Source organism: Anabrus simplex, chromosome 2 (assembly GCF_040414725.1).
Source record: "Anabrus simplex isolate iqAnaSimp1 chromosome 2, ASM4041472v1, whole genome shotgun sequence".
In the NCBI taxonomy this organism is placed as follows: domain Eukaryota; kingdom Metazoa; phylum Arthropoda; class Insecta; order Orthoptera; family Tettigoniidae; genus Anabrus; species Anabrus simplex.
The window spans coordinates 1,026,570,319-1,026,858,676 of NC_090266.1; the positions used below are offsets into that span (position 1 = coordinate 1,026,570,319).

A 288,358-nucleotide genomic window follows, 5' to 3' on the forward strand; every position below is an offset into this window, starting at 1 on the left:
TGACCCATCGTCGCCATAAAACCTATCTGTGTCGTTGCGATACAAAGCAAATAGCAAAACAAAAAAAGTTTCATAAAAATAGTTCAACTACCACAGAATTCATTAACTTTATTGAACGGATATGACACACTAGATGGGAAGGGTGCATGTTAAGGTGTTTTCTTAGACTTATCAAAAGCTTTTGATATAATTGACCACAGCTTGTCTTTAGAATAGTTATACATGTATGGAGCTCGGGGAATGGCCTATAACTGGTTCAAATCATTTTTACGGGATAGAAAACAGATTGTTGAAATATCATATACCAGTACTGATTTGAGCAAAAATGAAATTAAGAATGTGTATTCCTGTGCCAGAAACACAGATCATGGTGTTGCACAGGGGTCAGTTTTAGCACCATTATTATTTTTAGTATGTATCAATGATATAGTCCAAATTGTCGATGATATGCAGGGAGTGCAATTAACTTTGTTTGCAGATGATATTACAGTTTTTGTAGCTGGTGAAAGTTCCGAAGTGTTAGAATTAAAGGCAGGCAATATAGTGAGTAATATCCTGAGCTGGCTTGAACATAATAAATTAATCTTAAGCGAACAGAAATCTTCTGGGATTAGATTTCACCAGAAGATTAATCTAAATTTTGTCCAATATCATTTGGAGAGACCATAGTTGAGTACACATCAACAACAAAAATGCTCGGCTTGTGGATGGATGAATCATTAACTAGGGAAAAACTTAGAATTTCTTTTCAAAAAATAGTTTTAATTTAGAAGCTTCTCGAATAATGTATTTTGCATATGTTCATCCCATACTAACCTATAGAATAATTTACTGGGGGAATTCACAATATAGAGAAGTCATCTTTAAGTTACAATAGAAAATAATTACAGGAATGGCCAGTGTCAACAGGACAAGCTGAAATAAATATTTTAAACTTTATTCTATTTTACCATTGCCTAGCCTTTATATCTTCCAAACACTTGTATATATGAAAGAGAATACAATCAGTTTCACCATAAACTCAGATGTACATAGGTATAATACTACCGAGCTCGATAGCTGTAGTCGCTTAAGTGCGGCCAGTATCCAGTATTCGGGAGATAGTAGGTTTGAACCCCACTGTCGGCAGCCCTGAAAATGGTTTTCCGTGGTTTCCCATTTTCACACCAGGCAAATGCTGGGGCTGTACCTTAATTAAGGCCATGACCGCTTCCTTCCCACTCCTAGCCCTTCTCTGTCCCATTGTCGCCATAAGACCTACCTGTGTCGGTGCGACGTAAAGCAACTAGCAAAGGTATAATACTGGAAATACACACAGAACCACATAAAACTAAGCTTTATGAATCAAGGTTGAGTTATGCAGTACATTTGTTTAATAAACTGCCAGACTTCATTAAGCATATAAAACCATGTTCAAAATTTAAGAAAGAATTATTCAAGTTTGTTTCTAACCATTGTTTTTATTCTATTGAAGAATACTTAGCTCTTGAAAATTAACTTATGTATCGTCTTCTTTAAATTTTTTTTTGTCTGTGCTTCTTTACTATATTGTTTATTTCTCTTTATTTCTCATGGTATGTATATTACTGTTTTATCCTTTATTACTGTAAATATGATTATTGACGTGTCCCATATCACTGTATGATCAGTTGGATGAAATAAAATACAATACAATAATTTTGGCTGATGATGTCCTCCAAGAAGGACAAAACATGTCCCGACATTTGTTAATTGCCAATTAAAAAAAAAAGATAGTGTTGTAAAGGTGGAACCTTTGGCTGTACCTTTCTAAAGTATACCAACGACAATACAGGCTTTGCAATGAAATTCATTTTATGCAATAATATTAAAGTGTCCGAGGTATGGCCCATGCTAGTAATACCATTTCCTTATGCAGCCAGTCCCTGTTATGAAAATATCGCTCAAAGGGCCGGTGGGCTTTACAGACTGATATGTAACTGCAATGTCTGGCTCAGTGAGGAAAGCAACGGGAAACTAACTCACTCCTCATTTCCTTAGTATGCTTCTTCAGCAATGCCTAGGCTATCTATGGCAACTGTTGGCAGAGCTGTGGAGGATCAAACCAGCCTTCGGGCTGAATATCCAACACAGATTTCCATTTCAAAGTTTATTATTTTAACTATACACTATACATTTACATCTTAACATATTACATTCAAAACCTGAACTGGAATAACTGATATTGTTTTTAATGTAACCTGTTTCTGTTGTGGGCATTATGAAATGAGTATTTGTATATAAATAAGAGCTAGAATGTTAAAAGAAGAGGCCATGGCCTTGAGAAACATACAATCACTGCATTTTGCTGGAACCTATTACAAGACTGACTCTTAAAGGATTCATGTAACTTGCCTCCTGAATCCATGGGTACTCACCCTGCTGGCTAATGCTGAACTTTCCTAGTAGGCAATAGCACACATTTTCAGCTCCCATAGAGGCACACGGTTCCAAAATCTGCTTTATCCATTCTTTATGAAAACTGAGTTCTTAGCTCATCTCTGTAACTCATGATTTAGCATCTTTCTCAACAAGAAAACTGTTCCTAAATCCACTTTGTCCCCATGAAAATGTAACACAAATTCATCCGACGTTTCCAAAACCCACCTTATCCTAAGATGATGTTTCCAAAATCCGCCTTATCCAAACATGGGGCACCATAACTGGAATGAATCTCAAATAACACTCTATGAAGCAAGCATTAGTACGATGTTTATATAGTTCCAGGTTCACGGTGTGTTCTTTAAAATTATTGGCAATACTATTTCTGATAATGTCGCACCAGTTTATCCCACGATGATTGATATTGAGATTAATCACTGACATTCATATCCTTCTACATTATATGATTAAAATATTTTTTATCAGCCAACGGCCGTAGCCGTGTTGAGACACCAGATCCCGTGAGATCTCCGAAGTTAAGAAACATTGGGCGTGGCCAAGATTTGGATGGGTTGCCACATGCTGTTGGTGGGGGGGGTAAGGGAATGGAGGAGTGGAAAGGAACTGGCCCCCCTACAGTATGTAACCTCCGGCTCAGGCACACCTCTGCGGAGGTTCGGACCTGCCTTCGGGCAGAATACACCCTTACCCGTATGATTTCAAAGAGCATACATAATAAAAGAATGTCGATTATAATATCAATTAATGACAAAAATTATCATTATACAGTTTTAACTACGTTTGTAAACCCCGCCCTTATCATGATGACAGTTCCAAAACCCTCCTTATCCAATCTTAATTTGTAAATATCTTCCTTATATGTCACGAATTGTACGTAGCTCTTCAATTATATCAATACACTAGCTCAGGGCCTCTCAAACGCCCAAAATCTCACGCGTGCAGAGCGAGGCGCAAGTGCTCCGTGCACTGTGCATCGGTGCCGCTCGGTATGGCTCGGATCAACGCTTCGTCTCTGGGCTACTCGGCTCTACTCGGCTAAACTCAGCCCGGATTTGGAGCGCTACGGCGCAAGTGCTGGAGAGGGAGACAGGGGGAGCGAGCGAGACAGGCGTGAGGAAAGAGAGTTAGCGCTATTGCTCCAAATCGAGGAGTGGGGGGTCTGCACTCTGGTCAACCAAGCCAAGTTGTCTTTTGCACCGTGCACAGTGCATGCACCCTGAGAGGCCCTGCACTAGCTGATGTACCCGTGCTTCGCTACGGGATTCTCAGAAAGACTGACTTTGTGGTTTTCCTAACTGAAATCAACATAAGTAAATACAAAAACGTAAGTATGAATGTAGCGATTAAAAGCAATGCTATCATATAAAATACTCGATCAAATGGAAAGCCGCACGTTATATCACTTTTAACGAACAGTGCTGCGGTTAGATTGTGGTGCCAGTCTAATAGTCCAAAGTTCCAGAGCTGGGATGACCAGGCCGCAGATTGCCATGAACACTCATCTGCCATTATTCCGCTAAATATGCATACTGTTCATTCCAATCAGTGCCTCAGAGTAGGGATTGAATAGCCCGAATGCTGATGATGATCCAGTGTGTTACGTACCAGTAGTATCAGAAAATTTATAAACCAGGGGAATGGCATGCCAAAGAAGAAATTTATTATTTTTTTTTTTTGCTAGGGGCTTTACGTCGCACCGACACAGATAGATCTTATGGCGACGATGGGATAGGAAAGGCCTAGGAGTTGGAAGGAAGCGGCCGTGGCCTTAATTAAGGTACAGCCCCAGCATTTGCCTGGTGTGAAAATGGGAAACCACGGAAAACCATCTTCAGGGCTGCCGATAGTGGGATTCGAACCTACTATCTCCCGGATGCAAGCTCACAGCCGCGCGCCTCTACGCGCACGGCCAACTCGTCCGGTCCAAAGAAGAAAGTTGTCTAACTCCCCAGCTACTTCCCATCAATATTCAGGCAGGCTGTTACACTCTGTACGACTGGGCGAGTTGACCGTGTGGTTAGCGGTGTGCAGCTGTGAGATTGCATCCGAGAGATAGTGGATTCGAACCCCATTGTCGGCAGCGCTGAAGATGGTATTCCGTGGTTTCCCACTTTCACACCAATCAAATGCTGGGCCTGTACCTTAATTAAGGCCTAAGGCACTCCTACCCCTTTCCTATCCCATCGTTGCCATAAAACCTATCTATGTCGGTGCGACGTAAATCAAATAAAAAATACTCTGTACGCAGCAGTAGTCCTATCTACCGGAGATGAGGGGCAACAGAAGACACAAAGCACATCACGACAAACAATGGTCAATGTAATGTTATTTTTGATCAATGTTAGGAGCTTTCTATATTGTAGGCCTTCACATTTAGTTTTCTTTCGACTCTGTGATTTGTAAAATATTTTATACCATAAACTGTAGTTTCTTATTCTCCGACTTATGTAGTGATTTTCATTAAATAATGTTTACCCATTTTCTCGTTACTCGGCGCTGATATGGACTTAGTAACAAAAATTTAAATTCATGAATATGTTTGTGATCATAGCCAGTACGGTAACAATGTATAAGACATGAATAATAGGAAATTTAATACTATGTAACCTTAGTTATGTAGCATTCATCGATTACACCTCTAATAAGAAATATATGAGAATCACATTTTAGACCTTCCCCTAAACTACCATTTCACTCAGCGTGAATAATTTACAGCCTAGACTATAGCGACTTATTTCCTACGTACCGATTTTCATCAAGATAGGACTACCAATAACAACAATATTTGAGAATTATAATTTAGGCCTTCCCCTAAACTACCATTTTCTCAGCGTGAATACAATTATTGATAGCCTAGATTGTAGCAACTTATTCTCCAACTTTGCATACCCATTTTCTTTAAAATACGACCACTAATAACATAAATAGTTGAGAATTCAATTTTAGGCCTTCCCCTAAACTACCATTCCACTCAGCGTGAGTAAAATTATTTATAGCCTAGATTGTAGAGGCTCATTCCCCGACTTCACATACCGATTTTCATTAGACCACTAATAACAAATAGTTGAGACTTCAATTTTAGGCCTTCTCCTAAACTACCATTTCACTCAGCGTGAGTAAAATTATTTATAGCCTAGATTGTAGAGGCTCATCCCCCGACTTCACATACCGATTTTCATTAAATTCTCTTCAGCCATTTTCTCGTGATGCGTGTACATACATACATACAGACAGACAGACAGACAGAAATTACGGAAAAGTAAAAAGTGTATTTTCTTGTTACTATGGACATGACTGATACAGAAATACCATTATTTTCAAATTCTGAGCAATGTACAGACAAAACTCTTATTTTATATATATATAGATATAAGTATGTTGATATAATAAACATGAATAAATATTTTTTTTCTACTGAAGATGAGCATGAAATGTTTCGTCTCTTGAAAAATTTGCTAAAATGGATAAGGCGGATTTTGGAACTGTGTGCCTCCATAATATTCTGTTGTTTGATACGAGATAATGTATTTCTCATACCAGATAAAACACAGTTCACAGCATCATAAATGGATAACAATATTCTTTATAAATAGTAAGCAACACAAATGTTCATTATAAATAACTTTATTTAATCAACTTTTCTCCTCGAGAATTAGGAGGTACAAAATGAATGACTATATATACAGTACAGTAAGTGTAAGAGGGATAAAGGAGAATTGATGTCCATATAAATAAAGAAATGCATGTACAATTTATTTTTACAATCTCAGTCAAATTTTTCTAGAGGAGGACTGTAAAACTGAAGACAAATTCAAATACAAACTTGCTTACTGGCATTGCTTGAGAATGTATACTGGTCCTATGCTCACTCAGAAGTTAAAAATCTAGCCATCGCTGGCATATAAACAATTTATCAATATATTATTGATACAATGAAATTATTATTTTCTGCACACATTTGATTTATAATTTATACATCAAAATTCGAGATTTACAACACAACTACCTAATCTGAATACAGTAATTAACTCAAATATCCATTACAAGGCAGCAAACTTAAAATAATTTACTTCAGAAACATGCACTTTGTGATGGCAGGACTGGGCAGCAGCTTTTAACCATAAGGTAGAATTAGTTTGGATTTTTCAGCGAACGGCTTTCAAAATGCTTCAGTATTTTACTTTATAAATAACATCATGATTTTAAGATTTGACAGAGTAACCGTGAGAGGAAATGAGCAATTCACCACTTCAACTGAATCCAGCAGTAGAAATGTGTTAGGAAAGACTACATTTTTGTGAATTCTACAAACAATTAAATTGTTTCAGGTTTGCAAAGCATTAATGGGCATAGCAGTGGATTTAAAAACGCTATCCCCAAAAATTTTCTCCTATCTTCTTTCCTGGCCTTTATCTCAGTTATCAGAGGCCAGCACAAATATAGATTAAACCCAGTTTTATGACCAGATGTCCTTTCTGAAACCAACTCTATGACGGGAGACATTTTTGAGTGATTCTAAAGCAGTTGGTAAAGTTTTATATGTAAATGTGTTTCCAGCCCCCGAGCTAGAGAAACCAAATGTGGCTAAAACTCCAAACCCGGACTGGAACTGAATCCAGGATCATATGAACCATAGGTAATTACGCCACCATTCACGCCAAGGAGCTGGACTGATTTCAATTTTTTTCCATAATTCAGAAATATTCAGTCAAAAAAGGAATAGCAGTATTTAAAATTGCAGACCAAGATTTCATTAGATCACATTACAGGGCTATAAGCAAAGATATGGAAAGTAATGCAACAGAAAGAATTAGGAAAACAAATGATAAAAATTGTGCAAGCAATGTACAAAAATTGTTTTAGTAGTGCCTGAACACCAATGGGGAGGACACAGTGATTTTGGAATGGACAATAAAATCCAGGCCAATAAAATTCATTTTCTTTCTTTTTTGCTATTTGCTTTACGTCGCACGAACGGACTTATGGCGACGATGGGACTGGAAAGGCCTAGGAATAGGAAGGAAGCAGTAAGGTACAGCCCCAGCATTTACGAGGTGTGAAAATGGGAAACCATGGAAAACCATCTTCAGGGCTGCTGACAGTGGGATTCAAACTCACTATCTCCCGGATGCAAGCTCACAGCTGCGCGCCCCTAACCGCACGGCCAACTCGCCTGGTAAAAATAAATTTTTAAAAAGTATGATAGGAAAGACATGAAAGGACAGAGGACGAAAAGAGGATGTCATGAAGGAAATAGGAGTGGAAAAGCTTTATAACAGAATAGATAGAAATAAACTTAGATGGTCTGGACATGTTAAGAGGATGGAAGGATACTGAAGCAAATTATGAAGACCCCGATAGAAGGAAGGAGGACAAGAGAGAGACCCCGATTACAGTTGTTGAATATGATCACGAATAGTGTAATTAAAAGAAAGCTGGATTGGAACACGGTTATATTACTGATTTTATGTCCCACTAACTACTTTTTTAGTTTTTGGAGTTAGAACACAGATAAAGGAAGATGGGAAGGTGCCATAAACATTCCGACCTGGCAGGAGCTGGACAAGGGAAATGGATGAGAGGACTTCAATAAAAGGCATATTTTTGATTCCCAAGAAAGTATTTAAAAACATCAAATTTTAAAAAAAATGTGGGAAGTCACCTAGTTGCTTCCCCACCCTCCACCTGTCAAACTTGACCGAAAAGGACAAGGTGTCATATTAAATTTTTTCTTTCTTCCATTCATGCTGGTGTTGACGGTTTGAGAGATACTCTTCTTTTCCTTTTAAGGAACAGCCTTTTCAAAATTACCTTTATGCTTATGATGAAATTTTAAAATAATTTAAGAAACAGTACTACTTACGAATCTCCCTTAATTATCCCCACTGCCTTTGCTCATTTCTCTCTCCTTTTTTTTCCTAAGAACATCACTGTTTATTAAAACTTTTAAGTTCTATTTTTGAGTGTCCCTTTCCTAGGACCACTACATTTATTTACCGGATCGCCACATTTTTGAATGTTAAAAAAAAATGCTAAACAAAACACTGAAGAACATGCTAACTCCCCAAAGAGCAGTTCTTATTTCACTGGTGACTATCGATGCAGATAGGAGTGTTCCCTCTTTCCAAAGTATGCCAAAAGTTAATTTTGAGGGACATTTAAGCAACTGTATTACCAGATATCTGACTTTAAATAAGAGCGACTATATGAAGCAACAACACAATGGATTTGCCCAGCCCAACAAGGCAATAATTTTAACTCAGGAACCACTTTATAAATTGTGAAATTATGAGCCTACACAAGAACAAAGAACACATCATTCCTAACAGAAGAGCATAGGCAGTAAACTAGGAATGAAAGGGAAAACAAGGGCCCATAAAGGCAAGTGGAACAAGGAATGATTAAAAAGCTACTCTTTTGTATTTACAAAGTAATAATGTACAATTAGTATGTCAAATTATTATCGGTGGTGAGAAACTCAATGATGAATGGAAAGAATTTAGTTTCATATTTCCCCACACATGAAGTATACATTCCTTGATGACAGCCAAAAGTATGTTATTCATTACTATAAATAATTATTATACAGGAAGATAAATTTATAAATAAAATTTAAAAAAAAAATCTGTATCACAACCATGACTAGAAAACAGAAAATTAAGAAGTGAAAATTAATTTCCATTTCTAGCACCATTCTGTCTCCTACATTATACTGACACGGGCTTTCTTTTCTCAGCTTTGCTACATTAATTCTGACTCAATTTCACAAAATTCTTTTGCAATTTATCTAAACACTACACTTCATTCCTAGCACATATATCTAAAATCATTCAAAGTTAGGAAAAAGGATGAATTCAGCATGAGATTTCCTGAAAAAAAAAAGTATAGCCCTTCAAACTTGAATTTTAAAACAGCTTAACCTTATCAAAGGATGGAAGTAATACACTAATAAAAGTCACCAGTAAACAACAGGTCGGTATGGAGTTGAAAATTGGTAATAATATCACCAATGTCATCACTCCAACAAATTTACAGAACTCTACAGCACTATTCGACAGTGAAAAAAGGAACTGGACTATCTATATTTATGAATGAAAACCTTACATATCGTGCTTCATTAATGAATCTTAAACATTAGTTAAAAATTGCACATTTATCTATGAAGTACATTTCTAATACTTTGGAACAGTGACACAGTACTTAAAAATATATCCCCTCTCTTGGTCTGATTAAGTAACAGCCCTAGGAATAAGGGTCCAAGGCACTCTTGGATAAATACACCAGTTCCCTAGGAATGAAGACAACTGAAATGATGTAGTTAAAATACATACTCCAGCAACAGTTCAACTAGGAAGACATTCTTCTAACAATTTATTATATAATAATGAAGTAATCAAGAAATAGGGCAAGTTGGGATTACTGGGCAATACAGAAAGGCACATTCATCTATTTATACCCAGAGTAATTTTGCAGCTCTTTACTATGGAATATTATACAATAGGTCTACTTTTAAAGTCATGTCTGGCAGGTGAATGGACTAGAATAGTTTATAATATCAATAAAAGAAGTGCTGGAATTGTGTCCAGGCAGTAATGTAAGATGACCCAAAATATGAGAGGGACAAAATAATATTTAGGATCAAGTTTGAAGCAAAAGCATTAGAGACCAAGCAGACCAAGATTTTTCTAAATGTCTGAGGCTACTGTCAAAAACATTTTTTTGAGTAAATTAATTTTATGAAAACATTAAACTAAAAGGCTAAGTAGTGCATACCTTCTAAAAATGCAGCTACACTACCCATTCCATACTGAAAGTTTTGCTTTGCCAAATATGTTGCTGTGATAAAAAAGAAAAGGAATTATTTCTCTTCTCTGATTGAAATAAAAAATATTGAAAGGGCTTGTTAACGCCTCAAACTGTCATTAATGTCAGGCAGCAGAAAAAACAGTGAAGTCAATGTTGATTTAAAGATGGCAATATACGAGTATGTACAAGTTTAAAAATTAAGTGAATGACGTTGATAGATTTGGATTTAAAACTGTGACAATTGTTTGTTACTCCATCTAAAAATATTTTTCTTACGACCATTGGACTGATGACTAGAAAACTCTTTTTCAATTACCAAATTGCTACTGACAGTAGAACCTCAATACAATGCTATGCTGAATTTTATTAGTCCCAGTGTATATTCTGTATTTTATATATGCTTTATCCCTCATTCATGATAACAGCCAAGTTTTGAAGGAGCACTGATGGAATGATAAAATATTGGTGATATATTTTAATGATTAACATCTATGTTTCACTTTCATTGTTGATCTCCATCTCTAAAAATTGGCTTGTCAACCCTGATTCATTTGCTGACTGACCCTGGCATTTTGAGAAAGTGAGACTTAGTAGCTTCTAAGGTCACACAACTCATTTAAGAATTCCTGGTACCTGCCACTCTCTGCTTTCCTTACACCAAAATACAATGCGATGAATAGGGTAGATATTACCACAGAAATGAATTAGTTTGGAAACTTAATTAACCATATTTTAAAATTTCATCACAGAACTGAGACAAAATGAAGTGGCTACAAAGAATGGATTTGTGCAGCCAATACTTGCAACATTCATTATGAGTCACATGCAAATAGCAGACAGCATCACAAAAGAGCAAATGAATCCTAAGCAGAAGCATGTAAAAACAGAAAGAGCAGAAGATGCTTAATTTACTACTTTAAATCAGTTAAATGAAAAAAAAAGGCAATTAAATTTCATATAATAGGACCTACACTATCAATCATGAATACATTTTAACTGAGGAATTTGTATTTAAGTGATGAAATGAAGAGAAAATGTTTCATAATCATTTCTGGTACATTTGCCTCCAAATCATTAATTTGGGTGAATATTCAAACCCCTCCCCCATACAACAACTCTAATATAATATTTCTATACCTCAGAACCTAGCTGTATCAAGGTTCAAAACATACATATGACTGGACAATAACATACAGTTTTATATTTCTACTGTGTTCTGTAACAAAATCTCAATGTTCTATTTCTTGTAAATAGTGGGGTAGTTAAACAATACTGCAGAATAATTGCAAGTCCGACTTGTCCCTGATTTTTTTAACCACCCAATGTTCACATAAAATCTGTAAGAGAGAGATGTGTCCTTCCCACGTTAAAAACATTCTTCCTATTTCCTAATTCATCAAAAGCATTACCTCGCACTAAAAGCTTTTTCTTCTCAGAATGGACAATGTTTGTCTATGTGTAATTGCCAATGTAGGTCGCTCTTCTTCATTAGTGCCTTCCTTTCTAAGCATGATTAGAATTTCTCAATAATGAAACAACACAAGTAAATTTAGTCAAAAATTCATTCACAATTATTTTACAATTTTGTACTGTAAATTTCAAGTCAAATGAGGTTTTCATTTCAACAATGCATTATTAATTAAATATCACAAAGTTAATGAATGAATAAATGTTTTAACATTTGGAAACTGTGATTAGGGAAAATTTAACTTGATATCTTATAAATTTTTTGTGATTTGTAATCATTTTCGTTGTCAATTTCAGTTTTGCTGAAAATGATTAAAACATTTGGAAAAAGAAACAACTGCAACATTTCATTTATTTTACCTATAACACACATATCTCAACTCTATTTGATATTTTAGAAACAATTCAAGTATATCGCAATAAGAAATTAAACCAAAAATTTCACACAGAATGCAAAAGTGTACAATGAATCCTGTTGCCCGGACAATGGTTTTGCTATGAGATTTGCACTGATATTTGTACAAACTGTTACAACCCCTACAATTTATGTAAATCTCCGAAAACAATAGAGCAGGCTAGAGGATACGAGATACCCATTTGCATTCTAACAAATTACTGCATAAAATTCCTAGCCCTACTGGTTACAATCCCAAAGTTTTTTAAAAAATACAATGAAGTTATCCAATTTAAAAATCTAGAAAGTATGTATAGCTTGGATCTGCTGGTCTATGCCTACATATCCTACTTGTACTCTACTACCTACCAATGAAATAACTGGTAAAACTACTTGAAATTATGAATTCCAACTTCTTATTTCAACATTATATTTATATATAGGTGGTCGCATATTCAAAACACTGAATTCAGTATTCCAATACTGTATAAATCAATTTCTACACAAAATATTTGAGAAATATAATCTTAAATACTTGAAAAATATAGATCAGTAGATAATACATGTGTAAAACAGCAGAAAATACACTGTTCAAAGGATTAAAAACATACCTATCAAAAGATGAACTGAAGTAAGCTGCTTGTATTATGCCTTTATTTTGATGATTTTAAAATTGACTGAGAATTTTCTGAGCCATAAAAGCAGAAAATTCACAACCAAATAGAATTTCCACAATTTTTTTTCCAAGTGTACAATTCAGACTGCTATATGGAGACAAAACACAATGAGAAAAAGTTGAAGGTAATTTCCTACTCCAAACATAAGTTACTGACTTGATGAGTGACATCCATTACACAGCCAAGAATGTTGTTCCTGTTCAATCTCATTCGTAACACCTAACTTCTAATGAAGTTTATCTAAAGAAGCCTCCAACTACAATTTCATATCTCTTAGTATCTTACAAATTGAAAAAGCTACTCACTGCACTTATTAAGAATATGACATCTCATCTTCAGTATATCATTCAAAAATAGTTAGACTATCTCCAACATGGATGAGATACACATCCTGCCTGGACTCAAGTCCTGCTTATGTATTTATGCAGCAGAGTGCATAAACCAATCTTAATCAAAATTTAACATTCAAAAGATACAAATATAGAACAATCATAGAGCAAATTATACTTTTGTACTTATGTAGCACTTGCAACAGCAGTGCCACTGTCCAATCAGCTATCTCCAAACCTCAAAAAATGTGATAAAGGGAGTCTACAATATTAACAACATACTACATTTAAATATCAAACATAGAGCCATAGACATAAAAATCTGTGAAACCAATGGCACATTCTATAAATTATAAGCGGTTGATGATGGTTATCGATATAACTGTCAAAGACATTAAGTTCAAATACCTAACAAACTGTTGTAAAAAAAATCAAGTCCTGGGAGTGAGACGGGTTTAAAAAAAAAGCTAGTATAACATTTAAAGGTGTCACTGAATAAAAATACCAAATTCTCTCCAGTAATTCTCACACTTTTGGTTATGAAAAATATATGTAAAATTTCAAGTGTACTTTCACTGCACAGTCCGAACACTGAGTATAAATACTCATGCCTTTCTTCTCTGCTTTCAATCAGCCTTGACAAAGCCTACTGGAATGATGGCAAAATGTCGGCCACTCAACAACAGAAGCTGTGGCACGACAGCCCTAAGCACCGCAAACTATGGCTGCCAAAATCTGAGAAGCAAAATACTTAGGATTTGTCAAAAATTTAACATAATGGTATTTACATGCCACAATTTTATTTCCCTGAATCTTTTCTGTTTTCTCTTATTCACACAACAGGTTAGACGACAAATTCATCAGCAGAAAATTACAGTTATTTTTCCAATAAAATAATTGAAAAATATAATCTAAAAGGTTTAGAATACTTGAAAGAAATAGATCAGTAGATAACAGACATGTAAAACAGCAGAAAATTCACTGTTCAAAGGATTAAAAACATATCAAAATATGAACTTAAATAAGCTGCCTGTATTTTGCCTTCATTTTTATGATTTTAAAATTGACTACGAATTTTCTGAGCCATAAAAGCAGAAAATTCACAACCAAATATATTTTCCACAATTTTTGTTTCTAAGTGTACAATTCAGGACTGCTGTATGGAGACAAAAGCAATGCAAAAAAGTTGAAGGTTTTTTCTTTCTCCAAACATAGCTGTATAGTTACAATACTTGAAAAATATAGATCAGTAGATAACAGATTTGTGAAACAGTAGAAAATTCACTGTTCAAAGGATTAAAAACATACTTATCAAAAGATAAGAAAAGAACTTAAACTGCTTGTATTGTGACTTCATTTAGATGATTTTAAAATTGACTAAGAATTTTCTGAGCCATAAAAGCAGAAAATTCACGGCCAAATAGATTTTCCACAAATTATTTTCTAAGTGTACAATTTAGGACTGCTATATAGAGACAAACACAATGCACAAGCTTTTAGGATTTTTCCTACTCCGAACATACCGTAGTTGAATAGTTGGATAGTTATATCTATTTTTTTTCTAAGTGTATAAATAAGGACTGCAATATGCAGACAAACACAATGCAAAAAAGCTGAAGGTTTTTCCCTTCTCCAAACATAGTTGTATAGTTACAATACTTGAAAAACATAGATCAGTAGATAACAGACGTATGAAACAGTAGAAAATTCACTGTTCAAAGGATTAAAACATACTTATCAAAAGATAAGAAAAGAACTTAAATAACCTGCTTGTATTTTGCCTACAGTTAGATGATTTTTAAAAACTGACTAAGAATTTTCTGAGTCATTAAAGCAGAAAATTCACGGCCAAATAGATTTTCCACAATTCAGGACTGCTATATGGATACAAACACAATGCACAAAATTTTAGGATTTTTCCTACTCCAAACATAGTTGAATAGTTCACAGTTACATCTATTTTTTTTAAGTGTATAAATAAAGACTGCAATATGAAGACAAACACAATGCAAAAAAGTTGAAGGTGTTTTCCTACTCCAAACATAGTTGTATAGTTACAATACTTGAAAAACATAGATCAGTAGATAATACATGTGTGGAGTATCAGTACATGCACATGTGTACATGTATACAGTACCATCACCACCAGATGATGTCCATCTTCACTATCTTTAAGGGGAAGGGAAGATGAGGGTCAACAAAGGAACTTAGCAGTGAAAGGACTTCCGAACCTTCCAAAATTCTATCTATTTGTACACCGTATCTCCTCAGCAGAGATAGATCTGGACAGAATTATGGACCCATCTTTTTACAAAATTAAATCAGTTAAATAAAAAGACTGGAGAAAAATAGCTCTTGGACAGCTGGTACTATTGTGCACCTACTATTGCTACTTGAAAGGGATCATGAACTTCATCACTGAATTATCACATTATTTAGATGAGCCATCAATGTTTCAATTTCAGATTCAACCTGAGACTTCCTGGAAATTTTATCCAGCTGATCTTGCTCTGGATTTTTTAGGATCCCAGAATTGATTCTTTCTTGAATACTTTCAATTTCCTTCAACCTCTTCCGCAGATTTTTAATTCTCTTTTCAGGGTTAGTAACTGGAGGTTCAACTTGTTCTGTCGTTGTGGAAATAGTTGAGGTGGAAGAAGAACAAGCCTGGGACGAATTTACCTTTTGTTCACTTGTATTTTCAACATTTTTAATTTGCTGTTTCTTCTTCTTCTTCTTATTTGTTTTACCTGTCAACAGAAACAAAAATCTCATCACAGAACAATAACCAAAAGGGGCAGGATCTGCTTACCATATTGCTACTCCCTTAAAAGAGAAATACTACAAAAGAAAGGTCTTATTGATGACCTTGTATTAAGGGCAGGTGATTTGTAAGACCTGAGCACCACCAGACAATGTCCATCTTCACTAACTTTAAGGGCAAGGAGAAGGGAAGATGAGGGTAAACAAAGGAACTTAGCAGTGAAAGTACTTCCAAACCTTCCAAAATCCTATCTGCACGGAACTCTCAGTTTTGAAAGAGGACATCGCCGATACCGAGAAACTGCTAGAAATTCAAAAGGCTCAGAGCGACAAAGCGGAACAGAACGGCAGGCATAATTGTCATCTTCTGTGTGGAGTGAGCGAGATGCCTAACAAGGACATTTACGGGTAGGTCATAGAAACTTTCTGTGAAAACTTGAAAGTTGAACTGGCCATGCCCACGTAGTGACTTCAGGTAACAGGCCTATCATAGTGAAATTCCTCCGCTACCATTGTGGGATCAAGTTTGGCACCCTAACCATTAGCTAAAGCCACCAAACTACTTATAACTGAATCCCTCACTAGGCTGGGAAAGGACACATTGAACAAAGCACGAGAGACATTTGGAGTGCACAATATGTACAGCCAGAACGGAAAGATAATAATACACATATCTGATGGCAAGAAGTTCCATGTGAACAAACTCATGGAACAGCATTCATTTATCGGGCAGTATGATGAAGGCAACATGGGAACTATGCACAATCAATGTAGTTATATGTTTTTTAATTTAGTATATATTTGTGTGTGCTTTTGTGTGAATCAACTGGACATTGTACGTACAAGGAAGTTAAGGTAAGCCGCATGTTTTACATTCCTTTAGCATGCCCCAGCTAAGAAGTACTATTGAAAGTCTCCCTCCTTGCTCCCTCCCTCACCCTTCATCTGCAAGGCAGACAATCCCCCCCTCCCCCCCACACTCATCCTTCGCAGCCCTCTCACTGGAACATACGTCTGGAAGGACACGGCTCGCCTCCACCCGTTTCTCAGCCCTTTCTCCCACCCATTCTATTCAGACTATTTTAGAGAAGGAACTCGAGCAATATACTCGTGCTCTGTTGTGTACGCATGTCAACAGCCAGTCCATCGCTTCTCATCTCGATTAACTGAAGGCGATACTTGAAGACAGTCCAATTCATATTGCCACTGTAAGCGAGAGTTGGCTCCGTAATTTGATTCCCTCAAGTATGGTTGATATCACGGGTTATGATATTCACAGACATGATAGGACAAACAGACGAGGTGGGGGGTTGTCTTATATTGTAAATCTATGCTGAAGAGTAGTTGTACACACGTCTACAGCTGCTGCAAAAACTGCTCCTGAATATGGTTTGTACAGGTGATTGTCAATACTGTAAAAATACTGGCAGATGTAATATACAGGACTCCTGACACAGTGTGGGACTTCTGTGACTTAGAAGACAGCTTACTGAGACTGCTACCCACATACGAGCACATTATTCTTTTTGGAGACTTTAACACAAATTTATTAACCCACAGCAATGATGCCTTACAACTACAAAATATTTTTAAATCCTATGACATCATTATACTGCCCCTCAAACCCACCCATCACATCCATACTTCCGCCACTTCTACTGATACATTCATAGAAATAGTAATAACAAATAACCCCCATAAAATCCTTCACCACAGTCAAGTATTTGTTACTGACATATCTAAACATGACCTCATATACTTAATGAGATAGATCCACATGTAAAGTGCCATAAAGAATCTGGAAATGAGGGCTCACTCAATTACTTAGACCTTACTATTATTTACAACAGCAAGAGAAATAAATTATAATTTAAAATATTTAGAAAACCAACGCAAATTGGTAACACCATTAAACAAAGCTCAACACATCCAGGAGCCCATGAGAAAGCGGCGTATAATAGCATGTTACACAGAGCTTTCAAGATCCCTCTCTCTCGCAAAAATTTCAAAGACAAAATTAGGACCATAAACACCATAGCTCACGGTAACGGTTATAAGAAACAGTTTACAGACAAATTATATTATAATATTAAAAAATAAACCAACACCAGTTTAATCAAGGATTCGGCCTCAGACAAGAATTATGCCATTTTCACTTTCAATAGTAATAATATTTATCAAATTACTAACACTTTCAAAAGACAAGGCATAAGAATAATTTATAGAATTTAAAAAAGTTCAAGTGTACTATTGAATTCTTATGTCGTTAATAATAATACCAACAAATACCTGAGGTCAGGGGTATATAAAATCAGTTTTCAATCCTGCAAGGAATTCTATGTTGGCCTAACTGGGAGAAACATTGAAATAAGATATCAAGAACACTTAAATGCTAATAGATATAACCGTTTCCCAGCCATAAGTATGCATACGAAGGAATCCAACCATGATATATATTTTTTTTGCTAGTTGCTTTATGTCGCACCGACACAGACATGTCTTACGGCGACAATGGGATAGGAAAGGCCTAGGAATGGGAAAGAAGCGGCCGTAACCCTAATTAAGGTACAGACCCAGCATTTGCCTGGTGTGAAAATGGGAAAACCATCTTCAGGGCTGTCAACAGTGGGGTTTGAACTCACTATCTCCCGGATACGAGCTCACAGCTGCGCGCTCCTAACCACATGGCCAACTCGCCCGGTCCAATCACGATTACACGTCAATCGAACAAGATTAAAAGGTTATTAGTTTGGCACAAAAAGGCCCCTTACTGTATATCTTGGAGAACATACAGTACATATCCACACTGATCACTCTATTAACCCTGAATACATTTTAAATTAAATTAATGAAAAATGGAATTCTTTATTTGAAACTTTTATTCCACTTCTTTGTAGATTTGCGCCCAATAATGAAAGGTCCCACCCTCAACCAATGATCATCTGCTCCGCCTACAGTTCCTTTACCAATAGTGTCAAGTTCAGTCTCCTCCCCTCCTGCCATTCCTCGTCAAGACCATAAGCTTACAGCATATGATAAACTGGGTTAGTGTGCACAAAACCACGCACATAAACACATCGTTCAACTGGGCAAAGAAGGTTTGTCACAACTTCATTACTCACTAACACTTTTTGTGTTTCTTTAGCATTCAATTTACTTTAACTTTCCAATTACAGGCAATCATACCACCGAGAAGATATGCAATTATAGTAATCCTTATTGGCAGCAAACTAAATCACAAAATATCTATTAATAATCAGATACTGCCTAGCCCAATTAGCAGACTTTTAACTAATGAAACATCAAGATGATATTACAAGTGGATAACAGTGCACAATTAAGATTCTAACAAGACCTTATAAGAGCATGAACCTTTTCTTAATAAGAACGTTTTAACATTCACAACATAATTCTTGCTTCAATTTTAAATGTTTTTAACTACAATATGTATGTATGTCAATTTTTAGTAATCTACTGAAGAGGATCCAATTAGGATCGAAACATGTACGAATATACATGTGACAAATGTGAAATGTAAGTTTTTAAAATTCACATTAACCATAATGCATTTTAAGGAGGATACTGTTCAATAATAAATCATTGTTAAAGTGATTTAAAGATTATTACCTCATATACTCAGCACTCTCTCTTTGCTTGTCCAAATACAGACTAAGATATGTAACATTTAGAGACTTTAAAAGCATGAATTTAACACAACTGAGACAAAGTGGACAAGACTGCCCCTAGTATGACATAATGATAAAGAGCAACATTGACGAGAAAGTGAAAATATTTAATTCCCATATACATGAATTGCACAGCAAACACGCCCCCTAGCATAGTGTGAGAGTGACACGTCTGCCCTGTCCTTAGCTGACTAATGATGTTAAGACTTAGAAAGAACGAGATACACTACACCGACGCTATAAGCGGACTCAACTAGATGATGCACATAAGCAATACCGTGTTCTTCAAAACTGAATTTAGTAATTCGTAATAAGAAATATAATTATTTGCGGCATTCAAACAAAAATATTACACCAGTTCCTCATGGCGACAACTTCGGTCACTGGGTACTGGCAAACCACTTTGTGAAGCACACTGATCCGGAGGTGTCCCGTACGAATTAAATGCATATTTCGCTACAAAAGTCTCACTTCTGAAACACTAACAGTATAAAACAACATTGACAATATATTAAAACAACAATCACCGGTCCATCCTTTATCTGAATTTGATACTCTTACAGAGCATAAAGTAAGAAGGGAAGTTGTCAATTAAATCTCATGGAACAGGAGCTGATGAAATTCCTATTTCATTTGTGACTTACATAATCGACATAATATTGTCCATTATTACACATTTAATTAATACATGTTTTATTTCAGGTAATATCCTAGTTAAATGGAAAGATCCACTCATTGTTCCAGACCCAAAAAGCTCTCTAGCAAGCAATACATGTGACTACCAGCCTGTCTGCATTCTCACAGCCCTTTCTAAGGTTCTGGAGAAGATATTGCATAAACAAATTGTTAAATACTTGGACACACATTTTTTAATTGATCCCTTACAGTCTGATTTTGAGAAAGGACACAGCACTGCAACACTAATCTAGATTACGGAAGACAAGACAGCCAATGGATGATCGAAAACTGACTATACTTACCCTTCTAGACTTTAGCAGTGCGTTTGATACTGTAAATACAGACGTACTGTTAGCTAAGTTACAAAAACTTTGCACGTCTCATTCAGCTATTCAGCACTTGGGCTCATACCCCAAAAGTATAGGACAGCAAGTTGTATCAAACGCGACGCCTACAGAATGGAGGACTAAGCTATCTGACGTTCCTGAAGGGTCTATTCTAGGACCTCTTTTTCTCTTAATCTACACTCATGTTCATAAAAACCTGAACACCTTGGAAGACTAGAGATAGGATGCTCATATTCACAGGACATGTGCATTAGAATGTTCTGAAGAAATGAATAGCATTTGAACCATGACGGCCCTCAAGTTCAAGGTCCACATCAATATCTCGGCGCACCACCACCGATTGATAAAATGTGCCCGTGACTCTCATTGTTGCTATAAACTGAAGGTAATGGATCTTGAGCAGACGTGCAGGATGTCTTAAATGCCAGCAACCCTCTTGTTTACATTCCTGATTTTGTCTATTCAAGTAGTTTGATTCATTCATAGTTCTAATGAATCTCATTTCTGTTGACTGAATTTTGCTGTAGTCATTGTTTAGTAGAGTACGTGCCTCTACACCACACATAAGAATTGATATGAAGTATGTGTGGTACAGGGTTGTTTTTGCTTTGTAAGGTATTTTGAAGTCCCAGAGTAGGTTTCTAACTTGATTGTAAAAGTTTGATACTTTCTGTGTCCTGCTGAGTATTTACTGTTTGACAGTGTTGTCTTTTGGAGATTGTGCTTTCAATGTACTTCAAGTGAGAGATTGATTATAATTTTGTTCCTTCCAAAAATTTGAGTTCGTTTCTTTCCTGCTCATGGTCATTTCTATGGTCTTTGTTTTACTTATCTTCATCTCAAAGTTATTGAATATATTATTCCACTCAGTCAGTTTTTTCTGTACTTCAGCTTCTGTTTCTTCCCTAACAGCACATCATCAGCAAATGCCAGGGCATAGGGTCTGCTGTCCATTTTCTTGATAGGCTTTATGATCTTATCCATTACTATTATGAGCAAGAGTAGTGATAGGCACTTCCTTGTTGGACATCTCTCTTTGTATCAAACCATTTTAATTGTCCATTACCTATCTGAACACAGCTGAAGCAATTTTGGTATAGCATCTTTACATCGTCAGTCAGGTACTTTGGCACTTGGATGTCTTCTAGGCATTCCGACATCTTGTTCCGATAGACAATGTCGTGGACCTTTTCAATGTTCAAAAATGTAATCACACCATTTTATCCATGTTCGCAGTACTTTTCTGCAAGCATTCTTAGGGCAAAAAGGAGATCCAGAGTACTTCAATTTTTCTTGAATCAGTGTTGTTCTTCCTCAAGCAAAGGTTCAATAATCTTCCTAAGTCTGATTTTGATGACATTTTCCAACAGCTTCAGGGTGTGTGACAACAACGTTATGCCTCTATAGCTTCCACATTTCCATCTTGTAATCTTATCTGGATGATCCTATCATTCACATAACTGACATCTGTCAGTACATCTATGTGAAGCAGGAGACTTAACTCCTTTTTTTTGGAATCACTCACGTTCCCACTCCAATGTACTGTATACCATTTCTCAGGGATTTCTTTCCACAGCCTTTCCACTTTGTCCCACTCAACCCCAATATCCGAAGCCTGCGCCTGTCCATAAGGTCTACGAGTTCTTCGCATTTGTTAGTGAGAGTGAGGATGTTGAGGGTTCCCATTCTGGGTTATTTCTTGGGTAATGTCTGTCTCTTCTTGCACCTTCCATGATCTTCGGGTTGTTGGCTGTCATAATTTCATGAGCTGCTTGAAGAGTTGTCACGCCTGGTAATTTTAACATATTAAAATCCGAGGCTTGTTTCAGTTTTGAAAGCAATATTAATTTACATAGGTGCAGTTGGCTCGCTAAGCCTAACACAGCAGAGGATTTTCTGTTAGGGTAATCTCCCTTAGCCTTTGCACTACCTGTTAAAAGGTATTAAAGGAATCTAGATATCCTGAAATGAACAATGTACACTACATATTAAATATCAAATTTAAATACAATAGGGCTGTTAGTGAGATCTAAAATCCTTCGATGCGTTGCACCATGTTAAAAACATGTTTCATTAATACTTCCTATTAAAACTTTGAGTAATTGTCATTAAATCGCTGAAAGGTTCTTTATTGGAAGTAGTAAAAAATGGCTGAGTCAAGGATGCCACACGAAAATATGTCTAAATAGCTGGCATGTTCTTAGGTTACAGCTAGTAAAGAAGTAACATTTGCAATTAAACAGTGTCCATGAAGTTAACCTCAATAAATGATAATTACAAGTTAATGAACTAAAGGGAGAGAGAGTGCTAATCAAGTAGCATAGGTTATACGAGGGTGAGTCAATAAATAAGTCGCAAACATGTGTGTGCCTTATACCATTTGAAATTACGCACGCAAGTTTTGCCAGCAGATGGCAGCATATGTATGCTTGTCGTACGACATCTCGCAGGCACTCGGTCAATCAGAGGCTGTTAGTGCACGATGGCACGTGTTGAATGACTGTACACGAGAAGAACAGCGTGCAGTTGTGCGTTTTTTGTGGGCCAAAGGACTGTCCACAGAAGAAGTGCATCGCAAAATGCATCCCGTCTATGGCAAAAACTGTTTTTCACGGAAAGCTGTGTTCAACTGGATCCAGAAGTTTAACCGTGGAAGGAAAAGCATCAGAGATGGGGAGCACTTGGAACATCCACTGTACAGTCCTGACTTAGCCCCCAGTGATTTAAATCTGTTTGGGCCCCTAAAAAATCATTTGGGTGGCTGTCATTTTGATACAGATGATGCCGTAATCTATGAGGTTACACGTTGGCTGCGACAGCAACCAAAGGACTTCTTTGCTGCTGGCTTTCAAGGACTTTTAAGGAGATGGGATAATCGCCTGAATGTACAGGGTGAATATGTGGAAAAGTGAAATAAATGTCAGAAAGTTACTTTGATTATTTTTGCCTCAATGCAGTTTTGCAACTTATTTATTGACTCACCCTCGTATGAGACTTACTTTTCATTGCAGCAACAGGTGCATGGCTTGTAGATAGAAAAGGAAAGCAGACTTTTGTACCTGCGTGGAAAAAGATATATTCTTTGTGGAAATCATCTGCAGATTTCTAAGAATTTTCTTCAACTCTATTCAAGTATATTCCTGTTACATCATGTGATGTTGAAAGAAGTTTTTCTTGCTACAAGACGATACTCAGCAACAACAGGAGAGGATTCTCATTCAACAACCTTAAGATGCATATATAAATTGCAACAATCCTGATAATGGAGACTAGATTAGGCATGAAAGCTTCATTCAAATAACACATATTTTGTGTATAACGTAAAACTGATTGAATATTGAACAGTGAAAGTAACTGTAGTGTTTATGTATTCCACAGAGTCCATCCTTGCTAAGGAGTGTGTAGTGTAACCTTAATGAATTTATAAACTATTCAGCATTATAACTGATTTTTGAGCTAAGAATTTCAAAGAATTTAAACTATTTTAATTCTACATTAATTGCAGCCTGTACCAATCGTAATAAAAGTGTTTCAGTATGTAATGTAGATGCTATTCCTTAAGTCATATTTTTAATTTTATAGGTCATGTTTTTATGTTTTATAGGTCATAAATGTATACGGCTGAAGAGAATTTAATGAAAATCGGTATGTAAAGTCTGGGTATGAACCACTACAATCTAGGCTATAAATAATTTTATTAACGCTGAGTGAAATGGTAGTTTAGGGGAAGGCCTAAAAATGTAATTCTCCCAGTCAAAAAATAATACATAACTAAAGTTATATAGAATTAAATTTCCGATCATTTACGTCATACATTTTTACCGTACCGGCTATGATAACACAGATATTCATGAATTAGTATTTTTGTTGCCAAGTCCATATCAACGCCGAGCCACAAGAAAATGGGTTGACAGAATTTAATAAAAATCGGTATAGGCCTATAGAGCTGGGGAATAAGACACTACAGTCTAGGCTATAAACAATTTTATTCACCCTGAATGAAATTGTAGCTTAGGGGAAGGCGCCTAAAATTTAATTTTTAAATACCAATGTTATTGGTCCTATCGAAAATTACTACATAACAAAAGTTACAGAGAATAACATTTCCGATCACTTGTGTTTTATTCAGTTTTGCAGCACCGACTATGATAAGAATGGTATTTCACAGTCGGAAGAAAAGTACATATGAAGTCCTACAATATCGAAAGCGCATAACATTGAGCAACAATAATATTCCATTGACCATTGTTTGTTGTGATGTTCTTTGTCTCTTACACTTCCACTCAATTCCGATAGATGGGAGTACTGACGTGTACCAAGTATAACAGCCTGACTGAATATTGGCAGGAAATGGCTGGGGAGTTAGAAAACTTTCTTCTTTAGCATGCCATTCCTGTGGTACATACATTTCCTGATACTGCTGGTACGTAACATACTGGTTCATCATAGTATTCCAGCTACTCGATCCCTACTCTGACGCACTGTTTTGAATGAGCAGTGTGCCCACTTAAGGCAGAGCCTTACTTACTGTAGTAGTAGTAGTAGTAGTAGTAGTAGTAGTAGTATATAATATAGTAGTATGACCTGGTTTAGAATTACAATTTAGGCCCATTCCAAATTATAACCCCACAATTCACTAAATAACTCAAACTTCAACACGGAAAAAAGCCATTTCTTAAGAAAAGCTTCTTCCTCTTCACTTTCATTCATTTTATTCCAAATTAGCAGTGCAGAGGGGTTTATGTTCTGGCTTGGAGGAAAAATTTGCCTCCAAGTCAGATAGATTTTTCCGCTGCCAGTGTATTGAATTGAGATTTTCCGACTCATCGGGTACTCCTAGGAAACAGATTAGTAAAAAGACATAGTTTTTGCTCTGGGACTCTCCACTATTCGACTTCCCCCGCCGAAAAAAGACGAAGAGTGTTCACGGATTATGGCTGCCTGCGGCTTGGTCATTCCAGGTCTGGAAATTTGGACTGTCAGATCGGCAGCGTTCGTTAAAAGTGAAAAAAATGTGTGGTTTTTCATTTGATTCACTATTTCATATGAAAGCATTGCTTTTAATCGCGCACTTACTACTGACCTATGTTCATTTCAGTTGGGAAAACCACTAAGACAGTCTTTCTGAGGATGTAAAAAAGGCAGGTGAAGTGTGTGTGTCCAACATTATAATGAAAACTCCCCAACCTGACTGTGATTGATGGTAGGCAAGCGGGCCTACCTTTACAATGAAAATGCCCTAATTCAGTTTTCATATGAGAATTCCCCGTTGCGTTTCCAGGGTAACGTTAAGAGCTATGTAATTTAATACAATTTTGCTCACAACGTGTACACTACCTACCCTAGAATTCTGTATAAAAGGCAGAATTCCGTAGCGAAGCACGGGTACATCAGCTAGTATTCCATATATTTTAGGTCATAGAAATCTGCCCCTAGTTACGACTGTCATGTCTATATTTCCTTGTGTGTAATGAATATGTCATGTACCATAAACTGGGGTGAACATGATCAAAAACTGAGATTTAAAAAAATAAATCTATTCACAGCAGTTAGATCAGAATGTAAATTTCAAATTTTTAATATTTAACTTTGCTCAGTGGTTCATGGTGTGGGTTACTGTAGTCACATCCTAGTTCATGAACCATGGGCAACGTCTGAGTGGCCGAGTAAGTGGTCCAGCGAGTCAGGATACCAATTGCTATAGAATAGGAGTGGGCATCTTGGACATATTCTAAGTCATGGTCCTCCCTGTGGTCAGGCGGCTTGGACAATATGTAAGTAGGGTAGTATCCTGCTTCACAGAATTTTCACCGAGCACGCTCAGAATGTTTTAAGCAATCCTCGGACCTATGGGACTAACGAAGTCCCACTCCTATCTGACAGGCGAGGGACTCCTTGGAAACAACTTGGTGAACAAAATGGGATTCGATGGGGAGCTATCAATATTAATGGGGCTTATGGAAGGAAGAAAGAAAGAAAGAAAGAAAGAAAGAAAGAAAGAAAGAAAGAAGAACTGGCTGAGTCAGCAAAGAGGATACATCTGGATGTGCTACAAGTTAATGATAATTGGGTAATGGGAAATTAATGAGGAAGAGGTAAGAGATTATAAACTGTACTTAATGAGATAAAAAGGGAAGGCTAGTAAGTGGGGTTGGGCTGTTCATCAGGAACACTATTGCACGTGACATAGTTTCTGTTAGGCATGTAAATGAGCGAATGATGTGGGTAGGATTGGCATTGAGTGACATCGCAGTCAGGATCAACAGCAAGGACAGGATAGTGCTAATGGGCGATTTCAATGCAAGAGTTGGAAATAGAACTGAAGGACATGAAAGGGTGATTGGTATATGTAGGGAAGATATGGAAGCTAATGGGAATGAGAAGAATTTGCTGGACTTTTGTGCGAGTATAGGTTTAGAAGTTACAAATACATTCTTCAAGCATAAGGCTATTCATCGCTACACATGGGAGGGTTGGGGCACCAGATCCATAATAGACTATTAACCGACTTCAAATTCAGAAAATCTGTTAGGAATATTCGTGTTTTCCGGTGATTTTTCAATGATACGGACCACTGTCTGATCTGTAGTGATCTGTAGGCCTAGGATAGAGAGAGTGAAATCTGTCAGCAGATGAATAAGGGTAGAATATCTCCAGGATGAGGAAGTAAGAGAGAAGTACATGGGCATGATTAGCAAAAAGTTCCAAACAATGGACAGTAAGCAGATTCAGGGTATAGAAAGTGAATAGGTGGCATACAGGGAAGCTGTAGTAGAAACAGCAAGGGAATGCCTTGGAACGACCGTGTGAAAAGATGGAAAAAAGTGAACATCTCTGTGGAATGATGAAGTGAGAGCAGCTTGTAAACGTAAAAAAAAAGGTCATCATCAGAAATGGCTCCAAACAAGGACTGATGCAGACAGGGATTTGTAAGTAGATAAATGAAACACAGCAAAACAAATAGTTGTTAAATCCAAAAAGAAGTCGTGGGAAAAGCAGCAGGAAAACTTTTCTGGACAGTAATAAAGAATATTAGGAAGGGAGGGGGAAAAGGAAATGAATACTGTTTTGGGTAATTCAGGTGAACTCATAATTGATCCCAGAGAATCACTGGATATTTTGAAAATATTCTCAACGCAAAAGGAAATCTACCTGGTGATGTAGTGAACAACCCAGCTCATGAGGAGGAGGACGATATTGGTGAAATTACGCTTTATGAAGAGGAACTCCATTGTCATAAAGTGACAGGAATAGAGGAAATTAGACCTGAAATGGTGAAATATAGTGGGAAGGTAGGGATAAAATGGCTTCAAAGAGTAATAAGATTAGCATGGTGTGTTAGTAAGGTACCTTCTGATTGGACAAAATCAGTAATTGCAGTTATGTATAAGCAAGAGAACAGGAAAGATTCCATCAATTATTGAGATATCTCATTGATCAATATACCAGGCAAGGTGTACTCTGGCATCTTGAAAGGGAAGGTGCAATCCATGTTTGAGAGTAAGTTGGATGAAAACAAGTGAGGTTTCTTTCATAGATCTAGAAATGAAATGTTGTATGGCTTTTAGTGCCGGGATATCCCAGGACGGGTTCGGCTCGCCAGGTGCAGGTCTTTCTATTTGACGCCCGTAGGCGACCTACGAGTCGTAATGAGGATGAAATGATGATGAAGACAACACATACACCCAGCCCCCATGCCACTGGAATTAACCAATTAAGGTTAAAATCCCCGACCCAGCCGGGAATCGAACCCGGGACCCTCTGAACCGAAGGCCAGTACGCTGACCGCTCAGCCAACGAGTCGGACATAGAAAACATATGACAGAGCACCAAGGGAAAATATGTTCGCTATATTGGAGGACTATGGGATTAGGGGTAGATTACTGAAATCAATCAAAGGCATTTATGTTGACAATTGGGCTGCAGTAAGAATTGATGGCAGAATGAGTTCTTGGTTCAAGGTACTCCCAGGCTGTAATCTTTCACCTTTGTTGTTCATAGTTTACATGGATCATCTGCTGACAGGTGTAAAGTGGCAGGGAGGGATTCAATTAGGTGGAAATTTTAGGGCCTGTACTATTACAGCCAGATAAAAGTGCTGTTTACATTTATGTTGCAGTTTGCACATTTATCTGAAAGTTCGGTTGGAAACGCGTACTACAACTTTCGTTTATGTGCAATCTGGGAGAATATTCTTGAGGTTAGCTATGCCGAAGTTGTAGAGGCAGTTAACACTCTTATCTGGGACTTCGCTCCTACCAGGGACGCTACTGTAAAGAATCAAGATGGCTACACATCAAGATGAATCTACATCTGCATGATGCTGTACAAAATTAAGTTGTTACAATATAATCCATGTATATATTTATAAAGTATATCATGCTTCCTGTCCAGCTATCACAAAATTCTTTCAAGATTTCCCAAGCTAGCACGTTGTTGATGCTACTGACTATGTGAGTTGCACACAAGCAGCAGCCAGCAAGCTATATGGGTAACTGTGGTCGTTAGGGCAACAACGTTTACTGCCATGCAGTTTTTCGTGGGTTCGAGTCCCATTAATCCAACATTTTTTTACTTTCTAAATGTTAGTCAGTAGGGTACTACAGGTGATAGTACATATTTCCTAATCATTAAATGCATGTCAAAAGCGTGGGTTCTATTCCAAATCTATCCGCGACGTACATATGGAGTAAAGGTATACTATGTTGTTCATGGCAATTCGTCCATCAAATGAGGATGATAAGGTGGTTATATTCCTTTGAATTCATAACAACTTGCTACTAAAGTATTTACGCTAATGTGAGATAAATGCTTGCCAGTTACTATTCTCACATTGTATTTCAAAAGAAAGGAACTAACTACTTATTCAATGAGCAAACAATAAATTGAATGAATAATAAAATTAATGATTCTACGTTGCATCAGTGGCATTAATTACGAGTATAAACTTTACTTTCGCCATAACGCGCATTCTCGTAAATAGTACTAGACAAAAAAGTTACATAACCTGAATCTTAACTTTAGCGTCCAGGTTTCATTTTCAGTCTTTTTATTTTCTATAACAGTTTCAGTTTCATTATACAGTTAATTAATTTTAACATTCCTTCGTATGTGTATATTTCAGTCCTAATTCTGTTTATGACCTGAACTTCCACATTATAGCTTAATAAGAGTCTGATATTGGATTCTAGTAATATAATTTCAAAATGAATAGAGCTAAACAAACGAAAACACCAGGGAACACGTATACCACCGTGCTAAATTTCACTATATTTTCAGTAACCTTATGACCAACTCAATAGAAATGTTACTACATCTTCCGCATTACAATACCGTCATTAAAATTCGTTGGTAGTATGCAAGAAAATATTTCACTTCTAGTTTGCAAAACTGCAGCCTACGTATCTAGCTGTTTACCTGACAGTCGTAGTACAGGCTCTTACTCTGACGACTTGGTCTTAATGGCAGATTGTGCCAAAAGCCTGCTGTCTAATACCTTGGAACTTGAAAATAGGTACAATGAGTATGGTATGAAAATTAGCCTTTCCAAGACTAAATTGATGTCAGTAGGTAAGAAATCCATGGGAACTGAATGTCAGATTTGGGATACAAAGATGGAACAGGTGGATAATGTCAAATATTTAGGATGTGTGTTCTTCCAGAATGGTAGTATTGTAAGACTGAATCAAGGTGCAGTAAAGCTAATGTAGTTAGCTTGCAGTTGTGATCAACAGTATTCTGTAAGAAGAAATTCAGCTCCCAGATAAAACTATCTTTACATCGGTCTGTTTTCAGACCAATTTTGCTATACGGGAGTGGAAGCCAGGTGGACTCAGGATATCTTATTCATAAGTTAGAAGTAGCAGATCTGAAAGCTTCCCAGGAGGGTACGTGGAATGAGGAAATAAAGGTTAAGTTAGGAATGCATCAACCAGCTTCGGTGGTAGGCTGATGTGAGGTGAATGGAGGAGGATAGGTTACCCAGGAGAATAATGCATTCCGTTCTGGAGGGTAATAGGAGTAGAGGGAGACCAAGATGATGATGGTTAGACTCAGTTTCTAACGATTTAAAGATAAAAAGTACAGAACTAAACGAGGCCACAGAACTAGATAATAAATAGAGGATTGTGGTGGCATACAGTAAATTCTTAGAGGCTTGCAGACAATGCTGAAAGCCATAAGAGTCTATAATGATTATGTATGTATGTATGTATGTAGGTATGTATGTATGATAACTTTGATGACTTTAGATCCACAAATTAATTGTTATTTTGTTCATGTTCACCTATCATTGAAATTTGTTGGCCGGTTTCATCTCATTCTGCACATACAAACAGAATCAATCTACCAGTGTGTGAATTTATCACTATTTCGATTTTTAAAAAATATATTAAGTATTTATAACAAATTTTATTATGGTCATAATTTGTAAAAATAGTACAAGACACTTAATACTGACAGTGGTGCTATATAAAAGATATGAATTATGAATGATAACTAAAGAAATCTAAATTACATTAGTTTCAAGTGGAAAAAATATGATTATCATTTATGGCATTAAATATATAAATTGAACACACTTTCTACCTCCACATTCCACAACAGTGATTTAGGGGAGCACAAGGTAAATAAAGTGAAGGAGCAGGTAGGAAGGATTAAAAAAAGATTGCAAAATAATAGTGACAAATTCACCACCATAAAATTTAATACAAAAAGAGAGTTAGATAATTTTGTTCCTTTTTTTTTTTTTTTTTTTTTTTGCTAGTGGCTTTACGTCGCACCAACACAGATAGGTCTTATGGCGACGATGGGATAGGAAACGGCTCGGAGTTGTAAGGAAGCGGCCGTGGCCTTAATTAAGGTACAGCCCCAGCATTTGCCTGGTGTGAAAATGGGAAAATATGGAAAACTATCTTCAGGGCTGCCGACAGTGGGATTTGAATCCACTATCTCCCGGATGCAAGCTCACAGCTGCGTGCCCCTAACTGCACGGCCAACTCGCCCGGTAGATAATTTTATTGACAGCGATTAAGACTATACATATGAAATAACATTTTGAAGTTGTTGACAGTAATGTTTGCATTGTCTTTCTGGAAAACGAATGAATTACACCGGCCTGCAAAGATTTTCTGACAAAAGTAATCGTATGTGATATATGTTACATTTAGTGTCCTTATGTAAAAAATAATACCAGTTGTTTCGTATCACATACAGATTTGTCACAAGTCCGTCTCATGTTTATGCTAATGGAGCTTCGTTGTTGTAAATGAGGTTTGGATTGATTGTATGGAATGCAGGTATAGACATGTCTGAGAGAAAATACTATATGTGCTCTGTTTTGGAGGGGAGCAGGTAATCATACAAGAACACCAGAAGAACAATTAGAACAGTTGCAGCTCGCGCATTTGCAATGTCAGACAAGGTCAAAACAACAAAATCGTGTTTCTTTGTCTACAAGTTACAATGTGCACTTGAAGTCGATTGAGTGAATAAGTGAGTTAGTGTTAAAGTGGCAAGTGGCAGCGATGTTTGGAGGTGAAAATGTGTGAACAATCCCAACTCTCTCCGTCAAATATATGCCCAGTATACAATTAAATGCGAGAAGCGAAACATTACGCCATTTATAAAAAAACCTATACTTGGCATATTTTAACATGAAGTTAGATGAACACGACAAGAATTGTGCACTCCCATATTGTATGTAAAACGTGTGTAGAAAACCTGTGGCAATGGTACAATGGGTTGTTGCCATCAATGCCATTCGGAATCCCTATGGCTTGGCGGGAACAAGGAAATCTTTTTGATGAATGTTATTTTTGTGTATGTAAAATGTCCGGGTTCAATAACGAAAAACAAAAAGCACATTGTGTATCCCTGCCTTCCATCTGCCATAACCCCTGTACCACACTAAAGAAAAGAGTGAACTTCTGGATCAAGATTAACAGAGAGAGAAATTTTTTACTTCCTGGGACAAATTCATATTGTTACAGAAATCGGGAGGAATAATTTCGGCATTTTTTTGTCCATGGAAGACCAACTTTTGTTTTGCTGTGATATCCCTGGCTTGATTCGTCTTGGAATCTGCATCAAAGTGCAGCAAACAATAGTGTTCTTGTAGTGAGATTGATACATTCTAGCAATGAACATGTTTTTTTTGTATATTTGTTGCAATTTGATCATTCCCATTAAAATTACATACAGTATATTCTCTATTATGATGTTTTCTATCAAAATTACAGCAATATGTCAAATTTGGTTTTCTATTTATTGATACCAGTAAAAGAAGTCTCAAAGGTGTTCTTCAGCACAATGGAAATACACGTGCTTCAGTGCCAGTCGCCCATTCAACATCTCTTCGTGAAAACTATCACAATTTATCTATGGTGTTGCAGAAACTGAACTACAATGAACACAGATGGTTACTGTGCTGTGATTTAAAAGTGTGCGGTATCACATTAGGGCAGTAAGGAGGATGTACAAAGTTCCTGTATTTTCTGTGTGTGTGTGGGACTCTCAGGACAGGGATCATCACTGGTTAGTGTTGGGTGGCCCAAGAGGAAGCAGTTTGTGTCTGGAGAAAAAAAACCATTGTAAAGCATCCATTAATTGATCCTCAAAGTGTGTTATTGGCCCTTTTACACATTAAATAGGGAATTATGGAGCAGTACGTGAAGAGTTTGGATAGAGGCAGTCTCTGCTTTCAGTACCTCTGTCAGAAATTTTCAGGACTGTCGGATGCCAAAATTAAGGAAGGTGTTTTTGACAGCCCCCAAATTCGGAAGCTTATGAAGGATCCGACATTCAGTACAACGATGAATGAAACACAGCTTCAGGCATGGGAATCATTCAAGGATGTTTGTAGCAAATTCTTGGGTAATGTTAAAGGTGTCAAATACCAAGAGATTGTGGAAATCATGATTTACAACTTAAAGAAATTGGGTTGCCGCATGAGCTTAAAATTGCATTTCCTGTACAGTCATCTGGATTATTTTACAGCAAATTTAGAAGCATTCAGCAAGGAATATGGCGAGCGGTTCCATCACGATCTAAAAGAAGGAACAAAGGTATCAGGGGTGATGGGACATCTCCATGATGTTAGATTACTGTTGGTGTCTGCTGCGAGATAACACTACTGAGGAACACAAACGCAAATCAACACACCATTCATTCACATGAAGGTGCAGCAAACAATAATGTTCTTGTAGTGAGATTCATTCATTCTGGCAATGAACATGTTACTTTTTTGTATATTTGTCGCAATTTGATCATGTCCCATTAAAATTACATATATTCTCTATTATGGTGTTTTCTATTGAAATTACAATATGTCAAGTTTGGATTTCAAATAGCAAAAAACTGTGCATGATAGGCAAAAATAGTTTACATAATTGAAATCAGCACACCTAAATTAGGGTAAATCACCTCTTCAACCTTTCGCCGGAGAGAATTTTGTTTTATTAGAAGGCCAGTGTTATTTGATAGGTGGTGCAAGAATACTGATTTTTGAGTACATCCTAGAACCTTGTTATAAACTCAAATGTTCGGATTTACCTTGCAAAATTGCAATATTATAATTAAGATATGAATAGTGTCAAAACTGTTAACTATGGACACATATGTGAAGAGTATTTTAGATGTTCATATGAGAGTAAAATCCTCATAACTTAACAATTCTGCAACTGAGGTACTTTCCGGCAACTGAAATTATGTCACTGATGGTTGCCTACTTGTACTTCACCCCCACCATCTGATGTCTTTACTTCACGAGTGCGGCACACATTAGAAACCTCTGCTGAAAATAGCAATTGTTAGTACTGTGGGCTAAAACTTACCATTATTAGAGACGAGTTTGTCTCTAAATCTAAACGGTGATCAGCTATGGGATTGTTGTTACTGTGACATATCTTGCTACAATAAGTATTTAATTATTTTTTATTTATTTACTGACTTATTTTATATGGCGTAGCTCAGGCTATGAAGCCTGCTGTTATGCCACACCATCTTATATGTGCTACATTGTACACACTACAGAGTATTACAAGTCCAAATTACATATAATTAATTATAAAATTAAACTTAAATAATAGTTATAAACAAAAGGTAAGTTTTTTTTGCTAGTTGATTTACGTCGCACCGACACAGATAGGTCTTATGGCGATGATGTGACAGGGAAGGGCTAGGAGTGGGAAGGAAGCGGAATTAAGGTACAGCCCCAGCATTTGCCTGGTGCAAAAATGGGAAACCACGGAAAAATCCACGGAAAACCACTTTCACGGCTGCCGACAGTGGGGTTTGAACCTACTATCTCCCAAATACTGGATACTGGTCGAACTTAAAAGGTAAATTTCTGAGAGTACATACATACATACATACATACATAATCATTATAGACCATTATGCCCTTTAGCATTCAGTCTGCAAGCCTCTGTGAATTTATCAAACGTCGCCACAATCCTCTATTTGCAACTAGTGCTGTGGCTTCATTTAGTTCTATGCCTCTTATCAATAAATCGTTAGAAACTGAGTCTAACCATCGTCGTCTCGGTCTCCCTCTAGTCCTCTTACCCTCCATGACAGAGTCCATTATTCTCCTAGGTAACCTATCCTCCTCCATTCGTCTCACATGACCCCACCACCGAAGCCGGTTTATGCCTACAGCTCCATCCATCGAGTTCATTCCTCACTTAGTCTTTATCTCCTCGTTCTGAGTACCCTCTTGCCATTGTTCCCACCTGTTTGTACCAGCAATCATTGTCGCTACTTTCATGTCTGTTACTTCTAACTTATGAATACGATAGATATTCTGAGTCAACACAGCTTTCGCTCACGTAAAGCAAAGTTGGTCAGAAAACAGCCCGATGTAAAGATAGTTTCGTCCGGGAGCTGACTTCCTTCTTACGGAACACTGTTGTTCGCAACTGCGAGCTCACTGCATTAGCTTTACTACACCTTGAGTCAATCTCACTTACTATATTACCATCCTGGGAGAACACACAACCTCAATACTTAAAATTTTCTACCTGTTCCAGCTTTGTATCACCAATCTGACATTCCATTCTGTTGAATTTCTTACCTACTGATATCAACTTAGTCTTCGAGAGGCTAATATTCATACGATACTCATTGCACCTATTTTCAAGTTCCAAGATATTACACTGCAGGCTTTCGGCACAATCTGCCATTAAGACCAAGTCGTCAGCATAGGCCAGACTGCTTACTACATTTCCACTTAACCGAATCCCTCCCTGCCACTTTATACCTTTCAGCAGATGATCCATGTAAACTATGAACACCAAAGGTGAAAGATTACAGCCTTGTCTAACCCCTGTATGTACCCTGAACCAAGAACTCATTCTACAATCAATTCTCACTGCAGCCCAACTGTCAACATAAATGCTTTCGATTGATGTCAGTAATCTACCCTTAATTCCATAGTCCCTCAGTATGGCGAACATCTTTTCCCTGGGTACCCTGTCATATGCTTTCTCTAGATCTACAAAACATAAACACAACTGTCTATTCCTCTTGTAACATTTTTCAATTACCTGGTGCATACTGAAAATCTGATTCTGACAGCCCCTCTGTGGTCTCAAACCACACTGGTTTTCATCCAACTTCCTCTCAATCACTGATCGCACCCTCCCTTCCAAGATGCCAGTGAATACTTTGCCTAGTATACTAATCAATGAGATACCTCGATAATTTTTGCAATCCTTCCTGTTCCCTTGCTCGTAGATAGGTGCAATTACTGCCTTTGTCCAATCTGAAGGTACCTTACCAACACTCCATGCTAATCTTACTACTCTATGAAGCCATTTCATCCCTGCCTTCCCACTATACTTCACCATTTCAGGTCTAATTTCAACTATTCCTGCTGCTTTATGACAATGGAGTTTATTTACCATGCTTTCCACTTCCTCAAGCATAATTTCACCAGCATTATTTTTTTCCTCCCCATGAACTTTGTTGTTCATGACACCATCAGGAAGATTTCCTTTTACGCTGAGAAGATTTTCAAAGTATTCCCTCCACCTGTCCAGTGCTTCCCTGGGATCTGTTATGAGTTCACCTGAATTACTCAAAACACTGTTCATTTCCTTTTTCCCTCCCTTCCTAAGATTCTTTATTACTGTCCTGAAAGGTTTCCCTGCTGCTTGACCTAGCCTTTCCAGGTTATTACCAGTATCTTCCAACGACTTCTTTTTGGATTCAACAACTATTTGTTTCGCTCTGTTTCTTTCATTTACGTACAATTCCCTGTCTGCATCGGCACTTGTTTGGAGCCATTTCTGATAAGCCTTCTTTTTACGTTTACAGGCTGCTCTCACTTCATCATTCCACCAAGATGTTCGCCTTTTCCCATCTTTACACACAGTTGCTCCTAGGCATTCCCTTGCTGTTCCTACTACAGCATCCCTGTATGCCACCCATTCACTTTCCATATCCTGAACCTGCTTACGGTCTACTGTTCGAAACTTCTCACTAATCAGATCCATGTACTTCTGTCTAATTTCCTCGTCCTGGAGATTTTCTACCCTTATTCGTTTGCAGACAAATTTCACTTTATCTATCCTAGGCCTAGAGATACTTAGTAAACTACAGCTCAGATAGTGGTCTGTATAATCAAAAAATCCCCGAAAAACTCGTACATTCCTAACAGACTTCCTGAATTTGAAGTCGGTTAAGATATAGTCTATTATGGATCTGGTAGCCCTAGCCTCCCATGTGTAGCGGTGAATAGCCTTATGCTTGAAGAATGTATTTGTAACTGTGAAACGCATACTAGCACAGAACTCCAGCAAATGCTTCCCATTCCCATTAATATCTTTTCCACATTTACCAATCACCCTTTCGTATCCTTCAGTTCTATTTCCAACTCTTGCATTGAAATCGCCCATTAGCACTATCCTATCCTTGCTGTTCACCCTGACTACGACGTCACTCAATGCTTCATAAAACTTGTCAACTTCATCCTCATCTGCACCCTCACATGGTGAATACACTGAGACAATTATCGTCCTAATTCCTCCAACTGCCAAATCTACCCACATTATTCGCTCATTTATGTGCCTAACAGAAACTATGTTGCGTGCAATGGTATTCCTGATAAACAGCCCTAACCTATACTCTGACCTTCCCTTTCTAACAACCATCAAGTACATTTTATAATCTTCTATCTCTTCCTCGTTATCTCCCCTTACCCGTATATCACTTACTCCTAGCACATCCAGATGTATCTTCTTTGCTGACTTAGCCAGTCCTACTTTCTTTCTTCCATAATCCCCATCAATATTGATAGCTCCCCATCGAATTCCATTTCGTTCGCCAAGTTGTTTCCAAGGAGTCCCTCGCCTGTCAAATGAGAGTGGGACTCCATTACTCCCATAGGTCCGAGGCTTGCTTAAAATGATCTGAGCTCGGTAAATTCATGAAGCAGGATGCTACCCTACTTGCACATGGTCCAAGTGAGGATCTCTCCTCTAACGGGTTAGGGACCACCGGTGGATTGTATAATCCTAGCCGCCTGAGCATTAGGAGGGCCACGACTCGGATTATGTCCGAGATGCCCACTCCCATTCCATAGCAACTGGTATCCCGACTCTCAGGATCACTTACTAGGCCACTCAGCCGTTGCCCATGGTTCACGAACTATGACGTGACTACAGTAACCCACACCATGATTTTAAAAAAACATTAAATACTAATTTCTTAAGTCTTTGTACCATTTATAACATCTTTCTTTAAATACATTTCTACTATGTTTGTGTCTAATTACAGCTGGAAGGGAATTCCAGGAGCATATGACTGCAGGTATGAATGAGTTTCTGTAACCGGTCCTGCGGTACATTGGGAAGCTCAGCAAGGAAGAGGTTTCTGACCTTGTAGGTATACTGTTTAGGGATGACAAGTATTTAAGATCCATTCTCAGATAACCTGGCAAGTCTGTACAGAGGACGCTGTTAACAAGCGAAACAGAGTGAAGGTTTCTTCTCTCCGCAAAATTTAACCACGACAGCTGTTCGAGACATGGTGATATATGACAATACCTGGGCATATTTAATACAAAACCGACGCATGTATTATAGACCCGCTGAAGTTTAGCGTTGGATGTGATGTTTAGGTTGTTGTATATTACGTCACCATAATTGAAGATGGGTAGAATTTAGCTTTGAACAAGTAACTTTCTCATATTTAGTGGAAGGAGATCCTGTAAACATCTAAGGGAGTGCAGAGAAAAGAATACTCTTTGGCAAATTTTTGTTGTGTGCTCGGTCCAGTTTAAGTACTCATCAAAAATGAGACCAAGGTTCTTTACAGTTTCATTCATTTGTATTGGTGTTGTGTGGAACAGGATTGGTGGAATTTTAACACTTTCCAGTTTGGCATGATTATTTTTGGATCCTATTATGACTGCTTGCGATTTGAATGGATTGACTTTAGGAGAATTATTTTTAGTCCAATCTTTTATACTTTCCAAGTCAACGTTTAGTTTGTTAATGTCTAGTTTGATGTCTTTCGGGTTTGTATGTATATATAGTTGAACGTCATCTGCGTAGAAATAGTATTTACACGTTTTTATATGTTCTGGTAGGTCATTTAAGTACAGTGAAAATAGCAGTGGTGCTAGGACACTGCCCTGAACTATGCCAACTTCAATTTGTTGCCAGTACGATACTTTCATACCTGCTGACACGCACTGCTGCCGCCAAATTAAATAAGAGTGAAGCCACGTCAGTGCGCTTGAAGAAAATTTTAGTGCCTGTAACTTAGCTAATAACATATCCCTGTCCACACAGTCAAATGCTTTATACTTAGGTCTAAAAGTACAAGGATAGTCATTTGTCCGTTGCCCATTTCTACTTGAAAGTCATTTATAACTTTTAGTAGTGATGTGGTTAGGTCTAAATCTTGACTGGTATTTGTCAATAAATTGTGTCTGCTAAGGTAATTTGTTATCTGGTTGTGAACGACCTTTTCTAATACTTTACTAAGACAAGTATGCAAATTGGTCGAAAGTCTTCAGGTTTTGTTGGAATATTGATTTTTCTTATCGGTCATAATATGGCACTTTTCCATACATTGGAAAAGATTCCTGTCATGAGTGAGGTATTTATTATATGCGTAATTGTTGGGAGAACAAATTCAGATAGTCTTTTAATTAATGTCAAATTTATTCTGTCACATCCAGTAGCCTCTGACTTTATTTCAAGAACTGCTCCTCTGGCATCATTAACCCTTTTAGTACCAGTCGCTTATAGGTGGTCTACACGAAGAATACCAAGCTTATTTTTAAGAAATTGCAATGTTTCAGTAAAAGCATTATAACTTGATTATTATTGAAGATATGCCTTCAAAATTTTTACTTATCATAGAAAAGGAGTTGCTTTACATGTTTTTATATTCACAAGCTATGTTATATTAACGCTATAAAATATAAAAAATGATTAGTTTAATAATTATCAAAGTGAAAATTGAAAAGTCTAAATTGAGATAAAGAAACACAAATCAAAATTAAAATTATGCACTGAAAAATATTATTGCCTGCAAATACATGCTCTTGGTTCACTATTTGCAAAATTTCAATATCCTAGGCACTGAAGTTTCTAATTTAAAAAATATTTTATTTCACTATACAAATGTACACATTTCATGCTGGTTCACCTGTAACACTTGTGATACCCTACACAGATGCCATGAAGACCCTTCATACACTTGGAACAGGCAGTTCGTGATCTTTTTACTGGCCATCCATCTTTTTTTCTGCACACAACGCATCTTTTCAATAACCTGCCATCCAATTTCACCGAAAGTTCACCTTCCCTAAGTGGATTTAGCTTGGGTAAGGCATTGTTTATTAGGTTTCTATTGATTCTATTATGGAGGAAGTGAACTTGAGCCGCGTCATAACTTTGCTAGAAGTATTCTGTTTATAAATCAAGTACGAATTCAGCACCATTCGCGCAAAGATACAAAATACCACCTTCTTCCAATATTTCAGTGTTCGGCGCTCGTCAAAATATGTGTACAGCATCATGTCAGATCCGTCAACTCCCCCCATTGATTTATTACATTCGAGGACTACAGCTGGATTTCTTACTTCAACCTGCTGTCCTCGACACCTCTTGACTGTTGTTTTAGTGTGTGCTGTGCAGGATGTAGACAAAAGAAGCACTGGATTTTTCTGTGATTTTTTTCCCGCGGTACCCAGCAACAAGAATCTCATTACTCCGAAAATACTTTTCTTGCCCTACACCAAATTTTCCTTTCAGTCCCTGCAGAATATCTTCATCAGACTCAATATAATTGTCATCGGCACAGACTGTTGATATATTCAGCTAAATCGGCATAGTTCTGGAACACATCGCGCGCGGCTGACTCCATTTTCCCACTCACAAACTTTTATGGTGTACAGAATATACGTCGCTTTGAAAAAATCATATCTCCGTAAATACAGCGATTGGCGTGATAGTTGTGGTAGACTTAGAAACTACAGGTTCCAAAGAGTCTAGATCACCTGTATTGTCCGAAAACCGAGAACTACAAGCAAATATAAAACTGCTTGCATAAGAGTACTATTGCATTCCCGGCAATTTTCGCTCGCTCGCCGAGGAATGCTTTTGCACTCTCTGGTATTCTAAGAGTTAAGAAATACATGTGAGAAATAAAATTCTTCTCCATCCTGTTTTCTTTTCGCATGTATTCTGTCGATTGTTTCCCTTTTAGTTCGTTTGTATGTCTGTATGTGATTTACTATTTGGCTTAAGTACAAGAACAAAGTACACACAAATCACACAAATGCTAAACCTAACCTAGGCAGACTAAGCCTAAAGAGACTTAGTTATAATACAATGGAAAATTAATCTAATAAGAAAAATGATCAACTATGGGTCGAACACACAATAACACAAATAATTGAGCAAAGTGTAGTGAAAGTCTACATATAGTACTGAAACCTCCCAAAAGGCGAAATCTGTGGAGTAATATATGATAGGGTTCTTAGGACAGAAATAGAAAATAGAGAAGATGAAAAGTATATTCAAGTTGAATATTTAAATATTGTTAAAAAATATAAGTTGATCATGGCTCAACAAGAATTGTGGGGTGGGTAACTATTTCGCCTTAAATACAATATATACAGTGGATACAATATACTGTGATGTAGCAATTGATAGGAGAGCTGCAGCCTATAGTGCATGGTACGCAGATGAAATAGAAGATAAATTTGAGACATACAGAGAGGTACGCAAACAGACAGCAAAGACCCTCCGGCAAGCCAAAAGGAATCAAATATCTGAAGAAATCCGAAGTATTGACACGGAATTTAAGAAGAACAATACTAGAAACTTTTATAGGACCTTTAAAGAGCACATACATGGATATCAACCATCTACCATGGGATTTCGACGGGAAGATAGAAAATAGGCTGTGAATAAGAATGAAAATTGTGAGATATTAGCTACATATTTTGAGAAATTGTTGAACTGTGAAAAACCTAAAAATAAATGTCCAAAAGAGGATCCAGAGCAACGGAATGAAAACTCAATACCCCCTGATGAAAAAGAACACCGTGAAATAATTACAGACTTAAAGAACAACAAAGCTGCAGGGGAAGACTCTGTCACAGCAGAGATGCTGAAAAGTGGTGGAGAAATCGCAATAGCAATTTTAAGGTGAGAAATGGAAAAGATATGAGAAATGGAGGTAATCCCTGAAGACTGGAAAAATGCTATCATTCATCCTCTACACAAAAAAGGTGATAGAGCAGATCCTAACAACTACTGCGGCATTTCCATCACACCTGTAACATATAAGACACTCTCTAAAGCACTACAGAGGAGACTTGTGGAACAAATGATGATGATGATGCTTGGTGTTTTAAGGGGCCTAACATCGAAGGTCATCGGCCCCTGTGGAACAAGTGGATCACCAACTAGGCGAGTATCAAGTGGGATTTAGGAAGGGAAGATCATGCGTTGATCAAATCTGGAGTCTGAAACGTGTACTAGAGAATCATCTCTAAAAGGATCTGGTAGTCGTTTTTGTAGACTTCAAAAAGGCATATGATTCAATCGACAGGGAAGTACTATTCAATATATTAGTGGAATTTGGAATTGACGCCAAAACAACAGCAATTATTAAGCAGACTTTAACTGGGACACATTCGAATGTTAAGTTCATGGGAGAGAACTCCAAGCAGTTCGAAATTAAAACAGGAGTCAGACAGGGTGATGGATTGTCACCAATTCTTTTCAACTGTGTGTTGGAGAAGTTTATCCGGGAATGGGAAAAAGAACTGGACAGAAAAGGATTACTTAACCAAGTATACATTGGAGGGTCAAAAAGTGGTGTCATGATTAATTGCCTTGCCTTTGCTGATGATGTTGCGCTGCTATCTAGGAATACTGACACAGCAATAGAACAGATGAATGTACTAAAACTACAAGCAGAAAAAGCAGGACTACAGATTTCTTTTGAAAAAACTAAAAACTAAACATCAAAATAGCCCCTCGGTACCTGAAGACAGAACATGGCAAGATAGAAAGAGTTGATAGCTTTAAGTACTTGGGTGAAATAGTGCAACTGAAAACTAATGAAAACCGGGCGAGTTGGACGTGCGCGTAGAGGCGCGTGGCTGTGAGCTTGCATCCGGGAGATAGTAGGTTCGAATCCCACTATCGGCAGCCCTGAAGATGGTTTTCCGTGGTTTCCCATTTTCACACCAGGCAAATGCTGGGGCTGAACTTAACCAAGGCCACGGCCGCTTCCTTCCAACTCCTAGGCCTTTCCCATCCCATCGTCGCCATAAGACCTATCTGTGTCGGTGCGACGTAAAGCCCCTAGCAAAAAAAAAAAAAAAAAAAACTAATGAAAGAGAAGCAAACAACACCAGACGGGAGAAAATGGCTGCGGCTTTTCGTAGGACATATCCTATATACAAGAAGAAGACCATCTCCAGACGAGCTAAACTAAGGCACTACAATACAGTGATTAAAATGGAATGTCTGTATGCTAGTGAATGCCTCCAAATGACAGGAAAAGCGGGACTGAGGGGAGCTGAGAAATTCAAAAGAAAGATCCTTCGTAAAATAATGGGTCCAAAGACTGTGGATGGACAGTATAGGCTGCGAGGAAGGGAAGAACTTTACCAAGACCATGAAAGACTGAGTCCATGAGAAAACTGAGACTTAAATTCTATGGGCATTTATTTAGAATGGATGAGAAGAGACTAACGAAAAGGATTTTCACAATACTAGACAGCAGACCTAAAGTGTCGGACAAATGGTTCAGGGAGGTGAGAAAGGATCTCAAACAGGTGGGACTAAATTCAGAAGACATCTCAAACCGAACAAAGTTTAGGTCAGTGATCGACAGATTTGAGGGATTGAAATAATAACATTAAGTTATTATTTCAATCAAATATCATCAATACGGACCAAAAATGATATTTATTACATGTAAGATTTGAGGGATTCCATAACGAACCAAAACTTCACCGTGGGTGGATGGAAGAAAGAGAAAAGATGCTCAAGTTCTGGGCTGTGAGGAAGGCTTCCAGAAACATGTAATTGTTACCTAACGTGGTCTCTAATGGCCGTAAACAAATATATATATATATACAGTGGAGTCCAATTAATCCCAACTAATTGTGACCAGTCTGATCAGATTAAAAACTTTTTGGATTAACAGGAGAATAGTTTCTACAATACTGCACATAATTTGAAAGGTCCATTCTTTAGCAGTTGCATACATAATTTGAAATGTCCATTCTTTAGCAGTTGCATTAATAAAATACTGTATAAAATTACAGTAGTTAAGAACCCGTAAAGGACAAAACAACTAAAACTAGGTTAAAACTTGTTTCTTAAAACTGCTGAAGTATGGTAAAGGTCCGCCGCTCTCCCGGCAGTAGTGCTGCAGAACATGAAAACGTGACTCTTAAGCAGCATGCCATAGTTGCGAGGGTCTCCGAGTGATTCTGCCCTCAGTTACTTGCTGCCTTTGTCTCGGCTTACTAGCAGCGCTATACTGTGATAAATTCGATTAAGTTAAGGCTTGAAAATGGCAAGTAAACTTTCTCAAATGACTGTTTTCATGTGAGTGTGCGTCTCAATTCATAAAGACTGTGCCTCAGTAAAATCTTAGTTTCTTTTCGAGAGACTGTGCTTAACTCGTTCCATAAAGACTGTGCCTCGGTGAAAACTTAATTTCTTTCCATAAGACTGTGCTCAAATAAGGCTGTGCCTTCGTGAAAGAACATGATTTCTTTTCATAAAATTGCGTGTGCTCTAACTTGCGTTCATAGAACAGTACATTCATTTTATTGTGTTCAAGCATTACTTAAGACTGTGTCCTAGTGACTTAATTTATTTCTTTTCATTGGACAGTGCCAAAGTAATGGTGTTCATTTCATTTCGTAAGACTGAACTTTAAAGTCATAGAAGGTTCCAGATTATTGTTACCCCATTAATTTCAAGTTCGCTGACGAGTGTATCAGACGATAATTACTTTCGTATCTTGAACTGTGCTAATTTTCCTCATCCTCACAAACTGTGATACTAAATTTATTTGAATTTCTTTGAAGTGTTCACGTCCAACCCTACTAACTGTGGAATTGTGAATTTTTCGAACAGTGTCGTGTAACAATCTCTAGTGCAGTGTGGTAGAGAAGTGTCGTATCATTCCAATGACATTCTGTGAAAATTACACACATTTGTCTACTCCCTTCATGGGATTTTAGTGGAATAAAAGATAATTAAATACTCCCCGCTGCACGCAGACATCAACAGACGTCAAACTCCCAGGTTCAAGTCACATCCGAACTTCGAAGGTCGTCAACCGCCATGGGATAACGTGGCGCCATGGTGCTGAGAGTTCTATGGTGAGGGGGAAGGAGTTCAACAACGTGGGACATCACCGATGCCGAGGGATGACGTCCCTCCCTACCTCTACCTGGACATTCAAAATCTCAACTGTTTGTCTGTAAAAGGTAATATAATTTGTCGATTTTTAAATAAACACAAGTTTCAACTTAATAAGAATTTATCAAACTGCCCATCTCTCTCCGACTCTCCGAGCATGGACTGTACACGCCCTGGCGTCAATCCATGCTCTCCACTGAACTGTACGGGCATTCCTGTTACAATATATATATATATATATAATTCTTGTTAGAAGTTAAAACAACACATTAAAATATGCAAACATGAACTAAAATCGAGTAAATGGGATAAAAGCGCAGTTTGCACAAATACACTAAGACAAAGGACATGATTACACAATAAATAAAACCCCACTATCCCTCTAAAAACGGATGACAAGGTCTGCCGAGTGCTCGTCATCTCGCAGGATGAGATGTTACTCCGGAGTTTTAGCCTACAGCACAGATCGACCATGTCCACGCACTCCGTAAGGATGTGTACCAGATCGCCGCAAGTACACACCGGATGGGGATCCTTTTTCAGTAAATAGGAGTGCATTAATATACAGTGGCTGATCCGAAGACGACATAATACCACTGCTTCCCTCTGAGAAGCCCTAAGGGAAGACCTCCATACCTTTGTTGTACCTTTTATCGCTCTCAGCTTATATGGAAGTGGAGTGGCCTGCCACTCATCTCCCAATGAGACATACCCAAATGTCTCAGCTGAGAGCGAATATCACTTGCTGGAACCTTGTACGGCAACGGGGGCAGTGTAACTGCCTCCTTGGCAGTCTTATCTGCTAACTCGTTTCCCTCTACAAATATGTGGCTCGGGAGCCACATAAACGTGATTCTGGTGCCGGCATCCGAATACCCAGCCAGCAGGTCCTGGATCCGCTGCACCAGAGGGTGCCGAAACAGGTATCAATAGACTGTAGCGAGCTCAAAGAGTCAGTACACAGAAGAAAGTATCAGCGCTCATCGGACAGTGCGTACCGCAGAGCTTCACAGATAGCATAGAGCTTTGCTGTGTACACTCTACGGGTTTCCGGGAGAGCAAAAAGAAACCTAACATTGTCGACAATGAACGCACAGCCCACCTTGCTTCTGTCCTCGGATCATCCATGTAAATTACGACTGAACCTGGATACCATCCAACAACGGACAGGAAGAGCCTCCAATAAATTGAAGGGTCAGTGTTTTCCTTCGGGCCATGGTACAGATCCAGGATTACTTTAGGTCATCGTATTATCCACGGAGGTACCCCACTTGGCTGTCTGACATCAATCAATCGGTGACTGCTATCCAACCATATTCCAGCCGGCCGTGTTGCTCGAGGATAAGCAGCAAACAGCCAAAGATTATCATTGTGGAATACGCACTGAATAAAATAAGTGCCCAATAAAATCGTAGGACCACAGTGCTGTCAGCTCCCCCGATTAGTGCTACTAAGAAACTTTAAGATATTTAACTTCTTAGCGCATTGCATATATGGCTCCCACGATAATTTGCTATCAAAAAGGAGCCCAAGAAATCGGTAGGCGTCAACTACGGGAAGAGCGACATTTCCTAAATGAAGCTCACGATGAGAGTGAGGAGCGCGCTGCCAGCAAAAGTGAACAACAGAGGCCTTTGCAGTTGAAAACTGAAAGCAACACTTAAGTCCAGTCTCCTTACAGCTTGGTGTAATTGTCCCTCTGCGACAGCCATATTATACGAGCTATAATGCAGAGCAAAACTGTCCACATATAGCGACGGTATTACTGCTGAACCAGCAGAAGCGACAATACCGTTTATGGCAATCGCGAACAGAGTGACACTAAGAACCAATCCCTGTGGGACTCCATTTTCTTGAACTTGGTATGGATGATAGGAAAAACTTAAAACGGTCCACCTTTTCAATACAAAAAAGGTTATATTTATTTATAACATGTATTTGCACTTGGAACTAGTTTCAACGCTGTGTTTGCGTCATCATCAGCCAAAATGTGGGAAATAGGCAAGATGTAGGCATTTATATTACACAAGGTGTTACATTAAACAATACACATCTTATAAGGAGATAAAAACAGGGACGAATATAGAAACAAATGAATCGTTGAGAAAACAAAAGTTATACATATTAAAAATAACCTTAACCACACATCTTGCAGTGCGAAAGTGTTCTCCTTGAATGATTCCTGAATATAAAAACACACGCCCACACATTTCTGAAGAGCCAGCAGGCAGGACAAAGTAAAGTGAAACCTTAAGAGTTCTTCTGAGAAGAGTTCCTCATTTTTTCTATGTTCCGACTAACTAATGAAGTCTCCCTTGATTTCCTGATAAACATACACAACAGGAAATTCTCCTTCACTCTCAACAATAGCTCTAAAGACCAACGGTAAAATTTTTATTTTAAATATTGTGCAGATACGTGAAAGCATGATTTTGAACATGATATAACTCCTTCATATAACCCAGTTTTTTATACAAGGTGTTGCATTAAATAACACACATCTTACGAGGAGATAAAAACAGGGATGAATGTAGAAACACATGCATCGTTGAGAAAGCAAGTTATACATATTAAAAATAAGCTTAACCACATAACTTGCAGTGCGAAAATATTTTCCTTGAATGATTCCTGAATACAAAACGCGCGTGCACACACTTCTAAAGAGCCAGCAGGCAGAAAAAAGTAAGGTGAAACCTTAAGAGTTCTTCTGAGAAGAGTTCATCATTTTTTCTGTGTTCCGACTAACTAATGAAGTCTCCCTTGAGTTCCTGATAAACATACACAACAGGAAATCCTCCTTCACTCTCAACAATAGCTATAAAGACCACAGTAAATTTCATTTTAAATATTGTGCAGAGACGTGAAAGCATGATCTTAACCCAATTTTTTACACAAGGTGTTACATTAAACAATACACATCTTACGAGGAGATAAAAGCAGGGACGAATGTAGAAACAAATGCATTGTTGAGAAAGCCAAAATTATACATATTAAAAATAAGTTTAACCACACAACTTGCAGTGCGAAAATATTTGCCTTGAATGATTCCTGAATACAAGACGCACGCGCACACATTTCTAAAGAGCCAGCAGGTAGGAAAAAGTAAGGTGAAACCTTAAGAGTTCTTCTGAGAAGAGTTCATCATTCTTTCTATGTTCCGAATAATTAATGAAGTCTCCCTTGAGTTCCTGATAAACATACACAACAGGAAATTCTCCTTAACTCTCAACAATAGCTATAAAAGACCAACGGTAAATTGTATTTTTAAATACTGTGCAGAGATGTGGAAGCATGATCTTGAACATGATATAACTTCTTCATTTAACCACCTTTGAAAGTTTCTCTCTATATTACATAGCTTCATTAACACACCATTCTGTAGATGCACAAAATAATAATAATCTTGTAATCTTCACAGGTCCGGTATTCAGCTCGACAAGAATATAAAATAGGTATTAAGGAATACTTTGTTGAGAGTGTGGAGGTTGACTGTGCCAGTATTTGTAGTGTATTGTTGCAGCGTTACGTGTAGGGTGAGGGCAGGTTTCTATGATGTTTATTGCGGGACATGAGGCGGTAAAGCTATGGCGCGAGATGTTCAAAATCATGCTTTCATGTCTCTGCACAATATTTAAAATAAAAATTTTACCGTTGGTCTTTAGAGCTATTGTTGAGAGTGAAGGAGAATTTCCTGTTGTGTATGTTTATCAGGAACTCAAGGGAGACTTCATTAGTTAGTCGGAACATAGAAAAAATGAGGAACTCTTCTCAGAAGAACTCTTAAGGTTTCACTTTACTTTGTCCTGCCTGCTGGCTCTTCAGAAATGTGTGTGCGTGTTTTTATATTCAGGAATCATTCAAGGAGAACACTTTCGCACTGCAAGATGTGTGGTTAAGGTTATTTTTAATATGTATAACTTTTGTTTTCTCAACGATTCATTTGTTTCTATATTCGTCCCTGTTTTTATCTCCTTATAAGATGTGTATTGTTTAATGTAACGCCTTGTGTAATATAAATGCCTACATCTTGCCTATTTCCCACATTTTGGCTGATGATGACGCAAACACAGCGTCGAAACTAGTTCCAAGTGCAAATACATGTTATAAATAAATATAACATTTTTGTATTGAAAAGGTGGACCGTTTTAAGTTTTTCCTATCATCCTTTCTCAGTTCAATACGGACAAAAATGAAATTCCTAGGTTTAAATGAACTTGGTATTGTGAATATGCCCTCACTACTCAGACATGGAATAGACGGAGGGACAAGAAATTCGCAATAAATACCGGCACGTTACCTCGGAATCTCCAATGATGCAGGACTGAAAGGATACCATATCGTCCTGCGGTGTCAGAGGCCTTTTCTAGGTCAAAGAAAACAGCCACTAAATACTGTTTGCGGAGAAATGCATCCTGGATAGAACTTTCCAGGCGTACCAAGTGGTCAGTGGTCGAGCAAGCGGCTTGAAAACCACATTGGTACTTGGACAAATGTCCTTGTTTTCCAGACACCACACAAGTCTGCAATTTATCATCCCCTCAAATAGCTTACACAGACAGTTAGTAAGACAAATAGCTCTGTAACTTCCTGCATACTTACGATTTTTGTCAGGCTTAAGGACAGGAATTACTATACCCGCACACCACTCTATCCAGATTCGGTTGAACAAAGGAAGGAGATATAATACACTATCCTCACTAAGGTGTTTCAACATCTGTTGATGGACACTGTCTAGCCCAAGAGACGTGTCCCTGCAAAGTGCCAAAGTGCTGCGGAGTTCCCACTCTGTAAAGGGCATGTATAGTCCTCTGAAGCTTGAGTGGCAAGACCAAGGTGATGACGTTCTGCCTCCCGCTTCAGAGCAAGGAAATCACAATGGTAATTCCCCGAGCCAGACACATCCGCAAAATGACTGGCTAGATGGGTAGCAATTGAGTGCGGTTCAGTGACAATTCTGCCTGCAATGGAAATTCCCAGTACAGAAGATGATCCTTGGACATGCGAAATACGTCGAAGTTTAGTCCACACTTGAGATGATGGCCTATGTGATAACATAAGACGACACACATCTCTCCCACGAAGCTTTCTTACTTTGGTGAATAAGAATTTGCACCCGAGCGCAGAGTTTTTGAAATGTTACCTAGTTGGCCACAGCAGGCTGCCTACAATAACATTTATGTGCACGACTGTGTTCTTTGATAGCTGCTGCAATTTCTTCGTTACACCAAGGAATGAGTTTTCAGCAAGGAGGCCCTGTAAAGGAGGGAATAGACTCCTCAGCAGCAGCAAGAATAACGTGTTTTATGTAAGTTATTTCGCCGTCTACGGTCCGCCTGGTCGAGGCGTTAAAGACAGCTAGTGATGTCAACTTTGGCCAATCAGCATGTTTAAGAATCCATCAAGGAGGAGACTCAAATTTTTGTTTCAACAAAGCAAGAATAATGGGAAAATGGTCACCGTCACAGAGATCATCGTGTGTATTCCATCGAAAAAGCAGAACTAACGTTCGGCTGCATAGACTTACCACCATGCGAGAGTACGTACTGTAACGTACACTGAAATGAGTTGGTTCACTTGAGTTCAAAATACATAAATCCAGCTCTGTTACTAATGTTTCCAATTCCCTTCCCCTGGGGCAAGGCGTTTCAGAGCCCCATATGGTGCGATGGGCCTTAAAATTGCCCAGTAAGTGGAAGGAAGGAGGAAGCTGATTTATAAGATCAGTGGCATCATTTAAGAGGCTGGCCGGGTGGAAAATAAACATTACACACTGTTGCTATGATGACAGGCAGCGGTACCCGCACCGCAACTGCTTCCAGTGGGGTTCTTAGAGGAACCTCTTTGCTGTAAGTATCAGAACGAACAAACATACCCACGCCACCGGACGCCCAGTGAGGATAACATCGTTCTGTTGAGTATAGTCTGAAATTTCTCAAGACCGTATGATGACCTGGTCTGTGGTTTGTCTCCTGAATACAGACTACACTCGCCGTGAACTCGCTAATGAACTGGCGTAGCTCAGCAAGATGCCTGTCGTAACAGTTACAGTTCCACTGTAACAGTGCCACAGTGTGGACTAAAAGAGAGTGTTAGGTTATGACCAAAAAGATGCTCTTAAACCTAAACAATGTCAATATCAACATCTACATCCGTAGATATAGATGAATGCTTGTTGTCCATCACGTCATCGAGAGATGGTGGGACTGACGCCCATAACATCTACGCTTTCCGGTGGCGGAATGTCCCCCTACGAGTGGAGCGTGCAGATTTTGGAGCAGGCGTACTTGCTGGTGCAGACTCATATCCTCCAGTTGAAGGGCATGATTTCGCCTTTGCAGGAGGAGTGCGGGAGCGCCTGGTAAGGGCGTTCCTCTTCTCCACCTTCTTTACATGTTCAGACGGTCTGGGAGATAGTTGCACAGCCCTGGTCAACGATGCCGCCTCCACCGACTTGGGCACGGCTTTCGCCGACGTCTGACAGGGAGGAGAATTTGACTCCCCCCCTACTGCGCAGGCTTAGGAGTTCCAGCCTTCATAGACTTCTTTTTGGTCGAAGGTGGGGTGGTCCCCCCTTCAAACTTTTACTCTTTGCGGCTGTGCTCGCAGAATAAACAGCCGCCTTAGGTGCAGCGACTGCAACAGGTTTACTGTACAGACAAGAAATGTGTTCCACCTATCAATATTTATTGTAAATGGATTAGTACCAGTAAATGGATTAGTACCAGTTTACTAATGTACTAATGTATATCCATTTACAATAAATAAGTATTGATAGGTGGAACACATTTCTTGCCTGTACAGTGAATCCAATCAATACGGAAAATGAAACTTATAAATAATAATAAAAATGCAACAGGTTTAGATGATATAAACATTGAATCTGGAAGACTCTCTGCTATCTTCGTATAGTCTAACATCTTGGCAGTTGCATTCATAGCATTGAATTTACGGTGCGCTTCCTGGTAGGAAAGACCATCCAGGGTCTTGATCTTCTGGATCTCCTTCTCATCAAGATATACCGGACAGTTCCGATCTCGGGGCGAGTGAAGACCAGGGCAGTTGGTGCACCTGTAAGGAGTTGAGCACTCCTCCGCATCGTGAGCTCCTCTGCCACATGTACCACAGACAGACTGATTCGAGCAATGAGATACCATGTGCCCGAACCTCAGGCATTGATAGCACCGCATGGGAGGCGGGATGTACGGCCTCACATCGCAACGATAGGTTGTTACCTTGACTTTCTCTGGCAACACTGACAATTTGAAGGAGACTATGAACGCAACCGTGACATCGTCTTCACCGTTGACTTTGCGTGTGATACGCCGGACGTGGGTCACACCACGGTGCTTCATGTCTTCCATCAACTCATCGTCAGTGTTCAAGATGAGATCACGGTGGAAGTTAACTCAACGAACCAGATTCAAGGTTTGGTGCTTTTCCACTTTGACGGGAATATCGCCAAAGTGATCGCACTTGTTTAACAAATCAGCCTGCACGGCAGTGTGCGTCTTTAACAACAAACTTTTTTTTTTTTTTTTTTTTTTTTTTTGCTAGTTGCTTTACGTCGCACCGACACAGATAGGTCTTATGGCGACGATGGGACAAGGAATGGCTAGGAGTGGGAAGGAAGTGGCCGTGGCCTTAATTAAGGTACAGCCCCAGCATTTGCCTGGTGTGAAAATGGGAAACCACAGAAAACCATTTTCAGGGCTGCCGACAGTGGTAACAACAAACTACTATTGCGCATTTTCTTCAGGTCTTCCAGTTCACCATAGACACCTTCTATGTGCCTGCTAAACAAAATAGACTTTACCAGCTTGAAGTCACTCCCATAAGTTCTGGTAGCAACCAGAAACCTAGGGAAGTTGGATCCCATTTCTTCACGCTGCGCTTTTTTTTCCCAGGGGGTTGACCCCTTCAAGGAATCACAAGTTAAAAACTTCGGTGGGGAACCACCTTGGGCAGGTCAAAGACGTTTCAAAGCCATGCCCGAAATCATCCTCCCCAAATGCCACCCACTCCGATCAGAGGTCTCTGCAGCCGCACCAAGCAGCCAAGGCAATACCCACCTACTCGTAGCTGGTATTGCGCAGGGTCCGATGCTGGACGATGCCTAATACGGGATGACTGAGGCAATGAGCACTAGGACTCCCTTCCTCCAGTGACCCGCAATAGCATGTACCCCATAGCATGTACAAAGCACTAAATACAGAAAAAATATTTAAAAAACAACTAATATTAATATGTCTTTCTGGCATTCGGCTGTGCGGGGACCTGTGATGTCAGGTGGGTGGTCACAAGCAGGCTTTCGGGCGTAATCGCACATGTAACAGGCCCATCTCCGAGCAGCAAGCACATCAAGAATTTTGAATCAATGTACAGCTAACTCTAAAAAAACAATAAAAAGCAAAGAGGGAACCATGGCCACATGACCCTTTTATTCACCTTCTACAACAGGCAGGGATTACCTGTGAATGTATTCAGCCCCTCCCATCCACAGGGGGTCCAACACATTATACCAAACCACAATCCATGTCCGCACCTAGTTTGCCCATTTCAGTCACCTCTTATGACAGGCAAAGGATAGTGGGGGTGTATTCTACATGTACGTCCCCAACCCGCAGGGGGCATCAGTGAATTTAATGACTTGGTCGCATCAGGAAATTATTCACCGCAAGAAGTGTATAACACCGATAACGCGGGTTTAAATTTCAAGGCCCTTCCCAATGAAAGCCTACGTCTGAGGAGGAATCTCGTGCACCTGGATTGAAGATGAGTAAGGAATGTGTTACTGTATTAGCGTGTAGTAATGCTGCAGGAACAAATAAATTGTCCCTAATGGTTACTGGCAAATCAGCAAAAGCAAGGGCATTCAAAATCTGTAAAATGAACACACTTCCAGTTTACTAAAGGAATAAAGGAATTAAAGAAAGGCATGGATGGATGCACAACTTTTAAAGTAATGGTTTGAAGAACAGTTTGTTCCCTCAGTAACAAGTTTTAGTGCAGGAAATGGTTTGCTTTCTCGGGCACTGCTCTTAATTGACAATGCTCCATTGCACCAAGCAATGAGTGAATTAACTTGCGGTGAAATAAGAACAATTTTCTGGCCTCCTAATGTTATGTCGATATTGCAGCCAATGGACCAGGACATTCTGCAAAATGTAAAACTTGTGTATAAACTTAAACTTCTCAGGTATGTGATTGAGAATGACAGTTCACTTACTATTCCTCAAAAATTGAAGAACGTGGATATTAAGGACGTGGTTTACTGGGCAGCAAAGGCATGGGAGGGTGTTAGCAAGCAGTTCATGAGGAAAACATGAAAGAAATTGTGGCAGACTCGCATTCATCAAGAGTCCAGTGGAAGCGTCTACATCTGTCAATCTCCCTGAATTCGTTCAACAAATTCCTGGGTGTAAGGAATCCAATGAAAATGATTTTTTTTTTGCAAGCGGCTTTACGTTGCACCGACACAGATAGGTCTTATGGCGACAATAGGGTAGGAAAGGGCTAGGAGTGGGAAGGAAGCGTCCGTGGCCTTAATTAAGGTATAGCCCCAACATTTGCCTGGTGTGAAAATGGGAAACCACGGAAAACCATCTTCAGGGCTGCTGACAGTGGGATTCAAACCCACCATATCCTGAATACTGGATACTGGCTGCACTTAAGCGACTACAGCTATCGAGCTCGGTCCAATGAAAATGATGTTAGTGAGTGGATGGAAGTTGACTGTCATCAATTCTGAACACATCAAGAAATTGTAGTTATGGTGGAGAAATAATCTGGAGTCGATGAAGAACAGAGTAACAACAAAGAAGACAACAATGAACAACCAGTGTCACATTCAGATGGCACGGCCGCATTAGAACTTGCCGTACGCTACGTCGAGCAACACTCTCCTGCTATGCCCAGTGTTGTGATGCTTATGACAGGCTAGTCTGACACTGCATCTTCGAGTAGGTTCCAATCACTGCAGCAAAAGAAACTAAGAGACTTTGTAAAGATAAATGATCACTGATTGATGGTTTATGATGTGTAATTATGTTTACATTAAGTTATTCTGGTAAAGTAAAACCAATAAAATGCAAGTAAATCTTCATTCAATAATATGTTCTTTCACATCAGGCAAAAATGGGCCTTTGGGAGTGGCGACCCCATCGTAATAATAGCCTATATACACCCCGACCTGGCAGGAGCTGGATAAGGGGATATGATGATGATGATGATGATGATGATAATAAAGGAAAAAATGTAATATTTCAGATTAACTGGATTTTTGTATTAATAGGACTTCATTGTATATTAATGTAACAAGAACTGTCACTCAGTGACATGAATTTTCAACAACACAACAACTTACTTTACATCTGACCAACGCAGATAGGTATTATGGCGACGATGGGACAGGAAGGGTCTAGGAGTGGAAAGGAATCGGTTGTGGCCTTAATTAAGGTACAGCCCCAGCATTTGCCTGGTGTGAAAATGGAAAACCATGGAAAACCATCTTCAGGGCTGCCAATAGTGGGACTCAAACCCACTATCTCCCAGATGCAAGCTTACAGCTGTGCACCCCTAACTGCACATCCAACTCACCCAGTGATATGAATTTTCAAACTTTAGTCTAGTTGCTTTTACATTAAACCATATTGAGAATATAACAGCGATAATTAGAATAATAAATAATGTTGAAATTTACACTTATACTACAATGAACTTAGTTCAAGGTCCAGTGCTTGGAAAAAGTGAAGTCAATTACAAACTAATCTGTGAATACATAACTTCAAACACCACAAACAATTCAATCGTAAGATATATAAACACAACAAGAGAGGTTAAGGTGGAGGAACACAAGCCTCCCAGCTCAATACTTCATACTTTGAAAGCAATACACATGGACCTCAAACATCAACACGAAGATTTCCCCTCAACTTTACACATATATGAAATCAGGAAAGGCAACGTGGGGTCATAAAAGATTGGAAAAAGGAGACAGAGAAGCAATAAAGGAAATGCGTAACACAGAGACGAGAACGAAAAGAATAAAGAGTTAATTTCCACTGGAAAGTTTATGAGCCATTCAGTCTTCAAAACAAGCTATAGTAACCTTGGAATAAGCACATAGATTTCATTCTACTTGGCATGGAACAGATATTGTGAGACAAAACCACACGACATGATAACTGGCCCAACCGAGTCCCCTGGGGCTAAGGTATACTGTAGAAGGTGGCTGTAATGGCCAAGAATACAAGTTCTATCAAGAAAATGTCTGTTACTCGCTCCCTCTCACCCCATATTGTAGAATGCTGAAGCACGGAGGAGAACCAATCACTCAATTTGCAGCAGAGTGCCCAAAACCAGCAGGAACTTACAGCACATGACGGGCAAGCAGCTTATATCAGCCAGCTGAGAGTTCAAGAATAATCAGGATAAAGATAAAACAGCTGACTGGCATTACGTCGAAGTGACGACAGAGAGAAAACAGAATGGTGATAGAGATAGGTTAGTAGAGTGCGGGCCGTGTAGATGAGAGTTCAGCATAGAAACTCGTGCACATGTTAAGTGTAATGGTGTGGTGTAGATGGTCAAATATCCATGGTAAGATAGGTTCACATATACAAATGTCATATTACGGTGCTAAACCAACATTTCCTATTGCTGAAAAATACGCAAACGATCAGACTCACACCACCTGATTGTAATCACCTCATTTTACGTGACTTAACAGACTACAAATTCAAACAAGTAAGAATTTCCCATATTTCTTACAGGGCATATTTGCATTCATGATGATGATGATGATGATGCTTGTTTAAAGGGGCCTAACATCTAAGGTCATAGGCCCCTAATGGTACGAGATGGACGTTTTAAAATACATTTTAAAATGTATCCACTGACTAGAAATTTAAAACAAATGAAGATGAACAATGAGTGTGAATTTAAAATAATCAGTGGATCTAATTTGCAATGCCTTATTTTCGGTAATATGACAGATGATAGATTATGGTAGAATAAGACATTGCCTTAAAATGCAATAATATATCATGCAAATTACACATTTAAATATACAAACACAAACTAAAGCAGAATCAAATTAATAAAACGTAGTGAACAATAATACAAAACACTACATTTATATGTGATGAAACAAACCACTATCCCTCATAAAATGGATGACTAGGTCTGCTGACAGCTCGTTAACTTGCAAAATGAGGGAGAAGGCAGTAGGGAGTTTTAGGTACGGCGCAGATCGACCAGGTCCACACACTCTGTACCCACCGGAGGGGGTTCTCCTTTCAGTAAATAGAAGTGCATTACTATACCGTGCCCGAAGACGACATAATACCGCTGGTTCCCTCCGAGAAGCCCTAAGGGAAGTCCTCCATACCTTTGTTGTACCTTTTATCGCTCTCAGCTTATATGGAAGTGGAGTGGCCTGCCACTCCATCTCCCAAAGGGATACAACCAAATGTCTCAGCTGAGAGCGAATATGACTTGCCGGAGCCTTGTAAGGCAACTGGGGCAATGTAACAGCTTCCTTGGCAGCGTATCAACTCGTTTCCCTCTAATCTCATGTGGCTAGGGAGCCACATAAACGTGATTCTGGTGCTGGCATCCGAACACCTGGCCAGCAGGTCCTGGATCTGCTTCACCAGAGGGTGTCAAGGAAAACATGTATCAATAGACTGTGGCAAGCTCAAGGAGTCGGTACACAGAAGAAAGCGTCGGTGCTCATCGGACACTGCATACCGCAGAGCTTCACAGATAGCACAGAGCTCTGCTGTGTACCCACTACAGGTTTTCGGGAGAGCAAAAAGAAACCTATCATTGTCGACAACGAACGCACAGCCCACTTTCGTTTTTGCCCTTGAACCATCCATGTTCAAGGGAAGTCCTCCATACCTTTGTTGTACCTTTTATCGCTCTCAGCTTATATGGAAGTGGAGTGGCCTGCCACTCCATCTCCCAAAGGGATATAACCAAATGTGTCAGCTGAGAGCGAATATGACTTGCCGGAGCCTTGTAAGGCAACGACTGAATCTGGATACCGGCCAACAACGGACAGGAAGAGCCTCCGATAAATATAGGGGTCCTTGTTTTCCTTCGGGCCAGTGTGCAAATCCAGGGTTATTTCAGGTCGTAGTATAATACACGGAGGTACCCCACTATCCAAGCGTATTCCAACCGTCCGTATTGTTCGAGGAGAAGCAGCATAGCAGCATACAGCAGATGGTTTCCACTGTGGAATACGCAAGGATAGCTTGGGTGAAGTGGCATCTGTCGCAAATTCGCAGCATAGGACAGAAGCATTTGCTGGCGCCGCAGGTGCAAAGGCAGCACACCAGATTCAGTGTGCAGGTTAGCAATGGGGCTTGTACGAAAAGCTCCCGTCGAAAACCTAACCCCGCTGTGGTGTATGCTACACAGTTTCGCAAGGACGCTTTGCCTTGCTGATCCATATGCTGCACTGCTGTAGTTCAACCTGTAAAATATGTGCCCTATAAAATCGTAGGAGCACCGCGTGGCCAGCCCCTCCCTCCAATGAGTACTACTAAGAAACTTCAAGATATTTAACTTCTTGGAGCATTGCACTTTTAACTGCTGCACATTTGGCTCCCACGATAATTTGCTATCGAAAAGGAGCCCAAGAAATCGGTAGATGTCTACTACGGGAAGAGCGACGTTTCCTAAACAAAGCTCATGATGTGAGTGAGGAGTGAGTTTTTGGCAAAAGTGTACAACAGAGGTCTTTGCGGTTGAAAACCGAAAGCCATGTTGTAAAGTCCACTGTTCCACTCTCCTAATAGCTTGCTGTAATTGTCGCTCTGCGACTGCCATGCTGTGCGAGCTATAATGCAGAGCAAAATCGTCCAGATATAGCGGCGGTATTAATGCTGAACCACCAGCAGCGACAATGCCGTTTACGGCAATTGCGAACAGAGTGACGCTAAGAACCGATCCCTGTTGGACTCCATTTTCCTGAATGTGGTATTGTGAACGTGAATTCCCTACTAGGACACGGAATAGATGGAGGGACAAAAAATTTGCAATAAATACTGGCAAATTACCTCAGAATCTCTAATGATGCACGACTGAAAGGATACCATATCACCAAGTGGTGTCATAGGCCTTTTCTAAGTCAAAGAAGACAGCCACCAAATGCTGTTTGCAGAGAAATGCATCATGGATAGAACTCTCCGGGCATACCAAGTGGTCAGTGGTCGAGCGAGCGGCTCAAAAACCACATTGGTACTCTGGCAAAAGTCCATTTTTCTCCAGACACCACACAAGTCAGATATTTACCATCCTCTCAAATAGCTTACACAAACAGTTAATAAGACAAATAGGTCTGTAACTTCCTGCATTCTTAGGATTTTTGTCAGGCTTAAGGGCAGGAATCACAATGCCCTCTCGCCACTATCCAGATTCAGTTGAACACACGCAGGAGATATAACAGACTATCCTCACTAAGGTATTTCAACATCTGGTTATGGACACTGTCTGGTCCGGAAGACGTGTCCTTGCAAAGTGCCAAGGCGCGGCGGAGTTTCCATTCCATAAAGGGCACGTTATAGTTCTCTGAAGCTTTGGTGGCAAAACTGAGGTGATGACATTCTGCCTCCCGCTTCAGAGTGACAGAATCACGATGATTAATTCCCGGAGCCAGACACTCCGTGAAATGATTGGGTAGATAATTAGCAATCGAGAGTGGTTCAGTAACGATACTGCCTGCAATGGAAATTACCGGTACTGAAGGGGATCCACGGATATCTGAAATACGTCGAAGTTTAGTCCACACTTGAGTTGACGGTGTATGTGATGTCATAGATGACACATCGCCCCCCCTGAAGCTTTCTTACTCTGCTGAATAAGAACTCGCGCTTTAACACAGAGTTTTTAACCAAGTTAGCCACAGTAGGTAGCCTAAAATAGTGTTTATAAGCGTGATGGCGTATTTTGATAAATGCTGCAATTTCTTCGTTCCACCAGGAACAAGTTTACGGCGAGGAGTCCCTGAAAACGATGGAATGGACTCCTCAGCAGGAGCAAGAATGATTTGTGTTATGTAAGTTATATAGCCGTCTACGGTCTGCCTGGTCATGTCGTTAAAGACAGCTAATTAAGTGAACTTTGGCCAAACAGCATGTTTATGAATCTATCGAGGCTCCTCCTCGATCGATTTCTATTTCAACAAAGTAAGAACAATGGGAAAATGGTCACTGTCACAGAGATCATCGTATGTATCCCACCGAAAAGGGGGAACCAATGTTCAGCTATAGACTAACGTCTATGCGAGAGTATGTGCCGTAACGTACAATGAAATGAGATGGTTCACTTGAATTCAAAATACATAAATCCAGGTCTCTTACTAATGTTTCCAACTCCTCCTCCTGGGGCAAGGCGTTTCAGAGCCCCATATAGGGTGATGGACGTTAAAATCACCCAAGAAGAAGAATGGAGGTGGAAGCTGATCTATAAGATCAGTGACATCATTTATATTAAGAGGCTGGATTTTTTTACATTCATTTTGTTATTTGTATGACAAAGAATGGTTTAACCCCTCAGCGCCGACCTCTATACGGGGTATAGACCCCCTTTTCCTCCGTAGCCGCCGACCTCTATACGTGGTATAGACCCATACATGGTTTCGCATTTACGGCTATAGCGCGAAGAGTTTTGGTGTTATGGATATGCAAATTGTTTTGTTTCCAAGAAGACATTTTCGGGTTTATCAGTGTTCTAAATAAGTATTGAAAATCGTTAAAGTGTAGCTGCTTTTGCAAGGATAAATATATGTCAATTATGTCTGAGCACCAATCCCTGCTTTTTTAATAGTCCGTTTGCTCCATTCTTTCCCACAGAATAAAATAAAGAAATGATGATCTGAGAAGTTTGTCTTTTCGTGTGATGTTCTTTGCTCTAATTTTGTATTAAGAGTGCGGTTTATTTATTATATTTGTCTTTATTTCTCAGCTTGTAGTCTTTTCGTAACTCTCTACGAGTACTCTGTATAGGCATCAGTTAGTGCTGCTTTGTCATACGACACTAGAAGCAGTTGTGTATGGTATATATCTCGTTTGAAAGACGATGTATCGACCTTTCAATCTGAAATATGTATCGAGTTGTTTTGATTCGTCATAAATATTATTCCCCTCATTCAGTTTCGTCCTGCCGCTTTCGGTCCCGCTGCAGCTTCATCAGCTTGTGTGACGCACCGCGCTCAATGGCTAGCTCCTGCTGAGTGTAGCGTGCTTGAAATATTGTATAATTCAAATGAAAGTTTAGTCGGAAGTAGTAGTGGCAGTATTAGCAGTAGTGTTAATGAAATAGATGATGTAGCAGTGGTAAATGATGAGAGTGACGATGAGGAGGAACCAGTACTTGGAAATTTCTTGTAGGAGGCTATAGATACGCATACAGGTCAAAAGGAAGCTTTCAACAGTGAATTATGATTCCTAGATTCTCCAATAATATTTAGACAAGTCACAGGGACAAACATTGAGCAGTTATCTTATCAGTTTCAGCTGATGGAAGGTTTGTTTACGTAGTACAAAATACGCTTCTCCGGCGGGAAACGAAATATTCAAGGCCGGCACGCATCAGATAATACAGTTCCAAGGTTGCAGGAAATACGTTTTATCAGGAAATTAGCACCAAGGAGTGAGAAATCCAAACCTCAGAGACGTTGTATCGCGTGTTCAAAACACGGTGAAAAGAAGACATCGGTGTACTGCTGCCAGGAGTGTGCCTTGGGTCTCTGTCTCAAAGAGTGCTTCGAACTCTATCACACGGAACTAAATTACTAAGGAAATGTGAAACAATTATGTAATTATCTTCATGTACATAGTTCTACCATAAGGAATTCCAAATTTCGTGAATATCGGGCCACTCTTATACTAGTAGTAACGCTTTAAGTGAATCAATGTATTTCAGTCGCGCGTAGTTGAAATCTCATCCAGCCGCGGGATAGGAAGCTCTTTAAACGGCTGCGACGCTGAGGGGTTAACATATGCATCCAATACTGAAAAGGATCTGTAATTTAATTATAGTACTAGTCAACAAAATGACTCTAAAAATTTTCCTTTATAGTCAACATTAGTGAACAGTTCACAGAACCAACTGTACATTAGGACCAATATACTGGATCCAGATGAGGTCCAATAATTCAAATTGCACTGTATACATTTTTTAAGCTGGGTGCAGCAAACAAGCCTTACAGAATGTCAATGTTAGATCTTATCATTTCATTGGTAACAAAATACACGAATTATAGAACATGGGAAGGAAAATATCTAAGGGAATAAGTCACAAATATTCAGAATATTTTCATACCTTCTGCAGAATTATTTATCACCAATCCTGGAATTGGCGAAGTCATTGAGGATTTCTTGTTTTTGACTTGTTTAACATCAGGTGTATAACCAGGGGGATAAAGAGGCTTGTTTTTTATGAACTGTTTTCCCTTGCTTTCATACCTGAAAAAATTCAAATATCAAACATTGAGATCGTGTAACACGTTCCAATCTAGGTGCAAGCATAGCCTGCAGTGGCTTGACAGTACATTAAAAATCCAGAACAAACTATTCACGCCATTAGTGTGTTAAGTTAAGGTCATATGGCACTAGATTGTGGAAATCTGTTCAAAACACTAACGTGATACTTCCCAAGCATTTCATCTTCAAAAATTATTTTAGGTATTGCTCACTGGGGAAGTCAACAAAATGACACTAAAAATTTTCCTTTATAGTCAACATTAGTAAACAGTTCACAGAACTAATGTGGCAGTATGACTGCTATTACAAGTAATTACATGTATTGAATAGGTTGAGTCCAATAAATTCTCTTATATTATTGTTGAGTATGACTGCTGTCGGATTCAAAAGTACAGATACTCATGTTTAAGCTTCTATTATAAAAATGAATGGGTGTGTCAATCTCAAACCTAAATGCTCAAACCTGTAGCTCCATTCTTTCTGCGTTTATCAGTGGTATACAACTATTTTTGTCCTGTATATTTCTGCAGTTGATGTAATAAGAATAGAAAAAAAAAAAAAAAAAAAAAAAAAAAAGACCATGTTTTTGGGCAATCTACACACAAACCTCAACTTGAGACAATGCAACTTCAAAATAAGTCATCCGAATCTAATAAGATGTTAATGTGTCATAGCCTTAAGTGTCCTAAACAAGACTTCAAACTTACAAGAGCTTATAACTAGAGCTTAAAAAGATGTTACCAATTTAATTTGCAATGGGTTTCTCAGTCCTGCAAAGTCAGAAAAACTGAGTTTAACCTTATTATGAGCGTTGAAATTGCTATTTTGGTTTATGTGCGTTGGATGGATAATCGATTTAAGTAAGCAAACAGATGGGCTTTTTTTTTTTTTAAACTAATCTCCAAACGTTGAAGGTAAATGAATGAACTGCCTAAATCTTTAATATCTGTAAAATAAAGTTCCTTATTTAAGTAAATGCCATCTTCTGAGCACATAATGGAAGCAAGTCCCAGTACTATCAATTGAAAATTTCTTTTAACTATCAGCAAGCAATATACCTACTTTAATTTTATGTCAAAATGAAAAAATAAATTATATTAGTTTTTTTTTGCTAGTTGCTTTACGTCGCACCGGCACAGATAGGTCTTCTGGCGATGGTGCGACAGTGGGGTTCGAACCCATTATCTCCCGGATGCGAGCTCACATATATTAGCTATAAGCTCACAGCAAACTATTTGGATAATAATAATAATAATAATAATAATAATAATAATAATAATAATAATAATAATAATAATAATAATTACAGCTCTCTCACATTTACCAACCATTATTCTTCTCTGTGGGTTGGGGCAGTAGAATAACATCCACGGTATCCCCAGCCTGTCGTAAGAGGCAACTAGAAGGGGCCCCATAGGCTCTTAAATTATTTAAGAAAAGACTAGGTAAACAACTGATAAGCAATTTGCCACCTGGGTGACTGCTCTAAATGCATACCAGTGGTGATTTATTGATGATTCACTGATTGAGCACGCGAGCGTTGGCGACCACTTGTGCCAGGCTTCTTGCTTTCATCTATCCCAAGTGACCTTCCTCAGTCAACTCTTGTTCTTTTCCGACCCAAATGGTATTAGGTTTCCAAAGCCAAGGGAGTCTTTCATTTTCATGCCCTTCGTGCCCCTTGTCTTTCTTCGGCCGATACCTTCATTTTTCAATGTGTTGGACACATTCCATTTTTCCCCTCTGTTTAGTATTACTAGTCTCTCTCATATTGCATTGGCACTGCCGGTGGCTGCAAGTAGCCTACGCAGTAGCTTCCACGGTATGCACTAGCCATGCGTCTTGGTGGGTGTGCTATGTACCAACTGATGAGCCCAACTTAGCACATGGGGGCAACATGCTGGCAACCAGGAATGAGTTAGCTGGAAAATTTATAATGTCCAATAACGGACCATTTATATTGGTATTACCTCATTCATTTTAATGGAATTTCAAATGAATAATAGATAGGAAAAAAATTAAATAACCGAAAAAAAAAAAATTGATGGAAAAAATAATTGAATAATCAAATAAGCTATTATTTGTGTGTTCAAATATTCCTAACGAGGAGGACAGTTACGTTCTAACTAACTGTAGAAAACTGTGTTGCTGTACTCTCTGTAGGCTGTGCGTTATTAGGAAAATAAGATCAACACTCTTTAAAAGAGGAATAATATTTAACGATACTAAACATCGACCACTTCCCATCACCTTAGACAATGGGCAATTCAAGACAAAGCAGTTTTCCCCCTTCGAAGTCACTCGTTCTTGCCTTGTGACAGGAAGTTTAGTGTTATAAAGCGGCCAATACAAAGAAAAGATCGTGTTTGCACAGTGAAGGACCAGGAGAGTTGGCCATGCGGTTAGGGGCACGCAGCTGTGAGCTTGCATCCGGGAGATAGTAGGTTTGAATCCCACCGTCGGCAGCCCTGAAGATGGTTTTCCATGGTTTCCCCCTTTTCACGCCAGGCAAATGCTGAGGCTGTACCCTTATTAAGGCCATGGCCGCTTCCTTCCAACTCCTAGCCCTTTCCTATCCCATCGTCGCCATAAGAGCTATCCGAATCAGTGCGACATAAAGCAAAAAAAAAAAAAAAACACCCCTACATCCCCTTACCACTTCCCCTCCACCACAACTCCTACCGCTAGCCTCTGCTTCAAATTGGCAAGCAGTGTGGTGTACTCCGCTGTTGATGAAAGATACCCCTGAAGGTGTGTGAGGGAGGTAAGTCTCGTATAATACACATCCTTTTATTTCCTCTTCATAAAAACAGACATCCATTCTGGATATACACATTTGATCCATATCGACATCCTTAAACACAAAGAACTATCCTGTCCTCTGGATTTTGTACCAAACAAGTAGAGATTTTTTTAGGATACAGTTAACTGGGAATGGATTGTACGGCACACTACTCCATAGAGTAAAATAGAGTAAAATAATATATTATTATTGGTCCACCTTTTCAATACAAAATGAAAATTACATAGGGACTAGTTTCGACCTAGTAATAGGTCATCATCAGCCTGAAGTAAGTCAAAGATCGAAGAAAACATAAACAATGTAAACACAAGTACAGTCTCTTTAAAGGTACATACCAAGTGGGAAGTTGAGTAGAGATATATTAAAAATAATAACTCATCCAAATTGACGAAGCACTGAGCGGAATTTATGTAAAGTTCGGTGCGCCGTATATTATAAAAGACCACTGTGCACTAAATGATGCAATAAAGAAGAATAGTAGGTTGAATGCTGGCTTCTTCTTAGCTGTTGTATAATCGAAGAAGATTACGTCGTGTTTTATAAGGTATTGATAGACGTCAAAATACATGGATGTTGGAAGGCTCTTCAGTTTTTTTGAACATGGCAATAGTTGCGTGTGGAGGCTTAGGAAACCAGAGAAGCGTTATATTATGTTAAAAAATAGAGATCCTTAAAAAAGTCCCGTGCGTTGTATAAATTGTGGAAATGGAAATCGAAAAAACTTGGTTCTTAAGCGATAATGTTGTTCATTCAGAGATCGATTGAAAATAAAGAATTGTAACATAGTCTTCTCAAGATGTTCATAAACCAGAATTAATAGACGATGCGAAGTATGATGCTAGGAGAAAGCTCTTCTGCTTCTGGAATCTTGAAGGACGATGGATGTTTCACGAGGTGGAGCAACATATATGGAGTTAAATAAAGGTGGAAATAAATTCGCAGTTCAATGCGGACCATAAATTTGATTCTGAATAAAAGACAGTAAGATTTTTTTTTTTTTTTTAAATATGTCAAAAGGAAAACTCAAGCGTGATGTGATGAGCTGAAGAGAGAAACGGAGGTAGGAAAGGATCAAAGGAAATTTTGAGGAGGTGAGGGAAGAAAAATGAAGGCAGGAGAAGAATATATATTTTTTTTTTTTTTTTTTTTAAGGTGGGGCTGAGGGATGTGGGAATATGGAAGAATGATTAAGAAAAGTGCTAAAAATAGAATGAACAATCGGACCTTTAATATTAGATTTTGATTGTCTGAAAAGTTGAATTAGCAGGTCAAAAAGAATGTTTGAAGGTAGGTAAGGATCAAAGGTTTATTTTTTTTTTTTAGGTGAAGGAAAAAAAAAAAAAACCTTTGATCCTTACCTACCTTCAAACATTCTTTTTGACCTGCTAATTCAACTTTTCAGACAATCAAAATCTAATATTAAAGGTCCGATTGTTCATTCTATTTTTAGCACTTTTCTTAATCATTCTTCCATATTCCCACATCCCTCAGCCCCACCTTAAAAAAAAAAAAAAAAAAAATATATATTCTTCTCCTGCCTTCATTTTTCTTCCCTCACCTCCTCAAAATTTCCTTTGATCCTTTCCTACCTCCGTTTCTCTCTTCAGCTCATCACATCACGCTTGAGTTTTCCTTTTGACATATTTAAAAAAAAAAAAAAAATCTTACTGTCTTTTATTCAGAATCAAATTTATGGTCCGCATTGAACTGCGAATTTATTTCCACCTTTATTTAACTCCATATATGTTGCTCCACCTCGTGAAACATCCATCGTCCTTCAAGATTCCAGAAGCAGAAGAGCTTTCTCCTAGCATCATACTTCGCATCGTCTATTAATTCTGGTTTATGAACATCTTGAGAAGACTATGTTACAATTCTTTATTTTCAATCGATCTCTGAATGAACAACATTATCGCTTAAGAACCAAGTTTTTTCGATTTCCATTTCCACAATTTATACAACGCACGGGACTTTTTTAAGGATCTCTATTTTTTAACATAATATAACGCTTCTCTGGTTTCCTAAGCCTCCACACGCAACTATTGCCATGTTCAAAAAAACTGAAGAGCCTTCCAACATCCATGTATTTTGACGTCTATCAATACCTTATAAAACACGACGTAATCTTCTTCGATTATACAACAGCTAAGAAGAAGCCAGCATTCAACCTACTATTCTTCTTTATTGCATCATTTAGTGCACAGTGGTCTTTTATAATATACGGCGCACCGAACTTTACATAAATTCCGCTCAGTGCTTCGTCAATTTGGATGAGTTATTATTTTTAATATATCTCTACTCAACTTCCCACTTGGTATGTACCTTTAAAGAGACTGTACTTGTGTTTACATTGTTTATGTTTTCTTCGATCTTTGACTTACTTCAGGCTGATGATGACCTATTACTAGGTCGAAACTAGTCCCTATGTAATTTTCATTTTGTATTGAAAAGGTGGACCAATAACAATATATTAGTTTACTCTATTGTAATCACAGTTCAATACGGATCTATCATTATGAAACTTATTTCTTTTAAACACTACTCCATAACCGTTGCATTGTTTTTCACAAGGAGAATTAAAAAAAAAAATATATAATGACTTGGGTACCTTTTAACAATCAGTCATAACTTCTTACTTCTGTGCCACAATAAATCACTGCTTTTTATTTTATTACCGAACAAAATATATTGTAACTTTCACAAACCAAAACACTGCACTGTATAACACTAAAGAACAAAATTAAAAAACAGAAAAACCTATTGATATTTATATGTCATCTGTAGTGTCTTTGGTAAGGTCAAATAAGAAGAGAACCAATGCCCTCCAATAATAATAACAATAATACACTACTATTAATAATAGTAATAACAAAGGAACACACACTGACAAGTCTTGAAATGACACTATAAACATCACTGTTAGTCATCGGAATCATAATATTCACCAGGCACTGTGGGCCATTGCAAAATTTCATCATAGAAGTCAGAGTACTCTTGTGGAATATAGCGGTACACCCTCCGAATGTCATCCAGCTTTGCTTTCTTAATCGGTATCTTACAAGATGGGTAGGTGACGTTTTGTGAAGTACAAACATGTTACAGAAGTTGTAGGTATTGATTGCTTCTGATGCATTCACAAAACCTTTCAATTCACTGCAGTACTCAAATTAATGGAACTTGGATATGTTGAAATGTTCTCTTCCTGAACGAGGAGCATTCTTGGTCTGCTCTGTCGATATCATCAAATTGCTCATAGCATTTTCTCTGGCACCTGTAACAAAAACCACAGTCACATAATTTCGTTAGTCAAATCCCATAATAAGTGATTAATAAGGTCTGTTCAGTGACATACAGTATATTGTTAATTACACATACCTGTAAGGCAAACGGCTCATTCTCGCTTTCTTCCAACACCACCATGGTCAATGTATTCTTCTCCTCTGACACGAGCTGTTTTAATAATATTCCTTTTATGTTGTTCTGGCTGTTTAGGTCTTTTTCTTGTCTTTTCTGATCGTTTATAGTACATTGGCCAAAAGTTTTTAAAATCAAGAATTATGCCACTCTCAACCATTGTTACAGTTTCTCGAGCCATCCTGGACGCATTACAGATGAGACAGATCTCCTTCACTGTGGTTTTTTTTTTTTTGTTGGTATTTTGCTTTACGTCGCACGGACACAGATAGGTCTTATGGCAACGATGGGATAGGAAAGGCCTAGGAATGGGAAGGAAGCAGCTGTGGCCTTAATTAAAGTACAGCTCCAGCATTTGCCTGGTGTGAAAATGGGAAACCACGGAAAACCATCTTCAGGGCTGCCGACAGTGGGATTTGAACCCACTATCTCCCGGATGCAAGCTCACAGCTATGCGCTCCTAACCGCAAGGCCAACTCTCCTGGTCCTTCACTGTGCAAACACGATCTTTTCTTCGTATTGGCCGCTTTATAACACAAAACTTCCTGTCACAAGGCAAGAACGAGTGACTTCGAAGGGGGAAAAACTGCTTTACTGTCTTGAATCGCTCAGTGTCTGTGAGGGATAAGCAGAAACACGACAAGGTGTAATTCTTATTTTGTCGGGGACAGTTGTCAGCAAAAATGTAAAGTTCATGAACATCAGATCGCACATTATTGATGTAGTCAAGCATAAAGGATGCTACCTCATTCGGCCCTTTCCGAGCTTGTCCTTGGTGATATACGTAATAATGGGCTAGACCAGTCTTCACATTATACACACAGAACACGTTTACAGAAAGTTGTCTTAGATAAAATATTTCCTGAACAGGAATTTTGGGTAGTGCAAGATTTTGCATGTAATCACAAACAAGACCCAGAATCTCATTATAATGTTTAGATTTTTGTTCACTGTCTTGTAAAGCATTAGTAAATTTTTTGGCTTTCCTCTGGGGTGAACCATTAACTATGCAGCAATTACTCCTTTTGCATTATCATTTAACAACTTGATTTTCAGCTCATATTCCTTCTCCTCACATTTACAGCAAGTGTCTACCTGTGGCCAGCAAAACTTGAGATTTAAATTTTCATTGAAATACCGTAAAAAAGAACTCAAACTTAATTCTTCAATAGGAGTACCTTTCTTTAAAAAGGCTGTACATTTTAGCTACAGAAAGTTCTGCTGAAAGGTTAGTGTAACTGCCTGAAGTATAATGAGCCTGTTTCACAGGGAAAGAGCTAATATGTGTCTGCACTTGGACAAGATCATTCCCTTCAATTTTTAAAGCAGAAGGATGATGACCTTGTTTATCTTTGGGGGATTTTCCCTCCAACACGAGTTTTCGCAAACGTCTTATTCTCTTATCAGAAACGTGGTAAAGCCTAAAAGAGGCCTCTCTACAAACCTCTACTTTTCTTTCACGTACTAGCATGTGATATTTGAAACTCTTTTCTTTGAGTATGGCTGCTTCTTTTCTTGGCCGGAGCTTACCCACTTCACATACTTCAATCCTTTGTAGATGTAAATCTTGTTCACTTTTAGAGGCAAACGTATACAGTGAATCAAAGAAAACTGTTCTGTCGATATCATCAAATTGCTCATAGCATTTTCTCTGGCACCTGTAATAAAAAACCACAGTGCCATGCTTTCGTTAGTCAAATCCCATAAGTGATTAATTAGGTCTTTTCAGAGACGTACAGTATATTGTTAATTACACATACCTGCAAGGCGAACGGGTCATTCTCGCTCTTGTTCGAACACCACCATTGTCAATGTATTCTTCTCCTCTGACACAAGCTGTTTTAATAATATTCCTTTTATATTGTTCTGGCTTTTTAGTTCTGTTCCTTATCTTTTCTGGAGATGAATCACATTCAATCCCACTCATTCTGAACACTGTATAAAAATCACCAGTTGCTGGCACAAATATTAATAAAAACGCTACTAATGTTGCAACATTCCACGAACGCAAGCATAAACATAACCTTAACCGACAGCCGATGAAACAGATGAAAACTGGTCCACGCAAAGCATGCTACCAACATTGTGTGTTAAAAGGGAATTGAGTCAATGACTGAGGTCCCTTCTTACAATCAAATCTAAAAACATATGGCGTGGTACACCATGATAGAAGCCTGATATTAGGACCGTTCTGACACTACCCTCAGCCAATTTGAATCTGTCACTAACTCAAAATGACCCATTTGGTGACTCAGGTCCTTTTTAACAATCACCCATTCAGTTATATTTGTCATTAATAATTATGTATTGAATAGGTGGACCCATTTTACCTCATTTATCAGCCTTCAATCACTGCTTCCGGACTGTGGTCATGGAGAGTTTCTGTGGGCATTGTACTCTGTTCCATGAACAGGGGAGGGGAAGTAGGGGAGCAAAGGGAGTATTGTAGATCCTGTCTTCTGTCCATTGGAGAGAGGAGAACGTTAATTTGCTTCTTCATGCTAACTTACATTTACTCCATAATACATCAAATATACTGTAACATGTTAAATGCAGAAAGAATGGAGCTAGAATTTGATGCAATTAGGTTTGAGATTGCGCACCCATTCATTTTTTATAGAAGCGTAAACGCAAGTGGCCTTAATTAAGGTACAGCACCAGCATTTGCCTGGTGTGAAAATGGGAAACCACGGATAACCATCTTTAGGTCTGCCCACAGCGGGGTTCGAGCCCACTATCTCCCAGATGCAAGCTCACAGCTGCGCGACCCTAACCGCATGGCCAACTCACCCGGTATATATCTGAAAATCCTGTAAGTATAAAACTCACCGAAAATTGAGTTTCATTTACTCCAGAAATGCTTTGTAAACCAGGTTTGTGGTATTGCCTTTTAGGGCTAAGATGACCAAGCAACATAGAACTGTACACATGAGGAACAGTCATCTTGCAAGTAAAAAAGACCAACATGTTCCTTTATTTTTAAAAGAGATTCCAAATACCTATTCCCAGGTCTGTAAAGTCTTCAGTTTTTGAGATATAAGTATTGCCATAAAAAGAATTAGACCCATTTATTAGTCCTTCGCCTACCCCCACCTAAGTGGATTTCTGATATTAAAAAATACATGTTTCTTTACTTTTAAGGGAGATTCCGAATACCAATTTTCACGTCTGTAACACCTTCAGTTATTGAGATATAAGTATCCTCATAAAAAAATTTCAACTCTTTTTTCACTTCCTTTTCCAAAAACAAAAAGAAATACGTGTTCCTGTATTTTTAAAGGACTTCCCAAATACCAAGTTTCAAGTCTAACATGTTAAGTTTCTGACATATACTGTAGATATACAGGTACTCATCTTAAAAATTCACCCGCTTTTTCAATTCTTTTCGCACCTTACGTGAATTTTCCGAAAACAAAAACAAAAATATGTGTTTGTTTACTTTTAAAGGAGTTTCCACATCTGTAATATCTTCAGTTTTTGAGATATAAGTATCCTCATAAAAAGAATTCAACTTCTTCTTCACTTCTTTCCACCTCTCTCCCCCCTTAAGTGGATTTCCCGAAACAAAACAATACGTGCTTCTTTATTTTTAAAGGAGATTCCAAATACCAATTTTCAGGTGTGAAACATCTTTACCTTTTGAGATATACATATCCTCATACAAAGAATTCCACTAATTTTTCAATTCATTCACTCATCTTTCATGGATTTTCCGAAAACAAAAGAATACGTGTTTCTTTACTATGAAAGAAGATTCCAAATTAAAATTTTTATGTCTGTAACATCTTCAGTTTTTGAGATATAAGTATCCACATAAAAATAATTCAACTCCTTCCAACTCCATAAATTTGACACCCCCCCCCCCCCCATAAAATGTGTGTTTCTTTATTTTTAAAGTATATTCCAAATACCAATTTTCACGTCTGTAACCTTCAGTTACTTTTGGATATCAGTATCTCCATAAAAATAATTCAATTTCTTTCACTTCCTTTCACCCTCACCCCTTAAGTGAATTTTCCAAAAACCAAAAATTCATGTTTCTTTATTCTGAAAGGAGATTCCAAATATTAATTTTCATGTCTGTAACCTTCAGTTTTTGACATATAAGTATCCTCCTAAAAGGAATTCTAAATATCTACATAAAAGGAATTCAACTCCTTTTTTACGCCTTCCCCCAAGGATCTCCTCCACATCCAAAATGCGTGTTTCTTTATTTTTAAGGAGATTCCATTATATATTTTCATGTATGTAACCTCCAGTTTTGGAGATATAAGTATCCATATAAAAATAATTTAATATTTTCACTTCCCTTCACCCTCCTCATTAAGTGCATTTCCCAAACAAAAAAAATTTCATGTTTTTCATTTCTAAAGGGGATTCCAAATATCAGCTTCCACGTCTGTAACCTTCAGTTTTTGAGATATAAGTATCCCTATAAAAAGAATTTTTTTCTCTTCCTTTCATCCCCCCCCCCCCCCAAGTGATTTTTCCAAAAAAAGTGCTTCTTTATTTATAAAGGAGCTTCCAAATACCAAGTATCATGACTGTAACATGTTCAGTTTTTGAGTTATATGTACCCTCATAAAAGGAATTTAACTCCTTTTTCACACCCACCCTACCCAAGTTGATTTTCCCCCCAAAATGTGTATTTTTAAAGGAGATTCCAAATGACTATTTTCACGTGTGACATCTGTAGTTTTTTAGATATAAGTATACTCATAGAAATAATTAAACCAATTTTTTAATTCTTTCACTCCCCTAAGTGGATTTTGAGAAAACAAAAGAATACATGTTCCTTTATTTTTAAAGGAGATTCCAAACGCCAATTTTCAAGTCTGCAACATCTTTAATTTGTGAGATATAACTATCTTCATACATAGAATTCAACTAAGTTTTCAATTCTTTCATCCCCAGTAGTGGATTTTCCGAAAACAAACAAATACGTATTTCTTTACTTTTAAAGGTGACTCCAAATACCAATGTTCACCTCTGTAACAGCTTCAGTTTTTGGGATATCACTATCCTAATAAAATGAATTCAACCCCTTTTTCAGTCCATTCTGCCTCCTTAAGAGTTTGTTCTGAAAACAAAAAAATACATGTTACTTAATTTTTAAAAGATTAAAAATACCAATTTTCACTTCTGTAACATGTTAAGTTTATGAGATGTTCTGTAGACATTCTTCTCTTAAAAATTCACCCCCTTTTTCTGCTCCCCCAAAGTGGATTTACGGAAAATAAATTATGCACGTTTCTTTACATTTACAGGTGATTTCAAATACCAATGTTCATGCCTATAACAATTTACATTTCTGAGATATACTGAAGAGTCATTTTAAAATCTCACCCCCTTTGTCACTCCTGGGCCCGGTTTCATAAAAAATCTTTCACTAATAGTATAAGTAAGAAACCAATAATATTAGTATTATGTTTCATAAAAGTATTAGTTAATAATATTAGTTGTTAGTTTATGAGTCAAAATTATTAGTAGATGTTCCTAATAATATTAGTAAATTGTTTCATACACAACATGACTAATAAAAGTTACTCATATTATTAGGATTATTTCCATGAGTGTATTTTGACTCATAATTCATATTATTACTGAAACCAAAGTGAGCGGTATTTTAATATTTTGGCATAAAATTATGAAGGTCACTGAAATGGTCGACTCTGATTCAAATAGTGATAAGGAATGAGTGTAGGTACTCACCGTTCAATAAATGTTACGCCAAAAACAGCCTGTACTGACATGAAACAAACATATGAATACCGGTACAATGGGAGATTTAGGTTAGATTACATAACTTTTGAGTATTTGCTTGACAGGATTGGTAGGAAATAGAACAGGGCCTCCGAGTAAGAGGCAGGCCCGCTATCCCTACACCACGGGGCAGGCACGGTTGGTAGTGATACACAGTATCATTGTGTTTCTCTAGTGCGGTTCTGCTCGGGCACGCCAAGTATCTTTTAAAATCTTGGCTTATATCACCAGTAAACCAAGATGATGCTGGTGATGATTATTGTTTTAAGAGGAAGTAGGCTACAACTAGGCAACCATCATCTATAACAACACTAATCAGATAGAAAAGTGGAAAGGATCCGACATTTTGAAAAATGAAGGTATCGGCTAAAGAAAGAGAAGGGCTATGAAGGGCGTGAAAATGAAAGACTCTCTCGGCCTCGCAACCGAATACTGTCAGGGTCAGAAAAGAACAAGAGTTGAACAAGGGAGGTCAGAAGGGTAGATGAAAATGAGCCTGGCAGAAGTAAGTTGAAGCAATGGCAGGACTCATTTCAGTGCCCCATGCTCGCCAACACACGCTCCCAAGTTGAGAGCCCTGGGATCCCTTTTAGTCACCTCTTACAACAGGCAGGGGATACTATGGCTGTTATTCTACCGCCCCCACCAACAGGGGTAGTAAACAAAGATTTTGCTAATCCATCTCAACAGATATGTTTAAGAGCACGTGAAATAAAAAAGTAAAAGGAACAAGGAGAGTTATAAAGTGTAAAAGGCTGCGAATAGTTGACGCTTTAACTCAATCACTTTTCGCAAAGAAATTTTCTTCTCACAGATTATTTTCACATCTTTTATGCATTTTCATATGTATTGAAGTCACAACAACAAAAATATCAAGTGAGACTTTTGAACATGTGGATTAATAGTCGGTTGTAGTAAAGCATTACCCTCCTGCTAGGAACAAACCCAAACCAAGAACATATGCAACAGACCGATTCTAACCTCCATTTGTGTCAGCTGACTAATAAACTAATATTATTAGTGAAAATATTTTATTAGTCATGTGTAAATCTTTATGAAACAGAATTTGGTTAACTAATAATTATTTTTATGAGTTCTAATATTATTAGCTAATATTATTAGTTAGTTTTATGAAACAGGGCCCAGGTCGCCCCCAATAATTCGATTTTCCAAAAAAAAAATTTAAAATACACGTTTCTTTATTTGTACAGCAGATATCAAAAACCAATTTTTCTGTCTGTAAAATCTTCAGTTTTTGGAATATAAGTATCCTCATAAAAGGTAATCAACCCATTTTGCACACTTTATCAGCCGCCTTAAGGGGATTTTCCAAAAAAAAAAGAGTATTTCTTTGTTTTTAAAGAAGATCCTAAGGACCAATTTTACATTGTAATCTATGAAGTTTTTGAGATATAGATATGCTTGTTTTAACAATTCACCCTCCTTTTCCCCCCTTAGCGACAGTATATCCAATAATCCTCCTTTAGTGAGTACCTACATTCTATTATAAATATATCCCCAAAATTTCATTTCCTTTTGTCCACGAGTTTTGGCTCAGTGATAATGAATTTGTCAAGATATTTTATCTATATATATAAAATAACATGGACTGACTGACTGACTGACTGATCGTCACCGAGCCAAAACTACTGAACATAAAGAAATAAAATTTTGTGGATACATTTATATTACAATGTAGGTGCTCACTAAGGGAGGATTTTTGGATATTCCATCACTAAGGGGGTGAAAAGGTGGGTGAATTTTTATACTGAATGTATCTATATCTAAAAATTTGACAGTTTAAAGATGTGAAAATAGGTATTTGGAATCTTCTTTAAAAAGTAAAGAAACACTTATTCTTTTGTTTTTGGAAAATCCATTTAAGGGGTTGGGGTGGATGAAAAGAACTGAAAAAAGTGTTGAATTATTTTTATGAGGATACTCTCTTATATATCAAATACTGAGGATGTTACAGACGTGAACACACACAGGTCTTATGGCGACGGTGGGATAGGAAAGGGCCAGGAGTGGCAATGAAGAGTCTGTATCCTTGATTAAGACACAGCCCCACCATTTGCCTTCTGTGAAAATGGGACACCACGGAAAATCATCTTAAGGGCTGCCAACAGCGGGGTTAGAATCCACTATTTCCCCGAATATGAGTTCACACCTGTGCACCCCTAAATGCTTGGTCCTTGCTCTTTTTTCTTTTTTTAAACAATTATTTCCAGGGTATATAATATTTTCCAGTGCCCCGTGTTAAGCTAGAACTTTCATTAGAGTAATCTGCAGTAAAATATTGTAAGTTGTGAATATCCCACCCCTTACTGCATAATTTCAGAAACTCGACACCTACTCAATCCACAATGAGTCGAGTTTGTGGGACCCTAGTGTATTATTAAAAAAATACAATAATGTGGAACACCTAACAACAGTATCCAAAATTTGCAAATCATAAATTGAGTAATGCAAAATATATATAAATTTTGTTTAATGCCGGACTAACCCATGGAAGGTATTCAGTGATGCAAGGATGGGAAGGTGTCAGGACTGGGAAGGTAGTGAACGTGGTCTTTATTAAAGTACAATCCCAGCAATTACCTAGAATGAAAAATGGGAAACCATCATCAAGGTTGCCAACAGAGGGGTTCGAACCCAACATCTTCCGAATGCAAGCTCACAGCCACATGACTCAAATAGCGCAGCCGACTCACTTGGTTAATGCAATTAGTGAAATGGTTATGTTATGCATAATACCTAAGAGAAAACAGCTTTCAGATAGTTGAAGAACTAACTAATATTAACAATACAAAACAGTACAATTGGTCAACTTACAAAGGCACCTCTTCTGGGGGTACGTAGCCATCTTTCACCCTGCGGCTTTTCCTCCAAGTACCATCCGGACGCTGACTAGCAGGAATGAAGGTGGAACCTTAAAAAAGAAAAATCCCACCAGTCATCTCACTTAAATAAGGGCACACTAAGTCATCATTCATGGCAAACTTAAGCTTAATCATCATAGATATGAAAGAATTCAATTTCAATTCTCACTGTGAAAGTGAAAGCACCAAAATGAAAAACTAGTACTCATATTTTCGTTGGAGATACAGGAATCTGTTGAGGCATAAATTCTGCAGATTCATCTATAGTAAAAATGATTACAGCTGTAACAATGTGGCCATTTGAATATCAGTACATACAAAAGCTTTATTATTTAAAATCCACGGGAAGTTTCTAAACAAGTCAAAAACTTCTCAGGCCTCACCAGAAGACTGACACAACTTTTTCATGTTTGGCTAGATCCTCCCTTTCTGCTGCTCCGTCTTCTCAGATTGATCAATCATAATGATTTATCTTTTGTATATATTCCTAGCTCTCTATCTTTTATTTATTTTTCGAAATGTATGCAAGTTAGCAGGACCATATCAATTTATACATGTGTTAAAATTCACAATTTCACTTTATTTTGTAAGACTTAAATAGGAAAACCCAGAATATGTAGCATAGTCCAATACGTCACTGGACCAGATGTTTCAGGCTAATATTAAGGTTTGGATGTGGCAAAGACACTAAGAACTATGAATGTAAAAGAAGCGCGTAGGCCAGTTGTGATTTCTTTCCATCTGAGAAGTGCCTCATACCTTGAATTTAGTTCACTAGTGCACAATGTACCATGTGATGATTATCTGCAACTTTACAAAGATTTCATGCATTCTCAGAATGAGGTGGTATATCACAAGGAAAATGTAATATTTTCAAAGCATGAGATGTCAAAATTGGTATGAGGATCCATCATCATTACTATGAGAACCTGTTGTTGGCCTTGGCTTTCTTCAGGCTCCTTCCAGTCTTTCCTTTCCAGTGCTATACTCCCCAAAATCTTAATTCCCAGGATCCTTATGCCCTGACGCACACACCCCTCCCACCTCAGGTTTGGTCAACAAAATATTTCAAGACCCTTCTGCAAACATGTTAACTCACTGAGGACCGTAGACAGCTGATGATGTTTAAGCTGCCTCCTATGTTGCGGGCCGTCAACATTGTAAGACGTTTAAGGTTGCGTGCAGAGCAACACTGTTTACATTCGGCATCTATGCATTCTTACATTTTGGTCAGCCTTACTGGTTCTAACAGAAAGAGGGTTGACCTTGTTTCCTGAATGAGATCATCCTTATGTTGTGTAGGCTCTCGTTTATCACGGCTGTTTTAGCACAAATATCTAAGCTTTTCCTGGTGCGTCAAATATGTACTTGACATTCCAATGAACTGCATGTCATTCTCATTGAGTACAAATATACTTCACATCCATGGCTTATAAAACAAAGTTTCTTATAGAGGAACTGTTGGATATTGTTCACAACGATGATTCTGGTGAAGAATTTATTCCTGAGATAGACTCGGAAAGTGAAAGTAACGAGGAAATTCACATTCCTGAATCCGACAGGCCTACAGAAGAAAGTGAAGTGTCTGATACATATCATCCTAGTTACTGTCCACCTGTTCCACAATTTACAGGAAATTCAGGTCTAAACATTCAAATAGAAAATTAGCAGGAAATTATGGGTTACATGAGTATTTTCATGAATGACAACGTTTATGAGTATGTGCGTGAACAGACGAATCTATGTGCAAGTCAAGTGATAAGTGTGGCGTCCTGGCTTTTCACAAAGAAGCGAGTCAAGTGATAAGTGTGGCGTCCTGGCTTTTCACAAAGAATTCAATCATGCAATCCTGGAAACCAAATGATGTCTCCGACTAGAAAATATTTTAGGATTGATGTTCATCACAGGAATAGTCCAAAAGCCTGATATAAAAATGTACTGGGCCAAGAACCGTGTTTTTCAAATTCCAATACGTTCTAAAACAATGTCCCAAACAAGCTTACTTCATATTCTTACATTTCTTCACTTCAGTAATAGTAGTCATTATGCCGATAGTAAAGGTAGGCTGTATAAAATTAGACCTATTTTAGAAAGAATGAGCAATAAATTTTCAACCATGTGCACTCCAGGCAAAAATATTGCATTGGTGAGTGCGTTTAAAATTTTGAGAGAACAATCCTGGAAAACATACTAAGTGTGGCATTTTAGTCAGGATAGTGAAAGTCAAATTCAGGATATATTTGCACTCTCAAAATTTATGATGGACATAACTTGGCCAAGGGTACGCAGTAACATATGGACAATTTATTTTTTTCTACAGTTTGTTTTACATCGCACCGTCACAGATAGGTCTTATGGCGATGATGGGATAGGGAAAAGCTAGGGGTGGGAAGCGGCCATGGCCTTAATTAAGGTACAGCCCCAGCATTTGCCTGATGTGAAAATGGGAAACCACGGAAAACCATCTTCAGGGCTGCCGACAGTCGGGTTCGAACACACTATCTCCCAGATGCAAGCTCACAGCTACGCACCCCTACCGCACGGCCAACTCGCCCGGTGGACAATTTCTATAACAGTGTAGGGTTGGTTAAAGAATTACATGAGTAGAACACTACAGTTTGTGGGACAATAAGGCAAAACAGGGAATAAATAACCTCCATTAGAGGAGGCGAGATTCTTTTTCTTTCATGGATAGACAAAAGGAATATAATCGTTTCAACAATACATTTAGCAGAAATGGCGGAAGAATCAAAAGGTGGATTTGGATAACCTGCAATGAAGCAAGAACGTATTGTTGATTATAACCAATACATGCATGGAGTAGACATTGCTGAACAGTATCTTGCAATGTATCCATTAACGACGAAAACTGTTAAATGACCCAAAAAGGTATCCTTTTTCATTTTGCAATCTTCAATACATTTAGGCTTCATCAAAAAACATTAAAAACAAATCCCTCCCATTTCTGTTGTTCATGCAAACAGTCTGTAGATACTTGATACAAGATACACAAATAACTGAGTTAAGTATCTCCTGTTCCATCTAAAGCATCTTCATCTAACATGAATACATCTAAATCCCCACCCCCAAAACAAGCTCCAACCAAGAAGCCATTTATCCAGCTAGATGGAAAAAGGAGGTAACAATGTTTTTGTAAAATTTTGCCCTGTGATAAGTAAGAACACGCCTCAAGAAAGTGCACAGTGTGCATCAAAAACAAAATTAGAAGTGAAACAATATGGTACTGCAAGAAATGTCGTGTTCCTCTCTACCCTGGAATCTGAGACACCAGATATCACACTCTCAATACCTACTAGAGATAAGCACAAAAGTATCATGCTTCTAACATTTCTAGTTCAGGAGTGATGGTAAATTTTATTAAGTAATGCATGTTAAGAGGGCCAGGTTTGAAAATGGTTGGTGCAGGCATTGGAAAGTCCTGCTGAGAAGGAGGTACTGAATGTGTTAAATATCCTCCTCATCTCATCCTTGTTCTATCATAATTGGCACATAGTGTATGTCCAGCCCACTCTAGCATCTTGATCCTAAACCACCAACAATATCTGGTTCTTTAAATTATTATTTTTACAATTTGTTTTACGTCGCACCGACATAGATAGGTCTTATGGCGACAATGGGATAGGAAAGGCCTAGGAGTGGGAAGGAAGCGGCCGTGGCCTTAATTAAGGTACAGTCCCAGCATTTGCCTGGTGTGAAAATGGGAACTCAGAGAAAACCATCTTCAGGGCTGCCGACAGTGGGGTTCGAACCTACTATCTCCCGAATTCAAGCTCACAGCTGCGCACCCCTAATCGCACAGCCAACTCACCCAGTGGTTCTTTAAATAGCCTGTCACATCTTCATACTCAGTTTTTTTCTATTGCTCAACAAAATGCATCTCAAAATTCCTCCCTCAAAGTTACAAAGCTGTCTTTCAGATCTTGACAAAGGCCACATTTCAGAAATATATGTTAGTAGCGATCTCACTAAAACCTTATAAAATTATTATACACCCATTCTTCAGTAATCGAGACTTCAGATATTTTCGAATGTCATGAAGGCATCAATTTGTACAGAGTATCTGTTTTTGAATTTTGTCACCAAGATTACCTTGACAATTAACATCTGATTCCAAGTGAAGCTACATACAAGTAGGATTTCCAACATGCCAACTATCAAACATAAAAAAGATCAGGAGAATTTTGGCAGTGTATCACAACATTACTCATGGCATAACATGTACTACTGTAATTCAATACATTAAAAAATCTAGTAAGCCTACACATTTTTTCATTATTTACATGTAAATATTAAATACTGGACACACCTGAGCTTCAGGAACATTTGACTTCCCATTCTTCAACATGCTGAACAACATGTAATAAATGTTTTTCAATACACCTAACCTGTAGCTGACTCAGGTCTTGTCAGAAACTCTGAACTAAATTTTTGCTCAAAGCACTTGCCCTTGCTGAACAGATTTTAACGTTAAAAGTTTCTCTAAAGTTTGTTCATACAGCGAGGATCTGCACTGTGGTGTTTTTACTCTACTAAATAAATATCCTCTCACACTCTGCATTGCATTGTGGAATTGATAAAAATAGCAAGCAGCACCTTGGACTTCATCTGATCTACCAATGCCACTGAACATCAATTCTCCCTTTTGCCAGATCTGTTTCTTCCAGCTGAAAGTTACAGAACTGGGAGTGTAGAGTAACAATTGCTTGATCTTACATCTTCTGTTTCAATAGTCAGAATGTTCAGAAACTTGCTTATAAAAAAGCTAAGGCTTACTTGTAGTAAAAATACTTGCAACTTCTGCATTCATTAAAACTTCATCTTTGAATGGAAATTAGTGTACCATATAGACACATGATGAAGAAAAACACGTTCTAACAGACTTAAAGAATACACACTTATCCTGAGACTTCAAAGTGTTCACCAAAGCAAACGTCAAGTTACTATGATCAGATCAGGATCATCCTTTTGATTTACTGGATTATGATTACATCAAGGAGAGACTAGGGGTTCTTAATAACATGTGGTTTCACAAACCTTGCTGTCACATTCTTCAACAGCTCCTCCAAAACTGACCTCAATAAGTGGATGTGCAGCATACCTGGCTTAAGAGTTACTTTTGGATGTTCAAAGATAGCCATAAAACTTAAGAGAAAAAGATTTATGCATATTTGATTAAAGAAGCAACTTTGTAAGGAACTTTGTAGGTCTTGAAAGTTCCCATCTGAGAATTCTTACTCACAATTTCACTCCAAAGGGTCTCAATGCTGCAAAAACCTTTCTAAACACCTTCTCAATGATAACCATCAAGTAGGCACTTTCTAGAATTTTCCTGATCTCTCTGTTGTATAAAGTTTGAAATTCTCTGAATTTTTCTTTCCTCTTTGCAGTCCTTCCCAAATAATAAAATATATCAATTTTACTTTTGTCTACACTTACAGGCAAACATTCTGCACCTTTCTGTGCAGCAAGATTAATTAGGTGACAACAGGAGCAGCCTACAATGATTATGTTATTAATTTCCTGCTTCAAACATCCTGCACCGGGCGAGTTGGCCGTGCGCGTAGAGGCGCGCGGCTGTGAGCTTGCATCCGGGAGATAGTAGGTTCGAATCCCACTATCGGCAGCCCTGAAAATGGTTTTCCGTGGTTTCCCATTTTCACACCAGGTAAATGCTGGGGCTGTACCTTAATTAAGGCCACGGCCGCTTCCTTCCAACTCCTAGGCCTTTCCTATCCCATCGTCGCCATAAGACCTATCTGTGTCGGTGCGACGTAAAGCCCCTAGCAAAAAGCAAACATCCTGCCATACCATTCTTTAATCCTACCAATACCAGAGCATTACCAACACCAAGAGCTAGGCAGGTTTTTTTTAATGGAATGTTGAATTCCTATAAAGTTGAGAGCAAAAAATTTGAAAATTTTAGCTCCAGTAGCATCTGCTTTTAAATTAGTCAGAGAGAGGGGACAACTCAATTTCATTGAGTTCAGACCTGAAAAACATCACAACAGGATATAACTTGAAGTCAATTTTATTCTACCTTTCTTCCAAGCACATTACTGTAATGATAGCCGCTGCTTTTGTTCTAGCAGACCAATATCATTTAGAGATTTCTGAATATGGGAACATTTTGGAAAACAAAGTCTCTACATGGTTGGCACAATTTACAGGCAGGTTACGTTGTACGATAAATGATGTAAATAAAGCCTTGGCATTCACCACAGTATTTACACCTTGTTTTATACAAAAAATTCAGGTTCTTGTTCCATTCGACACACCGGACACTCTCCTTATGTTTCTTCATTTGCACAGGTTTGAGCATATTGCACTTGCTGCCATGTGCAACAGAAAAATAACACCTATAGATAATACAAAACGTAAAAGTTGGTCTCTATTGAATCCCTCAAACACGAAAGCTGTTCCTTACAAATGCTTTTAAATCACTGCATCATATTTCCTTGACATTTTGGCAATAATAATAACTAAAAAAAAAAATTAAGACATGCAACCAAGAAGCACTACTACACAACATTCCCTCTCAACACCAGCATTGACACAAGTCCTGCCCCCGGTAGGTTTCTCTGGCATGTCACTTTTGAGGTTACAGTTACTCAGTTGCTGGTAATACTTTGTATTTCTGGTGGTAGAGATTGTGCCATGTCCTCGTTGGCCACAAGGTCTGCTGTATATGGATAATAATCAGCCACCCTGTCCCATACTGCCTTTGTGTAGTAGTTAATAGAACTACTATCGACCAGCCATACTCTGTCATCTATAGATAGAACACTGAAAGGCACAGGATTTTAAAATTTGAAAATTACTGAAACTGCCCTCAAAATCAGGGAACTGGTCCTGGTGGTAGGCAGGAAGGATGAAAAATGGGGAGTCACCTGGAATTTATATATGCCAATTACAATATATTTAGATCTCCCTTCATTTTTTTGGTCAGAGGGGCATGTGTACTTATTTTAATTTGTAGGCAGATTTATATTTCTTGCTGTCTTTTCCAGGTTACTAGAGGTATATTTCATAGCTCTTTGTGTTCTTACCACAATACTGATATTTGCATAGGCCTATGCTAAAAAAAAGCTGGACTGATTTATAAACAATAGCACCCCTTGCGTTAATGCCACAATTTCAAACCATCTTCTCTATTGCAATACTGAACAGAAGGGCATGCTAATGAATTTTCTTGTCAAACTCCATTTGTAGATGTTACAGGCTTGACATCACATTTAGAACCTTAATTTCAATTAGAGTATTTTCTATGATAGATCATACTAATAAAATAAATTGATTTTTGAGGAATATGATGAGCAATCCTAACAATTTTGAAAAATTGTGGCCACCACTTTAATTTGATCTGAACCCAATTAAAGCTTCATGAGGCATGGTGGAGAGGTGTATTTAATCCAAGAACTCATACTTACAAGTACCAGGGATATAAGGACATTACCCAGATGATAAGGTTTAGCATCTCAGCAGATTTCTTCTGTCCACTTGAATACCGTAGAGTGGAACTTCTATTCTTTTATTTATTTAACTAGCAAGATACCCGTGCTTCGCTACGGTATTATACTGAAATTTGTAATTGAATGCTTAACGTTTTATATTTAATCGGCCGAAATTCATGATATGATGCGTTTTCTGAGAAAATCCACCAAAATTCACGATGTGACTCGTTTTCTGAGAAATTACGGCAAAGTTCCTCCCGTTTTTCAATCTTTCCTTCCGGCAATCGATTTCGTACTTCCCGGGCTAGGTCCAGGTACTCCACCCGGTTAGTTGGGTCCCTAAATCTATGCCATATTTCCCTATAAGCTTTTTAATATGGATCAAATCCTTGAGGAGATCCGGCGTAGTGTCTTCTTGGGTGCCTTGGCGGTACTGAACCCGCGGTCCGACTGCATTCGTAGTCATTACCGGTCCAGGACACATTTCCAGCGCGGTCCGCACATTTTGATGACGGTCCAAAACATTATTAGGCCTATTAAGGTAACTTAGGGAGATCCCGACATGAGGGAGAACTCGACACTTTTAAGCTTAGCGCCTCTGGTAACCACAGTACTGCACAGGTCAAACTTGCAACTACATTTACTGGAGCCGTATGGTTTTGTGCTCATGGTCATTCTGTTAGCTGAATATTATCACTATAAATACAAGGCACATGAGCACGTGAAGGTAAGTGATATATGATTTAAAAGTAACTTGCTGTAATATGATGAGTAGGTTGTGTAACGAAACGGGTAGATATGTGATACTTTTAAGATAATGTTTTAGGTTAGGCACACAAAGCAAGTTTCGGAGAAGCGGTCATGCCATTTCCAAATCGCCAAACCTTCAGCTTGGTAAGTGTTGCGACCTCTTGCCTGCCAATGAAACTCTGGGAGATCTAGACATGACAAGCTGGGAGATCTCGACACTGTTGAGATCTCCCTGAATCTCTAAACCGGGATACATTTTTGGGGATAGGGTTTAATGGTGCTTTAATACTACAGTTTAGTAGGAGTAATAAAGTATGACAATGTAGTGTATTGAGATATTTATAACATTTTTTTAATGCGATATTTTTATAACAATGTTTGTATTGTTAAGTTAAACTCAAATGACGAAGGTTGGAGACTGCTTCCCCACCACCCGCCATGGTGACTTCACAGGATTATCGTGAAAATTTAAAGAACAGGAAACGTGAAAATGACAAGAATCCTTCAAATCGAAGGACAACAACGAGAACTCGGCATGTGCAACGGGGAAGCTAGTTTCTCAAGCAGTCTTCTTTGCTCTGAGAAGTTTCGCATTAATAGTTTTGCATCCAAATGGTTATAGCTGGAGGATGCCACGGAAATATCTGTACAAAGGTCTGCTTGGACGATGGAATTCAGAAGATATGGCTGCTGCTAATAAGGACGTGAAAGAAAATGGAACTACTTTAGCAACAGCTGCAACATATTTCGGTATTCCAAGGAATACACTCAGATCCAGAATACTATCTGGTATATCTATCAATAGAAAACTGGAAAAAGGATCAGCAATTGACAAGCTATGTAGGACCATTTATTCAACCATATTTTTCATCTCGATTCTAAGGGGTTTGGGTGAACAGTGACCGACTTACCAGAACTGGCTTTTAGATTCACTCAGAGGAATGGTGTTAAGAAGCATATTTAAAAAACAATAGGCAATGGTTGGATATTACTGCGTTTTTCAAGAGCCTGGTAATATTTTCAATGCCAATGAAACTGGTGTTCAGCTCATATTTAAGGCAGTGAAGATTATCAGTGAAAAAGGGAAAAAAAACATGTTTCAGAGCACCACGGCAGAAAAGGGATCTACGGTAACAGTAATGGTGTGTAGTAATGCTATTGGATATGCTATCCCACCCTTTGTTATAATGAAAGGGGTAAGGCAAAGATACACTCAAACGGAATGCCCAGTGGATCAGTTGTTAAAATGTCCGAATCAATGTATATGACCACTGAGGTATTTTCATTATTCCTTGATCACCTAAACCGTTACAAACCTCGGGGCAGGATTCGGTTGATAATCGACGGACACTCAACGCACTGCAAAGATCCGGATGTGCTTGATAAGCTTTATGATAGAGATGTGTTGCTTCCCCACCACCCGCCATGGTGACTTCACAGGATTATCGTGAAAATTTAAAGAACAGGAAACGTGAAAATGACAAGAATCCTTCAAATCGAAGGACAACAACGAGAACTCGGCATGTGCAACGGGGAAGCTAGTTTCTCAAGCAGTCTTCTTTGCTCTGAGAATTACTGCGCAGTATGTGACGACAACTGTAATGAGGCATGGGTCCAATGTAGTGGGGAATGCGGGAAATGGTTCCACGAGACGTGTGGAAAACGGAAACGATGAACAGTTTATATGTACCCACTGTGTGGAGTAGTTGTGTAACCATTCGGAGGTCCTACCTAGTGTCAGGTTCTCCCTAAGTGCGGGAGAAGTGGACATTATTGCATCCTTTATTTATTTGATAATTTAACATGTTATGAAATGATATTATTTTGCCATAAATAATAGAAAACATAAACTAAGCAAGATGGAAGACCGCTACTTGGCGGTAAATTACATCTGATGCCATTCTCATTGCTGACAATGAGACCAGCACTATTGTCGCGTGTAGGCAAGTGCGCGGGGTTTCTGGCGATGCGAATGACATACTTCCGTGCATTATTGACCTTATTATAGAGGTGAACAACTGCATAGTAAATCTCATTCCTATCGTTTATTTCAAATGTGTTTGTATTTATATGACAGGAGAATCTACTGTATTCTAAGAACGTTCTCCAAAGTAAAAGTGGCTCTTGAAAACGAACCAAGGAAATATTAAAGATGAGCGGTTTATGATCAGAATAAGCACACTGAAAATCCACAGCCTGCTTCCAGTCATTCGACCGGGTCTGGAATGGAATAAATAAAGCCCCATCTAGCAGCGAGGATAGGAATTGTGCCAGCTGCCAAAGCCTGTCGCACTCCTCTGGGGCAATGATTAATGAATGACAAATGAAATGAAATTATACTGGAGAGTGTTGCTGGAATGAATGATGACAGGAAAAACTGGAGTACCCGGACAAAAAACCTGTCCCGCCTCTGCTTTGTCCAGCACAAATCTCACATGGAGTGACCGGGATTTGAACCACAGAGGCTCCTTATAAGGACATTATGAACAGTAAAATCAAAGGGTCTCACCTCCTTTTTCACCCCACCACCCTTAACTCGATTTCCCCCCCATCCCCTCCAAAAGAAGAAGGCTTGTTTCTTTATGTTTAAAGGAGATTCCAAATACCAATGTTCCTGTCTGTTACCTTTAGGTTTGAGATATAAATATCCCCATATACATAATTCATGTTTTTCACTTCCATTCACATGCTCCCTTCCCCCTTAAGTGAATTTTCTGGCAAAAAATGTGTGTTTCTTTTAACAGCAAAGGATCCTCTAAATACCAATTATCATGACTATAACATCTTAAGTTTTTGAGATATGTGTCCTCATGAAAAGAGTTCAACACCTTTCCACCCCCCCCCCCAAAACGCGTTTTCCTGTGTTTTTAAAGAAGATCCAAATACCACATCTGTAACAATTTTAGTTTTCATTAGATGTAAGAATCCTTATACAATTAATGCAATTATTTTTTTTCAATTCTTTCAAATCCCCCCCTTCCCCCCATCATTGGATTTTCCGAGAATACGTGTTTATTTACTTTTAAAGCAGATTCCAAATACCAAATTTCACGTCTGTAAGATCTTCAGTTTTGAGATATGAGTATCCTAATTTAAAAAATTCAACCCAATTTTCAGTCAATTTTACTCCTCCCCTCCCCCCCTCACCCAAGTGGTTCCTCCGAAAAGTAAAAATACACGTTTTATTATTTGTAAGACAGATAAAATATACCATTTTTCACTTCTGTAACATGTTAAGTTTTTTAGATATAGGCCTACTGTAGAAAATCTCATTTTAAAATTTCACCCCCCCCTTTTTAGTTCCCGTTAAGTGGAGTTTCCAAAAACAAATGACCTATGTTTCTTTACTTTTACAGGAGATTCCAAACAACAATTTTTATGTCGGTAACGTTTTACATTACTGAGATATACTGTAAGCCTTTCTAAAAATGATCCCCAATTCGTCACTCCTGTTTAACCCCCATTAATTAGATTTTTCAAAAACAAAAAATACTTGTTTCTTTATTTTTAAAGGAGGTACCAGATATCAATTTTCAGGCCTGTAATATCTTCAGTTTCTGAGATATAAATATCCTCATTAAAGGCATTCAACCACTTTTTCACCCCTTTTCACTCGTCCTATTGGGATTTTCCAAAAAACAAAAAAATCCTTATTTTTAAAGGAGATTCTAAAAACTAATTTCTTAATCTGTAAGTTATTAAGGTTTTGAGATATAAACACACTCATTTTAAAAATTCACCCCCCCCCCCTTTATCACGCCCCATTACTTGGATTTTCCAAAAACAAAAAATGTGTTTCTTTATTTTAAAGGAGATTCTAAATACCAATTTTTACATCGGTAAACTCTAAAAGTTTTGAGATATAGATACAATCGTTTTAAAAATTCATCCCCCTTCCCCCCCCCCCATAATTGGATTTTCCAAAAAGCAAAAAAGTACCTATTCCTTTATTTTTAAAGGAGATCCCAAATATCAATTTTCAGGTCTGTAATATCTTCAGTTTCTGAGATATAAGTATCTTCATTAAAGATATTCAACCCCTTTTTCACCCCTCCCATTGGGATTTTTCTGAAAACGAAAAAAAAAAGTGTTTCCTTATTTTTAAAGAAGATTCAAAATACCTTTTTTTTTTTTTTTTTTACATCTGTAAACTTTTAAAGTTTTGAGATATAGATACATTCATTTTAAAATTTCACCCCCCTTTTCACCCCCTTAGCGAAGGAATATCCAAAAATCCTCTCTTAGCGAGCACTTACAGGTTAATATGAATGTATCCCCAAAATTTCATTTCTTTATGTTCAGTAGTTTTGGCTCGGCGATGATGAATCAGTCAGTCAGTCAGTCAGTCAGTCAGGACAAGTTAATTTATATATATAGACTAGCAAGATACCCGTGCTTCGCTACGGTATTATACTGAAATTTATAATTGAATGCTTATTGTTTTTGATATATAATCCGCCGAAATTCGCGGTCTGACTCGTTTTCTGCGAGAACCCACCAAAATTCCCGATCTGACTCGTTTTCTATTAGATTACGGCATGTTTCCTCCCATTTTTCAATCTTCTTTTCCAGCAATCGATTTCGTACTTTCCGGGCTAGGCTCAGGTATTCCTCCCGGTCAGTTGGGTCCGTAAATCTTTGTCATCTTTTCCTATAATCATTTTTAATATGGATAAAATCCTTCAGGAGATCCGGCGTGGTGTCATATTGGGTTCCTAGAAGGCACTGAACCCGCGGTCGGACTGCATTCTTAGTCATAACCCGTCCAGGAGCCGTTTCCAGCGCGGTCCGCACATTTGACGACGGTCCGGAACATTATTATTATTATTATTATTATTATTATTATTATTATTATTATTATTATGTGTTGCTGGAATGGATGATGACAGGAAAACCGGAGTATCCGGAGAAAAATCTGTCCCGCCTCCGTTTTGTCCAGCACGAATGTCACATGGAGTGAACGGGATTTGAACCACGGAACCCAGCTGTGAGAGGCCGGCGCGCTGCCGAGGATCCTTATAAGTACATTAAGAACAGTAAAATCAATTGGTCTCACCTCCTTCTACACCCCACCGCCGTTAAGTTTATTTACCGGCACCTCCCCCCCCCAAAAAGAAATTAAAAGAAGGCTTGTTTCTTATGTTTAAAGAAGATTTCAAACACCAATGTTCACGTCTATTACCTTCAGTTTTGAGATATAAGTATCCCCATAAAAAAAATTTACTTTTTTCACTTCATTTCACACTACTCCCCCCCCCCCTAAGTGAATTTTCACGCAAAAAATACCTGTTTCTTTAATAGTAAAGGATCTTCTAAATACCAATTATCACGACTCTAACTTCTTCAGTTTTTGATTTATGTGTCCTCATGAAAGGAATTCAACTCCTTTACACTCCCGCCCTCCAAGATGGTTTCCCCCCAAAACGCGTTTTTCTTTGTTTTTAAAGGAGATCCAAATACGAATTTTCACGTCTGTAACAATTTTAGTTTTTATTAGATGTATGTATTCTCATTCAATTAATTTTTCAATTCTTTCACCCCCCCCCCTTCATTGGATTTTCCGAGAATACGTGTTTCTTTATTTTTAAAGCAGATTGCAAATATCAAATTTCACGTCTGTAACATCTTCATTTTTGAGATATCAGTAGCCTAATTAAAAGAATTCAACACCATTTTCAGTCACTTTTACCCACACCCACCCAAGTGGTATTTCCGAAAGCTAAAAATACACGTTTCTTTATGTTTAATAGAGATAAAAAACACCATTTTTCACTTCTGTAACATGTTAAGTTTTTTGAGATAAACTGTAAAAATTCTCATTTTAAAATTTCACCCCTTTTGAGTTCCCCTTAAGTGGAGTTTCCAAACACAAATCACCTATGTTTCTTTAGATTTACAGGAGATTACAAACACCCACTTTTACGTCTGTAACATTTTACGTTTCCAATATATTCTGTAGATATAGTCTTTCAAAAATTCACCCAATTTGTCACTCCTGTTTAACCGCCATTAATTGGATTTTCCAAAACTAAAAAATACGTGTTTCTTTATTTTTAAAGGAGATCCCATATACAAATGTTCAGTTCTGTAATATCTTTCGTTTCTGAGATATATGTATCCTCATTAAAGGCATTCAACCCATTTTTCACCCTTTTACACCCCTCCTATTGGGATTTACAGGAAATCAAAAATACGTTTTCCTTTATTTTTAGAGGAGATTCTAACTACCAATTTTTACATCTGTAAATTTTTAAGTTTTAAGATGTAAACACACTCATTTCTAAAAATTCACCCCCCACTTTCAACCCCCAATATTTATATCTTCAAAAAACGAAAAAATACGTGTTTCTTTACTTTTAAAGTAGATACCACATACCAATTTTCAGGTCTGTAATATCTTCAGGTTCTGAAATATAAGAAGCCTCATTAAAGGCATTCAACCCATTATTCACCATTTTACACCCTTCCTATTGGGATTTTCCGAGAACAAAAGATTACGCGTTTCTTTATTTTTAAAGGAGATTCTAAATACCAATTTTTACATCCATACACTTTAAAAGTTTTGAGATATAGATACACTCATTTTAAAAAATCACCCCCTTTTCACCCCCCCCCTTTTGGATTTTCGAAAAACAAAAAAATACGTGATTCTTTATTTTTTAAAGAGATCCCAAACATCAATTTTCAGGTCTGTAATATCTTCAGGTTCTGAGATATAAGTAGCCTCATTAAAGGCATTCAACCCCTTTTTCACCCATTTTTACGATTCCTATTGCGATTTTCAAAAAACCAAAAAATACGTGTTTCTTTATTCTTAATGAAGATTCTAAATATCAATTTTTACATCTGCAAACTTTAAAAGTTTGGAGATATAAATTCACTCATTTTAAAAATTCGCCCCCTTTTCACCCTCCCATTAATTGGATTTTCCAAAAACAAAAAAATACGTGTTTCTTTATTTTTAATAGAGATCAAAAGTACCAAGTTTCAGGTCTGTAACATCTTCAGTTTCTGAGATATAAGTACCGGTATCCTGATTAAAGGCATTCAACCCATTTCCCCACATTTTCACCCTTTTTCATCCCTCCTATTGCGATTTTCTGAAAACAAAAAAATACGTGTTCCTTTATTTTTAAGGAAGGTTCTAAATACCAATTTTTACAGCTGCAAACTTTAAAAGTTTGGAGATATAGATTCACTCATTTTAAAAATTCACCCCCTTTTCACCCTCCCATTAATTGGATTTTCCAAAAACAAAAAAATACGTGTTTCTTTATTTTTAAAAGAGATCAAACGTACCAATTTTCAGGTCTGTAATATCTTCAGTTTCTGAGATATAGGTACCGGTATCCTGATTAAAGGCATTCAACCCATTTTCCCCATTTTCACCCTTTTTCACCCCTCTTATTGGGATTTTCTGAAAACAAAAAAATACGTGTTTCCTTATTTTTAAAGACGATTCTAAATACCAATTTTTACATCTGTAAACTTTTAAAGTTTTGAGATATAGAGCAACTCATTTTAAAATTTCACCCCCGTTTTCACCCCCTTAGCGAAGGAAGATCCCAAAATCCTCTCTTAGCGAGCACCTACGTCTTAATATGAATATATCCCCAAAATTTCATCTCTTTATGTCCAGTAGTTTTGGCTCGGCGATGATGAATCAGTCAGTCAGGACAAGTTATTTTATATATATATAGACTAGCAGGATACCCGTGCTTCACTACGGTATTATACTGACATTTATAATTGAATACTTATTGTTTTATATATAATCCGCAGAAATTCGCGATGTGACTTGTTTTCTGAGAGAATCCGCCAAAATTAGCGCTCTGACTCGTTTTCTAATAGGTTACGGCAAGTTTCCTCCCATTTTTCAATATTTCTTTCCAGCAATCGATTTCGTACTTCCCGGGCTAGGTCCAGGCATTCCACCCGGTCAGTTGGGTCCCTAGATCTTTGCCATCTTTTCCTATAAGCATTCTTAATATGGATCAAATTCTTCAGGAGTTCCGGCGTGGTGTCGTCTTGGGTGCCTTGGCGGTACTGAACCCGCGGCCGGACTGCATTCTTAATCAATACCTGTCAAGGACCCATTTCCAGCGCGGACGGCATATTTGACGACGGTCCAGAACATTATTATTATTATTATTATTATTATTATTGCTAGGGGCTTTACGTCGCACCGACACAGATAGGTCTTATGGCGACGATGGGATTGGAAAGGCCTAGGAGTTGGAAGGAAGCGGCCGTGGCCTTAATTAAGGTACAGCCCCAGCATTTGCCTGGTGTGAAAATGGGAAACCACGGAAAACCATCTTCAGGGCTGCCGATAGTGGGATTCGAACCTACTATCTCTCGCATGCAAGCTCACAGCCGCGCGCCTCTACGCGCACGGCCAACTCGCCCGGTGTTATTATTTTTATTAATAATAATAATAATATAGATGTTCTGGACCCCACAGCAAGATGCAAGACCGGTACATGGCGGTAAATTACATCTGCTGTCATTGTCATTGTTGACAATGTGGCCAGCACCTTTGTCGCGCGTAGGCAAGTGTGCGGGATTTCTGGCGATACGAATGACATACTTCCGTGCATTATTGACCTTATTATAGAGGTGAACAATTTGACGGTCAATCTAATTCCTATCGTTTATTTCAAATGTGTTTAAATTTTTATTTACATGCCAGAAGAATCTACTGCAATCTAAGAACGTTCTCCGAAGGAGAAGGAAAAGATAGCTGTTGTAAACGAACCCAGGAAAGATTAAAAATGATCGGTTTATGATCAGAATAAGTACATCGAAAATCTACAGCCTGTTTCCAGTCATTCGACAGGATCAGGAATGGAATGAATAAAGCCCCATCTAGCGGCGACAATAGGAATTTTGCCGGCTGCCGAAGCACTACCCTGGGGCAATGATCGATGAATGATAAATGAAATGAAATATTGGACAGTGTTGCTGGAATGAATGATGACAGGGAAAACCGGAGTATCCGGAGAAAAACCTGTCCCGCCCCAGTTTTGTATAGCACGAATGTCACATGGAGTGACCGGGATTTGAACCACGGAACCCAGCTGTGAGAGGCCGGCGCGCTGCCGCCTGAGCAACGGAGGCTCCTTATAAGTACATTATGAACAGTAAAATCAATTGGCCTCACCTCCTTTCACACCCCACCGCCGTTAAGTTTATTTACCCCCCCCCCCCCAAAAAAAAGAAGGCGTGTTTCTTTATGTTTAAAGGAGATTCCAAACACCAATGTTCACGTCTATTACCTTCAGTTTAAAGATATAAGTATCCCCATAAAAATAATACTCTTTCTTTCACTTCCTTTCCCCCTCCTCGCCCCCCCCCCACTCCCAACATGAATTTTCCGGCAAAAAAAAAACTTGTTTCTTTAATACTAAAGGATCTTCTAAATACCAATTATCACGACTCTAACTCCTTCAGTTTTTGATTTATGCGTCCTCATGAAAGTAATTCAACTCCCTTTCACTCCCGCCCCCCAAGATGGTTTCACCCCGAAAACGCGTTTTTCTTTGTTTTAAAGGAGAGCCAAATACCAATGTTCACGTCTGTAACAACTTTAGTTTTTATTAGATGTATGTATTCTCATACAATTAAGTCAATTAATTTTTCAATTCTTTCACCTCCCGTCCCCCCTTCATTGGATTTTCCGAGAATACGTGTTTATTTACTTTTTAAAGCAGATACCAAATATCAAATTTCACGTCTGTAACATCTTCATTTTTGAGATACCAGTAGCCTAATTGAAAGAATTCAATACCATTTTCAGTCACTTTACACCCCCCCCCTCCACCCAAGTGGTATTTCCGAAAACTAAAAATACACGTTTCTTTATTTTTAATAGCGATTACGAAAATACCACTTTTCACACTTCTGTAACATGTTGAGTTTTTTGAGATATACTGTAGAAATTCTCATTGTAAAATTGCACCCATTTTTAGTTCCCCTTAAGTGGATTTTCCAAAAACAAATCACCTAATGTTTCTTTACATTTACAGGAGATTCCAAATACCCACTTTTTACGTCTGTAACATTTTAAGTTTCTCAGTTATTCTGTAGATATAGTCTTTCCAAAAATTCACCCCAAATTGTCACTCCTGTTTAACCGGCCTTAATTGGATTTTCAAAAAAAAAAAAAAAAAAAAAAAAAGAAAGGAATACGTGTTTCTTTATTTTTAAAGGAGATCCCATACACAAATTTTCAGTTCTGTAATATCTTCAGTTTCAGAGATACATGTACCCTCATTAAAGGTATTCAACCCATTATTCATCCTTTTACACCCCTCCTATTGGGATTTACAGAAAACAAAAAAATACGTGTTCCTTTATTTTTAAAGGAGATTCTAAATACCAATTTTTGCATCTGTAAACTTTTAAAGTTTAAATTTAAAAAATTCACCCCCCTTTTCACCGCACATTATTTGTATTTTCCAAAAACGAAAAAATACCTATTTCTTTATTTTTAAAGTAGATCCGGAATGCCAATTTTCAGGTCTGTAATATCTTCAGGTTCTGAAATATAAGTAGCCTCATTAAAGGCATTCAACCCCTTTTCCACTCTTTTCCACCCTTCCTATTGGGATTTTCCGAAAACTAAAAAATACGTGTTTCTTTATTTTAAAAGTAGATCCGAAATGCCAATTTTCAGGTCTGTAATATCTTCAGTTTCTGATATATATGTATCCTCATTAAAGGCATTCAACCCTTTTTTCACCCCTCCTATTGGGATTTCCCGAAAAAAAATAAAAATGTTTCTTTATTTTTACTGAAGATTCTAAATACCAATTTTTACATCTGTAAGCTTTCAAAGTTTTCAGATATAGATTCACTCATTTTAAAAATTCACCCCCCTTTTCACCCTCCCATTAATTGGATTTTCCAAAAACAAAAAATATGTGTTTATTTTTAAAAGAGACCAAAAGTACCAATTTTCAGGTCTGTAATGTCTTCAGTTTCTGAGATATACGTACCAGTATCCTGATTAAAGCCATTCAACCCCTTTTTCACTGTGTTTTCACCCCTCCTATTGGGATTTTCCAAAAACAAATACAGTTTCCTTATTTTTAAAGAAGATTCTAAATACCAATTTTTACATCTGTAAACTTTTAAAATTTTGAGATATACATACACTCATTTTAAAATTTCAATCCCCTTTTCACCCCTTTAGCGACAGAATATCCAAAAATCCTCTCTTAGCGAGCACTTACATCTTAATATGAATGTGTCCCCAAAAATTCATTTCTGTATGTCCAGTAGTTTTGGCTCGGTGATGATGAGTCAGTCAGTCAGTCAGTCAGTCAGGACAAGTTATTTTATATATATATATATAGATTATTAGATTTAGCTGATGGAGGGTCATTTTAGAATAAAATTTTTAAATAAGTATAATAAGGTAACAATCAGGATAAACCACCATATTAATATCAATAGTAATGTTAACAATAACAAAGTAACAAGAACCACAACGATAACTGGCAAGGTTCGGTTAACAGAATTAGCAAGAGCAAAGGTCAAGGTTTGGAAGGACGGAAGAAACTGGTAACCTGGAGAGGACATTAGAGGAATCTTATTTTGTATTTGAATGATGCATGGGGTGTGGAATATGTCAGTAACGGGTAGTAAGTTACCAAGAGTTAGGAGAGAGTGGAAGATAGAGCACTGATGTAAAGTCAGACACAGACAGAACACATGATCAACATGGCAGTGGCGTGTTGGGTGGAGGGGAACGTGTACAGGGAAATACCTTGGAAGAGTATTGCATTTGGTATAGCCATTGATTATTATATGTAACAAAGGTGGGAGAGCTGTAAATGGCTTCTCAGGTCAAATATACCCAGGTAGTTCCCAGATGATAGATTTAGTTATGTTCCTAAAAAGAGGAGTGTCTTAAAAATGAAAGTAAAAAAATTAAAAATACTATTTAGTTCAGATACGTTTGTCATAGCAGATGACCAAATAGGGGAACAAAAGTCAATAATGGGGAAAATATAGACGAAGTATAAATTTAAGACATTATTATCTTGAACTTCAGTGATCCCATAAAGAATGCCTACGCTACGCATAGTTTGGGATTTTGTTGACTAAATATAAGCCAAGGAGATCAGTTTACAGTCAATTATAACGTCTAGGTCTATTACCTGAGAAGCTTATTGCAGTGTTATTTCCCTGCATGGTTTAGGCAACATTCATTCCGTGCTTTATCAGTCAAAAGGATATTGTCATACACTTCTCTGTTTTTGGAGGGACATCGAGGAAAAGTGGTAAAGATGTCAACTCTGCACGCAGTATTATAGCATGTTCATATGCGAGGGGTGTTACGAGGTGAAGGAATGCAGAGTGCACATGCACAGACAGACTTTACAGTGTGCTTGTGCTAACATTCAACAAGCACACACTGACTGCTACTTTGTGAGTTGGGCCAATGACCTTCGATGTTAGGCCCCTTTAAACAACAAGCATCATCATCATCAACTTTGTGAGTTATTCTACAGCAGGGCCTCTCAAATGCCCAAAATCTCAGGTTGAGTGTGGTGCATTTTGCTTCTTATATTTCTTGTCCAACCTCTACTGTTAGACTTCCGCTATTTTCCAGTTTGCTGCAAGCAAGGGTTTTAGAAAAATCTAAAAGTGTATTCTCTAAGATGATATTCTTAAGGAGTGTCTGTGAAGTTAGCAAGGAGAGTATTGATCATGGACTTGAAATGTTAAAATTGATACGCAGGCTACCTAAATGTTACCTTTTAGGAAACACCACAACATGCATTACAAAATGCCAGACTCAGGTAGACTTAGCCGGGTTACAAGGCTTGATATGTAACACCTAGATATTAATTCTTCAGAAATTCGGTGGGCTTAGCACACTGATATGTGATAGCAACTTCTAGCTTAGTGAGGAAAACAATGGGAAACTATCTCATTCCTTACTTCCCTAGTAAACCTCTTCAGTGATGCCTAGGCCTCTAGAACAGCTAATGGTAGAGCTGTTGAGAACTGAAGATATAAAATTACAGGGGAAAAAACATACAGGATTTATCCTCAAACGGAACACTATAGACATTTACAGAAACATGCATTTCAGTGGACTTAGCACACTCATATTTAATAGCAACTTCTGGCTCGGTGAAGAAAGCAACAGAAAATTACCCCACTCTATTTCTCTAGTATGATGCATTGCAGTATGCCAGAAGCAGCTAGACTTAGCTAGGTTACAAGACTCAGCATATTATACATACAACTACAGGACATATTAAAAGAAATCCAAGGTTCCAGAAGTTTCTTGCTAGAGACCTCTCTCCATCGCCATAAGACCTATCTGTGTTGGTGCGACATAAAGCAAAAAAAAAAAAAAAAGACCTCTCTTACGTGTCAGTAAATCTATTGCTACATGGTCATACGATATTGCATACTGGTACAAACTTATTTTACGAGTGTTTCAGGTACGGAAGGTGCATTTTCTCTGATCTCAAAATTGTTTGTTAGTCCACAATGAGCAAGTATTCGAGTAATACGGCATCATACAAACCCGCGGTGATCAGTTACGCTGAAACATACAGGAATAGGGCAGTGGACCGCAAGTATTCAGTGTCCGAATGCCACATGTGCTACCGCGGTAACAGTGAAGTGCACTTCAAGCAACCAACAAGTCTCGCAAAGCATTTCGCGGACTAAAAAGCAGCAAGTTTCCGAAAGTAGGGGAGGATCCACTCAAATATATAATTTCGTTATGCAACGTTGGATATGCCATTTCTCACGAAATGCTGTATTTTACAGGACGAGAAATATCTGCTGCACATTAATTAGTGTCTCAGATTTGAAGGTTTGCCGAGGCTTGACGATAAATTGATGATAAAATCTTCGATGAAGAACAGCATCATGTCACAAAATGCTCAATGATTCCAACCAAAAAATAATCGGTTTTCATCGTTTTGTGATTGAGAAGCGTAAAGTGAAGGAATATTTGCTCTCCCAAAAAGGAACCACAGATCAGAGGCCAATCAGTTTCCGCATGTCACAAGGTCGAACAATCGATAAGAAAGGACATCAAGTGATATCGTATGCGCTACCGGAAGCGAAAAAAGAACAATGCACTGCAATGCTTGCTGTAACAGGTGACGGCAGAAAGTTTGTACCGTACGTTGTACTAAAAACAATGCCTAAAGTAAAATTTCCGCGAGGGATCCACGTTCATATCAAAGAAAAAGAATGGCTGGTCACGTCACTCATACAAGATTGGACATGAACTGTTTGGGGAAATATAGCAGTGGTCCCTCCTTCGATCCCTGGCACTTCTCATGTTTGAAAGTTTTCTTTCTTTGCCAGTATGTCATTATTATGTACTTACACTGTCCCCTTCAAATTTATTTTTTTTTTTTGCTAGGGGGCTTTACGTCGCACCGACACAGACAGGTCTTATGGCGACGATGGGATAGGAAAGGCCTAGGAGTTGGAAGGAAGCGGCCGTGGCCTTAATTAAGGTACAGCCCCAGCATTTGCCTGGTGTGAAAATGGGAAACCATCTTTAAGGCTCCTGACAGTGGGGTTCGAATCCACTATCTCCCGGATGCAAGCTCACAGCCGCGCGCCTCTACGCGCACCCTTCAAATTTAGCCTACAATGAACGCTTTACTGCGTATGAAAATAACAGGCTATCATTCCTTTGTTATGCATGATATATTTCAAGTTCAGTCTTACGAAGTCGTGTTCGCATGAATAAAACCGGTTTTTACCAGCCGGGGGAGAAGTATTGATTTTTCGATCGACCAGTCAGCTGTACCATGTGACCTAATTGGAAACTTACAAGGCCAAGGAAACGTGCAGCGCGTGTGGATTACTCTGGAGAATGTAATATCTAAAATTGTAGTAACCTATCAGGTGTAAGAACGATGTCCAAATACGAGACGATATGGTGACACACCCACCTGGGAAACACTTATATACTAGTGTTTTACGAAGAAACGCTCTCTTATACTCTGATATTTGGACGCTGTAATACGCCGATACTCTGATACCCCCCCCGACATAGTATTCGACGAGAAAAGCAGATTTTCGAAGGCTAATTTACGTACCGTTTCTTCAATAAATTCAACGTGATTGTGTGTGGAACACAGACTAAAATTCTGTGTTAGTTTCAGCTTTCACCTCACCAAGAAAGAAGAGAACCGCAATGTCTTCATTGAACTTCGCCAGGATGTTTCAACTACCATCTGAAGGAGAAACCTACAAGATTTCTTACCTGGACCTGGCTGTCATCATGATTAATTAAGATGTAGGCAACATCTAACATGGGGAGATAGCGACTGGAGCAGATTACCAGCAACATGTGAACGAGCAGTTCCAGAACATCGATGGAAATCCACTTCCATCAGACATTTAAGTACCAATTTATTTTTCCTGTTCATCTTTGTAGAAATAATACTTCCTTATTCATTAGTGGTAGTATTTCTATTAGATTTGTAAGTTTAGATGATATTTCCATTCTTCTTTCACATGGGCAACGGTAGACTTGTTACATTGCGAGTGTATGAGTTATTAGTTAGACTGTGTGTGTCTTCTAATATCACTCTAAATGTCCCAACCAACAGTTTAGTGTACTATTTAAAAATCATTGTCCTCACTGATAAATAATAATTAAATTTTGAGTGGATTTCAAATGTTGAAGTCGTGTGGGACAGATTTACGGCATATTTATTATGTTTAATATCAATGTAAATTTCATCTCGCGTATTTAGTTGGATTTCACACGTTAGTATCATCTGATCTATTGTGATACTCAGATTTACGTGGAAATAATATCCCGCACTAATAATAAAAATTATAGCTCGGGTTAAACAAAATATTCACGGTCATGAGTTTAAACGCTACTTGTTCTTATTGTGAAATGTTGATATGTGCTCAATTAAGTGGAATATGAGCCTGGAATACAGCGGAATCCTGACGGATCATTTATTGAATTTATTTGGGAAGTATGTGTTTGGTGAACTGTTGGAGCACATGTTAAATGATGTGTGTAAGATTTAAAGCAATAATAATTTTTCGTGATTCATGAACCACAGGTTCAAGGTGTTAATGTTTGACCTGTATTATGTGTGTGTTTGTAGTTTACAATTCTTCTAAATATTAAACTGCTGATATTTTTGTGACCAACGTTGTGAGAGCTTTATTATCTCTGAATAAGTGATCACCCATATTTTATCACGTTTCTGTGAGGGTCGTGAGCTGATATTTGACTGATACCGTCATCTTAAGATTCCATGAGCAGACAATAATAATCAAAATTTAATATTAAAATTCTAGAATTCGCTTGTAATATATGTAAATAATATTTGTGTCTCTTTTGTGTGAATGTGGAGTGAGTGTTGTACTGATTTAAATTGTTCTGTTATTTATTGAAATGTGGTTCTGACCTGGCCACGTGTTCACCATGTTGGGCCCAGGTTATTGTCAGCATTGTTTAGGATGATTTATTCTGTGTGAACTTAAACCTTTAGTGAATTCTATTTAAAATTTACATTGAGGCAACATTAAGGTACCAGACACAAATGAAAAAGTCTGTAGTATTTCACAAGTGAGGGCAAAGATTCCCATATGTGTCAAGATTGTAAAAGTCATTTTTAAGGGATCAGATGATGAGAATTAACTAATATCACGTGTTATTCTGTGAAATATTGAAGGAGTTTCGTGGAAATAATAATTATGAGAATGTAATTTAATAATAAGTCTGAAATAGACATGCTTTAATTAAAATTTTTATAGTAAATATTTTCAAAGCATAGTTCAGTGGAACTCACTCTAGATAGAGGTAATATTGTAAATGAAACTTGTCCACGAGTAGGACGACTTTATTATGATACATCTGACAGACTGTTGTGAAGTCAATGACGCCATAATTAATTTATTTAGAGAATGTAAAGTGTTTTTTTTTGTGTGTGAGAGTGTAGATGTTATCACAGAAGCACACGATGATCTAGGATAGCCCAGGATGGCATAGGATCGTTTAAGAGCCATGAAAGCTCCGTGATGTTTAATTTTCGCTTAACTTGTAAATAATTTTACCCTTATTAAGAGGTGATCCTCACAGCAAAAATTTAATTTCTTTATTTAAGCCAGATGTAGGCTAATAACAATTTGTTATGCATTCCCGTTAAAATTCAGCTTCGAAAGGGTAGGAGAACAATGGTGTTATATCTCAGGCAAATCGTAGAGAAGAATTTGAGTAAAAATCCATCAAGATTTGATTGTAAAAATTTGTTAATTTTGTGTTTAAGTGCCAGTTTATAAATAAATGTCAAACCTGTTGTTTTAAATGTTCTTTCTGTATTTGTCGTCAGTCCTTGTACCTTTCCTGCCTTTTAAAAGCAAGCAAAGCCAGACAGAGAACTGTCCGCGCCTGGGACTTTCGCTCTCCAGCTGAGCCTACCGGGAATAATGGGGGCAACATGAATTGTACTCTTATTAGTACATGTTTATTTCACTTCAGGTAGTATTGTCAGCTCATAACGCGAATAATATTTTCCAGTGTTGGTACTTCAAAACCACGTGTCCAACTTACCTGATGTACCCTATTTGACTTTTCAGGAAAAATCTCATGCTGTTTACACCAAATGATGATTAACTGCAAATGAGTTGAACCAATTGCATGTATATTATATTTGGTGTATCTTTTAAATGTAAATGAATTGTAAATTATTATTTTAATACCTGAATTTCTCGAATAATTTACGCATTCGAACTTTTCGCCTGTATTTTTCGTCAAAAAAGTGTGTTAATTACGTAAGAAAATACGGTACTATACATCATTTTTTGAAGTTCACATTGCATAATAATGTCAATTTCATGGCGGATTACTAGTTTCTTAGGATGAAACCTTCCTGTAACCTAAAATTTATTATAAAGAGCAAGGGTTGGTGTACACCTGGGAATCATTCTTGAAATCATGTTTGGACTTCATGGACTGAGTTAACTGATACACACACATTGTGGAGTAGTGAACTAATACTGGGCCATAACACACTTCACTATTTATTCAAAATAGAACAGCACACAACTCACAAACATGTCTTTCAATAGACACTTGCTTCATATCCAAGGCCAGGACAGAAAGATGCACAATTGCTGTGCACTGGACTCGGCAGATTACTGTCATGACGCCAATATGAAAAATATAGTGCGGCAGGTTCTTAGTTCAAATGCTTTTACTGTAGGTTAAAGCAAACACATCTTGCACTGCTCCACAAAGTGCGTTATAGAAATCAAAGGGTGTATGTGTAGTTAATACAACATACAGCCACATAATGAACTTACAAATGAATATTTCTTCTTCTGAGGCAATAAGACTACAACAAATAAAAAACTGAGCTCCAGCTGGAATTAATTACATTAAGAATGTTTATTTACATGAATATATTACATTCCATTTCATTGCGATCTTTAACAAAAATATGGTAGAGCTTGCCTCCTCCTAACCTCCTTTCTGTCTCTGTATTAAATACTGTGCAATAAACTCTGCTACAACTGCTGGCTTTTGTGATATATTCCTCTACAATTGTTGATTTTTATATGAAACTCCTCCTCATCAAGGTGAATGCACAATTTTTCATCTTCTAGAGCTTAATGGTGTAAAGCTGCAGGAGGGTTCAGGTTAATAGTCTTACAGGTCAACTGACTCAAGTATCAGGTACTTCAATGGTCTCAACCTCTCCAGTGACTGCCATTCTGCAACAAAGTAACACATAAGAATAAATAAAGGGCTGAGTGCAAGAACTATGTGCTGTAGTTCCAGTTATACTAATTTTACAAGAACTGATTATTTTTTAATGGCTATTATAATTCAAGGCATTAATACTTATACAGAATGCTAATATTACTGTAGCCAACCAGTGAATGGTTAAGTTTTATGCCTATTGTCCTTTGCGAAGGGATGCAAATCAGATGACACTACAAACTTCTCATATTTATATGAGTGGCATTTATTCTTTTTTGAGCACGACTTCATAAATATTACATTAACATGTGGACAAATTTGCTCATTAATACTGAACATCAAAATATTAAATTAGTTGTAAACTTTAACACCATATTCTTAAGAAACTGAACAAGATGTTGATAGAAAACTTAGTATTCAATGGTTACCAGAAGCTGTTAATCACTTTCTGAAGTGGTACCACTTATTCTAATTTTGCTGAACATTTTTTCATGAAGTTACTTCTCACCTCGACATGAATATTTCTACAAGCAGTACCACATCAATTAATTTATAAACTTGATTATTATAGTGGCTTTACGTCGCACCGACACAGATAGGTCTTATGGCGACGATGGGATAGGAAGGAAAGGCCTAGGAGTTGGAAGGAAGCGGCCATGGCATTAAGGAAGGTACAGCCCCAGCATTTACCTGGCATGAAAATGGGAAACCACGGAAAACCACCTTCAGGGCTGCCATGAGTGAGATTCGAACCCACTATCTCCCGGATGCAAGCTCACAGCCGCGCGCCTCTAACCACATGGCCAACTCGCCCGGTTAGAAACTTTAAATGGGACAGATTGTTCATACTGTTTTCTCTTCAAAGATTCTGGAAATAGGGAGTACACAGCCTTTGTTCACCATTGTAAACTATCCTGCAATAATGTGTGTGATTGTAACTCATATCACACCATACCTGTACACTCATTACTACTTCCACCACATTCCCCACACCCTGTTGGGGTCACGGGTATGAGCTGCGTCACACATGTGAAGTGGGTCCCATTCCATGGCAAAATGTCCTTCCAGACACCAACTAAGCATTAACTTCATAACCGCCTGGATTTGGTTAGAAAGCGAGTCCACAAGGTTGTAAAGGTACATCGCAGCCAGGTTAAGCCACTCGTTGAGGATCTCATCACACAATTCCACCAAATTTTGGGGAGGCTGATGTTTTAATTGCTGTCCCACAGATTTTCGATGGGGTTCAAGTCAGGTGATTTTGCAGGCCAATCGAGATGCAGAGGTGCCAACTGTTACGAATTTCCCCTCACGATTACGGCATTACGGTCAAAGGGTAAATTATAACAGAAAAGCGACATTATAAAGAAGATATAATTTCTATGGAAAAAATAAGGAAACAAGGAAAAATGAATATTTTCGATTCGAGCATTAGTACTCGTCTGTCTGCGTTTCAATGCTTGCAAGTTGGCAATGATACTTATTCCATCGTCACTTCCTTTTGCTACCAATGAACATTGTGAAATTGATTGTGAATGAAGGAACTCTACTCTGCTATTCTTCACTGAAAACTGTAATCTTGTATTATTGCAGTATTAAGTGTACCTGACAGTAAATCTCCCACAGAAAGAGTTTTCAGTGTTAATTGGGGAAAAAGAAGAAAAAAACAGAAGCACTTCAGACCTACAAAAATGACATCTGAACTGAAATCGGTTATTGTTGATAAGGTGAAAATGTCCTCACGGTGGGAAGGATGCTACGAGAAAAATCCCACACAAAAGCACCTGCTGCGTGGGAAACAAGCTAAAAAGAATATTTTATGACAGAACTAACTGGTAATGTGCAAATTTATTGTGTAATAGGATATATTTTAGAATAGATTGTTGTTGGGAAGGGCAAAGAGGGTGTCGTTTTCCAGAAGAGATGTGTGTGCTTTGGATTTGATTCCAACATTTTTTGGAGGGTAGGGGAGGGGGATTACGGAAAAGCCATTTCAAAGGTTGACACCTCTGGAGATGTAATAGGGTGGGTTACTTCTGTATAGTCTTTATCCTTCAAAGTGCCCCACAAATAGAAGTTGCAAGGTATTAAACCAGGAGTGACCTGGCCATAATCCTGCACTAATTATTCTGTCCCCAAAAACATAATGCACTGCATTCATTGAATTGTGAGCATTATGAGCTGTATTTCTTACTGGAAATACCCAACTGACATTTCCTGTTCAGTCATTTGAGGAAAAGTGTTCAATATTAACTCCATGTATTGATGAGGATTTATGGTGTCACTACTGGCTCTGTAATTCATTTAGTACTAATAGCACACGAAACTCCTCTTTTAACCCTTTGGATGCCGACCCATAATAGGGCATCATATGCATAGAATGCCAAGCATGTTTCAAGGGATTTTGCATAACTGTATAAAAAACATTATTTACATCTCAGTTTAAAATATATGGAGGTGAAATTTGGTATGTGAGCTTGATATACTCCAAGGAATATAAACATGTGACCTGCATTTCAAAAAACAAAATTTCATGGAATACTGTGCCAAAAAATGTTATTTTTTTATTTTTTAAAAGAAAAAATAATAATTTGAAATTAATTAGCACATTTTACACTAAATAAAAAGTGACTAAGTGAAGATATTTAATCTTAACTCTTGTCTGGGATCATATATACCAATTTATATTGTTAATGTAGGTCTACTTTCCAATTTATAAACTAATTTTCAAAAACATTGAACATGTGGAGAAAAAGACACCAACAGTGTAACCTGTCAATGATTGGATATTTTATGAATTTTTGGAGAGTAATAGTAATTATTTGAAGAGAACTGTGTCCAGTAGCAGTGTTTGTTACTACAGAACAGTTCATAAGATCAGAACAACATACAAAATCGTCCAACTCGTTGGCTGAATGGTCAGCGCACTGGTCTTCGGTTCAGAGGGTCCCTGGTTCGATTCCCGACGGGGTCGGGATTTTAACCTTCATTGGTTAATTCCAATGGCCCGGGGGCTGGGTGTTTGTGCTGTCCCCAACATCCCTGCAACTCACACACCACACACAACACTATCCTCCACTACAATAACACGCAGTGACCTACACATGGCAGATGCCGCCCAACCTCATCGGAGGGTCTGCCTTACAAGGGCTGCACTCGGCTAGAAATAGCCACACGAAATTAAATATTAACATACAAAATCAACTAATAGTGTCAGGAATGAAAGTGTAAAGAACAGATTGAAATATTATATGGGTGGAGCATCAGATTGAGGAAGGCCTACATGGGTCCTGGGATTTCATAAAAATGGTGGGGATAGACAACATTACTTTCAGGGAATATGCATTCAATCCAACAATCAGCTAATATACTGTCACTGTCGTTTTCTTTAGCACTGTCACTGTAACTCTTTGACATTGCATGAAATGTTGTAAGCCCATTAGCCAATGGCACGGCTCCATCATTCTCTGGTGCGCTATCTAAAGACCCAGAAACATCATAATAATGACCTTTACTAAAATTACAGTCACTTACATCTTCAAAGCAACCCAAAAGTTCCTCAATTTCTTCTCCCGAAATAGGCCTATGTGACGTCATGCCTTGTGATAAATGTACTATTTACAATTTTACTACGACCTAAATAAATTGCTATGTAACTATAACTACAGTAGAAATAATAATAATAAACTTAATATATTACAATAAATAACACAAAATTTTAGAAAAAGATCACAACACGCGGACAAAAACAAGGAGGCTGCCATATTGGATCAGAGACGTCAAGCGCTCATAGATCATACACTCACAATTGACGAGTAAACTAGCAGAAATGAAGCTATGTCAGTGCCATCTAATGATATAAGAAGGAATTACAAACATTCTACCTCATTTCTACTTGATTTGTAGCGCAATCTAGCACCTTACTGCATAACTACACCACTTATAAGAGGGTGCCGATGGAATCGGCATCCTGGCGATTTTCGTACAGAATGTAAGAGCCGATGCATCGGCATCTTGGCATTGTAAGAGTTAAGGTCATGAAGTGCAGGTTAACGAATTAAGTCTCAGATTCTCACGTGACCAATACCGGTTATTGTGTGAATTTTTGTATCTGTACAAATGAAATCACATCTCTTTAGAAAACAGCACTAATTAAGGATTTATTACATCACTGTGGAAAGACTGAAGAAACAGACTGAATAATGTCTTTTTCCAACTAGATCTCTTAGGCTTAAGCTATGCATTCAGTGAGAGGCTTAAATTTGTTTTCTTGCCACCCACCATGCAGAAGAATATAAAACTCACTTTGCTGAGCCAGTTTCCTTAAAGGTCTTTTATGGGGGATCACTCAAGTCACACAAATATCCTAAACTTTTCATCAGTTAAGGCAGTTATATAACTTATTTTGTTTAGCACTGAAACCACAGTTTTGAATTTATTGATAATTTTCTTAATTCTATAATGCATTGGCACCTGCACTCCAGGAAATTGTTCACAGAATTCTCTTCTCTCCCTCCCGGCAGATCCATATTTCAAAAATCTACAGCACACGAAAATCCACTTTTCAACAGTGAATTAATTCAGAAGTCATGAAACGCCCTAAGCAGATAAATTACTGTTGCATTAGAAGGAGGCCATTCCATCATTCACTTGCCCAGGCACAGAACACTGAACTGACTGAGACTCACACTGCATATCATAAGATAGTCCCATTGACACATGAAACGTTACTTGCACTGCTCGGTGAAGGTTGAAATTCTGCTTGATGATGATGACGCTTGTTGTTTTAAGGGGCCTAACATCGAAGGTCATCGGCCCCTTTAAATTCTGGGCAATTATTTATTAGAGGGGGCTCCTTGGGTGTTCATTGCAATAAACAAGGCATATTTAAGAATAGTTAGTCCTCTTTGACTACACTCAAGTCAGATGAATGCTACTACCCTGTTTGGTTATCAAATCAGCTGTAGTGTAAAGCTCACTAAGAAAAACTATTAACCTGAGTACCGGGCTGAGTAGCTCAGTCGGTAACGGCATTGGCTTCATGAGCCCAAGTTGGAAGGTTTGACCCTGGCTCTGTTTGGTGGTATTCGAAGGTCCTCAAATATGTCAGTCCTATGTCGATAGACTTACTGTCACATAAAAGAACTCCCACTGCACAAAATTCCGGTACCTCAGCATCTCCATAAACCATCAAATTAGTTAATGGGACATAAAACCAATAACATTATTATTATCAGTAACACTGGCCTGCGAAGATTTTCTGGCAAAAGTCATTGTATGTGATATATGTTACATTTAGTGTCGTTATGTAAAACATAATACCCGTTGTTTCATATCATGCACAGATATGTCACAAGTACGTCTAATGTTTATGCTAATGGAGCTTCCTTGTTGTAAATGAGGTTTGGACGGGTTGTATGGAATGCAGGTATGAACATGTCTGAATAATAATAATAATAATAATAATAATAATAATAATAATAATAATAATCATATGGCCTCAGCTACCGTGTGCAGACATTTCAATTTGACGCCATTTGGCTGTCTGCTTGTCAATTTCGACGTTCCGTTTTACTCTAGGCCCACTAGATGGCAGACCGAGTAAACCGAAACTCTCTTGGGCGTCTATAGCTGAGATTTAATGAATTTTGTCGGGTAAACACCAAATGTGTCACCAGAGATCTTTTACATGCCGACATTGTACGACATGGAGTGTCGAATGGACTTTTATCCGCCCTTCAAAAATCCGACTACCTCTGCCGGGTTTGAACCCGCTATCTTGGGATCCGGAGGCCGACACTCTACCACTGCTCCACAGAGGCAGCTAACATGTCTGAGAGAAAATATTGCATGTGCTCTGTTTTGGAGAGGGAGTAGGTAATCATACAGGAAAACTGGAAGAACAATTACAACAGTTGCAGTTCGTGCATATGCAATGTTAGACAAGGTCAAAATGCCAAGATCGCGTTTCTCCGTATTCTGAGATGAGAATCTGAGAACGTGTGTCACGCCTTTGTCTAAAAGTTACAACATGCACTTGAAGTCGATTGAGTGAATAAGTGAGTTAGTTTGTGTTAAAATGGCAAGTGGCAGTGATGTTCAGAGGTGAAAATGTGTGAACAATCCCAACTCTTTCTGTTATATATGTGGCCAGTATACAATTAAAGGCCAGAAGCAAAATATTATGCCATTTACCCGATATTCCTGTCCCAAAACCACCAATACAGTTACCAAGAGTGTGGGTTCGTCATCTTCAAGTGCGGAGGATGGTGGTGGTGATACCTTTCGGATGTTGAGGATAAAACTCCACCTCTTTATAATCAGTGTTACGTAAATGTTTTGGTGCGTGACCTAGGTCTCACTATAGAAAAGAGTGAACTTTTAGGATCAAGATTAAAAGAGCAATTTTTTACTTCCTGGGACAAATTCACATTGTTACAGAAATCGGGAGGAAGAATTCCGGCAGTTTCTTGTTCACAAAGACAAATTTGTGTTTTGCTGTGATACACCTGGCTTGATTCGTAGTCTTGGAACTATTTACCAAGCAAAGGACTGGCGTCTACTTATTGATACCAGTAAAAGAAGTCTCAAAGGTGTTCTCCACAATGGAAATAAACTTGCTTCAGTGCCAGTCGCCCGTTCAACATCTCTTCGTGAAAACTATCACAATTTATCTATGGTGTTGCAGAAACTGAATTACAATGAACACAGATGGTTACTCTGCTGTGATTTAAAAGTGTGCGGTATCACATTAGGACAGCAAAGAAGATATACACAGTTTCCGTGTTTTCTGTTTGAGTGGGACTCTCGGGACAGGGATCGTCACTGGTTAGTGTCTGAGTGACCCAAGAGGAAACAATTCATGCCTGGAGAAAAAACATTGTAAATCGTCCATTAATTAATCGTCAAAGTGTGTTATTGCCCCCTTTACACATTAAATTGGGAATTATGAAGCAGTACGTGAAGAGTTTGGATGGAGGCAGTCCCTGCTTTTGGTACCTCTGTCAGAAATTTCCAGAACTGTCGGACGGCAAAATTAAGGAAGGTGTTTTTGACGGCCCCCAAATTCGGAAGATTATGAAGGAGCCGGCATTCAGTACGACGAACGAAACACAGCTTCAGGCATGGGAATCGTCCAAGGATGTTTGTAGCAAATTCCTGGGTAATATTAAAGATGTCAACTACCAACAGATTGTGGAAACCATGCTGTAAAACTTCCAGAAATTGGGTTGCCATATGAGCTTAAAATTACATTTCCTGTATAGTCATCTGGATTATTTTCCTGCAAATTTAGGAGCATTCAGCGAGGAACATGGCCAGCGCTTCCATCAGGATCTAAAAGAAATGGAATGAAGGTATCCGGGACGATGGGACGTCTCCATGATGTCAGATTACTGTTGGTGTCTAGTGCGAGATAACACTACTGAAGAAAATCGCAAATCAATACAGCGTTCATTCACATGAAGGTGCAGCAAACAATGTTCTTGTAGTGAGATTCATACATTCTGGCAATGAACATGTTATTTTTTGTATATTTGTTGCAATTTGATAATGTCCCATTATTTTTTGTTTTTTAAAATCACATATATTCTCTATTATGGTCTTATTCGATCGAAATTACAATACGTCAAATTTGGATTTCAAATAGCAAAACAGATATATGTGATAGATAAAAACGGTTTACGTATTTGAAATCAGCACACCTAAATTAGGGTAAATCACCTCTTCAACCTTTCGCCGGAGAGAATTTCTTTTTCGCAGGCCGGCGCTGCACAATATCTTTAAGAAAGCTAGTTGGATCCATCATGATATGTTTCTCCTTCGGAGATAATATCAAAGTGTTCAAAAGCTTATATTTTCTTTCAACTGCACCAGTTGCTATTCCATTCTAATAGCAAAATCCTTTTTTGCACAATTTATTTCATGTAGGCAAATTGTAATCCTGTACAAATACATACATTGATGAGAATCCCTCCATGAGACTTTTGTCGCTGCAGTTGAATGTACTGCACAGTTACCACTAAGATCATCTTCTTTTATTATTTGCTATACCTCAAGAAACTTTTTTCTGCTCATCCCAGGTATATCTAGGACCGCTGGAACAATCTTGGCTCACTATGGGTTCTGGCTGGGATTTTAAGGCCAATGTTGTTCCGCGATTTTTCAGCCAAAATTTTCTCAGTTCCTCAAAGATTTCAGATCAGGCTGTCGAATAGGAAACCATCTGCCAAAGCAATGCACCAATCACTTCAATACCATTAAATGAACATAACATTTTTGTGACAATATCAATGTTCAGATTACCAGAATACTTCAAAACACGCATGCAGAGGCAGTTACTCTTGGTGGAACAAGTTCATTTTCTAAACTGCAAGCCTCTCACATTCTGTTTGCTTGATTTATTTATTTTTGCTCTTGCTGTACAACACACTAAGATCCTATGGCAATGATGGGATAGGATTGGAACGGAAGTGACCATGGCCTTTACAGCCCCAGTATTCGCATGGTCTGAAAAATGGGAAACAATGGAAATCCACCTTCTGGGCTGTCAACAGCAGGGTTTTAAATATACCACCACCCAAACCCAAGCTATTAGCTACACGGCCAAGACTGTGCAACCAAATGGCTTGGTTATCTTTATTTCTTTTCCAATCTATAGGCTACTGTCGGGGCTCTCTCCAGAATTCTTTCCCAGATAGCTAGCATGGAGAAGTAGTCGATTGGAGTTGAGTAGAAGGCGATTGTGAAATGTTTGGTAACTATTAAAATGCATATAAACATTCACCTACGATCAAAGAAGCCGAGCAGCAGCAATTTTAGAGAAGCAAGTAGAAGAAAAAACAGCCGTCCGTGCAACTTGTTAGCTTACGTTGGCTAAACCCCTGAAGATACATCTATACTATGAGAGTAAGAATTAATAATAATAATGTTATTTGTTTTATGTCCCACTAACTACTCTTTTACGGTTTTCGGAGACACCGAGGTGCCGGAATTTAGTCCCGCAGGAGTTCTTTTACATGCCAGTAAATCTACCGACACGAGTCTGACGTATTTGAGCTCCTTCAAATACCACCGGACTGAGCCAGGATCGAACCTGCCAAGTTGGGGTCAGAAGGCCAGCGCCTTAACCGTCTGAGCCACTCAGCCCGGCAGGATAAGAATTGTTCGGCATAATTTGTACCCAAAAAAAGCTTCAAAAGCATATATCTATAACACACAGCCCACTAACTGTTTATGCCACAGTTTGCAGTAAAAAACAATGAATTAAAAAAAAAAATCAATGAATTAGTTAATCCTTATGAAAATAAATTGTTTATTAACCTCAAGTAACTAATGTAGATTAAAATTTCATTTAAAGTACATACAGTAATTTTTGTGTCTACTTCTGGACATTTAACAGTTTATTTTTTCACACAATCTCCATTCTGAAGTATGAAAATGTAAATGAACAGGTTCAGAGTGAATGAGTAGATTGCAATCCAGCCTCTTACCCACGGTATCAACGGCTTCAGCCAGCAGCTAACAGTCAAGTTAACCCTTAACTATGGATGTACATTTTCAGTGACATCAACATGGACGTGAGGTCACAGAGACCGCATCAAAATTAATGTGACTACAGAAGGGACGGTTAATGAAATTGCTAGCCGTTTTCAATTGAATAATTACACCTTATTCAACACAAAACTACAACATTTTCTATTTGTTAATTTCTAGAAGCCTCACACCTTCAGATTACAGTTGCAGCAATTTTCGTTACTCACAATGCACTGATCCATTTAAGCACACATATCCTTTAAACTATCAACAAAACTGGATCCTAACTTGGGTATTAAAGATGTTTGATATCCACTGCACTGAAAATTAACCACACGAGATTGATCTCTTGTTGGGGTGGAAACTGCAAGCACTGAACTTGGCCCTCAATGTTACTCTCACTCAACACTTTTGAAGCAGATCTTTCTTGAATACTCCAAGCATACTGGTTTTACACATCTGTAGCACTTGTAATGTTTTCCCCTTCTTTGCTGGTGAGCACAGACGACAAGTTATCCGCTTTTCAAGCTTCTCCTCAGCAATGTTGATATGCTGCTCAGGGATGTTCAAAATTTTAAAGACAGCGCCTCGAATATCTCTGGGATTTGATAATCATCTTAATATGTGTGGCCAAGTGAGTTGAGCAGCAAGTTCTTTCATAAAATGTTGCCTGGTCATTTGGGGGCACTCGCGATAGGACTGATGCAAGATATTTGCATTCACAGCTGCAATAACGACAGTACGGAAGAAGACTGCCATTGGCACACATGCCAACTGTTAAAAGTAAACAATCAGGAGAAATTTGGCAGTGAATCGGGACGTATTAAGCCATCACTAATATCAAAATATGTATTAATTCAATACATTAACAACACTATTTGGCCTACATATATATATATTTTATTATTTATATGTGAATACTAAATACTGGACATTCCTGAAATTTAGGAACATGTGACTTCTCATCCTTCAACATGCTGATCACATGATGATGATTGTTGTTTAAAGCGGCCTAACATCTAGGTCATGATCACATTATGACTAATTGTTGTTCAACACACCCACAAGCTGACTTTACAATCCTCAGAAACTCGGAAGTAAACTTTTGCTGATAGCACTTGCCTTGCTGAATTGATTTTAAGGTTAAAAGTTTCTCCAAGGTTTGTTCAGACAGCAAGGATTGAACCGTGTTTTTGTCTTTATGACTCTGCTAAAAAATCCTTTCACATTCTGCACTGCTATGTGGAACTGATAATATAACAAGCATCACCTTAGAGCAAGCGATTCCAACTGAGGTGCTCCCACAGCCCCGGCTGGCCACGGCAGCAGCCCCTGCGCAGTGCTCGAGCACCGTTGAGGTGGTGGTGGAAGGAGGGGAAGTGGCAGAGGCAGAACAACAGATCGTCAAGTCAGCGCGCAGCCTATGAAAACAATATTATTTATGATAGTTCTGTGAACACATAAACACACAATTTATTCTGTACATACATTGCATTTGCCTTAATGCACATTTAGCATTTAAGTCGACTGTTGACATCGTTTTGCGGCAACTAGTGTAATTTACCAATATTGGGTGCAATAGATTTGGCAGTAGAAATTCTAAGTCAGCATTAGACAGAGAAGTCCCAGTTCTCCATTTATTTAAATTCAGAACTGAAAACATCTGTTCGCATGCATACGTTGTACCGAACATTGACGTAAATTTTAAGGCAAGTGCTTGAAGTCTAGGAAATTCTTGCGGTTAAACACATTTGTAACAGGAACTTAAATCTCCGCTGTAGTGGTAGTACCTGTCCTTTAGGATTGCATCACACTGCAGTTTTATTAGCGCTGTTTGGAAATATGATGGTGATTTTTCAAGACGCGCTGAAAATGGGGACATAAATATTTCAAGTTGAGGTGCCATATCATTCATTTCTTTGAATCGGGCACTGAATTCAGAGTGCAAAGTCTGTAACAATGTCTGATAGTCTCCAAGATTTTCATAAGTAGACAAATGTAATGATTTTAATAAAGAAAAACTGTCAAAATTTCCGGCTTCAAGTTGACTTTTCAATAACAAACTCTGCATTTTAAAAGCCTTAATTCTATCACACATGGTGCTAATCAATTTGTTTCTCCCTTGCAATAAACTGTTTAAATAATTCAAATAAGGCGTTATGTCTCCCATGAAAGTGAGGTCAGCTACCCATTGTTTATTCCGCTAAGTTGGTAGTGGGGAAACTTTCATCTCCATGAACAGAGCAAATTCTTAATTATTTTAAATAAGCTTGCTAGCACGTTCGCGCAAGTTAACCAGCGCACAATAAAATAAAAAGGAATGTCGCTACATTTTGCCTCGAGATCTTTTAAAAATTCTTTGAACTGCCGCTGGTTCAAACATTGCTTTCTGCAGAAATTTACACATTTTGACACAGTATCCATAACAGATTTAAAGTTCCGAAAGTTCTTTGCGCATAATTGTTTTTGATCTAAAACACAATGTACCGATAATACTGGAGGTAACACAGCATCGCGCACCTTCGTTTTTGATGCGGCCTGTAAAACCTTGCTCTCCCGATGACTTCGCTGGTGCTCCGTCCGTAGTGACGCTACACAGATTTCCGAATGATAAGCCCATATCGTTCATTGCGTCTTCATCCCTTCAACAGCTGCAAATATATCTGCACCAGTGGTAGTATCTTTGAGGGGAATGATGTCCAGTAGTTCCTCAGTTATAGCGAAATCCTTTTCGACTCCCCCGACGAAAATAGACAGCTGTGCCGTATCACTTTTGTCAGTAGTCTCATCGAGAGCAATCGAGTACTTCTGGAAAGTGCCGCATTTGTTCCGGAATTGCTCTTTCTAGTCGGCACCAAGTTCCTGTACACGATGAGAGATATTTTTATTTTTTTAACAAGCTTTAACAAGTGGGCCACAGCACGTGGACACAATAATTCCGAGCACTCTATTAAACATTCTTTACAAATTCACCATCAATAAATTTGAAATTTTCAGAGCAACAATAGCCCATGACTTGCTCGAACTGCGCCTTCTAAAGTGTTGGGTTCAAGTATCCGTGGGACAAGGAGATAAAATAATTATCTTTGGGTTTACCTAGCAGCACCTCTAAATCTAATTCTAAACAGTTCTTAATAATACAATCCAAAAAACGAAAACAAATCCCTTAAATTGCACGTAAAACAATTCCTAATGAGTAAGTTATTACTTATCTCTGAAGAACTTGGCAGTTCTGATCTTAACTTTGCATTTACTGTAGTTCAGTTCTTGCTGCACTAACAATGTCATCATAGATTGAAATCTGTTTATTGTTGTAGTGCAGTCGAACGGTTGAAGACTTTACGCTTAAAATGACATGACAAATTAAACATTGAGCTTTCCCTTCGGTATTGAGAACAAAATATGAATCCACCCATGAAGGATTAAACAAAATATTTAACAAAGGAGAAACCAATTGCTCCGCTATCCGTTCTACCAAATAGTTTCTACTGAGAATCACACACACCGCGCGCGCACACGTACACACACACACACACACACACACACACACACACACACACACACACACACACACACACACACACACACACACACACACACACAGAGAGAGAGAGAGAGAGAGAGAGAGAATGAATGTACTGTCTCTTACGCACACATGCACCAGCACTGCACGGGGTAGGTGGGGAAGGAGGGGAACAGTGCTGCTGAGTGCAGCGCTGGTGCACCCCAGCACGAAGTGCTTGAGTTGGAAAGGCCTCCCTTAGAGAGTTTGTCATATTTAACACGTTCCGTGCGGTTCGGGTCACCATGTGCCCCGAAACGTGTTGCTCTTATCCGTCGGCGTGAACTTCCCAAAACTGCGAAGTAAGTAACTATGTCCTAGTTAAGAATTTCCGTTAACTAATGGCAACATAGTGTTCCAATTGAAGTAAAGGATTGAGGCATACTGCTAGTTTTGATCGGCCCATCGGTGACCCGAAGGAAGTTTTTTTTCATCTTCCATTCATATCGCTTCGGGTTACCCTGAGTCCCGATTGTTGTCTGACCCATATTTTTACATGGGAATCGCTTGGCGCGATTACAGTGAATGAAGCCTAGAGTGTTGCTGCCCCTAGATGGTAGATTGTTGGTTAAGGAGTACCACCCTTCTGATATCTGCTTTCTGCATTGCTCTTAGGTAAGCGAATAGAGGTTACTGGAGTAGTTATTGACATATTTGTTATCTTCCGTAGATAATATTTACAAGCAATTTCACGTCCTTTATTTGTTATCTTCCGTAGATAATATTTACAAGCAATTTCACGTCCTTTTTAGGTATGGAGCCTCCACATTCTGACACACCGGTGGCACGGAAAAGAAAGAGGGTTAGGATAGCACTGGATCCCGGACGAATTGTTCATTATTTGGAACAAAGTGACAACAGTATGAAAATAATTAACATAGGCTTCTCATATTCCAATAAAAACTGATCAATGAACGAGAATCTAACAATTAATTCCGGGATCATTTCTGTTTCACGCAATTGTTGAATCAGAACACTGTCGCACAGGTAAATACGCTGGAATGTCTCCTCAACAATGACGCACACAAGTGCACATGCATTGCTCAGGATTTCATACTAGGGAGTAAACAAAGTGAATTTCGTCAGGTCACCGGTGACCCGAACCGATAATAACTAAAGGCAGCATCGGGTCACCGGTGGGCCGATACGACGTAACATTAAGTCATCGAAATTCACTGCCGCAGGGAACGTGTTAAGTACACCATCAGCTGATTTCATCTGACCTAGCAATGCTCACTAAACATCAATTCTTTGTTTTGCAACGTCTGTTTCTTCGAGCTTAAAGTTACAGAATTGGGAGTACAGAATATCAGTGTCTTTATCTAAATGTTCCGTTTCGCTAGTCAGAATTTTTGGAAACTTGTTAATGAAAAATCTAAGGCTAGAAAATGATGACAATCCTTACTAACAATTTGGAACTTCTGCCATAATTAAAACTTCATCTTTGAATTAAAATCTGTGTACCATGTAGTCACATGATGAAGAGAAACACTTTCTAACAGACTTTAAGAATATGCACTTTTCCTCAGACTTCAAAGTGTTCTACAATGCTTATTGAAGATAAAAGGTTTCCACCTATTCAATACATTGACAGTGATTCAATTAAGACATCACATATTTATTATAAACATTATGGTGTACATTATGGTCCCGGTTTTGGCATCTTGCGTGCCACCATCAGCCATTGAGAAAATTATTGCAAGGTATATTGGATGAATACATAAACTTTTAGTACAATATAAAATATATACACATCGGGCGAGTTGGCCGTGCGCGTAGAGGCGCGCGGCTGTGAGCTTGCATCCGGGAGATAGTAGGTTCGAATCCCACTATCGGCAGCCCTGAAGATGGTTTTCCGTGGTTTCCCATTTTCACACCAGGCAAATGCTGGGGCTGTACCTTAATTAAGGCCACGGCCGTTTCCTTCCAACTCCTAGGCCTTTCCTATCCCATCGTCGCCATAAGACCTATCTGTGTCGGTGCGACGTAAAGCCCCTAGCAAAAAAAAAAAAAAAAAATATATACAGAGCATACTATTCTGATTAGCGAGTCTTACTTTTATATATATACATTAAAATATATTTGACTAAGTAGCAAAGACCAATTAATCTTTAGAAAGTTAAATATGTCTTCAAACACAACATTATCTTGTATGTCAAAAATTTTTGTTAATAGTTAAAAATGTCTGTAATTGGCCTAGAAAGGTACAAGGAGTTCCTTATAAAATTTATCATTAGTCCTTCAATAACATCTGACGTGTTGAATACATAGTTTCTAGAACTTTGTTCTTTGGTTAACGTATGAGTTGTACGTTTTAATGTAAAACTGTTTCTCACAATATATAATTATAAGATTAATATCATAAAATTTTCCTTCATATTTAAAATATCAGTCTTAAAACCTCTAGTTCTTGATATGATTTAAGCTTGAACTCTGCATTCATAATATTGTTCAAAAAGTAAAATTGTATGGCTGAGGCCATATACTGATGGCTGAGATCTTGAGAAATTGTTTCAATGTCAGGTGGAATGGACAGATTAATACTGATCTCGAACCAGCATGGACCTACAAATAGAGAACGAATTGTGAATTTATGCGTTGAAATTCGGAAAATCAGAAGCGGCGCTTTAGAAAAGAAGGGAACAATAAGGTATGAAACTCATCTCTAGCTCGATGTAACTGGATGTGGTGTTTGTGAGGAACTGGATTGTGAAGTGTCAAGTGACTGCAAGCAAGCGTCAGCTGTTAGGCGGGGCGTGTTAGGTAGGGGAAGGGGAAGTTGCGGTAGCGTGGGACTGTATGTCAGGGGGGCGTGGACTTTGCTGGGGATAATAAGCCAGCGTGCTGCGTAATGTTTTGTGTACTAATTGTTTCTTAGGTATTTTTAGATTATCACTGAAATGAGCATGTCAAATAAAATTGTAGGTTTCTCCGAAAGATCATTGAGATTGTAATTAGGATTATAATACTGATCCACCGAGCTCGACAGCTGCAGTCATTTAAGTGTGGCCAGTATCCAGTATTCGGGAGATAATAGGTTGGAACCCCACTGTCGGCAGCCCTGAAGATGGTTTTCCGTGGTTTCCCATTTTCACACCAGGCAAATGCTGGGGCTGTACCTTAATTAAGGCCACGGCCGCTTCCTTCCCACTCCTAGCCCTTTCCTGTCCCATCGTCGCCGTAAGACCTATCTGTGTGGGCGCGATGTAAAACAACTAGCAAAAAAAAAAAAAAAAATACTGATCTAATGTAATGAAACATTGCTCCGTCAGGTCTAATATAAGGCCTTTGTTCATTGTTTCAATGATGTCCAGATCGTTGCTAATACCGTGAAAATTATGTTTGTATTCTTCTATGTGCTGGCCTATTGCTGAAAATTTCCTGTACTTATTGGCATTAATATGTTCGTTGTATCTAATATTAAATGATCTCCCGGTTTGTCCGATATAAACACTGGAGCAGTCGTTGCAATGAAACCTATAAACGCCTGATCTATCAACCGGATTGGATACATTAACCAATTTAGAATTATGAAAAATATCAAGGTTTCTGTTGTTAGTCCTAAAGGAAATGTTGATGTTTCTTTTTTTTTTTTGAACACGTTCATTAGTCAGAAAATGTCGGGGTTAAACGTGAATGTTGCATAAGTTTTAGCTTTATTAGCTTCTTTTTGTAACTTAGTCCTAGGTCGGTGTTTGAACTTGTAAATTATATGTTCAATAAAACTTTTGTTATAACCATTATGGGCTGCGATCTGGCGTATAGTGTTAAGTTCTTTCTTGAATTCTGTATTAGACACAGATACATTAAATGCTCTATGTATTAGACTATTATAGGTTGCTCTTTTATGACTAGGAGGATGTACAGAATCTTGTTTGATCGTCGTAGCTGTGTGTGTTGGTTTCCTGTAGATTTTATATTTAAAAGAAAATGGGAGTCTGGTGATGGTTAAGTCTAGAATATTTAGGGTCTTAGTACTTCCTGATTCTATTGTGAATTTGATATCGGTATCAATGTTATTAAGGTGCGTTAGGGTGGAGGGTGCATCAGTGATATGTTGGTCCATGATTATAAAAGTATCATCCACAAATCTAGACCATAAGGCTATATTACTGAATGTCTTTTTTCCCCCTATTTTTGTGTGTTCCAAAAAATCTACGTATATATCAGCCAGGATGCCTGACGCCGGTGAACCCATAGCCAGACCGTCTTGTTTGTACATTACTTTGTTGAAAGTAAAATAATTATTATTGGTTAAAAGTTTCAAAATTGATATAAAATAGTCTATTTCAAGTTGGCTAAGCCGACTATGAGTGCGCAAGTTTTTTTTTAAGACGACTGGTATGACTTGTTCTGGTTTAATGTTAGCATACATATTAGTGATATCAAATGAGTGCACTGTATGATGTGGTTGTAATTTGAAATTATCCAGTTTAATTCATTCTAAAGTTTTTTAAATCCATTTACTGGCTTGAAAAGTGTAATGCTTACTCAAAAATTGATGTATAAATTGCGTTGTTTTATACAGAGGTCTTGGTCTGAAATTTATTATACAGCATATAGGAACTCCGTTTTTATGTATTTTTGGTTGTGCTTTTACAGTCTGTAGGCCAGGGTTCATGTTAATCAATTTGCTCTTTTCACTTTCAGTAAACAGGCATGTTGTATTTTTAAGAATTTGTTTAAGTTGTTTTTGGATAGACTGGGTTGGGTCTTTGTCTATAACTGTGAAAGTTTTATCTGTGAAAAAATTTTGTGTTTTAGCTATGTAATCTGTCTGATCTAATACAACGGTAGCATTATCTTTATCTGCTTTGTTAATAATAATGTTTGACTTTCTGATTTTGTTTTTGAGTTGACGAATCTTTTTTCTGTCTTCGAGCTGTGATGTATTTATAATATTAGTTGGTGTACTGATGATGTTTTTAATTTGTTTTTTAGCCTTGTACCTGACTTCATTTAGAGTGTCTGTAGGCATTTTACTGATAGCTGCCTCTGTTTCAATTATTAGTTTTTTAGCCATATTTGCGATACAGATGAATTTTTCGGAACACACAAAAATAGAAAAAAACAAGACATTCAATAATATAGCCTTATGGTCTAGATTTGTGGATGATACTTTTATAATCATGGACCAACGTATCACTGATGCACCCTCCACCCTAACGCACCTTAATAACATTGATACCGATATCAAATTCACAATAGAATCAGGAAGTAATAAGACCCTAAATTTTCTAGACTTAACCATCACCAGACTCCCATTTTCTTTTAAATATAAAATCTACAGGAAACCAACACACACAGCTACGACGATCAAACAAGATTCTGTGCATCCTCCTAGTCATAAAAGAGCAACCTATAATAGTCTAATACATAGAGCATTTAATGTACCTATATATAATACAGAACTCAAGAAAGAACTTAACACTATACACCAGATCGCAGCCCATAATGGTTATAACAAAAGTTTTATTGAACGTATAATTTACAAGTTCAAACACTGACCTAGGACTAAGTTACAAAAAGGAGCAACTAAAGCAAAAGCTTATCCAACATTCACGTTTAACCCCGGGATTTTCAGCCTAACGAACGTTTTCAAAAAAAAAAAAAAAAAAAAAAAAAAAAAAAAAAAAAAAAAAAACCATTTCCTTTAGGACTAACAACAGAAACCTTGATATTTTTCATAATTCTAAATTGGTTAATGTATCCAATCCATTTGATAGATCAGGCGTTTATAGGTTTCATTGCAATGACTGCTCCTGTGTTTATAACAGACAAACTGGGAGATCATTTAATATTAGATACAACGAACATATTAATGACAATAAGTACAGGAAATTTTCAGCAATAGGCCAGCATATAGAAGAATACAAACATAATTTTCACGGTATTAGCAACGATCTGGACATCATTGAAACAATGTACAAAGGCCTACTATTAGACCTGACGGAGCAAATGTTTCATTACATTAGATCGGTATTATAATCCTAATTACAATTTCAATGATCTTTCAGAGAAACCTACAATTTTATTTGATATGCTCATTTCAGTGATAAATAATCTAAAAATACGTAAGAAATAATTAGTACACAAAACATTACGCAGCACGCTGGCTTACTATCCCCAGCGAAGTCCACACCCGCCTGACATACAGTCCCACGCTACCGCAACTTCCCCTTCCCCTACCTAACACGCCCCGCCCAACAGCTGACGCTTGCTGGCCGTCACTTGACACTTCACAATCCAGTTCCTCACAAACACCACATGCAGTTACATCGAGCCAGAGGCGAGTTTCATACCTTATTGTTCCCTTTTCTTCGAAAGCGCCGCTTCCGATTTTTGGAATTTCAACACATAAATTCACAATTCGTTCTCTATTTGTAGGTCCGTGCTGGTTCGAGATCAGTATTAATCTGTCCATTCCACCTGACATTGAAACAATTTCTCAAGATCTCAGCCATCAATATATGGCCTCAGCCATACAATTTTACTTTTTGAACAATATTATGAATGCAGAGTTCAAGCTTAAATCATATCCAGAACTAGAGGTTTTAAGACTGATATTTTAAATATGAAGGAAAATTTTATATGATATTAATCTTATAATTATATATTGTGAGAAACAGTTTTACATTAAAACGTACAACTCATACGTTAACCAAAGAACAAAGTTCTAGAAACTATGTATTCAACACGTCAGATGTTATTGAAGGACTAATGATAAATTTTATAAGGAACTCCTTGTACCTTTCTAGGCCAATTACAGACATTTTTAACTATTAACAAAATTTTTTTACATACAAGATAATGTTGTGTTTGAAGACATATTTAACTTTCTAAAGATTAACTGGTATTTGCTACTTAGTCAAATATATTTTAATGTGTATATATATATATATATATATATATATATATAAGTAAGACCCGCTAATCAGAATAGTATGCTCTGTATATATTTTATATTGTACTAATAGTTTATGTATTCATCCAATATATCTTGCGATAATTTTCTCAATGGCTGATGATGGCACACGAGATGCCGAAACTGGTACCATAATGTACACCATTATGTTTATAATAAATATGTGATGTCTTAATTGAATCACTATGTCAATGTATTGAATAGGTGGAAACCTTTCATTTTCAATAAGCATTGTAAATCTCAATTCAATATGGACCATAATGAAATTCTTATTATTAAATAATTCTAAGTGTTCACCAAAACAAATGCAGAGTTCCCTACCATCAGATCACAATCATCCTTTTGATTTGCTGGAGTATGACAACCACGTATTATTAGAATGGAGCTTTTAATAACGTGTGGTTTCACAAACCCTGCAATCACATTCTTCAATAGTTCCTCCAGAACTGACCTCAATCAGTGGATGTGTGGCATACTTGACTGAAGAGCTACGTTTGGATTCTCAAATATATCCATAAAAATTGAGAGAAAAAGGCAAAAGATTTATGTAAATTTGATTAAAGGAACATGAGCAGTCATTCTTCACGTGACAAAGCATGGCTCTTAGTGTCATCAGTAGTTCTTTTTTTTTGTTAGTGAAACTGATAACCGGGTTTTCCTTTTAACTGAAGAATGGGGTGAAATGTTAAAACAATGCTTCACCTTTTCAGACAAACAAGATACATCCGCTCTTGGACTATGCTTAGGAATTTTGTAAGTCTTCAAAGTTCCTATCTGAGAATCCTTACAATTTCGCTCCTGAATAAAGTAACCAAAGGGTTTGACCGTTTGCGCCTGTCACAAAGCCTGTCCGGACTTGCCAATGCCATACAACGTCATGCTGTAACAACACTAACACCAGATGCTCACTGCCACGTTGCGGAATCGAATCGAACCCATCAGTCTAAATTTCCACTCCACCGTTCACATCGAGTGGAATAGAATCGACCAGGATTCTACGCAGGAAACATAAAGCACGCAATGGACGGTTTGATAATACTTCAATGCAGTAAGTTGCATGCCACAACAGGATGAAATCATTAATCGAGGTGAGCTCAACATTAATTAAAATTTGTAAAATGTATTTGTCTGCAATAGAGCAGCTTCTTATGCATTACTGTTTATTAGGAATACATGTACAACAACCGTAGTGAATGCCACTTATAAAATTGTTCACGGTAAATACTGTACTGCATATGAACTCCAAGATGATAATATGATTCTGAAATAAGGTCAACAATGATTGCGAAATAAACTAAGTACCGTATAGGCCTAATCTACCACGAAACTGAATATTATAACATGTTTGATTTTTCATTCCCTTGCTTATTTCCGTCCAGGCATTCTCTCTTACGTTGTTGTTCCAATAATACTTGTGGGTCTTGTCGTAGAGGAAATCATGTTTTTGAACTAAACTGATAAGATTTTCCATGTCCATTATTAGTGAGGTGAATAAACTATTGCGAAACAAAAAACTTCCAGACTCTATGCAGGAAATAGCCGAATTTCCAGCTGATACATATGCCGCCAGACAGCCGGCCGAAAGATCTCGATCGTCTACGAAGTTGAACGAATGTTGATATCCAGCTGGGTGTTGGTGGGAGGGGGCCTGACACACGCACACAGAGGCGTTGCGATACCAAGTGTTGGCATAAAATTGAAAGTCATTATTTTAATTTTTACCTTCATACAAGCTAATCATTGTATTATCGTGTGACTTGTAATTATTACATCGCATTATTAGAATGGAGCACAAGGATGAGGAGACATGAAATAAAATTCTTGCGGGAAAAGAATATGTTTAGATGTGCTAGTGTTGCTACTGCACCTTTGTTTCACTCGCACGTAATACCCCAATACTTTCCCATGCACTCATTGCTGCAACTTCGACCCTACGTTTCTTTTCTTCATTACCTAAAGCATGAACAGGATTAAAGCAAGAAAATAAACTCAATACCGGCTTGACCATGCGGTACTTGCGAAACAGCCAGAAACTATGCCCGTTGTTGTGACAACCAGTAGGAATAATACCAATATAAATGGTCCGTTATTGGACATTATAAATTTTCCAGCTAACTCATTCCTGGTTGCCAGCGTTTCGCCCCCATGTGCTAGGCTGGGCTCATCAGTTAGTACCTAGCACACCTACCAAGACGCATGGCTAGTGCATACCGTGGAGGCCACTGCGTAGGCTAATTGTAGCCACCGGCAGTGCCAATGCACTATGACAGACTTTGTCTCATTACCAAAGATTGATGTCTGCTTGGCCATCAGATGATATAGATGTTGATTCCCATAGGGAACCTGAAACATTTGTTCCGAATGAATCTATATCAACCAGTAGGAATGCGGGGGCGATACAGGCCTATGAATAGGTTCTAAGAATATTTGTTATTCATTCAGAACAAATATTTCAGGTTCCCTGTGGGAATCAACATCTATATCACCTGATGGCCAGGCAGGCATCAATTTTTGGTAATGAGACAGTCTCTGAAAGTGCATTGGCATTGCCGGTGGCTCCAAGTAGCCTAAGCAGTGGCCTCCACGGTATGCAATAGCCATGCATCTTGGTGAGTGTGCTATTTACAAACTGAAGAGCCCAACTTAGCACACTGGGGCAAAACGCTGGCAACCAGGAGTGAGTTAGCTGGAAAATTTATAATGTCCAATAACGGACCATTTTATTGGTAGTTTAAAATAATACGAAAATTACTGAAACTGTTCTGAAAATCAGGAGATCGGTCCCGGCGAAAGGGAGATCGGGAAGAACGATGAAAAATTGGGAGTCTCCCGATTAAATCGGGAGAGTTGGCATGTCTGCATCGGCCACCTTCTTGTTCTACCTGTGCAGTAGTTGGCTGACACCTGATCCAAAGTATCTACTCCAAAATTCGTAGAATTATAAAACTAAATCACCTCTTCCTTCCCCCGGTCCGCATCAGTTGCTTTTCCATGGTGCATAGAGGATACTAAGAAAACAGCTTTGTTTCTTTTCGGAACGTGCGAGAGAAGAGTTATGTCTTTCGTGAAGCCATACGCAGAGGAACAGACCTTTCTCTGCTTGGAAGGCAAGAAGTTAGTTGGAATTTCCTTCTTGTTCTTCCTCACTGTCCAACATAAGTGAATCCCCTTTTCCTCAGCTCCTGAACAAGCTCTACTGAGGTGAACCAATTGTCAGCTGTTATATTCCTATTCGTGCCCTGTATTGGTTCCAATAAACGAAAAACTGCCTGAGTTGGCTTCGAAAATTTCCTATCGTCCCTTGAAAGACCTATTCCATTAGTGTGCTTCCCTGCATAAATATATGCATTGTAAAAATAACTATTTTTCGCATCAGTTAGCCACATCAATTTCACTCCGTATTTCTCAGGCTTGTTCGGAATATACATTCTGAACTTACACCAACCTCTGAAACCAATTATCATCTTGTCTACTGTTGCATTTGTGCCAATGGTGTAACACCCTTGAGAGTTCTGAATCAACATACTCAGAAGCTCAGATATGGGTGCAATAGGATCTGTCTCTCTCCACTGCATTCTGTTTTCAGGGTTATCAAATCTCAAGCTGCACAGAAGAATGGAAAACCTCATACATGACATCACAACACGAAATATTTCACAGCCCGTACCATCAGCTGCGAAGACTTAAGTGATGTCCTCTTTGTTAAATTTGAAAACTGCCGAATAAATAAGAAGGCCTAGAAAAGCTTTCATTTCAACCATGTCAACATTTTGTAATGCTGCTTCACATTTGTCCACTAGTAAATTCATCATTTCTTCACTGAATATTTGTGTCCATGCCATAACAGGATCCACACTGTTTCCAACTCAAGCTGAAGTTCGCAAGCTGGGACGGTGAATCATAATATTATGATGAGGGGTACGCACATTCCATGGAGGCTCCACAGATGACCATTTGTATCTATTTCTAAAATAAAAACACTTAGAATGTGAATCATCAGGCAGTAGCGCGGACCTTTAATCTTCTACCTCTCCTTCTGTCTCAGTATCGGTATTGTGATCACTCTCTATTTCACTATCACCACCGTCCTTATCACTCATGTCTTCCTCAAACCACTCGGTAATTGTTCCTTCGTAATTTACATCACATGTTCGGACACTCGCCGATGTACCTGCATGCTGATTCATTGCTGCACACTGCACTATCAACTGAAGACTGCTTCAAACAATGGATATGCAGTCACCCAGGCCGCTACGAAACTCAGCTTCTTATCGCGGCTGCATGGTTACTTATGACATAAGTACAGTGGAGAGGTCCTCTTAAAATAGAAAGTACTGCACACAAACATACTGAGAGGGCGATATGTGAGGTGTGGCCCATGTTTATTTTTCCACCGCGGTCATGTTGACCGCACATTCACAGTAAGTGTTATGACTTCAGAGAAGAGTGGACATGTTGGGAGTTTGGCTATTAATTCAATTCACCTTGGCTTTTATATATTCAGTTTTGGAGTTTCTGTGGTAATTTGATGAACCTCGGCTCTTCTTCATTCAGTCTGTGAACATACCGTTCCACATGCTACGCAGTCGAGTTGAAATAAATTGGGGGTAGGGGTGAGGTGTGTGTTTGGAGTTTCCCTAGTAATTTGATGCACCTCACCTTGGCATTATTAAAATTCTGTCTGTAAACATTTCCTTGCACATGTTACACAGTCTAGTTAAGACTGGGCAGAGGGGGAAGGGATGTGTTTGGAGTTTCACTGTTAATTTTATGCACCTCAGCTTTTTTAAATTCTATCTGTGAACATTTCGATGCACATGCTACCATACAATAATATACAGAGTTCCAGTGATTTTTCGTTATCTATATAAAATCTATGATAACCTATCATGCCGAGATGGAAACTTAATACAGGTTGTAGTACACTGCATTCAAATATAGTGTGTTATGTACTATCAATGAAAATGACTAACAAAGATATGCTTGACTTTCACAGAACAGAGCAAGAATGACTTCACAAAGAAAAGGGGAGTCTCCTCCAGATCGGAACAACAGTCTGTCTTTAGATCAAGATAGGCATAATTAAGAGAGAAATGCAGAATCATCTGCTGAGTTAAATAACAATCTCTCAGATGACAGAAACAAAACTATTCAGAGAGAGAGAAAGAGTCCTCTACTGAGCAGAACAATCACCAATATTCTGATAGAACCAGAGAAGTCTGTCTGAGAGAGGGAAGAGATATTCGTGGTTTGTGGTCCAATAAAGAGTATTCCACTATGGATTACGATCTGTCCATAAATTACAAAAATGGGCTTCACTTTCTTTAGGTACAATGTCTGTTGTCTGCCAATAGTGTTCAGCTTTAAAATGGAAGGAATCAGAAGATACAGGTTGTCTGCAGGGAAGAGTAAAATTATAAGGAATCCTTCCCCTTCCCAAACCTTTGCATTTGTTTGTTACAGGTGACTACTCAAAGAGTAAAGGATTTATGAAGCACATCATTATAATTATGCATTTCACGTTACTTCTATTATAAGTACACAAGTACTCTAACGTGGCTTCACGCCGACATGTAAGGAACAAGGAGAAGTATACAATTTTGGGCCTAATGATAAGTTCCTACAGATTTATTTCATTGCAGATCCTGAAACACAAGCTTCTACTCGATGTAACATCACTAGGGAACCTATTTAAAATGCCTTAGTCAGGCCCGCAAGAAATATTACACTGCCATAATAATTACATTCAATCTTTCAAAACTGCAACTGACAGTGTTCCACCAAATGTACTAGATTTCAATATTGTTATCCACATTGGTAAAACGTCTGTTGGTTAATATCAAAGCCAGTTTAATACCCCAGCTATGAGAGAAGTAGCAACTGTAATAGCTGGGCAGCAGTTTGACAGAAGAGAGAGAGTATACATAGTTGAGATAAAAAAATTCAGAAAATCCCTGAAATTTACAGATCTTGTAAAAGCTTAATATTATGTACAGCCTAAGCAGGTGGTTATTCTACAAATATTTCTCAACATGACAAAATCACTAGGGAACTACTACATAAACCTGTGTCATGCAAGAATTATTACTGTTAATGAATAATGACAAGATTCAATTATTTCAGTACAATACTTAGATCTGGAATGCTACTAACTGGTACTGTATTTGGTGGATCAGTATGATAAAACTGAATCATAATGTTTAGTCTACATACGAAATAACCAGACAAAACTACAAGCAGAAAATTACAGTATATCCATTTGCAAGATGCTTTGCAGGAAAATGAACACATTGAAAATATCAGCCAGTTGATCACACCGCCTTCGTCATCTACAGGAAGGCCAAGGTATCTTCATAAAAAACATAAGACGCAATGTCATCTGTCAGAAAATGGAGAAAACCTGATTTGTTCATTATACTTGTAATTCTAACTGGACTGAAATTAAACCAATCACTTCAGGTTTAATGATCCTGTATGCTCGCTTACAAATTAGATTTAAATCGCCCTCAACATGAGTAAGTCACCCGATCAGAACTACTGTGCACTGGTCAGAAATAAAGTCATAAATTGAACAGCAACCAGAATATTTGTGCAGTTTTCAGAATGAAGATTTTGGATGGTAAATCTCGAAACATTCAGGCATACCGTATAATCCCGAATACCATGCGCACTTTTCTACCCAAAATATTGGTTGTAAATCTTGGGTGCGGGTTGTATTCAAGCCATTAATTCTCGTAAATATTTACTACGTTTACAGGGAGTACTGAAACAGATTTCAATACGGTTACCGTACTCAATTTACCACATGTAAACGAGCATTCAGGTCTTATTGTGTTTTAGCTGCGCTCTAGAAAACCGATTTTTTCTCAATACGGCTACAGTGGTATGTAAACATGAACTGCAAGGTAATGAAATACAGTAAATCAAAGAAAATGGGTAAATATGCGGTAAATATGAAAGCCGCTGCTGCAGATCCTAGATCGTCATTTGTTTCACAAGTGTTGCTGGCATGCTGGGTGCGCGAATAGCTGATCTTGCGGGATATCGTATTTTGCGAGAGTCGAGACTGTTGGTTACGGAAGTCAACCTCGCTCACATTCTAGTTCCGTATCTGTCCAGTGAGAGCACTGTCTCGATAGTAAGCGATGGATTCAAAACAGCGTCTGCGATCATATACTGTGCATGAGAAACTTGTACGATATTGATGAATCGTGTATTCATGATTGGCGGAAGAAGGAAAAACTTCTAAAAAGTAACGGCGATCGCAGAGCGTTCCGCGGGCGGAGCACACTGTGTCCGGAAACTGAAGAACGACTCCACAAATTTATGATAGAAAAATGTGAGTTAGGATATGGTGTTTCTAGTGAAATGTGTTAATTGAAAGCACTAGAGATCTCAAAAGAACTCAAAACACAGGTTTTTACTGCAAGCCGCGGATGGATCCGAAACTTTTATCGGACCACCTGTGTATTTTGAAATGCGTTGGAAAATACAGTGGATACGAAGGGTTCTAAAAGTGTAATAACCATCAGAACACGTGGTAATGAAAAGCAACGATGCACGGTAATGTTGTGCGTATTAGCGGATGGAACCAAACTCCTTCCATTTGTGGTTCTGAAAAGGAAAACACTTCCGAAAGTAAATTTGCCGTCCGGTGTTATTGTTAGAAAACGAGCCTGGCTGGATGGACAGTGCGTTAGTTGAGGACTGGGTGAAGTGTGTTTGGCAACGTCGCCCGGGAGCTCTGTTACGAAAACGAAACATGCTTGCGTTGCACAGTTACCGAGGACATACTACTGATGCCGTAAAAGATATGATGAGGAAAGGAAAAACCGATCTTGCGATAATTCCCGGAGGACTCGCTTATATTCTACAGCTGCTGGATGTGTATGTGAACCGGCCTTTCAAAACTGCAATGAAACAGTTGTAACACCGAATGGATATCTGATGATCACACGTTATCACAAACCGGACGAGTTAAGAGGTCTGAAGTGGGACTAATATGCAGCTGGATCAAGACCGCATGGGCACACATTCCCAACGATCTCGGGTCCAAAAGCTTTAAGAAATGTGGAATTTCAAATTCAGTGGACGGTAGTGAGGACGACTATTTGTGGAAAGATACCAGCGACGAATGTTCCCATGGTGAAACTTCAGATGACAACGGTGAATTGTGAATGATCCGAGTATTGGAATGATTTTATTCAAGATTTTTGTGATGATTTTATTAATTATAAGCTGTTTGAATTTATATTTGTGGTATATTTGAAGGAAATTAAATAGGTATGCAAGTTATTTGACTTTTTAATTGTTTCCTTATTTTGCCGTCTCAAATTTAGGATACGGATCTTATTCGGTGGTGGGTGGTATTCGGGATTATACGGGATGTAGAGGCACTTTACACTACTCATTCTCCCTTGAAAGATTGGGGTCTCAATACACTTATCTTTGCTCCAATATAATTGGGTGCGAGGCTCTTAAGAGGGAGAAGGAGCCAACCAGGCAAAGAGTAAAGCTCATTATTATATGAGCCTAAGAATTAAAATAGGGAAATTAATTAAAGACATAGACTTTATTAAGAAGTGCATTGCTCACTGACTCCTAATTTTTTAAAGAACAACAACAAAAGACACGTTTTACCACATCAATATAAAGTCTACCAAAAAACTAACAAATTATGGCTTAAAAATGAACTAAAATTTCTACATAAGAAGAAATCACTCTTAAACAACCGACTATATGAAATTCACCTCGAAGTCACTACGTTGTTATCAGACTCACAATGGAATATTTTCCAAGAGAAAGTCTACAGTAAACTATCCACTTTGCTTGCTCAAAAACAGTCCACCTTAAATAACAAGTTTCAAACCCTTCTTAACAAATCTTCCACAACCAACAAACTACCCAATAACTCCATCAGCTCGAACACTGCTAGTCGCCACCTAACCCAATTTCATCCCCCATTCATCAACCTATCTAACGCAACATTCGATGATGAAGAAATTGCTATTTTGTCAAAGGGTCCTAAGCATAACTGGCCTAAATATAACCCATCAAATGTCGCTAAAAAGCTAGTAATAGAAACAGAAACAGCGATCAAAAAGATGCCTTATGACATACAGCATGAGCTCAGACATGAAGCTAATAAACAATTAAAGAAAACCTTTATATCACCTACTCTGAACATAACCAAATCACAACTCGAAGATAGGAAAAAGATCATTCAACTCAAGAATAAAATAAAAAATACCCACACCATCGTTACAAAGGCAGATAAATTAAATACCACTGTAATAATGGATCAAACAGAATACGTATCTAAAACAAAAAATTTCTTCACAGACAGCACCTTTACAACAATCAATAAAGATCCAACCCAAGCTATCCAACGGCAGCTTAAGCAGACACTTAAAAACACATCCTTTCTCCTAAATGACAACAAAAAAGTAAACGTATTAATATGAACCCAGGACAATCAACCGTCAAAGCACAACCTAAAATCCACAAAACTGATGTCCCAATACGCCCTATTGTAAATTATAGACCTAGTCCTTTGTATAGAGTAGCACAATTCACTCAACAATTCCTTAAAAAACACTACACTTTTCAGTCAAAAAAATCCATAAAGAATACATTACAACTTATCAAACAGCTTGATAACTTTAAACTTCAACCATATCACTCTATACACTCGTTTGATAACACTAATATGTACACAAGTATAAAACCAGAAAAACTCTTACATATTATCCCTCAAAACTTACACACCCATAGTCAACTTAGTCCACTTGAAATATCTGATTTTATGTCTATTTTGAAGCTTTTAATCAATAACTATTTCACATTTGACAAAATAGTATACAAGCAGGACGGACTAACCATGGGTTCGCCAGCTTCCAGCATCTTAGCAGAAATATACTTCGACTTTTTAGAACACACAAAAATAGACAATAAAGCAACATTTAACAACATACATCTCTGGTCCAGGTATGTAGATGATGTATTCATAATTTTGGACCAACGTACCATAGACGCAGCTACTACTTTAACACACCTAAACACTATCGACGCTGACATTAAATTTACGCTAGGATCCAAAGTCAACAATGCCATCAATTACCTAGATCTCACTATCACCAGGCTTCCTTCTTCATTTAAATATAAAATTTATAGAAAACCCACACATACCACAACAACAATAAAACAGGACTCAATTCATCCCCTTAATCATAAACGGGCCACCTACAATAGTCTACTACACCGAGCATTCAATATTCCTATGTCGAAATCAGACCTTAATAAAGAATTAAACACTATACGCAATATTGCATTTCATAATGGCTACAATAAGAATTTTATAGAAAGTATAATTAGTAAGTTCAGACATCGCCCAAAATCTAACCTACATAAAGAAACTAATAAATCAAACTTTTTCAACTTTTACCTTCAATTACAATATCCATAAAATTACAAACATATTTAAGAAGTAGAATATCAACATTTCTTTCAGAACTAATAATAGAAACCTAGACATTCTACACAACTCTAATTCAATTAACGCTTCCAACCCCTTTGAAAAGTCCGGTGTCTATAGATTTCACTGTAACGACTGTCACAGCACATATTTTGGACAGAACGGTAGATCATTCAAAATCAGATACACAGAACACGTAAACGCAATCAAATACAGAAAATTTTCCGCAGTAGGTCAACATATAAACGACTATAAACACAAATTTTATGGCTTAGACCATGACATAGACATCATTGAAATAATAAACAAAGGCCCCGTACTTGATTCAACTGAACAATTTTACATTTCACTTGATCAGTACCATAATCCAAATTTTAATCTCAATGACCTTTCTGAAAAAACCTACAATTGTTTGATACGTTCATTAAAATACTGAATAATCTTAAAATACCCAAAAATCGATCTATCTTTAAAACCATACATAACACGCTTACACATTACCCCTACCGCCGCCTGCGCCCACCCGATTATAGTCCCGCCTCTACCGCGCTTCCCCTTCCTCCTACTTAGAAACTCCCCCCCCCGCTCTCTCCGATCGCCTGTCCCTCGACTTTCCCGACTTTCAGTCTGTTAGTTCCTCCCCGATACATCTGCTATCAACTTGGCACCTGAGGTGAGTCTTCTATTTCTTTGATAATATTTTTCCGGTTTTTTACGTCATTCTAAATCGCGTCTTATCTTTCTTATAGGTTCCGTCTTGGTTCAGGACCTTTCTTGATCACCTTTGTACTTACAACTTGCTTCACAAGACCCTTCTTTCGAGCACCATTTCAACAAGAACCTTGGTTATTTTACCATGTTCAACCTACTCCTTAAAACGATATAAACAAACATATATGAGGACAAGCCAATACATTGAACTTTCCAATGAACACTTTGCTTGTCAGTATCAACCTGCAGTGATAACTAACACATCTATTTTGGTTATATTGGACATTGCAGCCTACTAAAATTCTTCACTGTTAAGTCCAAGTTGAGGCCCTATTAGAATATTCTTTACATTCTATTGTGTATATACTCAAGTGGAACAACTTATGACTAAGTGTTTGTTTACTTCTTTTAGCATGTCAAACATGGCTATAAAGCCTCCCTAAAAATGAACCAGACTGTTCAACAGATAAAAACACGATAATTCAAAAGCTGACAATTATATTTTACCACAAATATATAATATAAAAACTGAATTTCCTTTTAACAGGTCATTCTTTTTAATTATAAATTCTAAGGTGTACACCTTATAAAAAACGACCACTATTATTTTAATGACCATCAGCTTATATATGTAAATATTATTTTAGTTTTATCATGCATATTTCCTAAATTACTACTGTGATATTACTCTAAGAGTCATGATCAATGTATTTTATTGTCTTTGTATAATTTGGCCTAGACTGATGATGACATATAGTTTTGTCGAAACCGGTACCAAAAGTTCATAAACGTGATGATTTAACAGGAATGTAAAAATTTTCACGTAATATATAGTACTGAAGAGGGGGTTCTTATATTTTTCTTTCTTTATTGAGAAGGAGAGCCGTAAACAAGCTACATACCTGTTCTATTCATAAGAGTTTGCAATGGGGAAACTCATGCAAGGGTGATTAAAATAATATAAGCAAGTATATACAATTCGGCATGGCACGTGAATGTCTTGTCATTTGAGCTGAAGGTTGAACATACATCTCCACAAGACAGATACAACATAGCAGGCTGAGTATTTCATTTAAAAATTCAAAAATTGACGATCTCAATTAGTTAAGAGCAAAGGTTTAGCCAACCTCGCTACTACGTGTACGTTGTTGAATTACAGAAACACCAATTGCCTCACATTAATCTACTATGATTGCAAAACAAGTTTAAGTTCAGGGTTATTTGCTGCTCCGATTGTTCCTGTTGAAAGCCAAAGGGATTCCTTTCTCTTCTGGACTCCCAGTGGCAATGGCTGCTCCAGAATTATTAAGGCTTGAAAAATTACAGTCTTCATTTATAGATTTCAAGACTATTACATTAGTTACCTTACATAGTGTAATTTCAATAGTAACCAAATAAACATTCGGATCCAACATTACATGATATTGTGTCAAAGCACATAATTCATGGTCTGTGTGGTACTTTTAAACCCAAATTCACCTTGCATGCATGAGGGAGTTTGCACCAAAAGGTATCCATTACATTCCAAACGCTACAAGTCTACTGGTGACGGGTATGCCAAGTACAGCAGGTAGCCACCTGATGACAACTGAGAAATTGCAACTCTCAGAAACAATAAAGTACACATAAGTGATGGCTGGTTGCAGACAGCTTTTGGGCTTTTGCCTTTTCAGAAAACAAGGTGTATCCATTTCTACGCCCTGGGGTGTACAAAATTCCCTGTACTTGCAGCAAGGTATACACTGACCAAACATGCCAGTCCACTGGGACTCGTATCAAATAACATCAACGAAATATCCGTCTTAACCAGCCAGACAGGTCACCAATAGCTGAGCACGCCTTATCACTGGGCCATAATGTCATGTTCCTAGATGATCGAGCTCTTACCCACATTAAACACTACAGGTCTTGGATTATACAGAAGATGTGGAAATACACAGAAGTCCTAACAATTTCAATAGAGACACTGGCCATCGAAAAAAATGAATATGCGGTTGCCAGCCATTAAGGATTTACATAGGTAGTTCCCTTCCCTGCCCTTTCACTGTTGTTATTTTGCTTCAGTGTTTTACATTGTTGTTTAATATTCGCATACTGTATATCATGCCAAAAACTAAATTAAGTAGTGCAGGTAGCCTCAAACACTACCAAGATTAGATTTCTTCTGAATTTATTTATACAAATTAAAAAATACTGTACTGTAGGCCATGCAAAAAGAATGTGGGTAGTAAAAAACTGTATCCAGTATTACAGCATATTGAGCCCTTATAAAAGTGCTCATTTTAGTTGCTGTATTATAGTTTATTGGGAGTATAATGAACATTCATCTTATTCGATCCTGGTAACTTTGACCACGACAAATCTTTAACAATTCGACAGGAGGTTGGGCGCCAGTGGTCTGCGTGGACAAGAGAGTAGGGTCTGTTGTTCGCAAGCCAAATTAAGGAAGAAGGGTTGCTAAATGACGCGCGCATGACCTTCAATGACACAGCTTCAGAACAAGGAACGTTTGAGAGATAATGGACTTGGCTAATGGGCTTTGTTTCGGAAGCCAGCCGTAAGGCTAAAATGTCATGCAAGCACAGTTTAAAGTTAACATAGGTGACGCGATCACATGGCCCAACAGAAAAGTTGCATCATTTCAAGATTGGCTACAAATTGGCTCGAATGCAGAAGGGCCCTGAACGAGTGTAATTTATGATCGTGCAGCCGAATGATCAAATCTGACAAGCGTGTGGTTTGAAGCGTCTATTCTGCAGGAGTCTTCGAAGTACAGTAGTCAAGTAGTAAGGAGTGTCTACATACCACGTGTGCGGAGTTAGAGAAGTCTGATATTATACGTCTTGATCGTGTGTTGGGATATTCAAACACTAGCTCCATATGCTCACACTTTACTTAGTTATTCATCATTAGAAGGGAGCTAAGAATGTTTTGTAGGCATGGGGAGCCTGTAAGAACAATGCGAAGATAGCTCATTATGCACTACCATTTCTAGGGGGAAGTGAACTCTGTTAAATTCAACCTTGTAGTGTGCCAAATTTTAGGTGGAAAGAACAATTCGATATGATCATTGCCCGCCTATTTCAAGTTTACACCTGGGTGGAGTAAAGTAGACTTTCCCGGGACACGAACGCCTGATAAATAGCACAGTTTCTAGTCCAGCATTTTGTACTGTGACCATATGTAGAGTTGTAACATAATACAGGTAAAGTGCACAGTGATAGGGAAAATTGACATAGTTACAGTGTTAGATAAGCAGTGAGTCATCGCGCGGCTGAGTGAGAACTGGTTTTCACAGACACGGGGAAGTTACAACAGGGTGGTGTAAATAGTAGCTGGCAGAATGCATTGACCTCAGAAGCAGCAAGACATCGGGAACGTGATTTCTACACCAGAATACAGGTCTACGGGCTGCATGAGTTTCAATTTGGAGACATCACAGTGAGGGTGGCTGCTCGATAAAGGATGAGTGTTGGCTGATTGAAAACACAGGCAGCGGAATCGACTAAAGACAAGTATTAGATTTGCAATGTCATAATGTACTTGTGCATGTGTTTTAATGTAGCTATGGGGATAGGTTATCGTTCATGGTGTGGGTACTGTAGTCACGTCCTAGTTCGTCAATCATGGGCAATGGCTGAGTGGCCTATAAGTGGTCCTGAGAGTCAGGATACCAGCTGCTATGGAATGGGAGTGGGCATCTCTGACATATTCTGAGTCATGGCCCTCCTTGTGCTCAGGCGGCTAGGACTACACAATCCACCAGTGGTCCATAACCTGTTAAGAGGGGAGATCCTCACCTGGACTATGTGTAAGTAGGGTAGCATCCTGATTCATGAATTTACCGAGCTCAGAACATTTTAAGCAAGCTTCGGACCTATGGGAGTAATGGAGTCCCATTCCCATTTGACAGGCGAGGGACTCCTTGGGAACAACTTGGCAAACGAAATGGAATTCGATGGGGAGCTATCAATAACAATGGGGCTTATGGAAGAAAGAAAGTAGAACTGGCTGAGTCAGCAAAGAGGATGTGCTACGAGTAAGCAATATTCGGATAACGGGAGATAGCGAGGAAGAGATAGGAGATTATAAAGTGTACTTGACAGGTGTTAGAAAGGGAATTGTTAAATTGGTGTTTAAAGAAAAGATCTAGGTAAGTAAAGAAGAGTAAATGTTAGTATTACATACCCGATGTGCCGCTGAGAAGCTACTCGTTCGCGAGTGTTGACTATGAAGGAAGCTCAGCCGGTATTCCGGTATTTAACAATAACATCTCGATTACAGATAACTTCCACTCCATTCTCCACAACTTTCAACAACACGCTAGAATCCAGCACGCACGGCACCAACATGGCGTGCCACTACAGCTCAACTTCACGAACAGAAAAGATGATGTCTCGTTCTAGCCATGACGCTCCGACTCTGTAGTAGTGTACTTTCTCATTTAATCCCTCCACCGCGGACTATACCATAAGCAACTCCATTCTATTTCACTAGGGCAGCGTCACAAAACAAAACTTCATCCCGATGTTCTTCATGTTTTCATTTACGGCAATATATCTGTTTAAAGTCTCCTCACGCTGGTATTTTTCACATAGCAGTCATAGTTATCAAGAAGTTAACAAAACTCAAAAGGGAAAGATTCTAACCCCGCAACATGTTCCCTAAAATTAGAATTATCAACAAATAACTGCCGTCATATTGCCATTCACAATGCACCATGTACTCAATGACCTTTTGTTTCGACTACACTGAATTTATGCCTAAGCATTACAACACCCAAACAGTTTCCTTCCACAACCAGCCAAATTCACCGTTGGTTATGAGCCATATTCACGAACCCGAGACTCCAACCAGACAGCTTCCAGTATGACTCGCCTAATAGAACCTCATTTGGCAATCTTGAAAAAAACGGTGGAATATTTTTCCTAGCTTTCCACTAAATATGAACTGAGGTCAGACCACACTGCATATTACTGTGTAGTTGCCCTGTCAAACTGTGATCGTCAACCAACGGCAGTAATTTTTGTTATGAACATTGGTGCCAGACACTTTATACCTTTTCTCCCCAAACTGCTTCCATGCATATATATATATATATATATATATATTTTATAATTTCCTAAGATTTTCTAATAGAGTAGCGTCAATTATTCTTCGGACCACCACTGCTGGACACTGCTAAAATACCCTGTGGTTTTTATGCATTGGTGCTGACTACTGTGTCTATAAATAAGTTAATATAACCCATTTGATCTCCATTTATTGATGAACATTGTTTTCTCAATGAACACTGTTTCTTAGTGAAATTTTTGTGACAGTTACCAGGATTTCTGATAAAGTGTCAGTACTTCATGTGGACAACTGCTGCTGGACACTGCCAAGTGCCCTGTGGTCTTGCCTATTGGTGCAAGTCACTTGCTTTCCCTTAAACTGCCCCATGTTAATGTTGAGTCATCCTTTGTAGGACATACCCTAGCAATCTGATGCTGTTGTCCTTCACAACTGATAGTTTGCAGCCAACGGCTAATATATTTTTATCTATATCATCACTGAACATAGTTTTTCCTCTTGATTTTCCCACTGTAATTTCGTATCTTAGTATTTGCAATTTAATTACAAATCAGGTACCTGATTTATGCCTTGAGGTGGTACTATAACTGATGATGCCCTCAAGGAAGGGCGAAACATATCTCATATGGAAATAATAATAAATTCCTAAATGTTTATAATTTCTAATGTATTGAATAGGTGACACAAACTTTTTAGTATCCTATATATAGTATCTTCAATAGGATCAATAATGATATTTATCACTTGAAACTTATGTCAGCCGGTGTTACGAGAAAGTAATTCAGAAGTCTTTAAGAGATCAATACGTGCGAGTTAGTGTTGACAAAACTACGAACTCTGAAGGTCGTTTTGTAACAAATATAGTAGTTGGAGGAGCCCTTAGAAAAGAACAGCCAACTACCCCACATCTTCTTAATGTAGGACAGGTAGAAGCCACACAACAGTAACTCGGTTTGTCATGGATTCAATGAAATTCTTGTGGCCTGATGGTATTAGATACAACAATGTACTCCTCGTGGTAACAGACACAGCTAGTTACATGATTAAATCGTGGACAATGTTAAAAGGTATTATCCCTAATTTAATTCACTTACATGTCTCACACATTAACTCCATCACATAGCAGAGACTATTCGTTTATGCTATTCACCAGTGGACAAGTTAGTATTATCCATTCAGAAAATATTAGTAAAACCTCCATCAAGGGTTCTGATATTCAGAACAATAGCACCTGATAATCCCTTACCACCAGAAGCTATTTTAATGCATTGGGGATCACAGCTTGTGGCCGTGCTCTATTATTGTGAACATTTACCAAAATTAGAGAAGTTGTAAAAGCATTAGATCCTAATGAAGCAGCATCTATGGAGCTGGTTCAGCAAACATTGTATGCAAAGAATTAGAAAGTAACCTTGTGTTTACAACAGCTCATTTTCCTTGTATTCCTAAAGCTATTATGTCATTGGAAACCGTTAGGATTCATCTACACTAGTCATTTGCAAAATTTGACAAAACCTCTGCCTGGCCGAGGCGGTAAAGGCGTGCTCGGTTCGCCCGGAAGGACGTGGGTTCGAATCCCCGTCAGGAAATCGTAAAATTTAAGAAATGAGATTTCCACTTCCGGAGGTGCATATGGCCCTGAGGTTCACTCAGCCTACACCAAAAATGAGTACCAGGTTAATTCCTGGGGGCAAAGGCGGCCGGGCGTAGAGCTAACCACTCTACCCCATCAGTGCCGAGGTTACAGATAGTGGAAGCCTTTACCTTCCACCCCTCCAAGGGCCTTCATGGCCTGTACGGAGAAGACTTTGCTTTTTTGCTTTGCTTTTTGTCCATTTTAGAAACAGTTCCAAGGGTTGTCGGAGAAACAGGGAAACAGAAAGTAACGAACGTCCCCTCCAAAAATCCTGGGTATAATGGACTGCTTGAAAGTGTAGATGTTTTAGAAGGCAAAGCACCCACAACACCAACAGAACAAGCATTATCTACAGAACAGTTAACAGCATTTGTGAATGCCCGTCACTTCATGTGACGTAGAACAGAGTTGTTTTGCGCTAGAAAGCTTTGTGAGGGACAACAGACCAAGATTGACAATGGAAAGCATCCATCACTCCCTAGTTGTTAACTCCAAACTGCAATAGTAAAGAATACACTGATGACACGGCTGGCACTTCAAAACCCATGGAATAATGATGCAAGTTACAGATAATTTTATGGAAATAAGCTCATATTATGATGCATACCGTATTTATTCGTGTTTTAGACCCCCTCGCGTATAAGACCCCCCCAGGCTTTTTGAGACGAAGAAAAAGAAAAAATAAACCTTGCATTAAAGACCCCCAACGTAATTCGTCAGAGAAGAACGATTCCGCTTCGAAGCGGGGACAAGCCTTATTTCAGCTCTGATAACATCACACAAATTTGTGAATAGTTTCGTCTGTACAACCCACACAATCAAAACACGTGTCAAAGTCATGCAGTACATCTATGCTTTGAAAGTAATAAATGTCTGCCTCTGTAGCTTAGGCCTACTTCAGCGGTGATGACATCGCACAAATAGGTGAATAGTTTCGTGTCCGACCTGCGCATTGCAAGCACGCATCAGTCATGTATACAGTATATGTCTGTGTTTTGTAGTTGAGAATGTCCACCAACTGTCGTTCTCGGGAGCCTGTGTTCGATTCCCGGCACCGTACTGCTAGAGGTTTACGAATGGCAGGAAGGTTGATATGTGGTAAAAATGGTACATGCAACTCCCACTGGGGGCCTGTCTAAGAGGAGGAGCACCACCTCGGGATGAGGAAACGAGATTACTTGAGTTAAGAAATATTCACGGTTGTTGCTATTAATATAGCAGGGGAGATCATTAACAAAGTGTTCGTTTAATATCTCGTAACTCAGGCCAATGTAGGTTTTCTTGGCGAGAAATAGATTTAAAACGTGACAAAAACAATCCAATCAGAATGTTTGTGTTACTCAGCAAAGTACCTCACAAAAAATAATAATAATAATTTTCGGAGACGCAAAACAAAACATACTATGCGTTAAAAAAATGAAGACAATCTTACAAAATTAAACACTGACGATAAAATGCATTATCGCCACACCTGTAGATATCCGTACATACATGGAGCAAACTTTGTTATTTATTTTTAATCTTCCCGTAGTGGAACTTCTGGCATTATTGTAACTTGATAGCATACCAAACCTAAAAAGTGCAGTCTCTTTCATCCCGTTTACAGCTGTTTAAGTAAATCCTGATGTGATAAATGTGGAGAACAAGAATGAAGTATACTTAAAAATGAGGGTTTGGCTTTCAACAGCCGCAGTTATCCAGAACACTTCCAGTCACTATGTATTAGATTCGGAATTACAACTCGTAACATACGCTACTTATCAGCTGGTGGTTTGGCATGCTCTCTATAGCACAGCTTTATCTGGAAGGAGTGGTTTCTGCTACACACGCACCAAACGGGAATATCAGAGACCCTCTCCAGGTCAATTTGGGAATACATTCCCATTGTTCGGACTCTATAGTCGGGAACAAAACTTATTTTTGAAAGTTTCAGAAAAGACGGGACCTCAAATGCTCTCAATGCGTGGCTGACGAGATGGCAGTGAATATGATGTCACTAGGAATGATGACAAGCCAGTAGCAGGGAAGTTGGCGGCGCAAGACGATAATTCAGATGAAAGCAGTGATCAGGTTTACTGTGGTAGCCCTACACCTCAACTGACAAATGACTGGTCATTAAGTTCTTTTGTATCAATATTGCATAATATGCTAAGACACCCTTATCCCTTTTCTCTACGGCGTCCTGTATGAAGAGACGAATCTTCGTAGCGAGTTTTTACGTCCGTACGCCCTTCCTGATGTCAACCTAATCAGAGGAATTAATGAGACAAAACGACTGATGTGATATGAGCAACTAAAACTGACTATATTTACTTTGTATGTAGGCCTAAAATTCATGTTCACCATGTATTGTCCTTTTACATTCAGAAGTACTGCCTTCCAACGAAAATGCCCAGCATAACTCAAATACATTCATAAGTTTGTTAAAGAAGAGTGTAGAATGTTTACAAGTATAATTTATAGCCCAGAAGTCATATGTTTACTGCACAAAATTTGAGGTTATCGCATAATGGACCCCAACCCCTTACTTTTTTGGCTGTAAAAGTGAGGGGAAAAGGGGGTCTAATACACGAGTAAATACAGTATTTTGTTGTATGTTTAGGTACATTTTATAGCATAAGTGCATACATTTTATATACTTTTTACAGTATGAACTTCCATTTAGTTTTCAAATACATGTAATTAAAATAATTTTTATTCGAAATTTGTTACAGAAGAAGTAAATCTTAATCATAGTCTCAGCAGGACACATTAACTAGCCTAATTTCCATTTGGTTTACTGGACAACCATTTTAACACATTTCCTGAATAGAACAGTATCGTCCAAAGGACAGAATTTATGAGACAATTGAATTATATAACACTTAAAAGAGCAAGGACAACATACCGCAATACAGAAAAATACTTACTGGCAATCCAATACTCTTCTGAACTGGCATTGTATTTGGGGTGTTGTTTCCCTGCTTCAAATGGCAATCCAAAAATATGAACCACCTGCAGCACCCCATTAACAGGTCAATGAAGAGAATTAGTACTGCCACTCTGAAGAGACTGTGTTTCGGCTCTTTAAGCCTGAATTTCCAGGCTCTTTACAGTATTTATGCTGTCTGGTATTGTATAAGGTAGTAACTGTAACATAACCGATACTTCATTAGCAATGCCCAGGAATGTCCATAGTGATACACATATAGAAAAACATTCCATGCAGGCTACTATAAATGATGCACAAAAGCTATTAAATGGAACACTCCTATATATAGACCTGTTTTACTAAATTATTTAATAGCTACTATTGCACCAAGTGGCAATGTTGATCACTCCTTAAACGATACTGAGAAATGCAGATAGCCAACACTATCGTGCACATAAACATGTAAACTCAGTTTACTGCTGTTTTACTAAATTAAGTTATACAATGTTTACTACACCTTATAAAAGTTCAATCAAAGATGGAAGCCCTGTGAATAACAATGCAAAATCACTCCATATAACCTACCATTATTGCCAACATTTTGATATGGCAGCTTAATTCATTACAAAAGTTTCAATATAATGTGAAACTATTTAACTACCATAAAAACAACAGTATCAACTGACTGCAAGGACAGGTAATATTTATGAATTACTTTTGCTTAAAGGTTACAGACCTCGCAATAATTCAAAAATATATATATATTGGTACTTACGTAACAGATCTGCTTCACAATTTCCTTGCAAGGAAAAGTTTTCTTTGATTTACTGTGGTAACTGATAGGACTTACGGCGCACACTCTCTTCGGTTCATTGCATATAATTCAATTTATTTGCAAGCAACTTTCAGGCATGCAAGGAATCCTCAAATACTCTTAGTCCGCTTCTTAAGACGTAAAATTCTTCGATCAAAAAAAATATGTCCTCCTTTCCATAAAGTACTGAGAGACATTCGATAAAAAAAAGCTAGCAAACTTTTGGATAAAACTGAAAAATCTAAAAGATCAAAATTGTAGCCTAGGATTTGATTGCTTACGAGCAGCGTAAGTAGGGAGCAATCATAAAGACAAAAGAGCCACATCCTTGCAGAGTCATGTAAGTCCACCCAACATATTTTACTTGTTTCAGCACTGACATCACTTTATGATGGTGCAAAAGGTGCAAGCTATTTTCTAATTTAAAAAAAAAAAAAAAACACTGACTATTGCTTTAACAAGAGAAGGCCTACAAAACTGGCAGATAGCTGGCAACGTGGCCTTCATGCTGCTTAGGGCAAGCTCAGGGTCACTTCCTTCTCGCTGAATGTTTTCCTCAGCAGCTACGTCACTGTGCCCTTCTCATAGCAGTTACAACTCCTCTCTCTCCGCAGGCTGAATGCAAGTCTACAAAGTGAACAGCAAGAAAAATATTGTCTGCCATAACAATCTTCACGATTTCTACAAAAACTTTTCTAGAGACAAGTTTCCATGCTTACACAGATTGGCTACTCAAATCTTCACTATGTTTGGTACTATGAACAGTTGTTTTCCACAATGAAGTTGTAGGCCTATAGAAGCCAGATTCATTCCTTCGTATCAGAGGTTTACCTAATAAAATGTCTCAGGCAGAGCACAGATGTGTCAAAACTGCCCCAAAAACCGTGACTCTTCAGTAAGTAAATTGGATGCCATTCTGTGATTACAGTAAAACCTCTCTAAAACGGACACCTTTGGGACCGAAAAAAATGTCCGTTATGAAGGGGTGACCGCCCGAGAGAGGTTATGAAACCGGTACCATTAAACGTAAGTTGGAACACAATAACCCATGTATTGTATGTGTTAACAATTTTCACAAATGTACCTTTAATTGTATTCTGCATACAGTATTGTACAATAAGCTGCACTGTACTCACATGAGAAAGTTGTAGATGGGCTGCTGCAGCTGCGATGTACTGTATTAAAGAGACAAAAACACTTCTATGGAAACCTCTATTGGGTACACTGTACACTATTACTATTCACCATGTTAAAATTAAGAAGAACATACGAGTTTTTGAAACTTTAAATCAAAATGTAGATGTAGCAATCTCTAGCACAGTACAGTAAAACATTAGCACTTGAAAAAATTCTTAATGTTCGTTCGTTTTGTCCATTTCGGTTTAGCAATGATATTTTCACTATGTGCAATTAAATCCTGCGTCAAATTTACACCTTTTTCATTGTTTTGTTTATAATAGAATTATTTCAGTCACTTAACAAAGCCGAGAGCCTCACTGTACGAGGTTACTGGCAGCACATTAATATTAATTTCCACATTTTCTTCAAAGTTGTCATTAGCATCACCTTCACTCTTGCTTTTGTCAGAATCTTCATTTTTGTCCTTCTTCCCTTGGATTGACTGAAGAATTGTTTTCGTGTCTCCACTCTCACACTCTGTTGGAATATCTGAATCAATTTCGATATAGGTGTTCACTTGTACACTGTAACCTGCTGCATTAATCAACTGTTGTGTTGTTTCCATGCTGTCAGGAAGGGTATCCGATTGTATTTTGGGATGTCCACCACTAGCGCAAAACCCAGCTTTCAGAAAGCAGTTACGAAATGTTGAGGCTGTAACGTTTTACCATGCATTGGTTATCCATGAAATTGCTTGGAGAAAATTCAGTCCCTTTGTCAGTGTTTGAAGGGATACTTCATTCCCGTTAAGTTCTGATAATATGTGCTTCATCATTGTCTGTACATAACCTTGAAGTTCTGGATCACTCCTTGGTCAAGCGGCTGAGAAACTGATGTTACATTTGGTGGGAAAAAGATGATCTTCACACATTTTAAAACTTAATTGTATCCGGATGCGATGCTGCATTATCGAGGAATAATAACACTTTTCACTCCTGGCGTATCATTTTTCTGTCCAATTGTCCTAGCCACTCTGTCATTATTTCTCTGGTCATCCATGCTTTCCTATTCGCATTTCATTCAATGCCGAACTTCGTAACGTACATACTCTTAAAACACCTTGGTTTTGCAGCTTTTCCTATCACAAGGGGCTTCTCCCGTTCTCCGCTCATACTTGCACATAACATTGTAAGACGTTCTTTCGCAACTTCTCCACCAGTACAATGATTCCACGCGAAACACAAAGTTTTGTCAGGTAAAGCACGGAAAAATAACCCAGTTTCATCAGCATTCAAACTATTCAATTAGAAATAGGAAAGGATTTCCACCTATCAATACTTGTTTATTGCACTTATTATGCTACAAGACCGGTTTCGACCCCTTACATAAGGTCATCTTCAGCTGAACCATACATTCATGTCTATGTGATGAAGCTATGAATAAGATTGTATTGTCTAAGGAATGCCATATGATAATAAACATTTGGTCACATCCAAATGGGGCATGTCGTCACATGAACTGGCGTATATGTCACTATGTGCAACAATGCAACTGTATGTCTAAAATAATATGTTTAAGGTCTTAAAATTAGTTTATAAAACACATCTCTACTTAAAACTAACTTATATATAAATATAAGATGAATACAGTATATAGGAACACTTCATGCACATGAACGTTTGTGTCTTGCGTGTTGTTCAATTCATCTGTTGACTTCTGTGTTCAAGTCTTGTTTACATAGTTGTACACTTGGCTACTGTTCCTGGAGTTTACGATATGATTTGCTTGTAAGATTGTATGAGTAAAAGATTTTGTCTTCATGTATATACATAGAATAAAACACTTTCCAATTTTAAAAGGGTGCCAGACGTATGGATAGAATTAGGATATATATATATATATATATATACGTTAGTTTTAAGTAGAGATGTGTTTTATAAACTAATTTTAAGACCTTAAACATATTATTTTAGACATACAATTGCATTGTTGCACAGTGACCTATACGCCAGTTCATGTTACGACATGCCCCATTTGGAAGTGAGCAAATGTTTATTATCATATGGCATTCCTTAGACAATACAATCTTATTCATAGCTTCATCTCATAGATATGAATGTATGGTTCAGCTGAAGATGACCTTATGTAAGGGGTCGAAACCGGTCCTGTAGCGTAATAAGTGCAATAAACAAGTATTGATAGGTGGAAATCCTTTCCTATTTCTAATTGTGTAATTCGTCAATACGGAAATGAAGATTATAGATTACGATTCAAATTATTTTCCGAAGCATACCTGTCTATGATTGAAGGTTTTTTTTTGTTGTTGCCAGTTTTCAACAATCTCCATATTAACACTGGATGATTCTCCGCAAATCACTCTGAAGTTGATACCATGTCACTTTCTGAATCTTTCTAGCCAGCCATTCGAGGCTTTGAAATCTCCAATACCTAATTCTGCCGCGAATTCCAACACTTTTGCTTGTATCATTGGTCCTGACACAGAGACATTCTGACTTCTTATTTTAGTGAACCACTCTAGCGTTGCCTTGTCAATGAGAGCTCCACTAACACTTTGAAGCAGTTTAATGCGCTGTTCACTGCCATTTAAATGCCATTCTTTCACTAGTTCCTCTTGTTTTTTCACAATTTCAGCTGCCTGTGTGTTTCCAATCTTGAACACTTTGGACAGTTTACGCACACCACATTTCTCACGTTTATGATGGTCTATTATGCCTACCTTTTCTTTTAGAGTTAAAAACGTCCCTGGAGCCATGTTTACACCAACTTACTAACGTAAAACTAAACACGTCAAAAGCCCACGAGTCAATGAAAAGTAACCTGACAGTGAAGGTACGAATTCCAGCGCTGTCGAGCATGTCAGATCACACAACTTCCGGAAGTGATAGCGTAGCTTAGTGTTGCCTTCCAAGAATGTGTACATCCTGGACCAAAAGCTACGGTGTCTGCGATTCTTGGAAGTACCGTCTGTGCAAAAAGTAAGCAAATACATATTGTACAGGACACAAATACAGTATTTTTTAAAAATGAAAGTGTTCGTTAAGAAAGGTTTAATTGGAGTTTCACGTGCCTATGGTGTGTCCACGTCCGCAATAAAGGGTGTCCGTATAAGAGGGGTAAATTACTCATACACAACATGGTATTTAATTACGGACCTAGAAAATCATTTGCCAATGAGGGGTGTCCGTTAAGGCAGGTTTTACTGTAATTCTTTTAAGCTGTAACAGATCCATCTAACTTGTTTAATTATACATTAATCATCAAGTTCGTTATCCATTAGTCTTTCAGTGAATTCAACCTGAATAAATTGTTACGTAAGAGTTCAGAATCCAGTATTCTAATTCACAAAAATAACTTCCGTAACTTATAATTATGTCGCAACTTGTATTCAAGCGTATATCCCGGAAACATTTTTATGGCATGCGTAGGAAAGAGACAATTATTTCATCTATGGTGGGGAAGGCCATATCCAGAGTTCCCTGCATGCACGCAGGATGTGCTAACTTGTACTGTGGCCCACACAGCAAGACCTGCCCATGGCTCCCAATAGCTGTTGCCCGAGGGCAGCCCAGTTGTGCAAGCCTGAGCTAGTGTGTGTCATGGAACCAAGTGGAGGGGCCTTATGCTTTGTACAAATCCTGCAAGATAGGAAGAGAAATAGCAAGGATATGTATACAGAAAAAACATAATAGGATATGCATAGGTCAGACTCCCCACCCCACCCTCCTCGCTAGCCAAACATACAGGCCATTCCTAAATGTCATTATTCAAATGATGTAACATACAGTATTTTCATAAATTTGTGTTTAACAGACTAAAAACAAGGTTATATCAACTAATTCTACACTGAAAATAATAATAAAATAACAAGATATCTAGGACTACCAAATCATAGTAGTTTGTTGTTTAGCTGCTTTACTTTGTTACATAACAAATTAATATAGAACAATGCAAAATATAAATTAGGGAATATGCAATCAATGAAGGAAGGATATGAATTTCTACCTGGATCTCATCAAAAAATTCTCCCATAACTACATATGTCCCTTTGGCTGTATACCCATTAGCAGCATTCAAAACCTTCAGTCATTTAAAAACATGTAATATTATTTTCACAAAGGTTATATTAACTATAATATTAGTATAGAAAGTTGAATGGAATGGCAGTGGTAGGTAGTGTAAGATGTGTGTTGTGTGACCTCTGCATTATGATAAAATGTTTTATAGCCAACACAAGAGTGAGAGTGGTATGTTCTTAAACTGTAAGTTACACAGATTCATCGAAGATAATTATTTTCTTTGAGGTTGTATTCTGTTCATAACCTCAAAAATAAACACTGGATCGACGTTGCCAACAGTGAAATCTGGACAAAGATGACATATAACCAGTGGCAGTCAATCATAATTAACTCACTTTTAGCAATCTTAATTTGTAACTTGATGTTTTATTCCACCTAATCAATACATACCGGTACATTTTATATGAATACGACTAGTTTTGACCATATGACTGTCATCTTCAGCTCTTCATTTAAACAAGTTAAACTAAAATAAAGACACAATCATTAAATAAAATGGGGTTTGTAAACACTAAAATTATAAATACAATGTAAAACACTTTAGTCCACATTAAAATTCTTAAATTTTCTCCTGACTCTTTCTAATCTTCTGAAATAATGAGAAGAGGCTAATTTAAAAATCTTGACAGGAATGTTCCAATTATGTACAGGTTGCATCATACAAGTTAACAATAATGTCTTAAAATATTCAAAAGAATATGTACAAATTACAGGCAAAACAAGATGCTCAAAACAAATAGTTTAAATTGGGCCATAAAGAAATTATTTCATCTGGAAAACATTGAGTCCTATGAGAGTAACATGAATATCACTGTCTACTGATGATCCATAGTATGAATTTGATGTATTTAGTTCAAAAAACAACTAAGTAGCCAAAATGATCAATCATCAGAGATGGAATACTTGAAGGATATTCCGATGTTCTTAAAGTGAGTTTGCATCTGTCCTTAAGGGTGCTAAATGGGGATATCCTTCGAGGTCACTGTGCGACACCTGGCCCAGCAGTCAAAGACAGTTTGCCAGTCGAAGTAACCAGCGCTCTGGTACTTCCAGCTGTCTTTGATTCAAGAGAGTTAGAAATATGGGGAAATGGTCACTATCACAGAGGTCATCCTGTACTTCCACCGTAACGGGAACTAGCGCATGGCTGCACAGGGTGACATCCAGGAGGAAGAATGTGCCGTGGGCGCTACTGAAGTGGGTAAGTTCCCCTGTGTTTAGCACACAAAAATTGAACAGATTGATCATTTGCTCAATAAGCCTCCCCTAGATCAGGACAATGGAAAACTCCACAGGTTGTTAGGGGCATTCACGTCTCCCAGCAACAGAAAAGAAGGAGGTACCTACGCGATCCTGGAGTTTATGCACGTGAAGGTCATAATTCAGTGGAATGTACATGTTGTACACTGTTGGAATTACAGGCGACAGAGCGCAAACTGCAACTGCGTCAAGCTGAATTAGTAGCAGCACATCTTTGCTGTCTAGGGTACAAACACACCCAGTCGCGCGCTACAAACAGCTACTAGGCCCCCGGAGTAGAGAAGAAACTATTTCAGAGTCGTGTCATGTCCAGGTCTCAAATGTGATTCCTGTAGACAGACTATGGTGGCCGCAATGACAGATATCCACTGACGTAAATCAGCTAGGCGACATGTACAACTATTGCAGTTCCATTGCAATAGTGCCATTGTGTGGATGAGTACAGCAACGAAATTAAGACAATTGCTTGTCCTTATTTCATCTACTTTTCTGCCATTGTCCACCGTAATTGTCGTCGCCACCACCCACGATGACCGGTTCAGCCTCCACTAGAGGTACGGTGGCTGAACACTCCATGGACGGAGAGCCGTCCGATCGGGAACGGTGGTCCTTCTTCCAGGGAAAACTATGTTCCCCTAAAAGTGATAGAGTAGAAGGACGTCAGGATCCTTCACTCTTGTACACCATTTACAGACTTCTTGGAGGAGGCTGACAGATGATCCACCTGGTTCTTTTAGGGATGCGGACAACCCCGATCAAGTTGAAGGCTTCTCCTTCAGTTTGTCAGGGGAGCGCTGGGACTTCCCATTCTCCTCCTCAATGCGGGCACTGGTATATGGGCTGGAAGGCTTTCCAGCCCTGGTTGGGAAAGTATTTTTTCCCCCACCCTTCCCAGGCAACGACAGCAGTAACGCACTTTGTGGCTTCCCTCGAGGTACGGATACCATCCTGGGCCCTCTAGTTTCACTGATTACTAAGACTTGTTGCTGGCTATTCTGACTTTTCGATGCTTTTGCTGTACTAGTGACTGATACAAAACTGTCTGGTGTAATCTGTACCGGAGCGACATTTTCAGCGAAGTAGATGGAGAACTCCAGATCAGCCATGGACTGAAACTTTCTCCAGGTATCTGGATAAGAAAGCTACTCCAGAGCTTTATCTCCTGGATCTTCTTCTCCTGCTTGAATGTGGGACACACTCTGGAGATTGGAGCATGCAAACCTAGGCCATTGACACACACACACACAGGTGGTGATGTGCAGTTGACACCAGCTTGCTAGCCTTCCCCCACATATTCAGCAGGTTGCCGATTCTTTACATCGCAATGACATGTGGCCAAACTACTGGCAGTTGTAACACCTCAATGGAGCATGAATATATGGCCGAACCGTCAGTTGGTGCATAGAAACCTTTATTCTTTCGGGCGCAGTCTCGGAGTCAAAGATCAGGATGAAAGCGCCTGCATCGAGCAGCTTGTCACAAACAAGGCTCTTAAATCTCTTCACGTTAGATGCACTAGGTTTCTAATCATGTCATTGGAAGCCTTAACCAAATCCCTGTGAAAGATTATCCCCTTGCAGGAGTTCAGGGATTGGTGCTTCTCGATGTTGAACGCTACCAATCCGAACATTTTGGCCTTTATTAGCCGTTAGGACTGTTCTGCCATAGATGTCTTAATTACGGATCCACCACACAGCTTTCACATCTCATCAACTTCACCAGCAACAATGGCTTCTACTGCATTTCTGATCAATAAAGCACTTTATTCTAGAAAACTCTTTCAATCGACCCTGGAAGCTACCAGGAATCAAGGTAGACATTCGTCTAATAGTCTACAGCCACTGGAGTATTTATTTTTTTCCCTTAGCAATCTGGGGTGCTGTTTCCTGAAGGGTGCCACCCTTATTCAAAACAATTTACCACAGCCATACAATCATCACACTGTGAAGAAATTTGTCTTTGTGTCACAGAAGTATGCATAGCTAATGTCACAAATTGTTTTTAATCCAAGAAAAAGATTGGATGGACACGCAATTGTACAAGATCAGATACGAACAGGTTGGGGAAATTGAGCTGGGTCCCTCCTTCGATGCCTGTCCCTTCTCGCGTAGGGCAGTTTTAACGGCCATCTGACAGAAGACACTAAGAAATTATTGGAAAACATGAAAATCGATTCGGCAGTGATTCTGGTGGACTGACATCAGTACTTCAACCGTTGGACATTTCAATAAATAAACCATTCAAGAACAATGTGCGAAAACTCTATCAATAGTGGATGGAAGAAAGTGCACAAACTTACTCCAACAAGCAAGATTGGGAGACCACCCGTGGAACTACCTTGTGAGTGGATACTGCGTGCTTGGGACAATTTCTTTGAAGGCGATTGAAAAGATCCTCATCAAAACAGGAATCTCAATTTGTTAGACGGGAATGAAGATGACTTCTTATAGAGAGATATGAGGAGTGATAGCATTAGCAGCAATTCTTCCTGCAGTGCTGGTAGCGAACTTGAAGGCGGTAGCCTATAAAAGGTAAGCATGGTTTTTTTTTATTTTTGCTATAGGCACAGATAGGTCTTATGGCGACGATGGGATAGGAAAGGCCTAGGAGTTGGAAGGAAGCAGCCGTGGCCTTAGTTAAGGTACAGCCCCTGCATTTGCCTGGTGTGAAAAGGGGAAACCACGGAAAACCATCTTCAGGGCTGCTGACAGTGGGAGTCGAATCCACTATCTCCCGGATGCAAGCTCAAAGCTGCGCGCCCCTAACCGCATGACCAACTCGCCCAGTGGTAAGACTTTTCTTTTTTGTCAGTATGTCATTATTATGTACTTACATGAATTGTACATTTATTAGTTCATATTTATTTCACTTCAGGTCGTATTGTCAGCTCGTAATGGGAAGAATATTTTCCAATGTTGGTACTTCAAACCCATGTGTCCAACTTGCCTGATGTATCCTATTTGACTTTTCAGAAGGAAAAAACCCAGCACGTAGTAATTTTATGCCAAATTACGATAACCACAAATGAGATGAACCAATTGTGAATATATTATATTTGATGTATCTTTTAAACGTAAATAAAATATAAAAATCATTTTTTAAATCTGAATTCCTTGAATAATCTACGCATCTGAAGATTTTGCCTGCATTTTTTATCAAAAAAGTGTGTTAATTATGTGAGAAAATACGGTATATACTATTTCATTCTTCGTAATACAAGATATTCCTTTGCTGGTGAGATGTAGTGTTTACAGTGCCCTATATCTTGTAGTGTGGGGAAGAACAAGTTTGTTACTTTCACTGTTCAGTCTCAGTCTTATTCTTGGCTTTGACAATATGAACGTGGCTGAGGTATGAGCGATGTTGGTAATGACATTCCCTGTGCAGCCAGTCCCTGTTTTGAATAGTGAGAAAATGTTACTCATAGGATTGATTGGTGTGTGCATTCCAATGGGCTTAGCAGACTGATATAAATAGCAACTTCTGGCTCGGTGAGGAAACCAATGGGAAACATTTTTTGCTAGTGGTTTAACACTTTGGCGACTATGAGACCCGCTGGCGGGTCACGCCAACTCTTTACTTCTGGACGGTGAGACTCGCCGGCGGTCTCACGACACATATATACTGGAGCCGTATCGCGCGCCGTTCACAGATTATGCTTTCGTCCTTTCTGGTTCGTCTCTACATAAGGCATACTAATTTCGTATACAGTGGGACATGCAGGGAGTACATAGGAGCTAGGATAATCAAGAAATTATTCAATATGCTTGTTCCATTACTCATATCATTTTATATGAAGAAAAAATATGTACAAATATAAGAACAGACACACACTTAACATGTTGCTTCACAACACTACATTCGATCAAAACAAACAATGCTGCATAAAGAACGCCAATTTCAGTGAGGTCGCCGGCGGGTCACAGAGTGCGCGCGAACCCCGTGCGTTACTTGTGGACGATAAGACCCGCCGGGCGGTCTCAGCACACAGTGCACACAGTGCACCCCAACGTCTATAGGCTGTAATTAAGATGTGTAATAGTATGTAATATATCTATTAGAGTTCAAGTAAAGACCACCAATTTCAGTGAGGTCGCCGGCGGGTCACAGAGTACGCGCAAACCCCGTGTGTTACTTGTGGTCGATGAGACCCGCCGGGCGGTCTCAGCACACAGTGCATCCTAGCGCCTACAGGCTGCACTTAATATGTGTAATAGTATGTAATATATCCATTAGAGTTCAAGTATCTCTGATTTTTCACTTCGTTCCTAATGAATAAACTCGGAAAACAATACGCCGTCGTCAACGTGTTAATGTCGCACTAACACATCAAACGTTTTTGATGACACAAGAATGGGAGAGGGCTATGATTGGGAAGGTAGCGACCGTGGCCTTAAGCTACAGCCCCACCATTTGCATGGTGTCAAAATGGGATGCCACAGAAAACCATGTTCAGTGCTGCCAACGGTGGGATTCATACCCACCATCTCCCAAATGCAAGCTTGCAGCTACACAACCCTAACCGCATGGCCAAATTCTTGCTTCATGATGTAATCTATGGTGTTCATTTAAACCACCAAAGGAGAGAGCAGATTCTCAGCTTTCAAATGGTATACTGCATGTCATGCCATGGATAGGAGGATTGAACTAGATGCAGCTACCATATAGTAGACTGCTTGCCAAGCATCGATATATGAATGGTCACTGCACGCACGACCATCCGACAGACAGCTACGTATGCCAGTGAACCAACTATTGTATCACAGGAAACTTTATGATTAATATAATTATTATCGGAAAATATTGGGGAGGCAGGCTGGCTCAGGGTCATTTAACTCTCTATCCAAGTGTCCTGAGTTTGAAGTGCAGTGATTTAGGACGTGATTTTCTCTTGAACCAGCGCATGACAGTACTCAGAGCATCCAATTTTAAATTGTCCTAAATTGAGCCCAGGTGCTCTACTGGCACGATGGGAAGATGGTGATAAAAACCAAAGAATTCATGGGAAATACTGTTAAAAATCACAGTTGCCAAAGGGATGCTATGGTTAACATGACTTTTATCTACTAGTATTATGCCAGGTGTTTAACAGTGAACGAACACAGGTATGTTTTCCACAATGCTGGGACACGAAAAGACTAGTAGGCTTTCAGCAATGCTTCATTAGGGAAAAGGCTAAGACTTGGAAGGTACATCACCTGCCTTGTATGAAAATGGGCACACACCTTTAAAATCTGTGACAGCATATTAAGGACTTAAGACAAATACCATGGACTCCTGACTTTCTGGTTCACTTCACTGTAGTCTTATGACTTAGCCATTGTAGTTACATATATGGCTGATTATGAAGCAGTTAAGATTTTCAAAACATAATCATTGCTAACACATCACACTACAAGGCATTTAGGTAAAATCCCTGTCATAAATGTCCTTTGCCAAGAATATTATTTATGATCAATATTATAAATTATTTGAACCTCAAAGTGTGAGTAACAATGCACTTAGTAGAATATTACTGTTTACTCCACACTTATTCAAGAGAACATGGCTCAGATTATGGACACAATAAATATTAGTTCCATACACAGCCAATCTTTCCTGATAGCAATTTCACCACAAGAAAAACCAAGACTCTAAGTAAAAGACTTTTTTCACAAAATACCTTCCTACATGACAAAAATAACTATTACTAGTTATGGCAATTAAAAAAACATACCTTTCTGGCTAATTCAGATCACATTTTCAGCCAGATGTGTATCTCTTAGGGAAGTGGAGAAACAGGAAGGAGAAAAATAGAATTGCTAGAAACATACACTAAAGGAAAATAAGAGATACAACTGAAAATAACCCTAACGGTGCTTAATGAGTTCACGTAATACTGATCTCTTGACGGTGTAGTCTATACAATAACCCACAGTATAACAATGTGGTTGACAACAGGCAGCCAGTCCTTTAAACTGCAGGGTCAATATCTACAAATGACCATCCTTTTAAAATTTATTTTCATAAAAAATACAAAAACAAAGGATGGTAAAATCAGAAATTCATAGAATCTAATGGAAATGATTCCAAGAAATCAAAATCCTCCATTGGCTATAAATAGATAACTACATCTCTCAACTATAAAACTTTAAACACTAAAGGTTATGAATATGAATGGCCGACTCTGTAGCTCAATCATTAAGGTATTCGCTGCCTATGCTCAAAGTTAGGTGAGAAAGACCTGAAATACTTCATGATTTACTTCTTTTTTGCTAGTGGTTTAACGTAGCACTAACACATTGAAGGTTTTCTGTGACGTAAGGATAGGGCTAGGATTAGGTAGGTTAGCAGCCGTGGCCTTAATTATGGTACAGCCCCACTGCCAACTCGCCTGGTGTTCCCTTATGCGGGCTTAAAAGCGGGAAAACTATGTCAGCGATGCTACAACAGGAAAATGTTCTTAGATTTACAGTAGTGCTGTCAAGAAAAGGCTAAATTAAGGTACATCACTCGCATGGTGTGAAAATCGGCAGAAACTTGTAAAATCTGACAGCATTTTAAGGACCTAACATTAATACCATGACTCCTGACCTTCAGGTTAACTTCACTTCACCCCTGAGAGTTGTCTTACGACGTAGGAAGAAATTTTTACTGAAACTGTTACACACCGTACTTCCTCCCAAAATTAACGCCCCTGCATAATATACGGACCCCAATGTTTTTGGTTCAAAGTGGGGGGAAAAGAAATGTTTGTGTATTTGAAGCACCAACTTTCCGGATACGTTTCGAAATAAAGATGTCAAGTAGCAGCCGTCGTATTGTGAAACCTGGAATTCCAAATACTGGGCCAACTTCCTGTTATCACTTGTTAGGAAGTACCACAGCACTACTTTAGCACAGTGAATGAATCAGGGCAGACCTGACTACTAATGTCTATTCCAGTCGTGTACAGAGGTATTTTATGAATGTTTTGTGATCTTCAGTTTGTTTGTTAATCCACAATGAGCATTTGAGTCGTACTGCATCATATGAACTTGTGGTGACCAGTTACACCGAAATATATGAGAACAGGGCAGCGGATGGCAAGTGTTCAGTGTCCAATTGCAACATGCGCTACTGGCAGAAACATAAAATTGGACTTCAAGCAAACAGCAAGTCTCGCAAAGCATTTTGGGCCTAAAAGTGGCAAGTTTTTGCAAGCAGAGGAGCATCTACAGAAATACACTGAGTGGCCAAATGTCACGGGAAGGGGTGTCCCAAATGAAAATGTGCCATGTTATGACCCCTGAGAGTTGCGGCTAGCTGCGGTATAGCTGAGCAGTCTGTCATAGGCACCAGTGTCGTGAAGATGGCAACATGTCACGAGTTAACCGTCTTTGGACACGGGATGATCATCAGTGTACGGGTCATAGCACTGTGGAGATTATGCACGAATTCGGGTTTCCAAGGTCAACAGCGTTGAGGGTGGATCTTCAGAGAAAATTTCACCACCCACGTAAACTGCTCCACGGGAAGACCACAGGTGTTTAACAAACTGACATCACGGCGCCTGCGCACAATCATACTGGGCGCTCAACGGGCTAATGTGAGTCAGATCACCGCCCAGTTGAATGTTGGGAGACAGGAACCCATTTCTACAAGGACTGTAAATAGGCAATTGCACCACAGAGGCTTCACCAGCCGACGACTAACTCTTGTACCTTTGCTGACACCTCGACACAGAGCTCAACGATGTGCATGGGCCCACGAACAATGAACCAAGGAACAGTGGCAGTGTATGGTATGGTCCAATGAATCCTGCTTCCAGTTGTATCGGGCCGATAGGCGCATGAGAGTGTGGCGTATGCGCCATGTCACTATGGATCCTGAGTGTCAACAAGGTTGTGTTCAGGCGGGAGGTGGCTCAGTTCTGGTCTGAGCGGCATTCTCACATATGCAATTAAGCCCCACTGTCCAGCTGCAGAGAGCGCTAACAGGTGAAAGTTACGTGGACATTCTTTCAGACCACCTGCATCCCTTTCCAGCCCTAGAGTACGCTGATGGAGATGCCATGTTTCAACAGGACAATGCGCCATGTCACCGCTCTGTGGTGGCACGCAGGTGGTTGGAGGAGCATTCCAGTGAAGTTACGACCATGAACTGGCCCTCCAGATCCCCGATCTTAATCCAATCGAGCATTTACGGTATGCTGTCAATGCTGGTGTACGCTCCATGAACCGCACATCAACTACACAAGACCAATAATTGTGGGCAGCAGTGCACGATGCGTGGGTCTAGATCCCTCTAGAACAATTCCAACACCTTGTAGAGTCGATACCTCGCCGTGTTGCTGCCGTTTTGAGAGCTCACGGAGGTGCAACGCGTTATTAACATCACATTCAGTGTCTTCACGTGACTTCTGGCCACTCATTGGAATGTGATTTCATTATGCAGTGATGGATATGCTGTTTCCCACAAAATACTTTATTTTAAAGAATGACAAATAGCTGCCGCACATGGAATTAGTGTTTAGGATTTTAAGGTTAGCCAAAGCTAGACCATTGATTTTATGAAAATAATAGACTTTTGCTTCGACGAAGATCACCAGGGAATGCTGAATGATTTCAACCAAAAAGTCATTTTCACAGCTTCGTGTTTGAGAAGCGGAAAATAAAAAATACTATCTGATTTCCTAAACAGGAAAAGCAGTTCAGACTCCAATCAGCTTCGATGTGCCACAAAGTTCAACAGTAGATAAGAAAGGGACAGTGTGTGTTACTGTGTGCACTACTGGAAGCAAGGAACAACGATGTTATGCAATGCTTTCTGAAAGAGCTAATGGCAGAAAGCTTGCACCTTACGTTGTTCTGAAACAAAAACCAATACTGAAAGTAAAATTTCCGCGATGGACACGTCACTCATACAAGATTGGACATGAACGGTTTGGGGAAATTGAGCGAGGCCCCTCCTTTGATGCTCAGCCCTACCCATATCGGACAGTGTTCATGGCTACCTGTGAGAAGACAATAAGAAATCATTGGAAACCATGAAAACCTATCTGGCGGCGATTCCTCGTGGATTGACATCGGTATTTCAAACACCTGGACATTTTAATACATGAGGCATGCAAGGACAATGTACAGATAATATCAGCACTGGATAGCAAAAAGTGTTCACAAACTTACTACAACAGGCCAGATTTAGAAATCATCAGGGGAACTCTGACCGTCTTACTAATAAAAAGTCCTTATACAGTTGTTTAACACTTGTATAGTTATACAGTGAATAAACCCTGTATAAGCATTTTATATTTTTCTTACTAATAAACGTGGTATACGCATTGTATTACTATACAGCACGTATACACTCGTTCCAAGGCGTAGGAATCTCTTCCTGCAGTTCACTGGTGTTTTACGTTCACCGCCTTTATGATCGCTTCTGCTGGTTACTTACGAGCAAAACTGTCCGGAAAGTCGCGCAGTAGCACGGCATATCGAAAAGGCAGTGGCAACACAAAGTGAGACAGCTGGAAATTGGCTTATACTGATATCAACATTTCTTCAGCTTGCTTGTGTAACGAACGGCAAAAAATAAATGGAAAAGATTAAAAAAACATCAATAGCTCCTAACTGGGACAGTACGGAAAACGTAGGCAATTTTAATTGAATCGGCATTCCAAAATCCTTAGGGTATTCAGGAGAAAGGAAAAACTGTATTGTAGCTAAAAGAAAGGTTTGATCAAAAAAGTTTCTATTAGGCATTTATACATCATATTTCTGCGTATTCAACTACAAAGTATGGAAATCATATTACGCACGGTTTTCAAGTTATACCATTTTTTATGTCGAGGAATATGTCCCTTTTTAGGGTACCCAAATCTGAAAAAAAGATCTTTGTAGAGGCAGATGATGTATATAAACTCGCAATTTCAAAAGTCTAATAAGCAGTAACACATTATTACACAAAAATACGCCCAAACATAAATTCTTTCATAGTCATTCATTGTCATTCCGTCTCTTTAAAGTGTTTTACTTTACGAAGATGTCCAGCCTCCAAAACCTCTGAATGTTTAAAATACCGTGAAGATCATCGTCATCGTCCATTCTTTCAACGTTTGTTCAATGTTATATGGATAAGTCGAATATTTCACCACGATTATATTACTGTAGACAATAAATAACACGAATACAATTTGCTCACTCGTTTCTTTTTCCGCTACTCGCTGCTATACAGCGCTTATACAAGGGCCCTGGTCTGTATACGCAATTCAATGAATAACTATAAGATATGTATACACAGGAGGCTTGTACGCAGTTTATTAGTAACGAATTTCACATAAACGGTGTATAAACCTTGTATAAATGTTATACACCGTTTATTAGTAAGAAGGTGAGTAGATATTGGGTGCTTGGGACGCAATTTTTTTTTTAAAGTGATTGAAAAGTGCTTCAAGAAAACAGGAACCTTGAACATGTTAGATGCTTGGTTGTTGGAAGTGTTGTTATGCCATCACAGTAGCAAACTAACTGGCTATGAGGGTTGTTGTCATTGTCTTTATAATATGCAAAATGTTGTTGTTGTTGTTTGAATCATCAGTCCATAGACTGGTTTGATGCAGCTATCCATGCCACCCTATCCTGTGCAAAACTTTCCATTTCTACATAACTATTGCATCCTACATCTGCTCTAATCTGCTTGTCATATTCATACCTTAGTCTACCCCTACCGTTCTTACCACCTACACTTCCTTCAAAAACCAACTGAACAAGTCCTGGGTGTCTTAAGATCTGTCCTAGCATTCTATCTCTTCTTCTCGTCAAATTTAGCAAAATTGACCTCCTCTCACCAATTTGATTCAGTATCTCTTCATTCGTGATTCGATCTATCCATCTCGCCTTCAACATTCTTCTGTAACACCACATCTCAAAAGCTTCTATTCTCCTTCTTTCTGAGCTAGTTATCGTCCATGTTTCACTTCCATACAATGCCACGCTCCACACAAAAGTCTTCAAAAACATCCTTCCAATTCCTATATCAATGTTTGAAGTGAGCAAATTTCTTTTCTTAAGAAAGCTCTTCCTTTCTTGTGCTAGTCTGCATTTTATGTCCTCCTTACTTCTGCCATCGTTAGTTATTTTACTACCCAAGTAACAATATTCATCTACTTCCTTTAAGACTTTATTTCCTAATGTTTCCTACATCACCTGCCTTCGTTCGACTGCACTCCATTACTTTTGTTTTGGACTTATTTATCTTCATCTGGTACTCCATACCATTCAGCAACTTCTCAAGATCCTCTGCAGTCTCAGATAAAATAACAATATCATCGGCAAGTCTCAAGGTTTTGATTTCCTCTCCTTGGACTGTGATTCCCTTTCCAAATATCTCTTTACTTTCCTTTACTGCCTGTTCAACGTAAACATTGAAAAGGAGAGGGGACAAACTGCAGCCTTCCCTCACTCCTTTCTGGATTGCTGCTGCTTTTTCAAAGCCCTCGATTCTTATCACTGCAGACTGATTTTTATACAGATTGTAGATAATTCTTCGTTCTCGGTATCTGATCCCTATCATCTTGAAAATCATAAATAGCTTGGTCCAATCAACATTATCGAATGCCTTTTCTAGATCTACGAATGCCATGTACGTGGGCTTGTCCTTTCTGATCCTCTAAGAACAGACGTAAAGTCAGCATTGCTTCACGTGTTCCTACATTTCTTCTGAAGCCAAATTGATCTCCCAACTCAGCTTCAACTTGTTTTTCCATTCTTCTGTAAATAATACGTGTTAAATTTTGCAGGCATGAGATACTAAACTAATGGTGAGGTAGTTTTCATACCTGTCAGCAACGGCTTTCTTGGAAATAGGTATAACAACATTCTGCCGAAAATCGGATGGGACTTCTCCTGTCTCATACATCTTGCACACTAAATGAAATAACCTTGCCATGCTGGTTTCTCCTAAGGCAGTCAATAATTCAGAGAGAATGTCATCAATACCAGGTGCCTTGTTCCTATTTAGGTCACTCACAGCTCTGTCAAACTCTGACCGCAAAATTGGGTCTCCCATTTCATCAGCACCAACAGCCTCTTCATGTTCCAGAACCAAATTATCTACATCTTTACCTTGATACAACTGTTGGATATGCTCCTGCCATCTTTCTGGTTTGTCTTCTTTCCATAGAAGTGGCTTTCCATCTGAGCTCTTAATATTCATACACCTAGATTTCCTTTCTCCAAAGGTTTCCTTGATTTTCCTGTATGCAGCATCTACCTTTCCCAGGACCATACAGCCTTCGACATCTTTGCACTTCTCCTTCAGCCAGTCTTCCTTAGCTACCTTGCACTTTCTATCCACTTCATTCTTTAATCGCCTGTATTCTTTTCTGCCCTCTTCATTTCTAGCATTCTTGTATTTTCGTGGTTCATCAATCAGGTCTAGTATCTCCTGAGTTATCCACTGATTCTTAGTTGATCTTTTCTTCCTTCCTAACATTTCTTCAGCAGCCCTACTGACTTTTTCATGACTCTCCACTCTTCCTCTATAGTGTTTCCTTCAGCCTTTTCATTTAGTCCTTGTGCAACATGTTCCTTCAAACAATCCCTCACACTCTTTTCTTTCAACTTGTCTAGGTCCCATCTTTTTGTATTCTTTCCTTTCTTCAACATAATAATAATAATAATAATAATAATAATAATAATAATAATAATAATAATAACAATAATAATAATAATAATAATAATAATAATAATGATAATAATATTATTTGTGTTACTAATAATAATATTTGCTTCAAGTCCCACTAACTACTCTTTTACGGTTTTCGGAGACGCCGAGGTGCCGGAATTTAGTCCTGCAGGAGTTCTTTTACGTGCCAGTAAATCTACCGACACGAGGCTGACGTATTTGAGCACCTTCAAATACCACCGGACTGAGCCAGGATCGAACCTGCCAAGGGGTCAGAAGGCCAGCGCCTTAACCGTCTGAGCCACTCAGCCCGGCTATTTGTGATACGTCTTCTCACTAACAACATTTACGGTTTTCTGAGACTTGAGGTGCCGTAATTTTGTCCCACGGGAGTTCTTTTACGTGCCGACAATTTATAGCGCCACACGCGTTGCCATAATATGTTGACTGCATTTTAATCAGTACAGTGGTTCGACTTCAGATACTGACAACATGAACACTGTTCACGTAGTGAACCACTATAAAATTGTGTATCCGTGATCCGATATACAGTAAATACGTAGAAAGAGATAAAAATATCTGTCGATCACTTGCTTTCTTGGCTTACGCTGCGTGAACCATCAACGATAGACCCCAAGTGTAAGCGTACGAATTGTAGAGCATAGAAACCTCTACAAAAAAGTCCGCGATGGCACATACCTATTTCCAACCGGCTGCCCTCTAGAAGCGATTTTATGCTATAGTCCGCGGTAAAAAATATAACTCCTTAAAATTAAATAAATATTTCGATATTATCCTCGAGCTGCTCATCAAAATAAATTGTTTGACCTCCTCCAGTATTGTATAAGGATTACAATAACCTTGTCAGGACATTATTTGTATGAATGGTTCAGAAGTTATGACCATTTTAGACTATAGTTGTAATACGGGTCAGCAGGACGGGCAAGCGCTGTCTCATATCACATGACGCCACGCAGAAGACGGCCAGGGAGAGAAACACGTGAGCGCGATGCGGGAAGAGACCCCCCCTCGAATAACAGTGCAAAGAATGCACAGAGTGAAGTGTATAGCAAATGCTGCCAACCATTGGGAAAATTATTGAAAAAAAAAAAACTGTTCCAATTCATTCGCATGGTACTGTAGATGTATATTAATTTACCACCATGTGTCAGTGAAGACTGGGTCCTGATAAGTAACAGATGGTAACAACCAATGCAAGAGTCACAAACTGCACACTGCAGTGAGGGGTTTGAAAAAAACTAGCTTGCGTGGGACAATATTTGTCCTGACATGTCCCACCAGTTTAGGGTTTAACCTGTATCGGAGAAATGAAACATTGATTTGAAAGCACTATGGTGGAGAACACTAAATCTATATATATAAAATAAGAGTTTTGTCTGTACATTGCTCGGAATTTGAAAAGAATGGTATTTCTGTATCAGTCATGTCCACAGTAACTAGGAAATGCACTTTTTACTTTTCCGTAATTTCTGTCTGTCTGTATGTATGTATGTACACGCATCACTAGAAAATGACCAAAGAGAATTTAATGAAAATCAGTATGCAAAGTCGGGGAATAAGTCACTACAATCTAGGCCATAAATAAATTTATTCATGCTGATAGAAATGGTAGTTTAGGGGAAGGCCTAAAATTTCATTTTTAAATATTTACGTTATTAGTGGTCCTATTTCATTGAAAATTGGTATGCAAAGTCAGAGAATGAGCCACTACAATTTAAGCTATAAGTAATTTTATTTACGCTGAGTGAAATGGAAGTTTAGGGGAAGGCAAAAATATAATTCTCAAATATTTATATTAATAGTTGTCGCATCGATAAATACTACATAAACAAAGTTATAGAGAATTAAATTTCTGACCATTTATGTCTAATACATTTTTACCGTACCGGCTATAACAACACAGATATTCATGAATTTGTATTTTTCTTGCTAAGTCCGTATCAACGCAGAGCCACGAGAAAATGGGTTAACAGTATTTAATGAAAATCGGTATATAGAGTCGGGGAATAAGGAACTACAGTCTAAGCTATAAGCAATGTTATTCATCCTGGATGAAATTGTAGCTTAGGGGAAGGTGCCTAAAATGTAATTTTTAAATACCAATGTTATTGGTCCTATCGAAAAGTACTATATAAAAAAGTTATAGAGAATACAATTTCCGATCATTTATCTTTTATTCAGTTTTACCGTACCGACTATGATAAGAGTCAGAAGAAAACTAAATATGAAGGCCTATAATATCGAAAGTGCATAACATTGATCAACAATAACATTACACTGACCATTGTTTATTGTGATGTTCTTTATATCTTATGCTGCCTCTCAACTCCGATAGATGGGATTACTGCAGCGTACCGAGTATAACAGCCTGACTGAATATTGGCGGGAAATAGCCTGGGAGTTAGAAAACTTTCTTCTTTAGCATGCCATTCCTCTGGCTCATACATTTTCTGATACGGCTGGTACGTAACACACTCGATCATCATAGTATTTCAGCTATTCGATCCCTACCCTTACGCGCTGTTTTGAATGAGCAGTGTGCATACTTAAGGCAGAGCCTCACTTAGTGGTAGTAGTAGTAGTATTATGGCCTGGTCTAGAATAACAATTTAGGCCTTTTTCAAATTATAGCACCTCAATATTCACTAAATAACTCAAAATTCAACTCTGAAAAGAGCCGTTTCTTAAGAAAAGCTTCTTTCTCTTCACTTTTATTAAATTCAACATTCAGTTTATTCCAAACTAGCAGTGAAGAGGGGGTTTCTCTTCTGGCTTGGAGGAAAAATTTGCCTTCAAGTCAGATAATTTTTCCGCCACCAGTATAGTGAATTGATATTTTATGACTCATCGGGTACTCCTAGAAAACACCAGAATAGTAATTAGGCATAGTTTTTGCCCTGGGAGTCTCCACTATTCGACCCTTTCTCCGCCGAAGAAAGCCAAAGTGTGTTCACGGATCACGGCTGTCTGCAGTTTGGTCATTCCAGGTCTGGAACTTTGGACTGTTTGATAGGCAGCGTAGCCCTGTTCGTTAAAAGTGAGAAAATGTGTAGTGTTTCATTTGAACGAGTATTTCATAATATGAAAGCATTGCTCTTAATCGCGCCATTCCTATTGACGTCATTGTGTGTTCATTTCAGTTGGAAAAACCACTAAGACAGTCTTTCTGAGTATGTAAAAAGGCATTATAATGAAAATATCCCAACCTGATTGTGACTGATGGTATGAAATTGGGTCTACCATTACAGTGAAAATTCCCTCAGTCTTCATATGAGAAAAGATGTTTGGTGACCTCCCGTCGCGCTTCTAGGGTAACGTTAAGAGCTATACAATTTAAGACAATCTTGCTCACAAAGTGTATACTACCTAGCCTAGAATTCTGTATACAACGTAGAATTCCGTAGCGAAGCACGGGTACATCAGCTAGTCAAACTATAAACATGGGTTGGGGGTACAATAGATTGAACATGTAATATATTAACTTGTTACCTAATTTAGGTTTCCACAGCTCCCATGTATGGTAGATGCATTTTCAGTCGAAATTCTCAATAAATTGAAGAAAAAATATTGTTACTGTAGCGTGCAAATTAATGGCAAATTGTTACCGTATGTTTTCTTTATCAGGTAGTTTATAAACTTATTTATTCATAAATTACTTTCTGCAGCATGAAAGAGTTATAAATTAACTGAGTCAAAACTGAAAAGAAATGGCTTCAGACATCACAAAATATTCCCTCTTCACTGGGAAACAGCACCTTGATAAGCAAACATACCATGCACACTTCTGTTCTATCTGTTTTTGCTATTCTCTTTTTTCACATGGCTTATAGATTTTTGATGAGGTTGATAATTGATTAAGTTACTGGACAAAAGGGAGCACTTCAAAACAGCAGCAACACATTTCCAAAAAATGTGTTCACTTTTCTAGATGTGCATCATGGTGCAAGATCTTACTGAAAAACACTGTCACCATCTGAAGAGAGTTTCTGTAACTCAGGCACTACCCATCCTTCAAAGGATTACTATGCACCGGTCACTGTTCATCATACCCTTAACAGGAAAAAAAGGTCCCCCTTGTAGACAAAACATTCCCAAACATAACTTTCGGAGGTGTTTAGGTGCTTGTTGAATATGGGCCAGTGATGTTTCCATAATGTTTCTTTATGCACATAAGGAACGTACTGTACAGACCACAAACTTTGAAATGGCTTTCACCCGAAAATACAACTTTCTTACAATCTTTTACACTCCGGTTTGTATGGCGTTTAGCATACATCAAACACCCTTTGCATATTACGTCCATCAGCAGATGCTTCTTTGCTGGCCTGTATGCTATATTTCCTGCCTCCAACAGTATGCACGAACTGTCGCAATATGAAGCGTGGTGTAGTTCTGTGCTTCAGCTGACAACAGTTTCCCTGCTTCAGCAATAAAAAGGACCCAGTTTCTTGGTATTGCTTCAAAATTGAATTTACCACAGTAACACCATCATCATACTGTGAAACAATTTGTCCTTGTGTCACAGAAGTATGCACAGCTAACGTCACAAATTGTTTTTAATGTTTCTGCCAGATGGTATCCATTATCAGTTTGCAGTACAATAACAGGTCACCAAAAAAACCATAATCAAGAAACATTCAACTGATTGTGTTATAAATAACATCCAATAATGTCCAATGTTAACAACCCCTGAACAAAGTCGGACCACTTTCCTTGGTATACTTGTTACAGACTAATGGTTTTAAATTCATATACACACATATACGAAATCTAACCCCTTGTGCCTCGCTTTGCTCGGCATCTGTACAGAGAAAAGGCCAATAATTATTGTACTTACGGTTATAGTTTTTAGGATTGCGTTACCCAGTATTCATCATAATACCAAATTGGCATCCATTGTCCAGGAAAGTAGTACTTTAGTACCATTAGAGAGTAGTTCAAAGTCTTGTTATATACTGATGAGCAGTTGAATTACAGATACTTTGTTAGGACTGTCAGCCTGATGACGATGGAGATGCTGCGTGACATGGACTCGTAACACACCGGGAATACTGGTTACTGATCCCTAGACAGTTTCACAATATCCCATTGGCACATCACTCTCGACAGCATTCCAAATGTGTTCAGTAGGATTGAGGTTGGATGACTCGTGGTCACACATGCCACATGTCCGTGGAATATTCATCAGACCAACTGGCCCCAATTCGGGACTGAAGGGTCAGCGCATTGTCTTGCTGGGAACAAACTCGTACCCAGCCATTGGCACATACCATCTGGTACCTCGGGTCATCGGTCCGGCAATCTTCCATGCTTCTAGAAACTAGTGAGGGTGTTATTTTGCCCACGTCTGTCTTTTGTGCTTTATGATGTGCGGTGAGTGGAGGTACAATTATTTATGAGATGGCAGCGTTGAGAATATTGTCTAGTTAATCACATTTTGTTGTTATCCAGCACTGAATTTGCAACAAATCTGCTGCACTACGGACCTTCTGTCTGTTCTTTCCATCCGAGCTAGCCGATGACAACCCATGTCATCAACATGTTGTATGCTACGCCACGGCCGTTGACTTTGATGACAACGATTTTTCTCGAACTGTGTCGAGTATTCGATCAGTGAGTAAGCAGTTCGATTGAGTTTTAAAATTTCATATTTAATTGTAAAGGAATTTATACTGTTCAGTTATGGAGAATTTGTGAAGGAATGTTTAATTCTAGCCAATGAGGAGTTTTGTCCAAATATCACTTTAGAGTTTGAAGCTACCAGCTTGTCCCTGCAGACAGTGTCAAGAAGAATTCTCTTTTTTTTTTTGCTAGTTTCTTTACGTCGCACCGACACAGATAGGACTTATGGCAACGATGGAACAGGGAAGGGCTAGGAGTGGGAAGGAAGCAGCCGTGGCCTTAATTAAGGTACAGCCCCAGCATTTGCCTGGTGTGAAAATGGGAAACCACAGAAAAACATTTTCAGGGCTACCGACAGTGGGGTTCGAACCTACTATCTCCCGAATACTGGATACTGGCCGCACTTAAGCGACTGCAGCTATCGAGCTCGGTGAAGAAGAATTCAAGACCTATCTGACGATGTTCTTCCACAATTATTAGAACTGTCAAAAAGCTTGTAAGATCAGGGGCCTTACGCCATCGGCAGTTTAGGGAATTCGTAGAATAAAGTGACAGTAAAATTGGCGATTTGCCTTATTGTGCTGTTCTTTGGGTTAGTCTAGGCAAAGTACTCGATGTGTTTTTTCAACTACGACAAGATTTAGCTACATTTATGGAGTGAAAATATGTGCCAGTTCCCGAACTACAAGATCGCAGGTGGATTTGTGATCTTGCTATTCTTGCAGATTTAAGAGGTTATTTGAATAGTTTGAATGTTTCTTTCCAGGGAAAGAGTTTAATAATTACACAAATGTTTGATAGAGTGAAATCGTTCAAATTAAAATCGTGTCTGTGGGACCGTCAGTTTGTGAACAGAACGGTTCCACATTTTCAAAAACTGCTTGCAGTATTTGAATGTGCTACAGGTGAGGATACTGATAAGTATATCGAAATCATTAAATACCTTTGTTTGGAAATTGATTCTAGTTTTAACAATTTGGAGTGTCTGGAAACTGATTTTCATCTTTTAAACATACCATATTCAGTTGTTGCAGATAACGTTGATCTAGACCCGCAATTAGAGTTGATAGATTCACAGTGTGATAGAGAACTAAGGGATAAATTTGAAAATAAGGGTTTGTGTACTTAGACATTTTTCAAAAATAAGGTTTCCCCGATTACATAGATTTGCAGCAGAATGTTGAGTATTTTTGGTTTCATGTATGCCTGTGAACAACTGTTCTCTGTTTTGAAAACAACCAAACCAAAACAGAGAAGCCAGTTGCCAGATCAGAATTTGAAATGTGAGTGTTAGTGTTTCTGAAACATTAACTCTGAATATTGAAAACCTGGTAAATGAAAAAGAAAAAAACAGACTACCATAGAAGGTTGAGTCATTGGCAATTCAGGTTCATTCCATGGCAAGGAACATTTCCAACAACACATACAACACAGTTGAAAATGTCAGTGCATTTTGTGGTATTCCTCATGGGCATTAAATTCAGTAGTTCCTCCCAAATTGTAAGGTTTTCGTAAACCCCTGTTATGAAATCGGCTAGTTGGGCCATGTCAGAGATATCTGTGCTCTCGTCAACTGCTACGGAGTATGCCCGGATGCTTTTCGTCGGTTTTAATAGTTGTGGAAGGACATCGCCAGATACAATTAAATATGAAATTTTAAAACTCAATCGAACTGCTTACTCACTGATCGAGTATGCAACACGGTTATTTAATTTATCTTTCAGTTCTACAATTACATGTACCCGTTCTTTGCCTTGACACTGATCATAATCTGTAACATGACACAAACTGTAGTGGCACTGAAAATTATATCTTTTTACAAAATGTAGCTCCTTTCTACACACTAAACTTTTAATGATAATGTTATTTGCTTTACGTCTAACTACTTTTACGGTTTTTAGAGACGGTGAGGTGCCGGAATTTTGTCCTGAAGGAGGTTTTTTTACGTGCCATTAAATCTACCGACACGAGGCTGACGCATTTGAGCACCTTCAAATACCACCGGACTGAGCCAGGATTGAACCTGCCAAGTTGGGGTCAGCTCAACCGTCTGAGCCACTCAGCCCGGCGAACTAAACATTTAGCTGTAGCATTCCTATTATTTTCAACAAATAAATACAGATCTTCCAACAAAGATAAAAAGATCGGAGCCATATATAGCTTGTATGTGCTTGGTTCATCCATGCTTATGTAGTGTACTATACCACTACTAACACCCCTATAGATGGCACAGCACATGCCTAGTATAAAGCGAGGCAGCCCCTTCATCCCACTCTATGAGTAAAGCGCCTGACCACTCTGTGCTCTTACGACACACGGGCTCTCCGACATGACAAGTCACCCAGTTTGTGGTCACTAATCTACAGAATACATCAGTGTTCACATGTGACAGCAGAGTGCAATGGCATGTCGACAGTATGAACAGACCACCAGCGTTAAAGAAAGAATTGTTTCTTTGTGGCTAAGAGGGACCCAGTTATAGGAACACTGCTGCCATCTCATGCGACTGTCCAGTGTGCAATTAGTAAGTCCAAAAGGATGGGACCTGTTATGAATAAGCCGAGATCTAGACGACCTAAAGCTCCAGCAGACAAGGTATCACAGTATACAGTGCAACATATACGCAAGAACACATTAGTTAGTGCTCGAGCACTAGCCTCAAACATCAAGACATAGAAAAGGGACAGTGCAAACAGTAAGAACCTGAATTCATAAAGATGGCTACAAAGGCCGAGCAGCAAGAAAGAAGCCATTCATTAGGAAGCGCAACACGATGAAGACTTGAATTTGTTCGTTCGTATCTCAACAAAGCATTAAAATTCTGGAGGAAGGTTGTGTTTTCCAATGAGAGCAAATTCAACATCTTGAGACAGACGAGGGTTTGTGTGACAACCCAACCCCCAAGTTAAATTGGTCAATGTAAACTTAGTGTAATGTCCTTCTAGACAATCGATTAACATATCAAAGAGTTGAATTATTAGTACAAGGCTTGAATGTCGCAGGATTTTTTTATTTTTTCCAATTGGCTTTACACTGCAAAACACAGATCGGTCTTAGGCAACGATGGGAGAGGAAAGGGCTACGAGTGTGAAGGGAACAGCTGTCACCTTAATTAACATACAGCCCCAGCATTTACCTGGTGTGAAAATGGAAAGCCACGAAAAACCGTCTTCAGGACTGCAGGGTTTGAACCGAATCTCCAGACTCCAAGCTGATAGCTATGGGACCCAAACCACGCGGCTACTTGCTCGGTACTTATAGGTTATTCCACCTCCCAATTTGTCCAAGCACTGGCTATCCAAGGGTCACTGTGTCAAGAGTGTACTGTGTGTACGTGTATTCGAGAAAAATCATTGTTGTCAAAGTGAACAGCCATGGCATACAACATGTTGATGACAAGGGTTGTCATCGGCTAGTTCGGATGGAAAGAACGGACAGATGGTCCGTATTGCAGCAGATTTGTTGCAAATTCAATGCTGGAAAACAACAAAATGTGATAAACCCATTCACATCCTATTTTAATACCGTAGCAGTTCACAGGAAAACCCATTTAAATTCTGCACTACGGCACACACTGTGAGGATGTGGGCCACGGTGAAGTCGGCACCACAAAATCACACTGAGGGGTCTTACCCCTTTAGGAGTTAAAAGCATGTAGATATTCAATAACATATCCAGAGCCTACACAAAACTACGGCCTCTCGGGAGGTCAGGCGGTCTTGCCGTAGACTTGCCCACCGGCATCATTTGTATCACTTTCCGTGTCATCAGTACTACTACACGCATCAGTCAAACTAGAACTAAATCTTCAGGGTCTATTTCGTTGTCACAAACATCACTATCTTCATAATCACTCTCTTCAACACTATCTATTAGCTTTCGTATTCCATCTTCAACAACACCAACACATCTACTTGACGCCGTGATTGCAACTGACGTGAGCGAAATAATATGAACAAAGATTCTTTTAACTTTTGTTCCAGAAGTGTGTGATAACTTGGAGCACGAGAAATAACTGAAGCCAAATGTCTAAACTTCAGCTCAGAATGCATACAAGTGGCAACTGTGAGTTAGTAACTGAACTACATGCATTGATATACAGCAGTGCATCGCCGCAAGCTGAGCTCGTCATTGGATTCATATGCCACAAATAGTTTTTGCGAGCTAGGGTCGTCAAATGATGTGACTGGGTTAAATACCATCTGCGCACCTTTTCTGGATAGATTTACACCCTAGTGCTGAATTGGTCGACCTCGGCAATCTTCGAGATTCGTACTGGCAACTTTTGAAACACAAACTATGAATCGCTTATGCATCGCTGTGCGACATCTGGCGTACACTTTACGTACTAGTACTGTTGTTATTTACACAGCAAAGCCAAACTATAGAATTCACTCTAGGAATAAGATTCGCATAGAGAAATGTTATATAATGTGTGTGTGACACAGTTGTTGGCTTAAGATAACAAAGATTTAGCAAAATTCATATTGATCGATCATATTATCGATTCAATTCAGATTTCATTTCCATTCAGTTGGCAGTACTGTACTAATGGAACCGGAATTGCTCCCTCCTTACTCCTCAAACCCGTACATAAATCTATCGATAAAAAGTGCGCAGATAGTAGACAATCTTCTCAAGGCCGCAACTCATAAATAACTGTACCTCCACTCACCGCACATCATAAAGCATAAAGCACAAAAGACAGACGTGGGCAAAATAACACCCTCATTAGTCTCTAGAAGCATGCAAGATCACCACACCGATGACCCGAGGTATCACTTGGTATGTGCCAATGGCTGGGTACGAGTGTGTCGCCAACAAGAAAATGCCCTGACCCATTGGTCCCGAACTGGGGCCAATTCGTCTCATGAATACTCTACAGATATCATGCGGATACTTGCCTGACCACGAGTCATCCAACCTCAATCCTACTGAACACATCTGGAATGCTGTCGAGAGGGATGTGCGAACCTTTGACAGAGCTTCAGCCATTGGGATATTGTGAAACTGGCTATGGATCAGTATCCAATATTCCTGGTATGTTACGAGTCCATGTCACGCTGGATCTCCATCGTAATCAGGCCGAAATTGGGTGCCAGACAGTCCTAACGAAGTATCTGTAATTCAACTGTTCATCAGTATATAACGAGACTTTGAACTACTCTCTAATGATACTAAAGTACTAATCTCATGGACAATGATGCCAGTTTGGTAATATGATGAATACTGGGTAACGCAATCCTGAAAACTCTGACTGTTATGTACAACAGTTATTGGCCTTTTCTCTGTACAGATATCGAGCGAAGCGAGGCACAAGGGATTAGATTTCGTATAGGTGTATGTGTATTAATTTACAACCATTAGTCTGTTAATAACAAGTATACCAAGGAAAGTGGTGAGACTCTGTTCAGGCATTTGTATTAATTTTTCACCATAACTCGACAACAGAGGTTAGACTCCGTTCAGGTGAGTGTACATACATTATAATATCACCAACGGTGGAGATAAGGGTAAAACTTCCGTAAGCGGGCCGGGCACGACGCGCCTCAAATGATGTATCAGAAGTTACACAAACAACATGGCACAGGTCGGGTGACGTCTCAATCAGCTGCACGAGGCAGCACAAGGCTGCCAACCTACGAATATCTTTAGAAGACCATTGGTCTGGATAAGATAGGTCCAGTTAGTGACAAGACCATTGGTCTGGATAGGTTAGGTCCGGTTAGTGACAAGATAATTGGCCTGGGCGCAAGCATAGGAGGTCTGGGAACGTAAGCCCCCAGGTTAGAGCTGCGAAGCGGCCTTAGGCCTCTAGTATCCCGCGTGTCACCACCACTGGTCTGTTTTGGTTAGGTCTGGGTAGTGATAAAACCATTGGTCTGGATTGGTTAGGTTAGTGACAAAGCAATTGGTCTGGATTGGTTAGGTTAGTGACAAAGCAATTGGTCTGGACTGGTTAGGTCCGGCTACTGATTAAACCATTGGTCCTTTTCCTGAACCTGAACAACAACTTTGTTTGATAAACTTTTACGTCCAACTTTTTTTGCGCATACGCCACAAGGAACCAAACCTTTAATTAGCTCATGTCTGATTACAAAATAGTTCAGTTTAGCTTCATCAACACTCAAAAGACTGATTTTATGATTACTCAAATTACATCCACCACAAACCATCGCTACATTGAAAATGCACGGTTTTCTTATTTTCACCAAATGGGGAAATCCTGTCCCCACTGATCATGTGACCTCTAGGGAGAAAAAAGTTACAAAGACTTCACAGGCTGATCAGAGCTGGTCAATAGGAGTAAAGATAATGGTGGCAATTTCTTCTTTCATGCTGTCTTGCTTTCAACGTTCTTATATATGAAATAATACCCCTTGGGACGGGATGGTGGGATTACAGCAAGTGTAGCGTGCTTCATGTATTATAAAACATTAATCTTCAATCTTCACTAATGTCGTCCCACTTACAGAAGCGTAACTGAGCTAGGTAGCCAGTGGTCGAGATGCCACTAACACCCACCATTCAAGAGTTTTCTCCACAAGCAACATGTTTGTGGTGTTATATTCAAATGACATAACTGCAACATTAAATGATATGATATATACGAAAAGGAAACCTCATACAAACCCAACAGTCTCACGAACAGTCATTCATTATTTAAAATTAGGAAACTTATTAATACCAACAAGGGCCGATGACTTAGATGTTAGGCCCCTTTAAAGAACAAGCATCATCATCATCATCATCATCATAATCAATTCCCACCGAGGCTATACAAAAACATGCTCAGTATTGGGAAACACACATTTTTTAAATGGATAACTTAAAACAATAGAACATCTTACATTCTTAAACAGTGTTTAAGGTTAGACAGTCATTGACAAGTGTAACTCATTTAATCCCAAAGGCAATTACCACGAAGTAGCAAACGAAAATCTTGTTAAAACTAACACTCGTCGCTTTGTTTGCCCAGCAATAAAAGGAATGGAAACCAGATAAACACAGTGGCTTTCTTAACATAGCACCTTTCTTATATAAAGCTCTATGAAATTAATAAACGTCAATGTTATCCATGCATTTTCTCAATTTACTGTATGCTAAAAGCTTTGTTTACTATGCACTTCGCGACGTGAAGGCGACAACCCTAAATATTACTTGTCTAAATTAAAACTTTAGTAGGAAGCCAATAAGTTAAATATTAATTGTTCATTGCTGCCATTCATTGCAGCATGTATGGTTCCGGTATATCAAGTATGAATTACCTTGCTCATCCTTCACGTACAACGTCGCGGAGCACCCAGCCATTTTCCGCTCTCTCTTTCGCAAAGAAAAAAAAAAGACAAGCAAGCGCAGTGTCACCAACACTTGTTCTTGTTCTTGAAATGGATTTGGCCTCGTTATTTCACCCAGACACAATACTTGTTTAAAATTGTACTAGTTCTACACTCGCACACAATTCCGATAAAGTAGGACACCAATGCTGTTCGCAATTTCCTCTGATTGATAATTACTTGAAGATTGAGCGAAGTAGATCGTGCAGTTTACTCACAAAATGGTTTCAAAGCAATTGAATTAGTTCACTAGAAGACGTAGCACATAGACAACTGAGAGTGAAGAAATTATGTATACAATACTAGGAGATAAAGGAAAATCACAGGGACAGAAGGTATAATAATCTGCACGCTAGAGTGATCCATCTGAGCGACTTCTACCAAACAAACAAGGCCGGGTCGACATATAAGGGAGAGGGCGGTGGAACTACTGAGGGGTGAATAAATGTGAGAGTGTGGGACGTTGGACAGAGGGAAATTAATATCTGATCAACGTATATGGGGGACACAGCAACACTTGAACTGACATAAAAAACTGTTGTATTTACAAAATCATACGTGCCATTTTGCAAGATATCGCAAAACATTGATTTCCAGCGCACATAGCGGGACGACCTTAAAAGAGTATAGTAGTAATACCCATTAGCGACTGTAGAGTGAAATTTTGTTGTTAGATTTGCGTTAAGAAGAAGATTTTCGTGAAAATGCAATGTATTCGGTGACAAAAAAATGTATTTACAATCATACAAGCACTGAACCATGTTTGGTAAGGTTTGTGCTGCTTATTCAATCAATCAATCCTGATCTGCATTTAGGGCAGTCGCCCAGGTGGCAGATTCCCTATCTGTTATTTTCCTATCCTTTTCTTAAATGATTTCAATTACATTGGAAATTTATTGAACATCTCACTTGGTAAGTTATTCCAGTCCCTAACTCCCCTTCCTATCAATGAATATTTGCCCCAATTTGTCCTCTTGCATTCCAACTTTACCTTCATATTGTATTAGGTGCCTAGATGGAAAATAATGTCCCTTGTTATTGTAGAAATGATTACTAGGAAGATTTTCTACAAATGTTCATTTCGGTGTTGTTATGCTGACCTGTTGATTTATGTTAAATTTGTAGTTGGTCTGCAGGTCATCAAGATTTTCATTTCTGTTATTTTAAATTTGTCACTAGGGAAATGTTCAAGGTGTCACAATGTAGCTAAGCCAGTCAATTAATTTTCCTGCTTGTTTTGTCTTGTTCGATTTTCTTGATGTTAAAATTTCTTTCCTTGTTGGGTTCGTGTCCTCTAAATTTATTTACTCAGTTTGCCAGAGTATGGGGTCTTGTGGGCTGAGTAAGTTTTCATAATTGGGTAGCCAGGCTGTATCTATCCTGTTTTGTAAATAATTGTGTGTCTGTCTTGGATACCTTGGGTAGGCATATGTGTGTGTGTACTGAGACATAGAGCTTAAGATGCTGAGAGGCCATTCCTCTCCTGGGAGTACGGTATTGGCCGTAATAGTCTCATTGTCGTGTGATAAGTTCAAGTGGACTTGAGGTCATATTCTGCCATTTGTGGTAAAGTTTTGTCCTTTTACTTTCTGAGTACTTCTTGATGTGTCATCGCACGTGTGTGTGTGTGTGTGTGTGTGTGTGTGTGTGTGTGTGTGTGTGTGTGTGTGTGTGTGTGTGTGTGTGTGTGTGTTATTGTGATGTCGTGTGATGGAGTCAGTGCTGAGGTCGTGTGTGCCTTTTACCATTTGTTGGTTATGCTGATTCAGGTATCGTCGCACTTGTGTTTTTGTGGTTTGGTTGTGTTGTCTGTGTGTGTGTCGAAGGAAAGTTGGGCTCAGTAGTCTTGTGTGTCTTGCTGTTATCTGATAATCTCTGGTATGAAGGTGTTAATCGTGCCTTTGTATTTCTTATATCAGTGAGTTGTATTTCTGTATGCGCACTCTTGCATTCCTTTCCTTTTTTTTCATTTCGGAGTTTCGGTTGGTAAATGTAATGTGATTTCGATTTGGTATTCCTGGCTTAATTGCACCTTAAACTGAATGGTGTGACACGTAATAAGTACTGTGACTTATATGTGTTAAACTTTTTATGAATACATGACGTGGTAAATGAATAGTGACTTACTAACCTCAATTCATTGAATATTGTTGCAAGCTAACGTAATTAAGTGCTTATTTCCCTGTTTTATGATACCTTGCAACTTCCTGAATGTCTCCTTTGATTTATTTTCTTCATTCTCTTGTGGGGCGACTAAGTATGTACACTGTAATTTAATGTACCGTAGTTAATTTCTGGTAAAGTTTTCTGATGTAAAGGCAAACTCTGGTAGAATTTTCTTTAGTTTTTTACCAGTTTCTAAATGTTATGTTGAATTATCTATAGTGTTTGCCTAAAAGTGGGGCTAAGGTTGTCCCAAACCTGTGTGGGGCGGGGGATCTCGCAAATGGAGGTCGTGGAGACACCAGTTGGATGCCGCCAAGCTCTTGTCCACTGGGGTGGCTTTAGCTTGTGGAATTCCCTGTCTGCTGAGTATAAATATATGTTGCAGTGGACGGAGGGGGGATGCAATCCCCGTTTCTACTGTCGTGCCCAGAGGAGAGGTACGTTATGTCTTGGGCTCTGCCGTTCAGCACCGCAACCCAGTGGCCAGATGTCTAGGTGATAACTACTGTTCCTGCCTGACAACCGGACGTGCCTAGTTGAGGTGCACCGTCTTAATGTTGGTGAGCATTGTCAAATAGTAAATATCCAGATAATGACTACATATTTACCGGACAGTATCTGACGTGCTCATTGGTGAGGCACAACATCATGATATGTTTTGGACATGCCAATCGAAATCGCAACCCAGTAGCCAGATGTTCTGATAACGCCAGTCGTGCTAGACTGTGCCTTATTTCGCTATTTCGTTGGTTCAAAGTATGGAGGAACCACACAACTTCTTTGTGAACCCAGTTTGAACTGAAATAATGTGGAGGCTGGAGACATCGGCCGAGTCATCAGTCACATGGTCAGAGAAAACTAGTGGTCCTACCGCGTAAATAAACAACTCAAAAATTCAATGCCGAAGGTGCCTTCTTTGTTTTCCACAAAGTTTTATTTTCAGGGGACATTTATTTTCTGTTAAAATTCAGTGTTGTTGTAAGATGTTCGTGACTAGTTTACTTACTTTAAAACATATAAAACTGCATTTAAATTGAAAATTATAAAAATTAATACTCATTAAATAAAATACTCAATCGTCGGACCTTGTACGCACACTTAGATCTTACATGCTTACTTACACATACGTTATTTGAAGGGCGCCAGCTACAACTCAGTACAGTAATAAGAAAATGAGATTCTTGAATATCTCTAGGGTGTGGGGTAATAAGCTTACTTTTGACAACATACCATATAAGTTCTGGGAAAAGGAGATTGGCGTTTCCCCATTAAATCTGAGGTTAAGAAATTTTACTTTTCAAATAAAACAATGAATTAATTTGATAGAACAAAATATATTCTTGAAATAATTTCAATAAAAATAGTGAGAACTGCTGCAATTAAACAGATAAGAATAAAAAATTATGACATTGCAACTGAAAGAAACTAGGCATGAATTTGAATTCTTCTTGACCGGACTTTAAACAATTATACACGTAATTTATCCCTCACTTGTTCACTTGACTGTACCTTCAACACTATGAGAGTAATTGCGACGTATTCCTTCGATATGGTGTTTATTGTAGATGTATCAAGCCCAATACAGTACAGACAATACGCGACACTCGGCGAGATATCGACGGACAGCTATTAGAGCTCTCTCTAGCGGGTAGACCTGAGAACTACTGATTCTGCCATAAGATCACGTGTATTTGTGTGTGAAGTTCCTGGTGTTGTTTATGCGTTTTCAGTGAGTTGACATAATTAAGTAGTAGCGTGTGTCATTCCCTGATACCTCCTCTCAACATGAGGGGAAAGGTATGTGCTGTGTTTGGCTGCAGTAACTATGAAGTAGAGAAGAATGCGCGGTCTTTCTTTCGCCTCCGTCGTGACAAGAAAATGTAAGTAACATCATGTTTGCATATATATTCTTCCCGTGACGAAGATATTTTTATAGTAATTCATAATCTTCTGACCTGCTCGACCCATATTTTAACTGGCTTAAAATGGTGTTGTTTGAGTCATCAGTCCATAGACTAGTTTTATGCAGCCCTCCATGCCACCCTATCCTGTGCTAACATTTTCATTCCAACATCTGCTCTAATCTACACTTCCTACACTTCCTTCAAAACCAACTGAACAAGTCCTGGGTGTCTAAATATGTGTCCTATCATTCGATCCCTTCTTCTTGTCAAATTTAGCCAAATCGATCTCCTCTCACCAATTCGATTCAGTATATCTTCATTCCTGATTCGATCTATCCATCTCACCTTCAGCATTCTTCTGTAACACCACATTTCAAAAGCTTCTATTCTCTTTCTTTCTGAGCTAGTTATCGTCCATGTTTCACATCCATACAATGCCACGCTCCACACGAAAGTCTTCAAAAACATCTTTCTAATTCCTATATCAATGTTTGAAGAGAGCAAATTTCTTTTCTTAAGAAAGCTCTTCCTTGCTTGTGCTAGTCTGCATCTTATGTTCTCCTTACTTCTGCTATCGTTAGTTATTTTACTACCCAAGTAACAATATTCATCCACTTCCTTTAAGACTTCATTTCCTAATCTAATATTTCCTGCATCACCTGTCTTCGTTCGACTGCACTCCATTACTTTTGTTTTCGACTTATTTATTTTCATCTTGTACTCCTTACCCAAGACTTCGTCCATACCATTCAGCAGCTTCTCGAGATCCTCTGCAGTCTCAGATAAAATAACAATATCATCGGCAAATCTCAAGATTTTGATTTCCTCTCCTTTGATTGTGATTCCCTGTCCAAATTCCTCTTTGATTTCCTTTACTGGATGTTCTATGTAAACATTGAAAAGGAGGGGCGACAAACTGCAGCCTTGCCTCACTCTCTTCTGGATTGCTGCCTCTTTTTCAAAGCCCTCGATTCTTATCACTACAGACTGATTTTTATACAGATTGTAGATAATTCTTCGTTCTCGGTATCTGATCCCAATCATCTTCAGAATCTTAAATAGCTTGCTCCAATCAACATTTCCGAATACCTTTTCTAAATCTACGAATGCCATGTACGTAGGCTTGTCCTTCTTGATTCTATCCTCTAAGATCAGACGTAAAGTCAGGATTGCTTCACGTGTTTCTACATTTCTTCTGAAGCCAAATTGATCTACTCCCAACTCATCTACAACTTGTTTTTCCGTTCGTCTGTAAATAATACGTGTTAAAATTTCGCAGGCATGAGATACTAATTAATGGTGTGGTAGTTTTCACACCTGTCAGCAAAAGATTTCTTGGGAATAGGTATAACAACATACTGCCGAAAATCGGATGGGACTTCTGTCACGTACATCTTACACACTAAATGGAATAGCCTTGCCATGCTGGTTTCTCCTAAGGCAGTCAGTAATTCAGAGGGAATGTCATCAATTCCAGGTGCCTTGTTCCTATTTAGGTCACTCACAGCTCTGTCAAACTCTGATCGCAAACTTGGGTCTCCCATTTCATCAGCACCAACAGCCTCTTCATGTTCCAGAACCAAATTATCTACATCTTTACCTTGATACAACTGTTGGATATGCTCCTGCTATCCTTCCGCTTTGTCTTCTTTCCGTAGAAGTGGCTTTCCATCTGAGCTCTTAATATTCATACACCTAGATTTCCTTTCTCCAAAGGTTTCCTTGATTTTCCTGTATGTAGCATCTACCTTTCCCAGGACCATACAGCCTTCGACATCCTTGCACTTCTCCTTCAGCCATTCTTCCTTAGCTACCTTGCACTTTCTATCCACTTCATTCTTTAATCGCCTGTATTCTTTTCTGCCCTCTTCATTTCTAGCATTCTTGTATTTTCGTCGTTCATCAATCAGGTCTAGTATCTCCTGAGTTATCCACTGATTTTTATGTGATCTTTTCTTCCTTCCTAACATTTCTTCAGCAGCCCTACTGACTTCATTTTTCATGACTATCCACTCTTCCACTACTGTGTTTCCTTCAGCCTTTTCATTTAGCCCTTGTGCAACATGTTCCTTGAAACAATCTCTCACACTCTTTTCTTTCAACTTGTCTAGATCCCATCTTTTTTGCATTCTTTCCTTCCTTCAATTTCTTCAACTTGAGATGGCATTTCATGACGAACAAGTTGTGGTCAGTGTCCTCGTCCGCTCCTGGGAAAGTTTTGCAAACCAACACCTGGTTTCTGAATCTCTGCCGAATCATAATGCAGTCTATTTGATGCCTTCCAGTGTCTCCAGGTCTCGTCCACGTATACAGCCGTCGTTTGTGGTGTTTGAACCAAGTATTCTCAAGGACCAAACTATGATCGGTGCAGAATTCAACTAGCCGACTTCCTCTTTCGTTCCTTTGTCGCAATCCGAATTCTCCTGCTGTATTACCTTCTCTTCCTTGGCCTACCACTGCATTCCAGTCTCCCATCACAATTAGATTCTCGTCACCTTTTACATATTGTATTAAATCTTCTATCTCTTCATATATTCTTTCGATTTCCTCATCATCCGCTGAACTAGTAGGCATATAGACCTGCACTATTGTGGTGGGCATTGGTTTGGTGTCTATCTTGACGACAATAATTCTTTCACTATGCTGGTCGTAGTAGCTTACCCGCTGCCCTATTTTCTTATTCATTATTAAACCAACTCCTGCATTTCCTCTGTTTGATTTTGTGGTGATAATTCGGTAGTCGCCTGACCAGAAATCCTGTCCTTCCTACCAACGTATTTCACTTATACCAACTACATCTAACTTTACTCTATCCATCTCTCTTTTCAGATTCTCTAACCTACCACAACAATTCAAACGTCTAACATTCCACGCTCCGACTCGCAGAATGTCAGTATCCGTCTATCTGATGATCACCCCCTCTCGTGTAGTCCCCACCCGGAGATCCGAATGGGGGACTAGTTTACCTCCGGAATATTTTACCCGGGAGGAAGCCATCATCAGTACGTCATTCATACAGAGAGAGCTGCATGTCCTCGGGAGTTAGTTACGGCTGTAGTTTCCCGTTGCGTTCAGTCGCGTAGCAGTATCAACACAGCTAAGCCATGCTGAATGTCATTACAAGGCCATATCAGTCAATCATCTAGACTGCCGCCCTTGCAACTTCCGAAAGGCTGCTACCCCCCTTTCGATGAACCATTCCTTAGTCTGGTCTCTCAACAGATACCCATCCGATATGGTTGCACCTGCGGCTCGGCTATCTGCTTCATTGGGACACGCAAGCCTTCCCACCGCGGCCAGTTCACATTGTTCGCAGGGGAGGGGCTTAAAATATCATACGCATATTTTATTGTATAGTGAAGCAGTTAACCTTCAATACCGACGTTTTGTTGTAGGTGTGATCTGTGGGTTTTGACATCTCAGAGAAGTGGTTTGGATAAGGTGTACAAGAAAGAAGGGACGTTACGATCTGTTCAGATCATTTCCAGGCCAGCGACTTTAGAAATCCTCGACTATACAGCCAAAGGTATGTTACATTTTTACTCTAATTGTACGTAAATATTCCTCAAAGCATCACTATCGACAACGTTTTCATACTTTTCTTTCTTTTATCCCTCTTCTCACATTAAAGCCAGGATTTTCTCAATTTTCTTTCTGTTAGTAGGCTTCATGTTAAGAGGAAAATTGTCCAGATTTTAAATGTTAATTCATTGCATCATGTGTGTAAGGAACGTGCCGATATTTTTATTGACAAGTGTCTTAATGTGATGATACAATGTTTTTCAAATGAGAAAAAAAGACAAATCTAACCGTAAAAGTTCAGGGAAGAATGCTAAAGCAAAAAAGTAATGCATAAATGAAAGATCAAGCCATTTCACACCTTGTTTATATGTCTAATTTCAGTCTTTAAATAATAACCTTTTAAACAATTCTTCATTCATTTATCCAGAATTGCTTTAGCAACTTCGAAGTTAATATCTCAATAATACTTTCTTTATAGACATAATTTATTTATCCATTTCGTATATGCATTTCCATTGATATTTGAATTTAGCGCGACTTTTCAGGTCAAGTCACTAGGAGCGCCACCGTCGAATTGTCTCCCATTTGAACAATGCTAAATCCGTAAGCTGTCGCGTATTGCCTCTACTGTATTTGATCAAGCCTAATTTGGTGATGTATCTTTTTTGTTTCATTGACAACTCAGTATCCATGTGACTGCTTCCTCTCCATCGAGAGGACTTCGTTGTAAGTCTGTCCTGTATGCCTTCATGGTAAGTGTATCCCTCTAACTGAACTGAGCGACTGAGATCTCACCTTCCAGTTGATTCCATCACTGTTCACCTTCCACTTTACTTCTTCTCTCTTCGCCTTCCTTTGGATTAATGATTGACGCTACAAGATACAGCCACCTTATATAGACTTTGGTTGACACACCTACGCAATCTCCAGAAATAACTATGATCTACTCCCACCTCGCGACATATGTTACATGCAATGGTGAAACCGCCGGCAGCACCCTAGGTAACTTCCACGAAGTGAGCTCACTCCTAAATGCACACGATGACGTAGCAATGACTCTGCAGTTACTCCAGCAGTATTTCGCAATATTACAATGTCACAAGTTATTGCACACACAACATCCACATCTGATATACAGCAACTCTTACTGTACATGTTTTTAGTATTAATCTACACACGCATATATACGTAATAATTTGACTACAATCACGTAAGCGACAAGTATTGCAGAATTGAATTGAACAATTATAATAGTTACAATAATAGTAATAATATCACAGATGAAATAATAATAATAATAATAATAATAATAATAATAATAATAATAATAATAATAATAATACAAATGCAGATAACATCCTGTAACGGGATTTGAACCGTTACATTGTGTTATTGTGGACATGAAAGTGACAATTTAATTTTCAAAATTCAATAAGATTTCCAACAGTGCTATATTTCATGTTATTTTTTCAGTGGACACTAAATTGTTTAATTGTTTTTAAAACCTAATGCAGAAACCGTACGGCTAAATAAAGTGTAACAAGATTATTTTATTGGAGCTATGCTCCAAGTTAAAGGGGGGGGGAGTAATGTAGTGATTATTTGGACTTGGAACACTGTGGAGAATTTTATATGTTCATGTATTAATTTAGTATGATCATGTGTTTATTTATTGGTTTGTTTTTTATATTTTCTGTGTGGGGATAATTGGAATTGTTTGGCTATGACACTGCTTCAAGATTGTTTGGTCTTAAGTGCGGCCAGTGTCCAGTATTCGGGAGATAGTAGGTTCGAACCCCACTGTCGGCAGCCCTGAAAATGGTTTACCGTGGTTTCCCATTTTCACACCAGGCAAATGCTGGGACTGTACCTTAATTAAGGCCACGGCCGCTTCCTTCCCACTCCTAGCCCTTTCCTGTTCCATCGTTGCCATAAGACCTATCTGTGTCGGTGCGACGTAAAGCAACTAGCAAAAATAAAGATTGTTTGGTTGTGGTTGCAATAACTTTTATACTTGTTCCGCTATCGAAATCTTTCTACCGCCTTCCTCGAAACAGAACATGGGGTTCTTCTTAACTGTAGTGAATTTATTTTCAGTGAAAAAATTTCTTGTCCTATTAATGTATTCAGTTTTATACACGATTACCAAGGGCGCCCATACCCGGGGGCAGGGTGGGGCCCCGCATCCCCCTAGCTCTCAGGGAAAGGCAAAAATCTAATGTAGTCAGGTGTTTTCCTTTCAAGAAAATGATTTGAAAGTCAGTATTACGTAAAAGTGGTAGTACCGTCCCCCACTAACAAGTAGGGGATACCGCAGAATACAAGTCGTCATTTATCTTCGAAAATATTAAAAATACTACGTAACCCCAGGTCTGGGCCCCTCCCTACAATCTGTTATATGGGCGCCCATGACGATTTCTGTACAGTAGTATTGACTTTATCTGCCTTGGTGAACATTAAGTTGTTGCCCTTGATTTTTGTTTTAAGTTGTTAAATTTTTTGTTAGTTATGAGTTGTTATCATTATTGTCCTATTGTTTGCGAATATTACGGAATATGCCTTAATATATTGTTACTTGATGAATAAAATTAAAATAAAATGCATAAAACAAACATTCTTCTTCTACCGCTTTCCCCATATCTGTGGAGTCTCAGGTGCCAGCTGTGTCGCACATGTGGATTTGGCCCAATTTTACGGCCGGATGCCCTTCCTGACGCCAACCCTATATGGAGGGATGTTATCACCAGACCTCGGATTTTAAGGAGGAACCTATTTTGTATCTGAAGACATACCTCAAAATTAAGTTGTATTTACACGTTTCACATATGTATATGGTTAGAAACGGTGGTCCTATAGTGTCTAAAATGCCTGAATTCACGTTAGAACCAATATTTGCCTATATTCCTATAATTCGTCCTTTTATCCCTAAATCGGTTAAATATGCTTTTAATTTATTCCGAGAAAATAAAATTCTTGCTGGCTCTTTTTCAGTATCTTAAATAAAATCTTAAAATCTGAAAGCTGTAAACTACACTCCAAGGAAAGCCTTAAGAACCTCCCGCAGTGTACAATTTCGTAGTCTGTCACGAGGCAGGATACAGTATCCATTGACCAGCTGGAAAGGAACTCCATTTCATTCTGCGAGGACATTTCGGTATTCCTGTTGTTTAGTGTGTGAATTATGACGAAAATATTCAGGTTCCAAGTCGTCTTTAATTAAAAAGTGGTTATAGGATTTTTCCCATTTAACATCGGATGGTAAAATTATATTCTGTAACCTTTGCAACAAAGAGGTGAGTGAAACTTGTTTCATATTTCCGCCGAACGAGTTATTATCAATTTATTAAAATGAAAAAGATATCGCGCTGCCTAGAAATATTTTACAACCTATTGTTACGTGCTCAAGCAACCATCAGCCTTGTCACAGCCCCTTCGGTATTACCTGAAAGGGGATGACAATGCGAACTCGGGGAAATTTCTAGCCGGCCCGAGGACATGCCACGGCCCTGCCTCTATTGTTCCCTTCATTTAGTTTTTCTCCATGCTATTTCTGGAAGATATGACGGGAAAGTTTGATCGCCAGCCAAACCCTGCATGTTCTAGTAGCCCAGCTTCGAGGTATAAATACAATGCCCCTGCGAGCGAGTAGGCTCTTTCCTGCCTATGGTATGTGTCCCTGACCCTTAACACCACCTTTCCAGCACAAACCTTATCTGGTAACGCGTGTAACGTGCAAACAGGCAGGTACTGTTGTAGTACCTTTCCCACTCTTCTCGGCCATCCCTTTTCTTACTAGAAATTAATAGCATGTCGGAGACAATGTAGACAGAGCTGATTACCATGCGGGGGAAGCGAGCTTCGCACCCCCCCCCCCCTGAAAAAGCGAGTTGTTCTTGCGGTGTCGGAGAGACCAGTGAGTGTGTAACTGGAGACGACAGAACGGTACGCTGTACTGTGTGTTCGTATAATTCTGTGGAGCCGAACCAACGAACAGTCGTCGTGTATTGTATAGCCATCGGCAATGTGTTCAAATCCAGCTCTCTACGCACCGCGGCTGTAGGAGGTGACTGGATTTGGGGGAAAGTGAAAGTAAGGGTTAGCGTCCCAGGTAAGGGAATGGGCTGGACCCCTGCTGCGCCATAAGCTAGAGGGACTTGTGAATAGATTTGTAACTAGTGTGGCCATTCATAACTGGTTAGAATTGTTTGTGTTTAAATGTGTGTGTGTGTGTATTTATTAGGCCATCCTGAAATAAATTAGAGTAATGAAACAGGAGTTTATTCGGAACAAATGGTGTCAGAAGTTATAATAAACCCCATGTGTGATACATCATTGTAATCAGCGTGAATCAGCGGACCACATACTGCAGGTTTCCACCGCCACCGAGAACATTCCAGAACGTTGGTTTATAGTGAATGCACACACATATAAATCTCTTTTTCATATTTTATTAATTACTGCATGCCAGTTGAGACCACAGGCCACACGAAAATGGAGGCACAGTTAAATGCGCTCTTCGATATGATGAAGATGGAAGAAAATCAAAAGAAGATGGAGGTAATGGAGGAAAGATCACAATATGAAGATAAAGTTGGAATTCAAGAGGACAAATTGGGGCAAGTATTCGTTTATAGGCAGGGGAGTTAGGGATTGGAATAACTTACCGAGGGAGATGTTCAATAAATTTACAATTTCTTTGAAAACATTTACTATGTCATGCAGCCTCCGTGGCTCAGGCAGCAGCACGCCGTCCTCTCACCGCTGGATACCGTGGTTCAAATCCCGGTCACTCCATGTGAGATTTGTGCTGTACAAAGCGGAGGCAGGACAGGTTTTTCTCCTGGTACATCATTTACGCCTCTCACAAGGCCAACCCATCGTCCACGTCGTGGGAGGTGGGCAACGGCATGAAGTAGGGGATTGCCTGTAGGGGTGATGTACAGTGGGGACTGTGTGTGCCCCATGACCGCTACGGTAGCTGTGAAGGCCCTACAGGAACCCTGAAAAGTGACGGCTAACGGGGCTCTGGTGAAGACCTCAACGGCAACAACGGTGGAGAAGGAGTCCTTTGGTACGGCGAAGCTGGCGGATGAGGCAACTCTTCTTCTTGGGGATAAATAAAGAAGAAACCACTGCCTTGTGGTAAAGAGGGATCTTTAAAGGCTAAGGGAGATAACCCCTACAGAAAAATCCTGCGGTCTAGCGCAGACAGGAGGCAGTCCCTCCACTGGACTTACGGTGCTGTAGGCTAGTAACTGGTACACCTGAAGTAAACTTATTACAGAAACCAGACGAAATTTGTGCCGGCCGGATTTTATGGAGATGAAATATAGGACACGAATCGGATTCTGGAATGTGAAAACTATGTATCAGGCAAGGCAGACCGAGGATTACCTGGAAGAGAATAATAGACAAGGAGATTGCTGGAGTTAACAAGACATGGAGGGAGGTGAGCGGCAGAAAGAACAAGCTGGAGAAATTTCGTCGAGGCCCTATGTTCCACCTGGAATTAAAGGAAATGAGTTAGTCAAGTCACATAATTTACACTTGGTGAATGATTAGTTTTAGTACGGTACCGTACGTAATGAAATGTAGGGAATTTCCACATCATATATTTTTTCCCTGTCATCTTTCATTCCAGCAACACTCTTCATTAACATTTCATTTCATCTACAAGTCATTAATCATTGCCCCAGAAGAGTGCGACAGGTTTCGACAGCCTGCATATTTCCTATCCTCGCCACTAGATGAGGGCTACATTCATTCCATTCCTGACCCAGTCGAATGACTGGAAACAGGCTGTAGATTTTCATTTTCATTACTATGTCATCTGCAAATTGGATACTTCTTGCATAATTTGTTTACTAAGGATTCTAAATGTGAAGTATGTAGTAAATGAAAAATAGGGCTTAAAATATCTCCGTTTCTTAAACACAATTTACACTTGGTGAATGATAGTTGTAGCACGGTACCGCACGTTAAGAAACATAGGGAATTTCCACATCAAATATGTTTTCAGAAAGACGTTTATATTTACATTATAATATGCTCATTTAAAGTCTAAAAACGTTGCCATTAGTGTCTCTCCTCGGGATTTCGCTAGGAGAATGTCTATTGCTAATATGTTTATTGCGTGTGAGGTAATCCTTCCCTTTGTAAACGCAAACTGATGTTTAGGAACAAAATTGTAATGTTCTAGGCACCAAATTAAACGTTATAAGAATAGTCTTTGAAATGATTTTCGTTTTATCCCTTTATTGCATGAATTAATTTATTTATGGAAAATGAATATAAAAGTTATACATGGGTATACACATTAGTTAATTGCTTTGGAATGTTGTCCTTTTTGAAAAATGACGAATAAAACTGAGAAAAAATATTAAAATAGGTATGTTGCCTCAAATTAACAACATACAACGGTGGCAACAAATATAAACGAATACAACTCATTGTCACTTTGTGTCCCTTATAAGCATGTGTGGAAATCCAAGAAATAGTTGGATGAATGTGTTAGACATAAGAACACATCACACTTCTTACACATTAGTTTAGGTATGCCTTTGCGGTTAGGCTTCTTGCACCTTCCTTTCTTCGTGTCCCACTTGGTCAAGACGGACATCTGAAATTGGGATGAGTGCCGCAGGTCCTCTCTTCTTTCTCTTACTGTACTGGCTCTGAAGAGACTTCAAACTAGGTCGTCCAGGTTTTCGATTAGTTAATTCAGACTTGCTTACCTCATTAGGCCTAGAGAAATGTCAGTTTTGAACTCAAGTAAAGACAGCTCATGGCTGTGTCCACTGTTATCCCTTCTGTACAGGAACCATGCATTTACACACACCAAATCCAAGACATGAAAGAATATACGATGATACCATTTCTTCGATCTAAAGCCACCGCATAGTCCACCAAGTCAACACCTCCCATAAAAGTGTTATATTCACCAACACTGTTTGGGCACTCAATTTCAATTTCTTTCTTCTGTTTCCTATCGTATCGTTTCACTTTACGTTCAGGAACAACTCCTGCAAAATTGCTGAGTAATGTTACATTCCTGTTATCATACCACCTCGCCCACATTTCCTCATATCAGCGTCGCTTTTGAGACCACATTCCTTCAAACGGTTTTCCCGAACAGTTCCTAAGCTCCATATCTTCAACTTTGCCAGCTCACTTTGAAGAGCGAGACTGCAGAACCAATTGTCGAAAAACACTTTACAGTTTTCACTTCGAGGAATTACAGTTGCCAATCGAAGCACAACATTACCACTTGCCCCAATATTTGGTTAAGCGGGAGGATGTTCATCTTTTCCAGAGTAGAGGTCCATATTGTATATGAGCCCTTTCACATCGCAAAGTACAAACATCCTGTAACCCCATTTCTTGGATTTTCTTAGATTGTATTGCTTTAGCCCACTCCTACCTTTGAAAGATATAATCTGTTCATCAATCGAATACTTTTCACATTTAGGTAGAACTCGGCAATTAGAAATGAAATGTTCCAAAAATGGCCTAACCTTGTGCAGACGATCATAATTTTCACTACGACTGCTATTTTCTAAATTATCTGAAAAATGATGGTTAGATTTGATTTCCTCAAATCTGTTGATTGTCAAACAGTCTGCTGCCTTAGAAATCCGGTAATTACCATGCCAATACATCCTTGTGGAGCTGAGTTTCACGATAGACATGTAAAGCACAATTCCTAGCCATATTTCTAATTCAGAAACAGTCAAATTTAAATTTTTATTAGGTTTTTTTTTCTGAACGGAATATCTATTATTTTCTTCCACTGTCAGTTCAAGTATTTCGTTACCAAAAAAATCCGAAAATGCTCTAATGGTGTGAATATTTTAGGTGAGGTTATCATATCACCTAACCAAAGACGAGCTCTCATTTTCACTGCAGGGTCACTGGTGGGTCTGTTCCAAGATTTGCTTTGGGAAGCAGGAACATTATCGTCAGAGTCCGAATAATTTGTTTCTAAAATTACCTTTCTGCGTTTTGGCATTCTTGAGCTAATGGGACTGCTCTTGGTAGTTGATGGTTGGTTTGACTCATATATTTGCCTTTCAATATTGTGATCTTCATCCTCACTGTCACTTTCGGGTATTATAATGTTTCTGCACTTTTTACCTTGAATTTCCTTACGTAATATCTCACTATCAGTTTCCAATAAGGAATCATCACTTTCTTCCGGAGGAACACATACCACTACGTCGTTATCTGGTCTTTTGCGTCCATAAAATAGTGATGGGCTCACAACTCCCGATGGTGTTCTCTCCTTATCTCTGAAATAACGAATCACATATCTTAGACTACTTCACAAAGTCATTCTTCAAATATCCGAGCATATTTGAACTCTCACTGCATACTGTTTTTTGAAGACACAACTATTTAATACCGTACCGTATATTATAACTTTCCATCTAACCGACACGATTATCATGTTTATAATACAAATGGTACCGTATTAGAAATGCTTACCAATTGAACTGTAGTTTTTACTATGCAGGCAGAGATCCAGTATAAGAGAAAAGTGTTTCACAAAATCAACTCAGGCAAGAGTAGATATTGCTTTCTTGTTTCCCAGACAGGTCTGCCAACTTCAGATTTCCTAAAGCTATTTATTCCATGGAACCGGTCTACAAGTGCTGCCTAGAGGCAACTCTATGCAGTATAGATTTCACAGAGCAGTAATTTAATACATTTTATGGAATGTTGCCTGAGGGAAACACCATTCAATAAAGGGTTGAAGAGCCTAAGAATATGCCCCAATAATTAAGAGCATCCTGAGAGCTTTACCCTTATTTTGAATGGGAATTTTTATAAATTGTTTCCAAGATATAGAAATATTTTGATGTTCAATTACCAGTACTTCATTACATTTATCAATTAGTGTAAATTTTGTTATCCTTGGTAAATATTTCCTAACATTTTCATGTCCTGGACAAGAATCATTCCTAGAGACCAATGTTAATTTGAATTCATTCTCTGTTATAGGTTGTAATAATGTAGAAAATCTGTCAGAATAATTTAAGTTAATACTTGATATTGGAAAGAGGGTTCAATGGATTTGGGGTAATATTTCTTTAAAACTGACTTATCTCTGGATTGTTATCCAACATACTAGTACAAGGGTTATTATATGTCATATTATTTCTCAGGTTCGTGATGACTCCATATTTCTGTTACTGGAGTTTGTCTATTGATACACTACCGGTACTGGTATGTCTCTAGGCCTAAGCATTTCTTCTTTTATTTTGGTAAAAAGTAATTTGTACTGTAGCTACTGTGGATGTGTATATTACATATTTATTCAGAGCCCCCTTTTTTTAAACCAATTTTAAATGCCAGTTTTCTCTTTTGAACTAATGTGGCACAATCTTTGTCCCACCAATGTATTTTATTTAATGTGGATTTTATTTGTTCTGATGGACGATATGTGTTTAAATAGAGCTGCATCACTTGTATTAAATCCTCATAGGCTATATGAAAGTAATGTACCACCTTATATCTTAAATCTATTTGGTCTATAATAACTGACTGAAAATGTTCATAATAAAACTCCCTAGTATTTCCAACCACATTGAATAAACTTGGTTGTTTTGTGCCTGTTTTATTCATATCATTGATTATGGGGAAATTATCACTTTGACATGAATCATTGATAACATTCCAGGATACTTCATGAACTGTATCAACTGTTTTTTTTAATTTTTTACATTTGGCCCTGTTAGACTTGGCAACTCATCATGAAGAATAGAAAAATTCCATCTTAATTCTACCTTCCCTATGTTTGTTTTTTTTCCTTTGGAACAGCAAACTTCGCTACCCCATATTGCATTATGAGTCGCCACCAGTGATTGATATTGTTGAGAATTCTGAAAAAAATAAGTCCCAGAGTTGATAATTACCTCTTGACCAAGGTGGACAATATATAGAAAACATGCATAGTTCTTTTACTTTGATAGCAGTCATCTGAGTACCGGTACGTGGAATAATGTAAGTTAATTCTACAGGTTGATAAGTGAATGAATGATTATTTAGTTTACGTGTGCCTTCTGATTTAGTATCATTGACTCGTATTATAGAGTATCCCTTTAAATTGAATTTAAAATGTTACTTTAACCATATTTTGCTTAATATTATTATCTGGGCCTCAAACAATTCTATTAATCCTATTAATTCATGTCCCTTGCCTAATCAATCAGTCACTACTGATCTGCATTTAGGGCAGTCACCCAGGTGGCAGATTCCCTATCTGTTGTTTTCCTAGCCTTTTCTTAAATGATCGCAAAGAAATTGGAAAATGATTGAACATTTCCCTTGGTAAGTTATTCCAATCCCTAACTCCCCTTCCTATAAACAAATATTTGCCCCAATTTGTCCTCTTGAATTCCAACTTCATCTTCATATTGTGATCTTTCCTACTTTTAAAGACACCACTCAAACTTATTCGTCTACTGGTGTCCTCCTATGCCATCTCTCCACTGACAGCTCGGAACACACCACTTAATCGAGCAGCTCATCTCCTTTCTCCTAAGTCTTCCCAGCCTAAACTTCACAACATTTTTGTAACGCTACTCTTTTGTTGGAAATCACCCAGAACAAATCGAGCTGCTTTTCTTTGGATTTTTTTTCAGTTCTTGAATCAAGTAATCCTGGTGAGGGTCCCATACACTGGAACCATACTCTAGTTGGAGTCTTACCAGAGACTTATATGCCCTTTCCTTTACATCCTTACTACAACCCCTAAATACCCTCATAACCATGTGCAGAGATCTGTACCCTTTATTAACAATTAATTTACTCCTACAATTTCACTGCAGGATTCTCTTGATAAATCCTCATATATATATTTCCTATTATATGAATGTAACAACATAACATCTTGAGCAAATGTCTCCATTGGACATTTTGACCAAGCTGCTCCTTTAGAATTTCAAATTTCTTCAAATATTCTTGAACTTCAGAGTTTGAAATACTCTGTTTGACATGTGATTCAGCATTAAGTATGGGTGTTACTTCAGTACCTGTGCCACTCATCTGCTCCTGTACTTTGGCTAAATATTGTACTTCTAAAGGAGCATAAGTTGTGATTCTGTTATTCTCCATTGTAATATCATGTGTGTCCCTATTTATTCTAGGAGTAACTAAGAGATACTGGTATGCCTATCTATCATATCCTGGTCTAGGTTCTCTTCGAGGGGGACTGGTTACTATGGCTGTGAATTCCCTTTTTTGTATTTGAATTTTCAGCTGCTTGTACTGGAGTACTTCTGATAGAGGATAAAATTGTTGTGAGTTGTTTAAAGGATGAAAATCCATAATGGGAAATGTACCTGCTTGAAACATTTTGGAAAAGATTTATTTTCATTTCTCATCATCTTCTCCAGTCTAACCTAGTCAGCGATCGGTGACGGATGTGCTGAGTGGAGATGCCGGTAGAGCCAGTGTGGAGTGTGACCGGTGAGTGGAAAAGTAAGACGGGAGGGAAGAGGAAGATGATAGGCGTGGATCAATATCGTGTAGCTATTGGAAGTTGGCAAGGGAGATGGTAAAAGGAAACAGCTAGAAATAAAGGAGGTGAAGTGGAAACAAAAATGATGGGCGAGATGATCCTGGTGGTAGTGGTGATTATGGTACTGCTAGCTATGGGAGGTGTGGGGGTGAACTCCGGCCCGACTTGCAGCGGCAACATGAACTGGGAAGACGTTGAGGTCATAAGAAGAGTGGTGGAAGAAGTATGTCCGTTTGAGCAGATTAAAAATATGATGAAGGAACAAATGAAGGAATTTGAACATATGAGGCGTTGGATACAGGGAAAAACAGACGAGACAATGAACAAAGTGGAAATCAGCGAGAGGGAAATTATGTCACTCAAGGTAAAAATAAAGGAGATGGAGGAATAGGTGGTGAAACTGAAAGCAGAAATTGAAGACAGTAACCAAGAACGCAGAAAGAAATGCTTATTTATATATGGAGTGCCGGAAGACAAAGGGGAAGACAAAATGCTGACAACCTACAAAGTTCTGGAAGTCATACAGAAAATGATGAGAATTAACTCATATAGTGAGAAAATAGAGTTTAAATAGTGGTCAACAGTAACGAAACGTAAGGTGAAAAATTGCACACCGGCACTACAGTGGAGGTAATACGAAGCCAGGTTTGCAACTTAAGTAGAAAAACAGAGAGGTCAGTGTTTCTTCAGAGTGTTTATATTCTTTACCCCTTCTCTTCCCATGTCTCTTTTAATCCAAATTTTTGTGTTACGTATATTGTCCGCGCCTCTTATCACTACTTCCATCAGGGTGGAAAACAACTTCAGTTTTATGGGCCTATCACCCTGTTTTTTACCTATCCTTTCCACATCATCAATATCAACTTCACTAAAAATCTTTGGGTGTTAAGACAGAACTGACAGTAGATAAAAAATCCTATGTATAATTTTCTCTTCAGTCAGTTAGTACATTAATGAATGCTCAGTTAGCCTATATTGTGTTGTCAAGAATATTATAGAATAAACTGACATAAATACAAATATGAATATAACACACGAAATTTAAAAATAACTTACATGCCAGTAATATTGCTGTAAAACTCGAATTAATATACATTCAAACATTTACTGTACTAAATTAAACTATGACACTAAATCGTAATGAAACTCACCCACGTCTCACGTGTAGAGAAACTGCATCCTCCTCTCTTTCTGCGTGGCAAACTTCTCGATTACCTTAAAATTGAATTCCTTCATCTTGCTAACAAGATGTTTCTCGAATGCCAGCATCGCTAATGCACTGAGATGATCTTGAGCCATGCAGTGTTTTCCAGTGTCCACTGCGCTGCAAACCGATTAGGTTGTGTCGTGTGTGGGTTGTTTACTTAGTGGACGTGTGGTGTTAGTTCGTGCTTCGTTTCTCTTGCATATAGTTAGCTGTGGGTATTTCGTGTGATGGTAGCCTCCAGTGGAGGGGAGGTCCTCTTGGACAATTTACAGCTGCCTATTGATAATGAGGTTGAAGTTGCCATGGACGATGAAACGTTGAATAATCAATCTACCGATCAGTCTACTCAAGACCAAGTACCTGACAATCAAACAGTGCAACATACAGTAGTCAAAAGCCACCACCTCCTGTTTTTCAGGAAGTGTATACCTGGGAAAATTCTGGACCATATATTGTTTTGTTGGAATTAGTAGCAGATAAAAATGTCGGACAACTTCACCCCATGACTTTAGGTCGACTTTTTTGCGATAGGAATCTGCCAGTTAAATCAATAACACGTAAAGGCAGAAATCGTCTCAGGTTGAATTCAATTACGCTGTTCAAGCGAACAAATTTTTGTGTCATTCTTTACTTGAAACTATTCATGCTAGAGCATACATACCTAGCTCAAACATCTTTCATGTTGGTATCATTAGAGGTGCGGATAAAAACCTGACTGAAGAGTCTATTCTCCAACACCTCAAAGCTGATAGCAAGGTCAAATCTGTCCAGCATCTGCATCGTAAAGCTGTTATCAATGACTCCATTGAATATATACCCACTGGTTCCGTAAAAGTAGTCTTCCAATCACAACATCTTCCATGCTATGTCTCACTTTATAGTGTCTTTCTCGATGTTGAACCTTTTATTTTCAACCCAATTATTTGCAAAAACTGCCAAAGCTATGGTCATACCTTCCGGCAGTGTCGGACACAAGCTTTCCGATGCGGCAAATGTTCCCTGCAGCATGCCACAGAACAATGTACCGAACGGATCACAAAATGTGCACACTGTAAAGGGGACCATCCAACCGGGCATGTTACATGTCCCGAACATAAACATCAACAGCTTGTTAAAAAAATTATGAGCACTGAGAACATATCTTTCCCAGAAGCAAAATCCAAAGTTTCACCCCCCTGATACATAATCCTACTCAACATCCACAACAATTCGCACCCCTTTCTAGGGAACCCTACTCCCCTCCCAGTGAAAACCTGAGAAAGCGTAAGTTTACTCAGGTTATTATGCAATCGCCAAGACCTCAACCCCTTCCAGGTTGCACATATGGCTATCCTTAGAGATCCACCCATTGCACATAACTCGCCTGTGAGTATCAACGCTCCCCCCCCATCAGCCCTGCACTCCCAACCCTCGACTTCTATAGCTAATGTCATCTCCCCCATCACTCCCTCCGAACATACGGAACATCCCGTTTATCGCCAAAGAGCCCACCTTCAGAAAGATATCCATAACATCATTCTACTTTTAATCCAAGCTTTAGGAGATCACCCCTCCATCAAGCACGTCATCTACCAACTGTGAGACTGGTTATGTGACATTTTTACTCTTTATGATCAACATAGTTCAATGGAATGCTAGGAGTGTACTCAATAAAAAGAGTGAAATTCAATTAATTATTAATGAAACCTGTGGTCATATTCTTGCTTTGCAAGAAACATGGTTCTCAGACCAATCAACCTTTTCGTTACCAGGATATAATCAAGTACGTCACGATGGCCCAGGCTATGGTGGAGCTGCCTTCTCTATCCATCGTTCTCTCCCCTACCAATCCTTACCTATTCAAAACCCTATACCTCACACCTACATTGTTGGTATTATTTATAACCAGTTACACCTTATCAATCCTTATTGTGCCCCTGGTGTTCATATCACAAGCACACAATGGACGCAATTTTTCCAGCAATTTGAGCATTGACCAATGTCCGGTACATAGGGGACTTTAATTTACACCATACCGCCTGGGGTGGTGCTAGTGATACTCCCCATGGTTCATATCTTCCTTTATCTTTGCAACGTTTCAATTTGACTCTTCTTAATGATGGTTCTCCAACAAGAGTTGTTTCCCCTGGATCTCCACCACTTTTTGCCGCTCAAATCTGACACCCCTGCTTACTTGGACAACACTATCGGACACGTTCACAAGCGATCATTATCCCGTTTGGGTTACATATGGTTTTGGCCGACCTGTCCCCTCTGTTCATCCTCATGCCACTGCTAGAAATACCCAATCTTTACGGAATTTCAATGATCAAACCTTTTCCTCATACTTAGAAAATCACTTTCGACATTTCTCGACACGCCCCTTAACATATCAATCTCTCCTGGCATTCCTTACCCAGTATCTTGATACTTACCATCCTTGTAAACCATTTGTTACATCCGCCCCGTCCCTTTCAATATATTCACTGGTGGGATAATGAGTGCCATCAACTCATTATACAGTGTAAACTTTTATTCCTTACATATCGACAATCCCTTACACGTCTGAATTATCTCAGGTTGAAAAATCATATTGCCAAAACTAAATTAATTTTCAACAAAAAATGTCATGCCGCGTAAAAATCATTTATATCTTCTCTCACTTTGCATATTTCTCCCGTCCAATTATGGAGTGCCATCCGGACGTTGTCACATTCCTCATCATATAATGGCCACCAACTCATACCACAAGATATTCTCCTCTTTTTTTTTCCATTCATTGACTCCAGATTATACTTTACAACTTTTATCAACTCCCCAGTATCCCCCAAAATCTAAATACTCCACCCTCCTTCAACCCATCCAATTATGTGAATTGCAATCTGTCCTTCATTCCGCATCCGCATCCTCTCCTGGTCCAGATTACATTACCTATAAACTGCTTCGATTATTACCCTTCCACGCACAGTCGATACTCCTGCACTTTTACAACGATGTCCTGCTTACCACTCACACCCTTCCTCAGTGGAATGATTTTTTCCTCATTCCTATTGCCAAACCTCAAAAATCTCCTACAAATCCCGAGAACTATCGTGGTATCGTCTTAGGGTCCTGTATGCGCCAAACATTTTTGAAAATACTCTTACGCATGTTATGGACACTGGAATATTATAATTTACTCCCTAAACACCAATATGCTTTTCTCAAAGGCTGTAGTACTCATGACCCTATTAATATTTTGACCATAGACATTCTTCTTGCCCAACACCGTAAAAGTAGTACCCTTGCCATTTTTTTGGATATACATAAAGCTTATGACACCTTCCCATTACATGTGCTTTGGGCTAAACGCACTGCGAAACAGCTACCTGCCTTCCTAACTATCTTACAAAACTTATATACTTTTCGCTCTTTAGCAATTAAATCATCATACCATCACTTAACTAGTAGTTCATTCTGTAGTGGCTTGCCTAAAGGAGATATAATAAGTGGCCTTCTTTTTGTATTATATATTAGTGATCTTGAACACCTTATTTCGCAGCATGTTCGTGTTCTCATTTTTATGGATGACATAGTTTTATAAACATCTCATAATTGTATTGATGAAGCCCGCACACTTATGAGTAACGTCATGAGTGAGGTATACTTGTGGTTTCATGATAATGGACTTCGGTTATGTCTTGATAAATGCGCCGCAATGCTCTTTACACACAAGCGCACATATGTTCGCTCTCCTCTTACTTTCCAAAGGCACAAGAATACATTTACCACCCATTACAAATACCTTGCGATAATATTTGACCAAAAGCTTACTTGACAATGGCATCTTACATCGTTACATGTTACAAATTTCATATTTGGTCCGTATTGAAAAGTACGTCAATTTAAGATATTACCAAAATTTATTAGGATCAACGTATTCAATACAATAGAATTTACAAAATTAGGACTTACATCCTATTAAATTAAAATTTGAAGGGACATGTTTTGCCCTTTAAAAGGGCATCATCAGCCTTTTTACACTCATACTTAAAGATAAAAATAAGGATCCTGATTGTCATGGTAAAAAATATAAAATGAGAATATAAGATTAGAGTGAAATTATACAATGTGAGAAAATTGTTATGAGTTCTTAAATAATAATTTACAATTAAAACTTCATTTAAAATGTTTATGAAGAATTTTTTTTTGAAGTTGGTATAATATTATACAGTAGAGTCTCGATTATCCGACCTAAACGGGACCTGGAGTATGTCGGATCAGCGAAAATGTCGGATAATACAGAATTACTTTGAAAATTAACTAAAACAAACAGGAAGGCCGTACTGTATTACTAAAACAATAACATGTTTTACAGCACTCTATTTAGTGAATTATCAGTTCAATTGTACAGTACATGCAGTATTGAACGAAAACATTCCAAGTATCTTACGAAAAGAAACTTGCCAACAATCAAGGATGAAAGGAGTTTCCGCCGATATTTCCTCTTCAGTGTTTCCAGCACACCTTGGTCCACTGGCTGTCATAATGACATCACGTTAGGAGGGAGGAACATGAATTTGATGTCACCACTTCTAAGTTGCTGTTCATTTGGGTGTGATGGAGCGTTGTCTAGTTGAAGAAGAGGTTTTTCTAGGGAGAGTGTTTGGAGCTACAAATGTTTCTACATCTGGAACAAACTGTGTAACAAAAGTCTTTCAAGATGTCAGCAGACATCCAGGCAGCCTTCTGATTCGTGTAATGGACTGGAAGAGCATTAACAGAAATATTTTTAAATGCCCTAGGCTTCTTTGCTTTACCAATCATAAGCAATTTTCCTTTTAAGTACCCAGTAACATTACTACAGGCAAGAACAGTAAATCTTTCCTTACTACGCTTGTAGCCAGGTGCAGACGTCTCGGCTTGGGCTGCGAGAGTTTTTGATGGCAGCATCTTGAAATTCAGCTCAGTCTCATCACAATTACAAATCTGATAACCGGTTAATCCTTCAGCAAGTATTATTACGTGACATTCCTTTTTAAATTTCACAACCTCATCGGATTTAGCTGACAGTTTTTCTCCACAGATATTAAGCTGCCTAATGCCGTACCGTGTTTTCCACCGATGAAACCACCCAGCACTGGCAGTAAATTTAGGGTCCCCTTCATTAAACTCCTTCTGGAAATGCATCGCCTTTTCTTGCAGAATGGAGCCAGATATTGGCAGGTCCTTTAGTCTCCACCAAAAGTTCAAAATTAAGTCTACCATTGTCGGATAACTCGGAATGTCGGATAAGCGAAGGTCGGTTGAGCGAGACTCTACTGTACTAGTAATTTAAAAAATGATTTTATAAATTAGACAAACTAGGCCTTAACCATATAATAACAAGAAGGTCTATGGCTAAAGTTGCCGTATCAAAGTTCGAGTGAAATTCAATCAATCAATCAATCAATCAATCAATCAATCAATCAATCAATCAATCAATCAATCAATCAATCAATCAATCAATCAATCAATCAATCCTGATCTGCATTTAGGGCAGTCACCCAGGTGGCAGATTCCCTATCTGTTGCTTTCCTAGCCTTTTCCTAAATGATTTTTAAAAGAAATTTGAAATTTATTGAACATCTCCCTTGGTAAGTCATTCCAATCCCTAACTCCCCTTCCTATAAATGAATATTTGCCCCAGTTTGTACTCTTGAATTCCAACTTTATCTTCATATTGTGATCTTTCCTACTTTTATTAACGCCATTCAAACTTATTCGTCTACTAATGTCATTCCACGCCATCTCTCCGCTGACAGCTCAGAACATACCACTTAGTCGAGCAGCTCTTCTTCTTTCTCTCAATTCTTCCCACCCCAAACTTTGCAACATTTTTGTAATGCTACTCTTTTGTCGGAAATCACCCAGAACAAATCGAGCTGCTTTTCTTTGGATTTTTTTCCAGTTCTTGAATCAGGTAATCCTGGTGAGGGTCCCATACACTGGAACCATACTCTAGTTGGGGTCTTACCAGAGACTTACATGCACTCTCCTTTACATCCTTACTACAACCCCTAAACACCCTCATAACCATGTGCAGAGATCTGTACCCTTTATTTACAATCCCATTTATGGGATTACCCCAATGAAGATCTTTCCTTATATTAACACCTAGATACTTACAATGATCCCCAAAAGGAACTTTCACCCCATCAAAGCAGTAATTAAAACTGAGAGGACTTTTCCTATTTGTGAAACTCACAACCTGACTTTTAACCCCGTTTATCATCATACCATTGCCTGCTGTCCATCTCACAACATTTTCGAGGTCACGCTGCAGTTGCTCACAATCTTGTAACTTATTTATCACTCTATAGAGAATAACATCATCCGCAAAAAGCCTTACCTCCGATTCCACTCCTTTACTCATACCATTTATATATATAAGAAAACATAAAGGTCCGATAATACTGCCTTGAGGAATTCCCCTCTTAATTATTACAGGGTCAGATAAAGCTTCACCTACCCTAATTCTCTGATATCTATTTTCTAGAAATATAGCAACCCATTTAGTCACTCTTTTGTCTAGTCCAATTGCACTCATTTTTGCCAGTAGTCTCCCATGATCCACCCTATCAAATGCTTTAGACAGGTCAGTCGCGATACAGTCCATTTGACCTCCAGAATCCAAGATATCTGCTATATCTTGCTGGAATCCTACAAGTTGAGCTTCAGTGGAATAATCTTTCCTAAAACCAAATTGCCTTCTATCGAACCAGTTATTAATTTCACAAACACGTCTAATATAATCAAAAAGAATGCCTTCCCAAAGCTTACATACAATGCATGTCAAACTTACTGGCCTGTAATTTTCAGCTTCATGTCTATCACCCTTTCCTTTATACACAGGGGCTTCTATACCAACTCTCCATTCATCTGGTATAGCTCCTCCGACCAAACAATAATCAAATAAGTACTTCAGATATGGTACTATATCCCAACCCATTGTCTTTAGTATATCCCCAGAAATCTGATCAATTCCAGCCGCTTTTCTAGTTTTCAACTTTTGTATCTTACTGTAAATGTCATTGTTATCTTATGTATTGGCCTTAGTCTCCTCCTCTATCTCGACATTATCCTTGTAACCAACAATCTTTACATACTGCTGACTGAATACTTCTGCCTTTTGAAAATCCTCACATACACACTCCCCTTGTTCATTAATTATTCCTGGAATGTCCTTCTTGGAACCTGTTTCTGCCTTAAAATACCTATACATACCCTTCCATTTTTCACTAAAATTTGTATGACTGCGAATTATGCTTGCCATCATGTTATCCTTAGCTGCCTTCTTTGCTAGATTCAATTTTCTAGTAAGTTCCTTCAATTTCTCCCTACTTCCACAGCCATTTCTAACTCTATTTCTTTCCAGTCTGCACCTCCTTCTTAGTCTCTTTATTTCTCTATTATAATAAGGTGAGTCTTTACCATTCCTTACCACCCTTAAAGGTACAAACCTGTTTTTGCATTCCTCAACAATTTCTTTAAACCCATCCCAGAGTCTGTTTACATTTTTATTTACCGTTTTCCACCGATCATAGTTACTTTTTAGAAACTGCCTCATGCCTGCTTTATCAGCCATATGGTACCGCCTAACTGTCCTACTTTTAAGACCTTCCTTTCTATCACATTTATTTTTAACTACCACAAAAACAGCTTCATGATCACTAATACCATCTATTACTTCAGTTTCCCTATAGAGCTCATCTGGTTTTATCAGCACGACATCCAGGATATTTTTCCCTCTGGTTGGTTCCATCACTTTCTGAATCAGCTGTCCTTCCCATATTAACTTATTTGCCATTTGTTGGTCATGCTTCCTGTCGTTCGCATTTCCTTCCCAATTGACATCTGGCAAATTCAGATCTCCCGCTACAATCACATTTCTTTCCATGTCGTTTCCCACATAGCTGACTATCCTATCAAATAATTCCAAATCCGCGTCAGTACTATCCTTTCCCGATCTGTACACTCCATATATATCAAGTTGCCTATTATCTTTAGAAATGAGCCTTACACCTAGAATTTCATGTGTCTCATCTTTAACTTTTTCGTAGCTTACAAATTCTTCTTTCACCAGAATGAACACTCCCCCTCCCACCATTCCTATCCTATCTCTACGATACACACTCCAGTGCCGTGAGAAAATTTCTGCATCCATTATATCATTTCTCAGCCATGATTCAACTCCTATTACAATATCTGGTAAATATATATCTATTAAAGTACTTAATTCTATTCCTTTCTTGACAATACTTCTACAGTTCAACACTAATAATTTTATGTCATCACTACTTGATTTCCAGTTCCCTGTTCCCTTATCACCGACCTTAAATACATCTCAAAAGGACATGTTTTTGATAAACAGGCAAACATTAAATTTGCCTAGTTCCTTCATATACATTTACATTTACTAAATATCTTACACTTTTATATACTAATTTTATCATTATTACACTTACATTTATATTATGTAACTCACTTCAATATTCAACAAGTTAACAAAGATCTATACAGCAACATTCAATTATGAACTCTTTATGACTCCTTCAACAAGATTACGAAGACTGCGAACCCACTACGTAAATAACGAGACTAATGAAATAGTTGGATCCAACTTTATAATCTACATAGCGCCATACTACAGTTAAATATCACGACTTTTCAACAAGAAAGTTTCAATGTCATCTCAAGCAGCTACTAAGTTCCATTAACCTTCTTTTCAACATGTAAATCAAGTTGCTTCCAGCCGAATTTCACTCGAACTTTGATACGGCAACTTTAGCCATAGACCTTCTTGTTATTATATGGTTAAGGCCTAGTTTGTCTAATTTATAAAATCATTTTTTAAATTACCAGTATAATATCATACCAACTTCAAAAAAAAATTTTCTTCATAAACATTTTAAATGAAGTTTTAATTGTAAATTATTATTTAAGAACTCATAACAATTTTCTCACATTGTATAATTTTACTTTAATCTTATATTCTCATTTTATATTTTTTACCATGACAATCAGGATCCTTATTTTTATCTTTAAGTATGAGTGTAAAAAGGCTGATGATGCCCTTTTAAAGGGCAAAACATGTCCCTTCAAATTTTAATTTAATAGGATGTAAGTCCTAATTTTGTAAATTCTATTGTATTGAATAGGTTGATCCTATTAAATTTTGGTAATATCTTAAATTGATTATCTTACATCGTTACGTCAAAAAGCTAATACATACCTTCATGTTTTACAAACTGTTATATGGTGCCAATGGGGTGCGGATCCCGTTACTGGCCTCTCATTATATAAAGCGACTATTCACTCATATTTTGACTATTGTTCTCATATCATAGATACAGCCTCGCTTACATCCCTTACGTTACTTGATACCCTTCAATTTCGTGCTTTACCACTTTGCATTGGAGCTCTCAGGACTGCCCCTACCAATGCATTATTAGTAGAGGCTGGTGAATTTCCCCTAGTACTTAGATGGCATATGCTTGCTCAAAAATACTTGCTAAAACACCTCGCCTTTTCCTCCTCCCCCTTATTCCTGAAGCTACAGCTACCTCCCTGCACTGGACGATTTCCCGCTATATACACAGCTTATATTACCCTTAATAATTTTTGACCTTCGCTTCTTAAAACATGTACGCTCTCTATGTATCCTTTTCCTTTTGATAGTTTTCACTATATCCCTAATGTAATTTATTCTAATAAGACTTTATTTTCCGTATCTATGACTAATTCCAGTTAACCTGGTCCCTTCTTGAAAAAACTGCGCCTCACCCCTTTTGTAGGTGGTGTGAATGTTAATACTGATGGTTCTAAACATTCTCATGGCTTTGGTGCTAATTTTTACATTTCTCACTCCCACACAATAGAACATTTTCACCTCCCAGCAACATTTTCCATTTTCTTAGCCAAATTATTTGCTGTCCAACAAGGCTTACTTTATACCCAAAAACATTCCTTCCCCAAAGTCACAATTTATACTGATACTCAAAGTGTTTTACATGCTCCAACATCTTTTTCCCCCTCTCTCAGTTGGTATGTATACCATGTTAAATCTTTACTTTTTCGGGCATTCTCACATTGCAGGGTAATGAACTCGCTGATTCCGCTGCTAAAGAAGCCAGTCGACTTTGCACCTCCCCCCTCTCAGTAGCTATACCTCCCCTGGATTACTTGCCGTGTTTACAGGAGACCGCCTATCAGGCTTGGCAAGATCAATGGAGTCCATCAGCACGTTCCAAAGGCACTACTATTATCAGCTTCAACCATCCATCTCCTCACAACCTTGGTTTTATAAGGGGACATATTCACGACGACATATCACTAACATTGTCCGCCTCCGGTTCAATCATGCTCTTACCCCTCAATATAAATATCTTTTTCGGCTCGCTACTTTGCTTTATTGTATGTGTGGTGATTCTGATGGTGACTCTAATCTTTTTTTTTTTTTCCAATGTCCTGTCTATTTTCATCCTTGCAGTAAATTTCTCCATACTCTCATACGGATGAAAATTCCCTTTCCTACTAGTATTCCTTGTTTGTTATCTGACCCTTCCCCTGGCAAGGTGCAGGTTCTTAATCAATTCCTCGATGATGCTAAATTGATTTTGTGAATTTCATTCTCGCTCCTGCTTCCATTCCAACTGTATGTATGATCCCTTCTCTACGAGGCTTATGTATCCCATAGTAATACTGCTCATTACGTAATAGATTTTCTGTTTTTTACGTTTGAATCCGCTTTATCCCAAGTGTGACTTTATGGAATCATATAGTTTCTCATGTGTTTTGCTATATTAAAAATGTAGTGACTGGGTAAAAATACAAGAGCCCATAAGCATCAAGAAAGAAGAAAAGAAAAAAGAAAAAAGATCTTGGCCTATGGAATTCCGAAGATATGTCTTGGTCTGCTTCAGAGTTGAAAAGCATCTCTTTGCTTCTGCTGTAGTCAGAGGCTATTTATTTTAATATTCAGTAGTTTTACTGTTTCAGGAAAAGCATTCTCTGAATTATTTTTAGTGAAAAGTTCCAAGATAGTGATAGTTCTATGAATGTGACAGAACTCTTCTCTCATGTATACAACTTCTAGCTCAGTTGTGGATAGGTGCTCATAGCTAGTATGAGGCTTTGTTCAGGAAATGTGTTGCTGAACAGTGAGAATAACTCTGTATCCAGCATTTTAGCCACTCTCAGGTGATCGATGAATAAAAAGTGGTCTTCAGCTTGGACAGAAATGATGCTGCACACTTCCCTTGCAGCAGGAGAGTCATTTTGTGTTCTTTTTCCTTTTGTTCCATGGGAAGTTAGAATCTGAATGTCAGTAGTGTTGTCTCTAACTTTCCTTGCACTAAATTGAAGTGCAGAGACAGCTTTACAAACTTCAGTGGAGTCGGTTTTCCTTTTCTCCATTTGTTTGAACGGAATTTCAACATGGAGTGTAATTTTTTGGTAAAAGGAAGCCAATGTATGAAAGATGGATATTCTAAGGTACAGATGTTGCCATCAAATTCACATAACATGACTGAGTCGATTGGTCTGATTTGCTTCAGTTCTTCAGAACAGTTGATCAGTTCTTTTGTTTTCTAAGGTGATGTTAACTGTCCTGCTGTTATAATTCCATAGAGTTGGAACAGCTCTCTGATGGTGTTTTTGCATATCCTGAACTAAACTTTGGGTTCGCTTTGATGATCTACAGAGAAATTGGTGGTAGGCCTGAAAGATTAGCGAAAAACAATTTGCGTGACAATTCTTTGAAACTACCTTCTCCATTACCAAATTAAGTTGGTGAGCATAGCAATGAACATAGTAGGCTCCTGGAAGATGTTCTCTTACTTTTGCCTGTAGTCCGTTAATGCCTCCACTTATAACTGTAGAGCAATCATAGACCTGCACTATCAATTTCTCATATTTTACTTCTACAGGGACACTTAATTCTTTTAAGAGCTCTGTGTTAAGTGATTTGGGGGATTCAGGAGATTCAAGAATCCCCAAAGCCACTCAGCCAGTGCATCATTTATAACATAGTAATACTCAACTACCATCTGGAAATGAGCAGAAACATCAGTGGTTTCATCTGCTTGTACTGCTAAAAATATCTGCTCCCCTTATTTCTTCTCAGATCTGGTCTCTGCAAACATTAAACATGCACTGGAAAAGCTCATTTTATACTGTTGCAGTTGTTCCTTTGAAAACAGCTGCATTCTCAAGATGAGCTTTCATGTTGCTATTGAAATCCTGCATGAAATCTACTAAATTGCAAAACACAATTGTGTTATCAGAATCCAGTGATTCATTGCGGCCTCTCACTGTCAGATCAAAAGCACCACAAAACTTAATGCAATACATCAACCTTAACAAATCTGTTTTTTTCGACCACCTCATTTCTGCATATAATATCCAGTCTGTGTCTCTCGCTAAGGTGAAGCTTTTTATTATCTTTCCTATAATGGCCAAGTTCATTTTATAATTTACATGTTTCTGTGAATATTTGTACTTTTTGAATTCATTGCTTAAGTCTCCCAAGCCAGTCACTCCCATTTTTGTCCATGCAATATAGCCACAGGACAGGAAAGAAGCACAATTTGTTCTGGTCATTTCTGACAAAGGGGTAGTGTTATTAAAATGTTGTAAACGTTGGACTGGGAAGACTTGGGAGTAAGCAGATGAGATGCTTGACTATGTGGTATGTTCCATGAGATAAAATTAATTTTTGGGTCCATATTGAAAGTATTTGTAATAAATAACACTAGTATGTTTTTATTGTTCACCCACCTATTCAATACAATACAATCTTAAAAGTTAGGACTTTGTCCTTATTAAAATTGTTAACATAAAATTAATACATTGGATGGTACATGTTTCGCCTATCAATAGTAGGCATCATCAGCCATATTTTTTGCCTTAAGAATAGATCAGGTACCTGATTGGAAATGACTTATGAATACTGTTAAAAACTATGTCTTGTAAAATGGATTAGAGATCGTTAAACAACTATTACAATATAAAATGTAGTGTACTATTACTTAACAATATTTGTGTTAATATTTGAGTCTAAAAACATGACAATTATTTGAGGATTATGACATAGGTGGTTGGTTCTTGATATTCAAAGATTACAATAAAGATAAAAATCAGAAAGCACATTCCATTTAATTGTCAAATGTCATGTTGTTAAGAAGTTGAGGAAAGTTGAGCATTTGTAATGGTCATTGGTTCTTGAAGTTCATAAGTATTGATTTTCATTTATATGCTGGCCATATGAAAATTCTTTAAAATTTATAAGCATGGAAAGGAATGTGATTGTAGTGGGAGATCTGAATTTACCAAATGTCAGTTGGGAAGGTAATGAAAATGACAGGAAACTTTTTTTTTTACAAGTTGTTTTACGTTGCACCAACACAGATAGGTCTTATGGTTGTTTCCCACACAGTTGATTATTTTATCAACTAATTCTGAATTAACATCAGTGCTACCCTTTCCTAGTCTGTACATTCCAAAGACATCAAGTTACCTATTATCTTTAGAAATGAAACTTACACCTAGAATTTCATGTTTGTCATCTCTAACTTTTTCGTAGCTTACAAATTCTTCTTTCACCAGAATTAATACCCCCCCTCCCGCCATTCCTATCCTATCTCTACGATACAAACTCCAGTTCCATGAGAACATTTCTGCATCCATTGTATAATTTCTCAGCCACGATTCAGCTCCTATTACAATATCAGGAAAGTATATATCTATAAAATTACTTAATTCTATTCCTTTCTTTACAACACTTCCACAGTTCAACACTAGCATTTTTATGTCATCCCTACTTGACTTCCAGATTTCTGTACCCATATCACCACTTCCTAGATCACCCTGTTTCCCTGAATGTACCTCCTTATTGCCCTTTCAAACAAATTTCCTAACTTATACATACGACTGCGGTTTAAGTGAAAACCAACTGAGTGCAGATCCCTACCCACCCATTAGGGTCTAGAAACTTCACGCCCAGTTTCCCACATACCCACTCCATAGTCTCATTTAAATCCCCAATCACTCTCCAGTCTGTATCCCTCCTTCACAGTACCGGTATTCCACTTATATCAATCTCCGCTTCCTTAAACTTCAAACGTGCTGCATTTACCAGGTCCCACACATCCCCAACTATGTTAGTAATTATACCAGCTTGCCTTATGTTGTTGGTACCAACATAAAAAACTACCACCCTCTCCTTCCCCTCTTCCTTCTCTTCTACTTTCCTCAACATCTGCCTCAACATAATTCCTGGATAACACTCTACCCTGGTTCCCTTTCCTCCACACACTTTCCCCATGTCTAAGCATGGAATCCCCCATGACCAAAGCCTCAACCCTACTCACCTCATTTGATCCCCTCCCTTGCTAGGCAGCCCTATCTTTTCTGATTGCTTCAGAAGCTACTTTCTCCTCCCTTGGCCCTGTTCCACCTGTCTTTTCCTATCCTCTACTCTACATTTCCCTTCCTCCTACTTCTACACATCTAAGCAACAGTTCCCTGTTCCTCATCATCCCTCTGTTGTTCTACCTGGAGTGACTCGTACCGATTTCTCACAGTCACCTATCCTGAACTCTTCTCCTGAATAGAACCATTAGACTGCAATCTCCTTCCCCTTAGAACATTAGACCACCTGTCTTCTACAATTCCCTCCTTTCCTTCCCATCCCTCTTTTACACGTACTGTAACCTGTACATTGTTTGAGGGAGGTCTACCTTCCTTCCTGTCTTCTTTGAGAATCCTAATTATCTCCCTCAAACTCCCCAACTCCTCCCTCATACCCCTCAATGCCTCGCCACACCCGCAGTTCCTACACTTGCACTCCTTAGCCATTTTTTAATGATAAATTCCTATCACTTACAAATTCCCTTTTGGCAGAACTTACTTCACTAAAATCACTATCCTCCCCACTAAATTACAACATTTTGTTTATCATGGTCCATAAATCCTCCTCCTCTAATGGTGGGGGCCAATAATTACTTTTAGATATTTTAGCAGAAAAAATTTAAGAAAAAGAATCGGATGGAAACTGGTTTCTGCAGTTTGGAAGGAAATCATGAAATATTATTACGCTGTTTTTACACAATTGAGAAGCCTCTGTGGCTCAGGCGGCAGCGCGTCGGCCTCTCATTGCTGGGTTCCGTGGTTCAAATCCCGGTCATTCCATGTGAGATTTGTGCTGGACAAAGTAGAGGGGGACAGGTTTTTCCTCCAGGCACTCCAGTTTTCCCTGACATCTTTCATTCCAGCAACACTCTCCATTATCATTTCATTTCATTTGTCAGTCATTAATCATTGCCAGCCCGCCTGGTGGCCATGATCGTTAAGGCGCTGAAGTTTAAACGGTCTGACACCGAGGTTAGCCGGTTCAAGTCCCATTGGTCGAAAAAAATGTCATCATCACAATGTTGGCCAGCAGGGTAGGGGAGGTGGTGGTATACAATTTCTAATCACTGGATTGCATGCCAAAAGCCTGGATTAAATTCCAAACCTCTCCTCAGTGCTCATATGGAGTAAGGGCATATGACACTGTTGATGGTGATTCGTCCATCGGATGGAGATGTTAAGCCTCGAGTGGACCCCTTGGTGCTATTCAACAGGAGTAGGCTATGTGCCGGCACCGGGTTTCATCCTCTCTCTACTATCATATATCACGTCATTCATTTCATCTCATTAACTCCTCTGATGAGGTTGACGTCAGGAACGGGATCCGGTCATAAAAACCCGCCACGACAGATTCATCTCACCTCATACCCGACACCGTAGGGAAACGGGACAAGGGTTGGAACAAACAACCAACAGTCATTAATCATTGCCCGAGAGGAGTGAGACAGATCTCGGTAGCAGGCACAATTCCCATCCTCACCGTAAGATGGGGGCTTCATTCATTCCAACCCTGACCCGATCAATGACTGGAAAACAGGTTGTAGGTTTTCATTCATTTTACACAATTGAAGAATATGGTAATGATCCAAAAAATATGTACACGCCAAATATGTACTTTCTTCTCTTGTTCTGGATGCACGCACGCACGCACGCACGCACGCACGCACGCACGCACGCACGCACGCACGCACGCACACACGCACGCACGCACGCACGCACTTATTTATGTAACAATTAGGAACACTATTTACAATACATGTGGAATGGATGCCTCTTAGTTCATTTTTTAGCAGTGTGGTATATTCGAAAGTGAGGAGCTGGGCAGAGTGCTACATTGCATATTTTGGAGCAGTGCTGTGACTCCTTTCTTTTATTGTTTGCTTTGCAGACAACACATCTTTTGCTTGCAATGGGTTTCATCCTTGAGGGGGAGATTGAAATCTGGAAAGCGCCTTCCCGAGAATCGATCTGAAGGATCATTTGATAGTGACACCACTGATCTGACTGGCTGAGCTTCAGTGGGGGTTGATTTATCATACTTGTCAAAAAGCTTCTGAATTACTTGCATACGAAATTGTAAGTGAGTGAATTTTCCTCCATGGAAAAGCCTTGGCTACTTAAGCCACCTCGCCAACTAATTTTCCTCCATGATTCTGATAAATCACGAAGGAATTGAACCTTGTTATTTCCAACAAGTGCCTGAAAATCTTTTGGTAGAATTTATTTATTCGCTTTCTGGCTGCACTGTATGGGACTGATCAGATAAAACAAAGCCACCCGTTGAATCATTGTAATCTAAACACATGACAGGCTTTTCTATTGTGTTCCCTTTTCTGTTTTTCACAGCGCATATTTCGGCATCATGTATGCTACTTAGCATACACCTGTCCCTCTTGTCTCTCCACTTGAGAGCAATGAGTTTGTTATGATAAGCAAACACAATTTCACCCTTTAGATTTTTCCCCATACCATCTTTTGGGAGATTTTTTTCTGTTTGATCTTACGGTGCCTACAGCATCTGTCTGAAGGTCATTGAGTAAGTCAAATAGTTCCAGACTACTGTAGTAATTATCCACAGCTATTAGATCACCGTTATTCAGGAGATCTTCAGCCAGCGTAAATACAACTTTGGAAAGCTTAGTGTACTCAGAAATATCAATTCTGCAAATTTCATCTACCAGATCAATTCCCTTCTGCATATACCACAAAATGTTCCACACATACCCAGTCTTAGCTTCACATAACTTATAAGATTCCATTCCAAAGCGCGACCTTTTCTTTGGTATATATACCTTCCAATCCAGTCTACCTTTCCACTATAAGAGGCTCCCATCGATAGATAGGCGATCATCTGGAATATATACGGTTCAGAATTTTGATAATAGGTTGTCTAGAACTGGCTTCAATTTATACAATTTTGTGTGGTCCTGTCTATTATAAGTTTCATTGTCTGCAAAATGCAAAAATTTGTGTAAAAGGGAAAGTCACTTCTCAGACATAATTTCATAAAATATGGGAGTAGCTAACAGTTTATTTTGAGAAAAGTAATGAGCTAATTTTGGCTTCTGAACAAAACTCTGCAGTAATACAATTCCTAAAAAAAGTTTTATTTCATTTTTGTTAGTGGATTCCCAGTCTCTCTCATGACTTCTTCTTTTCACTTTTGCCATCAATGAATTCAAACTAATTGTATGCTGAGCATACAGATTTTTTTGCTGTTCAATAAGCTCATAAAGTCTGTCATCTATAAAATAACCAAAAATTTCTTCTGGCTCCTCCTTATCTAAAAGTTCGCCTTGAATTTCAGCAATGTAATTAGTTGGAAATCTTCCTCGCCTACAACCCTGCATGTCCCATTCACCCTGTACTACAGGAGGATTACCATCATTCGCAGTTTCTGCTTTACTGCTTTCACTTGAACTCAAACTCTGTATTGATTCACTGTGTCTTGGAACCCTGCTAGAAAAGCTAGTCCCCAGAGAATTTACTATAACGGAGATTCATCATTATTTTCCGAACTGAACTTGCTACAACTATCATCTTCACTATGTCCGAGCATATCACGAATAGTACATTCACTTGGAATATCTCTCGCCCTTTTAAACATACTGTAATACAATATAAATTAAAAATAAAACTCTAACACATTTCAAAAAATGCAGAAAGAACGCACTGAAGCTTCTGTGTCTCGTGAACTTAGTACAGCGAAGGAACGAGTCATGCGACCTACTGATGAATGCACGGGCTGAATGTGATGCGGCGTTTAAGCAGTTATTGCACTGAATAAATATGAACCAAATGGCAAGGGGAATCCCTATCATAATACCGTTCTTAGTACACAGTGATCTGACGCCACAAGAACATAGTGCTCATTATTTTAATTCACACAGATTTTATTCTATTGTGTTTTATCGTATTCGACTGGATGGAATTTAATTCCATGCATCCACTCTTCAATTTTTGAAATGTTGAATTGTATTGGCAATAGTTTTGGATTTCTTAATGGGGTCTTTTTGTGTACAGGAATTTTAATTTTAATTTGACTAGCTGATGAAGGGAATGTATATAGATTCTCAAAACATGTACTAGACTTATGTAAATAAATATAAATAATTAATATTCGGTATTGACTAGGTGGACCATCCACCTACATATTTGTTGTGATCAAGTCAATACGGATCAAATACTGGCCACTATGTTCAAGATTATTAATAGTTCTTACTATGTCGTTAAATATTTTTTGTAGAGATGGCAGCACCTCACAAAACATGTGAGGAAAGTTCCAAGGCTCCCGCCTAACATTAAAGGCAAGAAAAAAAAAGGGCAGTTGTTTGTCTGGAGTCGCATCGCCCGTCCTGGCACTAAGTTTCAAATGCCGATGGAGACGCAAGCTCCATTCTACGAGTTAATAAAACAAAGTTATACATACTTTATATTAGAGACACTTGGCAGTATCAAACGTTTGTTGGTGTCCAAGTAACGCATCTGCCTATATGCCTCGGCAAAGCAAGGGCGTCCCTGCCCCTACCAGATGGCTGGTGATATCATAGAGTATGTGATGTTCTGGGCGAGCATTGAAGGTGGAGTCTATGTTCCCTTGTGGTGGAGAATGTCAGAGAGAGTGAGTGTTGTAATGTACTTGGTGTATTGAGGCACTGCTCACCTAAAGTGGAGGTCAGTGGTTCAATTGACATACTGAATTGTAATATCGACACTATTACATAATTATCCCTTATGCCCACATCAGTTATTAAGAAAATTATCAGAATAAGTCTTTAAATGTTACCAATTAAATAACTTCTATATAATTAGCGCAGCACACATTGAAATTTGTAATTATGCACACATAATTATTTCCTGGAGGTGCTGCCATTTGTCTTGCAATATTCTGGTAGTTTCCATCCCTCTATTCTTCTCCAGTTTTGACTGAGTATCAGCTGTCATGAAGGTCACTTTATCAATTTTTAATCTGGCCATAGTTAATTTCTCTGTCCCCTAAACCTCCTCCCCACCAACCCCGTGCCACTACAACCCTGAAGGGCCGTGGCTTATCAAGTGACTGCTGCTCAGCCTGAAGGCTTGCAGATTACGAGGTGTCGCATGGTCAGCACAACAAATTCTTTCTAGACCGGGGCTGCTGTCTCATCGTCGGACAGCTTCTCAATTCTAATCACATAGGCTGAGTGGACCTCGAACCAGCCCTCAGATCCAGGTAAAAGTCCCTGCCCTGGCCGGGAATTGAATCCAGGGCCTCCGGGTAAGGTGCAGGGATGCTACCCGTACACCACAGGGCCGGCGTCCCCTGACAGGTTATAAAAATATACTTAAAAGAACCACAACTTATTCAACATGGAAATGTGGCATGTGTGAACCAAACACAGGGTTGGTGAGGGATATTGCACTCAGTGGAGTCAAAGAATTTCTTTTTTAAAGGAGCAAACTGCCACAATATGTAATGGAAGGAGAACAACCAAGTAAACAAATATACTGCAAGGACAGGAAGCTAGGTATGACCATAGAAACATACACAAAGGATAACAGTTCAGTATCAGTTGAGGGAGCAATAGAAAAAAAAAAAAAGACAATGCTACATATGTAAAAGTAAAAGGACTAGGATAAACTTCCCATCTTTGTACACCACCACCTTTGTAGACAGCATCTTTCTTGATTGTTCGTAGTTCTTCTTCTTTAGTTGAAATTCAAGAGGTCAAATTGGGGCAAATATTCATTTATAGGAAGAGGAATTCGAGATTGGAATAATTTTCCAAGGGAGATCTTAGATACATTTCCAGCTTCTTTGAAATCATTTAAGGAAAGACTATGTAAACAACAGATTGGGAATCGGCTGCCTGGGCCTGGGCGGCAGCCCTAAATGGAGATCAGTCATGAATGATTCTAGACTTGTACGTTCTCATCCCCCAGTGAGCTTCCTTCCCTTCTCAGCTTCATCAGGGGAACAGGTATCAACATTGTCTGAAAATATATTCTTGAAGGATCGTCACTCTTGATATGCAAAGTAGCTACATAAAAATGGAAAACCAGAAAACTGCAATAGACAGGAACAAAATTAAGGAAGATTCATGCAGTTGGTAGAAGGCAAGGAACACAGGACAAACACGGAAGGAGAAAAGGAACCTCTACTCTTTCTTTGTCTTGTGTCTATCTTGCCTTCCCATTTCATTCATATTCCCAATCAAGACTGAATGTATCCCCATGATGTCCTCCTTTATGAGTGTGGATGCCTGTCTGATAGACTTTGTGATAACACTTAAAAGTAGAAACCAGTAGAAACTCAGTAGTTTTCAGCAGGTTATGATAATGTGTGTGATCCTCTCAGCTTAATGATCACTATTCAAATAATGGCCTTTCCTTTTTTCATTTCTGTTATTGTTCAATATTCTCAAATTCCTGTAATTTACCTTTTGATTACAGTGAAACCTTGTGAGTGCATTCCTCATTAACACACTAACACACTTTCCTGCTTAGCACATCATAAATTCAAAGTCCCAATTCTCATCGTATGAAATCTATATAAAAATATAAAAATTCAACCCCCATTTTCCACCCCCCAATATTTGGATTTTCCAAAAACGAAAAAAATACTGTTTCTTTATTTTTAAAGTAGGTCCCAAATACCAATTTTCGGGTTTGTAATATCTTCAGGTTCTGAAATATAAGTAGCCTCATTAAAGGCATTCAACACATTTTCACCCTTTTCAACCCTTCCTATTGGTATTTTCCGGAAAAAAAAAAAAATACCTGTTTCTTTATTTTTAAAGGAGATTCTAAATACCATTTTTTCATCTATAAACTTCACCCCCATTTTCACCCCCTTAGCGACGGAATATCCAAAAATCCTCTCTTAGCGAGCACCTACATCTTTGTATCCCCAAAATTTAATTTCATTATGTCCAATAGTTTTGGCTCGGCGATGATGAATCAGTCAGTCAGCCAGGACAAGCTACTTTATATATATAGATTTATGCTTTTACTAGCAAGATACCCGTGCTTCGCTACGGTATTATACTGAAATTTATAATTGAATGCTTATCGTTTTATATATAACCCACCTATATTCGCGATCTGACTCGTTTTCTGAGAGATTTCGCCAAAATTCGCGATCTGACTCGTTTAATGAGAGATTACGGCAACGTTCCTCCAATTTTTCAATCTTTTCTCCAGCAATCGATTTCGTACTTCCCGGGATAGGTCCAGGTAATCCACCCGGTCAGTTGGGTCCCTAAATCTTTGCCATCTTTTCCTATAAGCATTTTTAATGTGGATCAAATCCTTGAGGAGATCCGGCGTGGTGTCGTCTTGGGTGCCTTGGCGGTACTGAACCTCTACTTGGCGGTAAATTACATCTGCTGCCGTTGTCATTGATGTCAGTATGACCAGCACCATTGTCGCCCGTAGGCAAGTGCGCAGGACTTCTGGCGATACGAATGACATACTTCCGTGCATTATTGACCTTATTACAGAGGTGAACAATTGGACGGTCAATTGTATATATATCGTTTATTTCACATATGTTTAGATTTTTGTTTATATGCCAGAAGAATCTACTGTAATCTAAGAAGGTTCTCCAAAGGAAAAGATGGCTCTCGAAAACGAACCCAGGAGAGATTAAAAATGATCGGTTTATGATCAGAATAAGTACATTGAAAATCCACAGCCTGTTTCCAGTCATTCAACCGGGTCAGGAATGGAATGAATAAGCCCTGCCGAAGCCTGTCGCACTCCACTGGGGCAATGATTAAATGAATGACAAATGAAATGAAATGATGTTGGAGGGTGTTGCTGGAATGAATTATGACGGGGAAAACTGGAGTACCCGGAGAAAAACCTGTCCCGCCTCCGCTTTGTCCACAAATCACACATGGAGTGACCGGGATTTGAACCACGAAACACAGCGGTGAGAAGCCAGTGCGCTGCCGCCTAAGCCACAGAGGCTCCTTATAACTACATTAGGAACAGTAATATCAATTGGTCTCACCTCCGTTTTCACCCCACCGCGGTTAAGTTGATTTACCCCCCCCCCCCCCAAAGAAAGAAAACGTGTTCCTTTATGTTTAAAGGAGATTCCAAATACCAATGTTCACGTGTGTTACCTTCAGTTTTGAGATATAAGTATTCCCATAAAAATAATTCACTTTTTTCACTTACTTTCACACTCCCCGCCACCCTTAAGTGAATTTTCAGATCAAAAATTATTGTTTCTTTAATAGTAAAGGATCTTCTAAATACCGATTATCTTCAGATTTTCAGATAGGTGTCCTCATGAAACGAATTCAACTCTTTCTCACACACGCCCCCAAAAATGATTCTCGCCCCCCCCAAAAAACGCGTCGTTTTATTTTTAAAGAAGATCTAAATACCAATTTTCACGTCTGTAACAACTTTAGTTTTTATTAGATGTAAGTATCCTCATACAATTAATTAAATACATTTTTCAATTTTTCACCCCCCCCCCCAACCTTCATTGGATTTTCCAAGAATACCTATTTCTTTACTTTAACAGGAGATTCCAAATACCAATTTTTACGTCTGCAACATTTTACGTTTCTGAGATTTACTGTAGATATAGTCCTTCTAAAAATTCACCGCAATTTGTCACTCCTGTTAAACCCCCATTAATTAGATTTTCCAAAAACAAAAAATTAAATGTATCTGTATTTTTAAAGGAGATTTCATATACTAACTGTCTGGCCTGTAATATCTTCAGTTTCTGAGATATGAGTATCCTCATCAAAGACATTCAACACCTTATTCACACTTTTCACCCCTCCTATTCGGATTTTCCGAAAAAAAAGTGTTCTTTTATTTTTAAAGGAGATTCTAAATATCAATTTTTATATCTGCAAACTTTTGAAGTTTTTAGATATAAATGCACTCATTTTTAAAATACACCCCCCTTTCACCCTCCCTCCACTATTTGGATTTTCTAAAAACAAAAAATACATGTTTCTTTATTTATAAGGGAGATCCCAAGTACCGATTTTCAGGTCTGTAACATCTTCAGTTTCTGTGAAATAAGGATCCTTATTAAAGGCATTAAACTATTTTTCACCCCTTTTCATCCCTCCTATTGGGATTTTCGGAAAACAAAAAAGAATACGTGTTTCGTTATTTTGAGAGTTGATTCTAAGTACCAATTTTTACATCTGTAGACTTTGAAAGTTTTGAGATACAGATACACTCATTTTAAAAATTCACCCCCCTTTCAACCCTCCACTATTTGGATTTTCCAAAAACAAAAAAAAATGTTTCTTTATTTTTAAAGGAGATCCCAAATACCTTTTTTCAGGACTGTAATATCTTCATTTTCTGAGATATAAGTATCTTCATTAAAGGCATTCAACCCCTTTTCACGCCTCCTATTAGGATTTTCCGAAAACAAAAAATACATGTTTATTTTAAAGGAGATTCTAAATACCAATTTTTACATCTGTAAACTTTTAAAGTTTTAAGATGTAGACACACTCATTTTAAAAATTCACCCCCCCTTTTTACCCCCACTATTTGGATTTTCCAAAAACGAAAAATACCTGTTTCCTTATTTTTAAAGTAGATCCCAAATATCAATTTTTAGGTCTGTAATATCTTCAGGTTCTGAAATATAAGTAGCCTCATTAAAGGCATTCAACCCATTTTCACCCTTTTCCACCCTTCCTATTGGGATTTTCCGAAAACAAAAAATTACGTGTTTCTTTATTTTTAAAGGAGATTCTAAATACTAATTTTTACATCTATAAACTTTAAAAGTTTTGAGATATAGATACACTCATTTTCAAAATTCACCCCCTTTTCACACCTCCCATTAATTGGATTTTCCAAAAACAAAAGAATACGTGTTTCTTTATTTTTAAAGGAGATCCCAAACACCAATTTTCAGCTCTGTAATATTTTCAGTTTCTGAGATATATGTATCGTCATTAAAGGCATTCAACCCATTTTTCACCCCTTTTCACCCCTCCTATTGGGATTTTCCGAAAACAAAAAAATACGTGTTTCTTTATTTATAATGAAAATTCTAAATACCAATTTTTACATCTGTAAAGTTTCAAAGTTTTGAGATATTGATACAATCATTTTAATAATTCACCCCCCTTTTCCTCCACCCATTAATTGGATTTTTCTAAAACAAAAAAATACGTGTTTATTTTTAAAAGAGATCAAATGTACCAATTTTCAGGTCTGTAATATCTTCACTTTCTGAGATATAAGTACCGGTATCCTGATTAAAGGCATTCAACCCCTTTTTCACCCCTCCTATTGGGATTTTCTGAAAACAAAGTAATACGTTGAGCCCGCGGTCATGCGGTCAGCACATTATTCTCCCGGTAGCTCTATTTCTTCTCAGGGTATTCTATCTATCGCTCATGAAATCTGAGATTTTCCATATGTTTGCTTTTAACGTGGTTTCGGAAGAGACTCGGTCTGCTGAGACACGTATCACTCGGGAACCCATTCGCTCGAATAAGTACCAACGGCCGAAAACCTCAAAAAGAATCTCTTTCATTCATCAAATCCTTCAGTTACTTATGTCTACTTAACTTACCAGCTAACTTATAAACTAGGTGTTACCAAAAAGAATTCATAACACAGCCACTTTCTAGAAAAATAATATAACAAGATTTATTGGAATAAAATAACGTTCAATGAACAGTTGATGTGGATTCTGGGTAGTATAAGCTTGATAACCTTTATGCATAAGGGATCAGAGTCAGCGCTGGCTCAAATAAAAGTAAAATAATTGAGATTTTTTAAAATTATTTACACTCATTCTCATTCAATGTTCAAGTTCACATTCATTATTTATGTCTATATTCGTAATCATGTTCCGAAATGAGTTTAAATTACTCTAATTATATTCAATAGATCACTGAGCAATCACAGTCTCCATATAAATACTTCTGTCTGTTGATGTGAATACTGTCACGATAATTACATTAATTATTCTCACCACATTTAAGTCAATTCTGTGTAATAAAAACGGTTAGTTTGCTAGAATGAAGCGTAATAATAATTAAATGGGTTAAAGTCAGATTGTGAATCTAAATCTGAGCATATCTTTGCTTATTTGTCTCCCAAATAAACTCTAGCGTGAGTATGAAATCATAAAACTGCTCTCTTAAGTTTGCATTCATAAATCTGAACTCTGATTATTTGGTCCTTCTTCTTGAATACGCTTAAATAACAACTCACGGGCTAAGACAATACCTCCCTAGAGCCTACGACATACGGCTCCTAGCTTACCATTTTCCTACTCATTATATTCTTTAAAAACTTCGACTCAATTCATCTCTGCGATAAAAATAAATAAATCATCTATCTAACTGTTTAGGTAGTTTCCGATCCACGCACACCTCTACCATCGGCTCGATGTGCTTTGGCTATCTCCTATTACACAATATCTCTCATGTATGTGAGCTACTCAACTCATATGGTCAGTACAGAATGAAATTAATTCGCATTCATATTGAAATATGTCACCGCACCAAAGAATATCATAAGTAGACTTAGCCATGAGCATAGTTAAACCGTATGTTAAAGAACTCTCTCGTATATGCTACACAGCATTTACCAATGTCAGATAAAACTGTCACGATTCACAATTCTACTATAGTACATGTCAATCTTACCTTAAAATGGGTCATCTGCGCGATGTGCACTCTTTTAACGTACTCTTTCTATGTGACACAGAACTCACCTCATGTTAATCTAACGTAACGTTTCCTCAGCAAATAGCAATTCTTTTTCATACCGCAGCACATAAACAAACATCTGCATTTCAAATATTCCTTAATATACTCCGAGAAATAACCATATTATAACACCATTTCAATATACATTATCACACCACTGGCATACTTATTACCGTACGCATATCGCCGATTACTCTTAAAGCTCTATGCCAAGCATCTTAGAATTGCCTTATTATAAACGTATTTCAATAACCTCTTATATTTTAACAGCAATCGAAGTTCAATGCCCTCTTTCTATAAAGCAAGGAGTACGTAACTTAAATATATTCATGTCTGCCGCGTAGGTAAATCGTGACGTAATCAGTGTACAACTAATACGAGATCAATCGAAGTTTCACGACTTGTATAGACTCATTGCTATCGGATCTTCACAGGAAACACTTCTTTCATTTACTCATGCTAGTTTCTACTATTTGTGTGCAAGTGCGGTAGCAAGTATATGATATAATAGAACTCTAATTCTACACTGCCATCTTATGTTATAGCCTTAAATATCTCACACTTCACTTTATAATTCACACACGTTCTTAATTAAATCATAAATATCACCAATTAATCAGCACATGCCGAAGTCAGAGTGAGGGTGTAGATCGAAAGAAACTACTCTACTAGAAAATGTAAAGACTTAGCTCGTTAGATGTTATGTTTGGTCTGGTTGTCGCTCCATTGCTTGGATGTGGTTAGACCCTCTGTTAGGATCTGGATCTCAGGTTGGACATCGCCTTCCCGGTCATCGGCTGGTCGTCTGGTTGGCCGTTGCCTTCCCATCATCGGCTGGTCGTCTGGTTGGGAAGGTACCTTTCCCCAGTTCAGTCCATCTTGTAGATTTAGTAAGCAGTCATCATTCCAGTTCTGCAGACAGCAAAGAAAATTCTTTCTGCGGAGAAATCAGTCATGATATATTCCATTTCTTTAATGATCTATCCCAATCGATTGTTCTACTTCTTATTCTTAGGGATGAAATTTTCTTCAGTCGGAAATAAGTTCTCCGTATATATATTAATTTATGTAACAGCCTTTTTCTCCAGAATTCGAAATGTACTTTTGTTCTTCTTTAAATTCAACAGGGATAATTTTCTGCCCGTACGAAGTTATCGGTCCTCTGATACAGTGAGTCCTTCTTCGCCAATCGCAGAATGGTTGTTCACGGGATCAAAGTCAGATGTAGCTCACCGTACTTTACTTATTTTTGTAATATCTCGGCTCTTCTTATACTGTGCGCCGGTGAATTATTTCGTCTGTTTTGAACGTCGATCATAAAATAGTCAATATCTTCTTCGGAAATCTTGAATAATCTTCAGATGTGAAGTTTGGCTTGGAGTTGCGTCCTTCCTCTACCGATGAAAATTTTTTAGAGTGAAGTTTTTTTAACAATTAACTCTGCTGCTATATTTTTTTCGTAAAACAATCCAATTGACCCTCTACTGTCCTGTAGTGTCTTCCAAATTGGTCCGTTCCGAGACGTGCATGGTCTTCTATATACCGCATTAATGAGAAGTTCATTGCTTCTAATAGATCGCATGGGCCATACCTTCCTACGCCGCCATTTTGTAAATGGTATACGAGATGCAAACGGGCACAACCGTGGTTCCTTATTTTTAAAGAAGATCCTAAATACCAATTTTTACATTTGTAAACTTTAAAGTTTTGAGATATAGATACACTCATTTTAAAATTTCAACCTCCTTTTCACCCCCTTAGCGACGGAATATCTTTATGTCCAGTAGTTTTGGCTCGGCGATGATGAGTCAGTCAGTCAGTCAGTCAGTCAGTCAGTCAGTCAGTCAGTTAGGACAAGTTATTTTTATATATAGATAAAGCATGGATTTGATTATGTGTTTGAGGTTCGTAAAATTTTCAATTCTAATATCAGAATAGAGGAATGAAATTCTGAAGTTTCTTCTCAAAACATCTTTTTTTTTTGTTTCCTTATCCTTTCTAACATATGTTATAAAGAAGATATCTTTAACATTCATGATGCATAGAAATACAGTTACTGTATTTAATATCACATTGTTCATAATAGTTTGATAAACATAAGTGCAAAATAGTAACATAAGATTATAAAATACAAACAAAATACAAACTCCATCAATTGAATACTGAAACCAAATAGTAACCTTCTGCTCCTTTTTGTGTTTCAAAATGCTGTATTAGCTTTAGGTTAGAATTTTTTTCTTTTTCTTACCTTTGTGGAACATGTTATTTTCTTTTTGCAAAGTATCTGCTTTATTTTTTTTCTGGCTGGAGCTCCTGGACTTCAGTACCTCAGCCTCAACAGGACTTCCACTTTATGTGTCTGATACTGACAACAATGCATTCTTTTTAGATTTTTCATAAGTCATCACCATTTGGGCAAGAATTTTGAAAGTCCTCTTAGATTGCTAAACCTTTTGTGCACTGGACTTCACATCCTTTGCTTTCCAATCTTTATTTAGCATTTTAATGGTGCCATGGAGTTCCGGCACTTCATAGTAGGTACTGTATTTAGTGACAGAATTTCATCCTTTTTGGAGTGGACGTTTTTCAATCAACGAAACACTCTATCTGGAGGCATATAGCTGTGGCTGTGAATTGGGAAGTAATGGACTAGCTTATTAAATCTTTTGGTCTCTTCCATTAAAGGCCATTAATGTGAATGTCATTATGGTATTTTTATTTTGACTTGTACAGGAGTCAAAAATTAATTCATTTCAGTTGGACCATTTTCTGGATGAGATGTCTTAAGGTTTCTAAAGAAATCCAATATATCCGACACAACTTCCCTGCATCCTTTTGGTCCTTTGCTTTTTTGCCAAGTATAAAAATCTATGCTTTCCTTATCTTGTTCTTGTGAATGAATCATAATGCACAAACTCTAGAGCCAAGCTTGTCTTTAATAGATTGGTTTGATAGAAGGCAGTTGTAGGATTCCAACAAGATAAAGCAGATATCCTGGATTCAGGAGGTCAAATGGTCTGTATCACAATTGACCTGTCTAAGGCATTTGATAGGGTTGATCATGGGGGACTACTTGTAAAAATGAGTGCAAATGGACTTGACAAAAGAGTGACTGAATGGGTGGCTATGTTTCTAGAAAACAGAACTCAGAGAATTAGAGTAGGCAAAGCTTTATCTGTCCCAGTAATAATTAAGAGGGGAATTCCTCAAGGCAGTATTATTGGACCTTTATGTTTTCTTGTATATATCAATGATATGTGTAAAGGAGTGGAATCAGAGATAAGCCTTTTTGCAGATGATGTTATTCTGTACAGAGTAATAAATAAGTTACAAGATTATGAACCAAACCAAACCAAACCCCATGGCATTACAGCCCTTGAAGGGCCTTGGCCTACCAAGCGACCGCTGCTCAGCTCGAAGGCCTGCAGATTACGAGGTGTCGTGTGGTCAGCACGCCGAATCCTCTCGGCCGTTATTCTTGGCTTTCTAGACCGGACAATATTATGAGCTACTGCAAAATAACCTCGTTAATGTTGTGAGATGGACAGTAGGCAATGGTATGACGATAAACGGGGTTAAAAGTCAGGTTGCGAGTTTCACAAATAGGAAAAGTTCTCTGTTTCAATTACTGCATTGATGGGGTGAAAGTTCCTTTTGGGGATCATTGTAAGTACCTAGGTGTTGATATATGGAAAGATCTTCACTGGGGTAATCACATAAATATGATTGTAAATAAAGGGAACAGATCTCTGCACATGGTTATGAGGGTATTTAGGGGTTGTAGTAAGGATGTAAAGGAGAGGGAATATAAGTCTCTAGTAAGACCCCAACTAGAGTATGGTTCCAGTGTGTGGGACCCTCACCAGGATTGCTTGATTCAAGAACTGGAAAATATCCAAAGAAAAGCAGCTCAATTTGTTCCGGGTGATTTCCAACAAAAGAGTAATGTTACAAAAAATATTGCAAAGTTTGTACTGGGAAGACTTGGGAGAAAGGAGACGAGCTGCTCAACTAAGTGGTATGTTACAAGTTATAAGAATCGATGTGAAATCCATATTGAAAGTAATTTGTATAAAATAGTATAAAATTTATTTTTCTTCCACCTATTCAGTACAATTAATCATAAAATATAGGTTACGTTACCAAATTAACGTTCACATACCAGACGTTACGAAACATGTTCCCCTAATTTTTTTGAACTGTGTATCTGATTCTACTTCTTTACTCATATCAGATATATATATAAGGAAACATTAAGGACCAATAATAGTGTCTTGAGAAATTTCCCTCCTAATTATTACAGGGGCAGATAAAATTTCGCCTACGCTAATTCTCTGAGATCTATTTTCTAGAAATATAGTTTCTCGGTATTGATCTATGGCATAAAGGCCTGGACACTCACAGCTACTTCCAGGAATATATTAGAATCTTCTGAGATGTGGTGTTACAGATGAGTGCTAATAATATGATGGTTGGATACAATAGGCAACACCGAAGTACTTGAACGACCACAAAAGGAACTAGAGGTCATGCACATCATCAATAGGAGAAAACTGGAGTATTTTGGGCTCATGATCCGAAACAAAAAGTACGAGCTCCTTCAAATTACCTCCCAAGTTTAAATTTAACGGCGTATAGCCTCAGAGGAGGCCTGTTGCAGGTTTTCGAGTTGACGCCGTATACGCGACCTGCGTGTCTGTGAGGTTGGGGCCATACCTATGATGAATTCTAATGTTGAAGGCTGCACTCATACCCAGTCCCCGAGGCACTGGAATTAACCAATGAATGTTAAAGTTGCTAACCAGGCCTGGAATCGAACCGTGGATCCACTGGACCAAAGGCCAGAACGCTAACCATTTAGCCATGGAGCCAAAGATCCAAGGTAAAGTTGAAGGAAGAAGAGGCCGTGTACAAAGACGAATACCTTGGTTAAGGAACCTGCGTGACTGGTACGGAACCAGCACTTCCACACAGTTCCGAGTTGTAGAAGATAAACAGCAAATCGCCCTGATGACAGTCTTCGGCCGATGAGGATATGGCATGTGAACAAGAAGAAGAACGGCCGTAAAAATGTAAATTCCTCAATCTCTCCGTTATGGCAAAAATCTATATAAATAAAATTGTAGGGGGTCCGCTGTCTGTAATTTCTTTTGTTTTGCCAATTTTTCAGATATTTATCCGTTTTAGGTCAACTCAAGACCGAATCGGTGATTTTTACGTTTCGTGTCTGTTTGTTTGTTTGTCTGTTTTCTGTTTGTCTGTTCCACCATCACGTCGAAACGGCTGGATAGATCTCAACCAAACTTCATATTTAGAGTATACTCATCCCGGGGAAGGTTTCGATATGCATATCATTTTAAAATCTTTGATTACACGGGGGGGGGGGTTTATAGGAAAACCAGAATGGTTTTTCCACCATCACGTCGAAACGGCTAGGTAGATCTCAACCAAACTTCATATTTAGAGTACACTCATCCCGGGGAAGGTTTCGATATGCATATCATTTTAAAATCTTTGAACAGACTGGGGTTTTATAGGAAAACCAGAATGGTTTTTCCACCATCACGTCGAAACGGCTAGATAGATCTCAACCAAACTTCATATTTAGAGTATACTCATACCGGGGAAGGTTTCAATATGCATATCATTTTAAAATCTTTGAATAGACGGGGGTTTATAGGAAAACCAGACTGGATTTCCTCCATTTTCTCTTATACTATTCATTTTCTGTAAACTTCGTTTACCGTATGTGAAACGTCTCTTCATTATAAACAACTTTCGTTATGTTCATAATTTATCTTACTCTTCACATGACGGAGAAATTTACAATTTTCCGCTGGTATCATGCTCTGCATTGAGTGACCGACAGACAGACAACGAACCTACAAGTTACCATGGCAACGTCTCTGACTGCATGCCAGCAGGAAAGTAACGTATTGCCATTTTCCTCATCATGCTTTTAAATTCGTGGTTGTTCCTTAGGTAGAAGGCAAGAGAGGCGTCAATCGGCCTATCTGCGCGATATTGGCGGAATATCGTTGGATGTTATAACCGCTCTCGAATAGATTAAGTAATAACACCATTAGTTATCTTCTTATTATTTGTTTACCTAGGAATCACTGGACCTAAATTTCTCCTCTGTTACCGCTTTATTATATCCATAACTCACACTAGCATAATTTATTGAGGGGCATTTGATTTTCCAGTACATTCACTTGGCATTTACATATTTGTCGTTATCCGACTGTCCTCAGTTATAATCCATTTGCAATTACTTTCAACTTTCTTAAGTGTATTATTTTCTTCCTTAATTACGCCGTATGTACGCGAGTGCTACAAACTACTGGATGTATTTCCACCAAGACTCATATTTAGAATACACCTGTCCTTGATAGGTTTTAGGGCAAATATTTTTTCTAAATCCCTGAACTGACTGGGGGTTTATACGAAACCGAAACAGTGATTTTGCACTTCCACAAAATATACACAACCAACGTTAATTTAAGTCTACCTGCCTTGGTAGAAATTAATTTCTAAACCTTTTTCCTCATGTGCATCATTTGGATACGGGGATTAATAAGGGAGATATCATTAACGGACCGTTTTTCTGTACAAGTCCCATCGGACTTAACTCACGAGCGGGTGCGTGTAAAGCGTATTCCTTACAACTTGAAAACTACTGAAGACATTCAAACCAAAATTTATATTTAGCATCCACCTGTCCAAAGGTAGGTTTTAAATGTAAATAACATTTCATGTTCCGGAATGGACTGGTGGTTTATAGGGAACCGAAATGGTGATTTTACTCTTCCACAATATATACAGAACAAGACCAACCTGACTGGAAATCGACCAAACGTGATGGAATTCCACCTCTAAACCTTTTCTTCATGTGCATTTTTTCATCAGGAGGATTAATAAGTGAGATATCATGAATGGTCAGTTTTGCAGGTTAAGTCCAGCGGACATAGCCCAAAAGGTGTTTTACATGGAGCAGATTCCTTATCTATATAAATCAAATCGTAACGACTGTGTGCCTCTACACTGACTATTTTGGCGAAATTTTCGTACAGCTTTCCGTTTAAGGGGTAATAATGACCATCTGCATAATTTTTGGTTTAGTTTCCTGAAAGTCCTAATTTTTACCAGCCTCGCCCAAAATCCAGATTGCGGCATAATCTGCCAGAAGTAAAAGAAGATAATTGAAATTTGACAATATTATGCGTTTTAGCCTGTAACGAACGGAAAACATCCAAGATCATTAAATTTTTCACCTTTTATCCCCGAAGAATGTCGAAATATGCAGGCAATTTTAATTATGGTGCAGACCTTCGGAAATTCCTATCACATAACGCATCGCACAATCTCCGTTCAATTTGGAATGATCTACAACCTTGGACTTATGACTTTTTGCCGTATCTGTATCCCTTTTACGTTTGATTTTTCTCTATTAATCGATGTTAAGTCAATTTGGAATTTTCACATGCATAATTCATACTTTCGATTACTTATATGAAATACAGAACCATCAAACTCTTCACGAAAATTGGCCCACCCAGTAGCCATATGTGAGCCAAATGCTATGTATGTAGCTGTCACATAATTATCAGAAAAGTAATGTAATGTGAGATAATCTTACACAACCTTTACCCTGTTCCACGTTTCTAACTCGATCTGACCCAAGAATAGATGACATATCATAGCACCAGCCATTTAGGCCACTAAATCCGGCGTGTCTTATGGTATAATCCTTTGTCGATATGGCGTACGTTTAGTAGCAGTTAATCTGTAAATGAAGGTCTTCAATATTGTAAACACGCATATACTTTCGTATGTCGATCTATATATATTCACTGATGTCGATTTGTAGCGATCGAGAAAGGGTGGGTCTGCTATTGTAATCAGTACTCCCCACACCGACTTTAACTGGCAGTATGAAAGGGTTCCTTCTCCAACTCCTGTGTAACTGTCATTAGTAAGGAAGGCCTACAAATGTAATGAATAGTTCACTTCTCGATTTGACTTGCAGAAGGCAAGTGAGCATGCAGTTTTGTTTAAAACTCCCCTACCCGATTGTGTTTGGCAGTAGGCAAGGTTGCCTGCCATTATAAAGAAATGTCCTCATCTAAAATGTGACTGGCATTAGGCATAGTGGCCTGCTATTTTGATGGAAACTCACCAACTTGGTGTGACTGGCAGTAAGCTGGCTGGAAGTAGGAAAATGGGCCTGGCATTATAATGATAACTGCACAACTCAATTTCGAGTGATAGTAGGGTAATTGCCTGCCATTATCATAAAAACTCCTCAACTGCAATCTGTCTGGAAGTAGGAAAGGGGGGCTGCCATTTTAACGAAAACTCCCCAAATCGATTCTGTCCGCGTAGTAGGCAATGGGGCCTGCAATTATAATGTAAACTTCCCAACTCGATTGTGAATGGCAGTAGGCAAGTGAGCCTGCCGTTATATCACAAATCCATAACAAACACTTTACATTGGAAACAACGTACCTCCCCATGCTCTTTCTCGGATAACGCTAAGAGACATGCAATTTTAAAACAATCTTATTTACTGCATGTACACTATTTACTTCGATATTCGAATACAACGTAGAATACCGTAGCGAAGCACGGGTACATTCGCTAGTATATGACATAAAATATTTGAAATTGCATTTTCTCTAACTTTTGTAACGTAAGCCTGCAGGTTTTATATACAGTATAACTGATGCTTGCAAAGATAATTGGACGATTGTGAAACATTTAATAATCGCGATTATCTCTGTTGTTATTCCTCGTACTGTTCAAATTACTCAAACATTAAAGAGAGGACATCGTATTTTACAAACCCCATGGCGCAACAGCCCCAAGGGCCATAGCCTACCAAGCGACCGCTACTCAGCCCGAAGGCCTGCAGATTACGAGGTGTTGTGTGGTCGGTACGACGAATGCTCTCAACCGTTATTGTTGGCTTTCTAGATCGGGGCCGCTATCTCAGCGTCAGATAGCTCCTCAACTGTAATCACGTAGACTGAGTGAACCTCAAACCAGCCCTCAGATGCAGGTAAAAATCCCTGACCTGGCCAGGAATCGAACCCGGGACCTCCGGGTAAAAGGCAGGCATGCTATCCCTACACCGCGGGGCCCGCACATTGTATTTTGCAGAACAATAATGTGCAGTTTTTCGATATACCATATATATTTCACGCTTTGCGCCCCTTAATTTTGCTACGCCACTGTATGCTAATCAGATTATATATAACCTAATGCACAGCCCGGCTATCCCTCAACTCAAGTACCGAGCTGTGAAAAATTCTCTTCGGCCATTTTCCCTTTATGTGGTGACAAACAAACAAACAAACAAACAAACAAACAAACAAACAAACAAACAAACAAACAAACAAACAAACAAACAAACATTGAATTGAATCCGCTTCCGACTTTTGTAAGCCTAATCCGAGGATAAGCAATGTAGGCGCACAAGGAAAATAATTTTGAGATGTACTGGCAACATGTGATTTTATTTGTATAAAACCAAAAAAACCAAACCCCATAGCACTACAGCCCTTGAAGGGCCTTGGCCTACCAAGCGACCGCTGCTCAGCCCGAAGGCCTACAGATTACGAGGTGTCGTGTGGTCAGCACGACGAATCCTCTCGGCCGTTATTCTTGGCTTTCTAGACCGGGGCCGCTATCTCACCGTCAGATAGCTTCTCAATTCTTATCACGTAGGCTGAGTGGACCTCGAACCAGCCCTCAGGTCCAGGTAAAAATCCCTGACCTGGCCGGGAATCGAACCCGGGGCCTCCGGGTAAGAGGCAGGTACGCTACTCCTACACCACGGGGCCGGCGATTTTATTTGTATACTACAGATAAATCCCATCTACCCGGCCCCTTGATTGAATGGTGAGCATAGTGGCCTTCAGTTCAGACGGCTTCGGGTTCGATTCCAGGCCGGGATATGGAATTCAGCCGTGTTTGATTAATTCCTCTAGATCGGGAGCTGGGTGTTTGTGATCGTCTTAATACACATCTCGATTTATGCCCAACACACTACCAACCACTATAGAAGTACACAATAGGATTGGCGTCAGTGAAGGCATCCGGCCATAAAACTAGGCTTAACCTACATAAATGCGGACCCAAAATAATGGGGAAAAAGGCCAAGAAAATAATAATAATAAAACTCCTTTCTTCTACAGTTGTTTATCGCATCAGCCATGCTAAATTCACTATCGTTCCCCCGCGAACACAGTTTATAATCATTGCACATGCGAGCTAGACGTCACGATATCAATATTGCACTTTTCCGACCTCGAAATGGGATGGGCTGAAACGCGTCATTCTAAGCACAATTGCTCTTGTCGCCTTTGTTCATATAAGTTCATTGCTCTCTTAACATTGTAAGGTCACATTGCTGTTGCAAATATATATGCTACTGCTTCCATATTCGGCAAAGGAAAAAAAAAGTCTTTTGGTAAAACGTTTAGCAGATGTCAGTTGAAGTTGATTACGGAACAATTCTAGTTCTATGTTGGTCGCATGGCGGGCCATCTTCCTTGTAACCTTGTGATGTGCCAGTGAACTTGGGCGTTGAATGGAATTCTCTTATGTTTGAGACTTTGCGGAAGACTGGTAAAACATTACTCCTTGTCACGAAATCAAGTGCGTCCAAGGAAACTTGAAAGTATCAGACTTTAAGTAAACATTTGTTTTGATACAATAGTAATGTCCGAATCTGTTTCTCAACTGAAATCCGACCGAAGTCGAACAGATCTTCCTAACACTGAAGTTACAGTAATTCACATATGACCTGAATCAGACACGTCCTTGTGGTGGGAGCGAACATGCCCAAACCACTAATCAAAGACGAAGTACTGTATTTGTCCCGTGGCTTCCTGCCTGCCTTCTTTTGTTTGGGCAATATCAAGCTGCGCAACAAGAATTTCAGTCGCCGTCAACCTTGTATCAAAGTCGGCAACTCTCCCTTCTCATCAGTTACCCCCACAGTCACACCAATCCTAAGCAAATTCCCTTCAAGTAGACAGATTAGTTATGTCAATTTTTTTATTCTAGGCTTAGGACAAACAGCATATGCCTTTGTGTCGATCAATGCTAGAAAAATTGCTTACTGCTGATGTTAAAATCAATTAGGACAAAATCTCTCGTAGGCCTATGAAAATTTCCTTCCTACTAAGAAGTTACTTTCAGTATTGGTATGAAGCACGCTGTAAGTACTGCAGTCTTGTTATCTGCTTGCTGTGGCACAGCTGCTGTAATTCTTGTAGATGCTGTTTCCTCTTTCTATATGTTAAAATTTGTTTGGAAGTACTATCGCTTTTCATTTTAACATCAGCATCTACCTGTACAGCTCGAAGAGCTTGAATAGATACAAATATGTGGGATGTAGATTAATAAAATGGTTCTTATAATATTTTGTGCTGTCACTATCTAAAGTTCTGATGTCCACAATGAGGGAGGAATTCTTGAATTTGTGTCAATGCAATTCTCAACTAACATGTAAGTAATCTGAACAACATTCAGATCATCGAAAATGCACCTTGTACTTCTGAAGAGTCCAATAATGCTAATCCGGATACCCATGTCAACCATCTACCGCATTCAGAATTCTTACTACGGCATTCATTTGCTAAACCAATGTTCTGAATTTTTCTTTCGCATGCTTGTGTCAAATGAAAGCGGCAGCCTCCTTACTGATGCTTCTTGCCACACAGATGTAACTGTTTGATGTGAGGATAATTCAAAGTGCGATGGGAGAAGTTAAGCCCTATGGCATCACATTTTTCAACAAAATGCATAAACAACTCGATGTACGTTCCCGATATTTTATTGGGAAGTAGCTATAAACGAAGTGGAACGTATTTCCCCTTTCTACAGAATGAATTGTAAATAATTGCAGAAAATGTTTTACATTGTAATTAAATGAGCCACTAAAAGTGGTTCATGGTGTGGGTTACTGTAGTCACGTCCTAGTTCGTGAACCATGGGCAACGGCTGAGTGGCGCAGTAAGTGGTCCTGAGAGTCGGGATACCAGTTGCTATGGAATGGGAGTGGGCATCTCAGACATATTCTGAGTCATGGCCCTCTCGGACATATTCTGAGTCATGGCCCTCCTTGTGCTCAGGCGGCTAGGACTATACAATTCACCGGTGGTCCATAACCCGTTAGAGGAGAGATCCTCACTTGGACTATGTGCAAGAAGGGTAGCATCCTGCTTCATGAAGTTATCGAGCTCAGAACATTTTAAGCAGGCCTCGGACCTATGGGAGTAACGGAGTCCCACTCCCATTTGACAGGCGAGGGACTCCTTGGAAACAACTTGGCGAACGAAATGTAATTCGATGGGGAGCTATCAATATTAATGGGGCTTATGGAAGAAAGAAAGTAGAACTGGCTGAGTCAGCTAAGAGGATGAATCTGGATGTGCTAGCAGTAAGTGATGTTCGGGTAAGGGGAGATAACGAGGAAGATATAGGAGATTATAAAGTGTACTTGACGGGTGTTAGAAAGGGAAGGGCAGAGCCTGGGGTAGGGCTGTTTATCAGGAATACCATTGCACGCAACATACTTTCTGTTAGGTACGTAATTGAGCGAATGATGTGGGTAGATTTGTCAGTTGGAGGAATCAGGACTAGAATTGTGTCCGTGTATTCACCATGTGAGGGTGCAGATGAGGATGAAGTTTTCAAGTTTTATGAAGCATTGAGTGACATCGTGGTCAGGGTCAACAGCAAGGATAGAATAGTGCTAATGGGCGATTACAATGCGAGAGTTGGGAATAAAACTGAAGGATACGAAAGGGTGATTGGTAAATGTGGGGAAGATAAGGAAGCTAATGGGAATGGGAAGCGTTTGTTGGACTTCTGTGCTAGTATGGGTTTAGCAGTTACGAGTACATTCTTCAAGCATAAGGCTATTCACCGCTACACATGGGAGGCTAGGGATACCAGATCCATAATAGAATATATCTTAAACGACCTCGAATTTAGGAAATCTGTTAGGAATTTACGAGTTTTCCGGGGATTTTTCGATGATACAGACCACTATCTGATCTGTAGTGAACTAAGTATCTCTAGGCCTAGGGTAGATAAAGTGAAATCTGTCTGCAAACGAATAAGGGTAGAAAATCTCCAGGACGAGGAAATTAGACAGAAGTACATGGATCTGATTAGTGAGAAGTTTCGAACAGTAGACCGTAAGCAGGTTCAGGATATGGAAGGTGAATGGGTGGCATACAGGGATGCTGTAGTAGGAACAGCAAGGGAATGCCTAGGAACAACTGCGTGTAAAGATGTGGAATGATGAAGTGAGAGCAGCTTGTAGACGTAAAAAGAAGGCTTATCAGAAATGGCTCCAAGCAAGGACCAAGGCAGACAGGGATTTGTACGTAGATGAAGGAAACAGAGCGAAACAAATCGTTGTTGAATCCAAAAAGAAGTCGTGGCAAGATTTTGGTAACAACCTGGAAAGGCTAGGTCAAGCAGTAGGGGAACCTTTCTGGACAGTGATAAAGAACCTTAGGAAGGGAGGGAAAAAAGAAATGAACAGTGTTTTGAGTAATTCAGGTGAACTTATAATAGATCCCAGGGAATCACTGGAGAGGTGGAGGGAATAATTTGAACATCTTCTCAATGTAAAAGGAAATAATCCTGGTGGTGTTGCGAACAGCCAGGCTCATGGGGAGGAGGAAAATGTAGTTGGTGAAATTAAGCGTAAGGAAGTGGAAGGATGGTAAATAAACTCCATTGTCTTAAAGCAGCAGGAATAGATGAAATTAGACCTGAAATGTTGAAGTATAGTGGGAAGGCAGGGATGAAATGGCTTCATAGAGTAGTAAAATTAGCATGGAGTGTTGGTAAGGTACCTTCAGATTGGACAAAAGCAGTAATTACACCTATCTATAACCAAGGGAACAGGAAGGATTGCAACAACTATCGAGATATCTCAGGCAAGGTATTCATTGGCGTCTTGGAAGGGAGGGTGCGATCAGTAGTTGAGAGGAAGTTGGATGAAAACCAGTGTGGTTTCAGACCACAGAGAGGCTCTCAGGATCAGATTTTCAGTAAGCGCCAGGTAATTGAAAAATGCTACGAGAGGAATAGGCAGTTGTGTTTATGTTTCGTAGATCTAGAGAAAGCATATGGCAGGGTACCGAGGGAAAAGATGTTCGCCATACTGGGGGACTATGGAATTAAAGGTAGATTATTACAATCAATGAAAGGAATTTGTGTTGATAATTGGGCTTCAGTGAGAATTGATGGTAGAATGACTTCTTGGTTCAGGGTACTTACAGAGGTTAGACAAGGCTGTAATCTTTCAACTTTACTGTTCGTAGTTTACATGGATCATCTGCGGAAGGGTATAAAATGGCAGGGAGGGATTCAGTTAGGTGGAAATGTAGTAAGCAGTCTGGCCCATGCTGACGACTTGGTCTTAATGGCAGATTGTGCCGAAAGCCTCCAGTCTAATATCTTGGGGCTTGAAAATAGGTGCAATGAGTATGGTATGAAAATTAGCCTCTCGAAGACTAAATTGATGTCAGTAGGTAAGAAATTCAACAGAATTGAATGTCAGATTGGTGCTACAAAGCTAGAACAGGTCGATAATTTCAAGTATTTAGGTTGTGTGTTCTCCCAGGATGGTAATATAGTAAGTGAGATTGAATCAAGGTGTCGTAAAGCTAATGCAGTGAGCTCGCAGTTGCGATCAACAGTATTCTGTAAGAAGGAAGTCAGCTCCCAGACGAAACTATCTTTACACCGGTCTGTTTTCAGACCAACTTTGCTGTACGGGAGCAGAAGCTGGGTGGACTCAGGATATCTTATTCATAAGTTAAAAGTAACAGACATGAAAGTAGCAAGAATGATTTCTGGTACAAAAGGGTGGGAGCAATGGCATGTGGGTACTCGGAATGAGGAGATAAAGGCTAATTTAGGAATGAACTCGATGGATGAAGCTGTACGCATAAACCGGCCTCGGTGGTGGGGTCATGTGAGGCAAATGGAGGAGGATAGGTTACCTAGGAGAATAATGGACTCTGTTATGGAGGGTAAGAGAAGTAGAGGTAGACCAAGACGACGATGTTTAGATTTGGTTTCTAACGATTTAGAGATAAGAGGTATAGAACTAAATGAGGCCACAACACTAGTTGCAAATCGAGGATTGTGGCGACGTTTAGTAAATTCACAGAGGCTTGCAGACTGAACGCTGAAAGGCATAACAGTCTATAATGATAATGAATGTATGTATGTATGTATGTATGTATGTATGTATGTATGTATGTACTAAAACTGTTGATTTTTGGACCTAATGCCTGAAATTAGTTATTGCCGAATATATTATATTACTCAATCGTTGACCAACAGGAGTTCTTCGCCGATATTGCTTTCTGTACTCACTACGTGTAGAGCTTTATGAACCTCTTGCGTAGTTATAGGTAGTGTTGGATGAAGATTTTTCTTTTCGTGTATAAATTCATCTTGTATGGTTTATATCCCTGGTCGTTATTTTCTTACATATTTCTTGTGGAGCTTTTAAGGTCTGTGGAACTAGTCTTCTTCACTCGCTTTGCGTTTCGCGGCATTTGTCATCATATGACGGTGTACAGTTACATCGTTTCCATTGTTGTGATTTCCTTCTGTATTTAAAAAGAATGCCACCTTCAACAGTTGTCACTATTTAGTTGTTCTTCCAGGGTGAACCTTGTTGTTAGTTTCTGTATATTCGACGTTTCGAAAACATAGCAGTATTCTTTGTTAAAGGTGACTGAAATACCTCTACTCGATCCGAGGTAATCGGTCTACCACGCAATTGTTGACTTTTGTACCAAATACCTGAGATTAGGTTTTTAAATTGGCTTAACGTCGCACCTACCCTGATTGGTTTTATGGCGGCGATGGGACAGGAAAAGCCTAGGAGTGGGAAGGAAGCGGTCGTGGCCTTACTTAAGGCACAGCCGCAGCATTTACCTGGTGTGAAAATGGGAAACCACGGGAAACGATCTTCAGGGCTGCTAACAGTCGGGCTCGAACCCACTATCTCCCGGATGCAAGCTCACAGCTGCGCGCCCCTAACCGAACGGCCAAGTCGCCCGGTCTGAGATTAGTTATTGTAGAATATACTGTGTTATTATGTTACTGAATCATTGACCAATAGGAGACCAATAGGAACATTTCTAAAGATTAACCCCTCATCATCATCATCATCTGTTTACCCTCCAGGGTCGGCTTTTCCCTCGGACACAGCGAGGGATCCCACCTCTACCGCCTCAACGGCAGTGTCCTGGAGCTTCAGACTCTTGGTCGGGGATACAACTGGGGAGAATGACCAGTACTTCGCCCAGGCGGCCTCACCTGCTATGCTGAACAGGGGCCTTGCAGAGGGATGGGAAGATTGGAAGGGATAGGCAAGGAAGAGGGAAGGAAGGGGCCGTGGCCTTAAGTTAGGTACCATCCCGGCAATCGCCTGGAGGAGAAGTGGGAAACCACGGAAAACCACTTCCAGGATGGCTGAGGTGGGAATCGAACCCACCTCTACTCAGTTGACCTCCCGAGGCTGAGTGGACCCCGTTCCAGCCCTCATGCCACTTTTCAAATTTTCGTGGCAGAGCCGGGAATCGAACCCGGGCCTCCGGGGGTGGCAGCTAATCACGCTAACCACTACACCACAGAGGCGGATTAACCCCTCTTAAAATATAATAATGAAAATTGTAATTCCCTGCCTAGAGTACACAAATAATTTGAGGTTCAGGTAAATTCCTTATTGCATCTGGTCAATATATCGTCCCTTGATAAGGGCCAACGTTATATTTTTTGTGAAATACCGAGCTGTGAAAAATTCCGTTCGGCCATTTTCCCTTAATGACGTGACAAACAAACAAACTAAGTTCTTAGTAGGAAGGAAATTTTCATAGGCCTACGGGAGATTTTGTCCTGATTGTTTTTAACATCAGCAGTAAGCAATTTTTCTAGCATTGATCGACACAAAGGCATACGCAATTGATTAATTCCTCTAGATCGGGAGCTGGATGTTTGTGATCGCCTTAATACAAATCTCGATTTATGCCCAACACACTACCAACCACTATAGAAGTACACAATAGGATTGGCATCAGTAAGGGCAACCGGCCATAAAACTAGGCTTAACCTACACGGCTGAATTTCACATCCCAGCCGGGAATCGAACCTGAAGCCGTCTGAACTGAAGGCCACAATGCTCACCATCCAGTCAAGGAGCCGGGCAGATAGGATTTGTCTGTAGTATACAAATAAAATTATATGTTGTCAGTACATCTCAGATTATTTTCCTTATAGACCTTTCAGACCGAGTACGCACAATTGTGCGGGTTCGCATTTTAGTTATCCTTGGCCGTAGTTGATGTTTTTTCGGGGCTAGACCGGACTGCAGTGATTGTGCGGGACTCGTGGCGTGTATTTCAATTGCTTTTAGTATGCGCTTGACCGCCAGGGTGAAGGAAAAAGAGTTTAAAAAGCACAGTTGATCGGCGAGATGACGGGAAGCAGTAGTGCCAAAATTAAGTATTTATTTATTGCATGTATATTAATCTAGAAGCTTTACTGAATACCGGAATATATTCAATGAAGTGTGTACATTGGTTAGTGAACGTAAATTTTGCAGATACATCATCGTATGTGATACAACGAGGTTTTGAATTTTGATACGCACAACTGTGTGGGTCCTGCTTTACGGATGTTAGTTTTTATTTTGTAAAATAAACTATCAATATGTGTATTGAGGAGCATTTTAGTAAGTTTTTGACATACAAACAAAAATTCACACCTCCAGTTTTCTTTCAGGTCTGAAAGGGATAGGCCTACATTGCTTATCCTCGGATTAGATTTACGAAAGTCGGATGCGGATTCAATTCAATGTTTGTTTGTTTGTTGAATCGAATGTAATACGCTACATACCGGCAAAAAGGTAGACTTTTCAGTCGTACAGTAAGCCAACAAATACAAAATTAAATTCTAAACCAGGAGCGAACGTTCTCCAGACGTTACCTTCAAAAGGGCCAACGTCCTATCTTGACCATACATTTAGCCTGTTTTACGAATGAAAATAGGGTACGTTATATCCTTATTTGGATCGTTGTTAATGTATTATCACGCATGTACCCTGATTATGCTTTAGCATCAGCTAGAATGTTAGACTGCACTTTGTAAATAATGTTTAGCTTAGTCGTACTTGAAGAGATGGGCTTTCCATAGTTTTTCAATATTTATTTTATATTACAGGCCAGAGTAAAGTGTAGCTTCCACCGAAGTCCCAGTCAACATCCATGGCTGTGACAATATGGAAGCTGCTGGGGTATGGGTAGTGCTGAGTAATGACATTCAGAGCACGACTAGTGCATCTGAGTTTTATGAAAGGTGCTGCTCATAGGATCAGTCGTGCTGCAGTAGTACTTTCTGACCCAGTGAGGAAGGCAATGGCAAACTACCTCACTCCTCATCTTGCCTAGTACGCCTCATTTTGGTGCTGCCATTGGTTTTTGGGGTTTCCTTATAACCGCATAACCTTTGGTGGTGCTATTTGAGGATCCAACCAGCCTCTGGGCTGTTGACCTAACAGACACATTACGAGTAGACCTACACGATATGAAAGTCTTTTCTTGAATTTAAGATAACAGGGAACTTTGAAATAGTGACTTTAAACGTTGTGGAGAGTGTGAATAAATCATGTCCAAGTCCTTACGGACAGCGTTAAAGAGAGTTCGTCTGCAGAATCACAACATCAGCAATTGGTAATTAGTGGAATTGTTGATCCTGTACATCTGATCTTGAATAGCGGAGGAAGCTGATAATTACAGAATTTTGAGAAAGTGTAACTACAGGACCACAAAATGATCAATTTCTATTAATAATAATAATAATAATAATAATAATAATAATAATAATAATAATAATAATAATAATTCGAGCTCGATACTTGTATTAGTTACCCATGGGTGAGATAATATTGTTTTCCAATTATACCTGTTTTTCAATCAATACTGATCTGCATTTAGGGCAGTCGCCCAGGTGGCAGATTCCCTATCTGTTGCTTTCCTAGCCTTTTCCGAAATGATTTCAAAGAAATTGGAAATTTATTGAACATCTCCCTTGGTAAGTTATTCCAATCCCTAACTCCCCTTCCTATAAATGAATATTTGCCCCAGTTTGTCCTCTTGAATTCCAACTTTATCTTCATATCGTGATCTTTCCTACTTTTATAAACGCCATTCAAACCTATTCGTCTACTAATGTCATTCCACGCCATCTCTCCGCTGACAGCTCGGAACATACCACTTAGTCGAGCAGCTCTTCTTCTTTCTCTCAATTCTTCCCAACCCAAACATTGCAACATTTTTGTAACGCTACTCTTTTGTCGGAAATCACCCAGAACAAATCGAGCTGCTTTTCTTTGGATTTTTTCCAGTTCTTGAATCAGGTAATCCTGGTGAGGGTCCCATACACTGGAACCATACTCTAGTTGGGGTCTTACCAGAGACTTATATGCACTCTCCTTTACATCCGTACTACAAACCCTAAACACCCTCATAACCATGTGTAGAGATCGGTACCCTTTATTTACAATCCCATTTATGTGATTACCCCAGTGAAGATCTTTCCTTATATTAACACCTAGATACTTACAATGATCCCCAAAAGGAACTTTCACCCCATCAATGCAGTACCGGTAATTAAAACTGAGAGGACTTTTCCTATTTGTGAAACTCACAACCTGACTTTTAGCCCCGTTTATCAACATACCATTGCCTGCTGTCCATCTCACAGCATTTTCGAGGTCACGTTGCAGTTGCTCACAATCTTGTAACTTATTTATCACTCTATAGAGAATAACATCATCCGCAAAAAGCCTTACCTCCGATTCCACTCCTTTACTCATATCATTTATATATATAAGAAAACATAAAGGTCCGATAACACTGCCCTGAGGAACTCCCCTCTCAACTATTACAGGGTCAGACAAAGCTTCACCTACTCTAACTCTCTGAGATCTATTTTCTAGAAATATAGCAACCCATTCAGTCACTCTTTTGTCTAGTCCAATTGCACTCATTTTTGGCAGTAGTCTCCCATGATCCACCCTATCAAATGCTTTAGACATGTCAATCGCGATACAGTCCATTTGACCTCCAGAATCCAAGATATCTGCTATATCTTGCTGGAATCCTACAAGTTGAGCTTCAGTGGAATAACCTTTCCTAAAACCGAATTGCCTTCTATCGAACCAGTTATTAATTTCACAAACATGTCTAATATAATCAGAAAGAATGCCTTCCCAAAGCTTACATACAATGCATGTCAAACTTACTGGCCTGTAATTTTCAGCTTTATGTCTATCACCCTTTCCTTTATACACAGGGGCTACTATAGCAACTCTCCATTCATCTGGTATAGCTCCTTCGACCAAACAATAATCAAATAAGTACTTCAGATATGGTACTATATCCCAACCCATTGTCTTTAGTATATCCCCAGAAATCTGATCAATTCCAGCCGCTTTTCTAGTTTTCAACTTTTGTATCTTACTGTAAATGTCATTGTTATCTTATGTATTGGCCTTAGTCTCCTCCTCTATCTCGACATTATCCTTGCAACCAACAATCTTTACATACTGCTGACTGAATACTTCTGCCTTTTGAAAATCCTCACATACACACTCCCCTTGTTCATTAATTATTCCTGGAATGTCCTTCTTGGAACCTGTTTCTGCCTTAAAATACCTATACATACCCTTCCATTTTTCACTAAAATTTGTATGACTGCGAATTATGCTTGCCATCATGTTATCCTTAGCTGCCTTCTTTGCTAGATTCAATTTTCTACTAAGTTCCTTCAATTTCTCCTTACTTCCACAGCCATTTCTAACTCTATTTCTTTCCAGTCTGCACCTCCTTCTTAGTCTCTTTATTTCTCTATTATAATAAGGTGGGTCTTTACCATTCCTTACCACCCTTAAAGGTACAAACCTGTTTTCGCATTCCTCAACAATTTCTTTAAACCCATCCCAGAGTCTGTTTACATTTTTTATTTACCGTTTTCCACCGATCATAGTTACTTTTTAGAAACTGCCTCATACCTGCTTTATCAGCCATATGGTACTGCCTAACAGTCCTACTTTTAAGACCTTCCTTTCTATCGCATTTATTTTTAACTACCACAAAAACAGCTTCATGATCACTAATACCATCTATTACTTCAGTTTCCCTATAGAGCTCATCTGGTTTTATCAGCACGACATCCAGGATATTTTTCCCTCTGGTTGGTTCCATCACTTTCTGAATCAGCTGTCCTTCCCATATTAACTTATTTGCCATTTGTTGGTCATGCTTCCTGTCGTTCGCATTTTCTTCCCAATTTACATCTGGCAAATTCAGATCTCCCGCTACAATCACATTTCTTTCCATGTCGTTTCCCACATAGCTGACTATCGTATCAAATAATTCCGAATCCGCATCAGTGCTACCCTTTCCCGATCTGTACACTCCAAATATATCAAGTTGCCTATTATCTTTAGAAATGAGCCTTACACCTAGAATTTCATGTGTCTCATCTTTAACTTTTTCGTAGCTTACAAATTCTTCTTTCACCAGAATGAAAACTCCCCCTCCCACCTTTCCTATCCTATCTCTACGATACACACTCCAGTGCCGTGAGAGCCCCTCTCTCAGGCCAAGGAGAAATGTAGTGATGATTTGAGGTGCGGAGAAGGTGACGGATTAGCGGCCGTGGCCTATAAAAGGATCTGTCCCGCCATTTTCCTTAGTGCAGGAGAACGAAAAACCACGGAAATCCATTCTCATGACAGCCGATTGTGGGACCAGCCAACCGTGTCCCGAATGCAGAGCTATAGAGCCGCGGTTAAGCAGAGCGCTACTCTGCTCGATGCCTTTTGTTCAAGTAATGACCTCTAACATGGAAATATCTTCAATGAAACATCCACTTTCAAGAGAATGTCAGTCCACACACTCAGTGGCAAGAGTTCTATATCAATGAGGTAATGCACTTGGAATGGTGAAGATTCATTTCATTTATATAAGCTAATTTTTCCCTAAACTGTTGAAATATGACTGTCATCATTGTATTGTTCTTGTGACCTATAGCTGGTGCTAATTTCGGCCATCTAAACGTTTTCTTAGTATGGCTGCGGAAGCGACACCTTTCAGAGCACCGACGACTCGACTTAATCGTCACTCTAGTTAGCTCAGCGTAGATCTAGTTGGCCGTGTTCACAGATCCGTAGTTCGAACGCATGCTGATAGTTGGTGCTGTACTGAGCTTTGCGCATCAATATAAAGTCGGGAATCGAACCCAAGCCTCCGTGGGGGATGGCAGCTAATCACACTGACCACTACACCACAGAGGTGGACTACCCACTTATTACCGAACGAAATTCATTTGTAGCCACTGTTCATCTATTTAAATTTGGCATAAGTATAAATACAAAACATCCACTTTGGTAAATGTAACATACTGCACTTCTGAATTCCGTTGAGAAATATGGTGATAAAATACAAATGCATTTTCTTTTGTTGATATATACCTCGTCCATCTACGCGAGGAACTGTCTTAACCACTGAAAATAAAAGTACCTATCTACTTCTTCATTGTTTCTTACATTAAATACACAGCATAATCTACAGTTTTTGTTTTGTAGTATAATGAGCAAAATTGCTCCATGTTTTCTAGAATGCATGTGTAGAAATAAATGCTTACGTATCTCTATCACTTAGTGTATTTGTCTCGGGTATAACGAACTATCGTAACATTCTCTCTCAAATATAGTAAGCAGTGCACTCTTTCGCTGTCACGTGAATTTAGATGCGGATAGTGATTAGAACTGAACGAACATTACTGCATAATTATCTGAACTTGATCTGTAATGGCGTGTTTAGTATAGAATAGGTGATACTTGTGTTTTCGCTCTGAAAACTTGTGGGGTCAGAATATACCAGTCGTAATTGCTTATTGTATTCTTTTACCTTAACGCTTAGTACCATGTACACTAATTTGAGGATAATCGCCAGCTCTTACAAAATATTGCTGAACATCAAGAGGCAAACTCAACTACTGCCAATCGTGAGAATGTGTAGCCTCGATGGGACATGGACACTTTGTCATTACATACATATGCTATCCGTATTATACTGATTCGATAAAAATGGGCGTGGATGATTTTCATCGCAGAGGTCAGAAAAAGCAGTTGGCAATATTTTGATCCAGCTGAAGCTGATCTATTCTTAGGAGAGGGTCGAGCCCACAAATGTCGAACTAAAATTAGATACCTGAAAACTTCACTTACTGCCGTTTACAATGATTTGGAAGAGTGAAATGTTTCGAGTGAAATGTTTGCAGGTAAACAGTTAAAGGAGTTATACATTTTATTTGTTGAAATAATGTCTGCACTGTTTCCATAATTGACTTTTTACTCTTACGCTTTTCGTGTATAACCTTCATTTCCGAATGATTGCGATATGTTTCCCTATTAAAGCATAGAGCAAAGGATTTGGGTACCATCCCAGGTAATCTACTCTATTAGCAGTCTGACATTTTGCATGTATGATTTTGATAAATATTCAGTGACGAAGAAAAATGGAAATATTCGCTAGGAGTCTGCAATTCTCCACACATGTTTCCCAGACAATTGCCGTTGTAACTCAGCCTTGCTCGATTAGTTAGTGAAAGAATTACTTGAGAACCCATGTGAAGCTCTCGTGTGTTGATTGTTGAAGTGAAAGAGATATTTATTTATTTATTTATTTATTTATTTATTTATTTATTTATTTATTTATTTCTTTATTTATTTATTGTAGTTGCCATCGGTGCAATGTAATAACGAGAAACGCATGCACTGTACATATACTATATTCTGTTTATAAGATTACGGCATAAGAAATTAAACCTTAGTAGTCGTTTTAATTCACTTTACCTTAAATGAATCGATTTTTAAAGGGGTGTATGTCATATTGATTATAATTCTGGAAAAATACAAAAAACTGTGTGAAGACTAAACTAAGTACCATGTATGCAGTTTCGTATTTTTATCTTATTGGTCGTTATAAAGTGAATTTATATTAAACAAATTTTCACTTTCAAGTACACATCCTATTTTTTATTTAACTTAATTATAAATTGTAATGACATATGCCCTTTAAAAATACCGCCTGTAACTGAAGTACTCGGGTTAGAATTAACTGGAATTAAATGACATTTATGTCCGCCTCTGTGGTGTAGTGGTTAGCGTGATTAGCTGCCACCCCCGGAGGTCCGGGTTCGATTCCCGGCTCTGCCACGAAAATTTGAAAAGTGGTACGAGGGCTGGAACGGGGTCCACTCAGCCTCGGGAGGTCAACTGAGTAGAGGTGGGTTCGATTCCCACCTCAGCCATCCTCGAAGTGGTTTTCCGTGGTTTCCCACTTCTCCTCCAGGCGAATGCCGGGATGGTACCTAACTTAAGGCCAAGGCCGCTTCCTTCCCTCTTCCTTGTCTATGTTTTCCAATCTTCCCATCCCTCCACAAGGTCCCTGTTCAGCATAGCAGGTGAGGCCGCCTGGGCGAGGTACTGGTCATTCTCCCCAGTTGTATCCCCCGACCAAGAGTCTGACGCTCCAGAACACTGCCCTTGAGGCGGTAGAGGTGGGATCCCTCGCTGAGTCCGATGGAAAAGCCGAACCTGGAGGGTAAACAGATGATGATGATGATGATGAAATGACATTTATTTTATGGAACTTCATGTGATAATTATTGTAAGAAATACATAACTTTTTATTCAGCCTCACATTTTAGTAAACATACTTTTCTTCAGTCACAATCTTTCAAAAAGATGTTTCTGTAAGATGTAATTTCAGCACAAAAAAAAAAAAAAAGAACCAACCAAATAATACTGTCATATGGTGAGTGAGCTGTCGAAGTGGACGGACGTGTTTTCTCAGCGCTCGTGAAGGTGTTTACAATGGGCTGTGCGTTGGAAATTTACAGGGCGAGGATATGAATGTGGTACGGGCGGGTGAGTGAGGCCCTCCTGCCTACGACAGTGCGGTCTTTCCGGACCTAGTAACTTGTGGTTCCTGGCAGTTGTTATAGCGGCCTTATTAGTTATTGGTGGTGTTGAGTTGAACCCGGGTCCTGCAGTGGAGTGTGATGTTCAGGCCACCACAGAAGCGACGGCAATTAAGTGTTCAACGTGTAGCAAGAACAAAAAGAATGGAATCAAGTGTGTGATGTGCTTAAAACAGTTCCACTTCGGCTGTGTTAAGGTGAAGAAAAATTTGTGACACTGTGGAAAATATGAGGGAAGCAATCAAGGCGAGATACTTGAAAATAGAGAATCTAGAGCAGAAGCTTGCAGAAGTAGAAGAAACAGTGAAAGCGCGGATAGAAAATATCACAAAAAGGAAGAAGAAAGCAGGTTCAGGTGCAGTTCGTCCCGCGCTAAGTCCCGATCTCCTATCCAGCAATCCGTTTCCACATACACCAAGTCCAACTGCTGACACACCCAGTCCATCCGGTCGCAGAAAACTAACTATGGTAAATATTCGTTCATATACTTACTTAAGATCACGATTCTTTAAACGGTTGTAACTCATTGTTTGGTCGTTTTCTGCTTTTGCGCATTTCGGAAACTCTAAATATAGGCCTACCGATTACTTTGAAATGGGCGTTCTTCATGCCTCAAGTTGAGAGAAGATTGAGAATCAAAGATGACAATATATTTAAACGGCCTTATCTCTTTGAATTTATTTATGAACGTGAGGTATGATATCATAAGGGACCAGGAGCATAACCTTGAGATTTGAGGAAATATTACTGCCAAATTTTACACAATAGTTTCGAATTTGTATTACCTGACGTCTGACGTGATATACAGCTTAATGTAGGGTGGGAGTAAATCAATGGTAAAGGGTACTGATTGAGAAGTTAAATATTTCGTTTCTTGGTTTGTGTTTTGTCTCTTTAGAGGTATCATACCTCACGTTCATAGATTTCGTGTTCTGGAAATGTCGTTCAACCCTGAAATGTAGGCTTTAGGGTGTATTGTGTGGCTCATCCTGTCAAGTTATGCATCGGTCACTCCGAAAAATGCAGTCATCGATCATGCTGGCAGTGTTCGGAATATAAACCTCGTATAGGTCTAAGAGAAAGCAGAAACAAGGTATCTAAGAATACAAGAAGAGTTAAATGTGGCTTGGAAATAAACGGTAGAAATGAGTTTTGGATTGAATTATTTTACATCGCACCGACACAGATAGGTTTTATGGCGACGCTGAGATAGGAAAAGGCTAGGAGTGGGAAGGAAGCAACCGGGGCCTTAATCAAGGTACAGTCCCGGCATTTAGTTGGCGTGTAAATGGGAAACCACCTTCAGGGCTGCCGACAGTGGAAACATGGACAAGAGGCTGAGACAGGCCAATGAATGTAACAAATTTGTCTTAGCCCATACCAGAAGATGTATTGCACTGTAAACACTGTCTCATCAGAAATGGTTCTGGTCTTTAATAATAATAATAATAATAATAATAATAATAATAATAATAATAGGCTAAGGAAAGAGAAAACCAAGAACTTGTACGGGTGTCGTCGATAATATTTGTTTCAGAAAGCATTGTTTGTGGACATATTAATATTATTATTATTACTCCTAGGGCCTACCTGGTCGAAGCGGTAAAGGAGTGAACGGTTCACCCGGAAGGACCTGTGTTCGATTCCCCGCCAGGAAGTCGAAAAATTTAAGAAACGAGATTTCCACTTCCGGAGGTGCACAAGGACCCGAGGTTCCCTCAAACTACATAAAAATTGAGTACCAGGTTAATTCCTAGGGGCAAAGGAGGCCGGGCGTGGAGATAACCACTCTACACCACCAAATGCGAAAAATTACGGATAGTGGAGGCCTTTACCTTCCATCCCTTCCAGGGCCTTCATGGCTTGTTTGGAGACGACTTTGCTATTTTTGTATTATTATCGTGGCCTTTTCACCGTTACTTGGGGCCGGTAAATTATTCTGCCCATATTTACGGCCGCTTGCCTTTATCAAGTATGACTGATTAATCGTTGTATTCAGAAATGTAACTACATACTGCTCCAAAATTGCCTTAGGCGATATGGTGGAATATTTAATTCATCTCATTTTATATTAGAATCGAAGCAGCGTCCGGCATTTCCAGGAAGGACTGCATAACCTGTCACAATAGCCCACCGGAGGAGTCGAGATAAGCCACCAGAGCAGAGTCGTGGTTGTTAACCAATTATATCATAAATGCACTTAGCAAGAAACTGCCACCCCTGCGTGAGAAACTGTCGCTCACCACCACACCCTGAGAATCGAAACTTTCTAAAACCTTCCATGCGTCTTTGTTAGACAGAAAAACCTGAGATGTGCGAAGAGGAAATGAGATTGCCGAAATCCTTTGACTTAGATGTGTAAACCCCGTAGAAAAATGGCGCAGCCAATCCAATTGCTCCATTCATAAGGGCCGAAATTTCTCGCTGAGGATATTTATTATATCTCGGAAGTTTGAGTAATGTTACACCAACGTGCTAATGACTGTATCAGAGTATATATTTTTGTGGACTTTATTAAATTAATTACCGAGCTCGATAGCTGCAGTCGCTTAAGTGCGGCCAATATCCGGGATTCGGGAGATTGTGGGTTCGAATCCCACTGTCGGCAGCCCTGAAGATGGTTTTCCGTGGTTTCCCATTTTTATACCAGGCAAATGCTGGGCATGTACGGTACCTTAATTAAGGCCACGGCCTCTTCCTTCCCAGTCATAGCCCTTTCCTGTCCCATCGTCGGTGCGACGTAAAGCCAATAGCAAAAGAAATTAAATTAATTACAAATTCATTGAAATACTATCATTGTGTACGACTGATCACGTGTTGGTGGCGTGAGTAGAGAAGAAAGTGAGGAAATGCCGCCATCGACCGAGTTGCCGACGTTTGGTTTAATGTTTCCTACGCCAAGTGAATTGTGAAGAACTGACGATCGTACACTAATTTTCAGCTCTGTACCGTGATACCAGTTAAATTAGGAGCAATGGACACCCGTTTATGACGTATCGAAGCCCCTGAATTAAATAATGAAGCTCCGTAAAACACCGGAAGTTTGGGATAGAATCACGTAGTCCGACCGAAGGTTTATAACCGAGAGGTGAACCGATCCGCCACCCGACACAAGGAGCAGCTGGCAGCCGTAGCGGAAGGACGTGTTCTTCTCGCTCGCTCGCTCTCTCCTCGCCAGGCGCTCTGTACTTTCCCAGTACTAGTCAGGCAGCTGTACTTGTTAGTACATCTTCGAAAGAGCATTGTCTGAGCTGTAGCACTTTTCAGTGCTCGCTCTTTCTTTTGTTTCAGGATTTCTTACAGGAGTACCAGGATGGAGAAGCCGACCCTACCAGTGAGGCTGGTCGACTACGACTACGAGGGAGCCGTCGACAAGCTACAAGACGCGCTCTTCGAGACGGATGCCCCCAACTATGAACGCCCGGGACTGGTGGTGTTCAACCGGCCGGGGGAAGACGACCACCAGGGGACGCTGCGCGTCTTCGACAACCTGAATGCGACTGCGGAGTTCTTCGGAGAGCCACTCCTGCCGATCATCGGCATTATGGTTTCTACCTGGGCGATCATCATTCGCCCTAACGACGCAGCCAGCTTCAAGGTCTACGAGGAGCGCGCGTCTCAGCAGTTCCAGGTTGCCAGGCTACCAGGACTCAGGAAACACCTGGACGTCTCGGGCTACCAGGAGGCAGCCACGCAGACGGAGCCAATGACTGAGGACGACGGCGGCGCTCCCGAGCGCCGCGACGACGCGACCCCAGTTGGAAAGCTGTACTCTACGAAGTACACGCAGACCAACAAGGCCGCCAACCAGGATCGTCGCCCACCTACCAAGGCGAAGTGGTCGCAGACGCAGGCCTACCAGGAGGGGCCTGTAACCCGGGCGCAAACCAGGAGAGCGCCCGTGATGGTGGATGGCAGCACGGCAGTGGACAAGGACGCCCCTTGGCGTGCTGAGGCCGCCGTCCAGGCCCTGCCAACCAACATGTCGTTCGAGATGCAGACCTCGATGTGCGCCCCACAGGACAGGGAACGCAGTCGAGTGTTAGCACCGACCGACGCCGCCGCCGCCAGCCAGGAGGAAGAAGCAGATGACAACACAGCGGAACCACCAGTCACCCCGGGGTCACCAGGTCGGGAGGAGGGCCACGAGGACGAGGCCTCCCCCCCAGCCGAGAAGCAGCCCCAGGGAAGAAGAAGAAGAAGACGACGCCGCATCAGGAACCAGAAGGCGACGCTGGCTCATCAGGAGAGGACCGCCCAGCCGCAACCCAAGACTGCTCCCAGGACAGCAGTCAACCGAGGAGCCAATCAGGAGAGGACCTCAGCGGGTAGCGGCAGTCAGGTGAGAGTGAAACGTCCCCCTCAGCAGCTCTTGCAGTGTTTCCGCTGTTTGAGGTGGGGCCACCGTCAAGTTAGCTGTGGACTCCAAGTGAAGTGCAACCGCTGTGGTGGTGATCACCACTACACGGCCTGCGCAACACTTAAGGAGGCGCCGGTGTGCGCCAATTGCGCGGGGGGCCACCCGGCCTCCCACCGCAGTTGCCCAGTCTACAGGGCCATGGCGCGGGCAGAGAGGAGGGAGGCCCGGCGCCATGACCCACCCCATTCCAGGAGGCCCCCGCCTCGGCGGGCTTGGCCTCATTCTCCGGGATCGGAGACTGGGTACGAGGTACCCCAAGGAGGTGGAGCCGTGCGACAGGCCCTAGTGGTACTCGACGCATGGCTCCGCAGCCGGCAAGGACCGCGCTAGTCCCAGCAGTGCCCAGACGGACTGATCCCCAGGCGATGGAATGGCGAGGAATTGGTTAATGTTTTGTGCATGTTACCTGTTCCTAACTAACATAACCTCTGGTCTTTCTCCAGCCCACATCCTTGCATGTGCTATCACAAGATGTCAGGTTTTACATGTAGGCTCTTTCTTCTTTCTGCCTATGTGGTTTTTCCCTGACCCTTCAATACCATATCTTAACACTATCCAACCAATACAAACTTTGCCGTGGTAGCGAGTCTGACTCGGAAACCGGCAGATACTCCTTGTATCACTTCCCACTCTTCCCTGCTATCTCTTTCTTCTTCTTAGAAATAATAGCATGTCGGAGGCCATGTAGATTGAGTCGTTGGTCACGCGGGGGGAGCGGGCTTCGGGGGCCCCCCCGAAGAAAAAAAAAAAAAAAAAAAAAAAAAGATCCGCCACCCAGTCAGGTTTTACATGTAGGCTCTTTCTTCTTTCTGCCTATGTGGTTTTTCACTGACCCTTCAATACCATACCTTAACACTATCCAACCAACACAAACTTTGCCGTGGTAGCGAGTCTGACTCGGAAACCGGCAGATACTCCTTGTATCACTTCCCACTCTTCCCTGCTATCTCTTTCTTCTTCTTAGAAATAATAGCATGTCGGAGGCCATGTAGATTGAGTCGTTGGTCACGCGGGGGGAGCGAGCTTCGGGGGCCCCCCCGAAGAAAAAAAAAAAAAAAAAAAAGATCCGCCACCTCAGTCTCATCCCAGTCTGGCAGTCTACTCTCAGTTCAGCAAGTCTACGGTGGTGTTGACAACCTCAGGCGGGACGCGTACTGTATTTCCCTTATGTCCGTCGAATTTTGTGTGAAAGCGGCGCGGCCAATTATTCTAGGCTTACATCAAATCAATCAGAATATGTAAGTGAACACTCAACAAACTATTATATTCACTAACTTTGGGGAAGTATAGACAGGAGTTAAATAACATTATGGATTTACAACTGCACGCTAGCCATGAACAATGTATAACACAAGGCCGGCATCATTTGTAGCCAGTTTGCTTCAAAGACAGATTAGTTGGCGAGGCTTGAGACAGCATTCAAAAGGCATATAAGATTCACCAGGGTCAAGTGAAATAGCCTTAGCAGATAGCAGAGGGAACATTTTGGTGAATAACAGTCTCTCTGTAGTTAGTAACCAGTCTCCAAGTTCGCTAGTCTGTCCTTGAGCTCAGTATAAACATTCTGTTAACCCGACAGGTAGAGGACAACGAACGGGGAGAAGTTTGTAAACAATTGCTAGCTGGTCTCATAGGACATATATCCCGATGCCCAAGATTTTAAATGCTCTCTTCTTTTCCCGCAGAACTGACCAGCTGGTAGGGGGTTACGTAACTGCAGATCATCACACCACCACAATAGAATGAAACTATCACCTGGGGTGTGTTAGGTTAACAATTATTTGGGATAGAATCACGTAGTCCGACCGAAGTGTTACGCGAGTGTGATAAATTTCAGTGCAATCGTGTGATATCATTGAATAAGTAACATGTGCCAATTTCGATATATACCAATCTTCGCAATGAAAACGCTCATATTTACCATGGCTTAAAACCTTAGGAGGTGCCGACAAAGCAGCTTGGATGATGTGAGTACTAGATTACCGAAATGTTGTTTCAATCTGTAAATAATTAACTATACCCGTGAACACTCTGTCGTCCGATAGACATAGTTATGCCAACTTTAAATCTTGCAATTTAGGAAGGACAGCTAAAGTCACCTTAATAATAAATGTAATGTCACGCACCACAAATTAGGGTAAGATGTGTATTAATGTTAAGGGCCCGGCATTAAATTACTATCTGTTCACGAGTATGATTTCATTGTATTCCTGTTTGGGATATTATCTGTGTCACTTAATAAAAAAATATATTCACCATGTCACAATTTCAAAGTCGAATGAGAATAATAATAATGTTGCGATTTGAATGCGTAATTTAGCCAAATCTGAATGATGGTTTTCACACACAAGGTCAGGATTAGAGTATATTGATATCCGTTTAGGGACTTGTTATTGATAGCCTTACAGTAATAAAATAATTGTGAATTTCTAAGAAATGTAATGGCAAATGGTTTTATGTTGTCTAAGTAAACAGTTAATTGATGCAGTGTCACCAGGATGCGTAGAAGAGAATTGCGAACTAAAATAAGCGAGAAATACCGAACCGTAGTAAAAACAAATTCCCACGGTGAGAAATGTTAGGTCGCAATAACAGGGAGGAATCCTGGGTTAGTCAGAGGTGTATTAAGCTGCGTAAATGCGAGCAGATATCTACGAGTAATGATGGAAGGGATATAAATGGAGCTACGAGGAAACAATGAGAGAGAAATATAAATAAGAATCTACGGCGAAAATATATGACTAGATTAAATAAATATAGACAAGACCCTTGTGATAGAGGAAGGCAGATGCTCGCTTATAAAAGTTCGGACATATGTTACGAGGACGAAAATTTACAATATCCAGACGCACTTTGAGAACAGGTCACTAAATAAAAGTAATGTTCAATTTATACCAGGTTGTGTCATCTGATACGAGGTAGAGTTAAATTGATACCCAGTTATTTTATGGTTTAAATTACACCTGAGAATAATAATGTATACCTGACACGGTAATGTTTACCTACGAAGGTTAAATAATAATTCTAATAACAGTGAATTTACGTGGACCTTTTATTGGTAATTTTATCTGGGAAGAACAATTATAGGATACTTTGTGATAATTTTAAAGTCTGATATACTTTCGTGAAGTAAGTTACCAGCCTATTATTTCGACGTGACTCTTTTGATAATCAATTTTAGTGACATTTCAAACTAGTGTAAATTGTTATGGTGACCATGATATGAGCTAATTAGACGTCCACAGTGAGACAATACTCATAGCCAAGGGGACGAGTGAACGCATCATAACATTTTGTAATTTTCTCTCATTGGAATGACAGGTGCTGTCAGCCTCTTATTTTGACAGTCAGATTGGTATGTGATCGTATTGCTTTGTATAAATAGCATAGGTTAGATAACGATAGGAGGGCATTACCTGATTCCTTCACGTGTCATTAGTTCGTTTTGTGGTCAACATGGGAGGATACACCCACACTGAAATAATAAAGGATTGGAAGGCAGCTTGGTTACTTCTTTTAAACAACGTTTCGTTTACAGTATCCAAGCAAATTGCAACTAAATATTTACATCACTGAACAGACATCTGTAAATATCTGTAAATAGAAAGCTAGACTGCAAATGTATAACCTTAAACTTAAAGGCATTTCCTTAGTAATTGGGATAAAATACACCAACGGAAATGGAAAGTATTACACCATGGAGGACCACTCCGAAATTTATCAAACGTTGTGGAGATGTTCGCCACATAATCGGTACAGTATTAAATGATTAAAATTTCAGCCCATTCGGAACTGTCCATCACCATCATCATCATTATGAGGTATGGCCAACACGGGCATGAATACACTTTTGTATTCGGTGTGGCATGGAAGCTAACAGCCCCCGAATGTCATCTTGAGGGATTTCTTGTCATTCGTGAAACACATGCTGTGTCAGTTCATGGAATTGCTGGCTGGACGCTGGTATGACTGTATACGTCTTCCCTTCACATCCCAGACATGCTCTATGGGTGACAAGTCAGGGAATCGTACAGGTTAGTCAAGGATCCGTACATTCCGAAAGGCGTTTCTGCTGTGATCTGCAGTGTGGGCTCTTGCATTATCCTGCTGGAGTATGCCATTTGGTACCCTCGTCATGAAGGGCATGACAACAGGTTTTACTATTCCTGTAACATACTGACGAGCATGTAGTCCCCCTTCAACACATATAAAATCCGTCCTGTTGTCAAATCCAATTGCTCCCCACACCATGATTCCGAGAGTTGGAGAGATATGGGCCTCGATAATCTCTTCTTCCTGTGACCTTTCACCAGGGCGTCTACGGACATGTTCACGTCGGTCTGACCTCCACAAACAGAAGCGATACTCATCGCTGAACACCAAAGAATGCCCCTCGATGTCCCAGGTGACTCTAGCTCTACACCATGCAAGTCTCCGTTGTCTGTGGTTTGGTGTCAGCGGTAAACAACGCATGGCAACTCGAGATCTCAACCCAGCCTCCAGTAATCTGTTCCCGAAGGTTCGTGGTGACACTATGCCTGTAACCTCTGTTCGGACTTCAGCTATTGTCATCCGTCTGTTCGTCAGAGCCAACCGATGAATCCTACGATTTTCCCGTGGTGTAGCCCTTCTGGAAGGACGCGTGCCTGCTCTTCGTGCCACGCTGTTGTCCTGAGTCCATCTCGTCACTACTCGTTCTGCAGTCATTGCACTACAGCCAACTGTCTGCGCAAACTTTCCGTATGATGTTACCATGCCCCTCATGCCAATGATTCGACCTTTCACAAAGTTCGAAAAATGGCACCAAGCTTCCGTGCACGTCCTCTAGGCATACTCTCCTACTATATCTACATGAAAAGAAACAGTTACGTCAGACACACCCAACAGCCATCACGTACACACACTAGCCGCCATCTTTTGGAATGGCGGTTTTCTGTATTAACAACTAGGCCGTGCGAGGATGAAATTTTAATCATATATCACAGCTATGGAAATACTGGGGTATAAGTTTGGTGGGTTTTGGTCAAGGTGTTCATGGTGTAACATTTTCCATTTCCGCTAGTGTATATGCGGATCCTGCTGACCCGATCGGATTAAAATTAAGTGTGTAAAATATTAGTACGTAAATGTTAGGCAGGTCGATTCAGCTGATCTGAATGAATAATTAAATGTAAATGACCTACAGAAATCCATGTGTATGGCACAGTGCTCATAAGTGCTCATAACTTACTCATAAACAAATCATGCAGGCTACAGCTAGCTCGTATTTAGCTCATATCCAACTTATGTCCATCATGGAAAGCATACATTTGATGCAGTTTTATTTGAGTATCCATCCAATACCAGGTTATGAGAGGCCACTTTAGGCCGAATGTATGTTTATGCTAATTGAGATAACGACAATATAAAAGGGAGCAAAGACAAAGACACCTCCGTACAGACCATGAAGGCCCTTGGAGGAGTGGAAGGTAAAGGCTTCCACCATTGTTAACTGCGGCACGTGATGTGGTAGAGTGGTTAGCTCTACGCCCGGCCGCCTTTGCCCCCAGGAATTAACCTGTACTCATTTTTGGTGTAGGCTGAGTTAATCTCGGGGCCGTATGCACCTCCGGAAGTGGAAATCTCGTTTCTTAAATTTTACGGCTTCCTGACGGGGATTCGAACCCACGTCCATCCGGGCGAACCGAGCACGCCTTTACCGCCTCGGCCAGGCAGCCCCTATAAAAGAGAGCAGTAAACTTCCAAATCGAGGTGTGTCCTCAGGAAAATTTGTTATTTATTGGAGCAGTTTTAACTCATAAATTACACTGTAACACCTTTTGATTTAAATTTGATAACTTTCAATGTAATTAAAGATAACTTAAACATGTTCGGGGTTACCTTATGCAACTATTACTTCATCTGACACTTTCATTTGAAATATATCTAAGGCTACGTCAGTCATTTAATCAGTATTGACACTATTGGTGTAATCAGTCAATTTTAAATTAACCAATCATTTTAATTGATGGTGATCTTGTAAGATTATTCAGTGAAGGGATTTAGGAAGAGATGTTACTTATGGCGTAATCTAACTATCGGTTGTTATTCTATAATTTTAGTAAATTATTAAATGTTTTGATTTTAATTAACTTAATTTTTATAATAAATCAATTAGTTAAAATTTAGTCTGGCCCACAATCATTTAGTAGAAATAGTACCCGCAGTATCCGTTATGTAGCAATGAAGAAGACGGATCCCAAAATGATCGCGCCCCAGGCAGATGCGTCTTCGAGCGGTAAGTATTCTTCATTAGAGAGCGCCGTGGCAGAACCCTAGACCAGATGACCGCAGTTCCACCAATTCCAATGGTACAATATAGACTGTGGAGGCAACAGCAGTGGAGATGAACAAGCCAGCTGTTTGCAAGGAAGCACTGCTACTCGCTATGTCTACATGGCTTTGTACTGTATTGGATCTGATCACTGGGAACTCATAATTTTTGTCTGCATCTTGAAGAATTGTGCTATGATTGAATAAATCCTGTGGTTCAAAGGCGTTCATGGCACCAACAAACTTGCTGGTAATGACAACTGAATGAGTTATGCATATAATCTGTCTTGCGCTGCACCGTATTTTCTCAATTCTAAAATGATGTGGTTCAACTTTGCGACGCATCTGGGCCACGAACACAGAGGGGCTGTTGTATTAAGATGACTGGGGTAGCTGTCGTGTGTTAGTCTCATACAGTTGATCCTATGTCTGTTGTCGTCAACTGAGCAAGATGTTGGTGAACCAAGGTTTATTGTGTACTGTGCGTTGAAGAGCGGAGTAGTATCGTCCTTTGTGTAGATCCATAGTTGTCCATTCTGTTGACCATCGGTCGTAAGTTTTCAGGCGGACCTTACATAGAAAATCTGTGTAAGGATGTGGGATATTGTTGAGTGAAGCGTTTAGTTGTACCTTTTTGGAAGAAGATTGACTATTTATTTGTGCTGTATTGCTGCGTGGCCTTATCCATAACCGATATGTGATGGTCCCTTGACGTGCATTTCTCACAAGTTGAAGTATATCATAGATGTAACTGTGGGTTCGACCATTCTATTCTGGGCAGTCTAGATGCTATAGTTCGCAGCGGCAATCTATCATGATAAGAATGTTCTTGAACTGTTGAGTGATACCACACTGAATTGCTGCGTATATTGCCAGAGTTTCTGCAGGATAAACTGATGTTGGTTCTGGAAGAGGTAATTGTTCGATTTCATTTGTAGCTGTGCAGTATTACGCATAGCCTACTCCATCTGCATGAAATTCGTCTAGGTAATTTGCAAGATTGTCTGAACTTCGGTATTTACATTACAATTGAACGACTCAGAATTGGATAGATAGTATGTATTTGGTGGTGATGGAGATAACTCGTAATCGTATTGGAATCCGGGTACAGAAACGTTATTGAGAACAACTGGTAGAATGTAACGTAGTTCCATGGCAACTCTTCAAATGTAAGAGAGTTCAGCCGTGTCTGGAAAGCGGATGTTATGTTTCAGCAGTCTATCCAGATTTCATATCTTATTTAGCAGCAGAGAATTTAGCTGTGTTGCTCAGCACAGAAGGAACATGTTTGACTGCATATGTCGACGGATGGGAAGTGGTGGCATGGTACTGTAGAACCTCGAACTTCCGTAATGCATACTGGGGTGCATACAAAATAAAAACAAAACTTCCGTGTTCCAACACTGGTCGTAGCAGCTAGCAGTAACAAAATAGTTGTATCTGTTGTATCTGCTCTTCCGCTTCCCACCGCGTGCAAATAACAGCTCCCAAAACGGTCAGAACTTTTTCAAATTTTGTTATGATATGGTTTGTGTGACTACTAAAAGTGAGTCAGCTGTCCAGATGCATTCCAAGGAGTTTGGCCGATGTACGGCGGGGGAAAGAACACGACCATAACTCGATTTAGGGCGCCGTAAGTGTTTGCTGTTTCTGTGTAAATATTACCACTTACCGGTACGTCTTGTAGACCATTTTCCAGTATCCATTGCGGCAGAGTTCTTTCTGCATCGGCCAACCATAAGCGAGTAACCCAAGAATATGCCGAGGCTACGAAAATGGAGACGTCGTCCACGTACTGAAGGACCTTTACATTTGGTTAAAACCCACTATCTCAATTGACAGTGTTAAGAGCGTACAAGAGTGTGTTCAGGATGGCTCCTTGAGGGTTACTTTTCATCACTGTTCGCGGGCCGAATAATGTATTATTTTTCTCTCGTATATATAAATTTCGCCGTTTGGACAAAGCACAAATTCCACGGAGATGAATTTCATGCAGACCGATGAAGAGTAATTTATTTGCTAGGATAAGGACGATGACACTGTCATAGGTCACTGAAATGTCTAGAAATATGGCTGTCAGGTATCCCTGTACAGAGCTGGCATATTCGATTACGTGATTTTGACGCTTAAGTTATCCAGTGTACTCTTAGACTTACGGAATACATATTGGGAAGCCTGGATGATATTATAGTGTTCTAACCACCACACCCTTCTAAATTGAAATATTCTTTCAATGGCCTTACAGATGCATGATGATAAGATTATCGGTCGATAGTGCACCCGTCCACCTCCCGAGTCCCAGACTAGCATTTATCTTAGGGGTGTCGGTTCATTATTTAATTCATCAAATAAAAATATAACGGCATAATAGAACACGGGGATGAACGGAGCAACTTAAAATTAAAAGGGGGAAGGCTCGATTGTAACTTGAATTTAAGGACTCCATGATAGGACTAGGAAGTGACTGTTACTTTAAAAAGGGCATCATCTAACTACAATAAAAAGATTATGAGAGTGGTTTCCTTTGAAATAATTTGCCAGAAGGAGCGGTTTATTACGCCATTTGACGTATAAAACTTTGATACACGTGGCAACAATATTTGAATTTACACACATGTTACATATATAAATCACTTGCCATACCGCAAGTGGTATCAATATCTTGCTGCGTTGCTTCTGAAATAAAATGACATTTTGGAGGTATAACTTACGGATCGATTCCATTTGAATCGAACCGTCACTCAAAGATATAGCTTCCTTCTATCGGGAGCCCGAGCATAACCCATGTTACGGTCGGCTTCCCGATTTAACTAAGATGATGTACTCCGGCTATATACATTTTTCCGAGACCGGTACTCGGACTGGGTAATGTTTCTCGTGAAGTGCGAAAACTGGATTCCACGGACAGTTCCTATCTTACGATATCCAGCTGATACCATACCAATGAATTAGCATTTACATTTTATTTACATGTGATTTGAATTGTCACCAGTTAGCCTCAGTAGACTACTGACTCAGATGAGATAACGAGAAGCGGTGGGAAAATACCGTGCCAATGACCCCCCTCGCATCGCGAGCGAAGTAAACAAACACGCCAAGTATTACTGTAACATCGTCCCATACGGAAACCGTACGATAACGCGGTAAACAAAATGACTCTAATATTATCATTCTCATTATTCAACATACGAATAGAGGGATGTTGTCACCAAATAATTTAATCCACAAAATTATCATCCTCGAAATTATTATTATTATTATTATTATTATTATTATTATTATTATTATTATTATTATTATTATTATTCCTCAACGGTTCCTGGCACTGTCACGTTTGATTAATATCATCATTATTATGCGGGATGCAAACACAAATGGTTATTACTGTTATTATTATTATATCCCTCTCGTGATTATTATTATTATTAATGAATAGGTGACCCAAGATATTATTATTATTATTCACATCACTTAAGAGGTTATTATTATTAATGGACCGGTCACTTCCGCCAAAATATATATTAAGATATCGGTCGCAATTACAAACATTTCACTGATCAACCAACGACATCATTACAGTTATTATTATGACAATTATTATTAATCTGATCGCGATGATTTAACATCTTCCTTACATTATTATTATTATTATCAGTTGCATATTATCATTTAGATTCCCGTTTAACATCCTTATCAACGCTCAATTAATTAAGGCGGTCCAATCCTTTATCTGCAATATTTATTATTATTATTATCACGACATCATGATTGTCCTCGCTCGTCATTACAATGAATACAATATACGACCATTTATGTGGAATCTGAACTCTCATTATCCTTAGATCCGTTGTATCTCAACGAATAGCTGTGCAGTCTATTTATTTCGTACATGCTGTCACGGGTTCGAATTCTACCCGCTGCGTAACTCAGTATTTCTCTGTGACACTGCCCGTACATTTTACACTCATATCAATATCCTAAGTGTCTCTCGTACGGAATTTATTTTCCTCTCTATCTCGATTCATTTATTTCTCACAGAATTATCAACTGACTTATTTATTCATTTCTGACATCGTACGACCTTTTATTATCTGACTGCAGATTCTTTCACATATTCTATCTCATTTTGATCTACGCTTTAGTTCATTCTCCACAAATAATCGTAACATCTTGAAATTATATTTACCAAAATTTTGACAATCATGGTCTCGTAATATTAGCACTACATGTTCCGGCTAATAAATCGCAACTTCAAAACGCGACATTGATACGTAAAAAAATATTGGACCGTAATTTAAACCACACGTTCATTAACATGTACGGATTCTTAGCACCGATCTACATTTCAATATTATTAATTGACCAAATTAAATTATCTCACACTTTAATTCCGAAATAAAAAAAAACGACATCCCGTCATTAAATGATTCCCAATAAACTCAACACTTGATCACATGAATTATTATTATCTCCGAATCATATTAAAAAAAATATCTTCACAAAAAAGTAGTATTATTTATTTATTATGATTATTATTTAAAAAATAATAATAATTTGCCTGTAATACGGTAGTCCACTCGTAAATATGTTTAACGCATAACCCCTTGTACAAACTCGATTTATTCTGGCTCTAACCACTCCAGATATGATTTACTTGGAAATATTATATTAATCGCATCTCACAAATTTAACAACTTCACTTTGAAAATATGACCATATTAATTTCAACAAAACACACTTGGTATGGCGAAGCTGGATTTTCCTTCCATGTCATTAAATGGCTCGTTAAAATTGACAAAACATAAAAGCACATATCGGGTCTTATTTAACTAGCATAACCAAAATCAAATGTAAAGAAAATTATCGACTACAAAGAAAATATGAATGCATGCATGACTTAACGTACTACACTATATATACAAATTTACATCTCCAACAAACTGAATACATAAAAGACCCGATTATTTACATTATTATGATTTACTACTGTCCGTACTACAAATTTAGGATGGGGTCGTTAAGCGACCCATCTTGTTACAGAAGGTAACCAAGTATAATCAAATTATTCCCATTTTTCCCATCACGATAACATTTCCCAAATATTATTTACAGTTTAGTACTCATCTTAGTTATCGGTATTCCATTGCAACTTTGCAGACGAGAGGCTCCATCCGGCCCCTCTCTGCGTTTTACTCCTCCATCCTTGATGGCGTAGTTTCACAAAAGATTTCCTGGCACATTATCATTTTACACTCATATCTTGACTACCACAAACCTTCACCATTTACAACGTTAACACTGTATACATTAACTTGGATACAACAAATTTCTATCCTAGACCCAAGAATTTAATATATTTACACTATTTAATCTTCGTCCACCTACCGCACAATGGACCTGGACACGTACGACGAGGTGTCAACTATTACGCCCGTCGCGATACGCCCGATTTATACGGCATTCTTGACGTGTTCATAATATCGGTTCGATACAGCAAAGTACAGGCTACTACTTCCGTAAAGTACTGTTCGTCACACAGTCTATTATGTACGTACTTATGGTGATATGTTTTATACTACTCTCTTGCAGGGTAATTACTTTACATCACTGATATTCACAAATGACAGACACTGTCCTACGTTACTATTTCCAGATTTAACATGTTGCTTGAGCGCGATCACATTTTACAAACACTGGCGGATGCTCGCGCCATTAAATGACTGTACGACCGTAGAATTCTAAGTTAGCGGCGACCAACAGTTCAGCTCCCGATATTTAATTCACGTGTGCTGGCGACCGTCAATTCAGCTCCAACGATTCAAGACAAGTGTGTTGGCGAGGATCCCTTGCCCCGTATATATGGATGAAGCCTTTTTCCCGCGGATTCGTTGACGTCATGCCCCTTAGGGAGGGGGTGGATTTTTAATATCGGTACTTGCACTCCGAATTGGAAGTTAAAATTTACATCAAATTAATCCACTCCGCTAGCATATCTGCTGGATAAAATATGAACTCCTGGTGATCACAGATTTAGGAGATATGGGTGGATTTCGCTCCTCACATTTCGCGCCTTCGTAAGCGTCTCTGACAACGTGGTCTTCTTTCAGCCAATGAGATTCAAGCCGTCCGGTTTCCAAGAAATCCAGCCTTCAATTTAATTAATTTGCCAATAAGTATTGATTATTTTTCCATGCATGACCTCTAATAAATCCAGTACACCCATCCGTGTACTCATAATAATTTATTACTGATTACTTTTGTAGTTACGAAAATATCTCATCCATCATTCCTTAAGATGGTATCACTGAGTATCCCATCAAATTTTTACTATTGGCCGGCAAGCGGTCACGTGATTTAAATCTCCACCTGCTCGAACTTAGGCTAGCGAACGTACACTCAGCCGCTGTACTTTTCCATGAGGTCATGGAATTTCCGTCCTACCAAAAATATCCCAAGGTCTTACTCATGTGGTGAGTTTTCTTTGTATGACTCTCCCCCTTCCTCTTTCTGACCAAGACTTATTTGTGGACTCTGTATTTCCTTGTACGCCAACTAATGATATTCCCTGCTGTGAAGTAGCTAAAAGTTGTCGTGTTGAGCTAATCAGTCAGGCTCCAGTCTGTCGTCCTTCCTTCGCTCTGATTTTGACATTACCTAAACGAAATATTTTCAACTACACTCCTCTGTATTTCAATAAATGTACCATATTATTTTACCGATCAAATCATGACTGACTATGGGCCTAAGTCACTCGGGTTCATCTTCCTCTTGCCCAGGTAAAAAAAATCTAGTGAGTATCATGAGATTTTTTTTAATGATGTGTCCATATCATCACTATCATGATTTGACATCGGATCCTCTGTTCTGCGACGGCTGTTGATTTCGTCTCTCAACATCTGGTTCCTGAACCTTAACTCCTCGTTCTGTCTTTCGATATCATGGATCGCATTGACAAATTCCTGCACGTCTCTGTTTATCTCTCCACATTCTGGACATGGCCTTGCTTCAATTGGTGTATGGATTACTTGGACTTCTTCTTCCCTTCCGTCTTCTTCTTCATCCTCTTCTTCGACCTCATCTTCTTCCGGCTCGTCATCTGCTTCCTCTCGTTCATCCTCTGCTTCCAGTCACATCCTTTTGTCTCCTTGTCCCGAATCGAACGTCGGTGCATTCGGGTTCAGGTCGCTGCCCCCTTTCCTTGCTCTTTGGAACTCCAAGCTCTCCGCTCCTGTCGCTTCCTCATCACGGCCTCGATCATGGATCGCCTCCTTCCATTTTCTCTTGTTCAGCTCTTCTATATACCGCCTAGACTCTTGGTATCTGTCATCCTTCTCCTGACGAGATCCTCCCTGGTAATATCTCGGGTTCCCTTGATTCCTAGCTGGATACGGCCTATAATTACTTCTCTGTAATCCACGGTATCCCCTGTCAGCTCGAAAGTTCCCTTGGTTGGTTTGCCGGTTGCCTTCCGCAAAATTCCTTGGTCTCGTCCATTGTCGCGGCTTCCACTCCGTATTATATGCTCGACGAGGTTCCGGATCAGTACTAGTTCCCTGGTTCTTCGTACTAGTGGTCTTCGGTTCGATTGTCCGTTCGATGTTATTCACCTGTTGGTCCCTGCTCCTAATTTGTCTTGGGTTCGAATGATGCGTTGTGAGGTCTAATTGACGTAATAAAGCCTCCGCATCGACAGCTGTCTGGACATTTGACGCTATCATCATTCGTTGGACCTCGAATGGCAATTGTTTTCCAATGGCGCTAATCAATTCTGTTTCGCTCATTGGATTATCAAGCTCCCGTAGCTTGTGAAATTGTGCCACAAAGTAATCAGAGAATTTCGTGGGTGAAGATGTTGCATATCGTCTGGAATATACTTCCAGCCTTAACTCCTGCTGTTCCTGAATACTCCAGAACTTTTGGAGAAAAGCCCGCCGAAATCCTTCAAAATCTTCAAAAGTATACAAGAAAGCCCTGAACCATACAGCTGGTGCTCCGTCTAGGAATTTCTCGACCGTTCGCAGTTGTCGTTCTACTGGTATTTTATTCTCATTTATATAACCGGCGATTTCCCGGATGAAACCTTTCGGGGTGATATGCCCACGGGCATCGAACCTTGGTGGCTTGTCATCAGACATCTTAATGACGTGTACCACCGATGTCGGGATAGCATTTGATGACGTAGAGGACCCATATCTGTTTTCAAACTTGAAACCGTGTGTATCAGCATGGGATAGGCCTCCTTTCTTATGAATCCCCTGGTTATCATGGGGTTCGTATTCGCGATATTGGAGGTTAAAATCTTGGCTAGACGCTGATGGTTCCAACCTAGCCTTCAACATCTCCAAGTCTTTTCGCATGTCATCCATTCCGTCGGGATTACCACTGGCTATTTCTTTTGTGCCGGAATTTTGCCCATTATACGCCTTGCATTGTTCTAATAGGCGAACTTCCGTGTCGGCAAATGATTGGCCCTGTTCAATTAAGTCTTCCGTCCGCTGGAATAACGCTAAGTTTGCGTCTTCGCACTTGGTTATTCTCTGGCTACGGTCTTCTAAATTTATAGTTAGTTCTTCGACTTTGTTTTTCAGTCCTGCTACGATCACAAGTGTACGTGCGGCTTCCCCACGTAACTCGTTCATGCCCTTGTCATGCTTGTCCAAGGTGCCAGCTATCTGCGCGCATTTTTCTTCTACTTGTCCCCGGACGATGTCATTCTCCTTCCTACACTCATCCCGAATTTCCTCTATGTGTGATTCTATGTCTTTTCTGTCAGTTAATCGTAGAGCGGCGAGTTCCTTGACACTAGCGTTCAATTTTTCCTTAATTTCTGCGCGTTCCATTTGAGCCTCATCTCTAACGCGGTCAACCTTTTCATTAACGATGGTAATGTACGCATCCATGTGCACTTTTAATTCATCTTTCGCGAAGTGACATGCTTCCTGGACTTGAGTTAATTTGTCCCTAAGTTCCTGTCCCATCGCTACGCTCGCGGCCTGAACTGCATCTATTTGTGCCTTGAGTTCTGTTTTATTAACTTCGCACGCAGCCTGTACTTGGTCTATTTTGTTCTCTAATGAAACACTATTAACCTTCATTTGTTGAATAATTTCCTGTCTATCAGAAACACTATCGGCCTGTACTTGATCTATTTTATTCTCTACCGAAACACTATTAGTCTGTAATTGATCCATCTTATAAATGATTTCCTGTTTATCCGAAACTATCGGCCCGCATTTGTTCAACATTCAGAGTTAAATTTCGTATTAAGTCCTCTAACGTGAGAGCTTTCATCTCTCCCTGTCCTTCTACCACTATGTCCTGGGATCGCTCCCCACCGTCGTCAGACATTATAACTTTTCTTGAGAAAGCAAAAGGGCCGATCGGCCTCTCACCTTGCTGCACACGAAGGAATACGCTATTGGGTCTAGGCCCTATCCTATGACATTATACCCCTACACTAACTTTCATTTAACAAAAAAAAATTTTGACTCTAATACATGTTTACATTCGCAGGTCATTCAACTTGAATGCTGGCTTGCGCCTAAGATTTCACAATAAACCGCTCCAATATAACAACAACAACAACATTAAAAACAACGATGAAGTTGGAAATCTCCTGCCCTGAAATACGTTAATTTTAAATTTATACCATCTCAACCTCTTTTTAAATAATAACTTGAACTGGTGCTCAGTAATATTTTTACCATTTCAAGCCTTCCTAAACAGCTGTTTATAATATTCATCTCATGTCCAATGACATTTAAATGGAGTCCTGAATTACCAAAATAATATTAAATTTCATATGGGAAAAAGAGAAACATCAAATCTTCGAGCTTATTGAATTTTGAATCATTGCCAAACTTGAAGAGATTAGCAATGGATTATATTAATATACTAGCCAAATCTAGCTCCGTTCGAAACTAACCTTACTCTAGCATGATATTACGTTACAAGTGAACACACACTTGACCGTGATGCGGTCATCAATTAATAAAAATCAAAAATTTTAAAAATATAAACTTTGAAAAAAAAAGTATAAAAATATAAAAATGTTACAATTGATTAGCAATAATATTGGCCTCTCTGCCGTTCTTAAAGCAACACGTTGCCGTTCTTAAAGCCCCACTTTGGGCCAGCCATTTTGCACCCGTCCACCTCCCGAGTCCCAGACTAGCATTTATCTCAGGGGTGTCGGTTCATTATTTAATTCATCAAATAAAAATATAACGGCATAATAGAACACGGGGATGAACGGAGCAACTTAAAATTAAAAGGGGGAAGGCTCGATTGTAACTTGAATTTAAGGACTCCATGATAGGACTAGGAAGTGACTGTTACTTTAAAAAGGGCATCATCTAACTACAATAAAAAGATTATGAGAGTGGTTTCCTTTGAAATAATTTGCCAGAAGGAGCGGTTTATTACGCCATTTGACGTATAAAACTTTGATACACGTGGCAACAATATTTGAATTTACACACATGTTACATATATAAATCACTTGCCATACCGCAAGTGGTATCAATATCTTGCTGCGTTGCTTCTGAAATAAAATGACATTTTGGAGGTATAACTTACGGATCGATTCCATTTGAATCGAACCGTCACTCAAAGATATAGCTTCCTTCTATCGGGAGCCCGAGCATAACCCATGTTACGGTCGGCTTCCCGATTTAACTAAGATGATGTACTCCGGCTATATACATTTTTCCGAGACCGGTACTCGGACTGGGTAATGTTTCTCGTGAAGTGCGAAAACTGGATTCCACGGACAGTTCCTATCTTACGATATCCAGCTGATACCATACCAATGAATTAGCATTTACATTTTATTTACATGTGATTTGAATTGTCACCAGTTAGCCTCAGTAGACTACTGACACAGATGAGATAACGAGAAGCGGTGGGAAAATACCGTGCCAATGACCCCCCTCGCATCGCGAGCGAAGTAAACAAACACGCCAAGTATTACTGTAACATCGTCCCATACGGAAACCGTACGATAACGCGGTAAACAAAATGACTCTAATATTATCATTCTCATTATTCAACATACGAATAGAAGGATGTTGTCACCAAATAATTTAATCCACAAAATTATCATCTTCGAAATTATTATTATTATTATTATTATTATTATTATTATTATTATTATTATTATTATTCCTCAACGGTTCCTGGCACTGTCACGTTTGATTAATATCATCATTATTATGCGGGATGCAAACACAAATGGTTATTACTGTTATTATTATTATATCCCTCTCGTGATTATTATTATTATTAATGAATAGGTGACCCAAGATATTATTATTATTATTCACATCACTTAAGAGGTTATTATTATTAATGGACCGGTCACTTCCGCCAAAATATATATTAAGATATCGGTCGCAATTACAAACATTTCACTGATCAACAAACGACATCATTACAGTTATTATTATGACAATTATTATTAATCTGATCGCGATGATTTAACATCTTCCTTACATTATTATTATTATTATCAGTTGCATATTATCATTTAGATTCCCGTTTAACATCCTTATCAACGCTCAATTAATTAAGGCGGTCCAATCCTTTATCTGCAATATTTATTATTATTATTATCACGACATCATGATTGTCCTCGCTCGTCATTACAATGAATACAATATACGACCATTTATGTGGAATCTGAACTCTCATTATCCTTAGATCCGTTGTATCTCAACGAATAGCTGTGCAGTCTATTTATTTCGTACATGCTGTCACGGGTTCGAATTCTACCCACTGCGTAACTCAGTATTTCTCTGTGACACTGCCCGTACATTTTACACTCATATCAATATCCTAAGTGTCTCTCGTACGGAATTTATTTTCCTCTCTATCTCGATTCATTTATTTCTCACAGAATTATCAACTGACTTATTTATTCATTTCTGACATCGTACGACCTTTTATTATCTGACTGCAGATTCTTTCACATATTCTATCTCATTTTGATCTACGCTTTAGTTCATTCTCCACAAATAATCGTAACATCTTGAAATTATATTTACCAAAATTTTGACAATCATGGTCTCGTAATATTAGCACTACATGTTCCGGCTAATAAATCGCAACTTCAAAACGCGACATTGATACGTAAAAAAATATTGGACCGTAATTTAAACCACACGTTCATTAACATGTACGGATTCTTAGCACCGATCTACATTTCAATATTATTAATTGACCAAATTAAATTATCTCACACTTTAATTCCGAAATAAAAAAAACGACATCCCGTCATTAAATGATTCCCAATAAACTCAACACTTGATCACATGAATTATTATTATCTCCGAATCATATTAAAAAAAATATCTTCACAAAAAAGTAGTATTATTTATTTATTATGATTATTATTTAAAAAATAATAATAATTTGCCTGTAATACGGTAGTCCACTCGTAAATATGTTTAACGCATAACCCCTTGTACAAACTCGATTTATTCTGGCTCTAACCACTCCAGATATGATTTACTTGGAAATATTATATTAATCGCATCTCACAAATTTAACAACTTCACTTTGAAAATATGACCATATTAATTACAACAAAACACACTTGGTATGGCGAAGCTGGATTTTCCTTCCATGTCATTAAATGGCTCGTTAAAATTGACAAAACATAAAAGCACATATCGGGTCTTATTTAACTAGCATAACCAAAATCAAATGTAAAGAAAATTATCGACTACAAAGAAAATATGAATGCATGCATGACTTAACGTACTACACTATATATACAAATTTACATCTCCAACAAACTGAATACATAAAAGACCCGATTATTTACATTATTATGATTTACTACTGTCCGTACTACAAATTTAGGATGGGGTCGTTAAGCGACCCATCTTGTTACAGAAGGTAACCAAGTATAATCAAATTATTCCCATTTTTCCCATCACGATAACATTTCCCAAATATTATTTACAGTTTAGTACTCATCTTAGTTATCGGTATTCCATTGCAACTTTGCAGACGAGAGGCTCCATCCGGCCCCTCTCTGCGTTTTACTCCTCCATCCTTGATGGCGTAGTTTCACAAAAGATTTCCTGGCACATTATCATTTTACACTCATATCTTGACTACCACAAACCTTCACCATTTACAACGTTAACACTGTATACATTAACTTGGATACAACAAATTTCTATCCTAGACCCAAGAATTTAATATATTTACACTATTTAATCTTCGTCCACCTACCGCACAATGGACCTGGACACGTACGACGAGGTGTCAACTATTACGCCCGTCGCGATACGCCCGATTTATACGGCATTCTTGACGTGTTCATAATATCGGTTCGATACAGCAAAGTACAGGCTACTACTTCCGTAAAGTACTGTTCGTCACACAGTCTATTATGTACGTACTTATGGTGATATATTTTATACTACTCTCTTGCAGGGTAATTACTTTACATCACTGATATTCACAAATGACAGACACTGTCCTACGTTACTATTTCCAGATTTAACATGTTGCTTGAGCGCGATCACATTTTACAAACACTGGCGGATGCTCGCGCCATTAAATGACTGTACGACCGTAGAATTCTAAGTTAGCGGCGACCAACAGTTCAGCTCCCGATATTTAATTCACGTGTGCTGGCGACCGTCAATTCAGCTCCAACGATTCAAGACAAGTGTGTTGGCGAGGATCCCTTGCCCCGTATATATGGATGAAGCCTTTTTCCCGCGGATTCGTTGACGTCATGCCCCTTAGGGAGGGGGTGGATTTTTAATATCGGTACTTGCACTCCGAATTGGAAGTTAAAATTTACATCAAATTAATCCACTCCGCTAGCATATCTGCTGGATAAAATATGAACTCCTGGTGATCACAGATTTAGGAGATATGGGTGGATTTCGCTCCTCACATTTCGCGCCTTCGTAAGCGTCTCTGACAACGTGGTCTTCTTTCAGCCAATGAGATTCAAGCCGTCCGGTTTCCAAGAAATCCAGCCTTCAATTTAATTAATTTGCCAATAAGTATTGATTATTTTTCCATGCATGACCTCTAATAAATCCAGTACACCCATCCGTGTACTCATAATAATTTATTACTGATTACTTTTGTAGTTACGAAAATATCTCATCCATCATTCCTTAAGATGGTATCACTGAGTATCCCATCAAATTTTTACTATTGGCCGGCAAGCGGTCACGTGATTTAAATCTCCACCTGCTCGAACTTAGGCTAGCGAACGTACACTCAGCCGCTGTACTTTTCCATGAGGTCATGGAATTTCCGTCCTACCAAAAATATCCCAAGGTCTTACTCATGTGGTGAGTTTTCTTTGTATGACTCTCCCCCTTCCTCTTTCTGACCAAGACTTATTTGTGGACTCTGTATTTCCTTGTACGCCAACTAATGATATTCCCTGCTGTGAAGTAGCTAAAAGTTGTCGTGTTGAGCTAATCAGTCAGGCTCCAGTCTGTCGTCCTTCCTTCGCTCTGATTTTGACATTACCTAAACGAAATATTTTCAACTACACTCCTCTGTATTTCAATAAATGTACCATATTATTTTACCGATCAAATCATGACTGACTATGGGCCTAAGTCACTCGGGTTCAATAGGAAGCGGGATCCTGCAGGTTCTTTTCAGGCTTCAGGATGGGTACAATTATTTATTTAACCCAGTCATGTGGAAAATTTTCTTGTGACAAGAAATGAATTATAGGAAGACAATTTGAGCACTTTTAGCTGGACAGCATGAAAAACTGGATTTGATCATAGCTTAGTAAGGTATTGGGTGTGAAGATCGTTTTCCGTGGTTTCCCATTTTCACACCAGGCAAATGCTGGGGCTGTACCTTAATTAAGGCCACGGACGCTTCCCTCCCACTCCTAGCCCCTTTCTATCCCATCGTCGCCATAAGACCTACCTGTGTCGGTGCGACGTAAAGCAACTTGTAAAAAAAGTATTGGGTGAAAGTTTCAGACCTGCGTGTAATTCGTGAAGTGCGAATGGTTTTAAAAGCTTGTGGTCTGGTGGCCCAGGTATGTCTCGCGGCTAGAATCGTTGGAGTACCTTCGGGTACCGAAGGTGGAGCATGGCATCTGCAAAGGTTTCGATCTAGCACTGAAGTGTTTTCGGTGGCGAGTTCATTCACAATTGACCAAATGTCCGTTAAGGACGTGCCCTTATATAATTTCTGGAAATATGCCTTCCAGTTGGATGTTTCCTGTGTTTTTAAATCGGATCACTCTTGCGCCTATTCTTCGATGTGCGATTCTTCGAAGTAGGAAAGCGTTTGTATATGTTTAGTGTTCGTCTTTGTTTTCCTATCATTCGTGAACATTCTTGGGTTCACTATGGTACCGGTGCGACTTTAGAGGTGTTAGTTGGTCTTCGCTGTGGTATGAAATTTGTAGAAGCTTGAAGTTTATAAAGGTTTCGTACTTTCTTTACAATTTGTTTTACGTCACACAGACACAGGTAGGTGTTTGGCGACGATGGTACAGGAAAGGCCTAGACGTGGGAAGGAATCGACTGTGGCCTTAATTAAGGTACAGTCCCAGCATTTTCCTGGTGTGAAAATCGGAAACTACAGAAAACCATCTTCAGGGCCTCCGACAGTGATGTTCGAACCCCTTATCTCCCATATGCATGCTCACAGCTGCTCGCCCCTAACCCCACAGCCAACTCGCTCGGTTTCGTACTTTTTCAGCGAATTTGTATAATTAGTCAATAAATGAGCCTGAATTATAATGCAGTATTTAACTCAGTCCGCCCCTTGCACATTTTATATGGAGGTTGGCTTTTACGATGCGGGTATATATGACTCGATAGGTGCTGTTTGTATGGGACAGTGGTTAGACCCAATTGTATATGGAAGCACTTTCCACCGGAACTCTGAAGACATTGTTGCAGAACCAAAAGTAAGATCTTTCGCAGAAGCACGCTGTCCGGGTACCGGTGCTAAGGTTGGATATCTATAATTTAGAATGTATAAATTATCTTCAATTATATGTAAGAGAGCTGTCCCATCAGTCCATCAGTTGTTTCGCATCCCCAGACTGTGTTATGTGCATTCAAATCTCCGCTAAATACGTAATGCTGTTCCATTTTCCTGCCCGAATGAGTGTCTGTGGAGGACAGAATTTTGTAACTAGTGTGATATGTCTATTGATAACGGCCACTCTAGGAGCAGCTCCTTGAAATCCTTCAATTGCTTCGTAGTCGACTGAGATCTCAGCATGCGGTATTGTGCTTCGTATCAATATTTCTATTCCACCCTTTCAGTCTTCTCTGTCGTGACGTATAACACGATCATCTTCATAGTATTCCCCATAAGGGTTCCTCCACCGGGCGAGTTGGCCGTGCGGTTAGGAGCGCGCAGCTGTGTGCTTGCATCCGGGAGATAGTGGGTTCGAATCCCACTGTCGGCAGCCCTGAAGATGGCTTTCCGTGGTTTCCCATTTGCACACAAGACAAATGCTGGGGCTGTACCTTAATTAAAGCCACGGCCGCTTCCTTCCCACTCCTAACACTTTCCTATCCCATCGTCGCTAAAAGACCTGTCTGTGTCTGTTCGACGTAAAGCCACTAGAAAAAAAGGGTTCCTCCTCACTCAGCGTGGTATCTGCATTCTTAATTTTACCTTTCCTGTGCACCATGTGATAGAGCGAAACTACGGTTCGCTGATGATTTCAATTTGTATTTTCCGAGTGTGGAGTCCTCGTTTTAGCGATTCACGGTTTGTATTGGGAGAAATGGCGTTCCATTGTAAAATCTTAAACACCATGTTGGGGTTTGAAAGCGTTCGCGTTCATTTTTCGTATCGAATCTGGATGCAGCATACTCGGCGAAGTAAACTGGAACTGATTCAGAATGATCATGATGGTAAATACCTGTTATTATTATTATTATTATTATTATTATTATTATTATTATTATTATTATTATTATTATTATTATTATTATTGTCAGGAGTAGATTGCATACGGGGGTTGAGGTAGGTACGGATTCTGAGTTATAAGTGTTACCAGTAAATGTTGAGATATATAAATCCGTTCTAAGGTGGACGGGAACGTAGTTTGGCGAGGTGGGATATATTGTCGTTGGTGTTGAATTCCGGGCACTAGTATGACGTACAGTGTACGACTATGGGAGCTGGCTGCTGAAGAGACAGGCCTGCCACCCTGCACGCTTACATGAGGTGGTGGGGAGACTTCTACGGGTGTAGAAACAGCTGAGCGCTGGCCTTGGAGTGGCGTTAGCGTAATATACTCCTGGAACCGCTGTGTATTCGGATTATTATTAGCTAACGGAGGAAGCTCCTCCAGATTTTGCGTTTGGAATAGGATGATGAGTGACGTTCGCGTATGGCCTGTTGCTCTACAGATTGAGAACGGTTCCTCGTGGAATATTATTAGGTGCCATGACTTGTTTGACATATGCCCAATTTTTTGTATTCTAGACATACTACAGGGTCTCCCATATAAACTAAGACTGAACGCACTGTGTTGGTACTCTGCGCTACGGCAGCTGACTCAGTCGAACTTATGTCGCGCGCGGCCGCCCTGCTTTAAGAGTGTATACCATCTTATATGAAATCTTACCTAATGAAAGAGGCTGGAAGTGTCGTCCTTCCTGGGTTATACAGGCATTGTACCTGGTAATCACACGCTGGCTAACGCGAGTGAGTTCTGCCACTGTACAGTATGTTTCTGATTTTATTCGTAATATTTTCTTTCAGTTCCTCCAAAGTGTGAGGATTTGTTCGAAACATTTTTACTTTCAGTTTACCTCACAAGTAAAAAATCATACACCGTTACATCTAGAGAACAAGAGGGAAATACACCAGTACTGATCACTCTCTCTGCAAACACCTCGGAGACTGTAAGAAGGGATTCTTCTGCTGTATGAGCAGGGGCTGAATTTCGTTGAAACCAACCAAGTGATTTTTCTTTCGTTAACTGATGGAAGAACGGAGTCGAAATGTCATCTTGGTACCTCTCTGCATTTACTGTAGTCTCGAAAAAATTCAGCCCAATTAATCGTCTTTTACTAACAGCACATCAAACACAAATCTTCCTATCATAATGAGGGGCTTCGTGAACTCCATTACGATTTTCTGGACATCAATAGCGAGAATTATGGCTGTTCACAAGACCATTAAGACGAAACCAGAACTTTTACGTATAAAAATACGGTATTGCAATGATAACTGAATCACCATGTTAACCGTTGAGATTAACACTGGCGACTCATGCTTGCCAGGTCGAGCACGTGCAGGTTGCTTGCAAGATCAAGAATTATGCGCGCGCCTCCCATACTGCAGCTTACGTATCGGAGAGTAAAAAGGCCGCTTCAACGGTCTTAGTTTATAAGAGACCCTGAATATCGGTCCACAAATGTGGACGATGGCAGTTATCATATTAAGGTGAGATAGTGTACCGTACCCAGGGGTAAATACCCTCTAGGACGATGCCTCCATTCCTGTATGAACATCCGACTAACTCAGGGTTGGGCAGAGAGTGGGTTGGTCGTCAATTGTGTCAGGATAAAAGTCGAATTTCTATACTTAACTATAAGTAAATGACAGGAAAATGGAGGTATAACTCGAATGAGAAACAATCATATGGGGTGGGATGAATTTATTCATAAATATCCCCGAATCATTCTACTTGAAATCAATTAAATCAAATAATAAAATAGCATTATAAAATCTCAAAATAACAGAAATAGCTGGACATTGACAACGTTAATTATTTAAAGAAATAAAAGTGAATAAAGTATCAAGCACAACATTGAATACTTGCATACTTTCAGAAATGATCTTCTTCTTTTTTGTCCATAGTTCATGTGATATGGTAATAAGTAAACGCATACACTGATATGTAGTTATTTCGCATGGAGTCACACTAGAAAATATCGCAACGATACGGGTTACGAATATAATTTAAATCGAGAATCGCCAAAACTTTTTCGTTAAAGAAAATTAGAATATAAAGAAAAGTTACGATGAAAAAGAATAACTAAGACGCAATGGGATATGATCTGAATTATGTAAAATACTAGTGGCATTTCCTACGCTATATTTACACAAATCAAATAAGCAACACTAAACACATCTATTTACATCGGATAAAGAGAAAAAGTCTTACATACTACACAGATTCTACGTGAATCGCGGTTCACCACAAAGGATCTAGTGAGAACTAGATTGACCATGAATAAAACTCAGCACTCGGGCTGTTCCCCTTTAAAACAACGAGGCAAGGTATTCAAACAACATCTAACAATATAAAACAACATCCTGTAAGGGAAAAACATATAAATATCCATCAATAGTATGTAAAAAGCAATGGGCAACATTGCCTCCTTCTGCTGCATTTGAGCGCTCAACAGCGCGGTCATCCGTCATGTATTTCCGGGTGGGCTGTGAGCTGAAAGGAAATGTTGAACTCAACACTGTACTAAGGCTTGGTTTCTGTCTCCCAAGATTGTGACACGGAAATATCATCTCATTCGCGCCGTCTTATAAAAACACGGCCAATATATCAGCTTGCAATGAGATAACATCTTTCGTCTACTATACGAAAACTCACGTATAATCATTCCTTCCCAGCATGCTTTTACAAGTTAGCACACATCAGACTCCTTGGTCTGGAATTAATTGCGTCAATTCTGATAACAATATACTCTCAGAAGACAATTGGCAGGTACATGTCCACTGCACATTATTCTTTTACATATCAGGCATGCAATCGGCCTGCATAATCACTTTATCATTCCGCATGCAATCTTATTTCTCATATCTCTTATGAATCACATTAACTTTCTACATTATGAGACCCGGTTCGTTTCCTGTGCAAATCATTGGGCAAAAACAGATTCCACCTAAATTCGAAGATCCTATTCTTTCAACGTCGTTATGCAGCTCCTTACGTACAGCTTCTGAAATACCATGCGTCATGAAATTAGCTATAACTGTCTCTCTAAATTATCAAAATGAAATGACGTAGTAAGTATCTAACTTTGAACTTGGATGAACTTGTCAATCTAATCCTCCTAGCACTATTTTACAAGAAAAAAATCGGAATATTCTACACTAAATAAACATGCATAAATGAACAACAATCTAATCCTAACAAATCCCTCATTATCCCAATTATCTAGTCATAAATCAAAATCAAAATAAAAAAACATGCATTACTCTCTTATCCGTATATACAACAATATCAAAATGAATCAAACACATGCCATCAGGCTTACTTTACATTAAATAAAATCACTATTCTAAACTGCACTAGTATTTTAACATAACCCATATAACATTCCATATTTAACACATGCGTCTTATCTTAATTTGTGGCGACTCTCTGGATACATGGTAGCAGCTCACATCTCTGCTATATTAGGGACTTACTCCATGTCGATCACAGCTTCAACACGTGGAAATGCACTTCCTTCTTCCATAGGCGAAGCCATCTTCTTGCTGAAAAGTTGTTTAACACTGGAACACAGAAAGCTTTGGATGAATCTCTTCACCGCTCACTTCTATGAGTGCCGAACGACCCTTGGTTACAAATTCAGCCAAGCACACTGACACATTAATAATGCAAACTGTATATTTAAGGGTATATATACACATTTTTTGAGAGCGGCACGCGGTACGGATCGAGAGACCGACACGAAAATGTGAGACAATGACACGTCTCTCCTGCACTTGCTACACTGCGGCTAATTATCACCGTCTCTATATGTTGATAGTAAACTTTGCAATAATATAATCTGCAATTAACTCTGGAACAGTCAGTGTATCCAACTGCACATCTGAAACACTTGTTTAAGATCATATACTGTTACTGATATAACACTTCAGTATCCGCGATCACAATGACACTTCTACTCTCTCCAAACAACCCGATCAGAATGACGCTCTCCTGAGCTTGGGGTGCTGAGGACGCTTCGGTAACGCCGTTTCAACTATGGGGTTCCCGCTTGTCCAGACAAACCACCAATCAGAAAGCTTGCCATGTATAATGTCACAATATTAATTTGAATACATTTATAAAACACAATTCAAACAAAGGCAAATCCCTTCCTATAATTTTTAGATCGTATTTCTGATCATATTTCACTTATAGACCTGTGGAAAACCGACAAATGACAGAATTAAACTCAAGCAATTGTACACGTTGGTCAATCTGGGATTTTCACTTGGCGCGATGTAGACTCCATGGTTGCAGTATCCTCACGTTCTCATTGGCGGAATATATAGCTTGGTCAGCACCTTGTACACGTGCCGATATTCACCAACGCTTGGTTACGCTAAGCTATTCTCACGGTATCGAGGAAATGTTGGGCAATATCCAGCGACTTGCTGTCTCCATAGACATCCGGTCTCAACTATCTTGGGGTTCAATACTCCTACCATTTATGACTGTAATTTATATGAATAAAATTTATATATTATATCAAATAATACTCTGAATATTTCTTATGGGCCGGCAGGATACGGCTCAATAGTGTCTGAGCACTCTCTTATTGTATGTGGCCCAGCACACGGACTACAGCTGACTGCTGACCTACACTGCTGGCGACAATGATTGTACCTAAGACATTCCTGGCATTGAATGACAAGAAACGAACCAAACCAAACTCCATGGCGCAACAGCTCCGAAGAATCATGGTCTACCAAGCGACCGCTGCTCAGCCCGAATGCCTGCAAATTACGAGGTGTCGTGTGGTCAGCACGACGAATCATCTCGGCCGTTATTCTTGGCTTTCTAGACCGCGGCCGCCATCTCACCGTCAGATAGCTCCTCAACTGTAATCACATAGGCTGAGTGGACCTCGAACCAGCCCTCAGATCCAGATAAAAATCTCTGACTTGTCCGAGAATCCAACCCGGGCCCCCCGGGTAAGAGGAAAGCACGCTATCCCTATACCGCGGGGCCTGCGACATTGAATGACAGGTGAAACAAAAGATAACACAGCAAAACGCGTTCCATGGATGTACACATGTTCCGGTAGCGACTGAGCTCAAGAAGACAAACTGGTATAGGTCGATGCAGTGCCAGGGACTTGCCGAGTGAAGCGTTTAATTTTTTTTTTACAATTTTCTTTATGCCACACCGACACGGATAGGCCTTATAGCAACGATGGGATAGGAGGGGCTAGTAGCGTGAAAGACGCGGCCGTGGCCTTAATTAAGATACAACACCAGCATTTGCCTTTCGTAAAAGTGGGAGACCATGGAAAGTCGTCTTCGGGGCTGCCGACAGTGGGTTTCAAACACAATATCTCCCAAATGTAAACTAACCACTATGTGACCGAAACCACACAGCCACACGTTTGGTAAACAGTTCACCTTTTCAACGGCAAAGCACTGTATTTCCGGTAAGAGTTCCTCCTCGCTTAGTGTGGTATCTGCATTCTTAATTATACCTTGCTTATGGATCATGTGATGAGGTATGTACAATTTTAGATTTCTCTGCTGCTAGAGCTTCATTTTCACAAGTCTGCTAGCTACTACTCCAGTCAATGTCCTTCAGCAATTCTTTTACGTGCCAATACATCTACCGACATGAGGCTGGCGTATTTGAGCACCTTCAAATACCACCGGACTGAACCAGGATCAAACCAGCAAACTTGGAGTCCGAAGACCTACCGTCTGAGCCACTCAGCCCAGCACACCATCTTGTTCGCCGACAGTTCTTTCAGTTAAATATTTTTTCCCACTACCACGGGATGCAAATCACCTATCAAATTACTTCCAAAATAACATATGGGCTTGTATCATGGCGGCTGTAACGAATGTTATTGCTCTAATTATTGTTACAGCGAGTCGGTGCTTGACTGGTGGCTGTTGACTGTGTAGGTCCTACTATGTGATTATCAGTTGGATTTGAATTTAGTGTATAATTTGAAGTATCTGATGCTTCCGAAGTAGATTTCTTTTGCTATTTGCTTTACGACACAGATAGGTCTTATGGCGACGATGGGATAGGAAAGGCCTAGGAATGGGAAGGAAGCGGCTGTGGCCTTAGTTAAGGTACAGCCCCAGCATTTGCTTGGTGTGAAAATGGGAAACCACGGAAAACCATCTTCAGGGCTGCCGATAGTGGGGTTCGAACCCACTATCTCCCGGATTCCAGCTCACAGTTGCGCGCCCCTAACCGCACGGCAAACTCGCCCGGTTCCGAAGTAGAGGCAGAATCCGTACCCGTATTCATATGGGCACCCTTTCATTATGTTCGATACCGGAACGGAATCGTTTATCGTGTTGTTCGCTTTGACCACTAAAATTAGATGTATAATCAACATCCGGTGCGTACGATGCTCCGTGATGAGGTGGCTGTGCAGTCAAAATTGTAACAGCCAAGTGCTGCTGTTGCGGTTGTGTTGATAACGATCCGGACTCTACACGGCTGGTGATGTTTTCATACTTACAGTCTGTAGTTGCGGTTTTTTGTAACAGGTCTCTAGGGCCTGTGTCGCGTGGGTCGTTCGATGTTTTCTTGTATTCACTTCACTAATGCACTGAATCTATACTCTGCTAATAATAACACGTGGTTACTAGCAGACACAATTACGTAGCACACGCGCTTGACAAAGTCCGACAGCTACGTGCATCCACTACTGGTGTGGGGGTGGCTTGTTTCTGTGGTGGTGTGTTGCATGTGAATGAAGTTGTGTATTAGGACGAAGACAGACAACCAACCCCCGAGCTAGAGGAATTAACCAGGCAAAGTAAAAAATCCGTCACTTGTCCGGGAATCGGACCCAGGGCCGTTTGAACCGAAGGCCAGTACGCTGACCATTCAGCCAAGGAGCCGGCCATAATAATAAATTATTATTATTATTATTATTATTATTATTATTATTATTATTATTGTTATTATTATAAGTATAATTTGAAGATGTGTACAGGAAATAAGAAAATCCAGATTGTTTTATTAGTTCTTTTGATTTTTCTCTTCAGAATGTGTTGCTAACAAATTCTTAAACAGCCGCCAACGAAGCGGAGAGATTACGTAGTGCGGTGTTTGCATGGATCTTACTAAAATGATTTTCATTTTTATTTTGTTGGCGGTTTAACGTAGAATTAACACAGCGAAGGTTTTCGACGACTCAAGGATGTACAGCCCCAGCATTTGACTGGTGTGAAAATGGGACTCCACGGAAAACTATCTTCAGTGCCGCCGACGGTAGGATTCGAACCCATCATATCCTGAATGCAAGCTCACAGCTACGCGACCCTAACTACACGGCCAACTCGCTCGGTACAATGATGTGCTCTCAACATACTAAGATCTCTCACTACTTTTACTCCCCACATGCTTGTAAGTACATTTTACACGTTCTGCACAATCACCTCCTTAGCAGGAAATCTCATTATTCATCTTGTCTTATTCAAACAACTCATTTCACACTCGCAGGAAATTTCTGATGTTGTCTATCAAATGAACGTTCTGTATATAGCCGGTTATATTTACATCAAAGCATAAATTTAGCCGCCGTCTTTATGCTGCCCATTAGAATACCTCGGTCTCTTCGCTGGAATAAACCGCGTCGCTTCGTATTCGATATGGACCTTCCACTCTTAATTTTTAGATTGAATTAAGTATATTAGTAACAATTTGCCACTGAAGTTAATGAACCCCTTTAGCTTATGTAGCGTCTGCACTGAATATTCTGTACAGTTATTTCGGAACAAAGTGAACGGAAAACCTAACATTATCTTCTTCTCGGAATTTTCCCAGTTTATTGGGGTCGGGATTTGATGTGGATTTCACTCAGTTTTATGGCCAACCCTATAGGGAAGAATGTATTCTCTATTGCCTGTTTCTGTGATGGTCGTATGTAGATGAAAAGACGTGTGTTAAGACGAACACAAACACCGAGTCTTCGAGCCAGAGGAATTAGCCCTACGCAGTCTGTGGGCCGGCCGGGAACCGAATGCCAGTTTGCTGACCATTCAGCCAAGGAGCCAGACCGAACGAGGAACTTAAATTAGAATCTTAAATACTAACATATTGCAAGAACATATATTCAATTAATCATCTATATGCAGTATATAAAATTGTCCTGACTGACTGACTGACTGACTGACTGACTGACTGACTGACTCATCATCGCCGAGCCAAAACTATTGGACATAAAGAAATGAAATTTTGAGGATATACTCATATTAAGATGTAGGTGCTCGCTAAGAGAGGGTTTTTGGATATCCCGTCGCTAAGGGGGTGAAAAAGGGGGTGAACTTTTAAAATGAGTGTATCTATATCTCAAAACTTTAAAAGTTTACAGATGTAAATAATTGGTACTTAGAATCTTCTTTAAAAATAAGGAAACGCGTATTTTTGTTTTCAGAAAATCCCAATAGGAGGGGTGAAAAGGGGTGAAAAATTGGTTGAATGCCTTTAATCAGGATTCCGATTTTTTTTTAAATCTCAGAAACTGAAGATATTACAGACCTGAAAATTGGTACTTTTGATCTCTTTTAAAAATAAAGAAACACGTATTTTTTGTTTTTGGAAAAACCAATTAATGGAAGGGTGAAAAGGGGGGTGAAATTTTCAAATGAGTGCATCTATATCTCAAAACTTAAAAGTTTCCAGATGTAAAAATTGGTATTTTGAATCTTCAATAAAAATTAAGAAACACGTATTTTTTTGTTTTCAGAAAATCCCAATAGGAGGGGTGAAAAGGGGTGAAAAAGCGGTTGAATGACTTTAATGAGGATACTTATGTATCAGAAACTGAAGATATTACAGAACTGAAAATTCGTGTTTGGGATCTCCTTTAAAAATAAAGAAACACGTATATTTTTGTTATTGGAAAATCCAATTAATGGGGGGTTGGTTAAAAGGGGGGTGAATTTTTAAAATGAGTGTATCTATATCTCAAAACTTTTAAAGTTTATAGATGTAAAAATTGGTATTTAGCACCTCCTTTAAAAATAAAGAAACACTTAATTTTTGTTTTTGGAAATTCCAATTAATGGGGGGTGAATTTTTAAAATGTGTGTATCTATATCTCAAAACTTTTAAAGATTACTGATTTAAAAATTGGTATTTAGAATCTCCTTTAAAAATAAAGCAACACGTATTTTTTGCTTTCAGAAAATCCCAATAGGAAGGGTGGAAGAGGGTGAAAAATGGGTTGAATGCTTTTAATGAGGCTACTTGTATTTCAGAACCTGAAGATATTACAGACCAGAAAATTGGTATTTGGGATCTACTTTAAAAATAAAGAAAAAGGTATTTTTTCGTTTTTGGAAAATCCAAATAATGGGGGGTGAAAAGGGGGGTGAAATTTAAAATGAGTGTGTCTACATCTTAAAACTTTAAAAGTTTACAGATGTAAAAATTTGGTATTTAGAATCTCCTTTAAAAATAAAGGAACACGTATTTTTTTTTTGTTTTCCGTAAATCCCAATAGGAGGGGTGTAAAAGTGTGAATAATGGGTTGAATGCCTTTAATGAGGATACATATATCTCAGAAACTGAAGATATTACAGAACTGAAAATTTGTATATGGGATCTCCTTTAAAAATAAAGAAACACGTATTTTTTGCTTTTGGAAAATCCAGTTAATGGCGGTTAAGCAGGAGTGACAAATCGGGGTGAATTTTTTGAAAGACTATAACTACAGAATATCTGAGAAACGTAAAATGTTACAGACGTAAAAAGTGGGTATTTGGAATATCCTGTAAATGTAAAGAAACATAGGTGATTTGTTTTTGGAAACTCCATTTAAGGGGAACTAAAAACGTTTACATTTTAAAATGAGAATTTCTACAGTATCTCAAAAAACTCAACACGTTACAGAAGTAAAAGATGGTATTTTTTAATCTCTATTAAAAATAAAGAAACGTGTATTTTTAGTTTTCGGAAATAACATTTGGGTTAGAGTGGGGGTAAAAGTGACTGAAAATGTTGAATTATTTTAATTAGGCTATTGATATCTCAAAAATTAAGATGTTACAGACGTGAAATTTGATATTTGGAATATGCCTTAAATGTAAAGAAACACGTATTCTCGGAAAATCCAATGAAGGGGGGGGGGCATGAAAGAATTGAAAAATTAGTTGACTTAATTGTATGAGAATACATACATCTAATAAAAACTAAAGTTGTTACAGACGTGACCATTGGTATTTGGATCTCCTTTAAAAACAAAGAAAAACGCGTTTTGGGGGAACCCATCTTGAGGGGCGGGAGTGAAAAGGAGTTGAATTCCTTTCACAAGGACACATAAATCCAAAACTGAAAAGTCAGAGTCGTGATAATTGGTATTTAGAATATCCTTTACTATTAAAGGAACAAGTATTTTTTGCCGGATAATTCACTTGGGGGTGGGGGGGGGGGCGGGGGTGGGAGGAGTGTGAAAGGAAGTGAAAGAAAATGAATTATTTTTATGGGGATACTTATATCTCAAAACTGAAGGTAATAGACTTGAACATTGGTGTTTGGAATCTCCTTTAAACATAAAGAAACACGCCTTCCTTTAATTTTTTTTTTTGGGGGGGGGGTGTGTGTGTG

The 288,358-nt window shown here is 39.0% G+C and overlaps 1 protein-coding gene across 7 annotated transcripts; it reads right to left on the bottom strand.

The window, feature by feature from the left end:
- Positions 1-6,029: 6,029 nt before the first annotated feature.
- Pym (partner of Y14 and mago) lies at positions 6,030-178,581 on the bottom strand. Of its 7 annotated transcripts, none has more exons than XM_067141933.2 (4): positions 178,470-178,514; positions 77,799-77,895; positions 62,823-62,965; positions 6,030-15,844 (listed from the first exon to the last, which is right to left on the bottom strand). In XM_067141933.2, the coding sequence occupies exons 1-4, from the start codon at positions 178,510-178,512 to the stop codon at positions 15,510-15,512; spliced, it is 618 nt and encodes a 205-aa protein (XP_066998034.2). In that variant the 5' UTR covers positions 178,513-178,514; the 3' UTR covers positions 6,030-15,509. The 7 variants fall into 7 exon arrangements, 1 of the variants encoding a protein (XP_066998034.2); XR_010859351.2 differs by lacking the exons at positions 6,030-15,844; positions 62,823-62,965; positions 77,799-77,895 and adding exons at positions 104,453-104,808; positions 115,602-115,752; positions 145,622-145,841 and having other exon boundaries at positions 178,470-178,581; XR_010859350.2 differs by lacking the exons at positions 6,030-15,844; positions 62,823-62,965; positions 77,799-77,895 and adding exons at positions 104,453-104,808; positions 145,622-145,841 and having other exon boundaries at positions 178,470-178,581.
- Between the last annotated feature and the right edge of the window lie 109,777 nt (positions 178,582-288,358).

What these genes read in the sequence shown, in the direction of transcription:
- Pym (XM_067141933.2), bottom strand. Translation starts at nt 178,512, where the DNA reads ATGGCTGGGTGCTCCGCGACGTTGTACGTGAAGGATGAGCAAG. An exon ending in CCCCCAGAAGAGGTGCCTTT is followed by an intron (nt 62,966 to 77,798) that starts GTAAGTTGACCA and finishes GAATTTTTTCAG; the next exon opens with GTATGAAAGCAAGGGAAAAC. An exon ending in GATAAATAATTCTGCAGAAG is followed by an intron (nt 15,845 to 62,822) that starts GTATGAAAATAT and finishes TTCTGTTGACAG; the next exon opens with GTAAAACAAATAAGAAGAAG.